This window comes from Osmerus mordax, chromosome 25 (genome assembly GCF_038355195.1).
Source record: "Osmerus mordax isolate fOsmMor3 chromosome 25, fOsmMor3.pri, whole genome shotgun sequence".
Taxonomy (NCBI): Eukaryota; Metazoa; Chordata; class Actinopteri; order Osmeriformes; family Osmeridae; genus Osmerus; species Osmerus mordax.
Genome location: NC_090074.1, coordinates 10,087,375 through 10,369,394, shown reverse-complemented (window position 1 = coordinate 10,369,394; position 282,020 = coordinate 10,087,375). Strand labels below are relative to the sequence as shown.

The following is a 282,020-nucleotide window of genomic DNA, read 5'->3' as shown; positions in this document are numbered from 1 at the left end:
GACACACACAACCCATCATATGAATCGACATTTATAAGAACCATTTGAACACTGATGTGCTCAATGTAAAACACTATCATCATAGTGATTTAGGCCTTTTTTTGTTCAGTGTGTTATAAAATATTGAGAATATTGTTTTTATACTCAGATCACAGAAATACACGGTAACAAATATATTTTACGTATTTTTCCCAGAAAAACAATGTAAGCAGTGTACATCCCAACCAACACAAAGTTGCACATACAATGCTCTACATACAAAACAACATAATCATTTACTGTATAGTGTACACAGTTACATTATTATTATTTTTCTTTGTATTTGCCGTAATGTTATGGCGTTATTTTCTAGGACCATGTTCATGATTTCAGTTTTTCTGTTCAGGAGACAGAAGATGTTCCCGACCACCATGTGTGTATCTTTCAGTTCTGCCAAACAAATAGTAAAATACTGTAAATACTGTGTAGGAATACAAAGTAGGAATACATTTCCCAAATACTTGAAACATACTTTATTTGTACAGTCCTACAGAACAGTCCACAGGCAATACTGTACTACTGTACTCATTGAGTACTGTATTGATATGCAGTAGGCCTACTGCAATTTTGTAGTGAGAGTAGATTTCTTACCTATTCTCATTTCGGAAAGTCCGGATGATGGATGCTACAGTGTACCTGCTCAAATTTGGCTGTACTCTTTGCCCAACCTCCTTCATTGTTAGACCATGGTTGACTACATGGTCAACCAAAGCGGCTCGGATCTCATCAGAGATTATGGTCCTTGGCCTTCCTCATCCTCGTCCTCCCCGTCCTCCTCCTCTTACTCTCACTCCTCTGCCTCTGTTTCCAATGTTGGCATCCATTGTTCAAAAACAGAAGAGGTCACTTGTTGCCCTTTTATGCTAAAGCTCTGATTGCTAATTGTAAAACTGTGTGACAGGTGTTTGTCCTTGCGATGAGTCAGAGTGCGTATTTGAATGGCAGTGTGTTCCTTGTGAAAACAAAAGATTTTCTTCATGAAAATTGTGCCAAATGCAGAGAATTGTGTGTAGTGTTTTGAAAAAAGTGTGTTTTAGAACTGCAATTTGAGTGTAAAGCAGGAATTGTGCTTGTAGTTTAGCAGAATTGGTTCATGGGGTTGGTGCATGAGTTACATGTTGTGGTCATTGTGTCTCAAGTACCAGTATTTGTGTGTAAACAATTGAGAAAAACTGTAAGCTGATCTGTACTTTGAAATCATGGATGCTAATATCAGAAGAAAAGGAAGAATTGTCCAAATGAGAGGAGGTGGACAAGGGAGAGGAAGAGGCAGAGGAAGAGGAAGAAGAACAACAATCTCAAATGAGATCCGTGCCACACTATGACAGAAATCCCTATGACAGAACAACATTCTCCAAGCCATGGAAGAAGCTTGTGGGGACATTGCTCTTGAGTCTTGTCAGGGATGGCTCAGGCATTCAGGGGCATTTTCCCTGCTGTTTGGCTAGAGAAAACATTGCCTGTGAAGTTGAGGAAAATCTCTGGCCTGACCCTGGTCAGAGATAGGATGCTGACCCACAATGAACAGTACTGTACTCAAGCTCTGTTACCCAGGCAACAATTATTTGTTTATTTCCTTGTTTTCTTAGCCTTTGTTCCCCAAATTACAATTTAGAGCAATATATTTGTGTTGTTGACTAAAAGTACTACTATTTGTATACTGTGACCACTACAGTAACAAGAGCTCAAAATGCAATTGCTGTATAATGTAAATAGAAAATAAACAGCCTGTAAGAAGGACAATTGCAGTAATTGTGAGTTTTATGACATGTCAAACTCATGAGGTGGAACATATCAAAAATTCAGGGACACATTGTAGTCAACGGTTCTTGAAAACCTTTTTATAATAGTGTTTTCAAATCCGCCCATCAGTGTCTAAAGGGTATTCAGAAGGTTGAATTTATTTGAGGGCTTTGTGTGTATTTTGAATGCAAAGTTAGGTTTATACGACAGATAATATGGTTTTGACTACAGCGTTTGATTTTGGGTCAAAAGTCAAGGGTTTGGCCAAAACAGTATAAGTATGAAGATGTGTGTTTAGAGTTTGGAGAAAACACAGTACACATTCAAGAAATGTGTCTTAGCAATTGAGAAAAACTGTAAATGACTTTAATGTCTTTAAACACATTGCAGTTAGCACTACATTACACAATTTGTATCTTTGGTAACATTTGTATTTTTTGTAATATTTGTATTTTTGTATTGTAAATTATGCAAACTTTGTGTTTTATTTTATATTTTATTTTAATTCTAAATGCCATTATTATTGCTAGTCTATGTACCTTTAGTATATTTAGACCTCATATTTAAATGTTTTAAGATTCCTATATGTTTAATGTATGCACCTTCCTGCCAAAGGAAATTCTTTGTCAGTGCAAACTTTCATGGCGAAACCCATTCTGATTCGGATTCTTTTATACTCACCAAGCCAACAAGCAGATCCCTCTCTTCTCCTCTTGTCCTCTGGGCTCTCACTTTGTAAATACTGTTCAGCTGAAACAATGATGGAGAACTGACATGTTAGACATATTACACTGCAGTAATACATTCCCTGTCAAGCTACTTGGAACATATACAGTTCAACTTCTAATACGATCAGCACAGCAAATTGTGGTGAAATACTTTTAATAAAATATAATTGTATAAATTATAAATGATTTCATGTTCCATTTCTAAACCAAATACAGCAAACATTTATGAATGTATATTCCTGACATTTTATCCTGTGTTGATGTTTTACAACAAAACATTTTCTTCTGTTTCACAGGTCAGGCAGTGAAGTGCATTCTTTCAGACATGTTGTAGTTTGAACAACATATTCTTCTTAAGTTTTAAGCAGATTTTTGTTGTAGGTCTACTACCACCCACTACTGTAGTGGAGTGTGGTCCAGAGACAGACATCTAAATCCTCCCTATTGGTCTGGTTTCTCTTAGAAAAGGACCAGTGAAGATCTCTCTCTGCTTGTACAATCCCACAACAAGGCCTCCACTGTCAGTCTTGTAATGCCCTGAGCCCTCAGACTCACCTTTAACCTCTCCCTTTCCCTCTGTCCATATCAGGGCCTCAGCCTCTGCCTTACTGATAGACACCATCACCTCACCCCCCTCCTCGCTGAGGGCCTGCTTAGCCAGACTCTCTGCACTCTGGAACCCACATCAGTTTTACCCACACCCCCATCCTCCTCACACCATTGTGACCTCAGAGCACCTCATCCAGCAGGTCTTGTCTACTGTGGGATGTGAAGGACTGTACACTCATCAGAACTGCACTAGAGTCTGAGCATATAACCACTCCAACCTCCTCCATCCACTGTAAGGCCAGTCAAATCACCAACAGCTCCACTGTAAATACAGCCAAGTGATCTTAGAAGCACTTTTCGACCATGACCTCCCTAACAACAAACGCTGCCCTGTTCAACCTGACTGTGGATCCTTTGACCCACCTGTGAATATTTGTAGTCATCCATTGTACACAGAAAGCACCCGACTACAGAACATCTCAGCCAAGTCGGCTCCCACCCTGTCCTCATACTGCCCCACTGCACAGTGTTAGGACCTGGGCTTGCACTGTGTCTAGCTTGGTCAGAGCAGAGCTGCTGCCCCATTGACAATACACCCATAATCTATAACTGCTGTAAATGAGCGAAGCTGGTTCAGGCATGGCACTCGGGCAGCACGCGTCATATCACCCATCGCCGTGTTCTTAGCCCATAGGCTTAGCCCGATAGGCGGCGCTATAAAGCTGTCACATGCTTGTGTTCTGCGCTGCTGCCACCCACCACCATCCCCTTCTCCCCCATGTTGTCTGTCTGTTCTCCCCGTGGGGGATTTAACTTGTTGCTCCCTGCCTCATGTCATGCATGCTGCAGGGAAGGCAGGGAGCACTTCCCCATGTACATCCATTCCGCCAACGTAAAACCATTTGTCATGTGTATGAATAAATGGTGAAATCAATCACGTGAGTGTCTTGACTGAACCAGAACCACATACACGTGGCAAACACTTTTTCAATATGAGCCCAGGTCAACCTCTCAGCAAAATAGACCCCAGAAACCTGAGTACCTGCTCCCTCTCCAAATCATTCCCATACAACATCATGCAGACCTCCTCCACTACCTTCCTCCTGGTGAAGAACACAGTCTTCTACTTCTTAACCGAGAAGTTTGGCTAACATCAGACCTGGACCCAGGCTCATGTGGATCTCAGGAGCAAAGCTTATTATGTGTTAGTAACCAGATTTTTGGAAAGCAAGGATGCTCTATGAGATGCAGCTGCTGTATGTTAATGGTTCTACATCAACATTTACATTTAGTCATAAAAAATAAAATAAAAAAAAGACTAAATGTAACATACATCCGTGTAATCAATGGTGCTATGCATTAGAGTTGCATGTTTTTTCAACATGTTCTTCACTATGCACCACTGCTAAGTGATGTGAGTCTGTGTAATCAAACACTGTAGATATATATACAAACTCAGAGTATGGAGTGGTTAGAATGGGCAGTATAACCAGCTAACCACCACTAATGCGCCAAATTCTACTTACATTTGAAAGTATAAATGTATTTGTACATGCAGAGAGACTGTGTGGTCATAGTTAATGTAGAAATTTTCAGAATTATGTTCTTTGCCTTCAGAACAATGACCCTCCCTGGACCACAAACCCACCCGTAGATGACCTGACAAATGTCCCCTCCTCTATCTGACCTCCTGTAGTCTCTCAGCTTCAGAGACAAGTTGCCTCTCTCCAGCTCCTGGGTGACCAGACTCACTCTGTCCTCATAGCCCCTTCCCTCTATCACATTATAAACGATGGCACCATGAAATATAAAAGCAAACAGTAGCAGTGTCATCTAAGTCTAAAACAAACATGATGTTATATGACATGAAACTATGAAAATTACTCACCTACAGCTCCAGCTGTGTTGAAGGATATAGAATAAAAGGTTAAAACATCATTGCAACAGAACACATCAGTAAACTATCAGTGTGTGTTGTTGTTAGTCAATGATGATGAATAACATGATGATGTCAGTAACCAGATGGACAGAGAGTAAGGATATAATGCTGCTCTATGATATGCAAATGCTCTATGTTAACAGTCATCAGCATCAACATGTATCAGTGTTACGGTCTCCTCTCCCTGTCTGCTGTTTCTGTGTGTTTATTTCAGTTGCAGGATGGCAGGCAGGGGGAGGAGCCATGATCACTGATGGGGAACATCTGTGCTGCACCTATATAAGCTGGACCTCTCCAGGAGATCTCGCTCCTTCATCACAACATTGATCATTGTTTGTGACAACCCTTAATCTTGGTTCACACCTTACACCACCCTACACATGCAAACATTCACAAATCCACTCCATACAGTAGTGATTCCCTTGATTACCACACTAAACATTACTATTTAAGTTACTTTAGTTTAATAAATACTTTTGACGCCCTCATTCCCACAACTCGTCTGACTCTTTGTCACCTCCCACTAGCATGGTTGAGACATCAGTGTAAGCTATGGAGTGGCATGTTAGTTCAACATATTCTTCACTAATATGTATCACTGCTAAGTGGTGTGAGCCTGTCTGTTCAAACACTGTGGATTTAAACAAGCTGAGAGTATAGAGTGGTTAGAATAGGCAGCATAACAAGATAAGTGTCAAAAAACATTGAATGCTCTAACTCCTACTAATGTTAAAGTATAATTGTATCTGTATGCAGAGAGACTGTGTAGTCATTGTTAATGTAAAGATGTTCATAATGATGTTCTTTACCTACAGAACAATGACCCTCCCTGGGTCATAAACCCACACATAGATTCATCCTCTCCTTATTAGATTCCTTCTCTGTGTGGTGTTGTACCCTGGAGGGTTACACTTTATAATAAGTCAACGCTTTTTGGCATTTACAAAGTGTTAACTAATAGGTAGTTAACCCTTTATAAAATATTTTGAAACATTAACAATACATTATTAAATAGTTAATACGCTTATTATTAAAGGCTATGTTAATCATTAATAAACACTGTTAAACATTATGGATTTGATTCATAATACAATTCATAAGGTGTTTGATAACTGCATTACCATACTTTATAGACAGCTTGTTAATATAGTTGCAAACCAGTAGTTTATAATCTGTTAATGGTACATGAGCTGGTATAGAAAGCATTAGCAAATGGTGAACAAACCATTTACATTACCTTTATAAAGCATGAGTAAATAACTAACAACATATTAACTTATGTCTTTAATTAATGTACGCCAAGTCGAATACATGATGTACACTAATACTTAGCAGATGTCTTAACAACTATTTTATAAACACTTACTAATGATGCAACTTGTGATTAGTAATGCAAGTTATAAAGCATTTACTAACTGTTAGTTAAGGCTTTTGAGTGACCTAATCTAAAGTGTGAACTATCTCTGCCTTATTAAACATTTATAAGTTATTTATTAAGGTATTCTTGTCCATTCTCGAACCTCACATTCACAAAGGCTGAACATACGTTTCTCAAAAGGAAACAGACACAACACAATGTGATACACAAAATTACTATTTTATTGAAGTAATGACAGGCATGTGTCTTACTAACTACTTAGCTCTACTAGCCGAGAGTGACCGCGGTCGATACGTTAAAACCTCAGTTTGATATTTCCCGGCATGACTGAACGGTCGAGGTTAGTAAGTTGTTTATTATATGGCATTTTTAGCTCTTTTCATTTAAAACATGTAGTTTTGTTCAGCTCTACTCGTCTTCTCACGGTGTGTTTCAGGTGTTAGCACCTAGCAACCAATCTGAAATCTGAGCAACCAAACCTAGCAATCTGCCTAGCGCTTGTCGTTTATATCTCTGTGTTCACACTTTTCTGCTCTTTTAGAAAGTTAAGAATTTCCTCGTCACTGTTGATGTCTTCATTGTCATCTGGATAGTAAAACTCCTCGATCTCGCTCATTTTGAAGATGACATCAGCGGAGGGCAATAAGAATACCTATCAGACCGCAGATGAGGTCAATACGCGCATTGATATATATAAAGACTTAATACGCGGCTGGCATGACTACCCATTAGCCAATCAGAACGCTCGTACTGTTGTTGCAATTGAACCAATATGCTGTTCTTATTGGTTCAGAAGACGTTCTCAAAAGAGTTGTTGATATGTTGCCTTGGAGATGTAGTGACGTCACCAGTACAAGTGCAGCTGATTGCTCTGACAAGATGGCGTCTGCTCCAGATTCGCCGTGTTTGATTTGGGATCTTCCCACGTATTGTTGTAGTATATAAGAAACCAAATGTTTACATTTACATTACATTTAGTCATTTAGCAGACGCTCTTATACAGAGCGACTTACAGTAAGTACAGGGACATTCCCCCGAGGCAAGTAGGGTGAAGTGTCTTGCCCAAGGACACAGCGTCAGTTGGCATGACCGGGAATCGAACTGGCAACCTTCGGATTACTAGCCCGATTCTCTCACCGCTCAGCCACCTGACACCTACTCTTCGACAGGTCAGCAAACGCTTTGTCGCCTCAATTTGTTAAAACGATTTGTTTGTAAACCTCGACCTACGATCTCGGTTAACAAACGTTTTAACAAATCTCTGCTTTCAAAGGCGTTTGCAGACCTGTCGAGGAGTAGCTAAACATTTGCAGTTTATTACAGCCATTTTTGGAAAATAAAATACAGCTTCGGGTAACCAACTTTTATACCCATTCTACTGTATTGCTTCTTAATGGAAATAAAATACTATTTTATTACCCAGGTAAATAAATTAACAGCTATTTCTTCTAAAAAACAAAAACACAACATCTATAGGCCTATAGTCTTTCTATAAATACTTAATAAGGCATAAATAGTTCACACTTTAGATTAGGTCACGCAAAAGCCTTAACTAACAGTTAGTAAATGCTTTATAACTTGCATTACTAATCAGAAGTTGCATCATTGGTAAGTCTTTATTAAATAATTGTTAAGATATCTGCAAAGCATAGTGTACATCCTGTATTCGACTTGGCATACATTAATTAAAGACATAAGTAAATATGTTGTTAGTTATTTACTCATACTTTATAAAGGTAATGTAAATGGTTTGTTAACCATTTGCTAATGCTTTCTATAGCAGCTCATGTACCATTAACACCTTTTAAACTACTGGTTTGCAACTATATTAACAAGCTGTGTATAAAGTATGATAATGCAGTTATCAAACACCTTATGAATTGTATTATGAATAAAATGCATAATTTTTAACAGTGTTTATTAATGATCAACATAGTGTTTAATAATAAGCTTATTAACTATTTAATAATGTATTGTTAATGTTTCAAAATGTTTTATAAAGGATTAACTAACTATTAGTTAACACTTTGTAAATGCCAAAAAGCGTTTACTTATTATTAAGTGTTACCAGAGTTTTCAGATATTAAAATAATGGCACCATGACATTTAAAAGAAAACAATAGCAGTGTTATCTTCAAAGTCTGAAATATATTGCTACATTCTTAACCCATGATGTTGTATGTTATAAAACAGATATATGTAAATTACTCACCGTATTCTGAAGTTGTGTAGAAGGATATGCAGTTAAAGAAAGTAAAAACATCATTAAAACAGAACACATCAGTATACTGTTTGAGTTCATCTTATTGATGATGAATAACATGGTAGTGTCAGTAACCAGATCTTTTGAAAACAAGGATGCTCTATGAGATGCAGCTGCTGTATGTTAATGGTCCTACATCAACATACATCCGTGTAATCTATGGCGCTATGAGTTGCATGTTTTTTCAACATGTTCTTCACTATGCACCACTGCTAAGTGATGTGAGTCTGTGTCATCCAACACTGTAGATATATACAAGCTCAGAGTATAGAGTGGTTAGAATGGGCAGCATAACCAGCTAACCACCACTAATGCGCCAACTCCTACTTACATTTGAAAGTATAATTGTATCTGTACATGCAGAGACTGTGTCATCATAGTTAATGTAGAGATGTTCATAATCATGTTCTGTAGCTGCAGAACAATGACCCTCCCTGGGTCACAAACCCACACTACGATGACCTGACAGACGTCCTCTCCTCTATCTGACCTACTGTAGTCTCTCAGCCTCAGAGACAAGTTGCCTCTCTCCAGCTCCTGGGTGACCAGACTCACTCTGCCCTCATAGCCCCTCCCCTCTATCAGGATTTCAGGAGGAAGATAGCGCACCAAGACTCCTCCTTTACTCCAATAAACTGATACGCATACGGCTCCCCCTCACTGCCGACCTGCAAGCCGCCTGCATACACACACTGTGCACTGGCTACTCCTCCCCTTCCACCGATTCCACCCTAGAGGCCATGTTCCTCCTGGCTTTCAGCTTCCTTAGTGCTCAGAATTTACTTCCACCTCCTCCACTTTTGACCCCTCTGCTCACCCATGCATCTCCGACATCACGTTACACTCCCCAGACACGCTCATCTTCACCCTGAAACGCAGCAAAACAAATCAAAGTGGGCCAGCCGTTCCCATCTTCCTCTTCCGCCTCAACTCTCCCCTAAGCCCCTATGAGTCTCTGCATAACCTGCTTCTTTCCAAATCAGGAAGTCATGCCCTCTCCTCCAGCCCACTATTCACCACAGAATCAGGTCGCCTCCCGTTTCTGGTTCCACCATCATCTCCTCCTACTCCTCGCCAAATCAGGTAACAACCTTTCGCTTTACTCAGCACATTCTTTCAGGATCGGTGCGGCTTCCTCGGCTTCCAGCCAAAGCGTGGCCGACCACACCATCCAGCTCCTGGGTCGCTGGTCCTCCCAGGCATACCGCTCGTACGTCAGGACCAACCTCGCTGACCTTCACCACACTCAGGCTGGCATCAGCCTCGCTGCAGCCCGCTAGGTGAGTCTGTTCCTTTTGGGGATCTGCTTGAGCTGCTGCTCGGCCGTGACCCACTAGGACTCTCTGCCACACCCCGAGTTCAATGCCTGGTAACTAGGCATGCACCCTTCACATCACCATCATCATCATCATTCATTCTGCACATCCCAGTAAACACACTCTCGTCCTCTCAGGACCCCAGGCTTGGCTCTGCTACCAGCCTCCTCCACTGATTCAGGCCTAGGCTCTGCTACCAGCCCTGGTTCTCAGCAGAGGTCAGAGAAGGAGGAAGCATTTAGGAGTGGAGATAGAGACCCATTCAAGAAGTCGAAGAACAGGTTTAGCAAGGCGGTGAGAGAGGCTAAACGACTGTACTCAGAGAGGCTGAAGCGCCAGTTCTCTGCTAACGATTCTGCTTCTGTCTGGAGAGGGCTCAGGCAGATCACCAACTACAAGCCCAGAGCCCCCCACACCACTAACGACTCCCACCTGGCCAACAACCTGAACGAGTTCTACTGTAGATTTGAAAGACAATTGGACTGTCCTGATCTACCCCCTCCCACCCATGTGGCCTCCCCCCCTCTACAGTGACGACTCTCTCCATTCAGGAAGGTGAAGTTAACAGACTTTTCAAGAGACAGAACCCCCGCAAAGTAGCTGGGCCAGACTCTCTCTCCTGCCACCCTCAAGCACAGCGCTGACCACCTGTCTCCGGTGTTTACCAACATATTTAACTCCTCCCTAGAGACATGCCATTTGCCAGCCTGTCTCAAGTCCTGTCTCACCTAGAACATATTCATAGCTAGCATGTGTTTCTTCAGCATTCCTGTTCATTACACTACTCGTAGACGTAGATATATCACAAAGTATATACGGTCAACTTCTAACCTTCACTACCTATCCAGATCTTCTCCACCTGCCCTCTCTCTTTCTATAGGGCTCTGGAACTGCCAGTCTGCTGTGAACAAGGCAGACTTCATCCCAGCGTTTGCATCTCATGCTTCTCTTCATGCCCTTGCGCTGACAGAGACATGGATCCGCCCTGAGAACACTGCAACTCCAGCTGCTCTCTCCGTCAACCACTCCTTCACTCACTCACCCCGCTCAACCGGGCGGGGTGGTGGGACAGGGTTGCTTCTTTCCCCACATATTAAATACACATCCACACCACTCCCTGTTCAAATCATTTGAACACCATTATGTGATGCTAACTGATCCTATCAAAGCATGCTTAATTGTTCTTTATCGCCCACCAGGCCTGCTAGCCGACTTTGTGGAGGAGCTGGACATGCTCCTCAGCGTCCTCCCGGATGATGGAACCCCCCTGATAGTCCTTGGGGACTTCAACATCCACCTCCAAGGAACGCAGGCCGTCGACTTCTTGTCTCTCCTGACCTCCTTCGACCTGACGCTGCTGAGCACACCGGCGACCCACAAGGCAGGCAAACAGCTAGACCTCATCCTGACACGTAACTGTATCACTGACTTAACCTCTGTAACCCCACTGCATACTTCTGATCACCCAATTCTCAATCTCTCTCCCTCCAACTCCTTCTACCTCCCCTCCCCTTGTAACTTTCTGGCTCAACCTCCGCTCCCTATCCCCCTCCCATTTCTCCTCTATTGTAACATCCTCCCTCCCCCCCATTGACGAGTTCTCGTCCCACCCCACTAACACTGCCACAGTCACCTTGTTAACCACTTTAACTGCATCACTTGACTCTCTCTGTCCCCTGTCAACCAGGCCTGCACGATCTTCTCCCTCCTGCCCGTGGCTTACGGATGTTATTCGTGAAGAACGGTCCACCCTTCGGGCAGCTGAGAGGAGATGGCGCAAGTCCAAAGGCGGTCTGGACCTTGATAAGTATCACTCCCTCCTCAAATCCTTCTCTTCTCACATAACTGGTGCTAAAACCCTCTACTTTCTGAACAAAATTAACTCCGCTTCAAACCCCCACAAACTTTTTTCTACCTTCTCCACCCTTCTTAACCCACCTCCCCCACCCCCTCCCTCCACCCTGACAGCAGACGACTTCTCCTCCTTCTTTGAGAAAAAAGTCGCCGACATTAGCAGTCGGTTCCCTAAACCCACCTTTCCTACCCTCTCACCCTCCATGACTGACCCAACTAAATGTCTAAACTCTTTTTCTCCCCTGTCTGAGGCAGAGATCTCTGATCTCATTCTCTCTCATCGCCCCACCTCCTGTCCCCTTGATCCTATCCCCTCCCCTCTCTTTCAAACCATCTCCCCCTCCATCATAACTTTTCTTCTCCATGTCCTAAACTCCTCTCTTACCTCTGGCACCTTCCCCTCTGCCTTCAAACAGGCTAGAGTTACCCCTCTACTCAAAAAACCCTCCCTTAACCCTGCCGTCCTCCAGAACTACAGACCGGTATCACTGTTACCCTTCCTTTCAAAAACAATTGAACGTGCTGTATCTAACCAACTGTCTAACTTTCTCTCTCAGAACAACCTGCTTGACCCCAACCAATCGGGCTTCAAGACTGGCCACTCCACAGAGACTGCCCTCCTTTCAGTCACCACTGCCCTCCAGTCTGCCAGAGCGGCTTCCAGGTCATCCGTCATCATTCTGCTGATCATGTTTGAAAATGTGTGTGTACATGTGTGTGTATGATGGTCCTGTGTCTGTCGAAGGCCAGAATGTGACTCTGCCGTGCAGATACGATGCCTCGTATCACAGAGTTCTGCACATGTTCTGGGGGAGAAGAGCGCTGTTGCTGCATTACTGCAGCTGGGTCATAGTGATGATGGCTCTCAAACAAACTATAACAATGTAATTAGTACAAATCTATTGTTACGACCCTCTCTGAACCTGCACGTTTAAGGTCGATGTCTATGGGGTAATGAGGGCCTAACGGAACAGGGGTTAGGTTAGGTGTCACAGCCACAACGAACACGAACCAGACAGCGTGTAAATAACCAAGGGTTTTATTTCTTAACAAAAAGTCGTCACAGGAGGACAAGGGAACCATGAACGGTGCCAAAGAAAAGAAAACAACCAAAATGCTAACCCCTCAGGGGCTGCCGAGACGTCTATAGAGAGGTTGGATGGTACGACAGAAGAGCATTTGTGGGACGCTTTAAACCCAGTAAGAAGCACAAAGCTGAGTTATGTTCCCGCCTGAAGTTCACCAACGTCTTCATGAAGAACTCTGGACAGGATGTGGATAAGCAGAAGCAGACGGGGGTGTTCTGCATTGATGGAAAGATCACCAGCGTCTGTGTCATGAAGGAGGAGAATGGCAAGTCCCGGCTTCCTAAACTTTGAGAGGCACGATGATGCGCAAGAAGCTTTGGATGACATGAAAGGAATGGAAATGAGCAGCAAGCTGATCTGTGTTGGTCGTGCCCAGAAGAGGTTAGAGCGTCAGTCCAAGATGATCTGTGTTGGTCGTGTCCAGAAGAGGTTAGGGCGTCAGTCCAAGCTGATCTGTGTTGGTCGTGCCCAGAAGAGGTTAGAGCGTCAGTCCAAGCTCAAGCGTGGGTTCCAGCAGAAGCAGCTCCATGACGCCCTTCTAAGCAGCAGGTGAGCAGACTTCAGTCGCTCAGTAAAAAGAGAGTGCTGTCCCTAGTGCTGTCTATTTCTATGTTTAGACAATATTCAAGAATTAATTCCACATTGTACTAACCCTCAGCAGCACATGAGTGCCCAGATCCAGGCCAAGGACCAAACTCAGCCTCAGGCCCAGGTCCAGTCTAAGATTCAGGTCTTGACCCAGGCTAATGCTCTGATCCAGACCCAGCCTCAGGTCCTAACCCAGCCTCAGGTCCAGACCCAGGCAATGCTCTGATCCAGACACAGCCTCAGGTCCAGACCCAGGCCCACATCCTTGCCTTTGTGTCTACGCAGAAGGTATATACAGTATGTGAACGGCAAGTGATTTGACTACGTCACCTAAGTTTAAAGGTACACAGGAACTCTAAGCTCCAAGAAAGGTTTGTATTGGGAGGGAGGAGCAGTGTGTGGGATACCCAGACAAAACAGACTTAAAACAATTGAGCTGTAAAATACAGTTTTAATGAAAGTATTAGTTCCAAGAGAGGCGGGCATGGATCCAGTCTTTGTGGAGTGCCGTCCTCTGCCCACGCTCCTCGGTCCTGCTGGTCGCTGCAGTCCTTCTCCTCTTTAGTGTCTTGCAGCAGTAAACAGAGAAACACTGGCCAGTAGTGCGTCCAGCACAAACAGTGATTCACCCTGCCCTTCCGCTGGACTATCCAGCTGACCCTAACCCGCTCCACAACCCACCAGAGACCCACCGCCCCCAACACTTCTACTCTCAGTACACCCACAGCAACACGCAACCCTAAGTGAGGAAACTTAAGGGTGAACAGTTGTCCTGGGAGGAAGCAGTGGCTTACCTCACAGGTGTGTGTTGAGCAGCCTTGTGGGTGTGCGTTCATGCTTGGGAACTCTCTAGTGTCCCCTGTGGCATTTAGATGTCATGGTCAGAGTCTACATGGCGGCTTCCCTGTCTTCCTCCTCTCCCAGCGTGTTTCTCTGCAGCTGCTCGCTCCTTGTTGTCTCTTGTTGTCTCTTGCTCTCCTGTACAGAGTCTTCACCTATTTTGGTGAGGGGCAAAGTGTCCTACCCCCACCCCACTCCCATAGGCCCAGCGGGCAGACACTCACGTATCCTTTTGACCGCTTGCCCTGTCGGTCAATGTTCATTAGTTAGGTTTAGAGGGCATAAGTCATCAAAAAGACAATAACATTTGATGAAAAATAATAATACACAACTACACAGAGGAAAAATAACAATAACTGCAAACCAAGTTATAAATCACTGCAAAACAAGTAAACACAGTGTAAAAAGAATGTCCAGCCTGTGACATATACCGTACAGACATTTATAACTTGAATGTGTCATACACAAGGTGGCAGCAATAGCCTTGTGTGTCTAGTGTATCTATCTAACTGTGTGTATTTAACTATGATATGTGCCCTGCCTCTCTCCAGCCTGCTGTCTACACATGGGGCAAGGAGCCTCTGACAGCCTCCACGCTGGCCTCCAACTCCTCTGCACTACCAGAAACTGATGCTGGGAGAGTGTCTCATCACCCTCATCCACAAGGTGCAACCACGCCTGGCTCACAGCTCACCGGAATGTTCCTGGAGATGGACAACGATGAGCTGATCCACCTGCTGGAGTCTCCACAGGCTCTGCTCTCTAAGATCCATCAGGCAGTGGCTGTCCTCCGTGCCTCCCAGATGAATGTGTCCACCACTGCTGGTGTGTGTGGAGTTCCTGGAGGTCGCAGCACCCAGCAGCACATCAGTGCCCAGCCCTAGGTGGCTACGATGCAGGAATGTACAAGCACATTCAAACCCACTTTCCCCTCTGTTACTGTCGTGTTCCACACAGCCTACCTAACTGTCACCCCGTCCTCCACAAGGACTTTGCTGATAATAAAAACCCATGATTTATTTTATGAAAAAAATAAAAATGGTAATCCACTTATGGAAAAAGTCTTACAAGGAGAGGTAACCTTTGTTTTTAAAGGAATACAATTATGAACATACCAGTCTGGAATTTAAGTCCTTTTAATTGAATGAAATGCTTACAGTAAATAAAACTGATTATAATGGTGTGTCATTGTGTAACACAGATTGTGAATCACTTCCACCATCATAGTTTCAGGGCTGACTGTAACACCTACACGTTCCTATGTACTTTCACCTGTTCACCACCAGAGGGCATCATCTCCTGAATTCTAGCCAGACCCCTTGTTCACTTCTGACACACCTATTTTGATTTCCAATCCCCACCTGTAAATAGATCCCCTCTCACCACAGTCACTTTGCAAAGTCTTGTCTAGTGTTGCAACCTGTGTATACCCTGCCACCCTGACAGAGCCTGTTAGGATGTACCCTGACCCAGTCTCTGGGATCAACCTTCTGCTCTCATTTGCGCCTGTCTGACCCAATCCCAATCCCAATCCTCTCTCTCTCTCTCTCTCTCTCTCTCTCTCTCTCTCTCTCTCTCTCTCTCTCTCTCTCTCTCTCTCTCTCTCTCTCTCTCTCTCTCTCTCTCTCTCTCTCTCTCTCTCTCTCTCTCTCTCTCTCTCTCTCTCTCTCTCTCTCTCTCTCTCTAAGAACGGGTTAGAGAACGGGTTAAGAACGGTCCAAGATGGCGCCGATGATGGCTGCCTCGGTCGTTAGGTGCGCTCTTTTTTGTCTTGTTTTGTCTGTTAATTCAGTGTTCTGCCAAGATTTCCGGGGTTCTCTAACTAGAGAAGTACTTCTAAACATCAGGACTACAACTCCTGTGGATTTATTTCCCACTTTTCTGCTTCCAGCGGCGGAATTAGTGGGAATTATAGTCAAAGCCACCCTCGGCTTTGTCCTAGCAGCGAAGCGCCGTAGGAGAGGCAAACGAGCCGGTGCTCTGGTGCGACTCCGTCGGCGTGGGGCACGCACAGCGTTACCGGGGATATTTCTCTCCAACGTGCGTTCACTGAGCAACAAACTGGATGAACTTCAGCTACTGGTGTGGAAAAACAGAGACTTTCATTCATCTTCCGTTTTGTGCTTTACGGAGACATGGCTGAGTGAACTGATCCCAGACTCTGCGCTACAGCTAGCAGGTTTCAAACTGCTGAGAGCGGATCGTAACCCTGTGCTCTCTGGCAAAACGAAAGGCGGTGGTATTTGTTTTTACATTAACAGTGGCTGGTGTGAAGATGTGACAGTGATTCTGCAGCACTGTTCTCCTGATCTGGAATCATTTTTTATTAACTGTAGATCTTTTTACTCGCCACGAGAGTTTGCATCATTCATTCTGGTTGGCGTCTACATGCCTCCGCAGGCTAGCGTTAACGAGGCTCAACCTGTGCTCGCCAGCCAGATACTGAGTGTGGAGCATGAAAATCCGGATTCCTTGGTTATTGTGCTAGGCGACTTTAACAAAGGCAATCTCACTCAAGAACTCCCAAAATATAGACAATTCATCAAATGCCCTACCAGAGAAGGAAACACCCTGGATCACTGCTACTCTACAATCAGCAAAGCATACCATGCGGTCCCCCGAGCAGCACTGGGTCACTCTGACCACGCCATGGTCCACCTGATTCCTGCATACAGGCAGAAGCTAAAGCGCTGTAAGCCTGCTGTGAGGACATCAAAACAGTGGACCAGTGAAGCTATGGAGGATCTGCGGGCGTGCTTGGACTGCACTGACTGGGACATGTTCACGACTGCTACCAATAGTCTGGATGAGCTCACAGAGGCTGTGACATCATACATCAGCTTCTGTGAGGACTGCTGTATACCAACACGCACCAGGGTAAGCTACAACAACGACAAACCCTGGTTTACAGCTAAACTCAGAAGGTTGAGGTCAGAGAAAGAGGCCGCGTTTAGGAGTGGGGACAAAGACAGTTTCAAGGAGTCGAAGAACAGGTTTAGCAAGGCGGTGAGGGAGGCTAAACGACTGTACTCAGAGAGGCTAAAACACCAATTCTCTGCAAACGACTCTGCTTCTGTCTGGAGAGGGCTCAGGCAAATTACCAACTACAAGCCCAGAGCCCCCCACTCCACTAACGACTCCCGCCTGGCCAACGACCTGAATGAGTTCTACTGCAGATTTGAAAGACAATTGGACAGTCTTGAACTACCCCTTCCCACCCAGGAGGCCTCCCACCTCCCCGCCTCTACAGTGACGACTCTCTCCATTCAGGAGGGTGAAGTTAACAGACTTTTCAAGAGGCAGAACCCCCGCAAAGCAGCTGGGCCGGACTCTGTCTCTCCAGCCACCCTCAAGCACTGCGCTGACCAGCTGTCTCCGGTGTTTACCCACATCTTTAACACCTCCCTTGAGACATGCCATGTGCCAGCCTGTCTCAAGTCCTCCACCATCATCCCTGTGCCCAAAAAGCCAAGGCCAACAGGACATAATGACTACAGACCCGTCGCCCTGACCTCTGTGGTAATGAAGTCTTTTGAGCGCCTGGTGCTGGCACACCTTAAATCCATCACTGACCCTCTACTGGACCCCCTGCAGTTTGCCTACAGAGCCAACAGGTCTGTGGACGATGCAGTTAACATGGCCCTCCACTTCACCCTACAGCACCTGGACTCCCCAGCATCCTATGCCAGGATCCTGTTTGTGGACTTCAGCTCTGCACAGCTCTGTTCAGTAGTTTCTGACGGTACTTCGCCTGTTAATTATTCAATGTCTTCATTTTTGTAAGGCTACGTGGTGGTCTAATATTCGTGTTCATTCATTAAAACCATACATGTGTATTTGAGAACTGTGTAATTTTCATACAATAAATATGTTTTACTGTGATGTTCAACTAGTCTACACCACACTTTGTAATGTTCAGCAAACAGTAAGGCGGTAGAATGCTTAAGTGTATGGAAGTATTAAATGACCGCTGATACAGAGTAGTAGCCTACACGACCACTCTGCTTATATAGCTGTCTCTTTCCTTACATTTGTGATATGTATTGTGAATCAGGGGAATACTTGTGGGGACAGTGGGGATGTGCTTGTGCAATATGAAAAGGCAGTGTACCATAACGGGGTTCGGGGGAATGTGTTTGTGCAACAGTCTGATTTGAGAACATTTATAAGTTCTTATTCAGGAACAGGATTTGTTCGACTGTACTGGGTTTCAGGCGGCTTCTCCTCTGGCTCACAATTTCTCCAGCCTTGGAGAAGATCCTCTCACAAGGCACTGAGGATGCTGGTGTGCACAGAAACTGCATGGCCACTTTAAATAACGGAGGGTAAAGGGCCTTGCGTGTGACCCAGTAGTCCAGAGGGTCCTCCGTCCTGGCCACATTTGGGGGATAACATATCAAAATGTTCCCATACTCTTGATCGCTTTCTTCCTCCGGTAGCATCCATATCGTCTTCTACTTTCTGCTCTTCTGCTAATATAACCTACTTCTCTTCTGCTGATGAACTATACTATTCTGCTAATGTAACCTACTTCTCGTCTGCTAATGATAATTCTCTAATCGTCTTCTAATAATAACTAGAGAGGATACAATTTCTGGGGAAATTGTAGGGTGTGCTTGCTTGCGTCGGTTGCACAGGGGTCTGTATATTTTATATAAAAATGCATCGGGCCTACTTATTATTTATAAAGATTACATAGATTTAAAAGCATCTTTTTTTTGCTGCTCATTTACAACTCAAAATACGAGTGAAGTGTAGAATGAAATATGATGTCTTCTCATTTCCCCTGCAAGAGGCAGCTGACAGGCTGAATCAAAACGAATACATTTGGCAGACCGGTGTACAAATGGACCTATTCTCTATGACTTAAACGTCCTTTTAAGTTGTCCCTTCTCATGATATTTTCAGGCATTTAGACTACTCATATTGCATTCATTCATTAATAAAGAACCCCCTTTGAAGATTATTCTACGACTTTACCGGCAGAAGATAGAATCGCGATTCAAACAGTACCATCTGCTAACTGAAAATACGCCCCCAAAAACGTAAATAAGCTTGACATTTATTTAGTGGAAAATAGCTCATTCATAAAAAGCTCACTGGTAGCGATCATTGTCAGTAACAACTCAAAATGCGATATAGCCCTGTGTGGAGAAGCTGCCCCGGTAAATTCTACTACTACAGTACAGTACTAGACTACTGCTGTGTTCGTCTTGATAGCGATTGCGTTGGTTGAATTCGATTAAACGTTCCGTTGTACGGTTTAGGCTGAAATTAATTATTTTCATGAACAGATTGACAAAGTTTAGGCTGTGGCAATGAAGTTCAGGTTAGTAGTCAGATAGTTTCCCTACTGAAAGACTTTTGAGTAAGGGGAGTGCCGAACATGTTCTGTTGCCGTTTGACTTAAACAGCTGAGGAGTTGTTGTTAGCTACTCACACTAGTGTCTCGGGTACAGTAGGCTACAGCGTTGCAGTGAGCTACACTGGTTTGAAACCACAGGTAATGGTAATTTCACCAACAAATCGTTTACTAATGTCAGAATAAATCCTACAACGAAAATGTATATGTGAGGAATGTTTATTTTAACGATTGAAAACAGATACATCATAGACCACTGTAGTATGTGTTGCCCGGGCAACACAGGCTAATGTCATGATGCTAATATGTCAGTGAAATAGTAGACTACTGTTTCCGAAAGTAGATGTACTTCCTTAATAATATCAGCTTATATTGTACATTACACATCACAATTGTGTGTCATATCACAAAGTAAAATGAGTAAATATTTATCACCCTGGCCTCTTTGCTTGTGGCGTTTCTGCAGCTGCCTTGCAGTAAAGCTATAGTTAGCCTAGCTATCCCCCAAGTTAACAGATGCGAAACGAATGTTCTGCCAAAGGTAGTCACGCGTGTTTTCGTGACATTATTGCAGACCGGTGTAAAAATTGACCTAATCTCTATGATTTAAACGTCATTTTAAGTTTTTCTCTTCTCATGATATTTTCAGGCATTTAGCCTACTCATATTGCATTCATTCATGAATAAACAACCCCTTTGAAGATTATTCTACGACGTTACCCGGCAGTAGAAGATGGAATCGCAATTCAAACGGTACCATCTGCTAACTGAAAATATGCCCCCCAAAACGTAAATAAGCTTGACATTTATTTAGTGGAAAATTGCTCATTCATAAAAAGCTCACTGGTAGCGATCATTGTCAGTAACAACGCAAAATGCGATATAGCCCTGTGTTGAGAAGCTGCCCCGGTAAATTGTACTACTACGGTACAGTACTAGACTACTGCTGTGTTCGTCTTGGTAGCGATTGCGTTGGTTGAATTGGATTTAACGTTCCGTTGTACGGTTTAGGCTGAAATTAATTATTTTCATGAACAGATTGACAACGTTTAGGCTGTGGCAATGAAGTTCAGGTTAGTAGTTAGATAGACTTTTGATTTAAGTAAGGGGAGTGCCGAACATTTTCTGTCGCCGTTTGACTTCCTAAACAGCTGTGTACTGTAGCTAGATGTTTTTGTAGTGTGTCTCGCGTAAGCTACAGCGTTGCAGTGAGCTACACTGGTTTGAAACCACAGGTAATGGTAATTTCACCAACAAATCGTTTTCTAATGTCAGAATAAATCCTACAACGAAAATGTATATGTGAGGAATGTTTATTTTAACGATTGAAAACAGATAACGCTACATCATAGACCACTGTAGTATGTGTTGCCCGGGAAACACAGGCTAATGTCATGATGCTAATACTTCAGTGAAATAGTAGACTACTGTTTCCGAAAGTAGATGTACTTCCTTAATAATATCAGCTTATATTGTACATTACACATCACAATTGTGTGTCATATCACAAAGTAAAATGAGTAAATAGTTATCACCCTGGCCTCTTTTCTTGTGGCGTTTCTGCAGCTGCCTTGCAGTAAAGCTATAGTTAGCCTAGCTATCCCCCAAGTTAACAGATGTGAAACGAATGTTCTGGCAAAGGTAGTCACGCGTGTTTTCGTGACGTTAGTGACGCAGTGACGTTAGTAACGTCAGTGACTGTGGCTAGCAAATTAGCCACCGTTAGCTTCACTTTTCGCCACAAAAACTTAACTTACGCTTAAACCATGCAACGGAACGTAAATTCCAATAGAAGCAACTCAATCGCTACCAAGACGAAACTTTTGACACCTACGTTGTCTATGTAGGCCAAGTATTTACTGAGTTTTAGGGGGGCAAAAAATAAATAAAAAATAAAAAATAATAATAACTAGAGAGGATACAATTTCTGGGGAAATTGTAGGGTGTGCTTGCTTGCGTCGGTTGCACAGGGGTCTGTATATTTTATATAAAAATGCATCGGGCCTACTTATTATTTATAAAGATTACATAGATTTAAAAGCATCTTTTTTTTGCTGCTCATTTACAACTCAAAATACGAGTGAAGTGTAGAATGAAATATGATGTCTTCTCATTTCCCCTGCAAGAGGCAGCTGACAGGCTGAATCAAAACGAATACATTTGGCAGACCGGTGTACAAATGGACCTAATCTCTATGACTTAAACGTCCTTTTAAGTTGTCCCTTCTCGTGATATTTTCAGGCATTTAGCCTACTCATATTGCATTCATTCATTAATAAAGAACCCCCTTTGAAGATTATTCTACGACTTTACCGGCAGAAGATAGAATCGCGATTCAAACAGTACCATCTGCTAACTGAAAATATGCCCCCAAAAACGTAAATAAGCTTGACATTTATTTAGTGGAAAATAGCTCATTCATAAAAAGCTCACTGGTAGCGATCATTGTCAGTAACAACTCAAAATGCGATATAGCCCTGTGTGGAGAAGCTGCCCCGGTAAATTCTACTACTACAGTACAGTACTAGACTACTGCTATGTTCGTCTTGATAGCGATTGCGTTGGTTGAATTCGATTAAACGTTCCGTTGTACGGTTTAGGCTGAAATTAATTATTTTAATGAACAGATTGACAAAGTTTAGGCTGTGGCAATGAAGTTCAGGTTAGTAGTCAGATAGTTTCCCTACTGAAAGACTTTTGAGTAAGGGGAGTGCCGAACATGTTCTGTTGCCGTTTGACTTAAACAGCTGAGGAGTTGTTGTTAGCTACTCACACTAGTGTCTCGGGTACAGTAGGCTACAGCGTTGCAGTGAGCTACACTGGTTTGAAACCACAGGTAATGGTAATTTCACAAACAAATCGTTTACTAATGTCAGAATAAATCCTACAACGAAAATGTATATGTGAGGAATGTTTATTTTAACGATTGAAAACAGATACATCATAGACCACTGTAGTATGTGTTGCCCGGGCAACACAGGCTAATGTCATGATGCTAATATGTCAGTGAAATAGTAGACTACTGTTTCCGAAAGTAGATGTACTTCCTTAATAATATCAGCTTATATTGTACATTACACATCACAATTGTGTGTCATATCACAAAGTAAAATGAGTAAATATTTATCACCCTGGCCTCTTTGTTTGTGGCGTTTCTGCAGCTGCCTTGCAGTAAAGCTATAGTTAGCCTAGCTATCCCCCAAGTTAACAGATGCGAAACGAATGTTCTGCCAAAGGTAGTCACGCGTGTTTTCGTGACATTATTGCAGACCGGTGTAAAAATTGACCTAATCTCTATGATTTAAACGTCATTTTAAGTTTTTCTCTTCTCATGATATTTTCAGGCATTTAGCCTACTCATATTGCATTCATTCATGAATAAACAACCCCTTTGAAGATTATTCTACGACGTTACCCGGCAGTAGAAGATGGAATCGCAATTCAAACGGTACCATCTGCTAACTGAAAATATGCCCCCCAAAACGTAAATAAGCTTGACATTTATTTAGTGGAAAATTGCTCATTCATAAAAAGCTCACTGGTAGCGATCATTGTCAGTAACAACGCAAAATGCGATATAGCCCTGTGTTGAGAAGCTGCCCCGGTAAATTGTACTACTACGGTACAGTACTAGGCTACTGCTGTGTTCGTCTTGGTAGCGATTGCGTTGGTTGAATTGGTTTTAACGTTCCGTTGTACGGTTTAGGCTGAAATTAATTATTTTCATGAACAGATTGACAACGTTTAGGCTGTGGCAATGAAGTTCAGGTTAGTAGTTAGATAGACTTTTGATTTAAGTAAGGGGAGTGCCGAACATTTTCTGTCGCCGTTTGACTTCCTAAACAGCTGTGTACTGTAGCTAGATGTTTTTGTAGTGTGTCTCGCGTAAGCTACAGCGTTGCAGTGAGCTACACTGGTTTGAAACCACAGGTAATGGTAATTTCACCAACAAATCGGTTTCTAATGTCAGAATAAATCCTACAACGAAAATGTATATGTGAGGAATGTTTATTTTAACGATTGAAAACAGATAACGCTACATCATAGACCACTGTAGTATGTGTTGCCCGGGAAACACAGGCTAATGTCATGATGCTAATACTTCAGTGAAATATTAGACTACTGTTTCCGAAAGTAGATGTACTTCCTTAATAATATCAGCTTATATTGTACATTACACATCACAATTGTGTGTCATATCACAAAGTAAAATGAGTAAATAGTTATCACCCTGGCCTCTTTTCTTGTGGCGTTTCTGCAGCTGCCTTGCAGTAAAGCTATAGTTAGCCTAGCTATCCCCCAAGTTAACAGATGCTAAACGAATGTTCTGGCAAAGGTAGTCACGCGTGTTTTCGTGACGTTAGTGACGCAGTGACGTTAGTAACGTCAGTGACTGTGGCTAGCAAATTAGCCACCGTTAGCTTCACTTTTCGCCACAAAAACTTAATTTAAGCTTAAACCATGCAACGGAACGTAAATTCCAATAGAAGCAACTCAATCGCTACCAAGACGAAACTTTTGACACCTACGTTGTCTATGTAGGCCAAGTATTTACTGAGTTTTAGGGGGGCAAAAAGAAAAAAAAAAAAAAATAATAATAATAATAATATATATGTGAGAGAACAAAGGTTGTGCTCTCGCCGAAGGCTTGAGCACACCCAATAATATATATGTGAGAGAACAAAGGTTGTGCTCTCGCCGAAGGCTTGAGCACAGCCAACTATGTACTCTACTAATGACTGTTTGCGCTTCTGCCAATGTAGTGTTCGCCTCCTATTAAGACGACAAGCACTGGTTTCTTTCCCTCTTTTAAGGTTTAGAAGTGCGCCACAACTTTGAACCAGTTCGTGACGTCTGAAGCATTGAACGTCATCAATCACGTGGCATCGTCATTTGACACAAGCTCCAAACCACTTTTTCGAAACTGTGCGTATTGGTTTTGCGACACAAGCATCGATGCGTCAGTGCCATATGTCCCATCCCTAGTGGAGATCTGCTGCATGACATCTTAACACAAATATGTCATAATGATCACAGTAAAATTCAGCAATTATAGCTGACAATGTTTGTATGAATGAAGTCTCTGACTTCCTCTGTTTCTCTACATGTGAGGAGTGCTCCTTTTACTACCTTCTCTTACAGCGTGGCCCTCTGTCAAGAAGTCTTCACTGAGATCTCTCAGTTTGTTCTTAAGTCTCTATATATCCAAATCCTTCTCCTCTCATCTACACTCTTGCCCTCCTCTCCTCTCTCGTCCTCTCCTCCTCTATGTTTGAGGGCTTTTCCATTCACTGATTTCATTGACCTCCTCTATAAACTGACCACTGAGATCCATCAGTCGTTGCATCAGTTTCTCTATCTCTATATCCTTCACCTCCATCTCTCTAGCCTTCTCCTGTATCTGTCTATCCTTCTCCTGCATCTGTCTGCTGAAGTTTCTCTGCATCTTAGTGTGTGAGATCATGATGCTCCTCTGTAGCTCAGGTAGGACCACCTTCATCAGGTTTCTCTCTGCTTCAACTCTGGCCTCTCCTTCATAGTTCTCCCTGAACTCCTCCATCTCCTGCCTGTGTCTCTCCTCCCTCTCCCTCCTCTCATTCTCTCTCTTCTCTCTAAATCTCTCCAGCTTTCTCTCCATCTCCTCTCTCCGGTCAGTCTCTCTCTTCAGCTCCCTCTCCAGCTCTCTCTTCTTCTCCTCATCCCTCTCCTCCTTCACCTGTCTCTCCAGTTCAGATGTTCGATGGCTGAGTGTTCTGATGTCTCCCTCGTGCTCCTGGATCACTCCCTCTATCTTCTTCAGAGAGTTCTGCAGCTCTGTCTCAAACTTCTCTTTCCTCTCTGTCTCCTCCCTCTGTATCTTCTCCTCTCTCTCCCTCTGAATCTTTCCCTCCATCTCTCTGACCTGGGCCTCTGCCCCCTGGTAGGTCTGACTGCTGTAGAAGCTCTCTCTGTTTCCTGCCACCATCTCCTCTACCAGGTGCAGCAGCTCTGGGACCTGAGTGCCATGGGCCCTGTCCTTCATGTTGAGGACGTGGTACCTGTTCCCACATTTCTCTACAAGCTGCTGGAGGTCCTGACTTCCTGTTTGGAGAAACTCCTCCATGCTCTGCTCTCTCAGACTGTCATCATGGGTGAACAGGATGACAGTGTGTCCCCAACAACCCTCTCCAAACATGTCCTCCATTCTCTCCATGGCTCCTCTCTCCTCCCCCTCAGAGGGCTCCACTGGTACGACCAGGAGGAAGGCGTGGGGTCCCGGGGCGGACAGACGGACACACAGCCCCACATCCTGTCTCATCTCCTCCAGACAGAGTCCAGGGCAGAACCAGTCTGGAGTGTCCACCAGCACCAGCCGTCTCCCACACACGTCCCCCTCTCTCCTCCTGCTCCTCTGGGCGACTGCAGAGGGGCTGTCCTGGGCCCCAAACTCCTCTCTGCCCAGGATGGTGTTTCCTGCTGCCCTCCTCCCAGCCCCAGTCCTCCCCAGCAGCACCAGTCTCAGCTCAGACACACTGGGAGACACTGGAGGGTCTGGACTGCTGCTCTCTCCCCCCACTGCAACACAACACAGGGACGTGGTCACACCACTGGTCTAGATGGTTTCTACTTGAAGAGGAAAGTACATCTAGTCTGATATTAACTACTCAATTAGCTATGTTTTAAAACTGTGATTATTGTCTGAAAAATACAAAATAACATGAATAAAAAATGTGTAATAATGAACATCTCTATCAGAATAAATCATAATAAAAGTTCCTCACTGCAGAGCAGTATACATAGCAGTATCAGGCCGTTTGAGATTATAAACCTGAACTCTATAATCACTATGAAACACACAGTAGGATAGAAGATGTAAGGACAGTAGAGGATGGGTTAGATGTTCAGGTGTTTGTAGGTGTCTGTAACAGAGTTGATGACTCACTCTCTGGAGGGTAATCCATGCTGCGTCTCCTCCTGACTCCAGGGACCACAGTAGAACCTTCATCCTGTGGTCGTGGTGAGTCTGTATCTGGGGTCTCTCCTCCCACTGCAACACAACACAGGACACAGCTCAAACTACTGACGTGAGGGTCACCCTGGACATTCATACCAGATGTTCACCTCAACAGAGTCATCTGACTGATACTGAACCCAGAGTTAGACAGGTTCCTGTAGGTGCATGACCAGTGTATAGAGAATGGACTGGGTATTCAGGTGTTTTAACAGTTGAGGACTCACTGTTTAGAGGTGGATCCATGCTGTCTCTACTCCTGATTGGTAGTTTGGGTTCTGCTTCTGAGATCTTTCCTCTCTCTAAAACACAAGATGAAACAACCATTCAGTGGGCATCATATTTAGAGGGAAATATTCAAACTAAAACTTCACATTATAACACTCACCAGTGGTTTTAACTGATAACTCATTTCTCTGTCTCTCTACCTCAGTGTTTAGGTCACATATCTGCTGTGCTGAAATAATAGAAAATAAAAACCATAAACATACCATTTCCAAACACAAAACACTTCAAATGTATCACAGAAATGATATGAAATTCAAGTTACGCCATGAAATCTTACCAAGTTTAATGTTTTCATTTTTGACATCTTCAACATGTCTGTCTCTCTCCTTCAGCAGTTCACCTCTCTCTGCCATTTGAATGTCCTTCTCTTCCAGTCTCTTCTGTTTCTCTTTACCTTCACTCTCTAGTCTCTCCAGTCGTTGGTCTCTCTCTTCTAATTCTCCCTCCTTGTCTCTCAGTCTCTGTTTCCTCTCCTCCACTTCCGAGTCTTTCTCCTGCAGTTGGACTGTGAGCTTCTCTACTTGGTTGTTCTTGTCCTGCAGGTCTTTTCTAAGCTCCTCCTGTTGTCTCTCCTTCTCTCTCACCTGCTGGGTCATGTCATCCAGTTGTGTCTCTTTCTCCTGAAGGTGTTGGTTCTTCTCCTTCAGTTGTGTTGTGGTTTCCTCCAGTCTGCTCTCTGTGTCCTCTAGTTGTTTATTCCTCTCCTCCAGGAGTGAATCTTTCTCTTCTATCCTCTTTTCACTCTCCCTCAGTGTCTTGTTCACCTCCTCCAGGTGTCGGTCCTTTTCCTCCAGCTTCTGGTTCCTGTCCTCTAGAAGTTCATCTCTCTCTCTTAGTTGTTTGTCCTTCCCTTCCAGACTCTTCTATAACTCTTTACCTTCACTCTCTAGTCTCTCCAGTCGATGTTCTCTCTCTTCTAGTTGTTTGTTTTTCTCTCCCAGTTCCTCCTGCCTCCTCTTTAGTTCATCATCTTTCTCCTTCAGCTGCTTGTCTTTCTCTTCACACACTTTATCTCTCTCCTTCAGTAGTTTATCTCTCTCTGCTAGTTGTTTGTCTTTCTCTTCCAGACTCTTCTCTCTCTCTTTACCTTCACTCTCTAGTCTCTCCAGTGTCCGATCTCTTTCTTTTAATTGTACTCTAGATGCTCGTAACTCTTCTTCAAGTTCATTCCTCTTTTTCTCTGTCTCCTTGTGTTTCTCTTCCAGCTCCCTCTTCTCATCCAGATGTTTCTCTAACTCCTTCCTTTGATTGGTCTCTGTCTCTAGTTCCTTTTGTTTGTCTTCTTGTAGTTGGTCTCTCTCGTCTACTAGTTTACTGTACATCTGATTCTCTAGAGGGGATGAGAAGACTTTAGTAGTAGAGCAATAGATCTATACATCACTGACTTAGCAGGCTGATCATTTGTAGACATTTTAAATTCAGCAATACTGTAAGTCTGACTACCTGACACATTAAACACAGTTCACAAAATGCCTGTTTTGATCAAATTAAACTTTCAATGTAAATTAATCTGTATTAAGAACATAAATATACTTGATAATGTATTTTCACTATAGAAATTGAAATCCTTTTTATACATTTTTCTATTATTGTAGTTTTATACTCACCAAGTAACCAAGCAGATTCCTCTCTACTCCTCTTGTCCTCTGGACTCTCTCTTTGTAAATACTCTTCAGCTGAAACAATGATGGAGAACTGACAGGTTAGATCTGCATGTATTACACCACAGGTGCACATTCTACACTACATGGATGAAAGTATTGGGACACCTGACCGTCACACCTACAGTGGGTTCCAACATTACTGGCACCCCTTGGCAAAGATGAGTGAAAAGTGTTTTCACCTTTTTGTAATTCAACTTAATGTCACATTGGAAACAATTTGAACAATTCAACCTTCAATTGAAGTAAATTTATTTAGGTGCAAATACAGACGCAAATGGTTAACTGAACACAAAAACAGTCTTCTGCCATAGTCATCTCAGTCCCCTGATCTAAACCTCCTTTAAAACCAGTGGGCTCAGCTGAACAGAAGAGTGCACAAGGGAGGACCTCGGACCCTGGATGATCTGGAGAGATTCTGTAAAGAGGAATGTTCTCAGACTCCTAGCTGTGTATTCTCCAACCTTAATAGACGTTAAGTGCTGTTTTATTGACGAAGAGAGGTTGTACAAAGCATTAAATGTAGGGGTGCCAATAATTGTGTCACACATGGTTTCACCAAAAATAATTATTTCTTGATGTCAGATTTTCTTTCTCTCAAAATGAATCTACTTCAATAAAAAGTTGGATTGCTTGCATTTCCCAATGTGACATTAAGCTGTCACTTAAAAAAAAAAACACCTACTGTACTGGAGTGTGGTCCAGAGACAGACATCTAAATCCTCCCTATTGGTCTGGTTTCTCTTAGAAAAGGACCAGTGAAGATCTCTCTCTGCTTGTACAATCCCACAACAAGGCCTCCACCGTCAGTCTTGTAATACCCTGAGCCCTCAGACTCACCTTTAACCTCTCCCTTTCCCTCCGTCCATATCAGGGCCTCAGCCTCTGCCTTACTGATAGACACCATCACCTCACCCCCCTCCTCCCTGAGGGCCTGCTTAGCCAGACTCTCTGCACTCTGGAACCCACATCAGTTCTACCCACACCCCCATCCTCCTCACACCATTGTGACCTCAGAGCACCTCATCCAGCAGGTCTTGTCTACTGTGGGATGTGAAGGACTGTACACTCATCAGAACTGCACTAGAGTCTGAGCTTATAACCACTCCAACCTCCTCCATCCACTGTAAGGCCAGTCAAATCACCAACAGCTCCACTGTAAATACAGCCAGGTGATCTTAGAAGCACTTTCAGACCAGGACCTCCCTATCAGGTACAACAAACGCTGCCCACTTGTGAATATTTGTAGTCATCCATTGTACACAGAAACACCCGACTACAGAACATCTCAGCCAAGTTGGCTCCCACCCTGTCCTCATACTGCCCCACTGCACAGTGTTAGGACCTGGGCTTGCACTGTGTCTAGCTTGGTCAGAGAAGAGCTGCTCCCCCATAGACAATACACCCATAATCTATAACTGCTCTAATCAGAACCACATAGTACGTGTTCACATACACTTCTTCAATATGATCAGCCCAGGTCAACCTCTCATCAACATATACCCCAGAAACCTGAGTACCTGCTCCCTCTCCAAATCATTCCCATACAACATCATGCAGACCTCCTCCACTACCTTCCTCCTGGTGAAGAACACAGTCTTCAACTTCTTAACCGAGAAGTTTGACTAACATCAGACCTGGACCCAGGCTCACGTGGATCTCAGGAGCAAAGCTTATTATGGGATACATCAGAATAATACTGTGAGTGTATCTCTGCTCACAGGTTTGACCATGAAGGGAGGGTTTTCAGATATTTAAATAATGGCACCATGGAACTAAAACAATAGCAGTGTTATCTTCAAAATCTAAAATATATTGGTACATTCTTAACCCATGATGTTGTATGTCATGAAACAGATATATAAAATTACTCACCATATTCTGAAGTTTTGTAGAAGGATATGAAATAGAAAGTTAAAACATAATTAAAACAGAACACATCAGTATACTGTGTGAGTTCATCTTAAACATTGATAATGAATAACATGGTAGTGTCAGTAACCAGATTTTTGGAAAGCAAGGATGCTCTGAGATGCAGCTGCTGTATGTTAATGGTCCTACATCAACATACATCCGTGTAATCTATGGCGCTATGAGTTGCATGTTTTTTCAACATGTTCTTCACTATGCACCACTGCTAAGTGATGTGAGTCTGTGTCATCAAACATTGTAGATATATATACAAACTCAGAGTATGGAGTGGTTAGAATGGGCAGCATAACCAGCTAAACACCACTAATGCTCCAACTCCTACTTACATTTGAAAGTATTATTGTATTTGTACATGCAGAGGGACTGTGGCGTCATAGTTAATGTAGAGATGTTCATAATCATGTTCAATATCTGCAGAACAATGACCCTCCCTGGATCATAAACCCACATGTAGATGACCTGACAAATGTCCCCTCCTCTATCTGACCTCCTGTAGTCTCTCAGCCTCAGAGACAAGTTGCCTCTCTCCAGCAACTGACTCACTCTGCCCTCATAGCCCCTCACCTCTATCACCTGGCCATTCTTATACAGGTTAAGTACTGGTCTGACTTGTACCTGAAATGGAGTTAGGCATGAAAGGGTTAACTAATGTTCGGGAGGAAGGTGGCACACCAAGACTCCTCCTTCTCCAATCAAACTAATACGCATCAGCCCAGTAAAGCACGGAAGAATGCGACCAAACTCCCCTTTGTCAATAAGAGTTCTGTATAAAGTATCTTCCGTTCCTCTGGTCCTTGTGCTAGCATGTTGTTGTCATTTCGTCGACTGTGCGTGTACGCCGCTGTTGCCGTCGCCCTGCCTGTCCGCCCGCCCTGCCTGTCCGCCCGCCCGCCCGTCTGCCCGCCTGCTGCTCGCGTCTGCTGCTCCCGCTCCGCCTGTCCTGCTCTCCCCGTCTCCCGGCTCAGGCTTTTCGTTTCCCGGCCTCGTCTTCCACGGTGGGGATGGACCTCCTGGACCTTCGCCCGTCCCACGACGTCTTCCCTTCCCGGCTGGAGAGGCGGTCCCGCCCGTGGCGTTCTGGCTGCGTCCTCGGGGCCCCGGCCGCTCCTCAGCTCCATGGGCTCTCTGCAGCCTCCCTGCCCCGCACCTGCCCCTGTGTGCTCCGGCCCCTGCCTTCACGCTGGCCCCGGCGCCTCCCCCTGTCCGCCCGGTGGCCCCCTCTGCTTCCGGGCCTTCCCCCGTGTCTCCCTCCCTCTGGACCGCTTCCTGCTGGCCGGCTCCGCTCCGGACTTCCCGCCCCCTCCTGTCTCCGTCTTCATGCTGGCTACGGCGCCTCCCCCTGCTCGCTCCTGCCTCCTGGCCTTCCACTGTCTCTCTCCCTCCAGGCCGCTGTCCTCCTGGGTGGCTCCGCTCCGGTCCGCCCGCCCGTTCCCCTTCCCGTTGGTGCCCTGCCTCTCCCGCTGCAGGGCACTGGGCCGCGCCTGGCGGGTTCCTGCCTCTTGCTTTGCCCACGCCCCCCGTTCTCCTGCCCTGGCTGCGGCCTTCGCCGACCTTCCTGCCGTTGGCGGCGTTCAACGCCTCCAGCTCCGCCCCCGGCCCTGTTCCTGCCCCTGCTCGCTCTGGACTGGCCCTGCCTCCTCCGGGCTGCGCCCCTCTCCCCCTGCCCTGTGCCTTCCCTCCTGCGGGTGGCCCCGCTCTGGCCATCCTGCCCGCCCCGGCTGCTGCCTTCCCTGTTGGGGCCCTGTCGTCCCTGCTTTCGCTCTGCCCACGGCCCCTCCCGTTGCCCCCTCTGTGGCCCCCTCTGCCTGCGGGCCTCCCCCCCCGTGTCTGCCTCCCTCCAGGCGGCCGTCCCCCGGGTGATTACGTGGACCTGGCCGTCCTTCTCCTCCTGTCCCGGGTTGCTGCCCCCCGCACCGTTGTCGTGGCCCTGTCCTCCTCTGTTGTCGGGTTTCGCTGTCCGCCCTGCCCCCGCTCTCCTTCCCGTCCGGTCCTGGGGTGTCCGGTCCTGGCTCCCACCTGGCCCCCTTTCGCCTCCTCCGGCCCTCCTTTCCCTGCCCCTCCCTGCAGCCCCTCCCGTCCGGCCCCGCGGGCCCCGACCCTGGTGGTCCGTAATGATTTCGATGGCTGCTCCTTGTCTCTCCTTGCCTGCCGGAGCCTCCATGCATGCTCCTTCTGCGGCAGGACCCGCTCTCGCTCCCTCGACCCGGCCAGCCTGCGGGCCTTGGGACCACGTTCGAGGTCCTCCCGTCCGCCCGCCTTGCTGGGTTTCCTTGGGGTTCACTGGCAGCACTCAAACTGCTTGCCGTCTGCCTGGCATTGGATGCAAAAGCAGACCGTGCATCTTCGACCGTTTCTTGAAGCACTCCGCTTGATCTTCTCAACGAGTCCAGAAGTCCCCTCCTCCTTCATCTCCTGGACGCCTTCCTCACTATCGGCCCCCCTTCACCTCCACTGGCGCAAGGCCCCCACACTGCATCAGGCTTGGCTCTGCTACCAGCCTCCACAAACCACAACAGGCTTGGCTCTGCTACCAGCCTCCACCAACCACATCAGGCTTGGCTCAGCTACCAGCCTCCACCAACCACATCAGGCTTGGCTCTGCAACCAGCCTCCATGAACCACAACAGGCTTGGCTCTGCTACCAGCCTCTACCACACTGATTCCTGTACCATCTTCCCACGACGGCACCCCTCCACAACCTTCGCTCCAAACCCAGAGGCCATCCTCCAAGCTTCATTCCACGCAGACATACACCTCTCCATCCGCACTTCCACTATCCTTGTGTACCTCAGTGGCATCAACTTCTTCTGCAAGTTGCTCTCCCTCTGCACGGCTCCCCCTCACTGCCGACCTGCTAGCCGCCTGCATACACACACTGCGCACTGGCTACTCATCCCCTTCCACCGATTCCACCTTAGAGGCCATGTTCCTCCTGGCTTTCCTTAGGTGCTCACAATTGACTTCCACCTCCTCCACCTTTGACCCCTCTGCTCACCCATGCATCTCCGACATCACGCTACACTCCCCAGACACGCTCATCTTCACCCTGAAACGCAGCAAAACAAATCAAAGTGGGCCAGCCGTTCCCATCTTCCTCTTCCGCCTCAACTCTCCCCTCAGCCCCTATGAGTCTCTGCATAACCTGGTTCTTTCCAAAGCAGGAAGTAATGCCCTCCCCTCCAGCCCACTATTCACCACAGAATCAGGTCGCCTCCCGTTTCTGGTTCCACCATCATCTCCGCCTCATCCTCGCCAAATCAGGTAACGACCCTTCGCTTTACTCAGCACATTCTTTCAGGATCGGTGCGGCCTCCTCGGCTTCCAGCCAAAGCGTGGCCGACCACACCATCCAGCTCCTGGGTCGCTGGTCCTCCCAGGCATACCGCTCGTACGTCAGGACCAACCTCCCTGACCTTCACCACACTAAGGCTGGCATCAGCCTCGCTGCAGCCCGCTAGGTGAGTCTGTTCCTTTTGGGGATCTGCTTGAGCTGCTGCTCGGCTGTGACCCACTAGGACTCTCTGCCACACCCCGAGTTCAATGCCTGGTAACTATGCATGCACCCTTCACATCATCATCATTCATTCTGCACATCCCAGTGAACCCTCTCGTCCTCTCAGGACCCCAGGCTTGGCTCTGCTACCAGCCTCCACCAACCTGCATCAGGCTCGGCTCTGCTACCAGCCTCCACCACAAATCGGGCATGTCTCTGCTACCATCCCTACTTCAATAAAAGCATGTCATTATTCAATCGCTGGTGATTTACTGAACTTGTGAAAAGAAAATTAACCCAACCAGATACAGATCAAAATACGGTAGTAGCACTTCAATGGATCAACTTCGAAAACGACACCATGTGAATCCAAAAGTCTGCTCACAGTTATATTCCTTCGGCACCACAACGCACAACGTCGCCTACCGTGCCACATTCAGGGACTCGCCGATCTAACTTCCTGCTAGGAACTTACGTCTCTGCCTACATGACTCATTTAAAAGAGACAACAGCATTAACCGCTCTCCCTAACTACTTCCCCAGATCCACCTGGTAACACTCTCCCCTCCTTAAGTCACTGTCCTCAGATACTGCAAGAGAGTTCTTCATCTCCTTCAAAACCTCTCGAAAGAAAACTGTCCCTAAACTGGCTAGTATTTGAGAAACTGCCGCTGGACTAATTGACACTGCATCCAAAGCAGACCTAGGCTCATGATAAGGATTTGAATGTTGCCCTGCATGTCGCCTGGTACTCCTGCATGGAGCAGGGACAGGCCTTGGACTCGGTTCATCCACTGGTTCCGGCTCAAAATCATCAGGATCATATTCAGTTACAATTGACACAGGAACCTCACCAATAGGAACTGCTACTGTTTCATTGTCTGAGGTTTGACTGGGCCTAGGAGTAATCTCCTCCAACACTTCATTTTCTGAATCCTCAACATCTGACTCTGAATACTGTGATGTTACTGACACTGAAACAGAGCCTTTGCTTCTCCTCCGTGGAGTAGGAACAGGGAGACTCACACAAGGTCTAATATCCACTCTGTTTACGTTCTGGACAGGTCCTCCATCTACAGGTTCCACTGTATATGTTGTACCCTGTATCTCAATCACTCACTCAGGAGTCGACACCCAAGCATCTTGGATCTTATTTCTTCCCATTGGTCTGTTTTTGAGATACGAGATACACGTTCTGGCCTTTCTCAATGGGTTGGATGCTCCTACAGAGCATCCAAGGGGAGATACGGCTCAACTACAGAAAATTTGGAGAATATCTTGTTTTTTGTGTGTGGTGTCACATTGTACGCATGTACCAACTCAGGAAAATGTTCTGGCCATCTGAGTTTCTTTTCTGGAGGGAAGGTGCATAGAAGCTCATGTAGGGTTCTGGTGAACCTTTCACACTGGGCATTTCCAGTTGGGTGGTAGGGCGTAGTGCAGCTTTTCTTGAACCCATACATTTTGCATAGTTCTGCTATGACACCACTCTCAAAATGTCGACCTTGATCTGAATGTAACCGTTCTGGCACACCATATTTCATAAACCACTCCCTGATGAGGAACTTTGCCGTAGTGTCTGCAGGGCCTCAGCGGCCGCATTATGTCCACCTGGCCGATACTGGACTTCCACATCAAACACAGCCAACTGTGCCACCCATCTGTGTTCAATGGCTCCTAGTTTGGCAGTGTTGAGATGACACAAAGGGTTGTTGTTTGTAATTACTGTACATTTTGAACCAAGCAAGTATCCACGAAACGTCTCTACTATTGCCCATTTTAGTGCAAGGAGTTCTAATTTCATACTACTGTAGTTCTTATCATTCTTGTCCACATTTCTCTTTCTCATGAAATCACTCTTTTTGTCACCTTGTTGCTGATAAAAAATAGCTCCCAAACCATGACTGCTGGCATCGGTCTCCACATTAAAGGGTTTAGTCAAATCAGTAAATCCTAGAATGGGTGCACTGGTAAGCTTATACTTTAAGGCATCGAAAGAGACCTGACATTCCCCACAAACTACTTAGCATCTGATTTGCTTTGGAATGTGCAGCACTTAGACAAGAAAAGATCTGAGTTATTTTACTGTGGACGGGACTGGCTATGGTGTGACAGTTGAGCTCTTGTCAGCATCAGTAGCTATGCCATTTGCTGAAACGGTGTGCCCCAGGAACTTGACTTCTTTCTGTAAGAAATGTAACTTTGAGACCTGTCTCTTGTAGGCGTTCAAGCATTGTGTCCAAGTGCTGTACGTGATATCCACCATGATATCATCGAAATACATTAACATTATCTAGAAAATTAGATCACTCATGGTAGCTTGCATCAACCTTTGAAAGGTTGCAGGTCCATTACAGACACCCATTATAATCCACAGATGTTCATATAGCTCAAACAGAGTGGTGAATGCTGCTTTACGCCGGTCCCACTTCTCTACTGCTGCCTGTATACCCGAGGTCTTCATCCTCAAGGGCAAAAACATTTGTATATTTTGCTTAGACTGCACTTAACTCCACCTGCTGATCTTTAGTACTAACAATGTCTAGCCGGTCTAAGATAAACTGAAAGTTATTTGGGTCCTGTACATCCTTTACATCAACAGTAACTTGTTCAATACTCAAAGAAAGACGCTGAAACTTAACTTCACACACTCACTCAGAATTCTGGTACTCCACTACAGACAAGACACCTAGTCGGGTTCTGGGATGGAGCCACATATCCTCCTGTGACAAATGTGCTACTTGTATGGAATACCCATGACAGTGAGGGTCAACAAGCATAGGGAGAACTATGAGCCCATCAGGTAGAGAGGTATTAACAGATTCTACCAGCATCTGTTCCCCTTGCTTTGCACCTTTGACATGCCCCTGGGCCCTCACTGTTACCAGGGATGCTGCAGGTATGTATAATTTCTCTTTACCAGCTAATCTAGCCATGGCCTTCTTGTCAACTTTACATTTTTGCACTTGCTGGATAACATTTCTCCAATCCATATCTTACTCCCCTCCTAAAGTAGTCTAAAATTCAGCATGTACTAACTGTCGGCACCTGTTGATAATGTTCATACCTATAATTCCAGGCACTGACATCTGGAGACTCTGAGGATCTTTCACCACCAAGAACCCACAGTCTGGAACTGTCATGCCCATTGTCTCAACCACTAACTCTAGACACCCCAGAAAGGGTATGTCTAAACCGTTGGCTGCTGTTAACTTGAGCCAACCAGATGTCTAGAGCATATCTCCATCCTCTCTGCCCAAAAGAAGAACCCTTCTGAAATAGTGCTTACTTGACTGCCTGTATCCAATAGACAAGACGCTACAACCCCCCCAATCTTGATCTCCACTACAGGACATGTTCCCACAGCACGCTCTAATATCTGGTCATGAGATGGGATGACTTTAGATGAGTCTGAGGTGCACCCCCGAACTGCTCGACTCAACACAACCGGGGGTCTCGTTTCCCTGCACACCAGACACAGTGCTATCTTTTCCGGTTACATTTCCCTTTGTGGGGCAATTCCTAGTGATACGTCCCTCTGACTGACACTGAAACATATGGGTTTGCCTTCCTCTGTGAATTGTGGTTGTGTCTACAGGTTACTGCTAGTCCTTCTACTAGTGCCTACCTCTGGAGTAACAAGATTCTTTACAGCCTGTGTTAACTCACTCATGGCTTTACCTTGCTCTGCAACTACCCTCAAAACATCCTCCAAAGTAACTGACTTCTGCTCCCAGCCTGTCCACAACATTCACCATCACTCCTCAACTCCTACCATCATCTACAAGAAACCTTCCTAGACCTCACCTCATCTCCCATGTCTGTGTTGTGAACTCGGGTTCACTCTGAACTTTTGACAATGCTAACATACTTTAGTGTAATGTTTACTATCTAACAGATAAAGGTAATTTTTTTTACTTAGTGTTGTTATAATGCAGAAGTTAAAAATTACTCACCCCAGTGCACTGTTTCAAAAGAAATGAAAAAGATCATTAAAACATCAATCATATTACAATATAGTACCAACATGTTATTTACAAATTTGTGAGTCAACAGAATTAACGTTAACGAGCCTATGAAATGAATACATCATTATTATCATAAGCAGATGAACTAAGAGCAAGGATAAAATGCTGCTCTATGTGATACCGCTGCTCTATGTCAGTAGTCTTACATCAACATACATCAGTGTAATCTATGGAGCTCCTGTGTTCTGTGTTCAGGCTATTTCATGAAGAGGATGACTGTTCTTCATCTCCACATATAGACTACAGCATTTCATGTTTTACTGAGAGAATATAACATCTCAGAATAATCATCTTCAATCCAGTAAGATAATTAAATGTTGTCATGTGCATTGTTTGTTCAACATATTCTTCACTAATTTGCATCACTACTAAGTGAGTTGAGCCTGTCTCTTCCAATACTGTACATCTCTACAAGCTTAGAGTATAGAGGGGTTAGAATGGGCAGCATAACCAGATAAGTCAGAACACCTCTAATGCTCTAACTCATAATTACATGTGAAAGTATAATAGTATCTGTACAGACAGAGAGACTGTGTTGTCATAGTTCATGTAGAGATGTGCATAATCATGTTCTGTAGCTGTAGAACACTTACCCCTGTCCAATAGATACACAGCTTCCTCCTCCTTCTGTCCTCCATAGGTGACCTGACAGATGTACACTCCTCCATCTGACCCCTTGTAGTCTCTCAGCCTCAGAGACACGTTGCCTCTCTCCAGCTCCTGGGTGACCAGACTCACTCTGCCCTCATAGCCCCTCCCCTCTATCACCTGGCCATTCTTATACAGGTAAATACACTCTGTCTCATTAAACCACCTGATTGTCATGGCAGCATCGCTGGTCTCAGTAGAGAGGTGACATGAGAGGGTAACATCCTCTCCATCATCAGACAACACAACCCTCCCTGGTACCCTGAGTTTAAACTCATCTGTTGGGGAGAAGAGAAACAGTACTGACATCTCTGCAGGTGCATGACAAGTATACAGTCTGCATCTATGAAGTAACAATCACACACAGACTCTATATGCTCTATACACACTCAACCTAGAGAGACGTGTAGGAAGAATCTAAACTCACATCACTAGCAAACATGAAGGACAGCATGGATGATAATGTAACCAGTAAGGAGAGGTTATATACAACACAGCAGCATGGATGGTTGTAGAGAGGGTTACACACAACACAGCAGAATGATAGCATACAAACAAACATAATGTTGGTATACTGCATATGTTCATTTAGTATTGAATTTGTTCATTTAATGACTAGAGGGATGCAGACATCCCAACCTGCAGAGACTCATTTCCCCCCCCATAACTCCCCCCCCCCCGGGACGCAATCCGGACGCATGATGTACCCCCTCATCCTGCACATACCCCCCCTCCCCCCATCCCCTCCCCAGACGCAATCACGACGCGCGATATGCTGCACCTATCTCTACAAGAAATGCCCATTAGACAGTCTCTCGCTCGCTCGAAATACAAAATCCCCGATTTCCGGGAGATTGTACAGCATTTGCGGGCGTCAGGGAGACGCTATTGAAATGCGGGAGAGTCCCGGACCTTCCGGGAGACTTGGGATGTCTGGGGATGTCAGATTGTGAACATGTTTGTACATGTTTGTACATTTATACTTAATGTTTCAATGCAAACAAAGACTACTTGTGTCCACTTACTGTGTTGTCCGGCCTCTGCCATGTGTCCTTCCTGTATAGAGACAGTTACAACACTTGATCATGCTAAAACATTACAAAACATGACGGTTTCATTATTGTTCCATTTGACATAGCAAACCACAAGGACTTTATTCTTCTGACCTTTGAGTCACACAGAAACATGTTTTTGCTGCTGTTTCCTCAATACGGATATGAACACATCAAGATCTTTTCTTACCTTTTCTGAACTTGAATTCCAATACTTTATCAGACAGATGTTTAATATAAATCTCTAGCTATCTGTAATTCATACCTTTCCATGGTTGTACATATGATCTAAACGTATTTTCTTAATTCGTCTGCTGTATTGTAAAAACACTTGCACTTTAACCTGGGTGGGGAACAGGTGTGTATAAACCCTCCTCCATCCCTAGAGGTCAGATGAGGAACTGCAGATGAAACACCAAAGTTACTCTTCAAACATGCAGACATTTCTCTTCTTCTGAGGCTGGCTGGAGGCAGCAGTCAGAAAGTCAGCCCCCTGCAGGAGAGTTTGAGGCCAGCAGAGGGCAGCACAGTTCTACTGAGGAAGTTCTAGAAGGAGCAAACTCAGGAGGAACATTTACCTTATCATGTTATCAAGATCAGAAGTTATTGGTCAAAGGAAGTTTGAGACTATTATATATTTTACGTGTCAGGTTGTGTGTGCGTGTATGTTTACATAATGTGTATCTATGTGAGTGGATGTGCATGTATGTTTGTGTACATGTGTGTGTGTTGTGGCAACCTGTGGGTCTGCAGTGTTTGTGGGCAAGAAACAGGACAGGGTCTCATTCTTTAGAACCTCACAGCATTTATAAAACGTAACACTATTACAACGTAGTGCATAGGCAGTCTGGAAGAGTTCACCTAAAACTCTCCTTCAGACTCCCTCTCTCTCTCTTCACTCCTTTAAGGGCAGAGTTCACCTGAAACTCTCCTTCAGACTCCCTCTCTCTCTCCACTCCTTTAAGGGCAGAGTTCACCTGTATCTCTCCTTCAGACTCTCTCTCTCTTCACTCCTTTAAGGGCAGAGTTCATTAAGAAGTGTAAACATCAGAAGTAGTTACATATTAACTATGTTCTCCTTCTTCTGAGGCTGGCTGGAGGCAGCAGTCAGAAAGTCAGCCCCCTGCAGGAGAGGTTGAGGCCAGCAGAGAGCAGCACAGTTCTACTGAGGAAGTTCTAGAAGGAGCAGAAGTTGTCATGAGACCAGTGACTCTGGGAGGTCAAACAAAGGAGGAACAGTCACTGCTGTCTGTCACTGAATCATGGTATTAATGAAGAAAGTGTTTTGTATGTCTCTTCATTAACGGAGTGACTCAGTTCAGTTGAGTTCTGGATTTTTGTAAGCATTTTCAATCTGCAGATTGGGAGATAAAACCAGACCTCTGACAATAAATGACAACACAACACCAGGCTTAGGTCTCAATCATGTCTTTCTCCGCTCTGAAGGCCGGAGGACCATCTTTTATAGGGCACAAGAAAGTAAACATAAGATAGTGACAATCAGGCAGTAATGGTAACATCTATTAAATAGACAAATAGACACAATCCACTCTCATCAATAGCAAACTCACATGAAAACATATTAAGTACTATTCAATGACTAGTTCTATTGATTAGTGAAGAACATAAGTACACTGGAAATCCAATGTTCCTCCACAGTATCAAGTTCAGAGAGGTGATTGGTCAACAGCAGAGCTGTGAAGTAGAAGCAGAAAGACACCATCAACATTTGGCTCAGTTGTGCCACACATGACAGAACATTAAATACTGTTGGTAATGGAGGCTGTGATCAAATAATGAACTCTGACAGCTGGACCTTTCTGCAGCGTTTGATACGGTTAACCACCAGATCCTGCTCGCCAGACTTTCTGAGATGGGCATCACTGGCACTGCACTCCAGTGGATCTCATCCTACCTGTCGGGAAGATCCTACCAGGTTTCCTGGGGAGGCAAACTGTCAGGCCCTCGCCAGCTCTCCACTGGTGTCCCACAGGGCTCCGTCCTTGGACCCCTCCTCTTCTCTCTGTACACCACCTCACTTGGACCAATCATCACCTCCCATGGCTTCTCCTACCACTGCTACGCTGACGACACGCAGCTGTACCTGTCGTTCCCCCCAACCGATCCGGGGATCTCAGCTAGGATTGAGGCCTGCCTCACAGACATCTCCGCCTGGATGACCGAGCACCACCTCCAGCTGAACCTCGCCAAAACAGAACTTCTCATCATCCCGGCTAAACCCTCCATCTCCCACGATCTCTCAATCACCCTGGGATCTGCGACGGTGACCCCTTCATCCTCTGCCAGGAACCTTGGGGTTACCATGGACGACGAGCTCTCCCTCACGGCCCACATTGCTGCGGTCTCCCGGTCGTGTAGATTCACCCCCTACAACATCCGGAAGATCAGGAGATACCTGTCTGAGCACTCCACCCAGCTGCTAGTCCAAGCACTCGTCCTCTCCAAGTTGGACTATTGCAACTCGCTGCTCGCTGGTCTCCCAGCATGTGCAACCCGCCCTCTTCAGAGGATTCAGAACGCGGCGGCCCGCCTGGTCTACAATCTACCCAGACGCTCCCATGTTACCCCGCTCCTCATCTCTCTCCACTGGCTACCTATCATGGCCCGTACCAGATTCAAGACCCTGGTACTGACCTTCCGAGCAGTGAACGGGACTGCACCCGTCTACATCAAGTCTCTCCTGCAGCCTTACACCCCCACCCGTCACCTTAGGTCTTCTTCAGACAACCGCCTGGTGGTCCCACCGCTCAAGACCGCCCGGTCCCAACACAAGCTCTTCTCCTGTCTGGCCCCCCAGTGGTGGAATCAACTCCCCACCTCCATCAGAGACACTGACTGTCTCTCCACCTTCAAGAAAAGGCTCAAGACGCACTTGTTCCGGGAGTACAACGGTACTTAGGAACGGTTCGCTTGACCCGATGTTAGTTTCCTCAAGGATCACAATGACTCTTGCTTAGAGACTTGTTGCTCTTGTGGTTAGTGGTAACTGATTTAAATTTTAGTTCTCGCTGTGATATATTGTTTTATTACTGTTGCTTGCTTTTTTCCACAGGTACCTTGCACTTATAGCTGTTCATGTTGTTTAATTGTAACTTGTTTAACTACATGCTCTTATGGTTCTTCCCTTTGGCACTTACTTTGGTTGTTCACAATGTGTGCTTCATATTTTGGCTACTCGCGATGTTTTTTGGCTATCTTGTTGTTATGATCAGTGACCTATGCACTTTGTAAAGCTCTCTCTTGGAAGTCGCTTTGGATAAAAGCGTCTGCTAAATGAATAAATGTAAATGTAAGTATACCAGCACCTCTTCTGGTGGTATGCCAACTCCTCTGCTCCATAACGCCTCTTCTCCCCTCTCTTCTAATCTCCTTCCTCCACACACACACACACACACACACACACACACTTTCTCCAAGCAGGATGAGTGCTTGATCCCTGACCGAGGACCCATACAGACACGTATGAAATGTTGTGGAGACATCTCCCTTTTATTCTGTAACAACCTTCCCCTCCTGCCTGTCCTGTAGCCCTCTCCTCCTGGCCCTGCTCTTGAACCTGTGTCTCTTTGTCAAACATCTACATAGAGAAATGGACAGAGCGGTACTATTGGTTCATGAAGTCAAGCAAGTGATGTTGTGAAGATAGTTTGATCTACATACACACAGGCCTTCCCAAATCGATCACCACAGCTTGAAAACGTGGTTTTCAAGAAAGTGGGGAAAGTGGTGCATAACAGAATCCCATCTAAAAACAGGAGAGGAGGGGAGAGGACTAGAAGGGAGGTAAAGGAAAGGAGAGATGGAGAGGAGAGGAGGCATCCTCACAGTATTGAGTGAGCTGCTGCTGCAGAGATAAACCGTCACAGATGCAGTCCCCAAACACACCACCAGGGGGAACACTCTTCACTGCTGCTCATAGGAATGTAGACCAGCACTGTACAGGGAGAGATGGGGGGAGATTAGATAGAGGGAGGGACAGATGGCAACTCACCCAACATCCCCCTGGCCTCCCCCCAACCTCACCCAACCTCCTCTTAACCTCACCCAGGCTCCCCAACCCCCTGCCTCCCCCCAACCTCATTTAGCCTCCCACCTCCCTCTCCCCCTGCCTCCTCCTGCCTCCACCTGCCTCCAGGGTAGAATGGGGAGACAGCAGCTGTCTGGTGATGGAGGATCTGGGTGAAATATTGAAACACACAGTTCTGTTTGCTCATCTATACTACCGCTCATTCCTCTCTCTTTCTCTGTGTCTCTTCCCCCATCCTTTTCTTTCTCCCTGCCCTCTCTCTTTCTCCATACTTCTATGAGTATAGCAGATGACTGTTCACTGGGAGCAGTAGCAGTGTGGACAATACATGAAGGAGACCCCAGACTCATACACAGCTGATGATGTCTCTGGCTTGGTTAAGGCCAGCAGGCGCTCCAAGAAATCCAGAAACACCGCAGTGTGTGAGAAGAAGTCTAATGACGGCTCTGACTTGACTAAGGCCAGCAAGCACTCAACAGATTCTTACAAAAGCACACTGCTTGAAGGAGTCTGTGAGTCTGACAACTCTGGCTCGGTTACCCCTGGCCTATTCCTTTAAATATAGTAATAGTATTGTTTTGAATAGTTTTGGTTGTTAGGCCCATATTAAACCCCCCTACAATGACATCAAAGATTGAATCAGTATATCATCTTTTCCCCCCCAAAAGAAACACTCCCTTGTTTCAGGTAGTTTCAAAATGAGTTATTTGAACAGATAATCCTACTCTCTCACTGTAAAGTGTCCTGGCTAACTGTGTTAGGTACAGTAGATATGCACAGATATCTTCTTACATGCTCTAGTCTTCATGCACAACACTCCACACAACTACTATTGACATTTCTTATTGTTTCTTTAAAACCTCACATCATTTAAAAAACAAACTCCAGTAACACTATAACAACTTGATGCAGAGGCAGAGCCACTTCCATGTTCTGGAGGAGTTCACCTGTATCTCTCCTTCAGACTCCCTCTCTCTCCACTCCTTTAAGGGCAGAGTTCACCTGTATCTCTCCTTCAGACTCCCTCTCTCTCTCCACTCCTTTAAGGGCAGAGTTCACCTGTATCTCTCCTTCAGACTCCCTCTCTCTCTTCACTCCTTTAAGGGCAGAGTTCAGCTGTATCTCTCCTTCAGACTCCCTCTCTCTCTTCACTCCTTTAAGGGCAGAGTTCACCTGTATCTCTCCTTCAGACTCCCTCTCTCTCTTCACTCCTTTAAGGGCAGAGTTCACCTGTATCTCTCCTTCAGACTCCCTCTCTCTCTCCACTCCTTTAAGGGCAGAGTTCACCTGTATCTCTCCTTCAGACTCCCTCTCTCTCTCCACTCCTTTAAGGGCAGAGTTCACCTGTATCTCTCCTTCAGACTCCCTCTCTCTCTCTCCACTCCTTTAAGGGCAGAGTTCATTAACATCATCAGAAGTAGTTACATGTTAACTATGTTCTCCTTCTTCTGAGGCTGGCTGGAGGCAGCAGTCAGAAAGTCAACCCCTGCAGGAGAGGTTGAGGCCAGCACAGTTCTACTGAGGAAGTTCTAAAAGGAGCAGAAGTTCTCATGAGACCAGTGACACTGGGAGGCAAACTCAGGAAGAACAGTCACTGCTGTCTGTTACTGAATCATGGTATCAAGATCAGAGATGTGATTGGTCAATAAAAGTGCATTCTCGTTCGCTATCCCTCCATTCCTCCTCCTACACCTCTCCTTTCTACCCAAACCCTCCATTTCTCAACCTCCTCACCTCCCCTAACCCCTCATTAACATAACACCTCCTCTGTCCACCCTCATCCCTCCATCTAATCTCATCATAATGGCAGAATCTCTGTCTGAGGGACTGTGGCACGATTATTTAGAGAATCAGGCACTTAGAAATAAATATAGGCTATTTATCTTAATGTGTTTACTGCCATTTTGAGCTGCACTAAGCGATTGAGCCATGGATTTTTCGAGCCACCAATGGGCACTGCACTGGTTCCCTGAACTCGTGACACCTCTCTTCCCCTACCACTCCATAAACCCTTTCCTCTCCACTATATCATCATTTCTGTTTTCAATTTCAGGACATTGTTTACCAAGGAAAAACATCAGGGTGTATGGATGAATAAAAACGTTTATTTGCAGTATCTACATGACCAAAAACACTTTGCTGTGGGCACTAATGACTATTTTTCCAGAAATGTATCGTTGCAGAATGCGGTTGAATGAGGAAATGGTTCATGGTCAAAGGTTTCATGTAACATACATATACATGAGTAGTCCATTTACAGGCAGCAGGGTGCCCTATCAATAGAATATATATTATAGATGATATTCAAAATGTTATTTCTGTCTGTATGACTATCAACATAAGATAACAGTTGATTCATCCTTGTGCAGGGACATGTAGAGTTTTCAGCAGGAAAAAGACAGTGGTAATACAGTAATAAATAAAAAGAAAATACAATGTACCAATAAGACACGTTAGCTAAAAGCAAAATGAACTAATAAACAACGTATAGTTTAAACACAGGTAGCGACAGTAACAGTTAGCAACAATGGTGACCAACAACAGTAGGACTACATATTAGCTAGGGAAATATCTTCTTCTGTCCCTTACGTGTGTGGCTTTTGTGATTTTAGGCTTGAGTGATGAGTAGGTGTGAAAAATATGTCCCTGTACTTACTGTAAGTCGCTCTGGATAAGAGTGTCTGCTAAATGACTAAATGTAAATACATTTTAACCCTTGTGCTGCCTTCGGGTCACATGACCCAAAGGTTCATAACGAACCATCGTTGTGTTTACCCAATTTTACCCCAATACAATTTTTTTTAATCTTTTAACCGTCGCAATGTGGGGGGTCTGAGACAGCCGAACGGTTAAAAGAAAATGCTTCACTTTGTTTTTGTATGCGGTAAAGTTTACATTTACATTTAGTCATTTTGCAGACGCTCTTATCCAGAGCGACTTACAGTAGGTACAGGGACATTCCCCCCGCGGCAAGTAGGGTGAAGTCTAGTGGCAACTCTGGGGCAAACCACACATTTGCTTCAGAACTTCGGTTGTCCAGAAGCCAAACTAGAAACAACCAAACAACCACAAACGTGATATGTGCCTGAAGTCAAAAAAGCGTGGATATCGTTTTTCAGAAAATTATGTTCCAACGATAAAAAATAAACAGTTACAAAATAAGGAGTGAGTCAGGTAGATCAAGGGATGCAGAGAGAAAGTGATACAAATGGTCAGCCATTAGAGAAATTCCGGATTTGGGGATAACTTTCAGGTTAGTTAGGACAATAAACAGTGTCCAAAGAGCAAAGAACACTGCATTTGTCTGTGACCACATGGTGTAGGGTCCATAAACACACCATAAAAGACCGGCCAGCCCTGTCGGAGGGCGGAGATTGCTAAAAGTGAGATCAAGGGTTGCAGTCTACAGAGGTGGGAATCGATATGTTTTAGAGAGAGAGGGAGGGTGAGAGAGGAGAGAAAGAGAGAGACAGAGAGACAGAGATACAAGTGATACAAATGGTCAGCCATTAGAGAAATGCCGGATGAGTAGGGTTTCAGATTAGTAATACGTGTTGTGTGTCTTAAGGTACATAGTCCTGTTTTGTGAACTTTTATTTTACCGCTCTTGTGAGCAGCATGAAGATAGTTTGCTGTGTTGTGTATTGCTACAGTGGTGTCCATATAAGGTAAGTTTTTAAAAACCTTGAGTAAATGATTTTCTGAGACACGCACATAAGAGAATATTATTATTGGATTAAATTTTTTGAAATTCCAATCCAAAGTCTCCAAATCCAAAGTTTATTGTTAATTTGCATGAACTGCTTATTGTGAAGTAACTAATCAAAAAATATTATTTTGAAGAAAATCAAATGACTATCACAGTGTTACATGTTTTTTTCCAGACAAAATAAACCTGAGAAACATACACCTCACCAAATGATCACAATTACATATGCAGAGTGCACATTATGACAGACAAAAGATTTCCTTTATAAGTAAAATCTGAGTTCTCATTAGCTTGGTGCTGTTTCCTCCAGATCCCCCATTGGCAAACCATACTTGATTGTGGGCGGACACTAGACAGAGAAGACATCTTATGGCTCCAGAGAGACTCAACCAGAGAGACTACAGAGAGAGATTCAAGCAGAGACAGCAGTGCCCGGAGAGAGGATCAACCAGAAAGAGCAGTGACAGAGAGAAACAAGTTTCTAGAGACTAGATACAAGACAGGATCCAGACAGACTAGACAAAGAACAAAGAGAGACCAGAGTTATGGAGAAACATCACTGCAACTCTTGTGGGAAGAGCCTTTCCTCATCCAGTAGCCTCCAGAAGCACATGCTGATCCACACTGGAGAAAAGCCCTACAGCTGTGACGTCTGTGGTAAAACCTTTAGACAGTCTGGTACTCTCAGCGTTCACCGCAGGATCCACACTGGAGAGAAGCCATACAGCTGTGACCTCTGTGATGAAACCTTTAGCCAGGCTGGCCATCTCACAGTTCACAGCAGGATCCACACCAGAGAGAAGCCCTTCAGCTGTGACCTCTGTGGTAAAACCTTTAGCATGGCTAGTACTCTCAATGATCACCGCAGGACCCACACTGGGCAGAAGCCCTACAGCTGTGACCTCTGTGGTAAAACCTTTAGCCACGCTGGCAGCTTAAGAGGTCACCGCAGGATCCACACTGGAGAGAAGCCCTACAGCTGTGACCTCTGTGATAAAACCTTTAGCCTGAATAGTACTCTCAATGTTCACCGCAGGACCCACACTCAAGAGAAGCCCTACAGCTGTAACCTCTGTGGTAAAACCTTTAGCCAGGCTGGCCATTTCACAGCTCACCGCAGGATCCACACTAGAGAGAAGCCCCACAGCTGTGACCTCTGTGGTAAAACCTTTAGCCTGGCTAGTAGTCTCAACGTTCACCGCAGGATCCACACTAGAGAGAAGCCCTACAGCTGTGACCTCTGTGGTAAAACCTTTAGCCACGCTGGCAGCTTAAGAGGTCACCGCAGGATCCACACTGGAGAGAAGCCCTACAGCTGTGATGTCTGTGGTAAAACCTTTAGCCTGGCTAGTAGTCTCAACGTTCACCACAGGATCCACACTGGAGAGAAGCCCTACAGCTGTGACCTCTGCGGTAAAACTTTTAGCCAGGCTGGCAGCTTTAGAGGTCACCGCAGAATCCACACTGAAGAGGAGCCCTACAGCTGTGGTAAAACCTTTAAAAAGGCTGGCCATTTCACAGTTCACCGCAGGATCCACACCGGAGAGAAGCCCTACAGCTGTGACCTCTGTGATAAAACCTTTGCACGGGTTGACAGTTTCAGAGATCACTGCAGGATACATACTGGGGAGAAGCCCTACAACTGTGACGTCTGTGGTAAAAGCTTTAGCCAGGCTAGTGCTCTCAACATTCACCGTAGGATACACACTGGGGAAAAGCCCTACATTTGTGAATGCTGCGATAAAGCCTTCTCTACCTCAGGTGCTTTGAAGAATCACAGTAGGATCCACACAGGAGAGAAGCCCTACAGTTGCCAACACTGTGACTACTCAGGTAAAACAAATGGCAATCTGAAGAGTCACCTGCGTATCCACAATAGAAAAGACCCAAAGCAGTGATGTGTGGGGCCAAGCTGACCCAGCAGTCACCACCTGAGAGAACTTCTGTATGACCCACAGCTGGAAGAACTACTGGCCTACACCAACTGGGACAGCACATGCAGTAACACCAGATGTACAGTCCAACATGACTGCACACACACAGGAAATAATACTCTACCCCTGTAACGATGGAGGGAAGCTGTGTCAGACTGGGTAGAAACCTGGTCAACTCTGGCTGACACCTTTCTGCTCTGAAGCAACTGAATTCAAGCACATATAAATTTTCCGTTGTCGTTTAAAAGGATCTGGTATTGTAAATATAGGAGGTGTTGAGGGGTGTGTGGGTTGTTCCAAACACACCATTTGCATTTCCTGTGATAGTAGACTTGGTGGTTCTGATGTAGAGGGTTACTGTGTCTCTCACCAAGTGATCATTTGCTATGGTTTTTCAGACCATACTGAATACATTTCAGACAATACTGACTATGTTGAATCTGTCTATATTGAAGTCCTGTTGTTCTATTAACTTTCTTTCTGCTGTTCTTTCTACATACACTAGTTGTCTCTTTGGATAAAAGTGCCTGCTAAATGAATATTCATTGCTTCACGTTGATACTTCATTATTATTGGTTTCAGTCTGTTACATTTGTTGGTAAATGTAAAGCCTTTTGTAAGACTAATTTGAAAAGTGATATACAAATAAAGTTGTCTGAAATACCTTCTCTTATTCTTATTCTCTTAAGCTTATTGGGTTCACGGATAGTGTATTGAACTGGCTGAAATCATATATCACAGGAAGGAAGTTTTATGTTGGTTTAGGTGACCATAGGTCCAAGAAACATGAGAATTGCTACGGGGTTGCTCAAGGAAGCTGCTTAGGTCCATTACTTTTTTCTCTTTATATGTTACCACTCGGCGACATAATCAGAGAACATAACATAGATTTCCATAGCTATGCGGATGACACACAACTATATATATCCACTGAACCCAACGATGCAACGGCCATCAATTCCATTACCAACTGCCTGTTGGCAATAAACAAATGGATGAATGATAACTTTCTTAAATTAAATGAAGACAAAACCGAAGTCCTACTATGTGGCCCCAAATCCAAAATAGAGATGCTTATTAAGAATCTTGGAGGCTTAACCCCCTGTCTTAAACCAGAGGTGACGAGTCTCGGTGTAATCCTGGACTCAGATTTGAATTTCAACTCTCACATTAATAAAGTGACCAAAACAGCTTTCTTTCTCCTGAGAAATATAGCAAAGGTACGACCATTCATAAACCAAAATGATGCAGAGAAGTTAATTCATGCTTTTATATCCAGCCGGCTGGACTACTGTAACGCACTTTTCACTGGTCTTCCCAAGAAAACCACTGAAAGACTAGAGCTCATTCAAAATTTTGCAGCTAGATTATTAACCAAAACTAAAAGGAGAGAACACATTAGTCCTGTCCTAGCTACTTTACACTGGCTCCCTGTTACCTTCAGAATTGACTTTAAGGTCCTTTTCCTCACATACAAAGCTCTACACGGACAAGGACCTAGCTACATTGCTAACTCCTTTATAAACTACACACCAGCTAGAACACTGCGATCATCAAATGCAGGCCTATTAGAGGTCACCAGAAGCAGTCATAAGAAGATTGGTGATTCGGCCTTTGTCAATTACGCCACAAAACTATGGAATAAATTACCCATAAATATTAGGGAAGCAAACACTCAACATTTTTTTAAAGACAGCTTAAAACCTACCTTTTTACCGAAGCATTTAAGTAATTTTATCTCAAAAGGGTTTTCCTACTTTTAAAGTTGTTTTCTCTCTTGAACAGAGATCTTATTGGGATTTTTATTTTAGTTTGAATTGTTTATCACTTGTATTATTGTTTTTATTGATTTTATGTAAAGCACCTTGAGCTACAATTCTTGTATGAAATGTGCTATATAAATAAAGTCTTACTTACTTCTCTATCTTGGTTGATTTGTTTTGTGACAGTTCACCTAAATTGGGTGGTGTTTCCAAACTACTTGTGAACAGAGGACAGAAGTTACTGACAAACTGTATTTCACTGCATTTTTTTACATGTTTACAGAAGGATGTTATTGTCAGCATTGGATGTCCATTGTTCTCATGAGTATGTGTAATATTTGTGATTGTAATAATAATTCAAATTGTATCTCAACAAACTTGTTTTTTAAGTTTAATATTGTGCTTTATCGTTTTGTACATTTATGTTACAATAGTGGATAAGATCCTCACATTGGAAGGCCAAAAAAACGTATTCAAAATAACACATCATTTAGGTATACTTAGATGGACTTGTAGATGTGAAGTAATTACCCTTTACCCTTCAAGTATCATAGAAAACGACTTGCTCGATTGGATACAAAAATAGTCAGAAGATGTTTCAATAATTACTTGTCCTAAACAAACATCCTGAATAATGTTGCTGATGACCAGTCCAATGCACACTGATCTTCATCCATTGTTGTAGAATATGGACACACATTCTCTGTATTTACATTCGCAAGTCAAGGGTCATGAGACTGAATGGTTGTAAAACAAAGGGGTTAATTGTCTTATTTACCAGATGATAGCCTGATAACAGGGCAGTTTACACATTTATCTCCTACCTCACTGGAATCTTCTCATACAAACTGCAATGGTGTTCATTAGCCAAATTGGAAGTGGACAAAGTGAAGCCTTTCTGACCGTAATCATTTGTCTGTCTTCTCAACAGGAGCCATATCAACAGCCAAAAAAGAACGTGACAACAAGTGAACATTTTACTTGGACTTAAACACTGCAGAACATGTTTGTTTGGATGTAATAAGGCAACTCTCAACTACACCCTTTGCAGGGCTCTCAAGTCTTATCAAAAGTTTGCAGGTGATGTTTCTGATTGGCTGGCTCGTAGCTGTGTAACTCGAGACAACTATCAACTCGGCAGAAATCTGCAACTCGTCCATTAATTGTATATAGCGGGACAAGTTATCCCTTACTTCTCAGCGAGAGAAATGGTTGAAATGTGTGAGAAATACAAGGTGTTGCATGATAAATTGTTGAAATGCGTGAGAGCCTGGGATTAGTTTGTCTGATTTGAAGTGGGGCTTCTATGATTGTGGGCTTACCTGCATTGCCTTAACGATGTCATCATTTAGAAGATGCTTCAATCCAAAGAATTTACAGGGAGGGATTTGAATTTACCACCTCTTGATGTGCTGTCAAATGCTATGCTACTCTGCTACACCAAACTATTTGTCATGTCCCCGGCCTAAGCCAGGCCGGGTTCTAGTCTGTTCCGTCTGTTTATTCCAGGTCCAGTCAATCATTCCGTTTCTTCACTCCCTCCCGGTAACTCAACCCACCTGCGGCTCATTCCCTCATCAACACCACAGCTCTTGAACTCCGGATTGTCATCCACTACTCGCCAGTTTGTTAAATCACCGACCCCACGTCTGTATTACTGGCTTTCCGTGTTAGACTAGTCTACGCCTGTTTTTGTTAGGGATGGGAAAACGATGCCTTGTGAAGCTTTGGTGGTTTCTTCCGGATTGTGCCGAACCAAAGAGCCGAACTATTGGCGCATTGAAATTGGAGAGCACAGTGACATCTAGTGGTCAGATAAAATCATAGCAGCCATCTCAACTGAATGAGATGTACCAGTAGTTTCTGACGGTACTTCGCCTGTTAATTATTCAATGTCTTCATTTTTGTAAGGCTACGTGGTGGTCTAATATTCGTGTTCATTCATTAAAACCATACATGTGTATTTGAGAACTGTGTAATTTTCATACAATAAATATGTTTTACTGTGATGTTCAACTAGTCTACACCACACTTTGTAATGTTCAGCAAACAGTAAGGCGGTAGAATGCTTAAGTGTATGGAAGTATTAAATGACCGCTGATACAGAGTAGTAGCCTACACGACCACTCTGCTTATATAGCTGTCTCTTTCCTTACATTTGTGATATGTATTGTGAATCAGGGGAATACTTGTGGGGACAGTGGGGATGTGCTTGTGCAATATGAAAAGGCAGTGTACCATAACGGGGTTCGGGGGAATGTGTTTGTGCAACAGTCTGATTTGAGAACATTTATAAGTTCTTATTCAGGAACAGGATTTGTTCGACTGTACTGGGTTTCAGGCGGCTTCTCCTCTGGCTCACAATTTCTCCAGCCTTAGAGAAGATCCTCTCACAAGGCACTGAGGATGCTGGTGTGCACAGAAACTGCATGGCCACTTTAAATAACTGAGGGTAAAGGGCCTTGCGTGTGACCCAGTAGTCCAGAGGGTCCTCCGTCCTGGCCACATTTGGGGGATAACATATCAAAATGTTCCCATACTCTTGATCGCTTTCTTCCTCCGGTAGCATCCATATCGTCTTCTACTTTCTGCTCTTCTGCTAATATAACCTACTTCTCTTCTGCTGATGAACTATACTATTCTGCTAATGTAACCTACTTCTCGTCTGCTAATGATAATTCTCTAATCGTCTTCTAATAATGTACTCTACTAATGACTGTTTGCGCTTCTGCCAATGTAGTGTTCGCCTCCTATTAAGACGACAAGCACTGGTTTCTTTCCCTCTTTTAAGGTTTAGAAGTGCGCCACAACTTTGAACCAGTTCGTGACGTCTGAAGCATTGAACGTCATCAATCACGTGGCATCGTCATTTGACACAAGCTCCAAACCACTTTTTCGAAACTGTGCGTATTGGTTTTGCGACACAAGCATCGATGCTTCAGTGCCATATGTCCCATCCCTAGTTTTTGTGCTAACGCTTGTTCCTGTCTACCACCAGATCACCGCTTCCAGTCCTCCATTCCTCCTGCCGGTACCCCGCTCCACCATCCACCAGCTACCCTCCACCGTCCTCCCCGTCTCTCAAATAAAGCTCAGCTCACATCTAGACCAACGTGTGTGTGTGTCGTGCGTTTGGGTCCTCAGTACAGCCGTGTCACTATTGTGAATAGTTACAAAAAAGACTCTCCCATATCTTTCCAATGAAGCTATATATATTACTTCTAAATAATAAATGTAACAATCAAGAAGATATGGAATTCAAACAGTGATGCCAACCAGGCCTGGACTGGTAATCTGGCATTCCGGGCAAATGCCCGGTGGGCCGCCGCACTTGTGGCTGATATGATAAAACGGCCGGCCCATAAAGCAGGGACAGCGGCCCATTGGTTAATTTTCCATACTGACACAAATACGATACAAGAGCAGAGCAGGATGTCCTGCACAGATTGTCCTTCAAAAACCATAACTTAACGGATCAGTTAACAGTGCATCAAAAACAGTCAATTACAAATGCAGCGAAAAAACTCCAATGAATGTACATCTTTTATTCAAATACAAATTTAAAACGTCTTGTTTTTTTAATAGTAGGTAATGGAAGGAACAGGACAGTTCTGCAGAGAAATGTGGAGGAGTCATCCGGAGCAGCGTACAATCATGATTGGCCCCAGGGAGGCTGCCGATCAGACCTTAGAAAGCCAGTCCGGGCAAGACCAGGCCCAACAAGACCAATGTGTCAGAGCATAGCAGCGCCAGTTCAACTGAGGGTCAGACAGGAGGGCTCTGACCCAGTGTCCACACCACCCTCCCTCCCCCGGTCCTGCTCCTGGAGGGAGCCCGGGGCCGAGCCCTGGGCTGCCATCAGAAGGTTGCCCGTTCGATTCCAGGCTGTGCATAAGGACGATGTGTCCTTGGGCAAGGCACTTCACCCTACTTGCCTCGGGGAGAATGTCCCTGTACTTACTGTAAGTCGCTCTGGATAAGAGCGTCTGCTAAATGACTAAATGTAATCTCCTCACGCTTGGTCTTCATCCGTTGCTGTGGGAACCATTCCGACAGGTTGACGGGGAGATGAGAAGGAGGAAGTGGATACTGCATGGCAACATCAATAAAAAAAGGGTTACCGTTAGTTCATTGATATTTTAAAGATAATCATGGTTCATATTAAAAATATATACTTTGGAGTTTCCAAATAACTACGTGGTGACAATCAAAGCACACTGAATGCTCCACATCTCCAAAGCTTTTTGGGCTAGTGTGCTGAATGTCCGGTCCAACCTCTGCTCTCACCTCGAAGAAGCAGTCCACATACTCTAGGATGTACAGTCCACAGTCTCTGAAGTTGTCCTGCTGAGGCACTTGCGGGCTCGAGCCCTTCATCACGTCCTTCCCAAAGCTGGCTTCCTTTCCTCGCCTTCCATGCCACCTCCAGGCAGTAGGGGCTGGAACTTTGCAGAGGCCTCCCTGCAAAGTCGGAGCTCGAGGCTCCTCCCCTAAATCCACTCAAAATGTATCTCCATCTATTATCTTATACCACTGCCAATAGACTGATTGCTGTCTACCTTTAACTATAGCATATATTCAGCAATGTGAGAGAGAAATAAAAAAGTTTAAAAATAACAAAAGCACAATTGTGTCAGCACAACAGCAGCCTATTTGTCATTGTTCAAAACCAAAGACAGCGCTATAGCCTTCTGATAGTTCAGCACCAAGGATTCAATTTAATTTAAAATTAAAATTTAGGATTAAATTCATTCAAAATGTTTCCCATGTTTTAGCCCTCCCAAATGGGGGAGGGCTAAGAGGGCTAAGTACTTTCTTAGCTAGGCTAAGTAGTTTCTACAACTAGCTATTTAGCTACTTGTATTTGGCTAGGTCAGCCTTTTCATATGACATATTTCTAATGATTTACCTGTCTGGTTAGGATGATATCAATAAAGACAATCAAGTAGCTTCACCAAGGTTAGAGCTGACTCTAGTTAATTATATCCTTGTGTTGGTAGTATGGCGAACAACGTCCATTTACAAAAAACAAACTGGATTTACCCACCTGTCCAGCAAAAACAGAGCCACCTGAATGTTGTTGTCTAGGACAGCTCTCCTGTAGCTAATTTCCCCTTCACGCTTCTCTCTCCTCCACTCCCCACACCCCTCTTCATGTGCACACGCACTAAGATCTCCCGTTTCCATATGGACTGTATAGTACAAGGTGCCATATGAAATGTTTCATATGGCACTGTTCATTTACTGTATCCTTGCTCTTAGCCATACTCCTGTCCTTTGTCCAGGGCCTCTGTGAGGACCAGTCCCTCCACTACAGCCTCTGTGAGGACCAGTCCCTCCACTACAGCCTCTGTGAGGACCAGTCCCTCCACTACAGCCTCTGTGAGGACCAGTCCCTCCACTACAGCCTCTGTGAGGACCAGTCCCTCCACTACAGCCTCTGTGAGGACCAGTCCCTCCACTACAGCCTCTGTGAGGACCAGTCCCTCCACTACAGCCTTTGTGAGGACCAGTCCCTCCACTACAGCCTCTGTGAGGACCAGTCCCTCCACTACAGCCTCTGTGAGGACCAGTCCCTCCACTACAGCCTCTGTGAGGACCAGTCCCTCCACTACAGCCTTTGTGAGGACCAGTCCCTCCACTACAGCCTCTGTGAGGACCAGTCCCTCCACTACAGCCTCTGTGAGGACCAGTCCCTCCACTACAGCCTTTGTGAGGACCAGTCCCTCCACTACAGCCTCTGTGAGGACCAGTCCCTCCACTACAGCCTCTGTGAGGACCAGTCCCTCCACTACAGCCTCTGTGAGGACCTGTCACTTCTGCTACATGGGTTGACTCTACCTGGCCCCCATCCTGTTGCTGCTGAGCCTCTTCCTCTGGACAACCTTCGCCCTCATCAGCCATGGTAGGAGTCGATAGGCACCATCTCCTAATATTATACCATCTGGTCGGCTTGTTTGGAGCTCTCTGTAAAGAGCACTCTCCCTCAGGATACATGCATCATGGACAGACCCAGGCCACTTCACATCACAGTTTGTGATGATGAGATCAACGTCGCCCACAAGTTGGATGTTGATGCTGTGCCTCCCTTTTCGGTTGACGTAATCCCACTCCTTCTCATGAAGTGCTTGTATATGCACATGAGTGCTGTCGATAACCCCAATAGTATTTGGCATGTTTCCCAAAAGAAAAAACTGACGTTTGTTATGGCCAATCTGGGAATCTCTTGGAAATTAAACAAATGGATTGACCTGGGCTGCGTTTCCCGATAACGATGGATCGTAGCAACGTTCGAGCAAAATAACGAAACCATCAATATTTCTTACGTGCGTTTCCCAAACATGCTCGTAAGGCCCTTACAAAAAAAAGTATATTAAAGTATACTATAAGTATACAAAAATATGGATAGTACACTTTTAGTTCACTTTTGATATACTTTTAAGAAGTATACTTAGAAAATAGTTCACTTTTGACATACTTTTAAGTATGCTTTGAAAATAGTTCACTTTTGATATACTTTTAAGAAGTATACTTAGATAATAGTTCACTTTTGATATACTTTTAAGAAGTATGCTTCGAAACAGAAAATTGTATAAATTTCTTCTGGAGTAAGATGTACGTTTTCTATTATTATACAGCAAAAACAGTCAAAATAAATTTTAAGTACATTACAGGTTAAATTCTTTAGATCCATCTCATTCTAATTATTTTTGTCTAGGAAAATCTATTATGCATTGCACATTGAACCTTTTTTCATACTGAAGCTGTAACCTTAATTACTGCCAAAACATTTTGAAGTCCTATACTCTTATACTAATAATTATCAATTGGAGTATTAATGGAAAAAACAAAAAAGCTACTTGAGAAAGAAGCAGACAGAAGGGTTGCTTTGTGCATTTGAAGGTTATACTGTCAAATGTCAAACGAAATATCGGTTTGATGCACTGCCCTACACCATGCACCGTGGTCTAGCCTCTCATGATACCACAATACATATACTTGACTTCACGGTAGTGGGTGTATATCATTCTCGTTTTATATTAGAATTAGATTAAGTTTGTTATTGTGATGCCATCTTACTCTTATTGCAACTCCAACAAGCTTTTGACACGAAAAGGCAGTCCACATGTGGTGGTTTTCCATTCTCTATGGCTGACTGAAAATATTTTAGACATCCATTAAATTGATCTAAATTATATACATTCATCTTCTTTTAGAGAATAAATACATTCCTTTAACAAAAAGTTTATTTTCAATTCTACAAAGCTACAAAATGAAGTCAAACAACATTTAAAAGGTATAAAAAGATGGTAAAAAAATATTTAAAAAAACTGCATATAAAAAAGAATATTATAGTATTAAAGGCTCAAAAATAAATACATCCCAGGCATTGCTTAAAAAAATATTCAATAAATAGTCAATTCATTTTTTGTTTTAGTTGAACACAATGAACATATGATTGCAAATTGTTCACTTAACATGGAATAACATAAAACTGTCATCTATAATACATAACTTCATAATGATCAGTTTTATTACCTAATTAAAGATTACGTTTTGTATTACAGTAGGTCATAGGGCAGCACAATGCAGAAGCTTTCCCCAAATAATATAAAAAATAAAACAGAATCAATAGGAAAGCAAATATGATTGCTTTGGGTAAACAATTGGGAAAAAGCAGACAATTTGATCCCAAAGCGACAAACAGAGGGGGGGAAGGGGGCGGGATTTGAACCTCATAAAAAAAAATCTAATTCATAACCACTGGGCTAAACCTATCCCTGTAGCGTCAATGTCCTGCTACAACAGAGCCCCCAGGAGGAAGGAGCAAGCCGCCCCAACGGAGAGCCCCAGCGCCAGGAAGAAGGTCATCAGAGCCCCTGCCGTCTCGCAGTCCTTCGACCTCACCAACCTGTGGAGGAGAGAGCAACAGTCACACACAGCATCCACTTGAACCAGATAGGACCCTAAAGACCAGCACTGAACTGACTTCAAAGAAAACTCTCGACAGAAGCAAATCAGTGTTAACGAATTAACGTATTCAGAGGGGTCAAAAGTTCGGACTAACTGTGGCGCGTAGGTCATGCAGAGGCAGATGCAGTATCCGTTGGAGAGGGCGAATAAGGTCATGATGCAGACGAAGGCCACGTCGTGGGAGAAGAGGACGGGCAGGCGGGAGTGTTCCACGTTACAGAGCATGACGAGGGGGACGAAGACGACCCGAGACAAAACCAGGACAGGGAACCAACGGCTTTCCTTCGAGGGCTGTATGACCCCCCCCCCCCAACAAAAAAAGAAATGAGCAGCAGAGACGACACGTCAATTATCTTTTTTGCTTTGGTATTTTGATGACTTTACGGATGAACATTTCCAAGCCAGGTGCTAAGCTGCCATTGTGGCCGTCTAAGCAGTTGCCAAGCTGGGTAAGAGCGGCATGTATCCTGACTCACCCACTGAGCCAGAGATGTGGCACTGCGGCCGATCAGGTCCATGACGTTAAACACGATGAAGCAACACACACAGAGGAAGTAGGGTTCTGATGGAGGACAAAAAGGGAGAATAGAGGAATGTACAGGTTTAGTCTTTCAGCATTGACCCCAAGGTCGGATTGAACCCGGTTGTCCTTGACCTTTGGTGGCCACTTACTCACCCCAGTCCTTGCTTTCCTTAAATATAGTCTTCACTTTGACCGTCACCGCTGGGAACACAGAGAGCGTCACAGCCAGCACGGACGTCACACAAAGTGCCATCACCCAGATCTGTACAGTACACAGGGGACATGATCCACAAGGGGCCGATTGTCATACGCACACATACATATACAGTATACACACACACCGATGAGCTAAAACATTATGACCACCTGCCTAAGATGCTGCTGGGTTTCAGTGTGCGGCCAAAAACAGCTCAGAACCACCAAGGCATGGACTCGACTATACCCGAAGGTGTCCTGTGGTCTCTGGGACCCTTCAAGTCCTGTCAGCTGCGAGGTGGAGCCACAGTGGACCAGACGGACGCCTTTGTTGCACTCGTGCATCGATGAGCCTCGGGCGTCCAGCACCCCGGTCCCGGTGTTGGTTTGTGGTCTGACCCTCCATGGTCCTCTGTCGCTAGGTCCTCACCACTGCTGACCGGGAACACCCTACAAGCCTGGCCGTGTCAGGGACACTCTGATCCAGCCGTCTGGCCAGAACTACTCTGCCCTTGTCAAAGTCACTCAGGTCCTTACTCTTGCATCCAGCACGTATAATAACTGTTCACTAATCTAATCTACCTGGACATGTGCCCTTGTTTTGAGATGATCAACCTTATTAGCTTCACCTGTGAGTGGTCATAATGTTTTGGCTCACCTGTGTATTTACGTGGATAGATGCATCGATGGATAAGATAAGGAACCTTTTTGAAGACAGCCTGCACTGAAGACCTTCTCTGGGAATCAGCGTTCTCCATGACAACCAGGCTTTTCTCCATCCCACTGACTTTGTAGAGGGCCCCTTTTTCTTTCATACATTAAAAACAAGGGCATTGCTAAATTGGCACAGGCAATTATTGGCTCAAGTTTTGGATATCATCTGCAACTTTTTTATTAAACTTACCCATACCTAAATTATTGTATCATGTACCTTTACACTGTGTTTTTACATGTTGACATTATTAACCTTAACCTACCAGCAGGTTTGATGAGCTCATTAGTGGTCTCCAGCTGACCATGGCTTTTCTTTAAATAGAACTGGGCAAACTCCTAGGGTCACAAAGAACATTTTTGAGAGTAATCCAAACTCAATAGTCACTATACAAACAAACTGTGATTTCATCCAAAATAACCTCATTACTTGCTGCAAAAACACACATTTAAACCACCACTATAAATAGCTGTACTAGGTTTGACATCCAAACAGGTGTACAGGTTATTCAATTTTGTACATTGAGGACAACTATTGTTGTCCTCAATGTATAGGGGCACTTACCAGATGTGGAAGAATTAGGTAGCAGAGCAAAGTGAGCAGGGTGGCCACACAGGGGGTTATGAAGTACCCCAGGGCAGCAGTTTCCTTATCTGCATTGCCTACATGCCGCAAACAGACATTCGGTAGATTAGATTAGACAGGGCACTGTAGAACAAGGTCAATTGGGGGACAGAGGGACTGAGTCTGGCAGGGTAGGATAGTACAGGGCAGGGCTTGACATTGTAGAACAGAAAACAGTAAGGCAGGGCAGGGTAGGACGGGAGAGCAGAGGGCAGGGGTAGGACAGAGCAGTACTCACTGAAGATGGACAGCAGCATGGCCAGGGCTGAGAAGATCCCAGCCAGTCCTTGACCACTCATGAACAGGGTGCTGTATCTCGGAGGGAGAAGCCCCACTAAGCCAAACAGGCTCCCCTGCAACACGGCTCCAAACACTGGCCACAGGAAAGGCGCGTTGGATTGGTCACACATGTTCGACACGTTGGATTGGTCACACATATTCGACACGTTTGAAGACAACATCCAGCCAAAATCACTCGTTACGCAAAAAGGGAAAATCCCAAGGGATTGTTTCAGAAACGTTGCTGTGTGTGTACGCTGGAGTATTTTTAAGCACATTTTGCAGATGTGGATAAGGAAACTCACTGTTTATGAACCAGATAGTTGCCATGGTGACAGAGAAGAAAGATTTCGGCGCCATGGGCACCTTAACCAGACAGGCGGTGAGGACAAAGAGAAGCAGGATGGAGGTCATACTGACGGCTATGCGCACCCTCTCCGTGACCCTGCCAAACACATGTAGTTTGTGTTACACATACATTTGGTGCAGGTTAACTCCTATCTCAAATCTAAATAGGGGTTGCTTACCACTGATAGAGGAAAGAGTTGAGTAAGGTGAACAGCAACAGGGGTAGCTGGGATACAAGAGTCATCCAGTTATCGTAGTGGTAGTCGTCTGTGTTTTCACTTGTGCCGTTGACTTTGAGGCGGCCATTAAAGTACTTTATAAAACAACAATAGAAACTACATGTTAACTGCATGCTCCAAAAGTCAAACTGTACAATATTACTCTGTTCCTTGGTAAAAAAAATAAAATAATACAATTCACTGAACATATTTGCGTATTCTGTCATTACATATCATGTTAAATACTAATAAAAGTCAACTGAGTTACACAGCAGTTGTAATGACATGGCTTGTCATAAAAGATTTCTGCCAATGGCGGGATTCATAAATGAGTGTGCATGAGGTAAAGGAGGGCATCTGACCAATACCTGTGTGGCAGTAATAAAGAAATTCCAGGGCAACAGAGTTCCCAGTCCCAGGATGAAGATGATGACGGCCACAGCACAACCTCTAAACACAGAGGCATGATTATTATTATGCTTTGCAATGATCCTATATAATCCTAGGTCTCTTTATCCATCTTTCTCACAGACATGGGTTGGAACCACACATTTGTTTGCTGCACACCATCCCACTGAATGAATCCCGCTAACAGACAGTGATTCATGTCCCTTTGAATGCATACCTGTGGGCAGCATCTCTCCACACACACAAAACATGCTAGAGATATATTCCACAGCCCTATCACAAAGTAATCTTCTAAGTGGACAGGACCTCCACACAAACGAATCCTCTAGTGCCACCCAACGTAAAATGCTAACTACTGAGTGTATTGCTGTGCCTGTGGTCTCTCTCTCTTTGTAGCTGAACTTACTCAAAATATTAGCTGAGAATAAGTAGGTTAGTGGCAGCTTCACATTACATTTTAAAAAGATCACATACCTGTCCGCAGGTATGCTCTTATGGAGAACCATCTTGATGTTTTAGTCTGCAAAAATGTTCATTGATTTTAAAACAATTGTGTGCAAATACAAAAACCAAAGTGGTCTGGGAGCTTATTAGTTAACGTAAATACATTTACAGCTATGCCATTTTTGGATTTGCATATACTCCATTTGTATTACCTTGAAAAAATAAGTGATCCCTTTCATTTTCATAGTCTAAGGCCTTTTAAATTTGATTATTTTAGCAGATGCTTTTATCCAAAGCAACATACAATTAATGCATAATAGAAAATACAGCAGCAGATCAAGGATCAAAAGTGCATAGTTCTAACATTATTTCAGCAGTCCGGTTTCCTAGGCACAGTACAAAATAACCACATCTCAGCTCCCAGACACCGTGAACGATAATAATTAACTCAAATTAACTATAAATGTATTGTCGCTTGTTTACTTCAATGACCAAATGTTCCAGGTGATATAGCATGCATTCTTATTTACCTACCGTTGCAGCATAGTTAATGCAAGTTTATTTAGCACTATTTACACTAAAATGATTTCTATTACCAGTATTCATGGTTCATGGGACAGAAATTATGAGAAAATTCTTGTTTAAAAAAACCTTACAACAGATTGTTTCATTTTTCACGTGACCTGCATAGGCTCATTACTGGTAGCTACAGAAAACAGAAATGATTCGTTCATTTTTACTGGGTCTTCGGGTACGAGCCACACCCCCACCCCTCGCCCCTGGCTTGAGGCAACGAATCGTTTCTGTTGTAGGTGGTATTGCATTTCCGCTTTGCTACCCGACTTGTCCAGTCGTTTTTATTCTATTAACTCCAGTCAACATATCTAAACTATCTCCCCCAATACATTTTGTTCGATTCTCGAACATGGCTCATACTACTAGCTTTTTTATAGAATAATTTCCGGATTTTTGCTACCAATTTGAAACCAATCCGAAATTGGTAAACTAGCACCCCAGTTATTTGCTTACGTCAAGAAAAGTTGCGGATACGAACAGGGGACGAGCACAAAAGGGAACATTAGCAAATTGCTGATTTACCTGAGCTGAATAAAAACAAGGAGAAATGGCATGATAATCTACAGTTGCCTGCCTTTATTGTAGCAAGTTTTACAAATGGTTGCACACATACATGACGGTTGTTTGTAGAGTTTATTCCCGGCAGATGAACGAATCATTGATCCGAAGACCCGGTTGTCAGAAGAACGAAACATTGATCCGAAGACACGGTTGGGAACGATTCGTTCATCTGCCGGGTACGAGTCTTTGGATCGTTTTTCACCTGACCTGCATAGACTCAGTACTGGTAGCTAGCAAAAACAGAAACGATTCGTTCATTTTGACTGGGTCTTCGGATACGGATCTTTGGATCGTTTTTCACGTGACCTGCATAGGCTCAGTACTGGTAGCTAGCAAAAACAGAAACGATTCGTTCATTTTGACTGGGTCTTCGGATACGGATCTGTGGATCGTTTTCCACGTGACCTGCTTGTTTAGTTCACTTTCGCGTGACTAGGTTTAGTAAGACGTGAATGATATTCGTTCACAAGTAATAATTACAGGGTTTGTTATTTTCACTTTTTTTGTACTTTACTTATAGTTCAGTGCAGCGAAATTGTTTTCCGTGATAATAAATGACCATTTAAAATCATACAAATTGTCATGATACATTATTTTAATGCAGGAATTTCTTTTAAAATAGTATCTGCTGGTTTACATGCACTAATATGAGAATATGATACATGTTTGCAGTGGACGTATCCCCCCCCCCCCCCCCCCCTGAAATGAAGAGTTACTCGAAAAAAAGATTCGTTCATTTTGCTGAACGAGATTCAAAAACCGAATCAGTAAAATGATCCGAACTTCACAATACTTGAGCAGTCATACTAAAAACACGAAGCAAAAAGAACAACATATATTTGGTGAGTCTGAGTCGTATGTGGAACGTATGTTCCATCTAAAATAGTTATATTTCTAAAGACCAAGTGAAAGGAATACTACTGTACTAATAGCATTGATTTTCGTAAAGTTCACATCTATCTGCTTCTTGATCGGACTTGTACCACATTGTGTCAGTTTTCTGCGATCTCTGGTCGTACGATGTGTATGACGTCATTGACATTTTACAAGTCTTTTTAAGACAAAAAAGCAACTTTAAAAAAATATAACACCCAGAAGTGTGTATTTTTTTGGGCTCCCCTTTCGAATTCAATATTCAAATTACTAGACAAAAAGTTATATCCTGTGAAAAGTGGATTTTGAGGGGAGAATTTTGCCAGAGAATGCTCCATAGACCTCCATTCATTCTGCACTGGACCGTTAGCGTCCTCATATGGAACTAGAGTGGAACTGCAACCAGTTCAGAGCCCGGAAGTTTCCCGAGAGTGGCATGGTTCTCCCCATATTAGACATTCTCTGATTAGTGATTACACTCAATATCGTGATCAGTTCTCATGGGAATGTAAAAACCCATGTCCATTCAAAATCTATGAGTAGGTCTGTGCGCTCAACTCATTAACTGTAACTTCTCTTTAAGCACGTGTAAAATGTAGCCAGGCGCGGTATAACGGCGCAAAGGCAAACAGCTTCCTGTCTCTGAAGGCATCACGCCGAAACGTGGCCAAGTTACCTCGTGCTTGAAAGTCATATTCAAAAACTATCTAAAGTAGTTTGATGCAGGTCTGTCACTCATGGCACGGTATTTTCCTAAATATGTCATGTGTAACGTATTTACAAAGTTTGTATTCGTTTACCAAGTGCTAAACAGAATGCGAGTTAGCCTACATTATAAATTATTGGCACGACAGGAAAATGTAGACTACCGCCTACATTTTTGCCTACACAACAAAATAAGAGAGACACTATTAACGATAATCGCGTCCTCGTTACCTTAGACTTGGATCCTCGTGTATTTCCTGTACAATACAGACACCGGTGCTCATCCACTGTGGTACTAATACTACACCAGAGAATATCTAATGACTACACTTACTGTAACCCCAAAGTGACACGTTGATTAGCCTACTCAATAACACGTGCAACAACTCCGTCTGTTCCATTCGTCATGCGTTTGTCTTCATTTGAAATAGCAGTCAACTGCTTATTATGGAGACAAAACATATCAGCCTACTGTAGCCTTCATTACCGAGAAGGTTATGTAATGTGTGATGTGTGTCTTAACTAATATTCAGTTAGTTATTTTCTTGTTTGGCATGTGTGACATAGTCACCAACTACAAAAAGCAGGCTCTATTCCTTTTTTGCGCTAAACAATAGTTGATACCCTGTGAGTGTTAAGTAATAGCACAGTAAGCAATACATTTCAATTAAGATGTATTTTACTTACCAAGTGATTACGCTCCCACCGAATGGACAGATCCTTTAAACACTAAGTTCAAATGTTGGCGCGATCATGATGTTCCTGGTCGCTCTGAACTATTTCGCGCTAAAAACACTGTTGCTGAAGGGAAACGACTGCTATACTCTTTTCACTATCGCCTAATCACTGAGTTGTTAGGCTATTGCATGTGTTTCTATGCCAGCGAACAGACATAATTTTCATTTAAAAAAAAAATGTATCAGACACCTTAATTCAAAGCGACATTGACACATTTCAATATCATGTAATTATTTGAAATAATTGCAATATAGGTTATACAGTAGGCTATATTGCAATACAAACAATCCCCATAAAATAAAAGTGCAATTGCTGGATTCAAACACAAGAGGGATGTGTGTGTATGTGTTACTGAAAAAGACACCAACAGGCAAACTCCTAATTCTGAGGGAGTCAGGTGGCTGAGTGTAGGGAATCGGGCTAGTAATCTGAAGGTTGCCAGTTCGATTCCCGGCCGTGCAAAGTGACATTGTGTCCTTGGGCAAGGCACTTCACCCTACTTGCCTCGGGGGAATGTCCCTGTACTTACTGTAAGTCGCTCTGGATAAGCGCGTCTGCTAAATGACTAAATGTAAATGTAATCCTGAAATACACCTATGATGTTGTTTTACTGCAATGCGTTTACTCTTTCGATTAAAGCCAAATAGCCTACTTTAACTGAAATTGTTGTCTATTCGGATTTGAATCCTTAAACACACAAGCTAAGCTTTTTAATGTCAACCACTGGGCTGCATTTCAAACACCACTTCATATGCTCCTTGCCTGTGCGCTCGATTGGGAAGATAGTTTGGGGGGATTTTGAGTGGATTTGTGGAATTTTTGGTGCCGACCATGAACTAAAATGTCGCGTCCAAAATTTCATTTAACACACTGAATAAAACAACTAAGTAGCCTAATTAATTAAATGCGTTATTGTATTTTCGCTTGTTGTTCGATATTGTCAGACACAATTTTAAGTTATATACAGTAGCCTATATATGTATACAGTAGGTTATTAGACTACTGTCACACCAAAATAATGACTGGACCCATCAGCAATAGTCTTCATTTATTTAACTATGAAATAGTTGTAGGCCTATTGTATTACAATATAATGCAATATATTTGTAACATTATCGTAAATGTGGCAAGGTAATGATGATAAGGAAACGGATTAGGATAGTGATAATGGTAAATATGTATTACATTAAGGCAGATATGTCTCTATTCGTATTGACTGTTCGCAGATTTATGAATAACAGGACATTCCATGGTAAGGTTTGGGTATGAAACCCATTTAACTCTTGAATGATAAAAAAAATACAATAACTATATTTGTTTGCCAATCATTCAAAGAAGGAAAACAGTTTACACCATCAAATGAGTTTAAGAAAAAGGAACAGGCACAAATCGATGTAGTTATTCCTTTAAAAAATTCAATTCTGAACCCAGATGTTCCTTGAGAAAAGGGATCATTCTAAAGAGATTTATGTGGAAATCTCTGGAGTCGCCTCGTGCTTTCGGCCTCTTAGTGTCGTAGCACAAATCCTTGTTGCCCCAGCTGACAAGTGCAACCTACAGAGATGGGGAAGTACAAAAATAAATTAGTCACTTTAATTAGCCAAGATGTCTTTGTCAAAGAATTCCCTTCAAAAGACCACCTATAAAAAAGAGCAATACATGTGGAATGCTGTTATATATGAACGATAAAACCATTTGTGTGTCTGTTCTTATCATGGATTTTAATTATTCAATGACATTATTGCAGTGTCGATTCTATTATTGGAATTTATGTTTGCATCACATACATTGAGATTATTTTTTAAACAACTTTCCAGATATGAAATAAGGAATACAAACAATTTTCCAATACCTGGATTACGCGATATACATATTCCTTGAAGACAGCACCACCAGAATCACCTGTAGAGAAGGTTAAAGACTTGTCTCCAGTCTAATGCACAGTGTCTGCAGTATGATACAGTATTGGCTTCTGCTTAGTCTTCTAGACACCTAAACATACCTTTACAGGCGATATCCTCCTGTCGTGCACTGTATCCTCCTGTACACAGGAAGTTGTCAGTCACAACCTCTTTAGGATCATCTGTATTTACATCCTTAGCCTTTGTGGCAGGCTTAATGCAGTTGTCTCTCTGTGGGAGAGGGGGAGACTTTGTTTTTGGATGACAAATTTACATTTAAACAAATGAAATACCTCTCATCTAGTCCAAAACCACTCTTATCCTATCAGTAAGAGAAGTTGAAACAAGCAAGAACTCACCAAATCATGAAGTAGAGCATATGCTGTTTTCTCCTCAAATTTGTATTTGCTTGTTTCTTTGCTTTCGATGAATGATACGAAACTGACTTCCTCAAAATCTTTGGAAAAAAGGAGCTGCTCTAACGGAATATAAAAGACATAAAGGCAAAACCTTGTAATGCGTTTAAACTTTTGAATTAACTTCAACTAAACTAAACTAAATCTGACCTGCAGGCTGCCACTGATTCTCTACACTTTTTGCTTGATTAAAAAGTCTCTTGGTGTTAGCAATGCTGTCTAAAGTCCAGACATAATATGAGTAGGTTTGGTAATACTGTAATAATACCTTGGTCTTTGCAGTTGAGGTGCAGCTGTTTGCCTAGTGCTCTATTTGTTTCCTCTGTGCAGGGAACGCAAATGCTTCTGTTACAGACAAGGAATAGTCATTGATAAAAGGGTTTGATTCTCTCAATTAACATTCTGTATAACCACTTAATGCACATCATAATCTTTACATTTTCATTGAATAAAGTATTGGTCTAAGGCATCTGTGTGTGCACATTTGCCTGAAATGTTTACCAAACTGTCTTGGTAACGTTTTGGTGGAGAGAGGAGCCAATGTATTGGGTATTGTCAGCACAATATATTTCACTGTGCTGACAATTGGCTGATTAATAACCAGTAGCCATTTTATACCAGACACACGTTATAGGAATGATGTGTCCCTGTTCTACGTGCTTCTCACCTTATGTCCGTTGAGTACCTCACCTCCATTTTCAGTTCAATGAGAGCCACATCATAGTCATAGAACTCTTTTATAATCGGAACTTTAGCCGAGATATTATATTTTTCGTGAAGTGTGAATTTTTCTACTTTTAGGCCTGTAAGGAGAAATTACAAAGAAGAAATGTAACTAAATGTAGTCACTGTATGAGTCTGTACTGTTGGAATCAAGCCCACAACTTAATGAAGTAATGTAGTCATATTTAAGCTTGGGACTGTCCGTCAATCAGCATGCTCTGTTGTCTGATTTGACCTTATTTGTTAGTTGGATTATTTTACATATAGAATTGGCAAATCCTAAGTGTTTACAAACACTAAATATTTAAGTTATATATGAATGATCTACAAATTGCCTCTAAAATAATATTTTTCTTATTTTAAAACATGTAACAGTCAAGTCTACTGAATGTTTAGCAGTACCTTTGCTAGTTCCAATATCAACCTTTATGTCATCAGCTTGGTCGTCGAACCGGAAGCAGTGGGCTGCTGTCAAGATGAATTTACCAGAAACCAATGATCCAAGGCAGCTCTGAGCCTTGTCGTGTCTCTAATATGGAGAGACTCTTATTTCAATTGAAAGGCTCTTACATATAACAAATTTAGCAACTACAATTATATATATTGTTCCCAATAGACAGACATATTGATTTGTCTTGATTTTTGATTATAAGTTAAATGACTCAAGTTGAATGTTCAATCTGATTCACAGATAAGCAGGTGTTGATTACCGTAACATGAATGTTTACTGCCCATGGGTATCTTGTTTCATCTTTGGTCTGATTGTATACGCCACATAATTGCAAAAGGTTATCAGAATCTAAAAACATAAGAAAATACAAAATGAAGCATTACAGAAAGTGTTCATGCATTACAGAATGTGACAGTCTTCCAACAAATACATTCATGTTTAAATTTAACATTTACTTTAAATGATGTTGTAGCTTCTACGGAAATGGCCAAAAACAGCTGTATCTTGTGATTGTGCTTCTTTTTCAGTATATCACACAAGGTAGTTTGACTGGTTAATTGTTAGCCAATTGTTTTTATAAACAAAAGACAAGATAACAAAATGCCACACATATGGGCAAAAAGTATTCTTACCTATGATTTGATCAAATGTTTTGTTCAGGTTAGTCTTCTCTCCAAGCATGAAAAAGTGTTGTTCATTTGGTTTTACAGTTACTAAATCCTTAATGTTCCTCGGGAAGATAATATCTCCGACAGCGAAGATATAAATATCTGTCAGGTGGTTATTAAAACAGGAGATCACATATTGTTATTATTTCAAAAACAAGTCAATGTGTTGCATTCCTGTATGTTATTACATGCATTGTTTTTGGAGTGTCCAGATGATGTGGGACTGTTTAAGGTTTCAAAACACAAAACATTTTATAGAGTATAGTCCAATTAAAGGCATCGTAGGTCATGTGTTTGAGACGCACTATTTGTCATATTTTATGAAAAAAACTTCACATCCTGAGAGCAATCAATAAATCAAATGCCCTGACAGTAAAAGAAATCCTATATCAGTCGTAGAACTGTAATAAACACAACCAATGCTATGATTGGACGGGATACTTGCCTGTCTACTACCTACCTGCTCACACTCTGCCCATGCACTCATTGCAGTATTCAGGCAGTGCGTTAATGTGTTTTGGGGAAGGGGCTTTGAAAGGAGGGGTTGGAATATTTTGGGTGGGATTTTCAAACTCAAACCAAAATTGTTAGTTTCGCAAAATGTACTTACTTTGCCAGCACAGGCAGATACCGGATTTATTTCATTTATATCAGTCAAACCTTTAGATTCATTGGTTGCTATCAGGATGTGAAGTTTATTTCAGCAAACATGACAAAAAGTGCTTCTCATCAACATGACCTACCCTGCCTTTAAGTTGACCAAGTATGTTCTCTTCTCAGTAACGCATAACTATACAATCCTTGCATTCCTAAAGCAAGGTTTTTGGTCTCACCAAGATGGGAGTCTCTTGCCTTCTGATTACCCATATACACTTTTTCCTTAATTATGTCCACCTGCGTTTTAGGATCCCCTCCCATGTTAAATAGACCTACAAATGAGAGAAGGAAAGGATGGAATTGATGTAGTTTCATATCTTTGTTTTCTTATGATATAAACATAGTTTGGATTATTCAACTAAATATGTATGTCTGAAGTAATTACTTACTCAACACCATCAATATCCCTATAACAATATGAATTTAACATACATGTACTAGTTGACAAAAGTATTACCGTCAGTGAACATGATGATCACATGTTTCTGATCTTCAAAGTTCCATTTGTCATTCTTCCTGATAGCTAAGATGTTTATTTGTTCGCCGATGGTCTTGAAAGCAAGATTGAGATCTGTGCCTTGATTCTCTATCAGATCTCTGTTTTTTTTTTCTGGGTTTACAGAAATGAAATGTTGATGTGAATATACAGAGAGAAATGTGTTTTAATTAGCTTTAAGAACAGATAAGCTCCTGTATATTTATTAAATCTATTGGCTTACCGACAAATTCATCTATTTGTCTCAAGACGTTAATCGTTGATCCATCAGGTTCTGCTATATCTACAACCGTCATAACTTCAGATGCAAAAAACACAATGTGATATTTTGGAGTGACTTCAAAGGAAGAAATCTGTGAAAAGATGAGTCAATGATAGTGGATTTAAAAAGCTATTTGAGTAGCATTCAAGAGTAAATACAGTAATAGTGTCAAAGTGAGTTGAGGTCACTGGTAACATATGTTTCGAAACTCCGACAAAATAATCTATCGATATGGGACAGGAAAACTGTTGTTTTGCACGGCACCGTTTCATGCAATGTTTGGATTTGGTCATTTCACCTTTTTGATAAGTAGCTTCACAGCATTTGTTGCAGAAAGGAAGTCCGTTTCGTCTATGCTCTGAGAGACATCCATCGCTATGAAGATGTTAAGAAGTCCTTGGTCATCGAGAGATATTTTCCTTCCCGTTTTAGTGCCATCTGAAAGGGATTCCAGGTGTTATTTTCACTTTTAAAAAGCAGAAAGATAATTGTCAAACCATACCCAAGAAAATCAACAGAAAAATAACTTGTTGAACACACACTTCTGCAAACCATACTTGCACTGAAATATAAATGCATTATTTGGGGGGAATAGTCAATTTTGATGCCTTGATTAATGATAAATAAATAAACATGCAAAGACTGAAATATTTTGATGGTCCCCTAATTGAAATTGCAATTATGATATCACAATACTAACTGATACACACAGCCCATATTTTGGCGCTGTTTTTAATTCCAGATCAAAAATTCAGTAGCCTTTCTTGCATACAGTATGACATGATTTCGGTACAACATGATTTTACGTGTTCATTTCAGACTTACCATCCAACTCATTTAGGGTCTCACTAATGTAAGATCCAAAAGCCTTTGCAATCTCCAATGGTGTGTCATAAGTATGTGGGACTATAGCAAGAAAAGAGTGAGAACTCACACAATAAAAACAAAAGACATGTAAAACAAACCTTAATGTTCACTGTAACTTTGCAGTATGTTTGTAGAAACTTACAGTAACATTTAGGTTCGGCCCCAGACCACTGGTGATTCTCTAAACATGTCCGCTCATTTGAACCAATCATATATAATCTACTGCCACAGCTGTAAGTGACTTTGTCATCAATGCCAAATGAATTCCCTGAACGTGCGGCTCCTGCAGGTATGCCTGGGTTTGGACAATAATCTTCAGCTGTAAAAATAGCACATGGTAGAAAGTTAGGTAACCTCAGGAAAGCAATGGAAAGATTCAGCAGAAAGAGGAGGAGACAAAATATTGATGCTAGACTCTCCATACCTCTGCTAGCAGCATAACAACAAATGACATAGCTTCAAAAGGAGAGCGGATGAAGGGAAGAGAGGTAAAAGAGTGAGATGGGGGGAGTTTAGAAGACTCACAACTGCTGACACAAACTGGTGTGCTTCCACTCCACTTCCCACTGGACTGGCAGACACGTCTGGAAGACCCACGCAGCGTGTAGCCAGAATAACATTCAGAAGTGGTCACATTGTTCCATAAGTATGTGTTTTGGGAAGGTGTGAAAATTCCACTTTCTAACATAGGTCGTGGGCATTCAATCACTGAAAAGTAAAGTGTAAAAGTAAATCAAAAAAGGCTTGCTACTATGTTAAACAGTGGTGGAATGAGTACTGAAAATTAGTACCGTTGTTAAAAAAGTACTTGAAGGTGCTGTAAAGCAAATTAAAAAAAAAATCTTAAAGCATGTGCAAAGCACGAAAACTTTGACGCACTGAAATGTGGAGTTAGACCGTTGAACAGTTTCTCACCCGTTTTCAGCTCAGGTTTTGTATAGGCGGGGCAAAACCCAACCTATCTACGTCACAGCCACCTATCTATGTCAGATCACAGACAGTTTAACCTGCATTATGTTACTCAGCTGGTACTATGCAAAGACAAAGTAATTAACATATAAAACACTCAGAGACTGCAGGTAGGTCTGTTCTGATATCTGCAATTGATTTAGCCAGTTGTTGCTGTTGTTGCTAAATTCAATAAATTCGAGGGGGCGGAGCTTCTGCTCCTTCAGACGACACGCCCCCCCCCAGTAGACTGCTGATTTTCAAAGCCTAATTTAATATACTTGTCAGTGTTTTTTTCATTCGAATGAGGATGGGTAGTTAACACATTCTTCTGTGGTGAGATGACAAATTACTCTTCTCAAAAACTAAAGAGTACTAGTTACTTTTTAGCTGATGATATTTAAAGAATTTTCTAAAAACCCTTTAATATAATTGGCGATCCATAGACAAAATAGTTATTTTCAACAACCCCAAAATTACCTTATTGATTAATGGTGATTAAAGTTTTTTTTTAGATTAGAGGTTGAATTCTTGTAAACCGTAATCACCGCAGATGGCAAACAAAGTTGGACTTTTTTTTGGTCCAAATATCTGGGTTTTAATTGGTTCATTTACCAGTGGATATCTTTATTGGCTACTGAAATTCCGGTCAAATGTTTGAATATTACTGTAATTGAAATGGTTAAATGTTTTCTAATGTGCAGGGGTGGTTGTAGACCATTTCAACTGAGGGGGGAGGGAGGGGCAAGCTAAGGCCGGTTACATTAAATATTATTGTCACATACAACAGGCAAAAGACCATGTTTATAATTTATTCAGACTCTACATTAAGGAAGGGCCACAAGGGGGTCCAAGCTTGTTGTCACAGGGACACTGTCTGTCTCCCCCCCACTTAACAACCCATGCTAACGTTATATACAGCCACTGTATTGTACTAACCCTTGCATTTTGGAGGTGTAGTTCGGGCAGGGCTCCATTTCCCACTCGCCTGGCACAGACGAGCCACATCAGGATAGGCATAGTGGTTCTCAGGACAATGGTAGATCAGTGTACTGCCTTTGTCCTGCCCCTTGCTTAGTGTGTAATGACCTCCCAAAATGTCCATTTTCTCCAGAGAACACTCACTAGAAACTCCTGTAAAATAAAAGACAATTGGTCATTTTTTTCGGAGTAAGGATTTACAAAGAACACAAGCTTGCTGTCTGTTTGATGCTTGGTGTCATGGTTCTAGGGCCTAGACAGGGGTCACTAATTGGCGGACCGCGGCCCGGGTCCGGACCCAGGCGGTTTACTATCCGGACCAGGATAGACAAGTATGCATTTGTGCTGCAGGTGGGGAGAACAAAACCGATGTGTTTAATCTGCAATAAGACGGTTGCCCTTGTCAATAGTGGTATTGTGAAACGTCACTATGATCAGAATCAGAATCAGAATTCGGTTTATTCGCCATGTATGTTATACAAACACGGAATTTACTGTGGCAGGGAGGTGCAAAACACTAAACATATACGAATCTTAAATTAAGTAAAAGTACAAAAGTTCAACTATTTCTAAGAACTAAACAATCTAAGAATACAACAATTTAACATAAAATAAATATAAAAATAGAATGAGCAGGGTGAGTGGTCAACATAGTGCAATCGGATACTGAGATAAGGTGGCTTATGCATACTGAATTTCCATTAGATGGCCTTATACTAGTTAAATAAGTGAATGAATGTCAATGGGAGTCCTTGGCCTTGTTGAAGAGGCCAGTAGCAGATGGAAAGAAACTCTTCTTATGGTGTGAGGTTTTGGTCCTGATGGACTGCAGCCTTCTGCCAGAGAGGAGTAGCTCGAACAGGGAGTGACCTGGGTGGGAGGGGTCGGCCACAATCTTCCTCGCACGCCTCAGGGTCCTCGAGGTGTGCAGGTCCTCGAGGGTAGGCAGATTGCAGCCGATCACCTTCTCAGCAGTGCGGATGATACGCTGCAGTCTGCTCTTGTCCTTGGCAGTGGCAGCAGTGTACCAGATGGTGATGGAAGAGGTGAGGATGGACTCAATGATGGCTGTGTAGAAGTGCACCATCATTGTCTTTGGCAGGTTGAATTTCTTCAGCTGCCGTAGGAAGTACATCCTCAAAGCATGACACAAATCATGGACATTTTGAACACAATTACCCCCAGAACTCTGAGGTAAGGGCCAGAAAAATAAACCATTACTGTTCCGGACCCTGGACTGAATGTGAGTGGACCTTTTGGGTTTCTAATTGAGTACCCCTTTTCTAGGCTGAACATCCTCCCTCCCCTCCCCCTCTGTGTGTGTGTGTGTCACTGTGGCTGCTCATGACCTTGTTACTCTTATAATTTACACCTGTTGCCGTTGGTTTCTCCATTTAAACCTTGTTTGTTCCTCTACTCTTTGTCAGATCGTTTTACAGAACTCCCGTGACTGCCGGGTTGGTGTCAGACTCCTTGGTTCTGGATTATTATTTGGAATATCCCAGAGCTTTCTGTTTGTTTGCAATTGTTTTGGAGGATACCTAGAGCTTTCTATATTTTGATCCTAGTTCGGATTCTGTGTTTTTGTTCTCTTGGAGACCTGATTAAATAACTGCAGGAGGCAGGGGGTTCTCATATAGTGTGACAATCAGGTCCCCCTGTCTCAGATCAGCATCACCAGAGTACTAAGAGGGCACTCCCTCTTCACACCTGCAAACCATTAAACCAATCAGGCCACTCCCTTCTGCTCTGTATTTAAGCCAGTCACTCCCTTCACTGTGCTGAGTCTTGTTAACGTTATAGTGACATTTCTATGCAATATACGGATAGACCCTGTGATATACTGACCTTGTTTTTGCCCCTGACCTCGTATCGGCTCCACCTGAACTATTCCTAGACACCGTGATCCAGACCCTTGCCTGTCCTGTGGAACCTGACCAAGCCTTGCCTTCATTGCCCAGTCCGCCCCTGTTTGACCTACGCCAGTGACCTGACTACCCTTTTGGATTTCCTCTCTGGCTCTGATAACTGTGTATGACCCCTGCTTGTCCGACCACACCTCAATAAACCTGCACTTGGATCCAGTACCCGTTGTCTTGGGAGTCTGTCCGTTACATATAGAGCACCTCTTCTCTGGAACAAATTACCTGTCTCAATTAAGGACGCTGATACTGTTTTGACATTCAAAATTAGGTTAAAAACGTTGTTTGGTCAATTCTATGAGTACTAAGCGTCCTATGACTGCTAAAAGTATGTGTGTATGTACTTTATATGTAAATCTGAAGTGTGTGTCTGTTCTTATGTGTGTGTGTCTGTAACTTATTTTACAGTTCTTTCCCCTGGAACAGATTTCATGTTCCAACCAAGGGGGGCTGGCGCTGTCTTGGTGTCTAGGACTGCATCAAATACCCTTTTTTTGCTCTGCTAAATTGCTGCACTAGGCCACACTTGACCGGTGGGGATCTCATTCTAATATGACTGTAACTGTTAACTGCTCCTGGCATTCTCTAATCTTTGCTTCCCTCTCTGCCCCCCCCCTCCCCCCCCCACACACACACACACACACATCCCCTGGGGATGTGTGGGTGGTCGGTCTGCCAACGCTGGACCTGGTCGCCAACCGGAAACAAGTCTCCATGACGGTCAACAGCGAGTTTCCCTTCCCACATCTACCAAGTTAAACAATGGATTTTGGTGTTTAAAAACCCATTGACATTTCCCTGCTGTATGACTTTGTTAAGCCTGTGTTCTGCTCCTCTCTTTCATCAACCGTCTCTGGAGGAGGGGATCCCTCACTGAATTGCTCCTCCCAAGGTTTCTTCCATTTTTTCTCTAGTGAGTTGTTCTGGGAGTTTTTCCTTGTCTTCCTTGAGGGCTTAGGTTGGTTGAGGGGCAGTTCTATGGGCGTATGTGTAGCCCTCTGTGACATACTTGCGTGTAAAAAGGGCTATACAAATACATTTTGATTTGATAATTCTTATTTTTGACATCCTCTGCATGTGATTCCTTCCACCTTTCCTGACACTTAGTTTTCCAGGATTTGTGATCAGTGTTACTTCAGATGTACTTTCTACAGAATCTTCACTAAAGTATTATGATACCGTCAGTAAAGTAGCCTAAACTTCAATGATCACCTCAACAGTTGATTTTGCTGTTCAACAGTATAAACATAGCATAAGTCTGAGCATGCCTAAAAATGAAACGCATAACAAATGATGATCACCATACCATGAACATCAACAGTTATAAAAAAATAGCTTGGGAGCTGAGGCAAAGTTGCATACAGGGTCAGAGCTTTCCTGGTGAGATTACAGTGGCAAAGTAATGGTACAGTAAACTTGAATTTACTTCAAATTAAATAAATTGTATTAACATTACAATTAAATACATTGTCATCTAAATTGTATTTTTGAACATCCTCATCTAATGAGAACTAATCAGTGCATGCATTTAGCATGTTTTCAACACATGAACTGGCGTTTCCTGCACCACATGTACAGTCAGTTCTCAGTATCTCACACTACTGAGCAGTAAAGCCCACACACTACAACATTCAGACAAAGGTGCACCTGCATTCCATTAGGTTTGATTATATTTTTTATATGCATATATTTGTCCATGTTAAGGACAACAAGCAAATTCTGAAACAATAAATATCCTATACTTCTTTGCTCTAATGGCATTTGGTGACTTATGGCACAGCTGTCTAAACAACGTCTTTGGTAGAGTTAAAAACACAAGGGTACATTCTCTCTTTAGCGGGCTACAGTCAGACATAGCTCAACTTAAAGGTTGGTTACAACGAGTTATATGTCCAAACAATGTCCGGCTAATGTTTTTGTTAGTGGAATGAAAACTTAAAAGACAGGCAGAATCATTATTATCACAAATAATTATGACATACACTAGAGTCATCAAGAGCTAATTGTCCATTCACAGCTATAGCTGATATAAATGTATTATAGACCAGTCCCAAATGTGCATAACACTGAAAAAGCATCTAAAAACACACAGGCATATGCATTGGCACACAACCTAATATGTACACAATCAGCGCTGTTTCAAGGAACTTGCTAGAATGGTTTGTTTTTGGGGGCGAGAACTTCTGACTTCTATGAGATAGTGAAAAATGTGTTTCTAATTCAACTTTTAAGCAGTAGATTTGCATATCCATCTTTTATCAAATCAAGCTAAATATTACCTTCAGGATTCTCTGCTTTGAATTTAACAATCAAAATTGATCTGTAGTCTATTTAGTATACAATTCTGAAAAACAATGTTCGATAACCTACAAGATTATATCATACGGTCATGGGATTATCATATTAGCATGCCTCACTGTATTTTATTTTATTAGGCATGTAATTACACAATGTCCCTCAAATTAAACAGATTATTTTGGAAAGTTTGTGAACACTATTTTACGTTAGAGTGAATTCAAAATTCATTCAATGGGTATTTTTCTTACTGACTGATTTTTCTGAATTATGTTACTTTAAAACACTTAACATTTGTAGCCATCTTAAAATAATGGAAGTTAATACTAATAGCTGGGTGATGCTAAAGCGACACGCACATTTGGAAGTCAATGCATGGAAGAAATTCTTTGTCAAGTACAAAAAAGAACTACTTTTATGTCCATGGGCTGACAGTATGGACATGTCCCTGCCCATGTTAAGAGACCATTGAAACCACCAAGAAATAGTAGCAGAGCAGGGGTAGTGTTAAAATATACAGTAGGTGACAAAAAATGTTTGCCCCTATAATGTTCAAACCAAACCTACACCTGTGACTACATTATTGTAATTGAGGGCTTCACATACTTTATGCACAAGAGATACTTTGTTTTTTGATTTGGACCTGGATCTCCTGAGTTACAACTTATTTCCCCTTTCCAGCAGTAGTTGTTGCCAATAAAATGTAGATTTCACCACGTTCACTTAAAAGTAAGTCTATCATAAAAAGCATACTAGCATACTGTTTCGAGTGGTGACAGGTTGAATACACAAGCATAGACAGCAATTACTGCTGAATGTCTTTTACACTTACCTATATAAAAATGAGAGAAAACCATCACTGCAAACCAACTGAAGTGCACTCTACAACCCATATTGGAAGCCAGCGGTCAGAAACAAATCCAAAAGTACGATGACTTCTAAATAAAGCACATTTATAGAGTAGAAAAAGACTAGGAGGAGGGGCTGACTTATGTTGTTACTGTTTAACTGCACTTCAAATAAAGGAAGATCAATGACCAATTCAGAGAGAAACTCATATTTCCTTCTAACAAGACATTGTTTTATCTTAATAATTATGTGTTCAGTTAACTTGAGACACAACACTTTAAATTGATATGCAGTTTTATCCATTTAGCATCTATCACAACAAAACCACTACACACAAAATATCTTAAGGTCAGCTAAGTCTATAGGCCTATGGGTTTGGGAATAAGGCTGCCTATCAGGTCTGCAATGTGGGATTTAACTGTTTCTTGATGTCATGCCATACAAAATAGTTATCAAATCAAACATAATTGGATTTATATCAAGTATGAGTTGCTTGACAAAGTTTGCCGTTTATTTCACAACATCCATTGGCCAAGCTGTGTGTAGTGCACAAATTCAGTCTATTGTTTGTTATCCGTATATTACATTTTGCCCATAACAATCTACAGATTGCTCAAAAAAACGGTTAGGTAAAATTGTAAATATATTCAGATATAACTTCCCTAAGCAATAACTACGATGGTCGACAGGTGCAAACGCCCTGCAACTTAAGAAAACACATGCTAGTAGACAAAACACAAGCAAATAGAGAAAACATCTTCATTAATTTGACCAGATTCAGCATTCAGCAAACGCGCTGCAAATACACACATCACAACCGAATACAGAAACGTGCTGCAACCCCGAAAACAAATCCAACAAAAAAAACGCTGTATCCAGTTTGCACAATGGAAGTGCTCCAGGCCTCTAGGGGGAACAGCTGTGGAACAGCTGTGGAACAGCTTGATTTTCGACCCCACAGATCGAGAGAGAGCAGATGAGACAGAGAATGTCTAATCTAGATGAGAGGTTCGTTTTGGAAACGCTCTTTTAAAATACTGTAAAAGAGGAGGGACAAATGTCAAAATGAATATTAACATTTTAATGTCGCCTCTTTACTTCACTTTTGGTTCCGTTTCCAAAACAAACCTCTCATCTGCTCTCACACAGAAACGTTGTTAAAACACAAACGACAACTTTTTCCAACCATTGTGACTTAGACAACGAGCTAACGAGCCTCAACCTCGTTTTTCAATAAAAGAAAAACTTTTTTCAGAGCCTTCCTCTGAGCTGGAAAGATTTAACTGATTTCTAAGCGCAGCCAGCTGAAAGACACGTCCGCAGGGACAGTCGGACCGTCTACAAATGCAAAACCGAACAGCGATACTACAAATATTCAATAACTTCACTGTTACACATTGTAGTTTCACAAAATTCAGTTCACACACCAATGGTCTAAATCATGAGTAGTATTTCATGTAATTTTGTTGTCACTGTTGTATATTTGCAGGGCTGCCAACTTTTCCAAAAACCTTGGCGTGAGATTTGGTAGCAACCCCCCCCCCCCCCCCCAAAAAAAAACTCGGAGAGCCATGACAAATCAATGCATTTTTAAAGATGTGTGGTTACGGTCGAGTATGATTTCATAATTTAATTCAAATTGTTTTCACACCCATCATAGTCAAATTCATAGTTAAAACACTCTTTTTGGTGAGCTGAGCCATACGAGCCAGCTCACGAAAAAGAGCCGGAATGCCCATCACTACTATCGCGAGTTTCACCCCACCCCCACTTAGGCGAGCTTTCGCGAGCTTCACTTGCGCGTCAATGATGCTTCACTCCGTTAACCTGCGCCTCGTCCGTTACTGTTTACAACGTTAGCTTGGCTACTTGTTTGGCGTTGCCTTTTCAGCGTGAGATATACAATGTGTGGCGTGAGCGCGTGAGAAATGTTTGAAATGCGTGTGTCACACGGCAAAACCGTGAGAGTTGGCAGCTATGTATTTGGATCATTGGAGTATTAAAACAGCATTTCCCATTTTAGGTTTTAAGCCAAAAGCTAAAGAAAACACATTAACATTCTCCTGGGCACGCATGGTTTTTCATTTCTTGTGCAAGTTTGCATTATTCAAGATACAAGAGTTACTCTTCCACAACTAGAATAAACAAAAAGGGGGAATTGTTTCGTACTTTCGTATATCTATGCTTTCGTACCCTAGCATGGATTGCGGAACTGTTTGGAGAAAGACGTATTTGAGGGGAACGCTATCATCGACGCAAATCTTTCGCTGCCATGGATACGGGAAAGCTAATCAAGGAATTAAACACTATTAGGAGCTAGGCTGTCTATGCTAGTCTATCTAACCAACAACACCGTTTATGACTGGCGACTATAGTTAGCTTGCTATAACTTTACATTAATTTAGAATATATTGTTGCTCATTGATTACAGACATCTCACGGAGCATGTCGTCTGCCCCGGAAATGCGAGAAAAGTAAGTCACGTTAGCTTGCTACAGCGATGATACAGTAGTTGAATGATGTACAAATACTGTACTGAACCTAGTGAAATGTATATTAGTGCTAGCTTGTTGACGAAAAACATTACACCTAACAACGTTTGTTGGCAATATTTAATCTTTCAACTAACTGACTTCCTTCAACATCTCTAATGTTGCTAGAGCTACTTCTGTGAGCGATAGATAATCGATGGCTAATATTTACAGGCTAACCCAGATACACTGTGACTTGTGTACCACCAGTATTAGTATTGTACGATTAGGTCAAGTCAAAGGAGTTGACAGGCTCGTTAGCAGCGATTGGGGCTTGATGTCCCCGTATTGGATGGCAAAAAAGTGTACATCTGTCAACTGTCAGTGTCAGCTAAAATATGGGCGTTGTGACACAAGAAGTGCATATTATTAGCAGGCAAACTAGTAGGCTAGTTATCCACAAACCAACTGTGTTAATCCGACTTAAACACTTGGAACTCTGAGATTTATATAGCAAATGATGTACCAACTACATACGCCTACTAGCAACGCTGTCAAAGAGTAATGAAGGTGGAGTATACGGACTTTTGATATTTCATGTTTTCAAAACTTGGAATGTCTAATTAAATGGTCTACCAATTGTCTGCCATTTAAAATACAGTCCATTTGAACTCACTGCCGTGAACTGATTTCGCTTCCGCCGCTGTCATGGTTATAGCTGTTTACATCTGCAAACTGATGCGACTGCTGCACCTCGCTAACTCCAGGAAGCAATAACTAAACCGGAGACTCTGTACCTAGAGGCTTAAAAGAATGACAAGACCAAACGGAAGAGCTCAGTACAGCAGCACGGATACCAAGAGAATATGGCAAGGCCTACAGACCATCACTAAGTACTAATTGAGGTCAGTGGGAATTGCCACAGCCTACAAAACACTCCTGGATGAGCTCAACATATTCAATGCAAGGTTTTGACGCACTCAACAATGAAACAGCAGCTACGGGTCCCAGGGAACCTGACCACACGGTCCTCCAATCATCCGAGGCTAAGGTGCACCACCTTCCGGAAGGGCGAATGCTCGCAAGGTCCCTGGTCCAACAGAACACCACCTTGAGTCATCAAAAACTGTGCTACACAGCTGTCTCCTGTCTCCACAGACATCGTCAACACCTCACGCATAGCTCACACAGGCCTTCCCTCATGCTTCAAGATGACTATGGTAATACCAGTACCCCAGAAAAACCCAGGGTGACTGCCCTTTGGGTTGCCATGAAATGCCTGGAGAAGCTAGTGATGGCACACATCAACACAGTTTGCCTATAAAGCAGACCTGTCAGTGGATGATGTCATTTCCCTTTCCCTACATTTCGCACTGGAGCATCTTGACAAAAGGGATACCCATGCCAGGATTCAATTCATAGACTTGAGCTCTGCAACATTCTTTCCACCTGGTCTCAACATTGGGAGACATGGACCTGAGCAGCTCTTATTGGGTGTGCTCAACTTCGGCAAGAGCACAACCTTTGTTCTCTCACACATATATTATTATTTTTATTTCTTTTTGCCCCACTAAAACTCAGTCAATATTTGGCCTACATAGACAACGTAGGTGTCAAAAGTTTCGTCTTGGTAGCGATTGAGTTGCTTCTATTGGAATTTACGTTCCGTTGCATGGTTTAAGCTTAAGTTAAGTTTTTGTGGCGAAAAGTGAAGCTAACGGTGGCTAATTTGCTAGCCACAGTCACTGACGTTACTAACGTCACTGCGTCACTAACGTCACGAAAACACGCGTGACTACCTTTGCCAGAACATTCGTTTAGCATCTGTTAACTTGGGGGATAGCTAGGCTAACTATAGCTTTACTGCAAGGCAGCTGCAGAAACGCCACAAGAAAAGAGGCTAGGGTGATAACTATTTACTCATTTTACTTTGTGATATGACACACAATTGTGATGTGTAATGTACAGTATAAGCTGATATTATTAAGGAAGTACATCTACTTTCGGAAACAGTAGTCTACTATTTCACTGAAGTATTAGCATCCTGACATTAGCCTGTGTTGCCCGGGCAACACATACTACAGTGGTCTATGATGTAGCGTTATCTGTTTTCAATCGTTAAAATAAACATTCCTCACATATACATTTTCGTTGTAGGATTTATTCTGACATTAGTAAACGATTTGTTGGTGAAATTACCATTACCTGTGGTTTCAAACCAGTGTAGCTCACTGCAACACTTTAGCTTACACGAGACACACTACAAAAACATCTACAGTACACAGCTGTTTAGGAAGTCAAACGGCGACAGAACATGTTCGGCACTCCCCTTACTTAAATCAAAAGTCTATCTAACTACTAACCTGAACTTCATTGCCACAGCCTAAACGTTGTCAATCTGTTCATGAAAATAATTAATTTCAGCCTAAACCGTACAACGGAACGTTAAATCCAATTCAACCAACGCAATTGCTACCAAGACGAACACAGCAGTAGTCTACTGTACTGTAGTAGTACAATTTACCGGGGCAGCTTCTCCACACAGGGCTATATCGCATTTTGCGTTGTTACTGACAATGATCGCTACTCGCGAGCTTTTTATGAATGAGCGATTTTCCACTAAATAAATGTCAAGCTTATTTACGTTTTGACGGGCATATTTTCAGTTAGCAGATGGTACTGTTTGAATCGCGATTCCATCTTCTACTGCCGGGTAACGTCGTAGAATAATCTTCAAAGGGGGTTCTTTATTAATGAATGAATGCAATGAGTAGGCTACATGCCTGAAAATATCATGAGAAGGGAAAAACTTAAAATGACGTTTAAGTCATAGAGATTATGTCAATTTTTACACCGGTCTGCCCAATTTATTCGTTTTGTTTCAACGATGAGGCTGCCTCTTGCAGGGGAAATGAGAAGACATCTATTTCATTCTACACTTCACTCGTATTTTCAGTTGTAAATGAGCAGCAAAGAAAAAATGCTTTTAAATCTATTTAATCTTTACAAATAATAAGTATGCATTTTCATATAAAATATACATAAATCAGTTGTTCAAAAACGGACCCCTGTGCAACCGACGCAAGCAAGCACACCCTACAATTTCCCCAGAAATTTTACCCTCTCTAGTTGCACCTGTATCATGGACTTCCATACAGCCAAGGTCACATGATGAGGATCAGTAACAACCACCTCATCCACCCTGCATCTCGGAATGGGAGTTCCACAAGGTTGCTGCCTCAGCCATAGGTTGTACTTGCTGTACACCTACAAGTGTACAGCCAGACACCCTACTAGTAACCTATAATAACTAGTATCCATAGTAATGTAGTCAAAACTTCTTCCTTAGACAACTTTGTTTTCAATGTTTGTTTTTGTTTTGTTTTTTTGTTTTACAGCACAGAGACCAGCAAATGGTTAGATGCACATTATGATCCGGTGGCCAATCTCTATACTTTTTCTTCATGTATCGGTAAGATAATCCAGTGAGAGAGATGGTTCCTTTGTCCTCTTTCTTCCTTAAAACTCCTGTCATGAATCCATACACAGTAAATCACTGCAAAATGTACGGACGTTTTCATATTACATACTGTATTGTTATTTACCGTTATGGCTACTTCTTTGTTTGCTTATGACTACAACTAGTTCAGTGAGATTGCTACTCAAAGGATTAGCCAAGGGCAATAGGGTATAACTGCAGCCGCTGCAGCTAGTTTGAAAGTTAGCCTCCGCAATGTTGAACTTTTCTTTTTTCTTTTGCTATGTTGGTCTGTACTTTAAACATAATACATCACACATTTTTACAGTGTCTCATCAAATCAAACGGTCTTAACATGCTTAACTACACAATATTTTAAAACCAATGATACCAGTACTTTGAGATAAATCAATTGTACACTTTTCAACTTTCTTTCTTAAATTTTCAACAATGTCTGCCATATGTAGGCTACAGGACACTGCATTTTCAATGCAGTGTCCTGTAGGATTGAATGCATTTAATGTTTTATTGGAAAATTTGCTAAATTGACCTGTTCTGTGAATCTGTTTTATTCAGCTCTGGCAGATCTGCACGGAGATGGTGAAAATAAGGTAACTACAACTCTGCCTTTCTCCTGAGAGACAAACCCAATTTGGAATCTATTTCTGCTGGACAGTTGTGTTTTTGTTGTTGTTTTTTTTGCCCAAGGATGTCCAAGTGGTGGAGATTCAGGAGGTCTGTTTCAACTATATGGTGTCATAGATTTAAAACTGTCCTATTTCCTCTGTAGTTGGTGGTGGGGGACTTGGGCACAGGTTCAAGCAACATGAAGCTGAAAGTGTACCGAGGGACAGGTTTGATGAGTGAGAACACGCTACTTGACCTGCCTGTGGGCTTGGTGTCTTTTCTCATGGATCAGCATGAGCCCCGTACTCCAGCCATAGCTGTGGCCTCTGGCCCCTTCATCTATGTATACAAAAACCTACGACCCTACTTCAAGTTTACTCTCCCCCCACTGGAAGTGAATGCCTTGGAACAGGACGTCTGGGACCAAGCCAGAGAGGTATGGGGACTGTCGCATTCTTTTTTTTTCATCTTGTCATTCAATTCATCCACGTTTGAAAATGAATGAAATCGAAATCAAATGAATCTCTTAGGGATTTGTAGGTGTGTCAAGCAAAGAGAGTTCGGTTTAGTCTGAAGAAACACTTTTTAAAAGACCCCTACAAGATTAATTTCCACATTAAATAATTAAAAAATGAAAACAATGTTTCGAATTGTCTGCGCCTGTTTCGATAAGTAAATAAAATGCCCCTACACTTCCTCCCAACACTCCCATAACTCCCCGTTACACTGCTAATAATGTCAACCATCAGGATTATTACATTTACAGTTCAGTATTATGTCGATGTAGAAGAGGATGTTTTGTTTGTTAGTATAAGAAGAGAATCATGAAGTGTTTCCTCTTTTCTAATTGAAGGACATGATTGACCATATGACCTTAAAGGAAATGTTGGAGGGCATAAGGTACTGTTTGTTGTTCCCAGACAGTTGCATCTTGGTCTTTGTAGTCTGTTTAATGTGTACACAGGATGTGAGAGGATGTGGAGGTCATTGTGCTGTGCTTTTGTGTTTCCTTTCAGAGACAAGGCTGATATTCCACTGTCTGTCAGATCCTTGAGGTATGTAGTTTGTCATGTATCCAACATTCAAGTGTGTGTTTCGTACATTTCTGACGGCGTTATCCTTTCCCTTTACAAAGGTTCCTCATGTTAGACCCACAGGATATGGAGGCGTTTGTTAACCTTCACAAACAGCAGCCAATACGAAGACAGGTGCCCTGGTTCACTATAAGCTTGCATTATTCAAAATTGTGCATACACACACACACAAACACACCAACCTCTACGCATGTCTTTTTAGACTGTTATCACCTGCATTGCGACACTGAAGAAGAACATGGCAGATGAGGACGCCATCAGCTGCCTTGTGATTGGCACAGAGAGCAACGACATTTACATCTTGGATCCAGAGGCCTTCACTATCCTCTCCAAGGTCTGCTCTCTTCACCCATCCAATTTATTTATTTGTCTCCCCATTATCACCATCCATATTGTTTATGACTCAATTGTAGTTTGCGATAACATTTCCAGATGTATGGCCTGAGCTTTGAATAAACTGAGATTTTCCCCATAGATTTTTCTCCATTGATGGATTGAAATGCGTAGATTATCATTCAGATGGATTTCAGACATGATATGCTGTCGACGTTCTTATTCCCTCCTCTCTCAGCTGTCCCTGCCCAGCGCCCCCACACTGATTGATGTCACTGGTCAGTTTGACGTGGAGTTTCGCATTACAGTTGCTTGTCGCAACGGGAACATCTATATCCTGCGTCGGTAAGACCATCCGACAGAAAAGGGCCCAATACTCTGAAAAGGAGCTCTTCTTGAAAAAATAAAATAATAAGTTGGGTACAGGTGTAAGGCTTTGGCTCATGGTGTACATTTGCCAGCAGATAAGCACATACAGAGATTCGGTTAAATTTTATTTTGAGACCATCCAAACCCCTGTTGAACATCTGTAGAGGCTCATACCATAAAAAAACTTAACAAAAGCAGAATGTCGACTATGGCTCAGCTGATATTGGACAACTTGATGGTAATTTATATCATTTTCAAATCGTTTTTATTGTGTATATACATCTACAGGTTGACTCTCTATAACTGCTCTCAATGTTCTTCGTTTGGTACAGATAAAACTACGCTTCAACTGATGTTTGTTTCACGTTTATTTTCTTTGCAGGTTCTTCTTTAGCAATCTAACACCGTCAAACACCGTCAAACACCGTGAAAAACTGAAGGCAAAAACATACATAAGTTACCAAAACAATTAACGCTAATCACATCAACATTCATACGAAATATAACATATAAACATACCGTGTTACCCGGTTCTTCCATTTTCCTTCATTTTTTTTTTTTGCGCACACATTTAATGTTCAGACCCATACGGATTTCGAACAAACAAAAATTGGTTTATTTCATTTCACTCCTTTTGAGTAAGGTCATTGTTGTGTTCTGCAGGGAATCTCCCAAACCCAAGTACTGCATTGAGCTGTCCTCTCACCCAGTGGGTCTGGTGAGGATGGGGAAGAACGTTGTTGTGGGCTGTGCTGAGGAGACTCTACAAGGCTTCACCCAGAAGGTATATCACTCCGTATTTCGGTCATAACCTTGTAAAAAATAAATACCTGTTCACCGCTCTGCCGATACATCTGGATTCTTACCCTGACCTGTACTGTCCCCTTTTTTGCTCTCAGGGGAAAAAACTGTGGACGGCCAGCCTGCCTGCCCCTGTCACCACCATGGGTGTGATGGAACTGCCCGCTAGAGGCTTCCAGGCTGTCCTAGTGGGTCTGGCCAACTGTGAGGTCCACCTCTACAGAGACAAGAACCTCCTGAGCACCATCAAAGCCCCAGTATGAAAGCATGTTGTACAGTGCAACTTACATGGCATTTATTCATCTTGCAACTTGAATTGAACTGTTGAACTGTACTTTAGATTTTTTAAAGCACACAATAAGGATTTATTTTATTTACAAGTTTGAAGTGCGTGCTGATTGTATTAGGGTACCTCTGAGGTTTTGGATAGTGTTCCTAAGTATTTTCTTTGTTTTTTGCACTCGGATAAAGTTGTTACTTCCAGGCACATTGGATATTCCAAAATATCTCTGGCTAGCATTAGTTGCAGTATTTCTATTTTGAATACAGATTCATGCTGTGCTGTTGTAGGGATCAAAGCAGTGTGAAGGAAATAGTTGTTGGTGCACTGATAGACCTACGGTTGTGGTGGTCATTTGAGTATCCATGGTTTCGGGGAACCGGAATTATGGGGATCATGTATCGATATAGATTTGGTATTTGCTTTCACCAGCCTACAATTTTACCTGCAAGGGAGCCTAAGAACGCTGTTCTAATGTTGAATATGAATTATGAAGCAGCTAGTATGAACATAGCACAACCTGCTCACTCAAGGAAAGATGTTGCAGATTTTTAAACTGCACCAAACTGGCAAAAATTAGCTATTAATCCGTTGAACACCATTTTCTAGGATGTGGTGACCAGCATTTGCTTTGGAAGGTATGGCCGAGAAGATGGTACTCTGATCATGACCACAAAAGGTGAGTAAACCAATTAAACATTTAACATTTGAAATGGAAAAACTCAATTCCATTTCACTCATATGAATTACTATCTATTTGGTTTAGTATAACCCCCTCTCTGCCCTGGTTGTCCTGTAGGCGGGGGCCTGATAGTCAAGATTCTGAAGAGGACTGCTGTATTCGATGACCGGGACAGCGCCCCGGGTCCCCCTCTTGCACAAAGCATCCGCCTCAACGTCCCTAAGAAGACCAAGCTGTATGTGGACCAAACCATGAGGGAACGGGAGAACGCTGTGGGTACGTGAGTCTTAACCCCTGACTCTGTCCTAGACGGGGTCAGAGGAACCTTTCGGTTGCCTTTCCTGCCTTTTCTGTCCGTGTTTGGCATCTGGTACTGAATTTACTGAATATGTTTGAGCTAAAAACCCGAACCAGTTGAATTATAATGGTCTCACTCTTGCTAATGACTAGACTATACACTATTTAGTGTACCAAAAAAAAAAAAAACAGTGCGCCGAAATAATGTGGATCAGTTCGCAGTAATGTTTGTTTGTGTCCAGCGATGCACAGGGCCTTCCAGATGGACTTGAGCCGCCTGCGTCTGGCTGCAGCTAGGGCCTACGTCAAAGCCCTGGAGTCCAGCCTCACCCCCATGTCCGCCAGCCTGTCGGAGCCACTGAAGATGAACGCTGTGGTGAGTCCACCAAGTGTGTCTGGCAGGCTTGCAAAGTATAAGGGTGGCTTACTTTGTACGTGATTTTGCACGACAGGCTCAAAGCGGCTATTTCACAACTCTACATTCCTCTCTCTGACTTTTTTAAATATTTTTTTATCTCTCCTTATCTCTTCCTGTTCTGGCATAGGTTCAGGGTCTGGGTCCGTCCTTTAAACTGACCCTAAACATCCAAAATACAGCAGCATGTCGCCCTGTCATGAACCTGGCCATCAGCTTCCTGTACGACGAGAGCCTCTACAGCATGAGGACAGCCTTCTTTAAGGTTCATGCCTCGTGTTCATTCTATCATATTTGTAGCTTTTATCTTGTATATGATCACTGTGGCTCACTCTGCACTCACCAGTGATATGTATCTCTGGATGAGACCAATTTCAGTTCCCGTAACCAATGAACCAGCAAAGCACTACATTGGTTTTGTTAAAAAAATAAATAATAATAATTCTGTTCTAATAATATCTCTTTTGCTCAGATCCCACTCCTGGTTCCAGGCCTCAACTACCCCATTGACACATTCGTAGAGTGCATGAGCGACAAAGGAATCTCTGACATCATTAAAGTATGTACTCTTTAACATTGGGAATGTTCTAGAAAGCTAGCTATTCTTTGAATCACAACATAATTGGTCTTGCAATAATTCAAACTATTATATAGGATATATATATAAGAGACTATTTAAACATTAATACACATTTCTGGGGAAATTTGTTGTCAGTTTTAGTTACTGTACATATACATTTCACAATGTTTTTTGCACATGCTTTATTTCCAAAGGGATGTGCAAATACAGTAGATATGTTACCTTTGAATTAATTGATCAAACTTTCTGGAACCCCCATCAGTTAGAATCAGAATCAGAAAGGGATTTATTCGCCATGAAAGTTTGCACAGACAAGGAATTTGCTTTGGCAGGAAGGTGCATACAATAAACATATACCTATAATTTAAATATGTGGACTAACTATACTAAGGGTACATAAACTAGCAGTACTAAGTTACCCGTTATGGCAGATGTGACGCTTCTACTCAAATAAAACTTTGCTCTCTGTTGAGATAAAGCTTGACCTTGTTTGCTGTTCCCGCTGCCAACTTGCGAGCTGACGGGAAACCACATGACAGTCAGTCAATGGAGGTTTGCTTTTGATACACATTGTGTAACTGCAGGTGTTTGTTCTGAGAGAGGGGAAGAGTGCACCGTTGTTGACCGCCCACATCAACATGCCCGTCAGCGAGGGACTGGCTCTGAACTGAGAGAAACCTGCAGGTCCCTGCGAGGCTTCAACATGTACTCCACTGTGCGGACAGCAGCCCCCCCGTGGCAGAATCTGTCTGGGACGTAGACGTGCTTTTGCTGGCGGCAGAGCCAAGAGAGCCATCTAGTGTAGGACTGTGTACCTAGATAGAAGGCCAAAGGGAGTTAGGGTTGTAGGAGCGCCGCACTCGGTTCGAACTGCGAACCGTGTATAGGTGTCTACAGATGTCAAAATGACGGCTGTTTATTTTGAAAGAACAGAATCTTTGGATGTTTATTTATGTAAAGTGGAATTTGTTTATTGCTCCAGAAAGCCTATTGTACATAGAGAAAGTCATTCAAGGGGATGCTAATTTCAGAAAATTGTTAATGGTATCATCATTGCTAGATAAAGTGCCATTAACAAAACAATTATCTTGAAAAACAAAAGTAAACAAAAAAGCATTCAGGTACAGAAGGATATAGATTTTTAATGTAACAAAAACCTAATTGTATAAAAAAAAAAATATTAACAGTTAACAGTCAAGTTGGCATAACATGTTTTCTTAGGCTTTCCCTTGTCTTTACATGTGCGTGGCTCTGTTGGAGTAAATTAACTTGTTAAAACCAATTAAATATTTTTATCGAGTATCCATTCTACTAGTATTTATTGTATCCACAAAATCAGCCAACGTAGTGTACGCACTTTTATTTTCCACTGCGTCATGCAACATTCATTACATGTACCAAAGTCCCAGCTACTGAACCCATCGCAGTGATATACAGTACAACCTCTTGGTGTGGTGAAGAGGAGACATGAGTCACAGGAACAGAGGAGCCGGCAGAGCACGGAGGATTGTTTCAGGGATATTCAATCCTTCTAGGCAAACATGGTGAGGGAGATCCACTGGAGATAGGGAAGGAAACTTGACTTTGAGGATTGTAGTCTGCCAAGAGTCATTGTAATCACACATTTGGGACTTGCTCTGTTTTCAGGCATCTCTTTTCAGTCCTCCTTACTGTTTTACTGTTCTGTACAATTTACACACAAGTTCAAAACTGGTGACATACCTGGACGAAACTGAAGGACACCACCCCATCTGCATCAGTGTCCATTTCTTTAAATGTTTCTGTAATTTGAGAAAACGAAATTACCAGCATGCTCATACATTTCAAACGTCAGTATTTGAGGTAGAGCTAAGAGCGAGTGCGACCAACATTATGCATTTAATCTTGGTGTTAGAGTTCTTGCTTTAGAATGGCTTTCAACAATCAATAATGACCCAAACTCTGTTTTCAATGTAGACACCATGTCTATTAGTAACAGTAAAGTTAGACAATCTGACAGTAAACTTAAATCAAATGCAAACAACTCACAGTAGTGAAACATATCACTAGAAGCAATGTCCAGTTTTGAGGGAAAAAAAAAACTATAGACAAAAGCTGTGGTTGCAGTTTACAATTGGCTGTTCACTTATAGGCCCTGTTTCCCAGACATGGATTAAAGCCTAAAAACGTTTTCAATGGATTTCTTCACTGGATTTTGCTCTTGTTTTAGAACTAGGCTTAATCCATGTTTGGGAACCTGGGCTTTGGCATCTTCCACCTGAACCGGCTGTGTCCATGTCTTCGTCTAGCCCTAGTAGCGTTGGCTGTGTTGAGACAGGATAAAGAAACTCAACTGAACATGGTCTCCAAACGAATCAGACAGGTGACAAAGTTGTCAAAGTCTACGCTCATGTCATCCTTGGCGTAGCGCAGGATAATCAGCTGGAACAGGTGGTTGGTAAGCTTGAAGCCTGGCGTGGAACAGAGAATTCATGTTTTCAATCAAACTTGAGGTAGTGGGGTCTTATTAATTCACATTTTAGAAGGTTGTTGTTCAGTAGTAGTAGTAGTATAGTACAGTATACATGTAGTACAGTATACGTGCTGGAACTGCTGTGCCATTACACATCGTATTATAGTTTAGCTGTGCTACTATCGTGAGGTACACAGGAAAGGGCTGCTTTGTAGGTTGTGTGTCTGGGGCAAACGGGGAGCCAAAGGTTGTGTTATCACAACGTAATTATCTCCTTTCCTTTGGAGAGACCTCTTTCCCCATACCTAGTTCTTTTTGAATAACAATGTATACAGTCTAAACTTAATGCATGTTGTGATAGTAGACTTTGAGCCATGTCTTACGAGAGAAATGTTAGGAGAAAATAATATTAGTCGATGTAACACATTACCAGCAGCTTCCAGCGCCATTCGCATTTCATAGGAGCTCATAGTGCCTGATTTGTCCAGGTCAAACTTCCTAAACACGATCTGGAGGGGGAAACGGGTGGGGTGTGAGGGGAGGGAGGTTGCAGGAAGAACGGCAATGTGGAGTTCTACAAATGGAAGGGTGAAGAGGGTCTAGAGAAGTCTTTTCAGAGGCCATGTCGGACTCACCAGGTAGCGTTTGATTTTCTCCCACAGGACATGAAACTCTGTCAATCCCAGCGTTCCACTGCCTGTTGTCTGGCAGGATTGTCAAGGACAGAGACAGCAGATGAGAAGGAAAATAGATAGCAGACAGACAAATACAAGCAGGCAGGCACACATGCACACGCACACACACAGGTGGGGCATGTAGGGTAGAGAGAGAGAGAGAGGGGATGACATGCAATAAAGGGCCTGGACTAATGCATGCACCATGTAGGCTGAGGCCTCGCTAAGGCAGCCTGGGTTCGAATCCGGCCCAGGCCCTTTACTGCATGTCATCCCCTCTCACTCTCTTCCCACATTTCCTGTCCTCGCCATCATAAATAAATAGCGAAGGCAGAATAAACATGTAAACAACTACAGGAAGGCGAGAAAGCGGACATGGAAGAATGGACACGCCTGTATGGCCCAATAAAGGATACATCCATTAGAGAAATCATGCAGCGACACGCCTCCTTTGCAAAGCCGTCCGTCTTTAGGTCTTTATCTGTTACAGGGAGGTGTGAGAAGTTACAGAAACAGACCCAAATCTATTTTGTAGTGCTTAACCCTTGTGTTATCTTCGGGTCATTCTGACCCATCAGTCACTGTGACCCACCGTCGTATTGCGACAAATTTACCGCATACAAAAACAAAGTAAAGCATTTTCTTTTAACCGTTGGGCTGTCTCAGACCCCCCCCCCCCTCCTTTGCAAAGGTTAAAAGAAAATTATTTTTATTTGTTTTTGTATTGGGTAAAATTGGGTAAACACAACGATGGTTCGTTAGGAACCTTTGGGTCATGTGACCCGAAGGCAGCACAAGGGTTAATGAATTAGACAGAGAGATAGACACATGGACAAGATTTTCTAGAGTCTGTAGACCTACGCTTGCTGATAATCCGATTGAGGATCGTCCCGAGTTTGGACACAGTGATTTCCATCTCCTATGACACAAAAGATGGTCAGAAAAGACTCCAAATCCCATGAGTATGAATCAGTTCCATCACTGTGTCACTCACTGGTCCAGCCAGCTTCCTGAAGAGATCCTTGAAACCGGCGTCAATCTGGCTCTCGTCCAGTTCTACCTGCAGCCCAGGCACACAAGATACGGTTGGTTCAAAGTTTGCTGCTTAAACTAATCTACCTTTGTATAATTTTCTAGTTCTATGCAGCACTTAAACATTTGCAGAACTTGATGGTATCCAGAAGTACAGCATTACTTATCATTTCTTACCTCTTCTGGCAGATTAGCTTCTATGTCGTCATCTAATTCCCTGTCCAAACACATCGAAGACATCCTTAAACATCTTCACCTGATTTGACTCGCTTGAGAACATCCATCAACTTACTATACCCCACCCTACACCTACCACACACAACACCCACTCAGTCGCTTACACCTACACAACCACTTCTCTTACTCACTGGGAGTCCGCCGGTCTCTCTGAGAAGACCCGCAGCACAAAGTCTCCATCTTTCTGGGGCTCGAAGGTGGAGGGAACGATGATGTACTCTCCGGCGGGCAGACAGAAGCGAGAGCTGACCTCGCGCAGGTTGATGAACAGCTCCGAGCGAGCCCTGGATTCATGAGTCAGGAAGAAGTCTCGCTTCAGGTGCACCCCAACCCTACCTGCACACTGGTCAGGAGGGGAGAGGAGAGAAGGAAACAACAGGAGAGGAGACAGGAGGAGAGGAGGGGGTCAACGACAAGAGAGGATGGGGAAAATAAACCAACATGAGACCAGAACGAGAGAGAAGACGAAAGGAGAGGAATGGAGGAGAGACCAATAATTCATTTAGAAAGGAGCGAGATTCATAAAGAGAGAAGAGAACAGAATAACAACCAATCCACGATAGAGCAATAATGATAGCTTCGTCCCAGAACATTTCATACCTCCTGTGGAACCTAGAGAACAGAGAGAAAACAAAAGAGAGGAGGTATGAAATTAGAATATTTTTTAAGATAAAACTCTTTACAAATTGTATGATGGATCTATGTTGTGATGTGAATGTAGAGATTTGAATCACATTATCGTTTGGGCAAATGTGCAATTTGAATTTGACAAAACTCGAACCCTCTCTTTAGGACCCATACCTCATACACAGCAAATCCAATGGTCTCCATGTCCTTTCCTTCCCGCCTTTGCCTACGACGATCCCTCTGCATCAATGCAACCAGGAAGCTGCAACCTGATTGGCCTTCTGTATCCGGTTCCTGTAGAGCCACTTTGTACTGGGGGTTGAGCCAAAATGTAGCTGTGGAAAATGAATGAAAATAGAGGCATCCTCTTATATAGATGTATCATGACTTTCAAGTCTAGTACAGCTTCCTGCATGTTTCTACCGTTATGGTTAAACAAAATGTGACATATGTTTTGAAAAATGTCTATCCCTTATATTCTTTTTCTATTTTTGCTCTCTATTATTCTCTTTTCTTTCTTAATTGTATCAGCTTCATAGGCACAAACATGTTCAGACTCCCAAACCACAGTGCAGGAGCACAGTAAAGTACAGCTCCCTCCAGCTCTCGCTCTCGCTCTCTCTCTGGGGTAACCGGCTTTCCCAGTGGAGGGCCTGTACCTGGGTAGTTTCTGCAGCCCCCTGCTGTGCTCCCTCTCCTCCACTCCCCAGGGTAGAGGGCTGCGCTCCACTTCTTCACCTGGCTGGCCTGGAGCGCGTCCGCCGTCAGGTTGCAGATCTCCAGGCGACTGAACTCGCGCAGGAAGTCACTGAATGACATCCTGTTGAGGGGTTGAGATGTACCTGTTTATATGTGTGGTTGTGTGTGGCTTGGTGTTACAAGTTATGCAGCTCTACATCGTCACCAAGGAACACAGTCAAATGAAAATGTGACTGAAAAGCAACAGAAGGCTCGGCTCACCAGAACTCTCCATCCTCACTGCGGTTATAGAGTCTCATTCTGACCGAGGGCTCCACTCCTGACCACTCCTTCGAGCTAAACGGAACCATCCAGAAAAAAGACACAGAGTCAAAAAAGTCACACATTATTTTCTTTTTTTTAAAGAAAAGAATCAACGAAAAAATGTCAAACATTAAAACACAGTCTTCAACACCCTCCTCACCCTCCCTGCCCCAGATCCTAAACTTCCTCATCTCTCACTTGTCACTCCAGGGTCCGGTCCACTCCACCTCCCCCCAGGGGTTCCGGATGCGTAGCAGCTTGACAGGACTGCCCCGATACTCTACCTGACCGACGGACAGTCACTGGGGGTCAGCTTACATGTATAGTAAATGTTAAAACTCTGTAGGATACATATGACAGATGATAGGGTGCAGTTAGAGTGCAGGGTACATGTTAGAATGCTGTAGGGTACATGTTGGGTGCCGTAGGATACATACAGTATTAGATTGCTGTAGGGTACATGTTAGGATGCTGTAGGGTACATGTTAGGATGATGTAGGGTACATGTTAGGATGATGTAGGGTACATGTTAGAATGCTGTAGGGTACATGTTAGGATGCTGTAGGGTACATGTTAGGATGATGTAGGGTACATGTTAGGATGATGTAGGGTACATGTTAGGATGATGTAGGGTACATGTTAGGTTGCTGTAGGGTACATGTTAGGATGATGTAGGGTACATGTTAGGATGTTGTAGGGAACATGTTAGGATGATGTAGGGTACATGTTAGGATGCTGTAGGGTACATGTTGGGTTGATGTAGGGTACATGTTAGAATGCTGTAGGGTACATGTTGGGTTGATGTAGGGTACATGTTAGGATGCTGTAGGGTACATGTTGGGTGCCGTAGGATACATACAGTATTAGGTTGCTGTAGGGTACATGTTAGGATGCTGTAGGGTACATGTTAGGATGATGTAGGGTACATGTTAGGATGCTGTAGGGTACATGTTAGGATGATGTAGGGTACATGTTAGGATGCTGTAGGGTACATGTTGGGTTGATGTAGGGTACATGTTAGGATGCTGTAGGGTACATGTGGGGTGCCGTAGGATACATACAGTATTAGGTTGCTGTAGGGTACATGTTAGGATGCTGTAGGGTACATGTTAGGATGATGTAGGGTACATGTTAGGATGCTGTAGGGTACATGTTAGGATGCAGTCATGTCTATGTCTGCTCACCTCGTCCACCCCGGTCACAGAATAAGCATGGCCTTTGACCAGCTTCTTGAAGGTCATGGCCTCCATTTCAAAGAAGCCAGATATCTGAGCAGAAAATGAGAGACAGAATATGATATGTTCTGATAAGGTTTATGTGTTAAAGTCAACAAAATGAAATAGCATCAAACCCTAACCTCCTGACTTCCCCCCAAACTGAGCGTGTACAGTATCCAAGATAGTCTAGAATCTGCACTGGCCCTAAATGCTTGTGGCTTGAGGTCAAAAGTATGTGTACGTGAAATGGAGTTAGGCCTGAAAGGGTTAACTAAAGTTCGGGAGGAAGGTGGCACACCAAGACTCCACCTTCTCCAATCAAACTAATACGCATCAGCCCAGTAAAGCACGGAAGAATGCGACCAAACTCCCTTTGGTCAATTAAGAGTTCTGTATAAAGTATCTTCCATTGCTCTGGTCCCTGTGCTAGCATGTAGTTGTCACCCTCCCACCCTTCCCTTTCTCTCTGCTTCTCCCTGTCATCTATCGAGGCTTCCCAGGGGATCTGCCTGAATGCATGTTTTGTATCTCACGTCTATGGAGCAGCCCAGTAAGGAGCCTCTCTCCACCGCTCGACAGATGATGCTGTACAGCTCTGGTGGAGGTTTCTTCAGCTCAAACATCTCTGTCACACCTCCGGTGAAGTCCTCAAAGCCCTCCGACGTGCTGCCCCCTGACAGGGCCTCGTAGCATCCATTAAGCCTGAGACATGTGCATATCAATACACACACGGTGCAGGAATCATTGTCCATCTGTATCGCTTCTACCACTCTCTTTCTCCAGGTTCGATCCCCGGTACTGCGACTTGCAAACGCGTCGGGCCACTGCTTTGGCCGGCCATGCCACAGAAAAGTTAGCAATTCGATGGTGCAGGATTTTGATTACACACAGGGGGGTGTAGAGGTGGATAATGGAACTTATACTGCATTTAGGCACATTTTTGTGCATGCGCTTAACCACAAATTCTGGTAATATTTATGTAAAATGCAATGTTCTACTATTATACCACTGCAAACACAGAGAGTTATTGTGTCTTTGTTTGTTGTATACTCTGTCCAGAATAATACTGCAGTCTCTTACTTGGCATAGGCCTTCTCCAGCAGGGCACTCCAGAACTCTGCCCCCTCTGCTGAATGTAGGAACAGCAGCTTTCCATCCCTCACCGGCAGCCTGTCATCAATCACCACGTCAACCCACTCCCCATACTGCCAGATCTACACAAAAGGGAGAGACACAGCACAATCAGAAACACACCGAATCGCAGACAGTGGCCTCCAAAATGCCCCAAACGATGAAAACATTTGATAGCAAAGAAAAAAAGTAGACTGGGGTGTGTCATTTTATTCCATGGACACAATGCTTAACCTTAAGAGACAGTTGGATTCACAAGATCACAACCACTCGAGAATTCATCTTGCCAAGCTCCAAGTTATATTTGTTTGTCTATGACCTATCTATGACCGGAGTTATTGATTGGTCAGCGTCCTGTGAGGATCTACTGGCCAAGTATTCTTTAAAGGTGCCTGCCCTTTTCCAAACTGTTTTGAAGGATGACTTTCCAGTGTGTGTAACAAACCATCTGGTGAGTCAGGTTAGATTCTCAGGGCAGACGAGAACAAACAGCTAAATTAAAACAGTATCTGACCCCCACAAAATGGAACTGCAGGCATGTTAACAGGCTTATGGATTCTTACCTTATTAAGGTATACCTTATTTTTCTTAAGGGGGAAGTTATATACATAAATATCTCATTATATAGTCTGAACAGGTCCCCTACATTGTAAGATGACGGGATGGATGCCTAGTCTGGAAAAGGGAAATGGTCTGTTGCAGTGTATGCACTGCAGTGTCTGCTGAGTCAGGTTGCCAGACAGCAACAAGACTGGCTACTTGGCAACTTGAGACAACTGCAGCTTTCCCAGAAGATTCTGCAGACTCCCTGTCTGGCCATCCAAATGCCCAGTGATACAAGCTTCACTAGTTTTATATAGGTTGTTTGACACCATACTTCCACCAGGGTGGCTAGGGTGATCGCCATAGACAACAGCTGAGTGATTGGAAGTAGAGAGAAGTGAGAGAGACAAAACAAGGACTGAAATACACAAATAACACACACACACAGGGAGACAGACAGAAAACACTAGGGGCAGGGAAACCAGGGAGAATACACTAGAGAAAAACCAGGGCACGGCTGTGGCCCTGACACTAAGTGACTGTTCATTAGCACACAATACTGGACCAGCACCAACATTAGCTCAAAGCTATATGGTTTTGCTCCTGAGCAGGCTTGATTTTTCTTCCCAAGAAATCACTTAGAAGTTAGCACGGGGATAATTACTGTACGGTGCTGTGTGAAAAGTCTGATCTGTGCTAGAGAAGCGTCACATAGCTCTATCCAAATCCTGTCTTGATGACACTCCTGTCTGACTAAGTGGAAAGCAGGGTCCAAGAGAGGCTGCTGGACTGGGCTGGAATCTGGCAGCAGGGTGCTGCTTGCCCTGCCCTTAGCATGGCTATTCTAAAAAACAGTGTTCATGTCCATCTATAAATACTGCCTGTATATATAGCTGTCCACTGCATGCTCACAGCCCAGAGAGGCAGGGCAGAACAGGAGGAGGGGTGTGGGTTGGGGTACATTGGCACTGGTATTCTTGACATTATTATTGAGGGGAAGATTTGCTTTATTCAATTGAAATTAATTATTAATTAATCTCAAAATGGATCTCATTCATTAAATAAAGAGCTGATAAGTCACAACAGTTGTTGCTCACAGATGCATGCATTTGAGCAACACTATTGCAGACTTTTTACAGGATGTAAAAGTAAGGAATACAGCTTCACTACTCAGAGACATCACACTGTTGAGAGAGGGCGGTGCTTTAGTACCTGGAAGTGAAAGATCCCTGCGTACTGCTGGTGGAAGCTCTGACCATGGGGAACCACCCTGTGCAGCAGGGTCTCATTTAAGGTTAGACTGGCTATGGCAGCCAGTAGCCAACAGTCACCTGTGCCAATGATGTTAAGACAAAATGATGAAGAAATAAAAAAGCCTCTTTCCATAACATTTAATAATAATAATAATAATACTAATACCAATAATAACTTACATTTCTATATGGCACCTTTCAGGAGACACAAGGACTATTTACACATAATAAGACAACAATGCAAATCTGAAAATATTTGTAACAATCAATGTTAGCATGTCCTCTCGTCTCGTTTACAGTCTGTCAACCACACACACATCATCTACACATGTATGTACGCACACAATCAAACACGGTTAAGAGACACACAAGTAGTCTCTCACACATGGCAGACGTGACTCACCTAGAGATCCCTGACAAACATCTGTGCGAGTGGCTCCGTCTACAATGAAGTGAGGATCAGAACAAAACTCCTGGAGGGGCCACAGAGATGTACGGAGTAAGGCAAGGGCTAGGAGGGCTTAGCGCCCCCAGTGAGGTGAGGTACGATGCAGTACAGGAGCTTATCTCACCGTAGGTCTCATCCAGCGGACCCCTTGTGTTTTTGAGGATCGTGGTCCCAGCTCCTTAAAGCCTAGCGAGGACAGTTGAGGAGGAAATGCCTCGTCTTCAAACAGACAGCCAGACTTCAGACACTGGGCTCGGAGAGACTCAAAGTCCTGGCCGAGGAACCGGAGGGCTTTATCGTTTTGACCCAAGCCCTCGCTGCGGTCCCACTGGGTCCGCAGACGAGCGGCCACCCCAGAGGCAAACACACGCTCGATCACCTGCTCCATAGAGGATTGCTAATCTAGTTAAGATACAGAAAGAGATTGCATTACAAACCTACTGCTTTCATTCACTTGCTCACATCATTTTCACTTTCTGCCACTAAAACAATAGCCTAATAGCCCAGTTCTTCACTCAATATTTTGCGTCTTTAGTTTCTCATTCATTTTAACTCAGATTGCGTGACGTGACAAACATAATATGCCTACCTTTTACACTTGTTTATCGTCCTGCAGTGACCGCAGCCTTCAGCTGATCCTGTCTCGCCATTCATAGCGCGCTTTTCAGAGCCATTCTAACCCCTTCCAACTGTGAATTACATGCCTGCGCACATTTAAATTCGCCTTGGTCAGCATAGTCGCCAAGTCGGGGAAACTCAAATGCTCACTACTCCGAGAAACATTTACTATATCTACTTTCTAATAAAGTGGGAACTGGTGTGCTGCAGTTAGGCTATGAGGTAAATTTATAGACTATAGCCCAGTGTGCAAATTACGGGGTTTGGGGGGGTCTGACCCCCCTAATTAAGACTTGGACCCCCCCAAAAGAGGTAAAAACAACAGGTCGTGGGGGTCGATACATTTATATATCGTTCTTACCTGTAATCGTAAACATAATATATTTACCATATTCATTCATAACAGGTTGGCGATACATGATACTGACTTTATGGCAGGGAATATCATTCACATAAACACTGCGCGCAAGTGACCAGTGTGTAATACAGAAGCTGGTTGAATCACTTCAGAGTGGTTATTGAGAAAATGCAAGAAAGGTAAGTTAGCTAGCTAATACCCGCCCAAAAATACTAATATAATTTAGATCTATAATATTTTTGTCACGATTGTATTTGTAATGGCAACTAGAGAGGGTACAATTTCTGGGGAAATTGTAGGGTGTGCTTGCTTGCGTCGGTTGCACAGGGGTCCGTTTTTGAATTACATTTTTACAACTGATATTTCTGTACATTTTATATAAAAATGCATACTTATTATTTATAAAGATGACATAGATTTAAAAGCATTTTTTTTTGCTGCTCATTTACAACTGAAAATACGAGTGAAGTGTAGAATGAAATAGATGTCTTCTCATTTCCCCTGCAAGAGGCAGCCTCATCGTTGAAACAAAACGAATAAATTGGGCAGACCGGTGTAAAAATTGACATAATCTCTATGATTTAAACGTCATTTTAAGTTTTTCCCTTCTCATGATATTTTCAGGCATGTAGCCTACTCATTGCATTCATTCATTAATAAAGAACCCCCTTTGAAGATTATTCTACGACGTTACCCGGCAGTAGAAGATGGAATCGCGATTCAAACAGTCCCATCTGCTAACTGAAAATATGCCCCCAAAACGTAAATAAGCTTGACATTTATTTAGTGGAAAATCGCTCATTCATAAAAAGCTCAGTGGTCGCGATCATTGTCAGTAACAACGCAAAATGCGATAAAGCCCTGTGTGGAGAAGCTGCCCCGGTAAATTGTACTACTACGGTACAGTACTAGACTACTGCTGATGTCTTGGTAGCGATTGCGTTGGTTGAATTGGATTTAACGTTCCGTTGTACGGTTTAAGCTGAAATTAATTATTTTCATGAACAGATTGACAACGTTTAGGCTGTGGCAATGAAGTTCAGGTTAGTAGTTAGATAGACTTTTGATTTAAGTAAGGGGAGTACCGAACATGTTCTGTCGCCGTTTGACTTCCTAAACAGCTGTTTACTGTAGCTAGATGTTTTTGTACAGTAGTGTGTCTCGCGTAAGCTACAGGCTGTAGCTTACGCGAGACACAACGCTGTAGTACAGCGTTGCAGTGAGCTACACTGGTTTGAAACCACAGGTAATGGTAATTTCACCAACAAATCGTTTTCTAATGTCAGAATAAATCCTACAACGAAAATGTATATGTGAGGAATGTTTATTTTAACGATTGAAAACAGATAACGCTACATCATAGACCACTGTAGTATGTGTTGCCCGGGCAACACAGGCTAATGTCATGATGCTAATACTTCAGTGAAATAGTAGACTACTGTTTCCGAAAGTAGATGTACTTCCTTAATAATATCAGCTTATATTGTACACATCACAATTGTGTGTCATATCACTAAGTAAAATGAGTAAATAGTTATCACCCTGGCCTCTTTTCTTGTGGCGTTTCTGCAGCTGCCTTGCAGTAAAGCTATAGTTAGCCTAGCTATCCCCCAAGTTAACAGATGCTAAACGAATGTTCTGGCAAAGGTAGTCACGCGTGTTTTCGTGACGTTAGTGACGCAGTGACGTTAGTAACGTCAGTGACTGTGGCTAGCAAATTAGCCACCGTTAGCTTCACTTTTCGCCACAAAAACTTAACTTAAGCTTAAACCATGCAACGGAACGTAAATTCCAATTGAAGCAACTCAATCGCTACCAAGACGAAACCTTTGACACCTACGTTGTCTATGTAGGCCAAATATTGACTGAGTTTTAGGGGGGCAAAAAGAAATAAAAATAATAATATATATGTGAGAGAACAAAGGTTGCGCTCTCGCCGAAGCCTTGAGCACACCCAATTAGCATAATATTCACAAGAATGTTAATGATAGAAGCATGCGCCTGCGCTGTTCTGGGTTCCCTTTATGCCCTGGAGAAGAAGTTAACCCCCCCGATTGTCATTGTATAATTCGCACACTGCTATAGCCCAAATAAATATAAAAAATATGTAGGTATTTTAGTGCACTAGTTTACATTGGAAAGAGTTAATTATTTACACCCACTGTAGGAGCCATTTCGGTTCATGTTTTAATCTTGTTTGGGACACTAGATGACGCTCCACCTTAATTGGGCTCACACAATATAGGTGTGAACATTCATGCAGGTGTCAGGTGTTGCTTGACGGAGGGAGAGCGCATATAGCTTTTCGACCGCTTCATTTGTATTTACCAAAGGTATGTTCCAAGTTTGGATGTATATAGACATGTTTATGGATTGGGTCTTACATTTTATTTATATAGCGCTTTTCAAAGTTCTCAAAGTCGCTTTACAGAGTCCAGCATTCATTCAGACACAGTCAAACCGGTGGTGGTACAGAAGCGTGGCTGCCAATCAGCGCCTACGGCCCCTCCAGCCACCACCAACATTCATTACCAACATCCATTCACATTCATACAATACATGTCTTTATGAGACCATGAGATATAAAGCTTGCATAACCAAAAAAGAAGAACGCAATGTTGGAACTTATTCTACATTTAACAAGCGCGTCAATCAAGTGCTCAGACAGCAATCCCTCTGGGCTTTAAGTGTAGACTTAGCCCATACACCCACAGTAAAGCCGCCCACCCAATCTTGTTCACACTGTAAGCAAATTTGGCATCTGTTAGACAAGACTTCCATCTAGTGGCACCAGTTTATTTGTATTAGTATTATTAAAAAACATGTATTATAGCCCTTTTTACGAGCAATGTCACAGAGGGCTTCACATATGCCCATAGAACTGCCCCTCAACCAACCTAAACCCTCAAGGAAGACAAGAAAAAACTCCCAGAAAAACTCACTAGAAGAAAAAATTTTGCATGTCAAAATTAATCAAGTAAAAATAAAGTAACCCATATTAAAAGTAATTTGTGTTATAGATATGGATTAGTGAAAAAATATAGAAAAATAGTGTTGTGTAATTTAAAAGAAAGTACATCTTAATCCAGAAACAAAACTTTTCTTCAAGCGAAAAGTGAGATTATTTAATTTACATTTAGTCATTTAGCAGACGCTCTTATCCAGAGCGACTTACAGTAAGTACAGGGACATTCCCCCGAGGCAAGTAGGGTGAAGTGCCTTGCCCAAGGACACAACGTCAGTTGGCATGACCGGGAATCGAACAGGCAAACTTCGGATTACTAGCACAATTCCCTCACCGCTCAGCCATCTGACTCCCAAAACCATTAATTACCAATGTGTAACAACTTTAGTCAGCTATGGAAGTCGGAAAACATTTATAAACAACAGCCACGTGCCTTACAAGCAAACACTGCCATAACATAAACCCTTTCAATACAACAACTTTATACAGCAAAATGACCTATTTACCGTAAAGGAAATTATTACAACTAATAATACCGCACTGCAAGAATACATGTGATACCCCAAACATATTTCTTTCATTAGAATTAGTCTTTGTGTTGGCACCTGAGATTCGGGTTAGGGTTAGGTTTGCGGACTGAAAAAGGAAAATTATTTGAAAGCAGTCATGTGATTTATGAGAAATCTCTCTGATACTACACAGAAGTGGGAGAGATGAGGAGGAGTTTATTTTTTAGATTAAGAGTTCTATAACAAAGCTCTGTCTAGCTTTAGCCTCTTCCAGCTCAGCTTTAGCCTCTTCTTGTATTGCTATAGCCTCTTCAAGTCGAGTTCTGATCTCTTCCTGTTGAGCATTCACATCTTCCTGTTTAACTTTCACTTCCGGTTGAGCTTTCACCTCTTCCTGTTTAGCTTTCATCTTTTCCCACTCAGCTTTAGCCACTTCCCACTCAGCTTTAGCCACTTCCCACTCAGCTTTAGCCACTTCCCACTCAGATTTAGCCACTTCCCACTTAGCTTTAAAATCACGTTGAGCTTGTTTGTTTCCTTGACTAACTTCAGCAAGTGTGAGGTTAGCTTTAGCCATTACTTGTTTAGCTAGAGCCATTTTTTGTTTAGCTTTAGCAATTTTTTGTTTAGCTTCAGACATTTCCTGCTTAGCTTTCGCCTCATTTTGCTTAGCTATATTCTCCTGTCTAGCTTTTGCCTTCTCAATTTTAGCTTTAGCCATTTCCTGCCGAACTTTTGCAACTTGTCCCGCTTAGCTTCACTAGCAGCACTAGTGCCACGCGCCTCCCCCACGCTGCCGGGGGAGGAGGAGGAGGCGGCGCCGCTGGGGGAGGAGGAGGAGGCAGCGCCGTCGGGGGAGGAGGCGGATAAACTGGATAAACTTGTAGCACCGCCCCGGCGGCACTCCCCCGATGGCGGCGGCGCCTCCTCCTCCCCCGGCGGCGGAGCCTCCTCCTCCCCCGGCGGCGGCGCCTCCTCCTCCTCCCCCGGCGGCGGCGCCGCCACAAGTTTATCCAGTTCCCGTTTCCATCGAACCACTTCGTTGTTAGCTTTTTCCACTTTCTGCTCAGTAGTCGCTTCTGTTTCTTGCCATAAATATATAGTCTCAACATTTTGCTTAACAACATCGTATTCATATGTTTCTATAGCAACCTCCAATAGTTCATCCTTCAAATACTCTGTATATTCTTTTTTAAATCTGCATGTCAAAGCCACCCATAGTATCACAACGATTGCAATGAAACCCATCCCTATGGCCTGAAAGAAAAGAAATCTTTTATTATTCTGTGTTTTAGAAAATGTAATTGAAATTTGGAAATTTGAAAACACTTTAGATTAATGGTCCGTTGTTAACCAGTAGCAGGTAGGTTATTTGATTATTAGCCTACTACCTACTAATTGGTAATTAATTGGTTGTTCTTTCTTAATTGATCATAATTCATTCTTAATCTTAAAAACTCAAGTTCAAAGATAAATTGGAAAATAATGAAGAAGCCGACAATGCCAAAAGCACTTCCTGCTGTCTTCACCAGTCTCATAAAGAGTTCAGTAGGTAGGTTAAAGTGTTCCACCATGTCTATCAGAGATGATGCTCCTCACAGTCAAGCAGGAGGATGTGGAGCTCTGGTACATCGGACGTGCTGCTCGTTCATGTCAGGGTTTTATATAAAGGCGGAGTCACTTGATGATATTTGATTAACCCTGTACTTTCCCCAGATGTGACTGGGAAATCAGTTTTAATATCAAATGTCTTAGCTGAACTACAGAATCTTGTTGATTTGGTACTGTGGTAGTCAATATGGAGTATATATACTGTATGCATGGTAGAGTATTTATAGTGTCTCAAGTCTGTAAATGTTATCAGGGTAGAGCTAACCTGCTATTTGATCAATAATGTACTTCAATACAGGGTCATTGTGATAGTGTGGGATGTTGAGACTGGTACAGTCTCTTGTGATTGTCTATGAGTGCATGCTGATATTCAGGTTCTCAGCCTTTGTAAATAGGTCATCAGACCAGCTACTGTCATGCAATGTAGATGGTGCAGTCCTTGCTGTGGTTTTGATGGCAAGTGTATTACATTCTTCTTAGGTATAGTCACGTGATGGCATTCGAAAGCGATGTACTTTCCCCAAAAAGTTTCAAACCTCTACACTTCACCTATCTGGTTTTCTTGGAACCGTGGTAGACTGTAGAGCAGGGGCGCCCAATGCGTCGATCGCGATCGACCAGTTCCTTTTTTTCATTTCATGTGCTCCATAGAGGTTTCCATTACCCTGTCTTGGCCTCAGGTTCAGTTTTTTTCTTCTTGAAATTAAACTTTTATGTTAATTATACATTACCTTCTTAGCCATGCATAGTCTCTATTTATGAACATGTTTTGTGGTAGATCATTTTTAATTGGTCATTTTAAAAGTAGATCACAAGCCAAAAAAGTGTGGGCACCCCTGCTGTAGAGTATGCATGCTGTCTGCATGGTGGACTGTAGACCAGTGGTCCTCAACCTTGGTCCTCAGGGCCCACTGTCCTGTATGTTTTAGATTAGTTCCAGCTCAAACACACCTGATTCAAATGAATGGTCGTTCTGCCGAAGACTGAATATGATCAGTCCTTTGAATCACGTGTGTAGAGTATGTGCCACTGCTGAAGACTGTATGCAGTTGGCATGGTAGACTGTTGAGTATGTACTCTGTCTGCATGATAGACCAGAGTATGTATAGTATCTCAAGTCTCTAGATGCATTAAGAATAGAGCTCACCTACCATTGATCAATAATGTACTTCAATACAGGGTCATTAGTGATAGTGTGGGATGTGGAGGGTGGTACAGTTAAGCAATAAGGTATGAGAGGCAGTACATTATCGTCAATAAAGGTTATATAATAAGGGTTTGCCAGCCCTCCGCTGCGCGTCGGGCCTAACAACACCCTGGAACACGTACTTTAAGCTTTGTGATGTCAGCCATCAGAGAGATCTATCAGAGTTGTGCTAGTGACCGTGTGTCCAGCCTGTTGAGATCGTTCAACAATGTTATCAACCTGAACACAAGAGAGCTGAACACAATGGACTGTGCTGCTCTCTGCTTCATCCTGCAACATAGCCAGAGTATGCCTGTTACAATTATTTCATTATTATAACTTAAACTAATCCAAAAATAATTGGGCAGTTTTGTGAAAAAAGCCCATAACATGAAACTGATACACATTTGGTATTCACTTGTGTTTTCATTTAGTGTTTGTAAAAAATCTAGAGCATCAATTTTACACCGAATGTTTATATGTATACATATGTTTACATTATTTGGGTAACATAGCAGTGAAATAACCAAAAGACATTTCTTGGGATTCATTAAAAACATTACTTAGTTTGGAAAAAAATGAACTGTACAGCAATATTTGGCATTGTTACAGCTCTATGTAAGAGAGTTAAATGCAGCCTGCTGTGGGCCTCAAAACCTCCTGCCTCCTTACTTTCTAAACACATTTACATTTTCCTTAATAATGAACTGTTATGTCGTGTTCATTTTGTCAATGCACAATATTTTTTATTGCACCTTACTATTATATAATGCTAATGAACTGTTGAAAGATATCTATCCTTCTGTGTGTCCTGCTACCTACCAGTGTCGACAGAAAGTTGCTGCTGAAGTTCCTCCATTGCTGCACCGTCTCTCCTGTCCAGCAGAAGACCAAGAGCACCAGGGCTGCTCAGGGCTCTGCAGTTCAAGCTGGATCTCTCCTGCTCGTCCTTCGTGGACCTGATAGCAGAGGAGGAAGGAGAGAGACTGTGTCTGAGTGTCGAGGACTGTAGGACCATCTCCACCGTCCTGAGAGATAGCCACCACACCTTCCACCACACCAGGCCTCAGATCATCCTGAGAGACTGTGAGGCGGAGGACGCAGCCCTGAGGGAGCTGCTTGTCATCATGGACCTGGTCAAGATCAGGTAAGATATACAGAAGATGTGACCAACTATATGGTTGAAACACCAACTTCATCCAGTATGTTGTCCAATTCATTCAAACCCTCTAACTTCTAATGTATTGAAATACATTAGTCACCTTGGTGAAATAGTGGACCATGTTTCACTATGTTTATATGAACATACATGAATGTACATTTGACTTTAGTTATATCAGTTCAGTTGTTCTGTTTATTCATCTAATGTGGCCTCTCTGTACTTAATTATTTAGCTAGATACATTTAGTCATTTAGCAGACGCTCTTATCCAGAGCGACTTACAGTAAGTACAGGGACATTCTCCCCGAGGCAAGTAGAGTGAAGTGCCTTGCCCAAGGACACAACGTCATTTGGTTGGCATAGCCGGGAATCCAACTAGCAACCTTCTGATTACTAGCCCGATTCTCTAACCACTCAGCCATCTGACTCCTGTTCATATCAGGGTTTTATAAAAAGGTGGAGCCACTTGAGAATTTTGGTGCAAAAAGAAGAAGTCAATTGGCCTCAAACCAGTTTCAATATCAAATGACTCAGCTCATCCACCATATCTGGGTGCTAGAGTAGACTGTGCAGAGTATGTATTGTCTGTATGGTAGACCAGAGTGTGCCGTCTACAGGGTAGACTATAGAGTATGTACTGTCTGCTTGGTAGACTATAGAGTATGTACTGTCTGCTTGGTAGACTGTAGAGTATGTACTGTCTGCTTGGTAGACTGTAGAGTATGTACTGTCTGCTTGGTAGACTGTAGAGTATGTACTGTCTGCTTGGTAGACTGTAGAGCAGGGGTGTTCAATCCTGGTCCTCGAGAGCCCCTGTCCTGCATGTTTTAGATGTTTCCCTGCTCCAGCACACCTGATTCAAATGAACCGTCATTACCCGGCTTCCACAGAGCTTGATAACAACCCATTCCTTTGAATTACATTTAAAAACACCCCTGCTGTAGAGTATGTACTACAGCCTTTTTTAAATAGGATTTATTCAGAAAAATCTATTTTCCAACAGTTTAAAAGTTGACCATTACATTTACATTTATGCATTTTGCAGACACTTTTATCCAAAGCGACTTCCAAGAGAGAGCTTTACAAAAGAGCATAGGTCACTGATCATAACAACGAGATAGCCCCAAACATTGCGAGCGGCCAAAACATGAAGCATACATTGTGAAAAACCAAATAAGTGCCAAAGGGAAGAACCATAAGAGCATGCAGTTAAACAAGTTACAATTAAACAACATGAAACTCAAAAAGTGCAAGAGTGTACCTGTAAAAAAAAACAAAAAAACCATCAACAGTAAAATATTTCACAGCGAGTACAAGAATTTAAAACTGTTACAACTAACCAACAAGAGCAACAAGTCTCTCAATAAGAGTCATTGTGATCCTGGAGCAAACTAACATCAGGTCCAGCCAAGCATTCCTAAGTGCCGCTGTACTCCCAGAGTAGTGGTGGAGATAAAACAAGTTTTAGCCCACTGCTTCAAAACAATATTAGGTATTTAATTTGCCATAATTACTCTATATTGGGTTGGGAATTGGTACAAATAACTGTGTCTTCAAATCCAAGTGATCAGCATGAAAATTACATTTAAAAAATGTAATGCAAAAAATTAATTAATTAATATTACCCAATACCCAATTCTTTTGGATATGGATTAATGAAGATGTGTAATTTAAATGGAAATACATCTTCAATTTAATTAAATGTAAGTAACAACTTTTGTCAGCTATGGAAGTCATAATACATTATACATAATACAACAGTCATGTGCCTTTCAAGAAAACCCTGCTATAACATAAACCCTTTCTATGCCACAATTTTACACAGGAAAATTAACTTGTTACCTTAATCTACGCAACTGCAACAATAAATTATACTGCATTACAAAGAATACATGCTGAAAATGCTGAAACTTGCATTTGCCGTGTTGGCACCTCCATCTCAGGTTAGGCTTGTGTACAGAAAAGGGAAAATAAACCAGTCATGTGACTTATGAGAAATCTCTGCAATACTATACAGAGGTGGGAGAGATGATAGTAGAAGTCTTTTTTTTTTTTTTTTTTGGATGAGTGTTCTTTTTGATGAAGACATGAAAGATATTCTGGTTGAACCCTATCTTTGTGATTCTGTTGTAGGTTGTTCACCCACGAGCTCCCCCTGTCCATCCCCCTGTCCTGCTTCAGGCAGCTGTCCAGGTAACTGTCCTCCCTCAGGACAAAGCCTTGAGCCTCCGTAGATGATCTTTGATAACTCTGACCTTCTTCCAAAGACCAAGCTACTGGTCTACAAAGCAGTTATCTTGCTCACTGTTTTATATCATGCAGAGGCTTGGACTACCTACAGTAGGCGTATAAGAGGACTGCAGTCCCACCACCACAGATGCCTGTGAAAGATCCTGCGTATCATCTGGAAAGAGAAGCGCACTAACATCAGTGTTCTTGAGGAAGCCAACATCGACAGCATTGCCACCTCCATCACTAAACACTGGCCGAGACGGACAGGCCATGTAATATAACTGCCTTACACACGCCTCCCAAAACAGGTCCTCTACTCAGAGCTGAATACTGACCAACAAGCTCCTGGTGGTCAGAAAAAGCATTTCAAGGACTATATCAGGACATTCCACACAAACAGCTCTAACTGGGAAGACCTGGCTCAAAGCAAACTCGTATGGAGTTTGTGGTTCAGAATTGGCCTCCAGTCTTTTGAAGTTCCACAAAAAGGACCCCCCTGGAGGACCATCATAATTGACTGATCGCTGATGAGCTTTAGCCTCTGCCTATCCAGCTTCAGCATCAGCAATTACATATTCATTCATTTTCCATTTTACAATCTATCAGAATCTAGGCCGGAAATTCAAAATATCTTTCTGCAACCAGTGACTTTTGTCTTTGAAGGCCAGTGGGTCTTCGCTAGTGGCATTGCTGTATTGTAGACACACATACCAGTCTCCATCAATTAATGCTGTTATAACCCACGGACTAGCTGCTGAGACTGACTTCCCCAACAGAATTCATGTTTTACAATCACACCTTGTTAAACGTTTGTTCTGGGTGCACCATCCACATATTTTCATGCGTTCTGGGTCTATCAGCCACATGAAAAAACAACAACATTGTAACATTGTGATGTGAAGCTAGGATACAATCTCCACAGCCTTGCTTCCCTGTTACTGTACTTGCCAACTTTCTCAGTAACTTAAAATACATTTACAAACAAAGGGGTTTCAGTAAGCATACTTAAATGTGACTTTATCGCATCCTGCGTCTGTCTGGTTCATTCATGTCTAAATACTTATGTGGGGTTTGACATGAATTATACAAATTATGGTTTTAAAGTAAACACAAGAGGAATATATATGTTTTATTCTCCAGAAAACATCTCTATCTCTACTACAGAGTATACAGTATGTAAGAAAAACCCTTACTGCCCATCACAACATCCTGTACGAAACTCCTAGCTGCTGTTCACATCTTTGTATTCACAAATAAACAATAAACACTGTTACAACCGGACAGGCAAACACAGTAATGACACAGGTGGATTCCGTAACCAGTGCAGTGCTGGATTAGGGTTAACATCTGAACTACTGTGAACTCTGCATTTTAACCGGTAACTATACAACCATGCTCATACCATGTTAAACAGCTCATGGCTTTTGTTGTATGTAGCATTTTGTTTTTATTCTTCTTCAGATTTAAAAAAAATAAGGTATGTAAAAATAGGTATGAAAAAGCAAAAGTCAAATAATCTGGCCCAAAAAGTGCAAAGGATCTATGGGCAGGTGTCCTCAAAACAGATCAAATCTAGTCAGGGGTTAACAAGCTTAGTCAGGGAATAAAAAGCCTAGTCAGGGATTAACAAACATTTAGGGTGCAGTGTTGAGTTCCTTTATAGATTGATAGAAGTTCTCGACGGCAGATCCTGATCTGCAGAGACCTCTGGTGGTCAGAGAAAGTGCTGGAAGAAGAACGCAGAAACACATAGCAACGCAGAACAGCATGTTGAATTGAGCTGCTGAGTGAACAACAACATGTTTACAGCACACAACACACTATTCACCATGGTAACAACAAGGTCTTCATTGTAAAAAAACAACAACCTTTGTTTCATCCTGTTACACTGTTTACTGCACACTATCCACTTATATGTACAAATCAGTATCATTAGGCACTTGTTCAAACAGTAGACAGCCCTCAATACATCACCCTTGTTCTGGTTACAAACAAACTGGGGGTAGCTGAGTAGTACAGCCTGGGCATAACTTGGGTGTAGCCTGGGCATAGGCTAATCCAGGTTGTATACATCAAATACATCTATATCATATATTGATTCTAGAGAGCGAGAACGAGGAACATGTGACTGGTTCCCCTAGTAAAAGTTTACGTAAATAAATAAATAAAAGGTGTCATAACAGTAACACAAGAAAATAAAAATACTTTGAATAAATAAATATATTATCTTTTTAAATAATAATAATAATAACAAAAAAATGGCTGAGAAGGTCTGTGCAGAGCAGAGGCAAGATGGTGTCACTCAGATGGAAGAGTGTCACCTAGCGTAGATTTCTAGCTCCATGGAGGGAGTCGTTGAAGGTAGGACAAGGGAGGACGGGGAGAGGTTAAGGAGGGTGTGGTTAAGGTTAAGACTAGGGACAGTGGGGTTGAGGTTAGGGAGTGTGTAGTTAAGGTTAGGACTTGAGAGGATGGGGTTGAGGTTTGGGAGGATGCGTGCATGCGTGCATGCATGGGGTTAAGGTTAAGGAAGGTGGAATTATGGTTAGGAGCAGGGAGAGTGGGGTTAAGGTTAAGGACGGTGGAGTTGAGGTTACAACCAGGGAGGGTATAGTTGAGGATAGGGAGGGTGGGGTTTAGGTTCGTATCAGAGAAGGTGTGGTTGAGGTTAGGGAAGGTGTGGGTTAGGGTTAGGTCCACCTAAGAACCACGTTAGCTTTAACTGAATCTCAGGACCATAGGTGTTTGCATACCGATAAGCTTTTCACTACCAATCCCATGATGCCCTGGTTGTGAACCAGGAAGTGGAGAGAAGAGACAGAGAGCCAGACCAGGGGGTTCTCACAGTCTATGCCAGCGTTGGTCAGAGTGGGGAGGGGAGGGGGGCGGCAGGAGGCGGACAGGGGCTTCAGGAGGGTCTTCCATGGGCAGGACCAGACGTGTTCCTCTGATGACCAGTTCATGCCCCACCCCCAGCCCCTCCTCCACCCCCTCGTCCAGGCCCCCGCCCCCGGAGGAGGGGAGTTTGCGGAGTGTGCTGGTGCGCCCGCTGGCGTCGGTGCTGATGGTGACGTCAGCGTAAATGGAGCCCTGCTCCTCTATCAGCTCGGCGTCGTCCTCGTGCAGACGGCCGTCGTTCTGAAACACAGCGGGTCAGGGTGACAGGGTGTGGAACACTGCACTGCTGTCAGGGTGTGACAGGGGGCATGAGTGACTCCGAGTGTGTGTGTGTGTGTCTCTGAACCTGTGTACGTGGGTTGGTTTGAGCACGCTGTGTGTGTTTTCTCATCTGTGTGTGTGTGTGCATGTGTGTTCGCACCTGTTAGGCTTATGCATGTGTGTGTTCTCATCTGTTAGGCTTGTGTGTGTGTGTGTTCTCACCTCGTAGGCCTGTGTACTGGTGAGGCAGTGTGCCAGTGGTCCACAGCAGGCCGGCAGGACGGCAGTGAGGGGGGGGCCACTGTGGGTCAGCAGAGGCTTTAGGTAGCTGGGGGGGGGCGGAGGGGTCAAGGACTGTTAGGACTGTCTACTATCTAACCCCAACCCTACGCAGTCTTTCTCTCTCTTTGTGGTTGTGGCTCTATGGAGCCATCTGGTGACCATTTCTGACAATTGTACTGGGAACACCTTTTCACCAAAAATGAAAATAAGCCGGTGAGATCTGGAGGAGCAGCCAGTAAAGGATACTTGCGGTCGAAGTTGTACCAAATCCTGAAGGGCCAGGCACTCTCATGTTTGGTGCTGCTGTGCTGAGTGTCATCCAGGACAGTCACCTGCAGCACACACACACACAGGTCAGCACACACACAGATCAGCACACACACACACACACACAGTACAGACACACAAAAACGGTCAGAATTCCTTCTAACGGTAGAGATCACATGGTTACTCACAGAGCTGTCTTGATCCGAGTTGACGCCCACTCTAGGAGCAAACAGAAAAACAGACTTCACTCAATGGTTCACCAGACCTGTTAGCCTTGGTTAACCTCGGTTAGGGGCTTAGGGTTAGCATGGCTAAGGGTTACAGGGGCTTAGGGTTAGCATGGCTAAGGGCTACAAGGGCTTAGGGTTAGCATGGCTAGGGGCTACAGGAGCTTAGGGTTAGCTTGGCTAGGGGCTACAGGGCCTTAGGGTTAGCATGGCTAGGGGTTACGCTCACCGGATGCTCATGAAGGACAGCATTGGGGTGGTGCCTCCTCCACACAGCCACACGGTGAAGAACACGATGAGCAGGGTGGTGGAAAACATCATCTGACGCGCGTAGCTGGCCGTGTCACGGATGGAGAGGGCAAAAGTCATGGCTCCGCGCAGACCTGGTGGGAGAAGAACAGGAGATCAGGAGGCGGGGAGAGGAGAGGAAGGGAGAAGAAGGGATAGGAGATCAGGAGAGGAGAGAGAGGAGGAAGAGATCAGGAAAGAAGAGGAGAGGAGGAGAGGTGAGGAGATTGGGAGGAGAGAATGGTAGTGCGGGAAAGGAGGAGTTGAGAGGAGATCAGGAGAGGAAAAGAGGACAGCAAGAGAGAGTAGAGAGGAGGGGATCAGGAGAAGACAGTAGAGGAGGGTAGAGGAGAGATCAGAAAGAGAGGAGGATAGAGAAGAGAGAAGAACAAGGGAGAGGACAGGGCATCAGGAGAAGAGGACAGACGAGGAGAACATCAAAAGAAGAGAGGAAAGGGGGGTGGAGGATAGGAGACGAGGAACAGAGTGAAACAATCTACCTGCAAACATCATGACATGCTGGAAGTTGTAGCTGATCTTGTTCTTACGCCCTAGGTTGAGCAGGAAGGACAGGGGGTAGATGTTGGCTGCCCTCCCCAGGAATACTGCTATCTGGAGGGAAGGATCAAGGACTACAACCAGTCCAGGGGAGTCTGGAGGGCCAGGGGGTGGGGAGGTGTACCTGGAGGGTTAGGGGGTAGGGAGGTATACCTGATGAGTTAGGGGGTAGGGGGGTGTACCTGGAGGGTTAGGGGGTAGGGAGGTATACCTGATGAGTTAGGGGGTAGGGGGGTGTACCTGGAGGGTTAGGGGGTAGGAAGGTGTACCTGATGAGTTAGGGGGTAGGGAGGTATACCTGATGAGTTAGGGGGTAGGGGGGTGTACCTGGAGGGTTAGGGGGTAGGGAGGTGTACCAGATGAGTTAGGGGGTAGGGGGGTGTACCTGGAGGGTTAGGGGGTAGGAAGGTGTACCTGATGAGTTAGGGGGTAGGGAGGTATACCTGATGAGTTAGGGGGGTGTACCTGGAGGGTTAGGGGGTAGGGAGGTGTACCAGATGAGTTAGGGGGTAGGGGGGTGTACCTGGAGGGTTAGGGGGTAGGGAGGTGTACCTGAGAAGTTAGGGGGTAGGGGGGTGTACCTGGAGGGTTAGGGGGTAGGGAGGTGTACCTGAGGAGTTAGGGGGTAGGGGGGTGTACCTGGAGGGTTAGGGGGTAGGGAGGTATAACTGATGAGTTAGGGGGTAGGGGGGTGTACCTGGAAGGTTAGGGGGTAGGGAGGTGTACCAGACATTACATTATTGCTATAAAAGCAAACAGAAAAGCAGCGAGCTGAATATTAAAGCATCACGTGTCAAGGATACGAAGGCTCCGATGATGAACATGGGGTTGAAGACGTGAGACTGGAAGGAGAAGAGCGTCAGACCCATGTAGGAGAAGATGAAGTTCTCCGCCAGGAAGTTGAGCACCTCAAACAGCTGGAGGAGGAACAACACACCAACATTTTCCGCTTGTGTTTGCATCTACGCACGCTTGTGTATGTTCCCACTCGTGTGTATGTGTGTGAGCATTTGTTTCGATGCGTGTTTCTACGTACGTGTGTGTTTCTATGTGTGTGCGTGTTTAACCTGTTTAGTTCTTTCCTGGGACTCGGGGGAGAGGTTGTTGTAGGTGTAGTGAGCCTGAGTGATCCCACAGAAGAGCACAGACACCACCCCTGGAGCAACACACACAAACACACACACACACACAAAGTTAAACTTACAGACGAAGCAGTGAAATACAGTCAGAGGCAGATATGGACGATGTGTGAATACTGCATGTATATTTGTCTGTGTGTCTATATACATATATCTGTGTGTATGTCAGTAGGTATATATGAGTGTGTGTGTGCTACCAGTGAAGCCGCAGGCCTCAGCCAGCAGGAAGGTGCTCCAGGACATGAGGAAGAAGAGGGCCGTCTCCAAAAGGGGGAAGTCTCTCAGCTTGGTGAACTTGGTCACGTGACCAGGAGGTTAAGGGCTCACAGCACTGAAGTTAGGAGGCTGCTCATACGATTCAATAACTTCACATAACATTTAGAACATAATCTCATTGGGTGTGTATTTCACATACAGTACTGTGCAAAAGTCTTAGGCCCAAATAAAAAATTGTAAAGCAAAAAAGCTTTAGAAATTAAAAGGCAGAAGACAAAAGAATACATATTTATGACCATTTTCATGTGAAAAATCTTGTGTTCCTGTATAACTTGCACAGTACTGTATATAGCTAGCTACTGTATAACTGACAGACCACTATGTAGCTAGCTAGTGTGTATCTGTGACACACAGTATATTCAAGTAGCTGATATTTAAATAATAACAGATTTTAGACTCTGCAAAAGACTCATATCAATATCAGCTCAACGACCTGCAAGCAGAAGTTACTGTTTATCCAAGTCGGAGGTTGTGATACCCAAGGACCTCGATGAGAATTTGTATTTATTTATATATTTAAATAGCGCCCTGCTTCAAATATATAAAATGTCCCAGTGCTAGGATTGACTTCTAGAACTGGACCGCTGGTTACGAGCCTGTCCGAGCGTTGCCATGGGTGACAGGATATGAGTGCAGTCATGACCCCAGTGGCCACTCCCAGAGCCAAGGACCCGCTGAAGACGACCAGAAACACACCAAAGGACTTGCCCATGGCAGACGCCTGGAAGCTGTGGCTGTTGTCCCCTGTGGGCTGGTAGGCCCCGATAGACCTGGGGAGGAACAACATGATCTCAATCACCACAGTGGACGGCTCTATAGCTATCAACCAGCTGCCATATTGGTGAGTGCAAACTAGGACCCATAGGCATCCAGAATACCATTCAAAGTCTCTGTAATGTTTAGCCAGTAGTCCAACATGGCAGCCATTTGATCACTTACCAAAGCCTTGCATTACCAAGACTTCCGCCAGTAAATCTATGGTAATACATGCGCGCGCACGCACAAACACACACACACACACACACTATAGCACACTAAATCAGACGGCATACTAAATCATAGACTATGTCACACTAAATCAGTGTCTACGGCACACTAAAGCAGAATATAGCACACCAGAGAGCAATTACAGGTCAAATACTGTCACTTGAGGTGGAGTTCAGAAAAGCCAATAGCAGTGCTCGGTGTATTTGACCTGGTTCAGAGAGGCAGGAGGGAGGAGGGGGGTAAAGCTGGAGGGGGAGGGGCTAAACCTGCCACTACAACCATGTCCCACCGCGGGGGCGGGCCTTGCTCCTGGCCCCCGCCCTGGCCCCGCCTCTCCTGCCCGCGCTGCTTCTCATAGCGCAGCAGCACGCTGCAACACCATCCAGGGAAGAGTCAGTTAGTTCGAGTTGGCTTTAGGCTTTCAGCCAGCTAACTACGGGTTAGTTGGAGTTAGCGTAAGGTTGTCACCTAGCTAACTACGGGTTTAACTCATTTAGAGTTAGCGTCAGGTTGTCCGAAAGGTAACAAGGGGTTAGGGTTAGTTTGAGTCTGATTGTCAGCCAGGGGAACACTGCGCATCACAGCTACTCACTGACTGAAAAACAGACTGTTATGTGTGTGTGTGTGTGTGTGTGTGTGTATGTGTGTGTGAGAAAGAGAGAGAGACTTACGAGGAAAGGATGATAGCCACAGCGTCATTGAGGACACTCTCTCCAAACAGAAGGGCGTACAGGTCCACATCCACCCTTAGCTCGTTGAAAATGGCCAGGACTGTGACTGGGAGGACACACACACACACTCACTCAACACCGATTGATTGCTACACTCCACTGAGAGCATATAGAACAACAGAACAGAGGGGAGCAGAGCCGAGCAGAACAGAGCAGAACTACATGTAGCAGAGCAGACGAACGTGCTACCTGGGTCTGTGGCAGACACTATGGCACCAAAGAAGAGGCAGTCAGTGAAGAAGAAGTCTCCTCTCAGCTGGCCAACGGCCTTCATGAACGACACACAGCCATACATCAGGAGCCTGGAGACAGAGACCACGCACACGTTACATATTATATTATATTTATATTATATTATATATTTATATTTAGTCATTTAGCAGACGCTCTTATCCAGAGCGACTTACAGTAAGTACAGGGACATTCCCCCGAGGCAAGTAGGGTGAAGTGCCTTGCCCAAGGACACAACGTCAGTTGGCACGGCCGGGAATCGAACTGGCAACCTTCGGATTACTAGCCCGATTCCCTCACCGCTCAGCCACCTGACTCCCTACATGCCATAACAGGCACGGCACACACGTTACACAGCTGTCACATACACGTCACCTTCCGCACATATCACTCACTCAGAGAACTCACCCGATGACGAAGCATGATATGACTGTTCCCATGAAGGCATAGGTCAGGATGGAGCCAATGTTCCGGAAGAAGTGCCTCTGATGATGAACACATTACAAACATGCTATGAACACAATCTAAACACATTACAATATAAAACAAGTCAACCTTAGGTATTACTGATGTTAGTCTGAATGTACATTGAGGATGCTCTTGGGGGAATCACGTGACTTACCCTTTTCAAACTATAGCCAGCATGGAAGATGATTGGAGGCAACAAGATATTGAAAAACACTTCCGGGTCAAATGTCAGCTGAAAAGACAAAATTCAGAGTAATTGCTGACATGTTGAGCACAGAGGAGATGGGGGGGGGGGGGGGGGGGGGGGGGGGAGCAGGAAAAATGTGGGCTTTGGGATGGTCAGGTCAGAACTCATACCTTCCTCAGCATCTCATCATCCTGGACTTGATGACCTTTGCCCCTGCTGACCTCTCCCTTTAAGGTGTACTCGTAGAAGCGTCCGCTGGCGTTCACCAGCAGAGTCGCGGGGCTGGCGTTCACACTGCAGCTCATAGTCACGTTGTTCAGGTTTTGGGGTACGTGCACTCCGAAGCGGAGAATGACCCCAGCCAGCAAACCTACGGGTAGAAAGCGCGGTTGGACCACTTTCAATACAGCCGTGTGGAACCACCCCACTATCCATACAGAACTGTGAGACAACACCACAATCCAGAGAGGGTTAGGAGTTATGGACGACGCAACGCAAGGTCCCCTACACGAGCATGCATGAATAACAACTTAGTTATGGAGGTGCAATGGCCAACTAGATAACAGTTAGCTGTCACGTCCAGTGTTGAATTACGGTCGCGAATGCATAAACAGCTAAGTTGACTAGCTAGATACTTGTCTATCACGTAACGCTGGGTCTAAAGCAATGAACTAACGAAAGCAATGAACTAACGAAAGCTACGGCGCGTTGCCTCACCATATATCATGGCCAGTCCCGTTTCATGTAAAAACCTGAATCGACGGTGTTTAAACAGCCATATGGTTAAAATGGTCAGTGTTAAGAGCATTATGTATATAAGTAGATAGGCACTGTCTTGTCTATGGCTTTCTTCAGCCATTCTTTCAGTAGCAACATTGTCCATGGCAGTGTTCTCTCCTTGGCTTCCTACGAGAAGAAATGTAAACAGACAGGGTAAAATAAGCAGCGTCTTCGACGGCTTCAGAGCAAAATGTTTTGCTGATGATCCCATAATGTATGTCTGTTAAACCATTACTACGATAACTGCAATATTAACAGTCAGTGAGGGTAGATAAAATGCTTATCTTGCTGGCTAGCTTTTGACAGGTACGTTCCAACTTCCGTAACTGTCACCATCACAACATTGATACTTCCTGTTTGGTTTCTTCACAATAAAAGTGTCGTAATTTACGTCCCAAAACCTGTAGTATCCCAGAAAAACATTTGTGTCCCACAACATGTATAATGTATACTGACAATACTGCATAAGTGTATGTTTGAAGGACGGTAATGCTATGACAGTGTAATTTGGGGAAAACTAACGAACCCCAGAAAAAGAGCAGCTTTCCCACTCTAGCTGACACATGCTTTGACAGGAGATTTACATTTAGTCATTTAGCAGACGCTCTTATCCAGAGCGACTTACAGTAAGTACAGGGACATTCCCCCAAGGCAAGTAGGGTGAAGTGCCTTGCCCAAGGACACAAAGTCATTTTGCAGAGCCGGGAATCGAACCGATAACCTTCAGATTACTAGCCCGACTCCCTCACCGCTCAGCCACCTGACTCCCAGATTTCCAGATCATACCATGTCTGTCAAAATGATATGAAAAACAATCAAATGGGAAATATTGATACTTGATATTTTAAATCTGGTCATTTCATTTGATACCTCCTAACAAAAGGACATTATCAAATATGCATTTGAAACTGTAAAATGCATTCTGATCATTTCTGAGTTCTGATCATCTTTGATAACTAGTCTCTACAAGAAGGCATTGACCACAAGTGCTGGATAAGTTGTTCTATTCATGCAGACTACGATCACTGGTGTTAGTCCTATAACAGTCAACTGTCGCTCTGGTTAGCTCTGGAGGTTGTAGAGTCTGAGGCCTTTTAGTCCAAGGAGGACAAAAGGTACTCCACCTGCATCTCCAGGTTCCCCAGGACTTCTCCAGACAAATTCTGAGTACAGACATATAAATGGTCATCAAAATTAAAAATGCCATCCATCCATGACTGCATCTGGCTCTGAGAACACATTGAGACATCAACAACATTTAGTATTATAATTCTACAAAGACACAAACTAACAGTTAGCACTATCCAGGTATAGTGTGAAATGGAAAAAAGAGACTGCACCTTAATTCTCAGCCAAAATGTTTCTGCTCTCTGGCTCCAGCTCTGTCCTGGTGGCCTGATGGACAGAATGACCCCAAAGAGAAGATGGAGGAATCCATTGGGCTGCTGGGGGGGTAGTAGTAGAGAGAGACATGAGAGATGAGACAGAGTCAACATAGGACTGCAGTATAGTGGGTTAGACCAGACAATAAGTTTACACTATTAGGTTTGTGTCCCTTACCGGGCCACCATGGACAGTCTTGCCTTCTAGAAGGCCAAGCAGGACCATTTCAAAAAACAAATCAAGAAAATTGATCTGGGTGATCTGAAATCAAACAAGTACATATTTTAAAGAACAATGTAACACCATATGACAAGGATAGAAGATCAAAATCTTACATCAGAACCTCATTAATTGCTATGGAATAACTATTTGATCTGCTAAGGGGTCAGATGGCTGAGCGGTTATGGAATCGGGCTAATAATCAGAAGGTTGCCGCTTCGATTCCGGGTCGTGCAAAATGATGTGTCCTTGGGAAAGGCACTTCACCCTACTTGCCTCAGGGGAATGTCCCTGTATTTACTGTAAGTCACTCTGGATAAGAGTGTCTGCTAAATGACTAAATGTAATTGTAATGTAATGCTGTCTGGCTACACCTACTCCTGATTGGTCAATTTCTTCCATTATAGCCTGTCTGTTTACCCTAAGGCCTGCTGGAACTCCCTCACATCCTCAAAACTGAAATATAATAAAACTCAAACCTCAAAGATCCTATTAACTACAAGATCCGGTAAAACTCATGACCCTGTCTCTTTCCCTCTCAGTATTGTGATTTATAAATCTACCCGGTTATTGAGCTGAGCCAGTTCACCCAGAACCATCCACCCAGCATGGCTGATGAAGTTAAGGGACTAGTTGGTATTGGTCAGATCCTGGGAAAATATGGGAAAACCATCGGTACACTGTATCCACACAAAGTCAAATGGAATGACTCATGACAAATACTGTTTCTCTTTACCTCAAAGGCATTGCAAACAGCAGCCAGTTTACCCTCAAAGTTACTGGTTCCCTTGTAGGCAAAATAACTCCTGTATCAATAAAATATAAATTGATATAGTGGAATGTGCTGAAGAAAAACTTGAAGTTTAATTATGTACACAACAGAGTAGCAGTACTATTTTCAACCGGTGTTTCTACAGTACTTACTGCATCAGGGGGACTTGGACCTTTGGTTCCTCCACAACATCCTCCTCAAAATCCTACAACACAAAAGCAACATTGGTTTCTATCTCAAGGCACTTTTCACTCAGTGGCAAGTGAGATCATTGTCAGAGGTATAAGGAGATGGAAGTGTACAGATATTTACCTGAGGAGTGTTCTCAAAGTGGGGTGAGGAGAGGTGTGAGGAGAACGAGAAGGAGGGTCAGTTAAGGTGGAAGGTGTTGGAGCATGACCAACTTGTTGTCGTAGTCTCACCTCCTGCCTCGGCAAAGCCCTCAAAGGTCGTTTTCACTTCCACCTCCTGTGATTAGAAAATACAGAACATCTTTAGATTTTTAGTATCCCATTAAATAGTGATGACTGTCAACCAAATGTGATTTTTCAACAAGGAAAGTGGCTCTGGATAAGAGTGGCTCTGGATAAGAGCGTCTGCTAAATGACTAAATGTAAGTGTAGTGCACCTGGCCATCCTCAAAATACAGGAACTCCTTCTGTGTATTTATACAGTGGTACATGACATGGGTCATCTGTCTACCACCAAGTAGCTAGGGAGGACCAAACTAAACTAGAGAGGGTACAATTTCTGGGGAAATTGTAGGGTGTGCTTGCTTGCGACGGTTGCACAGGGGTCCGTTTTTGAATGACATGTTTACAGCTGATTTATGTATATTTTATATGAAAATGCATACTTATTATTTATAAAGATTAAATAGAATTAAAGGCATTTTTTTTTGCTGCTCATTTACAACTGAAAATACGAGTGAAGTGTAGAATGAAATAGATGTCTTCTCATTTCCCCTGCAAGAGGCAGCCTCATCGTTGAATCAAAACGAATAAATTTGGCGGACCGGTGTAAAAATGGACCTAATCTCTATGACTTAAACGTCATTTAAAGTTTTTCCCTTCTCGTGATATTTTCAGGCATGTAGCCTACTCATTGCATTCATTCATTAATAAAGAACCCCCTTTGAAGATTATTCTAAGACGTTACCCTGCAGTAGAAGATGGAATCGCGATTCAGACAGTCCCATCTGCTAATGATAATTTCACCCACAAATCATTTACTTGTAATGTAATGTCATAATAAATCCTACAACGAAATGTATTTGTGAGGAATGTTTATTTTAAAGATTGAAAACAGATGCATCATAGACCACTGTAGTATGTGTTGCCCGGGCAACAGAGGCTAATGTCATGATGCTAATGCTTCAGTGAAATAGTAGACTACCGTTTCCAAAAGTAGATGTGGGCCTACTTCCTTAATAATATCAGCTAATATTGTACATTACATTTCATAATTGTGTTTCACATCACAAAGTAAAATAGTTATCACCCTGGCCTCTTTGCTTGTGGCGTTCCTGCAGCTGCCTTGCAGTAAAGCTATAGTTAGCCTAGCTATCCCCCAAGTTAACAGATGTGAAACGAATGTTCTGCTACAGGTAGTCACGCGTGTTTTCGTGACGTTAGTGACGTGGTGACGTTAGTAACGTCAGTGACTGTGGCTAGCAAATTAGCCACCGTTAGCTTCACTTTTCACCACAAAAACGCAATTTCTACTTAAACCATGCAACCGAACGTAAATAAAAATACAACCAACGCAATCGCTACCAAGACGAACCTTTTGACACCGCCGTTGTGTATGTAGTCCAAATATTGACTGATCCTTAGGGGGGCGAAAATAAATAAAAATAATAAATATATATGTGAGAGAACAAAAGTTGTGCTCTCGCCGAAGGCTTGAGCACACCCAACTAAACATAACTAATTAACATACAGTCTCAGTGTAAAGCTGAAAACCCTGAAGTTGCGTTTGTCAGCTCGTGAACATTAGGTACTTGACTGACCTGCACCCCTGTGACCTCCAGTTCAATTCTAGATACAGCTAAAGAACCCTGAGAAAGATACACAGGAATACATTCAGTTTCATCCAGGAACAGTGGGATGAACCAGACGCTCTGGTGATTGGCCTCTTCAGTCCGCAGTATGCTCTCACCTCGAGTCCAATGTGACTAGTTGCACAACCTCCTCCAGTGTCTGTAAAGAGGAAAATCCCTTGGTAAAAATGCAATATGTTGGGGATTGAACTTCGGTCTCCTAATTGCTAAGCCAATCATACCGATAGACCTAGAGGATATTGTTTGTTCCAAGGTTGACATTAGAGCTTTTAACTTGCAGACAGGGCCGACTTATTACAAGTGCTTTCCACACCACCTCTAATTACTGTTAAGGGTGAGTGTGTGTGTGAGAGTATAGTTTTTGATACAGAATCAGAGAAGTCCACAAGACAGAGATGTCTAAGTTACTTGCAGTCGTCCAGCAGAGCGCCTGGTACAAATAAAATCCGAGGCATTCCATGTATCCACCAGGGGTAGGTCCTTCTCAAAGACTTGCCCCCTGTGGAACCTCTCCTACTCAGGGACTCCTCTTTCTTGGCATCAGGCTTAGGTAGTAAGACAGGCTGCACAACAAGAACCACACAGTCACCCTGACTTTCTGGACTTAACATGACCAAACTGTTCACTCCGAACAGTCGATTTTGCTTTTCATTGTACTGCCTATAGCAGACAAAGAAGTACAGTTGCAAATAGTGTGGGTTTCCTATTCAGTTTACTGATGATATAAGGTTACCTGTCCTCTGAGTAGAGTCCAGTCCTCCAATATAATCTTCATCAAATTTCTCAGTTGGTTTGTGATGTCGCCTATGGGTTTCGGTGTCTCTGCTGCTTGAGTGTAGGCTATGCCAGCCGTCTATCTCGCTCTTAAACACACTGTTTAGAAACAACATGTTGGCTTGACAGTCAACGCAATCATCAATCAGGGTTTTTTATTAAAAAAATGTTTACATTTTGAGAATTGATCGTATATAGTTTTTTATCGGGGTAACCACATGGTTGGTCGTTTGTTACCAGCGTAGTGAAATTGGGTGATAGGCTATAGCTTACAACTAACAAAATAAAATATTAATAACATGTTTTTTTATCCAAATATATCATATTATATGGTGTATTTTATCACCCTGCAGCCGAATTCACAAGCGGCTCGCGGAAAAAGTAAACCAGCTGCCAAAACGATCTCTGCAGAGCGCGAGCCAATTGCGTCGCTTCGCAGAGCAACGCAGCGCCACACGGCCTGTGTGGCCGGTCCAATTTGATAATATGGGCGCCAAAAGGAAAAAGGCTGCGCTTCCAGGCGCTTCGCAGCTAATCGCGGTGCTTCGCAGCCAGTGTCCAGGCGTTACACCTTTTCAATGATGCCATAAAGAAATTAACTATTAAACTATGAAACTACAAGATACATCTTGCACAGTTTACAACTTGAAAGTTATCACAGTTACATAATGATACTAGCCATTCAAACCAGAGTTTGACCTGTGGGCCATACTGTATGACCTGCGTTACCTGAAAGCGTCGTAGGCCTAAGTTGATCGTAGAATCCATCGTACGACGGATCTTAGTTTTACGGGACGTTCCCAAAGCCATCGTAGCTTAAGTGTCTCTTGAAAATTCGTAGCTCTTGAAAGCGCATAGATTAGCCTACTCCTTACGAGCATGTTCGGAAAACACACGTAACAAATATCGATGGTTTCGTTTTTTGCTCGATCGTTGCTACGATCCATCGTTATCGGGAAACGCAGCCCAGATGGTTTTGAGTCAGAAGCAGACAGATAAAGAGATGGGCTGTACTATCTAACAAAATGACAAATCATAGAGGGCCCATATAATTGTTTTTAAAACACACATTGTAGAATCAGTCTGAAAAATATTTCTAATTAGTTTGAAAAGAATTTCTGATTTCACCAACTTTTCTAAACATTTTGCCATCCAGAAGATGTTGGGGAAGGCGGGGGGAGCTCTGGCGGCGACTCGAGACAGCTCTCAACTCGGCAGAAAACCTCATTTGGGCCTCGCATCCACATCTCCAGATACTTACATATGTACACCCTGCCTAGGACCTGTCCAAACATCTTCAAATGCACACCCTCAATCTTTCATGGCGAGAAGGAATAAGGTTTGTGGGCAACATTGAGCTGTGATACTGGGGGATTTGAGAAAACTGCTGTGTATGAAACACATAATACACAGGTAAACATTATCGATGAATACACATACACAGTCTAAACACGCTCATACACGGAAAACACACAAAACAAAACACAGCTAAACTCGGGCACAAAGCTAAACACATTAACACACACGGTGGACACACACACAGGAAGACAAATATGCATAATCCGCCGTTCACTAGAAATCTGATTAGTTGAGGCAACTTTCCAGCTCTACAGATCAAAGAAAAGGGCATTTGTGGGGCTGTGTACGTGTGTGTGCGTGATGTGTGTGTCTGTCTGTGTGTCAATTTGTAGCTGTATTTCTGTATGTCTATGAAGGCTAATATAGGCTTCATAGACAGATATAGATATAGGCTTTGCTATAAGTAAATGTTGGATGTTACTTTGTTTATCCAAAGTATAGGTTGTGTTATTGTTATCTGCAGTCTAAGTTAACTGAAGAAGCTGCTGCGCAGATCCTGTGTGGTTTTATATCTTCAGGAAACGAAACTTCACCCTCACACGCTCTCACACACATGCGCTCTCACACACTCATACACAAATACACATCACACACACATACACATCACACACACAAAAACAGGCACACAGCGGATAAACAGTGAGTTGGTAAAGACTAGTCAGTAGTCTGTTAACCATGATGCTGGTTGCCTTGTTTCTCCTCATCCAGCTCAGTGGACATGAGTCCACCATCTGTCCAGGTAAGACACAACTATAAAAATGATGTTACATGTGGAACTTAATAACGTAACAATATAATATTTAAACTGTTATACAATATTTAAGGCCTTTGTTCTCTATGAACAGAGGAGCACTTCCGGACAATGTGCTCTCCGCTTCAGATTTCATGTTTGACTTCCTCCTTGACTCATTATTTTTTACAAGAAAAATTAGAATACTGTTTTATTTACCGTATTTTTCGGAAATAAAACTGCGGCTTGTACCCCGATTTTACAGTTTTCTTGTGGTTGTACTGCTTATATTTCAAAGCGGCTTAAAATCCCATTCTGGTGGGGTGAGGGTTATAGAAAATGCGGCTTGTTTTCCGAAAAATACGGTTATACAATATCGTTTGTGAGTTCAATATATATGGAGGATTAAAAAGAGTTTGAGCACAATCATTTTAAATAACTAACCCTAAGAAATTCACTGAATCTCAGTTTTCACTTTATATAGATAATAGTAATATTATCGGAGCTTGAGTCACTAAAATAGTTCAAGCTTCAAGTTTTATTTGCCATTTAAAAAGGTGACTTGATAGGCAGCAATACATCCAATAATTGCCTGAACTCCATTTTGAGACAGCAAGTTTCTCTATTTACTCAACTAACATTGGAGTTTCCCTTGGTCACAGCAGCCTGAACTGTAGGGCACTTGTATAAGTCAATGGTAGAACATTTTAAGGCAAAACTTTTAAGGGTTGCATAGTACTCCAAAATAAACATTCTAAACAAACCAGTGTGACTGTATGCAGATCAAGAGGTCACAGGTTCAAATCCCCCACTGTACATCCCTTTGGACAAAAGTGTCTGCTAAAGGAATATGTTCCTAATATCATATTCTGGCCAGGGTGAACCAGCCTCAGATAGATTCCCAGGGGAAAGTAGAAAGGGTTAAGTTCTAAAGGACTCGAATTGCATCTCAGTATCTGTGGTTCGTCTTATCTGATGGGGCAGTCTATCCTGCTTCTCATGACTGGGCTCAGTGTTGCATCATGGAGTTGTGCTGCTGTTACAGAGGTGAACTGTTCGATCGTGAACCTGGACTCGGTTGAATGCAGGTGGAGAGGCCAGGTCAACTATACCTTCTACAGCCGGTTAGTTCTGTCATCTGTATGTGTGTGTGTGTGTGTGTGGGCAGTGTTCACGAAAAGGGTTCTTCGCCACCATCAGTGTAGCATCAATTAGGTTCTGGGGTTTACATTGAATGTGTCAGTCAGCTGAGAGGAAACACACCAGACAATAATAATGACCAAATCACAGACGCAGTGAGGTCTGCTGCAACATCTGTCTGAGGCATGAAGGCCAGAGAGCAATTTTTTAAGAGAACACTAAGAACACAGCAATATTATGATAACAATAGATACTAAAGAGGGTACAATTTCTGGGGAAATTGTGGGTTGTGCTTGCGTCGGTTGCAGATGGGTCCGTTTTTTAACAGAAATTTTGACAACTGATATTTCTTTATATTTTTTAATAAAAATTCATACTTATTATTTATGAAGATTGCATAGGCAATGTCAATCCCTTAATTTCTCTTACAGTTTGTGTGTGTGTGTCTTTGTGCGTGCGTGTGTTAAATCCATCAACGTTTCCATGTCGGTTCTCTTGCTCATTTAATTTGTATGTGACTGTGGTCTGCTATTTGCCCCTTAGATATAAGACTACCCCATATAGTGAATGCTCCAGTTATGTCCTGGAGCAGGGCCTGGTTATTGGCTGCAGTGAGGCCTATAAGGACCTTAAAGACAGATTCAATACTTTTTCCACCAACCTCACACACGAAAACTGCTCAACTGTGAAGATACATGACCTCAAAGCCAGTGGTATGTCTTTATTTTGCACACTTTTTAAATTTGTGATAATGAGGGTGGTTTTTTGTTTGTTTAAGACATGTAATTTAATTTCATCAAAGCACAAGATCTCTTGTGGACATTTCAGTTAAACTCAACCAGTCTTTATTTAGAGATATGGTTCAATTAGGGTTTATGATTCATTTAGGGTTAGGGTTTAATTTGTCAATCTATATTTTCCAGTGAAAATGAATCCTCCAACCAACCTGACAGTGAAGAACATCGATGGACACGAGCTGTGGCTGTACTGGAACAACTCCATGAACTACCACTGCCTGGAAAGCGAAGTTTGGCACAAGACCAACAACAGTGAATGGAAGGTAGGAGGTAGATGAGGGAGTAGGGGAGGGCGATGTGGAGGGAAAGGGGAGAGTGTGGTAAGGGGAGAGTGGGGGTGGGAGTAGGAGGGAGACAGGCAGGCAGAAGGGCTCAAGGAGGGAGGGGGATATATTAACATGTCTGTCTACTTGTGTTTCCCTTGCCTTTCTGTCCCGCTCCTCATCCTCAGAGTTTCATCTGTAACAACTTGAAGCATGACTTCAGTGTCCCCCTGCCCTCCCAAAGCCTCCGCTATGTGTTTCAAGTGAGGACGCGAGTGTCAGACTACTGTCATCAGTCCGAGTTCTGGAGTGAGTGGAGCCAGGCAATCTCCTGGGGTCCAATCATAGGTATACACAATGTTCGTGTGCTCCCAGCCACTGTGTTTCATCGTAACACTGCTTTGATTGCTAATTGCGACCTGCTTTCACCTGAGTGCCGTTAGGACACACCATTTGAGGCCAGCTCAGGCCAGTTCACACCTAGTTCAGTTCTACGCTCCACCCTCATGTTCCGTTTCTACCTCCTCCTGGGCAGCACACAGCCGTAAGGTCACGGGGCCGCCTGGCGTTGCCGTGACGGTGTGGACTCCCCTGCTGGCTGTGGTGGCCGCCCTCACCCTCCTGCTGCTGGTTATGCTTCTGCTCCACAATGAGAGGTAGCACACTACCCCTACACTAGTACACACTACCCCCTAACTAGTACACACTACCCCCTTACTAGTATACATTTCCCCCTAACAAGTACACATTACCCCTACACTAGTTCACACTATCCCTGTACTAGTACACATACACTGGTACACACTACCCCTATCCCTCATGTGTATGGTGTTGTGTGTAAGTGTCTGTGACTGTCTTTTGACTTCTTCAAAATCATTATTTTACAATTCACAGAAATGTTTTTTTGGATTCTTTGGAATTTCTTTAATCATTTGTGTGATTTACGGATACTGGTATGTCGGACCTGTAGCTGTGTTATCTAACTGTCTGTCTAATTGTGACATGTCTAACACCTATGCCTTTGTCCCCCAGGCTTAAAGTTATCCTCGTTCCCATGGTTCCAAACCCGGCCAAGAACCCCATCCTGGCGGAGCTGCTGGACACCCACAACGGCAATGTGGAGGTAAAATCCACACACACACACACACACATCCTCACACACATGCTTACACACACATATCACTACATACATCCTCACACTCACACACACACACATCTTCACCCATATACAGCCATACACACATTCTCCCAGACAAACTCACATCGCATATCCTCGCAAACACACACTTATCCTCACACACAGTTCTTCCAACACACACATCTTCACATACATTGTTGTACACAAACACACATCCTCCCACAGATCCTCATGCACAGTTTTTCCAACACACATCCACAAACACACACATTCTCACACAGACATTGTCACATCCACACATATATCCAACAGGAAGATCATACACACTTAATATTGCAGTATATCCTTCTACCTTTTCTCAGGAATGGCTCCACATCTCTAAGGAGCTGAAAGAGGGGTTCAAACCCAACTTCAGTGAGCGCGCCTGCTCTGTCCGCGAGTACACCACTCAGTCAGCCAGCCAATCAGAGAGCTCTGCCACAGTAACCATCGACCAATCCGACTGCTCTGTCTCCATCTCCACTGACCAGTCCGACTGCCTGTCCAACTCTGGTTCGTCGTCCACCAGCACCTCCAGTCTTCCCATCACGTCTGGAGAGGAACAGGCAGGTCTTTAGGAACACCTGGGGTGCATTTCATTTGTTTGTTCCAGATTGCCTCCTAATCTGGTCTCCTTCACTTAAACACCACCAATTACAATTTATTGACTTTGCCACAGTTATTGCCAAGTGTTATTAAGTTTTTACGATTTCATTGATGAAGATCAGAGACCAAAACATATTTCTAGGAGTTTACTGAAAATGTAACAAAAAGATGAGGACAATTTGGAGCAGAACAACATTTACAATTGTAGTTGTAATTCGCTTTGTATGACAAAACTCCTGACCTGTGTTGGAGGATTTCAGCCACAGCAAGTTAAACACATCAGTCGTAACAGTGATCTTCTCCTTCAGTTTATCAGATAATCACATCAGTAACAATGGCCAGCCACGTATTGTCAGCAAATACAGAAGTTGTAACCACTCAAAGGAATGTGCAGCAAATGAAGTATTTAGCAGATGCTTTTATCCAAAGCGACTTCCAAGAGAGAGCTTTACAAAAGAGCATAGGTCACTGATCATAACAACGAGATAGCCCCAAACATTGCGAGCAGCCAAAACATGAAGCATACATTGTGAAAAACCAAATAAGTGCCAAAGTTAAGAACCATAAGAGCATGCAGTTAAACAAGTTACAATTAAACAACATGAAACTCACAAAGTGCAAGAGTGTACCTGTAGAAAAATTATCAACAGTCAAATATTTCACAGCGAGTACAAGAATTTAAAACCGTTACAACTAACCAACAAGAGCAACAAGTCTCTCAATAAGAGTCATTGTGATCCTGGAGGAAACTAACATCAGGTCCAGCCAAGCATTCTTAAGTGCCGTTGTACTCCCGGACAAGTGCGTCTTGAGCCTTTCCTTGTAGGTGGGGAGACACTCAGTGTCCCTGATGGAGGTGGGGAGTTGATTCCACCATTGGGGGACCAGACAGGAGAAGAGCTTGTCCAACACAAGCTAATTAAAGATAATGATTACTTTATTACTTTTATACTGTTTGAAATGTTCTGAATATAATAAACAATGTTTGATCTATACCTTGCTATATTACGTTCATGAGCATAACCCTTGGTTATGTCCAGGAGATAATTAATTGGGTGTGCTCAAGCCTTCGGCGAGAGCACAACCTTTGTTCTCTCACATATATATTATTATTATTATTTTTATTTCTTTTTGCCCCCCTAAAACTCAGTAAATACTTGGCCTACATAGACAACGTAGGTGTCAAAAGTTTCGTCTTGGTAGCGATTGAGTTGCTTCTATTGGAATTTACGTTCCGTTGCATGGTTTAAGCGTAAGTTAAGTTTTTGTGGCGAAAAGTGAAGCTAACGGTGGCTAATTTGCTAGCCACAGTCACTGACGTTACTAACGTCACTGCGTCACTAACGTCACGAAAACACGCGTGACTACCTTTGCCAGAACATTCGTTTCACATCTGTTAACTTGGGGGATAGCTAGGCTAACTATAGCTTTACTGCAAGGCAGCTGCAGAAACGCCACAAGAAAAGAGGCCAGGGTGATAACTATTTACTCATTTTACTTTGTGATATGACACACAATTGTGATGTGTAATGTACAATATAAGCTGATATTATTAAGGAAGTACATCTACTTTCGGAAACAGTAGTCTACTATTTCACTGAAGTATTAGCATCATGACATTAGCCTGTGTTTCCCGGGCAACACATACTACAGTGGTCTATGATGTAGCGTTATCTGTTTTCAATCGTTAAAATAAACATTCCTCACATATACATTTTCGTTGTAGGATTTATTCTGACATTAGAAAACGATTTGTTGGTGAAATTACCATTACCTGTGGTTTCAAACCAGTGTAGCTCACTGCAACGCTGTAGCTTACGCGAGACACACTACAAAAACATCTAGCTACAGTACACAGCTGTTTAGGAAGTCAAACGGCGACAGAAAATGTTCGGCACTCCCCTTACTTAAATCAAAAGTCTATCTAACTACTAACCTGAACTTCATTGCCACAGCCTAAACGTTGTCAATCTGTTCATGACAATAATTAATTTCAGCCTAAACCGTACAACGGAACGTTAAATCCAATTCAACCAAGGCAATCGCTACCAAGACGAACACAGCAGTAGTCTAGTACTGTACCGTGGTAGTACAATTTACCGGGGCAGCTTCTCAACACAGGGCTATATCGCATTTTGCGTTGTTACTGACAATGATCGCTACCAGTGAGCTTTTTATGAATGAGCAATTTTCCACTAAATAAATGTCAAGCTTATTTACGTTTTGGGGGGCATATTTTCAGTTAGCAGATGGTACCGTTTGAATTGCGATTCCATCTACTACTGCCGGGTAACGTCGTAGAATAATCTTCAAAGGGGTTGTTTATTCATGAATGAATGCAATATGAGTAGGCTAAATGCCTGAAAATATCATGAGAAGAGAAAAACTTAAAATGACGTTTAAATCATAGAGATTAGGTCAATTTTTACACCGGTCTGCAATAATGTCACGAAAACACGCGTGACTACCTTTGGCACAACATTCGTTTCACATCTGTTAACTTGGGGGATAGCTAGGCTAACTATAGCTTTACTGCAAGGCAGCTGCAGAAACGCCACAAACAAAGAGGCCAGGGTGATAAATATTTACTCATTTTACTTTGTGATATGACACACAATTGTGATGTGTAATGTACAATATAAGCTGATATTATTAAGGAAGTACATCTACTTTCGGAAACAGTAGTCTACTATTTCACTGACATATTAGCATCATGACATTAGCCTGTGTTGCCCGGGCAACACATACTACAGTGGTCTATGATGTATCTGTTTTCAATCGTTAAAATAAACATTCCTCACATATACATTTTCGTTGTAGGATTTATTCTGACATTAGTAAACGATTTGTTGGTGAAATTACCATTACCTGTGGTTTCAAACCAGTGTAGCTCACTGCAACGCTGTAGCCTACTGTACCCGAGACACTAGTGTGAGTAGCTAACAACAACTCCTCAGCTGTTTAAGTCAAACGGCAACAGAACATGTTCGGCACTCCCCTTACTCAAAAGTCTTTCCGTAGGGAAACTATCTGACTACTAACCTGAACTTCATTGCCACAGCCTAAACTTTGTCAATCTGTTCATGAAAATAATTAATTTCAGCCTAAACCGTACAACGGAACGTTTAATCGAATTCAACCAACGCAATCGCTATCAAGACGAACACAGCAGTAGTCTAGTACTGTACTGTAGTAGTAGAATTTACCGGGGCAGCTTCTCCACACAGGGCTATATCGCATTTTGAGTTGTTACTGACAATGATCGCTACCAGTGAGCTTTTTATGAATGAGCTATTTTCCACTAAATAAATGTCAAGCTTATTTACGTTTTTGGGGGCATATTTTCAGTTAGCAGATGGTACTGTTTGAATCGCGATTCTATCTTCTGCCGGTAAAGTCGTAGAATAATCTTCAAAGGGGGTTCTTTATTAATGAATGAATGCAATATGAGTAGGCTAAATGCCTGAAAATATCACGAGAAGGGACAACTTAAAAGGACGTTTAAGTCATAGAGATTAGGTCCATTTGTACACCGGTCTGCCAAATGTATTCGTTTTGATTCAGCCTGTCAGCTGCCTCTTGCAGGGGAAATGAGAAGACATCATATTTCATTCTACACTTCACTCGTATTTTGAGTTGTAAATGAGCAGCAAAAAAAAGATGCTTTTAAATCTATGTAATCTTTATAAATAATAAGTAGGCCCGATGCATTTTTATATAAAATATACAGACCCCTGTGCAACCGACGCAAGCAAGCACACCCTACAATTTCCCCAGAAATTGTATCCTCTCTAGTTAATTATGTATCTTGTATCATTGATAAACTGTCATTATGCTGTTTTCTTAAGCCTGCATAGCCATAAGTTGGTTCTTTATAAGGTGCGACTAGGAAAGGCCTGTGTCACTAATGTAAGTCAGAGGTCACAATATTTCCAAAGTGTAAAATGCCATGCAACTTTGAATGAGGAAAATATAAGGAGCAACAAGGCCATTTCTAGGAGCCCTATCTAAAGACCTAAACAAAAGCTATCTAGCACACAGTATTATTTTTTCTGTGCCTGTGAAGGCTATGCTAATCATCTTGAAGCCTCCCATATTGTGATACCATATACTCCCTTGATTTCCTGTATTCATTGTCCAGTCTTCTGTGATACTCAACTTGAGTGTAACAGACACCTGCACCTCGCATATCTGTAATAAATATGTTGATTTTGTCTTGAACTTGTCTTAACTATTCCCTTCATTGACTTGGTACTTTCAGAGCAATTGGGTATTATCTAAGACTTCACAATGCATACATGACAATACATTTCAGAGTAACATCAAACATATATAACTAATATGACTCATGGAGCAGTACATTACACGGCCATCACACCTGCCACTGTGGCCTGCCTCAAAATGTGACCTCACGCTGAACATCTTAATGAGCCTGTTGTCTTATCCTACCTCTCCTCCCCTTTCCTCTCATCCCTCACTTAGCCTCTCCCCCCCTCTCCTCTTTTCACTCTCCTGAGGACTCCATCTCTCACCCTATTCATGTTCAACTGCCCAGTGGCTTCACGTTTTCAGATATTTTTTACATTGAATATTTTTTGTATTTTATCAACACGAGTCTTAGTGATATTTTTGTATGACTTTATTTAGTATTCTAAGTTTTCCTACGTTTCCTGTTCCATTGTGTTCATAGACTTTGTGCAACAAAAAGACGCATTGACTGATTAATAAACAAAGCCATGTATGAAAAAAACACAACTAGTGATTTACAACTGTCCATCCATATGCACTGTATACCCAAAAAATGAATAAATGAAATCAAGCCTTTATAATCTGACAAATATTGTATCTGTTCTTGCACCTCATGTTTCCTTTTAACAGGAAACACCAGCAACAGGCAAAGTTAATTAATTAGTTCAGCCTAACAGAGATATGTGTGGAATAGGCTACTAAAGCACAAAACCACCTGTGTCTGCTACAAGAGAGTCAAGACTGTCCATTATCTGCAGTCCATGGAGTGGAGTAGATGGCATGAATTCAGTCAAGCGCTTCAGATGTGTTTACATTTACATTTACATTTAGTCATTTAGCAGACGCTCTTATCCAGAGCGACTTACAGTAAGTACAGGGACATTCCCCCAAGGCAAGTAGGGTGAAGTGCCTTGCCCAAGGACACAACGTCAGTTGGCATGACCGGGAATCGAACTGGCAACCTTCGGATTACTAGTCCGACTCCCTCGGACTAGTGTTTATCAGCTTTATCAGAAAACAGGTCATGTAGGTCTAATTGCACTTCAGAAAGGTGGAATTAAGGGGTCTGTTACTGCTCTTGGTGCAAACGCTCAACTATGAACATGATCAGGTTTTAAATAACGTGTCTGTTGAAGGATTAATTTGGCTACATTTACAATAATTTTGAATATGCTTTCATCCATTTGATCTTTTTCTCGTCACCTCTGAGCTAGTAAACACTCTAGGTTGGTTTCCTGTGATAGAAATTACCCAATCTAAGCAGATTTCCAGTAAACGGAAGTGGTTATTTGGGGATTTCCGTGTTAGAAGGCTGGAGTAGGTCTAGCTGTAATATTGAGTAACAGGTGTCGAGTCATCGCTTCCTCTCTACCTTGCCCGTTCTCTGGTTCTATTAAGGTTCTCTGACTCAAGCAGCAACTACATATGCAAATTCCTAAACTCCACCGAAAATCTAGCAATTCGAATTTCACATGTCTATGTGTATGGTGTTGTGTGTAAGTGTCTGGCAGTCTTTTCACAGAAATTCACAGAAATGGATATTTGGATTCTTTGGAATCTCTGTATCATCCAAGTCAAGGATTATAGGTGCACCTATTATTCAACAACAAATTAACCCATGACATCAACAAAGCCATCACCATAAATGTGGTTTCAACCCCCTCGATGGGGGGATAGTGCCTAAAGTTTAAAATACATGGCAACCCGTACGGCGCCGTGAAGCTAGCTGCTGGTCTGTGCTAGCTAACTAGCTAGTGACAGTGGGTATTATTAGTGCCAACGCAAGAGGGGCAGGGTGACGGTGCCCGCCTGGTATAGATGCTACTGCTAACTTCATTCGTCCAGCCATCACGCTAAATTGATGTCTGGGAAGATAATAGCTATTATTCTATCTAAGTATTAATTAGTCTAGCTGTCAAACGTTAGTCAGTCGCTAACTCGCTGCTGGCTGTCCGACACCGAACATGTCAGAACCAACGGTGGCGGATACTCGTCGGTTGAACTCCAAGCCCCAGGATCTAACAGATGCTTACGGTCCCCCAAGCAATTTTCTGGAAATTGACGTTTATGACCCACAAACTATTGGAGTTGGGCGGAACCGTTTCACAACTTACGAAGTTCGTATGCGGGTAGGTGGCCAACTACTTAGCACTTAGCTACAGTACTGTACTAGCTGCATAGCCGACTAACGCGTCATTGGCCGTCACATCCAGTCAACTAAAACAAGCCTAGTTAGTAAGGCCAATGAGTAACTTGTAGCTCGTTGAAAACAATCAGTGATTTCTAACTAGCTCTGCAAGCACTGCAGCTAGTTAGTGCTAGTATACTCAAATACTCGACAAAGAGAAGCGCTAGCTAGTTAGCCATTCAAATGTTCCAAGATCAAATTTTAAATAAGGCCCATTTTGACAACTGTGTTGTTAGATGTGTTGATGATGAAAGCAGTGCAGGCTTGCTAGTTGAGCTGCCTCGTCTGAATTTAACCAGGAGTATCTCGTGGGGAATGGAGATCTAGGTGCCCCAAAAATGTACACTAGCTCTAGCTACCGACTATTCGTGACGTAACTGCTAGTTGCCTGGCTATTATTTGCCAATGCCACCGTGATGCTTGTATGAACAGGAACGTTTACATTCATAGTTTCTGTACATCGATGTTTTCTTGTTTCTTAATTGCCTTCAGACAAACCTTCCCATCTTCAAACTGAAGGACTCGTGCGTCCGGAGGAGGTACAGTGACTTCGAGTGGTTGAAGAATGAGTTGGAACGAGACAGCAAGGTAAGAGGCTAGCATAGGCAACGTCCTGAAGACTATTTTACTGTTATCGCTCATTGTTTATTGTTTTCACTATGTTTATTGTAATGTACCATCAGACCACAGCAAATTTCTTGTATATGTAAACCTACTTCGAAGTAAACTTGATTCTGAACTGAATGAGCTATGCAGTTGTGTGTGTTCAAATAGTTGTGTGTTCAGACAGTAGTTTTGTATTAAGCATGTTGTGTGTTCAGATTGTAGTGCCCCCACTGCCTGGCAAGGCCCTGAAGAGGCAGTTGCCTTTCCGGGGGGATGAGGGCATCTTCGAGGAGTCCTTCATCGAGGAGCGACGGCTCGGCCTGGAGCAGTTCATCAACAGGTGCCTATGGACGCAGGCTAGAGCAGTCAGCCCTGTAACCCAGCATTACCCTGCCCTACAACCCAGCCGTGTAACTCAGCCCAGAAGCAGAGGTGCTAGCCATGTCTGTGTGTGTTTCAGAATTGCAGGTCACCCTCTGGCCCAGAATGAGCGCTGTCTTCACATGTTCCTGCAGGACGAGAGCATCGACCGCAACTACATTCCTGGAAAAGTACGGCTTTAGGGGGAGAGAAGGAGGGGGGATTCTGATTTATCTTATAATATGAATAAAGTTATATGGCAGAAAGGAAAGTATACTGTAAAGGTGTGTACTGTTATTTGGATTTGATGTATAACTATTTTACCGTGCTTTGAGCTGATTGTTTGTTCTTTCTCTTGTAGGTTTGAATGAAGTAAGTTTGTTTTCATTTTTGATATTATTGCCTTACATTTATGACTTTTTGAGTCTGTGTGTCTGTCTGCCCAGATGAGTTAGGGTCTAACAAGGGCCTGTGCTATTCTGTCTGCAGATGCTGAGGTCCAGAGGAAAGGTGTGTAGTGGTGGAACTGACCAGAAGCAGCCCGCGGTCCCAACATGTCCTGACACAGATGCTACCAGCTCCCACTCCACTTGTTTCTACTTTTGTCTTTCCCTGTCTCTATCTTTCTGTTTCACAGTCACTCTTTAAGCCCCAGGTGTGCCCCAGGTAGTCCCAGGTGTGCCCCCAGTTCCAGGTAGTCCCAGGTGTGCCCCCAGTCCCAGGTGTGCCCCAGGTAGTCCCAGGTGTGCCCCCAGTTCCAGGTAGTCCCAGGTGTGCCCCCAGTCCCAGGTGTGCCCCAGGTAGTCCCAGGTGTGCCCCAGGTAGTCCCAGGTGTGCCCCCAGTTCCAGGTAGTCCCAGGTGTGCCCCCAGTCCCAGGTGTGCGCCAGGTAGTCCCAGGTGTGCCCCCAGTTCCAGGTAGTCCCAGGTGTGCCCCCAGTTCCAGGTAGTCCCAGGTGTGCCCCCAGTCCCAGGTACCCCACGTAGTCCCAGGTGTGCCCCCAGTTCCAGGTGTGCCCTCAGTCCCAGATAGTCCCAGATGTGTGCCCCCAGTTCCAGGTAGTCCCAGGTGTGCGTCTAGCCCCAGTTTGTCTAACTGATGTTGGGGCCTAGTTGAGTTAACTGATGTTGGGTCTAGCTGGTGTTAAGGTCCTGTTGAGCTAGCTGATGTTGGAGCTAGCTGGTGTTTAGGTATAGCTTAGCTAGATTGTGTTGCAGTCTAACTGAGCTAGCTGGTGTTGGGGTCTAACTGAGCTAGCTTGTGTTGGGGTCTAGCTGGTGTTGCGGTCTAACTGAGCTAGCTTGTGTTGGGGTCTAGCTGGTGTTGCGGTCTAACTGAGCTAGCTTGTGTTGGGGTCTAGCTGGTGTTGCGGTCTAACTGAGCTAGCTGGTATTGGGGTCTAGCTGGTGTTGGTGCCTAGCAGAGCTAACAAATGTTGGGGCCTGGCTGAGCTAGCTGATGGTTAGACACTGGGCTCAGTCTGAGGCCTGATGAATGACTCGCAAACAGACATGTAAGGTTACCTTCTATCCCCAGCATTTCTCCTATCATTAAGCATTTGGTATTATGGTATGGGCCATGTCTCCTCTCGCTCCTGCTATGGCGTCTGGAGGCCCCTGCCTCCCTCTTGTTCCTCCAGGCTCCGCAGCTGCAAGTCTGGAGTGTCATCCTGAGGCTGGAGACACTACTCACATTCATCCTACTCTGCATTTTTCTTTCGATAATAATTGATGATAATCCATCAATGTTTGTTTTTCTCCCTCTTTTTTTAATTTTTTACTCGGATCATTGTAAAGTATATTCCCTGTTTGTATTCAGACAAAAACGATTATATTGTATAATTCCCCTCTATGCTGAGATCCAGCAACATGTAGCACCCTTGAGAACAGCTGTAAATTACATTCCCACTTTACTGTGTATTGGCCGCTGCAGAAAAATCTATCCAAACATGCTTTTATAGTACTATTATGTATTATGGTTACTTTGATTATTGACTCTGGTGGTCTTACTCAGGCCTGCCGGCCCTTCTGTGTTAGGGAATGCAACGTCAGGTAAACTGGTCATATCTAACACTGTGAAACACTGTGTCATCCTTTAAGGTGCATTCCACATCGTGTTGGTTGGTCTGAGACAAGGCTTGTTCATCTTTTTTGTGATTGATGTGTTTTAATGTCAAAACAGCACTAACATGTAGCCTTGCTGTTTGGCCCATCAATAAAGCCCCACTTCCTGTTGTCCTCGCATATTTCTGCTCACGCTCTGTGCAGCCTCTCTGCCCACAATATCCATAGATATATATAAAGGGAAGTAAGACATCTAGCCTTTATATATACATCTATTTTCTCCCCATGTTATCTCAGGCACATTTAGACAGAAGTGTATTTGATCAATCAGGTATGAATACGATCGGAAGTAGATTTGCTACATCAGGTATGAATTTCGTATACAGCTAGATGGATTATAACAGGTATGAATTGGGGGTGTGGACAGAATTTTATTTTTCTGCAGGTCCCATTTTAAAATGAGGGGGCAAGTCAAATGTTTTGATATATCACAACTCCATTTTTTATTGTAAGCAATCATAAATATGGTTGGGGGACATGTGGCTACGCCCCTGGAACATATATCTACACAAAATAAATGGATTGTGTAAGGTATGAATCTAATCTACACTAGATAAATGTTTTATATTTTTATCAGGTATGAATATTACCAACACCATAAAGATGTATTATATCAGGTATGAAAAAACATCTACACAACATAAATGTATCATACTTTATCAGGTCTGAATATTATCTACCATAGTGTGCTGTTCAGCTGACCTTAGATGGGAAGAGTTGGCAGAGTGGGGGAAGTCCTCACACCCCCTGACTTCAATTATTCCTTTGTATTCTCCTTTCTCACATTTCAAAAACATGCAGGAGAAAAGCACAACTGAGATTGTACCCACAGATTATGCTGGAAAGATAATTGCATCACACAGCTAGGTACAGACCCTGGTTTGTTTGTGTCAAACTGGTATCAATTCAGAATGTTTCCCCACATATGACATTTGGGTAAACTTGCTATTGTCACTTCACTGTCCTCATTTGTAAGCAAGATGACTCAAAATGGCTATATACAATATGCAAGCCAGTTGACAAGGATTGGTTCACCTGGACATTATTCTCAGTTTCCTTTAATCTGTCTGTTTGTATCTGACTGGAAAGTGGCAGGATTACGAAGGTGAGGGAGGTGTGGTCAAATGGATTAAACACACCTTAGAATAGCCTGCTTCCGATGTGGGCTTGATTGACTTGCCTTACACCTGGATGTGGAAAAAAACATGCTGGGTTGGCTGGTATAGGAGTTTAGGGTTAGTGCTAGGAATACGGTTGTGATAGGGCTAGGTTATGGGTTAGAATTTGGGCTATGGTTGGGGAAAGGGGCAGGTTTGGGGTTGGAGCTAAGGTTGTGGTAGGGCTACAGTTGGAGTTAGCTAGGGTTGGGGTTACAGCTCGAGTTGTGGTAGGGCTCGGTTGGCAAGGGAGCCAGGGCTATATAGCTGGGGCTAGTCCAGGATTGTGGTAGGGCTAGTGTTAGAGCAAGGGTTGGGTTTAGCTGCAGGGAAGCGTCTGGATGGCTGGGAGGAGGATTAGCTATGTTTGGTTTGAGGCAGAATGTGAATCTGGGGCCGCAGGGTCAAATGTTACGCTTGTTTAATTTGCAGAGACGTGCAGCTTGGTGAAGTTGATGAAGCAGACGGGGTTAGGGTTGGCGGAGTGGACAGGAATGGAAAGAATAACTCAAAGTTAGTGTGACTGTCAATGAGCAGGGACAATAGCCAGATTGGCCAGCGCCGGAAAAGAGGTTTCTCTAGGGGACAGCTGGTCGTCATCCTGAGTCCACCAATGGGGATGTCCAAGTCGTATTATCTCTGTACTGGGAGAGTAGCGACTTGCACGATGATTTCATGCATCAAGATAAAACTTTGTCTCATTACTTTCAGTATAATGAGGGATATTCTGTTTGGTTCAAAATTAGTAGTGGGTTTCATGAATGGATAGTCATTTGTTTGCTCCGCCCTCTTTGATGCCAATGCACTCGCTCGGATTGTTTATACTACACAAGCCAGAGCGTCATATTGCCCGCCCCTAGTCCACTACACACTCCACTCACAGACGTCCAGAGTTTCATCAGAAAGGAGCTGAACACAGAGCAAGCAGAAGCATCTCTCTCGACGGTAGATCTGAGCAAGGTAATGTCAAATTACAATTTATTTACTCATAAAACTATGCATTTGTTTGTGAAGACATCCACCATTACACAGTCTCGTTATTATACCGTGATAGATTGCAACAGTGCAGTCTTAGCTTGACATTCAACAAAACCGGCTCATCCATTCTGATGCAATCCCAGCCGCATGTGTTGTCATGCTGGCGAAGTTTTCCAGGCGAGCATATCCATGAATTTCTCCATCATAAAAAATAAGTTTAAAAAAGTATTATTTTCTTAATTCAGAAAAGCATCACATTACTGACATGGCTCTAATTGTCCGATCAGTTTTGTTGGTTCCGCGCGCTATTTCCTAGCCAGGCTTGTGCTAGCTATTTCTAACTAGCCGCACACACACTAGGCGGGTAAGCTGTGTTGCGTGAAACTGCATGCATGGTGTTGCTGATTACGTAAGATGTGTAAAAAAAAATGTTTTAAGTTTGGGTTGTGGTCCATGCCCTCCACGTTGCCAAGAGACCAGCAAGCACCATATTAGCCGGCATCTAGTGTGTTTTGTAGAGTGCTATCATGTGTAGCTCTCTATGTGACTTAGTTCCGTGAGCATAAGATTGAGCGTTGATCTAACTAGTTGGCAAGAAAGGAGCCTACGTATTCTTCCTAGAGGGCATGGCAGGAGGCGGGAGATGAAAGGAGATCTGGCAGTTTTAGGGATGTGGGGCTTGGTAGCTGTGGGCAGGGAATGGATATCATTGAGGGTGAGAGTTAGGGTCGCTGTGTTCACTCCCAGAAGTCACTCCCTGTGCTTAGGAAACACTGTTCCATAACTCCTCACAGCAGGACTGCTATTGTCTTTGAAGCATGAGATGAAGCCACCTGCTGCTAGGGTGGAACTAGGTTCAGTTATCGCTCCCTCTCCCCATCTCTCGCTCCCTCCCCGTCTCTCTCTCCGGCCTTCTCTTTCATACTCTGCCCACAATATCTGTACTTCTCTGTCTGGCAGTCGGTATCTCCCATGCAACCCCCCCCCCCCCCCCCCTTTTCTCTGGTTCAGTGGCCTATTTAGTCTTTCCCACACTCCCCCCACCCCAGCTTTGTGAAGGTCAGGTTCCTCCAGCATCTCCTGTGTTCTGTCTAATCCCACCCAGCCTCTTGATCCCTGTGGGAGCGGACCTTACTTCCAGGAATTCTGTGTTCTGGGAAGTTGTGCGGGCAGTGCTGTGTTCTTTTGGGGAGGCAGCACTAGGCCTACATTGGGGGGAGGCAGCACTAGGCCTACATTGGGGGGAGGCAGCACTAGGCCTACATTGGGGGGAGGCAGCACTAGGCCTACATTGTGGGGGAGGCAGCACTAGGCCTACATTGTGGGGAGGCAGCACTAGGCCTACATTGTGGGGAGGCAGCACTAGGCCTACATTGGGGGGAGGCAGCACTAGGCCTACATTGTGGGGAGGCAGCACTAGGCCTACATTGTGGGGAGGCAGCACTAGGCCTACATTGGGGGGAGGCAGCACTAGGCCTACATTGGGGGGAGGCAGCACTAGGCCTACATTGGGGGGAGGCAGCACTAGGCCTACATTGGGGGGAGGCAGCACTAGGCCTACATTGGGGGGAGGCAGCACTAGGCCTACATTGGGGGGAGGCAGCACTAGGCCTACATTGGGGGGAGGCAGCACTAGGCCTACATTGGGGGGAGGCAGCACTAGGCCTACATTGGGGGGAGGCAGCACTAGGCCTACATTGGGGGGAGGCAGTTCTGTGTTCTGGGGTGGCAGGGTGTGAGCAGTGCTGTGTTCAGCATTGTCTTGGATATCAAAGTCATGTCCAGACTACACCAAGGCAGGAATGTAATGTGTCACTATGATAAAAGTAGTTCAGTCCCTTAGTCTGGCTTCAGATGTCTGTGATGTTTTGGTCTGCTAAATGAAATTGACATTCATTTGCTAAATGAATGCCAAATGAAATTGACATTAATTTAGCAGATGCTTTTATCCAAAGCAACGTAGGCTACATTTGAACCTGTGACAGCCCACAGCATCAAACTGCTTTGTGTGAGGTATAGGGTGTAAGCCATGCTGAAGAGCAGTGGGGTCACACCTTCCACCTGATAGGCTATAGGCAGTCTGCAAACAGATGAGTCAGTTCTTCGAAGGGTCGTGACTCGTGTGCTACATTTAGCCAAAACCATTCCCAGACATGAGACCATGTTTAAGCGGCTTTCGAAACTCTACTCTGTGGCAAGTCCTGTCTCTTAAGGTAGAGTTGTGGTTGTTGTTGTTGTTGTTGAGGATGAGTGACAGCCAAAACGCCACGCTCTGTGCAGAGGCGTCAGAGAGCACCAGGCAGTAAGCAGGTTAGTCTGGCTGATTATCCTCTTAGGACTGGAAACATTCACGTACACTGCTCTGGGTGATAAATGAAGCCGTGAAGCAAGTGTTTTGTGTTGTTTTGTACCACAAAATGAACCACAGCACTAATGGGGACCTAAATAACATAAAGTAGGTGTTGGCACATAACCACATATGTCTCCTTGGCATAAAACAGTTAACCCCTAACATTACATATATTACATTACATTTAGCAGACGCTCTTATCCAGAGCGACTTACAGTAAGTACATGGACATTCCCCCGAGGCAAGTAGGGTGAAGTGCCTTGCCCAAGGACACAATGTCATTTTGCACGGCCGGAATCGAACTGGCAACCTTCAGATTACTATCCCGATTCCCTAACCGCTTAGCCACCTGACTCCCCATACTAACCCATACGACCATTTCCTGAGGCCTTCCTGCCCCCAACCCTTTGACCTAGTTGCTCAGATGCAGAGCTGCAGTTGTCACTAAAAGTAAGGTTTGGCATTTCGTGTTTATATAAACTGTCTTTTGACACCCCCTCATCCTGCAACTCTAGTAGATGTAGTTGACCCCCTCCCAGAGCAGGCTGGGAGATGTGGTTCTGTAACAAGCTGGGGGATGTGGTTCTGTAACAAGCTGGGGGATGTGGTTCTGTAACAAGCTGGGGGATGTGGTTCTGTAACAAGCTGGGGGATGTGATTCTGTAACAAGCTGGGGGATGTGGTTCTGAAACAAGCTGGGGGATGTGGTTCTGTAACAAGCTGGGGGATGTGGTTCTGAAACAAGCTGGGGGATGTGGTTCTGAAACAAGCTGGGGGATGTGGTTCTGAGACAAGCTGGGGGATGTGGTTCTGAGACAAGCTGGGGGATGTGGTTCTGTAACAAGCTGGGGGATGTGGTTCTGAGACAAGCTGGGGGATGTGATTCTGAAACAAGCTGGGGGATGTGGTTCCACAGCAGGCAGGGATATGTAGTCATGTCGCTTTTAGAAGGGCTAACTTAGCTGTGCCGTAGAGGAATGTTCTGGTTGGCAGTGTGTGTGGAGTCATAAGGAGATCAGGATTACAGGTCTGACATTACCAGCAACATATGGAGTCATGGGAATATCCCAACCGGAACCAGAGCCATACAGTGCCATGGCCTAGACTTGTTATAAGATGCAGTGATTAACAGACACAATGCGCACACACTTACATTTTACATTTACATTTAGTCATTTAGCAGACACTCTTATCCAGAGCGACTTACAGTAAGTACAGGGACATTCCCTGAGGACACAACGTCAGTTGGCATGACCGGGAATCGAACTGGCAACCTTCGGATTACTAGCCCGATTCCCTCACCGCTCAGCCACCTGACTCCCTCACTTACACTAGCTCACACACACCCACACACTAAAACCACCCTTGTGTGTTTCTCCTCATAAGCTCCTGTGACGCGACCAGAGATCTGTGCAGCTCCTCTCTTACCTGCCTCCACCAGCTCCACCTCAGACGCCGAGCCACGCAACCCGCAGTCTCCATCATGACCGACAAGATGGCATCCCTGGGCCGCGCTCTGCTGCGCCGCCGGGTGCTGGACTTCTCTGGAGAGGAGACCCGGTTTGCCCGCTGCCTGTCCACTCTGGACCTGGTGGCTCTGGGCGTGGGCTCCACGCTGGGGGCGGGGGTGTACGTGCTGGCGGGGGAGGTGGCGCGCGAGAAGGCGGGGCCGGCTATCGTGCTGTGCTTCCTCATCGCCGCCCTGTCCTCCATGCTGGCGGGACTCTGCTACGCTGAGTTCGGCGCCCGCGTGCCCAAGACGGGCTCGGCGTACCTCTACAGCTACGTGACGGTGGGAGAGATCTGGGCCTTCATCACGGGCTGGAACCTCATCCTCTCCTACGTCATCGGTGGGTAGCCTGGCTGGCCAGTTTTGCTTCATGGCGGAGGGATGTGAGGGATTTGTTTACGTTTTGAAGTTCTGTCTGGGTCGTGACCCCTTCCTGTCTGGGCCTGCAGGAACTGCCAGTGTGGCCCGAGCGTGGAGCTCCACCTTCGACAACCTGGTGGAACAGAAGATCTCTGGGTTTTTCCAAGCTTCCATGGCCATGAAGGTTCCTGGCAAGGTTCTAGCAGAGTACCCCGACATTTTCGCCCTGGTCCTGGTGCTGCTTCTCACTGGTGAGAGAACCCTAACCCTTGACCCCCGACCCTAACCCCATCCATGACCCCAACATCAACCCTACCCCACACCTTGAACCTAAGGAATGGAGAATGTTATTATGAGGGTGATGTCCAGAGACATTGATTAAAAACAGGATGCAGGATGATGCTGATGAGGAAGCTGTCTCCATTCTTCTCCCAGGGCTGCTGGCGTTTGGCGTGAGCGAGTCGGCGCTGGTCAACAAGATTTTCACCGGCGTGAACCTAGTGGTCCTGGGGTTCGTCATCATCTCTGGGTTTGTTAAAGGAGACTCTGCCAACTGGAACCTGACCTTGGAGGACTACCTCCACACCTACTCCAACGGCACCAACGAATCAACACCGTCACAGGAGTAAGTCCCCCGAACTACTTGTTAGACCCAGAGCAACAGCACTACCTGTTAGACCCAGAGAAGCAGACTAACGGTGCTCTGACATTTGTGTTCCTCCAGGACGGTGGAGAAGGTGTTTGGTGAAGGAGGCTTTGCTCCGTTCGGTCTCAGCGGCATCTTGTCTGGAGCTGCCACCTGCTTCTACGCCTTTGTGGGCTTCGACTGCATAGCCACCACCAGTAGGTCATATTCTGCATAGTATCCACTGGTAGCTCCTATAGCCACCACCATGTTGAACATGGTAACTGGCCAGACTAAGCCTGGTGTTGTGTGGCAGGCGAGGAGGCCAAGAACCCCATGCGCGACATCCCAGTGGGCATTGTGGCGTCGCTGCTCATCTGCTTCTTCGCGTACTTCGGCGTGTCGGCGGCCCTGACCCTGATGATGCCCTACTACCTGCTGAACACCCAGAGCCCCCTCCCCGAGGCCTTCAGCTACGTGGGCTGGAGCCCCGCCCGCTACATCGTCGCCGTGGGCTCGCTCTGCGCCCTCTCCACCAGGTTAGCGCACACGCCCAGTCACTCTCCAGGCTGCTGGGGATGGGCTTTATTACTTTTGAGTCGTTTAGCTAATGGGGGGGAGGGGGGGATTTGAACCTGCGACCTCTTGATCTGCATTCAAGTGCTGTATTACACCCGTCCCATCATTGTAAACTACACCCATCTCAGCCGTGATGCTAACAACCTCTGTCTCCTGCAGTCTGCTGGGCTCCATGTTCCCCATGCCCAGAGTCATCTACGCCATGGCGGAGGACGGACTGCTGTTCAGGGCTCTGTCTCGCATGAACGAGCGCACCAAGACTCCCCTCATGGCTACCATTGTCTCTGGCTGCGTGGCAGGTGAGTGGCGTTCTGTGTGTGTGTGTGTGTGCTCTTGTTTAACAACTCTAGTACGGGACCACATACCTCACAAGTAAAGTATTTTTTCCTGGGACCCATAACTTCAAATGCTTTTTATACGGGAGTTTTAAGGTTAGAATCAGTGTTGGAGTTAGAATTATATTACGGGTTTAGGTTAACACGATTTTGAATGGGAGTGAATGGTCGGGCCCCACCATGATGGAAAAACAAACCTCTGTGTGTGTGTGTGTGGGCAGATATTAAATGTGTGTGTCTCTGCAGCTCTGATGGCCTTCCTGTTTGACCTGGCTGCTCTGGTGGACCTCATGTCTATAGGGACTCTCCTGGCCTACTCTCTGGTGGCCATCTGCGTCCTCATCCTCAGGTAACCCCCAAACTGTGCTGCATGATGGTTAAAGACTGTGTGTGTGTGTGTATGTGTGTCTACCAGCCAGTATACAGTTAAACGAATTGTGTGTGTAGGTACCAGCCAGGCAGCCTGAACTCATCCAGCCAGACGGAGAAGCTGGTGGAACTGGTGGGCGGGGAGAAGGTGGCGGCGGGTGGGGACAGTGGTGACGAGTATGAGGACCAGCCAGTCAGGGAGAGTTTCTGTCCTCGCTTGCTGTTTTTCCCGAGTGGAAACACGCCCACACAGACCTCTGGAACCATCGTCTACGCCACCACAGCAGTCATCTGTAAGTTACACACACATATGCACTTACACAAATTCACAAACATTCAGCTGGTCACACAAATGCACACAATAACTGAAGTGAGTTCTATATCCTCCTAGCAGTCCAGTTCAAGGTTCTAATCCTGGTTCTGTCTCCTCCTAGCGGTCTTGATCACGGTTCTGTGTGTGGTTCTGGCAAACCAGCTGTCTGCGCTGGTGGAGGCCCAGCCTGCTTGGCTGGCTGTGTGTGTGGTTCTGGTGCTGCTGTGTGGCCTGTGTGTCATCATCATCTGGAGACAGCCTCAGAGCAGGGAGGCCCTCACCTTCAAGGTACCCTACCCTACACTAGCCTACCCTACACTGCTCTAGCCTAGACTACACTAGCCTACACTACACTGCTCTAGCCTAGACTACACTAGCCTCCACTACACTGCTCTAGCCTACACTACACAAGCCTACACTACACTGCTCTAGCCTACACTACACAAGCCTACACTACACTGCTCTAGCCTACACTACACAAGCCTACACTAGCCTCCACTTCACTAGCCTCCACTTCACTAGCATACACTTCACTAGCCTCCACTTCACTAGCATACACTACACAAGCCTACACTACCCTGCACTACACTAGCCTCCACTTCACTAGCATACACTTCACTAGCCTCCACTTCACTAGCATACACTACACAAGCCTACACTACCCTGCACTACACTAGCCTCCACTTCACTAGCATACACTTCACTAGCCTCCACTTCACTAGCATACATTACACAAGCCTACACTACCCTGCACTACACTAGCCTCCACTACACTAGCCTCCACTACACTGCTCTAGCCTCCACTTCACTAGCATACACAGGGAGTCAGGTGGCTGAGCGGTGAGGGAATTGGGCTAGTAATCCGAAGGTTGCCAGTTCGATTCCCGGTCATGCAAACTGACGTTGTGTCCTTGGGCAAGGCACTTCACCCTACTTGCCTCGGGGGAATGTCCCTGTACTTACTGTAAGTCGCTCTGGATAAGAGCGTCTGCTAAATGACTAAATGTAAATGTACTACACTAGCCTCCACTACACTAGCCTCCACTCTACACTATCTTACACTACACTAGCTTACACTACACTGCACTAGCCTACACTACACTACACTAGCCTACACAGCACTACACTAGCCTACACTGCACTAGCCTACACAGCACTACACTAGCCTACACTACACTAGCCTACACTGCACTACACTAGCCTACACTACACTATACTAGTCTACACTGCACTATACTAGTCTACAATGCGCTACCCTATACTTCATTGCACTAGCCTGCGCTACCCTACGCTTGTAACTGACTATGCTACTGTACCAGTCTGCTGTAACTATGGTAACTTACTATGCTACACTGTAGCAGTGTGCTATAACTATGGTAACTGTCCCCTCCAGGTGCCCCTGTTGCCATGGCTGCCAGTATTCAGTGTGTTCGTTAACGTGTACCTCATGATGCAGCTGGACATGGGAACCTGGATCCGCTTCTCTGTCTGGATGGCCATAGGTCAGTCTCCTCTACACACGCACACACACACACACACGCGCACACACGCATACTTCCAAAAACAAGTACACACACATTTCCAAAACATGCGCGCACACATGCACACTCCCCCAAACCACACACACAACTGACACACCCTCCCTTCCCTCCTCCCCCCCTCCTCCTACAGGATTCCTCATCTACTTCTTCTATGGTCTGCAACACAGCAGTGCAGCTTCCGGCTCCTCCCCCTCCCTGAATAAGAGTCCTATCTACCTGGCAGGCTCGGCTGAAGACAGTGATGCAGAGGGGGGCAGGTCTTAAGAAGGGTTCGGAATCAGTTGTGCGTATTTTGGGGTTGTGTGGATGGGAGTGTGTGCGCATGTTTTGGAAGTGTTGGGGTTGAGGGGAGGTGGGGCTGGCCTAGAAGGAGGGGGAGCTCCTGGTCCCTAACAGGGGTCATCGACTTGATATTCATCAGTCCCCTCTAAACTGTAATCTGCTGCAGCTTACCAAATGCAAATGTCTGTGTGAGTGTGGTGTCTGTCTGGGTTTGGTTGGGGCTTCAACATGTTATTTAGATACTCCTGTCTTAGGTGCCCCTGGTCCCTTATGATGTTCACAGAATGTGACAAAACAGGTTGTCTGTTTTGAAAAGAATGCATCGAGTTTGGGGTAACCCTGGTGTTAGGGCTATGGATAGGGCAGGGGTCGGCAACCCTTGACCACTTATGTGGCTACAACAACATTTTAGGATTAGTTATACAATGTATAGTAAATCAAACCTAATATAGTCGCAGATGGGGTTTTGGGATTCAACCATAGCAAGTCCAACGAGCATCATGGGCCTTTAAGAATGTACAGATTTTATGCTGAAGCGTAAACGGGTGATAAGACTTTTTTTTTTTGTGCCATCCAACTCTACCAGTGGAGCCTAGCCTAGCCTGTATAGACATAAACAAAAACAAGTGAATCAAGTGGTGTTTGAATCATGTTTAAATAGCAAAAAGCAACACAAAGAATAGGCTGACTTATGCAATCTCAGTTAACACGTTCGGTTGCCATTATGTTTTGATCTGCAGTGAGAAGTTCTCCTAGAATCAAAAAATCTAGCATTAAGAGAAGATTAAGATGAAAAATGGCTCAACATCAAAAAAGTTGCCGACCCTGGGCCTAGGGTTAGGGCTAACCCTAGGGTCAGGGCTATTGCTACAGCTAACCCTAAGGTATTGCGTTGTGAGCGCTACTGTCTAGACACGCATCAATTGTTCGTTTGGGAGTTTTCCTGTGAAAATAAACCTTTTTCACAAACATTTTTAGTTTCCATTGAAACTTGTTGGCAGCTTTGTCTGTTGAGCTCCTTCAGTCCTGTGGAGTCACTGCTCTGTAGACCAGTCTATTTTGTCTTTAATTTGGAATTTGTGTTTTGTATGTCATGCCTTCCAAATAATTTTTAATTCAGTACTGTAATGTGCTTTATAGATGTACATCTGTGTATTGTTGTCTCCATGGTGTTTCTGTAAAATCGTTTCCATGGCATCACCAAACGATTGGTCTGTTTGGCCCCTTGATGCTGCTAGACCAAATGAGTGTGCTGATTGGTTAAACTAAGAATGACCTCTAAAAGTTGGTCTCTAAATGAAATGTACATTTGTGCTCAGACACAAGTCGGAGGTTGTATTTATATATTTTTTAATTGTTTTTATTTGTATTTGTTTTTATCTTTTTCTTATGACTGTAGTGCCGTTTTTACTATAGATGTACAGTTTCTGTTCATTGCTAGATGATTGTATCTAACCTGTGTGTGTGTGTACATGCTAGTGTATGTAGATTACTGGAGGCCTGTGCTTCTTGGTGTTTAATCTGACTCCTGGTAGACGGGGTAGACAGACAGGGAGAGACGGGGTAGACAGACAGGGAGAGACGGTCAGGTGGCAGGGGGAGACAGACGGTGAGAGACAGACAGGGAGCCTACATGGCATGTTCCTACAGGCCATTTGAGTCTCTGGTGACTGAAAACAGCCGCTGTTTAATACAGGGTCCCCAGCTCCATGTGTACCGTGTCTAAGACAAGCCACCATGCTATTACATCATCAATGCTAACAATCATCACATTCATGTTTGTCCTCAGTTTTATATGCTGTCTGTAAATATGGACATCATGTATATGAATGAGTAGTATTTTCAAAATGTTTTATAAAAGTATTTACAAATTCATTTCTCAATTGCGTCGTTTTTATTTCATCTTTGTTTGCTGTTAACATTGTACATGGTTCTGGTAGACCTCCAGGCTAGACCACCTCTAGACTGATACAGCCCTGTAGACCAACTCTAGTGTGATGAAAGGCAGAGCTTAGGTAGGAACTCCACGGAGCCCTGGTCTTTATGATCATCATCAGACAGTAGAAGTGTGTTCTTGTCTTTCGTACTGCAGTATAAATCAGTCAACAGTTAATGGATGCGGCTGACCAACACCGTGTAACAGACAAAGTGGAGATAAATAAAATCTACTCCTAACCTGAATCGTATAGACATATTAATAAGGTCTAATGTTACTTAATTTTTACAAATGCATATGTGCGCGGATCCATCTTGCAGGCTTCCCAGTGTGGTTGAAAAGTTCGCGTCAGCCTGGGATGATCCAAAATACGGATGAACATGGGATGGAGGCACATAGCCTACTGATGCCTCTCGTAACTTTCAAGTTATTATGAAGTGATAAGTTTCAATAGTTCATCCTTGGCAACTGACCAGCAATTACTGTGCTTTGGGCCTTTTGCAGTGAGTTGATATCACGAGTGAACAGGTCAAGATTCTTGTAGACCGGTGACAGAATGCGAGACTCGGAGAGGATGAATCGGAATGTCAATCAATAAAGCCGTCAACGGTAACTGTAGTCCAGACAGTAGGCTAAGCAGCGCTAGACGAAGACGTGTCTGAAGTTGGACTATAGTCAAGTCATGCAGCAGGAACATTTGTTTAAAGTTCTTGTTATCGGGGACCTTGGAGTCGGTAAAACCTCGATAATAAAGCGATACGTTCATCAGATATTTTCTCAACACTACCGCGCCACCATCGGCGTAGATTTTGCTTTGAAAGTACTTCAATGGGACAGTGAAACGGTTATTCGCCTCCAGCTCTGGGATATTGCCGGTAGGCATATATGCTTTTCATTCGCACAGGTGGACTTTAAACGACAACATGTGGTTATAGCCTATATTAAATCCTAGCTCTAACACTGTAGTATTTAGAGAATATTGTTGTTGGACATTTTGATGACATTATATATTCTTAATAACATTCTCATTCCAGCTATTGAGGATCCTACACTTGTGGTAATTCTGTTAAAACTATAACCGCCCTTCAGGGTAGATAGTGTCCATGCCACTCTAGCTAGTAAATGTTTTTATTGTGCAGGGAAGGAATGCTGTTCTGGGGTTCTGAAGGCTCAACTATATCAGTCACATGAGAGGGCTCACTAGCCACAGACTGCCAACACTCTCCCACTCTCTCTTTGTGTTCTCTCCTTTCCTCTCTCCCTTGGTCTCCTTGCTGCCTGCCTGCCTGCGTGCCTGTCTGTCTGCTTTTGTCTGCCTGCCTGCCTGTCTGACTGACTGCCCACCTGTCTGCCACAGGCCAGGAGCGCTACGGCAACATGACTCGTGTGTATTACCGAGAGGCGCTGGGGGCGTTAGTGGTGTTCGATGTGACGCGGGCGTCAACCTTTGACGCCGTGCTGAAGTGGAAGGATGACCTTGACTCCAAGGTCACGCTGACCCACGGCAGACCTGTCCCAGCCGTCCTACTGGCTAACAAGTCTGACCAGGTCTTCACCCCTCTGCCCAAGATGGACGCCTTCTGCCGTGACAACGGCTTTGTAGGCTGGTTCCCGACCTCAGCCAAGGTGGGATGGATACTGATCTCTCACTCACTCACTCACTCACTCACTCACTCACTCACTCACTCACTCACTCACGCAGATGTTCAGGGTTAGTTGGAGGGATAGGTCAGGGGCAGGATCCTGTGGAATGTTCACAGGCAGGTGTTAGATGCCCCAGCCTAGGAAACACACTCTAAGTTCCTGCTAGATGAGAAGGCCTGGGTGGGAAGGCAAAACGATTACATTCACGCCTGCATCGGTTAGGCATTCACTGGATTGATCCTCCAGGGTGTGTTTGTAAATCTTCTTGTTCAGAATCAGAATCAGAAAGGGTTTTAATCGCCATGAAAGTTTGCACAGACAAGGAATTTACTTTGGCAGGAGGGTGCATACATTCAACATATGTGAGTAAATCTTAAATAAGTGGTGTAAGTTTAAACAAGTCTAACTATACTATACAAAAGGTGCAAAGTCTAATTGACTAATACTAACTAATACTAAGGGGACAGGTATCTAGAATAAAATAAATATAAAGTATAATTATAAAGTATATAAAGTGTAAGTGTTTGGTCTCTCAGGAGAACACCAACATCGAGGTGGCAGCCAGGTGCCTGGTAGAACACATCCTGGCCAATGAGGAGACAGCGGCCCCTAAGGCCGATCCTGATTTGCTGATCCTCCCTGGCCACAACAACACCACCAAGGAGAGAGCCCGCTGCTTGTCCTGTGCCAAGACCTGACCAATTAGTGACAACCAGGAAGTGACCAGTGGCATTGCTCGTGACCCACCTCTCCACCCAACCCTGGACTGCATCTCTGCTCTTCATACAGTAGAATATGGGGTGGTCTGGATACTGCCCAACACTTTTTATTTATCCTGTATTCATACAGGGGAGCTGTCGAGGTGGGCTGGGACACAGAGAGACCGGGGAGGGAGAGGGGCTGGGGGAGGGCATGGGGCAGGGGGAGGAGAGAGAGATACTGGGGAGGACTGGGGAAGGAGAGATACTGGGGAGGACTGGGGAAGGAGAGAGAGAGACTGGGAGGGTAGGGAGAGGGGCTGGGGGAAGGCAGGGGAAGGAGAGAGAGATACTGGGGAGGACTGGGGAAGGAGAGAGAGAGACTGGGAGGGTAGGGAGAGGGGCTGGGGGAAGGCAAGGGGCAGGGGAAGGAGAGAGAGATACTGGGGAGGACTGGGGAAGGAGAGAGAGATACTGGGGAGGACTGGGGAAGGAGAGAGAGAGAGACTGGGAGGGTAGGGAGAGGGGCTGGGGGAAGGCAGGGGGCAGGGGAAGGAGAGAGAGATACTGGGGAGGACTGGGGAAGGAGAGAGAGAGACAGGGGAGGACTGGGGAAGGAGAGAGAGAGAGACTGGGAGGGTTGGGAGAGGGGCTGGGGGAAGGCAGGGGGCAGGGGAAGGAGAGAGAGAGAGACTGGGGAGGACTGGGGAAGGAGAGAGAGAGACTGGGAGGGTAGGGAGAAACCGGTTTTTGTCCAGGTAAAACACTGTAACTGCAAAAGAATTTAACTGTTAGGCTGCAACACTGCACTTTCTACTGTATCCTCAATATTGCATATTGCAACTTTAATAAACTTCTCTTTAATGAATAAGTCATTATATAATACACTGTGTGTGTGTCTGTGTGTATTTGAATGTTTGTGTGTGTGTGTGTGTCAGAGTATATTTGCGTGTGTGCATGTGTGTGTGTGTGTGTGTCTGTGTGTATTTGAATGTTTGTGTGTGTGTGTGTGTCAGAGTATGTTTGCGTGTGTGTGTGTGTGTGTGTGTGTGTGTATTTTACCATACAGCCTGCTTATATCACAAGCAGGTCTTTTGTGAGGGTGTTACGCACAATAACATATATTAATACAACCCAAGCGGCGTCTCGTGTCTGATGGTATTATCACAGAGGCTAAGCACGGGACCGCGCTATCCACTCAAGCAGCAGCCGCGTGCCTCTTTAAGATGCCCTCCCCGGACCCCTGCGCGCTGCCCAATCAACCCCTTCCTCAAGTCACCTGATTCATACTGCCATTTTACACATCATTTTTACTGAAAAAAAAAGAATAATCGCCAACCCTAACACAAAAAGGAGAAGAAAAAAATTATAAAATTGAATGCCTTCACATAAAGCGTTCGGAGCCTCGCGAGTGATGGGCAGGGACCAGGGGGAGTCAATGCAAAAAATATCCATCCGAGAGCGAGGAAGCTTAATCAATAAGGGAGGATTATAATGTGCAGTTTTGTAGCATAACGTCTGGAAAATTGTATTCTGTAACTGCTCAAGCGAATGCCGCATCATAATTACCCTGCTAGGACCGTTAACTGATCATTTGTTCAGCGCAGTCAAAGGATTTTATCCTCTTAACGTGTTCTTGCTCTTACCGGCATCTCTCCCCTCTACACGGATACCTTGAAGCATCGCGACCTCTTCACGGAGCATTCAAGGCCAAATTTGGTGGAAATTTTGGTAGGCTAATTTATTGAATGTAACCGTATTAATTATTTGGTCGCCGTATGAATTCTGTTATCGGGTTAGTGTCAGCGTACGTTTTAGTTTTTCGGGCAGCCAGTGCGTTTCGAGGGCAGTCTCTCTGTCATTAAAGACATTTGATTCGTGATCCCCCGATTCCTACCTCTGGAATATGTCGGGACAGACCATCACGGACCGGATCGCCGCGGCTCAGCACAGCATGAGCGGCTCAGCTGTAAGCAAAGCCGTCTGCAAGGCCACGACGCATGAGGTCAGCGGACCGAAGAAGAAGCACCTTGACTGTAGGTGGTCACCCTTATCACACATTTACCAACACCAGCATCGTAACACCGCAAGGCAGTCTGAAGGCCCGCATTTGGGGGGTTGTTCCGTATGCAGCTTTAACTGTCCGTCGCTTTCACACTGGCCCATTTTTTTTCCACCGACATTATCCTGGTGTGGAACAGGAGAATAGGAGTGATTGCGCATTGAGCCTAGCGTGCTACAGCCCGGGGCAGTGAGCTGTGGAGAAGGGAACCATCATGACTGAATGCCAGGCAGGGACACACAGGTCAATAGCCTTCACACTGCGACTGCTCATTACTGATGCAGCTAATATGCCCCTGTGCATCCTACACATGTGTAGACCTATAATATAATATAACCATCCTACCGTAGACCACCCTGCTATAGACCATCATCCTACAGACCATCCTGTAAATCTGCTATTGATCTAGATCGTCTGCTGTCTTGTCAATTCAAGTCAATTATATTTCTATAGCACATTTAAGAAAAAACTAGTTTTGCCAAATTGCTGTACATCAGCTTTATCACAAGGACACATACACAGGGACTTAACATTGCGGTACATTTGCCGTTTTATAGGCTATATGGAGAATAAGTGGGTCTTACGATATCATTTAAAAACCTCAATAGTGGTAGAGGATCTTTTATGGAGTGGAAGACTATTCCAGAGCTGTGGGGCTGCAACTGAGAAGGCACAAGCACCCTTTCAAACAAGATTTGGCAACAGTTAAAAGCCAATGATTTGAAGGCCTATGGGTCCTCATACACAGAAATAAGGTCAGAAATGTAATTGGGTAGCAAGTCATGCAATTCATTGAAAACAAATAACATTAAACTGAATTCTATATTGAACTGGAACCCAGTGAAGAGAGGCCAATACAGAACCCTGTCTCTCGTCTTGGTTCCAGTCAGGAGCTGTAGTCTTCCTGTAGACCATCCTGTAGTCTTCCTGTAGACCATCCTGTAGTCCTCCTGTAGACCATCCTCCTATAGGCCATCATATGGTCCTGCTATAGACTATCCTGTAGTACTGCTATAGACCATCCTCCTATAGGCCATCCTGTAATCCTGCTATAGACCATCTTGTAGTCCTGCTATAGACCATCGTCCTATAGGCCATCATATGGTCCTGCTATAGACCATCGTCCTATAGGCCATCCGGTAGTCCTGCTATAGACCATCCTCCTATAGACTGTAGTCCTGCAATAGACCATCCTCCTATAGACTGTAGTCCTGCTGTAGTTATAGACCCCCCTGTGGTTCTGCTGTAGTTATAGACCCCCTGTGGTTCTGCTGTAGTTATAGACCCCCCTGTGGTTCTGCTGTAGTTATAGACCCCCTGTGGTTCTGCTGTAGTTATAGACCCCCCTGTGGTTCTGCTGTAGTTATAGACCCCCCTGTGGTTCTTCTGTAGTTATAGACCCCCTGTGGTTCTGCTGTAGTTATAGACCCCCCTCTGGTTCTGCTGTAGTTATAGACCCCCTGTGGTTCTGCTGTAGTTATAGACGCCCCTCTGGTTCTGCTGTAGTTATAGACACCCCTGTGGTTCTTCTGTAGTTATAAACCACCCTGTGGTTCTGCTGTAGTTATAGACCCCCCTGTGGTTCTGCTGTAGTTATAGACCCCCCTCTGGTTCTGCTGTAGTTATAAACCACCCTGTGGTTCTGCTGTAGTTATAAACCACCCTGTGGTTCTGCTGTAGTTATAGACCCCCTGTGGTTTTGCTGTAGTTATAGACCCCCCTGTGGTTCTGCTGTAGTTATAGACCCCCCTGTGGTTCTGCTGTAGTTATAAACCACCCTGTGGTTCTGCTGTAGTCACAGACCACCCTGTGGTTCTGCTGTAGTCACAGACCACCCTGTGGTCCTGCTGTAGTCACAGACCACCCTGTGGTCCTGCTGTATTGTAGCTCTGTGGGAGCATGGCTAGACGAGGAGGCTGCTATCTGTCAGATAGGATTTCAACGCTGGTCTAAATACTGGCAATTAGATTTGATTCAACCCTGCACACAATCAATAGCAACCCAGCCAATCAATAAAGCAAAGTTAGTTATACAGTTAGTCTGTCTGACTGCCTTGCAAAACTGTCTGTCTGCCTGTCTGTGTGAATGTCTGTCTGCCTGTCAATCTCCCCTGTCTGTCTGTCTGCCTGTCTATCTCCATGTGTGTGTATGCATTGCTTGCTTTCTTGCATGTCTGTCTGTCTGCTTATCTTCTTGCCTGCCTGCCCCCCTGCCAGGTCTGTCTGATGACTGACTGACTGTCTGTCTGTCTATGTCTGTCTGCCAGATCAGTCTGACTGATGACTGACTGACTGACTGTCTGTCTGTCTGCCTGTCTGCCGTGATGAAGCTGTGTTCCTCCTGCCCCCAGACCTGGTCCACTGCACCAACGAGTTGAGCGTGGGTGTGCCCCTCCTGGCCGACGCACTGCTGGAGAGGACCGCCAGCAACAGCTGGGTGGTGGTGTTCAAGGCCCTCATCACCACACACCACCTCATGATGTACGGCAACGAGGTAGGACACACACACACTCTCACACACACATACTATATACACACTGTATGCAGCCCCTTGACCCCCTCTCTCCTGCTCCAGAGGGTCATGCAGTACCTGGCGTCCAAAAACAACCTCTTCAACCTCAGCAGCTTCCTGGACAAGGCAGCCCTCCAAGGTACACACCGCTCATACGATAAAGAAAAATGCATAAAGAGTAACTAAACATCAATCCTGGAGAAATCTTTGCTAAAGAGTTGTTTTTTAGTATTTGGGGGTAAATCTCGACTGAATTTTGTGAGTGCCTTTCCGAGGCACTGACAAATCACAGGGAGGGGTTGTGTATGATAATTGCCTAAGTGTATAAGGAATCCAACCATGGCCTCTCTCTCTCTCCTCATCTCTCTTTCTCTGTCTCACTCTCTCCTTCTCTGTTTTACCCGCTCTCTTTCTGTTTGTGTCACATTATCTCTGTCTCTCTCTCTGCCTCTCTCTTTTTCTCTCTCTCCACAGGGTATGACATGTCTACGTTCATACGGCGGTATAGCCGCTACCTAAATGAGAAGGCAATGTCCTACAGACTGGTGGCTGTAGACTTCACCAAGATGAAGAGAGGGTAGGACGCACACACACACACACACACAGCAGGTTCCCTCAAGGTTGTAAGCCTGGTTATAAACATGTACAACGTATGTGTGTGTTTGTGCGGGTGTGTCCTACCCCTGTGTGTGTGTCCTACCCCTACCCTGTCTCCGATCATTGACAGGGTTGACGGAGTGATGCGTACCATGACAACAGAGAAACTGATCAAGACTCTCCCCATCATTCAGAACCAGCTGGACGCTCTTCTGGACTTCCAGGTACACCAGGCATCCTGGAGTAGTGTAGTAGTACACCAGGGGTGCAGGAGTAGTGTAGTTGTACCAGACTGGTGCTGGTGTTGTAGGAATATTAATGGCAGGATTAGTAATAGTGGTAAAAGTAGTTTTAGCAACAATAGTATCAAAACTAGTTATAATAATAATAGTAGCATTAGTAATAGTAATGGTAGCATTAGTAATAGTAATGATAGCAACATTCCCTCCTCTCTTTCTGAAGGCTAACTCCAATGAACTGACAAACGGCGTGATAAACACAGCGTTTATGCTGCTATTTAAAGACTCCATCCGACTATTTGCTGCGTACAATGAGGGCGTCATCAACATGCTAGGTATGCGTGTACGCCGTCACAACACAACCTGTAACACCATCACTCTGTGTGGGGCTGTGGGCCATGTGATTGTTACTTATGATCTTGCTTGTTCCTCCCGGTTTTACTTTTCCCCTCATTGTCCTCCTCCTTCTTCCTCCTCTTTATTTTTCTTCTCTTCTTACTCCCCTTCCTCCTCCTCTTCTCACCCCTTCCTGTCTCCTCCCTCCTCTCTTCTCCTCTCCTTTTCTTACCGATATTCCTGTTCCTCATTTTCCCCCTCCTGCTCCTCCTCTTTTTTTCTGCTCCTCCTCCTCCTCTTCTTCTTCCTCCTCCTCCTCTTCCTGCCACAGAGAAGTATTTTGACATGAAGAAGCAGCAGTGTAAAGAGGCCCTGGACATCTATAAGACCTTCCTCAGCAGGATGACCAAGCTATCAGAGTTCCTCAAAGTTGCAGAGGTAACAGCTGTACCACAGGCAGCAACAAGTGGCTCCTAGCCTCTCTTTTCTTCGAGTCTCTTCTCTCCTCTTCTGTCTCCTGTTATCTCCTCTCCTGTCCTCTCTTCTCCTCTCTGTTCCTGTGCGGGCTGGGCTGGGGCGGGCTCTAATCCTGAGGTAATGATTGACGGCTGAGTTTATCCTATCGGGGTGATGTCCCCTGCACTGTGTGCTTCCTGTTCAGATGCCTGCATTGCATGTGATGATTAAATATATTAGTCTCTTTGACTCTATATCTATTCTCCAATCTTTCTCTGTCATTCCCCTCTTTCCCACGTTTTCTCCAATGAACACTATTCCCCAGTAACTGTTCCCCTCCTGACTACTAAACAGGCCCCTAGTATGCATACTAAACCCTAGACACAGGCTCCTAGAATGCATGCTAAACCCTTGATAAAGCCCCCTACTTTGCATACTAAAGCCTATACAGACCCCGAGTCTGCACACTTAAGGCCCTGATAATGGATGGTAGCATGGATTTGGTATGCATACTAAAGCCTAGATACAGGATGGTAGGATGGCTATAGTACGCATACCACGGTCTAGATACAGGCCTCAGGGTGGTTACTAGGCCTGTATGTAGCCTTGGTCCTACCAGCTTGGTCTTGCTGGGGGTGTTAAGAGACAGGGTCAGCTTAGTCAGAGGGCTACAGGTCCATTTACCACTGTCTGACAGTGTCTGTCACTTTTGACCTTCTGTTCAGTCTACATGACCTGTGTTCTTCTGGATGTCTGTGCTCCATCACACACCGGCACATCAGCGCAATGCCCTCATTCCATAACGGTCTCCAGATGAGTGTGTGTGTGTGTGTTTTTGAGTGTGTGTGTGTGGTTTGTTTATGTGTATATAGCTGTGTGGTTGTGTGTATATACAATAGCTGTGTGTGTGTATTTGTATGTGTGTTTATGGCTGTGTGTATGTGTGTGTACGTGTAGCGTATGTAGTGTATATGTGTGTATATAGCTGTGTGTACGTGTAGTGTGTAGAGTGTGTGTGTATATATAGCTGTGCGTAGTGTGTGTATGTATAGCTGTGTGTAGTGTGTATGTGTATAGCTGTGTGTAGTGTGTGTGTAGTGTGTGTGTGTGTATACCTGTGTGTATGTGAGCTTGCACCCACTGCTTCTACGTTCAGTTGTTTTGTTTCCAGTCACTGCATGGATTAATGGATGATTTCGTTTGATTCTTCTTTCTACCTCCTCCTTCCCTCCTCCTCCACCTCCTCTTTTCCTCTTCTACCTCCCCTACTCCACCTCCTCTCATCCTCCTCTTCTCCTCCACCTCCTCCTCCTCTCCTCCTCTTTCTCTTCTCCTCCTCCTCCCCTCCTCCACTTTTATCCATTCTTCCTCCTCCACCGCTCCTCCTCCTCCACTACCACTTCTCCTTCACATTCTCCTCCCCTCGTCCCCCACATCCTCCTCTCCTCCTACTTTTGCCTTCCTCCTTCCCCCTCCTTCCTTTTCTTCCTTCACCTCCTCTTTCTCATACATCTCCTCCTCCTGTCTTATACTGTGTTCATTTGTTGTTGTTTGTTTTGTTTTATTTTTGCCTCCCTCCCCCTTGATACCCCCATATCCTCCTTTCAACCCCTACCTCCCCCTCCCCTCACAACTGTCACCTCCTCACCTTACCTACTGTACCTCATCACCCCTACTCCTCCCCTCACCACCTTCCCTCCCCCAACACACAACCTCCCTTTACTCACCCTCAGCTTCTCCCTTCCCTTTATCCCCCCGTCTCCTCCCCTCCCTTTGCCACCCCAACTTCCTCTCCTCTCCTCACCCCCCACCCACACCTCCTCCCTTCCCTTCATCACCCCACCTCCTCTCATCTCCCCCACCTCTTCCCACTCCGCCGTTTACCACCCCTAGCTGCACTCCTCCACTCCCTCCACCCGCCCCTCGTTCCTTCACCTCCCTCCCCCCACTTCCTCCTCTCCCCTCACCCCGCCCTCCTCCCGTCATCCCCCTCACCCCCACCTCCTCCCCCGTGTGTGTGACACAGCGAGTTGGGATTGATCAGGGTGAAGGCCCCGATCTCAAACAGGTCAGTGGACATCTCATCTCAGTCTCAATCAATCCCATAATGCTCTTCTCTAAACGCTCCCGTTCCCTACTCACCCAACAGACCTCCTCCTCCTCCTCTCCTTCCCTAAGTCCTTACAGCCAAGTTACATCCCAGATACAGACACTGCCAACTCCAGATATAGACTTTGTTATACTGTTAGATTTCAGATATAGACATTGTTACACTGTTCTAGCCCAGATATAGACACTGTTACACTGGTACATTCCAGATATAGACACTGTTAAACTGGTACATTCCAAATATAGACATTGTTACACTGCTACAGGTCAGATATAGACACTATTACACTGTTGCTGTTCAGATATAGAAACAGTTACACTGTAACAGTCCAGATATAGGCACGGTTAAACCGTTTTACTGTTACAGTCCAGATATTGTATAGGCACGGTTAAACCGTTTTACTGTTACAGTCCAGACACTGTAATACAGTTAAATTCCAGATTACACGGTTTCAGTCCAGATATAGACACAATTTTCCTCAAATGTTTTGTTTTGGAGATTGCGTTTAGATGTGGTCAATTATATTGCAGCTTTTCATGGAACTAAATCATGATGGCTAAGACATATAATCTCTCATTGATGGCACTCAGACTCCAGTTAATAGGTTCAAACATATACAGGCCACGCCTCTCTGAATAGGTTAGCCTATTAGAGACCAGCTGTATGGATACGCCGGCCAATCACATGTCCTCCTCCCCCTTGAGCAGCTGTGGGTAGAGCAGTGAATGGTTGCAGCTCTCAGGGTTGTACCCAATCATAACCCAGGGCTGAGTGGGCCTGAGACTTCATAAGCACCTGTCCACCACCGCAGTCTGGAAATGAAGGAACGGTTGTTCCTGTTTGTTGTGCTTATGAAGACCTCACCGATCCCTGTCCAAGCTACATGGTAACCATAGTAACCACGCCTTTCCTGGGTTTGTCTGTCTTTGCTTTACACTTCTAGTACATTCTAGATTTCTCTGAAGAAGAATGATCCAGCCTTGTTATTTCGTATCTGCTTTTTTTTTTTTTACCACAAAATACGTATATAAAAGGTTTTCTTTTTTGCAAGTTGTTGCGTGTTCAGATTATGTTTTAAAACTGAAAGGCAAAGTCCGGTATGAAACTCTATTGTCACATGATCGGTCACATGATCACCCTCACAGACGTTTCAGCCGGGTTTCCCCTCTCAGTGAGTTAACCTGCTGGCCTCCCACAATGCACCGCCATGTCAGACAACCAGTCAGACCTCCGGTTCAATAATCTCTATTCTGACGGATTTTAATATTAAAGATGGAATCCATAGGTTAACTCAACTCTTACAGGTGAGGTGTGTGTGGAGCATGTATGCCTTCCAGTGCATGAGCCTCCAGTACTTCCTGTGTGTCCAGTGTGGCAAAACCTTTCCCCAGTTGAGGGAGGTGGTACTGCTCTGGGCAGCAGGACAGGAAGTGTCTGCATGCTCCAGGAAGTGTCTGCATGATCCAGGAAGTGACTGCATGTCTGTCTGTCAACACAACTGGTCCAAGCTGATGACCAGATAGACATGTTACGCTCAATTCGTGAAAACAAATGTTTAATTTTGCTGCTCTGTGTGTGGTGTGTGTTCAAGGGGGGAATGTGTGTGTTGGAAGTGTGTGTGTGTGGAGTGTGTTCAAGGGAGAATGTGTATATCTGAGAGTGTGTGTTTGCCAATGATTGCGTGTATGCTAGAAAGTGTGTGTTTGCCCAATGATTGCGTGTATGCTAAAAAGTGTGTGTGTGTTTGAGCGAGCGAGTGAGTGAAAAAGTGTACTATTCCAATCTGGTTCCGCTGTCCCCCCACCCCCACCCCCTGCCCCCCGTCCTCCTCCCCTCCCGTCCCCCAGGCCCCTAGCAGTCTTCTGGAAGCTCTGGAGCAGCACCTGGCCTCTCTGGAGGGGAGGAAGAGCAAGGACCTCCCTGCAACCAGGTACACACACGTACACACGTACATACACACACACACGCACACACATGAATACACACACATGCACGTGCACACACACACAGGCAGCATGTGTACATGCTCTTGGTTAGGGGGAGTGGGTTATGGGTGTGTGTGTGTTAGGGGTATGTGAGTTAGGGGTGTGTGTGTGTTAGGGGTATGTGAGTTAGGGGTGTGTGTGTGTTAGGGGTATGTGAGTTAGGGGTGTGTGTGTGTTAGGGGTATGTGAGTTAGGGGTGTGTGTTAGGGTGTGTATTAAGGGTGTGTGTGTGTTAGGGGTGTGTGTTAGGGTGTGTATTAGGGGTGTATGTTTGGGTGTGTATTAGGGGTGTGTGTTAGGGTGTGTATTAGGGGTGTGTGTTAGGGTGTGTATTAGGGGTGTGTGTTAGGGTGTGTATTAGGGGTGTGTGTTAGGGTGTGTATAAGGGGTGTGTGTGTTAGGGTGTGTATTAGGGGTGTGTGTTAGGGTGTGTATAAGGGGTGTGTGTGTTAGGGTGTGTATTAGGGGTGTGTGTTAGGGTGTGTATTAGGGGTGTGTATTAGGGGTGTGTGTTAGGGTGTGTTTAAGGGGTGTGTGTGTTAGGGTGTGTATTAGGGGTGTGTGTGTTTGTACATTTTGTGGTGTGCTCCACAGAGCCAGCGTGCTCACCAGCCCTGTGGGTGCAGCTCAATCCGGAAGCATCTCTCTTAGTCGCCTGGATGACAAGACAGACGACAGCAGGCTGACTCAGCACAAGGTCAGACACACACACACATGCACTCACACACACGCTCACACATGCACACACACACACACACACACACACACACTCCTTTGAGCTGTTCTTAATTGTGTCTGCTGTTCACCCTCTCTTGGTGGGGATGTAGGAGGAGGGGCCTAAGATGAGTGACAGCCAGGCCGTGTCGCCCGGCACCCAGTCCGTGGGAGGGGCTGCTGACCTGTACTCCACCTCACCTGGTGCACCTGCCCCCAGCCAGTAAGACTGATCTGTTATCATACATCTACCTGCCCCCAGCCAGTAAGACTGATCTGTTATCATACATCTACCTGCCCCCAGCCAGTAAGACTGATCTGTTATCATAGATCTACCTGCCAACAGCCAGTAAGACTGATCTGTTATCATAGATCAGGGGTGTAAAACTAATTTTCACCGAGGGCCAGTTGGTGTCAAAAGGCCGACGGAGATTGTACTCTTTAACTACCGACATCGCCTCATAACACACATACTGGATTTTCTCCTTGAAGCACAAACATGTATTCGCTTTCCCATCTTTCTTGAAATTTCCTTGCATCCGGGGCCGGATGCAGTATGCTTTGACTGCAGTGAACATTTCTGGGGGGTATCATGATTACGGAAAGGGATCGTATTATTTTTTATATTGATAAAATTTTTGAAACTGCTTATCGATCCGAGTGTTAATCAGGCACGGAGACAGACGTTGTAAACATTCAGGGATTAGTCCAAACCTAGGATGTATTCTGGGTTTGATGTGATGCTAGATATGGACTTCCACAGTTAATGCAAGAGCGCACAGCGCAAAATAGCTTTTTGAGCTTTATGTAAAAATAAACATTGCCGTTTTCCAATTAGTAAAACCTTGTCTAGTGAAGGTGATATCTTTATCATTTCTGGCTCCAAATTGTCGTCAGGGGAAGCAGAAACATGCATCTAGCTTGGCTGAGTACTCTAACCAAGTTCGAGAGCGATACGAACTTGGGTTGAATGCCCGAGGACCTTGGCTGAAAATGCGCATGGGGTACGTTTGGAGAACCGGCTGCATTGGAGTGCTGTCATTCAAACCATGCTCGCCTTCACCCACAGTTAAACTTGGAACTTTGCGATAAACACTGATGTGTATCTACACTGCTTTCTAGAGGCGCGATGTCGTCACTTTGCCGTACCGTTTATGGTCAATACACGCTGTAAAGCAGCGTAGACTTATTTCAATACACCATTTAAGCTCCCGTGAGTTTGACACGTGTGTCATAGATCTACCTGCCCCCAGCCAGTAAGACTGATATGTTATTATTCTGTACCTGGTCCTAGTCAGTGAGACTGATCCATGATCAAATATATTTTTATCAAGAACAGACTTATCTTCAGACTTTTCTCAGTGCCCGTCTTTGTGTGCGGATGCCTTTGTGTGTGTGCACGTGTGTGTGTTTGTTTGTGCAGTGAGTTGTTCACTCTGCAGGCCAACTTCCCTCCAGCCATCCAGACCACGCCCACTGTGCCAAACACCAATCACTACGCCTGGGGAGGCGGCCTGCTGAAGCAAGCCCCGCCGCCTCACATACACAACCCTGCACAGCTGCATTCTGGGAAGATGTTGCCTAGCGACCTAGACTCCTCCCTTGCCAACCTGGTCGGCAGTGAGTCTCTCAATCTCTCTATTTCTTGCTCTTTCATTGTTTCAGTCTCTCTGGATCCATCTTTTTCCTTTATATCTTTAAATAGTTGATTCCCTTTCTAGAGGTGGTAAAGTAGTTGGGTGTGCTTTGCCTTTGGCAAGGGCACAACCTTTGTTCTCTCACATATATATTATTGGGTGTGCTCAAGCCTTCGGCGAGAGCACAACCTTTGTTCTCTCACATATATATTATTATTATTATTGGGTGTGCTCAAGCCTTCGGCGAGAGCACAACCTTTGTTCTCTCACATATATATTATTGGGTGTGCTTTGCCTTCGGCAAGGGCACAACCTTTGTTCTCTCACATATATATTATTATTATTTTTATTATTCTTTTTGCCCCCCTAAAACTCAGTCAATATTTGTCCTACATAGACAAAGTTGGTGTCAAACGTTTCGTCTTGGTAGCGATTGAGTTGCTTCTATTGGAATTTACGTTCCGTTGCATGGTTTAGGCTGAAGTTAAGTTTTTGTGGCAAAAAGTGAAGCTAACGGTGGCTAATTTGCTAGCCACAGTCACTGACGTTACTAACGTCACTACGTCACGAAAACCCGCGTGACTACCTTTGGCAGAACATTCGTTTCCATCTGTTAACTTGGGGGATAGCTAGGCTAACTATAGCTTTACTGCAAGGCAGCTGCAGAAACGCCACAAGAAAAGAGGCCAGGGTGATAACTATTTACTCATTTTACTTTGTGATATGACACACAATTGTGATGTGTAATGTACAATATAAGCTGATATTATTAAGGAAGTACATCTACTTTCAGAAACAGTAGTCTACTATTTCACTGAAGTATTAGCATCATGACATTAGCCTGTGTTGCCCGGGCAACACATACTACAGTGGTCTATGATGTAGCGTTATCTGTTTTCAATCGTTAAAATAAACATTCCTCACATATACATTTTCGTTGTAGGATTTATTCTGACATTAGTAAACGATTTGTTGGTGAAATTACCATTACCTGTGGTTTCAAACCAGTGTAGCTCACTGCAACGCTGTAGCTTACGCGAGACACACTACAAAAACATCTACACTACACAGCTGTTTAGGAAGTCAAACAGCGACAGAACATGTTCGGCACTCTCCTTACTTAAATCAAAAGTCTATCTAACTACTAACCTGAACTTCATTGCCACAGCCTAAACATTGTCAATCTGTTCATGAAAATAATTAATTTCAGCCTAAACCGTACAACGGAACGTTAAATCCAATTCAACCAACGCAATCGCTACCAAGACGAACACAGCAGTACTGTAGTCTAGTACTGTACCGTAGTAGTACAATTTACCGGGGCAGCTTCTCCACACAGGGCTATATCGCATTTTGCGTTGTTACTGACAATGGTCGCTACCAGTAAGCTTTTTATGAATGAGAGATTTTCCACTAAATAAATGTCAAGCTTATTTACGTTTTGGGGGGCATATTTTCAGTTAGCAGATGGTACTGTTTGAATCGCGATTCAATCTTCTACTGCCGGTAACGTCGTAGAATAATCTTCAAAGGGGGTTCTTTATTCATGAATGAATGCAATATGAGTAGGCTAAATGCCTGAAAATATCATGAGAAGGGAAAAACTTAAAATGACGTTTAAATCATAGAGATTAGGTCAATTTTTACACCGGTCTGCACTAATGTCACGAAAACACGCGTGACTACCTTTGGCAGAACATTCGTTTCGCATCTGTTAACTTGGGGGATAGCTAGGCTAACTATAGCTTTACTGCAAGGCAGCTGCAGAAACGCCACAAGAAAAGAGGCCAGGGTGATAACTATTTACTCATTTTACTTTGTGATATGACACACAATTGTGATGTGTAATGTACAATATAAGCTGATTTTATTAAGGAAGTACATCTACTTTCGGAAACAGTAGTCTACTATTTCACTGAAGTATTAGCATCATGACATTAGCCTGTGTTGCCCGGGCAACACATACTACAGTGGTCTATTATATATCTGTTTTCAATCGTTAAAATAAACATTCCTCACATATACATTTTCGTTGTATGATTTATTCTGACATTAGTAAACGATTTGTTGGTGAAATTACCTGTGGTTTCAAACCAGTGTAGCTCACTGCAACGCTGTAGCCTACTGTACCCGAGACACTAGTGTGAGTAGCTAACAAAAACTCCTCAGCTGTTTAAGTCAAACGGCAACAGAACATGTTCGGCACTCCCCTTACTCAAAAGTCTTTCAGTAGGGAAACTATCTGACTACTAACCTGAACTTCATTGCCACAGCCTAAACTTTGTCAATCTGTTCATGAAAATAATTAATTTCAGCCTAAACCGTACAACGGAACGTTTAATCGAATTCAACCAACGCAATCGCTATCAAGACGAACACAGCAGTAGTCTAGTACTGTACTGTAGTAGTAGAATTTACCGGGGCAGCTTCTCCACACAGGGCTATATCGCATTTTGAGTTGTTACTGACAATGATCGCTACCAGTGAGCTTTTTATGAATGAGCTATTTTCCACTAAATAAATGTCAAGCTTATTTACGTTTTTGGGGGCATATTTTCAGTTAGCAGATGGTACTGTTTGAATCGCGATTCTATCTTTTGCCGGTAAAGTCGTAGAATAATCTTAAAAGGGGGTTCTTTATTAATGAATGAATGCAATATGAGTAGTCTAAATGCCTGAAAATATCACGAGAAGGGACAACTTAAAAGGACGTTTAAGTCATAGAGATTAGGTCCATTTGTACACCTGTCTGCCAAATGTATTCGTTTTGATTCAGCCTGTCAGCTGCCTCTTGCAGGGGAAATGAGAAGACATCATATTTCATTCTACACTTCACTCGTATTTTGAGTTGTAAATGAGCAGCAAAAAAAAGATGCTTTTAAATCTATGTAATCTTTATAAATAATAAGTAGGCCCGATGCATTTTTATATAAAATATACAGACCCCTGTGCAACCGACGCAAGCAAGCACACCCTACAATTTCCCCAGAAATTGTATCCTCTCTAGTTAACCTTTACTCTTGAACCTAACCCTTGACCCCTGACCCATGCTAATAGTTCCCTTGACTCTGTTTCAGACCTGCAGTTTGGAGGAACACCAGCCAAGAAGTGAGTAGTGCTGCTCTGGCCTCTTCAGCTCAACCTGTTAACTCATCAAACAGATTAACCAGTAGTGTCTGTGTGTGTGTGCGCATGTGTGTGTATGTTTCCAGGCCAGAGCTGCAGTGGAACCAGCTGGTTGAGAAGAAGCCGTCAGGAGGCTGGCAGTCTAAGACCATGGTCACCAGCAGCAACTGGACCCACGCCACACACCCCATGGCACCCCAGCCGATGCCTGTCCCTCAGATGGTACACACACACACACACACACAAACAAACACACATACATGCACACACACATTCCCACACACATACACACGGACACACCCAGACATACACGCGCACACATACATACATGCACACACACACGCACAAGTACATGCATAGATGCGCGCGCACACACACACACTCGATAAAAATGTCTTGCCATTTCTTTGGGGTTTTCTTTGGAGTGACTAACTCTTTCTCTACTCTATCCAACGCTCCAGAATGGAATGATCTACACAGGCTATGTAAGTCTCCACTCTCCCCTCCCCTCCTTTCTTTTCTTCCCCTTTCCTTTCTTTGCTTCTCTTTGCTTCCCCTCTCTTGCTCTCTTCTCCCCTCCCCTCTGCTCTGCACCTAAAGCCTCACCTCTCCCTCCCTCCCTCCCTCCCTCCCTCCCTCCCTCCCTCCCTCCCTCCCTCCCTCCCTCCCTCCCTCCCTCCCTCCCTCCCTCCCTCCCTCCCTCCCTCCCTCCCTCCCTCCCTCCCTCCCTCCCTCCCTCCCTCCCTCCCTCCCTCTCTTCTCTTACATCCTTGCTGTTGTGTTTCCCAGGCTCCTGCTCCTATGGCGTTTCCCATGACGACCCCTCAAGTGCCTGTTTATGGGATGGTAAGGTCTTGCCTGAGTCTTCATTGGAGATGCAAACCGAGATGATCATTTCGACATCATTTTCACCAACATTTCTCTCCCCCCCCACCCCCACCCCCACCCTTGCAACCTTGTCACCTTGTCACCCCAACCCCACCCAGCTCCCCCCCCAGATGGGACCAATGGGGGCGGTTCCCATGATGGCCCCTCAGCCTGTGATGTACAACCAGCCGGTCCTGCGGCCTAGCAACCCGTTTGGCCCCATGCCAGGAGCCCAGGTAACACACCCCTGGCACGCACACCTGGTACGAACAAACACACCTGCTACATGCACCTGGTACACATTCACCTGGTACAACACACAGCTAACTAGTTAACCCACACAACTAACTACATCACCTTAACCCACACAGTTAACTTAACTACCTTACCTCAACCGACACAGATAAATACCCAACCCTAACTTCTTAACCCACACAGCTAATTCTTTTTTTCTTCTGTAAAGATGCACTTTATGTAGGGGCAGAAGTGTCACCATGGCAACACAGAGAGGAAACACCCATCGAGATCCAAACCCCGCAAAGGAGGAAGAAGAAGGAATGGATGATTAGGAGTAGGAAAGGAGGAGGAGGAGGAAGGAAGGGATAAGGAGGAGGAGGAAGGGAAGATTGGAGAGGGTAGAAAGGGGGTGTGGCAGGAGAACGGAAGACAAAAACAGAGACCCGTCACATGACCTCTCCTGGCTCACCGCCTCTGCTCCATGCTGTTGTCATGGCTGAATCCTCACACACACACACACACACAAACATATACTCTGTATTTACTGTTCTGAGTGGGTTATGTAACGTGAAGTGAATGACTGATTCTACAATGACGCCAGTGGGAAGTTTGGAACTTGTTCAGCCCTTCACCATCCAGACCCGGCCATCATAGCCCCGTCCCCATACAACAGGCCACTCCCTCCACCACATGCCCCTCCACTACATAATAGACCACTCCCTCCGCCCAAAGGCCCCTCCCCTACAACTAGACCTCGCAGACCCAGCCCTCTCCATGCCCCACCCCCAAACCAAGCTCTATCTACCATATATCTCTGATAATTTGCACGCACTTTAATCTATATGAACTTGCCAAGGGTGTACATACAGTACTGTTGAACCATTAGCATCCGGATCTAACCATTCAAGTCTTTGTTATATGTGTTTGATTCCATTCAGTTTCTGTGTATACATCGTTCTGTGTGCTGGTTAGCCAGTGTAGCTCTGTACTATCAGAGACCTGTGCAAGTGCTATGAATGTAGGATGGTACGGTACCCTCATTATTTCAGAACACACACACACACACTCCCTTTGTGCTGGTTTCTGTTCCGCCTGCTTCACATCACAGTTGTATGTGAAGTATCGATGATGTTGCCATAAGAACAGTTTTGACCACTCAGAGAGAGAAGCTGTTCTAATACCTTTTCCCATAAAGCTCCTTGATAGTCTTTACCCATAATGCTCCTGCGCAGTCTTTATCAGTCTTTACCCATAATGCTCCTACGCAGTCTTTACCCATAATGCTCCTGCGCAGTCTTTATCAGTCTTTACCCATAATGCTCCTGGAGAGACTTTACCCATAATGCTCCTGGACAGTCTTTATCAGTCTTTACCCATAATGCTCCTTGATAGTCTTTATCAGTCTTTACCCATAATGCTCCTGGACAGTCTTTATCAGTCTTTACCCATAATGCTCCTACGCAGTCTTTACCCATAATGCTCCTGCGCAGTCTTTATCAGTCTTTACCCATAATGCTCCTGGACAGTCTTTATCAGTCTTTACCCATAATGCTCCTGGACAGTCTTTATCAGTCTTTACCCATAATGCTCCTGGACAGTCTTTATCAGTCTTTACCCATAATGCTCCTGCGCAGTCTTTACCCATAATGCTCCTGGACAGTCTTTATCAGTCTTTACCCATAATGCTCCTGCGCAGTCTTTACCCATAATGCTCCTGGACAGTCTTTACCAGTCTTTACCCATAATGCTCCTGGACAGTCTTTACCAGTCTTTACCCATAATGCTCCTGGAGAGACTTTACCCATAATGCTTCTGGACAGTCTTTGCCAGTATTTACCCATAATGCTCCTGGACAGTCTTTACCCATAATGCTTCTGGACAGTCTTTACCAGTCTTTACCCATAATGCTCCTCGAGAGACTTTACCCATAATGCTTCTGGACAGTCTTTGCCCAGATTGCTCCTGGACAGTCTTTGCCCAGATTGCTCCTGGCCAGACATTAACAGACTACCCATAATACTCTTGGCCAGTCTTTACCCATAATTCTCCTGTTTAGAAATTACCAGTCTTTCCCCATTATGCTATTGGCCAGTCTTTACCCATAATTCTCCTGGCCAGTCTTTACCCATAATTGGTCCAGATGCATCCTTCTCTGGGATTGACCCAGAATGATTGAGTGGCAGACAGACAGGAAGGGAAATTGACAGACAGGATGGGAGACAGACAGACAGGTAGGCAGACCACAGACACAGTATTTATAGCACAAATCTTGGAGGAAGGGGTGGGTCTCTGGCACAAGTATTGAACCACAGCTGGGATGTACAGAAGAGGGGTTGCTGGGAAGTAATTGTTTTCTATTGATTGTGTTGTATATGTACTGTATGTTCTGTATGTACATGTATGTATGTATATATGTATGTATGTAAATGTATTTGCGTGTGTGTGTGTCTGTGTGTATACATGCCTTCCCATCGAGATAACAGGGTGATGTTCCTTCATGAGGCATCCAGGCCTTCGTGTGCTGCCGTGGCCGGTGGCGTGTTCTTAGCGTAACTAGTCTTGTGTTCTACATGTGTGCTGGAGGGTGAAAGGACCTTTTATCAGTCTTGGGGAGCCCCCTGTCCTGTCCCTGTCCCCGCCCCCTGCCTCCCCTGACCAAGCCCCCATCTCTGGCCCCGCCCCCTGCCTCCCCTGACTGAGCCCCCATCTCTGTCCCCGCCCCCTGCCTTCCCTGAACGAGCCCCCATCTCTGTCCCCGCCCCCTGCCTTCCCTGAACGAGCCCCCATCTCTGTCCCCGCCCCCTGCCTTCCCTGAACGAGCCCCCATCTCTGTCCCCGCCCCCTGCCTCCCCTGACAAAGCCCCCATCTCTGGCCCCGCCCCCTGCCTCCCCTGACCAAGCCCCCATCTCTGGCCCCGCCCCCTGCCTCCCCTGACCGAGCCCCCATCCCTGTCCCTGGAGCTCTTCTAACCAGATACCATTTTGTAGATTTTATGCGTGTTCTATTTCCTGTCTCCTCTGTGTCATGGCAAAATCCCTTCCTGTCAGCTGCTTGACAGGTCGACTTGGGACTGGTCCATTTCCTGTCCTCTGTATATAGATGTGTTCTCTGTACCTGGAAGCCCATTGGACGACATTCATGGGACGTTTTATTGCTGTCTGTGATTGGGTGATTGTGTTTGATCTATGACGGGTCAGTGTGTGTATCGTGTCCACCTGGAGGGAGGGGGGGTCAGTGTGTGTATTGTGTCCACCTGGAGGGGGGTCAGCATCTCTTCTACCGAGAGTGTCTTCACCAGACAGTGGACGCTCGCTCCACGATCTTAGCAGGAACATTTTTGCACCAAAGTCAACGATGCGCAGCTTCCTCCTTCGTCGCTTGGCCAGGAGGACTTTTGAGTTCAGTGACGACGTCTCTTTTGCATGATTAAATGTTGTCTTTTGATTGGCCTGTGTGCCCGGTACAGCATGACCATACTGTGAACTCCTACCGGCGTGTTTGGAAACGTGTAGGACTGTTCTCCCTGGGGAGAGGATCCTCTTTGACATGAACAAGCATGGACGTTCATCCCTGTGTTTCACCTGGACAGAGTGCTGATGAGGGGGTCTGGATGATCAGCCGACCGGCAGCCTATGGGTGGTCAGGCTGGTTCCCATGGCACCCCCTGGAGGTCAGGGTTGTTACTGTGGCACCCCCTCCACAACAGGGTGGTTACCATGACACCCCCTCCAGGTCAGGGTGGTGATTGGTTACCATGACACCCTCTTTGAAACAAGATAGACCCAATGCTAGCTATAACCCAGCTAGATAGACTTCTCAGTCATGTAACTTATTGTGATGCTGTTGTCTTCAGTATGTGTTGAATGCTCTTTCTTTGAATGCTCTGCTACTGTTCATCCGTGTCTGAGTTTAGACCCTGTTCTAACAGATTTATTAATGTTCACTGTGAATAACTCTCTACTCCTCATTCCTGACTCTTTCTCACCCCTCCTGACTGCCTACTCACCCCTTCTGACTCCCCCCTCCAGTCTCCCCCCACTCACTCCTCCCAATTCCCCCTCCTGACCCCCCTCACACCTCAGACTCTCTCTCAACTCCCCCCTCCTGACACCTCCCGCCCCCCTTCTGACCCGCTTCTCCCGACTCCCCACTTTTGACTCTCCACTCAACCCTGCTGGCTACTGCGAGGTGTCAACCTTGGTATTACCATGGTAACCTTGGTGTCATGGTAACTCCTGTGTCATGGTAACCTTGGAGTCGTGGTAGCCCTGGTGTCATGGTAACCCTGGAGTCATGGTAACCCCTTGTCATGGTAACCCCGTGTCATGGTAACCCTGGAGTCATGGTAACCCTGGTGTCATGGTAACCCGGGAGTTATGGTAACCCTGGTGTCATGGTAACCCTGGAGTCGTGGTAACCATGGTGACAGCAGCAGGCCCGGTGCTGCTCACCTGGACCCAGTGCAGTCCAGCAGGCCCCTTCTGACATTTTGTACATTAAACAGGAAGATGCATTATACTGTGTCAACAATGGGTTTGCTTTGTTATCAAAGATAGATTTTTTATTTGAAATGCAGAGGTTGATGTTTTTGGAAGAAAATGAAATAAAATGTCATCTGTTGCTCAGGTTCTGTTGATCTCTGGGGGCCATATTTATTGTAGCCTAAGGTTAAACTTTGGTGTCCCTATTTATTAAGGTAATCCTTAGTTACTGGAACAGCTTCCTGTTTGAGGGTGCAGAGAAGCCATCAGGATTGAATTGTGTCACAGTCCAATTTATTTCAGCAGTCCAATTTATTTCACCATTAATGATACAAACTTAACATAATGTCACGTAAGGACCATACTGTCAGGCAGTATTTACTCTTAACTAATATATATCAACCATCACATAACAACCAACATAGCAACCACACACGCAGAGGTATGCAGAGGTATGCAACAGTACCCAGCCAATCACAGAAGCTGGGTAAGGTCAGCTGACTGATCCCCACCAATCCACTTTACTGTCCTAGCTGGCGTCTCATTGGATAGCACAGGCTCCACCAGGCAGGTAGTCCTGGACATAGGTGGCTACAGCCTTGGAGAGGTAAGTCATGCTCCCAAAGCGGCCACTGGGGGCGCTGTCGTACAGCAGTCTGCAGATGCCGTTGGACTGGTCCCTCTCCAAGAGAGACTCCTCTGCTCCTAGGTCCTTCTTCTCAGTGTGTGTTTGTGTTTCAGGGCGATGAGGAATGGGGGTGGGGGTAATAATTGCTTCAATAAGAGGTTTCCAGTTGATAAAATCATAAAATGTGATATGTTCACACTTCCTACCTGGTCCTGGTAGAACATGTCACTTGCCATGTAGACAATCTTCTCCACATGGATGATGCTGCCGATGGTCTCCACCTCCAGCTCTGCCAGCAGGGTCAGAACCAAGATGGCCTCCACCAAGAGCTGCCGGTACTCCGGCTGAGGGACCCGGTTCAGAACCGTCTCCACGTGGACCGCAAACTTGATCTCCCCCGGGGTCATCTATGGGTCACCGAGGAAGAGGAGAGGGAGAAAGAAGGAGAAGATGAAGAGGGGAACAGGGAGGGGAGGAGGGTGTTGAGGCAGTAGGAGAAGACAAGGAGAAGAGTGGGTTAAGATTTTTTTTTTTAAGAAGTGAAGGTTAGAAGAGACACAACCCTGACCTCCAAGTTAAAGTTTATTGTCAAATGCACATAACCGTTATTTGCAATGAAATGCTTTTTAGGCTTCCGCAACTATAGGAACACGTGTAGTAGAACACGATGTTGATCATCGGTTAAGGAGATGTTGTGGCCTACCTCACTTGTGGTGGAGGAGGACAGAACCCATCCTTCAATGGACAGACCATGACACTAAAGAAGAAAACCACTATTACTGGAGCTATGGACAACAGTTTTTAACTATAATACCTATAGAACCTATAATAATGCTGAAAGATCAATGAATAAATACAAAATATGGTATGAGGTATAGTCATCGTAGGGTTTAAAATGATTAGACCAACTACATTTATATCCCTATATAACCCCTATACCCCTATATCTGTATCTAGACAATCTGTACCTACATCTAGAAGACCTATATCTATGTCTATACCACCTATATCTAGACCACCTCATCTCGGCCACTTCATCTTAACCACCTACATCTACTGTATATCTGGACCCCTTATATCTAGACCAACTATATCTAGGCCACCTATATTTGGAGCTTGTACCTTCTGCAGAATCTTCCAGACCTTCTGGTAGAAGCCCACAGGAACCCTGTTGATGGCCCCGTCAAGACGCCTCCTCCTCAGCCACTGGCCCTGCCGGCCGTCCTTCACCGGTTTAACAGCCGGGCCCTGGAACGACTCAATGGAGGGCTGTCTGTAGCGCTGAGGAGCACATACACACACATCCCACACACATACACACACAAACACACTAAACACTTACCCTAAAAGACAAACAAACAAAACCTGCATTGTCTGATATGGGATGAGGGACTCACCCCTGACTCGATGTGTTCTATGTCCAGAGAGTGCACGGACAAGGACTGGAAGAGGAGAACAGGTGAGTGTTAGGGTGGAGTGGAGCCAGGGCTAAGGAGAGTAGATTCAGAGTTACAGTGAGAGTGAGAGTGGATTCATGGTTAGGGTGAGTGGACCAGGGTTATGGTGGAATCAGGGTAAGGGTGAGTACATCAGGGTAAGGGTAAAATCAGGGTAAGGGTTGATTCAGGGTTAGGGTGAGGGTGGATTCAGAGTAAGGGTGAGTGGATTCAAGCAGGACTAGCCTAATGTCCAAACCAACTACCATCTTTCAGTAGTGTGTATGTGTGTCCTACCAGGCGTATGTCACTGCTGTGCTTGCTAGAGCTTGTCCTGTCGGCTGGTCTCTCTGTCTTGGAGGCCTCAGACTCTTGAATGGCCACTGAGTTTGCACCAGTAGAACGTACTAGAAAACACAGAGCCAGACAACTACAGACAAGCACATGGTGGTGTCTGTGGTGGTGATCATGGTGTCTGTTGTGGTGATCATGGTGTGTGTAATAGTGATCATGGTGTGTGTATTGGTGATCATGGAGTGTGTTGGTGATCATGGAGTGTGTATTGGGGATCATGGAATGTGTATTGGTGATCATGGAGTGTGTATTGGTGATCATGGAGTGTGTACCGCTCTTCTGGACTCCAAACTCCTTCCCAGAAAGGATGAGCTGCAGCAGGTTCTTCAGCTCTGAGGGACTCATGTTCATCAGGCTCTCTGTTGCCTCCTCACCTGCAGCACACACACACACACACATACACGTCAGTAAGAAACAAATATGTGCACATGTAACCTGGACCAAAATCCTGGTTAACAAATAAATATTGTATATTGTTTGACAGAGATAATAAATTGATAGAAATGTGTAGTTGCGTTACTTATAACTAAACTAGATAAATGCAAAAGAATAGAAGGTCATGGCCAGTTGGCCAATGAGAATAAAATAGGAAGTCCCGCCTCTGCTGACTCAGCAGATGCAGGAAAAACAGAAGAGAAGAGACGAGTGCAAATCGAGGAGAAGAGCAGTGCAATTCAATGAACGTGCGAATGCAAGACCTTGTATTTCTCACGCATTTCAACAATTTCTCACGCTGAAAAGTAAGGGATAACTTTTCCCGCTATATACAATGAATGGACAAGGCGCAGGCATACTGAGAGGATAGTTATACAGAGTTAAAGGCCAATCAGAAAACAGCACCAGCCCCCGGACTGACCCATCCCCAGTTACTGACCTGGGCAGGTCAGTAGTTGGGTCAGTACTTGAGCATGTGAACAGGTGGGTACCTGAGCAGTTGAGAGACTGGGCCAGCTCGGTAGCCATGACCTGGATGATGAGTCCTATCCGGAGCCGGAACATCTCAGAGAACAGGCCTGGCTGGGTCCGGATGATCATGGCCAGGAACACCATGATCTCCTGCCAACACACACAGGTGTGGAGGGTGAGGGTGTGGAGGATGTGGAGAGTGAGGGTTTGGTGTCTACCTTGGGGAGCAAAGTGAGGAAGGTGAGGGTGTGAAGGGTGAGGGTGCGTCCGTCGTCTACCTGGGTGAGCACAGCGATGGTGAGGTTGTTCTCGCTGGCCGTGTCAATCAGCTTGGCCAGCTGGTCCGGAGGTATGGGGCTGAAACCAACACAGGAGGACACTGAGTGTGTTCTAAGTGGATGTATGTGTGTGTGTGTGTGAGTATAAATGTGTGTGTGTGTGTAAGAGAGCTAGTAGGACTCACGCTGAGATGGTCTTCTCTCGTGGTTCTGGAGGTAGACCCACGGTCAGGTGCTTCTGGTGAGCCAGCAGGTCAGAACAGGCCTGGCATGACAACAACAATAAATAACAACAAAATACATTTACATCTAAAGATGGTCAATGCATAATGTGTGTGTGTGAGCGAGTGAGTGTGTGTGAGTGTGTGCGCGTGTGACTGTGTGTGTGTGTGCGCATTTGTGTGTGTGTGTGTGTACCTCGTCCAGCTCCTCCACCTTCATGCGCAGCATCCCAGACATCATGCGTATGAGGCCCCAGTGCTTCAGCGCTCCCGCCTGGCTGTACAGCTGACTCAGCAGATGCCTCACTGTGGAGCCCTTACCATGCAGCCTGGTGTCCCAGTCCATACCCCTGATACACACACACACCACGCACACAGACACCATACACACGCACACGCACCATACACACACATCACGCACACACCACACACACACACCGTACATACCAACTAGGTGAGGTGCGAGCCATCTGGATTGGTGCATGTATGTGTGTGTGTATGTGTGTGTATTCAGGTGTTGTGTGTGTGTGTGTGTGTGTAGACGTGTGTGTGCGTGTAGACGTGTGTGTGTAACTACTTGTCCTTGTAGAAGATGTAGAGTATGTCGGCCTGGTCCTGCAGGTTCTGGCAGGTTCTCAGCATCTGGACCAGAGCCTGGTGGTCCACACCCCCGGACACGTCCCTGGGCAGGGAGATGGGGGCCTGGATGCTGGAGCGCTGGAGCACACAGACAACTTTACTAACACAACGCTGGGGCACACACACAACTTTATTTGCACAGCGCTGAGGCACATACAGACAGATGTGTGTACAGACAGGTGCACAGACATATGTATAGACAGACAGGAATGCAGACTGACAGGTGTACTGTACCTGAGAGTCCAGCAGGTGCAGGCTGGGCTGGGGGCCACGAAAGAGCTTGGTGGGCAGGTACATCTGCACATCTGGGGGTCAGAGATCACACAGAGAGACAGCTCAGCTGCAGACAGAGCTAGAGTTACAGAGCTTCAGATATAAGTGCACAGACAGTTACTGATAGAGTTACAGAGCTACAGACAGAGCTACATACATAGTTACAGACAGAACCAGACACAGCAGTACATCGTTAAAGACAAAGCTACAGACAGAGTTACAGACAGAGCAGGACAGAGTCACAGACAGAGCTACAGAACAGAGCAGTATAGGGTTACAAAGTAACAGAGTTCCATATATGGTTACAGACATTGTTACAGACAGTTACAGGCAGCTACATACATAGTTCCAGAGCTACAGACAGAGCTACAGACAGAGCAGTACAGTTCCAGAGCTACAGACAGAGCAGTACAGTTCCAGAGCTAGAGCAGCACAGGCAGACACCCAGACAGGAGGGCCCCTACTGTGGATGTCGAGCTGGCGGGCCTTGTGCACCAGGGACACCATCTCCAGGGTCTTGTTGGCGGCGGCGCGGAAGCGGTTCAGTCCTCCCTCGGTGTTGCTGATCTTCTGGGTCTCCTCTGGTACGGCCAGCAGCTGGTCCAGGTACTGGGCCAGGTCGTCCACCTCTGGGACAGAGAGGCGTTGTGACACACTCACACACACATACACACAGACCCACAGGCACACACTCATACATACATACATACATACTTGCATGCTAACCCACACACACACATGCGCACACATGAACCGACACACACATATGCTCACACGTATACTCTCACACACAAATGCACTCAGACCCACACACATACAGGTGCTCACCACAGTCCATGAACGTGAGGTGGGCGCAGCTGGATGTACACAGGACCTGTGACATCTTGCCTGTCTGGACCCTGCAGGACAGAAATAACACACATACAGTATATGTCTACCTGGCTCTCTCTACACACCTACACATACATTATAAGTGTACCTGGTTCTTCTCTATGTAGTGGTTATACACATCCTGTGTACATATATACAGCATGAGTACCTGGCTCCTCCATAGTATCCGTCCTGAAGCTTCTTCAGGGTGGCCAGGACAGCAGGGTCCACTTCTTTCTGGTCGTCAGCTGAAGGAGCATTCCATAGTGATTACTAGGCTCTTACTGAGCATGCTCTGTGAGAGGAGGGACTGAGCATGCTCTGTGAGAAGGGGGAAGGGTCTTACTGAGCATGCTTTGTGAGAAGGATCTTACTGAGCATGCTCTGTGAGACATTACATTTACATTTAGTCATGTAGCAGACGCTCTTATCCAGAGCGACTTACAGTAAGTACAGGGACATTCCCCCGAGGCAAGTAGGGTGAAGTGTCTTGCCCAAGGACACAACGTCAGTTGGCATGACCGGGAATCGAACTGGCAACCTTCGGATTACTAGTCCGACTCCCTCACCGCTCAGCCACCTGACTCCCTATGTCGACTATGAGACAGGGAAAGGTCTTACTGAGCATGCTCTGTAAGACGGGGAAGGAGACGGTGGGCCTGCCGGTCATCCTCCAGCGGGAGCAGAGGTAGGACAGGTCCGTACGCAACATCTCCACGATCATGTTGTTGTCCAGCGCCAGGTAGAACTGCTGGTGGTCGAAGAACTACGCACACACAAAAACACTCAGGGGTCTGTAGGTCTGTAGTGTGTGTAGTATGTGTGTAGTGTATCGTGTGTATCGTGTGTCTCTAGTGTTTGTTCACACACCTGTGGTGTGAAGGAGAACACTGTGTCTCTGATCAGGTAGAACTTGGAGGTTCCCAGCACCCCAATACGACGGTACGGTCTCCCGGTCAACCCCAACCGCTGGTTGCGACCTGCAGCATCATAACACACAGCTTCTATGGCAACCACCGGCCTGAACTTGCCCATACAGCTAATATGGCAATCTCCCCCATGACCCTGCCTGCTTGGCTGTGCTTGAAGTACAGGCCCTGGATATTGCCCACATGTTACACACCTAGCCGGGCGTAGATATGACTCAGCACTCTGGAAGGCTGAACTCTGATTGGGTGGATGTCCTCCAGCGTCTCAGAATCGATGCCCTGGTGCTGCAGCAGCTGCTTGATCTCCTCTGTCTCTGCTAGGATTATCACTACACACATACACATACACACACACATGCATGCACACACACGCGCACATTCACACAACCAAACACACACACACACAAACAGACACGCACCACACACACCAGCCAGGTTACTGAGTCACCACACCAGGTGAACTGTTGTCCTCCCGTGCTAGTCAGCCGTGGTTCTGCCCACCTTGCACCACAACATCAGGCTTGGGGATGGTGGAAAAGCGACGGTTCAGCGGGTCGATTTCCCCCGGAGCCAGGAAGCCCTGGTGGAGAACAATAGGGCCGCTTATCATCACCATAACAATAATAACTAGAGAGGGTACAATTTCTGGGGAAATTGTAGGGTGTGCTTGCTTGCGTCGGTTGCACAGGGGTCCGTTTTTGAATGACATTTTTACAACTGATATTTCTGTATATTTTATATAAAAATGCATACTTATTATTTATAAAGATCACATAGATTTAAAAGCATTTTTTTGTGCTGCTCGTTTACAACTGAAAATACGAGTGAAGTGTAGAATGAAATAGATGTCTTCTCATTTCCCCTGCAAGAGGCAGCCTCATCGTTGAATCAAAACGAATAAATTTGGCAGACCGGTGTAAAAACTGACCTAATCTCTATGACTTAAACGTCATAAGTTTTTTCCCTTCTCATGATATTTTCAGGCATTTAGCCTACTCATTGCATTCATTCATTAATAAAGAACCCCCTTTGAAGATTATTCTACGACGTTACCCTGCAATAGAAGATGGAATCGCGATTCAAACAGTACCATCTGCTAATTGAAAATATGCCCCCCAAAACTTAAATAAGCTTGATATTTATTTAGTGGAAAATCGCTCATTCATAAAAACACTTCCTAAACAGCTGTGTAGATGTTTTTGTAGTGTCTAGCGTAGGCTACAGCGTTGCAATGATACACTGGAATGAAACCACAGGTAATGATAATTTCACCCACAAATCGTTTACTTGTAATCTAATGTCATAATAAATCCTACAACGAAAATGTATTTGTGAGGAATGTTTATTTTAAAGATTGAAAACAGATGCATCATAGACCACTGTAGTATGTGTTGCCCGGGAAACACAGGCTAATGTCATGATGCTAATACTTCAGTGAAATAGTAGACTACTGTTTCCGAAAGTAGATGTACTTCCTTAATAATATCAGCTTATATTGTACATTACACATCACAATTGTGTGTCATATCACAAAGTAAAATGAGTAAATAGTTATCACCCTGGCCTCTTTTCTTGTGGCGTTTCTGCAGCTGCCTTGCAGTAAAGCTATAGTTAGCCTAGCTATCCCCCAAGTTAACAGATGCAAAACGAATGTTCTGCCAAAGGTAGTCACGCGTGTTTTCGTGACGTTAGTGACGCAGTGACGTTAGTAACGTCAGTGACTGTGGCTAGCAAATTAGCCACCGTTAGCTTCACTTTTCGCCACAAAAACTTAACTTAAGCCTAAACCATGCAACGGAACGTAAATTCCAATAGAAGCAACTCAATCGCTACCAAGACGAAACTTTTGACACCTACGTTGTCTATGTAGGCCAAATATTGACTGAGTTTTAGGGGGGCAAAAAGAATAATAAAAATAATAATAATATATATGTGAGAGAACAAAGGTTGTGCCCTTGCCGAAGGCAAAGCACACCCAATTATATTTTCAATGAGTAGATGTTTTTATTCAAAGTGACGTACAGACAGGCCATGCAGTACCCACCTCGTCCAGCAGGGAGCCCAGCACGTAGAGAGACTGAGCCCACTTCAGAGGACACTGGCCCTGGGCAACTCGCTCCACAGAGTGTGGCTTCATATACTCCTCATCCACCTGCAGGGAACAGGGTCAGGGTTGGGATCAGGGGTCAGGATCAGGGTCGGGGTGTGTGACCTTGTCAGGGGTCAAGGGTCAGGGGTCAGTGAGTGTGACCTTGTCAGGAGGGACGCTGTAGAGCTCCGGCACTAGACGGATCCCGTCCTTCTGTTTGATCACGATGGCCTCTAGCGCCTCTCGGTACTCATGCACCTGGAGAGACACGGGAGAGGTCACACACACACATACACACACAAACACATACACACACACATTGATTCACACATACACACTGACACACATACACAAACACACACACACGCACACACCCACATGCACACAGGCACATATATGCACACACTCCTACCTGCTCAGGGCTCTTGGTGAAGATGCCGTCAAGGATGAGGTAGGTCCAGAACAGAGGCCATTCACACTCTATGTTCTCAAACAGCTTCAGCTCTGATGACTCATAGTAGAGACGGGTGGAGTCCTGGGGAAGGGGGGGGGGGGGGGTTAGGCTGTTCTGTATAACATAAGGGTAGGGGGGTATGTATGTATATGTAAGTATGTATGTATATGTAGGTTTTTCTATATATTGGCCAATCAACCAGAACTTTGCTCCTTGGTCTGATGGACAAGCAATAAACTGGACAAGGTATTACTGTAAGCGAAAGGATGGTGGTTCAAGCCCAACCAGGGACGAAGGGATTATTATTTGCGGTGTGGGTCCTGCCTATGTGACAATGAGCTGTACCGCCATCAGAGTTGCTGGAAAATCTCTTCATTCAGGTGCTTTGAGAGGCTTTGCTGTGTGTTGGACATAACTTTCTGAGGTGTCTTTCAAAGACGCTGTAGACCCCGCCTCAAAGCACCTGGTCAAAGAGCAATAGCAGCTGGAGCCCATCTTGGATGATCAACCAAGGCGCCGTGGCTTAGTTGGTCAAAGTGCCTGTTTAGTAAACAGGAGATCCTGAGTTCAAAATCTCAGCATTGCCTTTTTTTGGCGCAAGTGTCAGCTTAATTTTGCGTCCTGTGTGGTCAAAAAACAGAGCTCTGACTGCTTCCTCAACATGAGACATGCCATGAGCTCACTTCGCCCGAACAGGGACTTGAACCCTGGACCCTCAGATTAAAAGTCTGATGCTCTACCGACTGAGCTATCCGGGCTCATGCTTTTCAGATGTTTTCAAAGAAATTTGTGCAAGTTAAACAAAGGTTGTGTACCACAAGTCACGCTGAGTGGTTTGAACACACGTAGCTCACACAGGGGCTTGAACCCTGGACCCTCATATTAAAAACTTGGTTTGTTTTCTCAAAGTAAGGCATGCAACAGAAACAAAGTTGGCCTACGTCATCTCACGCTGTGATATAGTATTACCAAAATATGCTGGAATTGTGGTGATTTAACGCTATGGGATCAATCAGAGTTTAATTACAGTTGAATAAGAATGTTCAAAGATAACACATATGAAATTTAATAACTTTGCATTAAACTAAATTAATTACAAGGCAAACACTACAAAACTACGGTACCTATTCTACCATGATTATTGTGAGAGAGACAGAGAGAAGAGAGAGAGCAAGCAGTCAGCGACGAGGTTTGAAAGGCCCTTGCCCAAACAAGGACTTGAACCCTGGATCCCCAGATTAAAAGTCTGATGCTGTCAGGGTTGAAAACGTAGACGTCACACTGATAAAGCATTGGGGACTGTGGTGCAATGGATAGTGCATTGGACTTCTAGGCAGGAAGAAAAAAAACATTCAAAGGTTGTGGATTTGGGTCCCATCAGAGTCACTGTCTTTGTTTCTCAAACTCCCGTTGACAAATCACAGGAAGAGTTATTAGTATGGCCGCTCCTCCTCCTCTTCTTCATGGGGAGTTTTGGCACACGTCTCCCAGCGTTTCCTTCCATTTTTCAGCCCTGGTCCTGTGGAGACAGGGTCTCTGTGGTGCAATTGGTTAGCGTGTTTGGCTGTTAACCGAAAGGATGGTGGTTCGAGCCCACCCAGGGATGAGTGTTTTCTTGTTTACTTCTGTTGTGGGTCCTGCCTGTGTGACAATGAGCTATACCGCCTTCAGAGTCGAAGAAGCTGGAAAATCTCTTCATTCTGGTGCCTTGAGAGGCTTTGCTGCATGCGGGGCATTACCTCATCCAGGATGTAATTGTCTGTGTCGGAGCAGGGCGAGGGATGGGGCATAACCTTCGGAGGTGTCTTTCAAAGACGCTGTAGACCCCACCTCAAAGCACCTACCCAAAGAGAACACAGGAGGCTGAGCCCGTCATGGAACATTAAGCAAGGCGCCGTGGCTTAGTTGGTCAAAGCGCCTGTCTAGTAAACAGGAGATCCTGAGTTCAAATCTCAGCGGTGCCTTTTTTTGGCGCAGGTGATTTTGCGTCCTGTGTCAGATTAAAAGTCTCAACTGTTACGCACCAGAGTCCACGTCAGAAGGTTGCGTTAGGTTGCATTATGCGTGCCCCTCCATTGGGAAAAACATGTCTTTCAGAGAGCCGTGAATGTGTTGTGGACGCGTTGACTGTTTTACCAAACTCACAAAATCAAGCTCTGATTGCTTCCTCAAAGTGAAGCAATGCCTTGAACTCACTTCGCCCAAACAGGGACTTGAACCCTGGACCCTCAGATTAAAAGTCTGATGCTCTACCGACTGAGCTATCCGGGCTACTGCCTCTGGAGTTTTCTCAAAGAAATGTGTGCAAGGGAGACAAAGGTTGTGTATCACAAGTCACGCTGAGTGGTTTGAACACACACAGCTCACACAGGGGCTTGAATGCTTGACCCTCAGATTAAAAACTTGGATTGTTTTCTAAAAGTAAGGCATGCAACAGAGACAAAGTTGGCCTATGTCAACCCCCGCTGCGAAATATGTAGTATTACCAAAACATGCTGGAATTGTGGTGGTTTTACTCTATGGGATCAATCAGAGTTTAATTACAGTTGAATAAGAATGTTCAAAGATAACAAATATGAAATGAGAGATTGTGAGAGACAGAGAGAAGAGAGAGACAACCTGAGTCAGACCATGTGAGTCACCTCTTTGGGCGTTTTGTGTCCGTCTCGCAGAAAACGGCAACATCCATACCTCCCCTGACAGACAGACAGGAAGGAGGTGAATTTAGACAGATATCTCCAAAGTTACATTTAGTCATTTAGCAGACGCTCTTATCCAGAGCGACTTACAGTAAGTACAGGGACATTCCCCCCGAAGCAAGTAGGGTGAAGTGCCTTGCCCAAGGACACAACGTCATTTGGCACGGCCGGGAATGGAACTGGCAACCTTCAGATTACTAGCCCGACTCCCTAACCGCTCAGCCATCTGACCCCCACGCTGCTACCCCCAAAGTTGTAGCAGTGTGGCTCTTCCATCCCCCCCCCCCCAGCCCAGCAACAGAGCAGGCCCACCTGCAGCTTGGAGATGATCTCCTCCTTGGTGAGGGTGACAATGCTGAGGTCTTCCACAGCGAAGGCGGGGTAGGAGATGATGGACAGCACGCCTGCGTCGACCTCCTTGGATGTGGAGGCGCGGGGCAACATGGAGCTGAGGATGGACTGGAGGGAGGGTCTGCGTGAGCGGGTGCCCTTGTGTGTGTGTCTGTGTGTCTGTGTGTGTGTGTACCTGGCAGTGCTGTATGTCGTCCGCTAGGGCGTGGACCACTGACTCTGGACCCCCTTTCGCTCCAAACAGGTTCAGACCATCCAGGGCCTCCAGTGCGGCCTACACACACACACACATACACACACACAACCATATTTAAAGACCGAATATACCGTCACACATACACATATGCCCACACACAAGCAAGAACACGCACACTCATGCATAAAACTTTAAACGGCTATTGGCTGGCCTAACTTGGCTTTGCTTTTGGCTAGTTTACCTTGGCCATGCCGATGGAGCTGACGTTGATCTCAGGAATGCCCTTGTTGGTTTTGTCGCCTCGCTCCCACATGCCAAAATCCTGTGAAAACAACATCAACAAAAATAAAACAACGACAATGACCAAAACAATAGCAAGTTTTCTATGAGGGTTTATGGGACGCTACAGTATGACTTCATATGTATGAATGTGAGTTACTCACTGCTACTTTATAAGCTGCCTCGATGTAAAACATGAGGTTCTGGATGATGTCCACCTCATCACGAGTATACACAATATGGAGTCCTGCAAACAAAAGTACAATACACACACTGAGGAGGAGAGGAGTGGAGAAGACCAGAAAAGATGAGAGAAGAGAGGTGAACAGAAGAGAGGGGAGGAACAGAGAAGAGCAAAGAGCATGGGAGAGAGGAGAAGAGATGAGAAGAGAGGAGAGAGTTGAGAAGAGAAGAGAGAATAGAAGAGAAAAGAGGAGAGAGGAGAGGAGAAGAGAGGAGAGAGAGGAGAAGAGAAGAGAAGAGAGAAGAGAGGAGAAAAGAGGAGAGAGGAGAAGAGAGGAGAAGAGAAGAGAAGAGAGGAGAGAGAGGAGAAGAGAGGAGAAAAGAGGAAAGAGAGGAGAAGAGAGGAGAAGAGAGGAGAAGAGAGGAGAGAGAGGAGAAGAGAGGAGAGAGAGGAGCAGAGAGGAGAAGAGAGGAGAGAGAGGAGAAGAGAAGTGAGGAGAAGGGGGGAGAGAGAGAAGAGAAGGAAGGAGAAGTGAGGAAAGAGGAGAAGGGAGGAGAGAGAGGAGGAGAGAAGGGAGGAGAAGGGGGGAGAGAGAGAAGAGAAGGGAGGAGAAGGTAGGAGAGAGAGGGTTGTACCTGAGGCAGTCATCTGAGCTAGGAAGAGCAGGAAGATGGAGGTGGCGTCGACCTGCAGGTGTCCCCATTCGTCGTCCCCCACCACTGGAGCGCAGGTCTGGGAGCTGAACTTGGCGTGCAGGCAGTCCCCCACGCTCTTACTGTACTTGAACTTCTCCACCTTCTCAATCTGAACAGGATGAACCTCTAGTCAGCTCAGTGCTATCTATATATCTAGAAATCTATGTATATATCATTCTATCTATCTGGCTGTTGTTAAGGTAAGGTTACTCTATGGTCATGCAAAAATGATTAACGGTGCATTCCTCCAAGGCCATGTTTGACTTGCAATCACTCCCTGCAACACAAGAATGACAGGAAGTGATGTCATACCTGTCTCATCATACACTGCAGCAGACCTCTCATCAGCTTGACCACATTCTGGCGAGAGCAGGAGGGAGAGAGGGAGGGGGAGAGGAGGAAAAGGTAGAGGATAACTAACTTTTTACAGATGCACTATAGAGAGCATACTGACTTGTTGCATCACAGTGTGGTATGGGAGCTGCACAGACAGGGATTGCAAGGCCCTACGTAGTGTGGTCAGGTCTGCTGAGTTAATCATCGGCAGGAAGCTCCCAGCCCTACAGGACACCTACCACACACGATGCCTCAGGAAAGCTGGCAGGATTCTAAGAGACTGTTACCAGCCATCCTTCAGTCTTTTTAGCCTGTTGCCTTCTGGTTGCGATACCGAAGCATTCGGTCTCTCACACGCAGACTGGACAACAGTTTCTTTCCAAGGGCCATAAGGCTTCTGAATGGACATCGATATGGACACAGATACACTTCTCACTAGTCACTTTACACACTGTCAGTTTCAGCTACTGGTTGCACTATCAGCAATATTGCACTATTGTACTTCACTTGTCTTAGGTTAGTATAGGTTTATAAGGTTAGTATAGGTTATTTTTGTGTATTAGAGGTTTAGTATACTGTATTGAATATTATATATTATTTGTATATTAGGAGGTTTACTATATTTTAGCTTATTATAGATGTAATCTATGTTCTGTGTACTTAAATGTTATGTTATGCCAGGTTGCTTTGCGTTGTCTTGTCCTAAGAATTTCAGTGCCCAGTCTGACCCTGTGTTGTTCTGTGCATCTGACAATAAAAGACTTGAACTTGAACTAGGATGGATTGAGAGAGGAAGGAATATATAGAAAGGAAAGGGGTACAGAGAGAGAGCAACAGAAAGAAAAAGAGGCAATGAATATGAAGGGATGGGGCATAGTACACAGACAGCAGGTATGACCCATGACCTTATCTCCTCCATATGTCATTTGGATCAGTGAAACCTGATCTACGTTACCCCATGGCATTTACACACACACACACGCACACGTACACACAGATACACCCACACACATTAACTAGTTATCTCGTTAACTACCTAAACATGACACTTGTCAACAGATGTCAGATGTAAAAAATGGCAACAGAAACACCCCCTACCTGCTCCAGCCCCAAACATCTACCTGCTCCAGCCCCCAGGGTTAGGGTACCTGCTCCAGCCCCACAGCCCCCAGGGTTAGGGTACCTGCTCCAGCCCCCCAGCCCCCAGGGTTATGGTACCTGCTCCAGCCCCCCAGCCCCCAGGGTTAGGGTACCTGCTCCAGTTCGTAGGCCTTTGCCTTGTCCTCGTCCCGGTCAGCATTCTTCCTGTAGGCCAGGCTGAGCCCCCAGACAGACAGGATGCTGTAGACGTTGTCCCTCACCCACGCATGGGGTGAATCTGCTGTCCTCGGCAACAGGCCTGTCACTGGGTCCTGCCCAATAGCAACAACAATACTTAGCAGGCCTCTGCAGGTTATCTTTGAGATCCGCGCACCACTGCACTCACGATATCCTTTGGTGTTGCACTTATGATGCAACATTGTTTTTGCTGGATTGTACAATTTAATGATGTAGTTGTAGTAGTTAATGTGGAACTGAAGTTGTGGCATCGTGTTTGGTAGCTGAGATGTGGTTACTTTGTAATGTGGCTAGTAAATACAGATTGTTCCTTGTCTCTGACCTCTGAAATAATGTTAAAACAATATTAAGATTATTAGATTATAATAAGAATAACTTCTGGTTCTTGATGTTCTGCTGTACTTTTTTGCAGTACTTTTTATATGCACTAACTGTATGTTGCTTTGCATAAAAGTGCATGGCAAATGAATGAAACGTTACGTAAGATAAAATGTAACAGCAAAAACAACATCATAAACATGTTGGCAAGTAGGCTGAAAGGGTTAGGACATCTGTCTCTCCCTTTTATCTCCCTTCCTCTCATTTCTCTCTCTTTTATCTCTCTCTTCCTACCCCATCTCTCTTTTTCTGTCTTAATACCTCATCTCTGTCTTTCTCTCCCTCTTTTCATCTCTTCCTCATTTCTCTCTTCCTGTCTCATCTCTTTTTCTCTCTCATCTCTCTCTTTTTCAACTTATCTCTCATCTCTCTTTCTCACCTCTCTGTCTCTCTCTGTCTCACCTGGTGACACAGGATGGTCTTCTGTACCATGCGGGAATAGTTGTCCAACTTCACCCCAGAGTTGCTGCGACTCCTCATGTCTGCTAGTTGTCTTTAACGGTCTTCAGACTGACTGACTGCTCCTCCTCTAACTGTCTTCAGACTGACCAACAGCTTCTCTAACTCTGTTCTGACTGACTGCTACTCTAATTGTCTTCTGACCGACTGACTACTCCTCTAACTGTGTTCTGACTGACTGCTCCTCTAATCGTCTTCAGACTGTCTCTGCTCCAGTCTCGGACTCTGCTCAGACTGCTTGTGCTGCAGCCAGAACATGAGACCCCGCAAATGTCAGGGTGGAGGAAGGAACATCCCCAGGGTATCTGTTTACAGGGTTAGAGAGCTGGGGGGCTCGGAGGGTGGGGGTGGGAATGGAAGAGGCAAAAGGCTTCTACTGCCCCCTAAAAAACAGCAGGATTCTGCTGGCATTGGAGATACAGAGTGCAGCTGAGCTTTTCCATCCCTGAGTCTTTGCCAGAAAGCTGCAACTTCAGGTAAAAACTAACTATTCAGCTCATGCTTTGGATTGCATCTGACTGACGATAAATTGCATTCATAAATCCTACAGTTTCAATATTTTTTATTTAACAACATTTATCAACTGAGATGACTGGCCAGACAACGTGGTTAGAATAATAGAGCTCCGATTGTCAGATGCGACGCTCTGAGATTGACTTCTACTGTCTGCATGCAGTTATGGGACAACAACCGCAAGGATTTTGTCAAGCAACACCATCAATAACGGCAACATAGCTAAGCATTTTGGGATGCCATTCACGTTATCTTTGCTTAACGCTAGCTACTCGTCTTAGTCATCAAGTTAGATAACGGTAAGCTTAGATTTGATGACGTTACTGTAAAAATACGAAATACGGTCACTGACTCAGGCACGCAGCGAGCTCATATTAATTCAGCCGGTTATAACGACTGGACAGTAGTCTAAACCTTTCAGAATAATAATCCGTTATGTTTGACAACGCTTGCCCATTCTTTCCCGATACCGAGCATCTGACTATTATTGGCCAGTGTGACGGAGTGTCTCATACAGCGAATGAGATGCATCATGTCAATATCATATAATGTGAAGTTACGGCCTTACAGCTTTAAATTAGTCATATCTAGATACCTCGGAGGTACACGATGATAGCTGACATTGTTTTGCGTACGCCAGTACAGTATAGAGACCGCTCTTATCTCTAGCGAAGCTGTTAACTGCAGTCTTTGGACCCTGCGTTAATTTCCGTGTGGCTGCAGGTTGTCTGAATGGACAACTCGAGCTACTGCACCGAGAGCTTGAACAGTGCGTTGAGCGGCACGAAGAGCGGCAGCAGCTACGACGATATGGTGGAGATAACCGGAGCCACGCTGGACTTTTCCGTCACCGAAGACGTGCAGTCTCTCGACAGGGACGGTAGGGACGCCGATCAGAGAACTGGGTCTTGAGTAGTGGGTGGGCAAGGGCTGGACTGGAGAACTGGGGTTAGAGAACTGGGGCTGGAGGCTGGAGAATTGGGGCTGGAGAACAGGAGTGAGGTTGGGGATAGAGGAGGTGGTATGCAGGGGCGGATCTAGAAAAATATTCATGGGGTGGCAAGAGGGTGGCAGGAGATTTTGAGGGGTGGCATCCCGTGGCAAATGTGTGTGAGATCAAAATGAAAAAACTAAAGGCTGTGCAACATGTATGCATAGTCAGTGAACACTGAAATGAATTTGAGGATTATAGGTCACAATACCAAAAAGCTATTGAAGTTTGAAGATTTATTTTGAATAAAATATTTTTTTATAACCTGAGATGCAAATGAACAAAATAAAGGCTTTGCAGCATGAATGCATACATCTTCAAAAGTTTAACATTATTTTGACGCTCCTAGTTCATGTTGTTGAAAAGCTATTGACTTTGAAATATGTAATTTTTTGACGGTCCCTAAACGTACTTGTTTAGGCAGCCAAAAGCATTGGCTAAGCGGCCGGTCGTAGCAGTGCTAAACACCGTTAAAATAACACAATACTGGGCGTCCCAATATCTGTTGAATATCGAACTTCAAACTAACTTTACCACAGTCATCTTTGTTGTTGCTTTGTTGCCCAAAGAATTCACGAGTTAATGTTATTAACCTCAATTCAACAGGAAAAGTAACATTGCAACTCTGTATAGCCCTGCACTTTTGTAATTATTCTTAGTCATTAATAGATAATTGCTTAACACCTCATTCCTCCGGTGTGGTCTGCTGTCCGTGCCAACGATTTCTTCCTTGAGTTGAAGCCTTCAATGGTCACTTTGCGCCTTCCTTGTGTTCAAATGAAAGCAACTTCGGTGGCGGTGTGGGGAGGGTGGATGGAGTCGTTTTCGTGCTGCATTTACTTGCATTCGGATATTAGAAATTCGCTCTCGCAAATGTCCGATGAGCCACAACTTTTCTTTGTTTTCAAAGCTGCCAACTGGGGTGGCAGCTGGGGTGGCAAGGCTATTTTTAGGGTGGCATTTGCCACCCCATGCCACCCCGGTAGATCCGCCCCTGGTGGTATGTCAGCTGGTAACCAAGTCTGTGAAGGACTATTGTTTTTGTTGGCTCTTCGGACATCAGTAATACCAGGAAACAGTGTGTTTCCATCAATGTTTTACTGAGCTTATGGGCGTTCCTGCTTTTTCCTGTCTGAATGAGACCAGCATGATTAGACACCATGAGTTTATAACAACAATACGATATGAACTTACCTGATGTCTGTGTCATATCTGCACTTCCTCCTCCTTCCCACTCTTCCTTCCCCTGACCTCCTCTCTATCTCTCTCTCTGCCTGCCCCCCTCTTTCCCCGGCTGCCTGTCCCTCTCTCTCCCTTTTCCCTTCCCCTGCCTCTCCCTATGTCTCTCCCCCTGCCCATCCCTCTCTCTCTCTCTCTCTCTCTCTCTCTCTCTCTCTCTCTCTCTCTCTCTCTCCCTCTGCCCATCCCTCTCTCTCTTTGCCTCTCTTTCTCTCTCCCCCTGCACATGCCTTTCTCTCTTTTCCTCCACCCGTGCCGCCCCTCCCCCAGAAGATGGTGTAGAGGGGGTCCCCAGGCTGCTGGAGCTGCTGGACGAGCCTGTCCCAGGCCTGGGGACGTATGAGGACTTCAACACCATCGACTGGGTCAGAGAGAAGACCAAGGATCGGGACCGACACAGAGAGGTGACCCCTGACCTCTAACCGCTCACCCCTAACCTTGAGCCCAACCTCAGCTCTATTGCTGAGTAATAACATCATCCAGTAACTGTGTGTGTGTGTGCGCAGATTGCCAGTAAGAGTAAGGAGTCTACTTGGGCGCTGGTGAAGAGTGTGTGTGATGCTTTCTCTGGATGGCTGCTTATGCTGCTCATAGGACTCATGTCAGGTAGGATACACACACATTAAAAAACACACACGCACAAACACACATACTAACACGCTTACACACACTTGGAACATCTGAAGAGAGAGCTGCTGATTGGCTGAGGGGCGTGTCCGTCTCCAGGGGCGCTGGCGGGAGGGATCGACATCTCGGCTCATTGGATGACAGACCTGAAGGAGGGCGTGTGTTTGAGTGGGTTCTGGTTCAACAGAGAGCACTGCTGCTGGGGCTCCAACCACACCACCTTCCAAGACCGGGAACAGTGCCCCCAGTGGACCTCCTGGGCACAGCTGCTCACAGGCTCCACGGAGGTGGGCTCACACACACACATACACAAATGCATGCGCGCACATTTGCATACACGCGCACACACACGCATACACACCCTAGCGCACACACACACACGTATACACACTTTGACAACCCCAGAGATTCAGACCGGGGAGACACATATAGTACAGGAGACATCTGAATTAACAAAGACATTGAAAAACATTTCTCCTCAGGGTGTCTGGCTCCAACCGGGTCGGCTGCTCAGGCCTGGATGTGAGGCACCGAAAAAAACAACACTGCGTTATCGGCCTTAAGTATTTGTGCCGATGATCAGCTCTGGGTAGTGAACAACATGGTGTGTGTGGGATTGTGTGTGTGTGTGTTCCAGGGTGCAGCAGCTTACATAGTGAACTACCTGCTGTATGTGAGCTGGGCTCTGCTCTTCTCCTTCCTGGCCGTCACCCTGGTCCGAGCCTTCGCCCCCTACGCCTGTGGATCTGGGATACCTGAGGTACACACACACATGTACGCTCGCACACATGTATACACACAAGCACACACACTCATGCACACACATACATGCACACTTAAACACACACACACACACACATGCGCGCACACACGCATGCTAAAGGTCCAGCTGTAAGAGTGTGTGTGTGTGCAGATCAAGACCATCCTTAGCGGCTTCATTATCCGCGGCTACCTGGGGAAGTGGACCCTGGTGGTGAAGACGGTGACCCTGGTGCTGGCCGTGTCGTCGGGGCTGAGCCTGGGGAAGGAGGGGCCCCTGGTCCACGTAGCCTGCTGCTGCGGGAACATCCTCTGCCACCTGTTCACCAAGTACCGCAAGAACGAGGCCAAGAGACGAGAGGTGAGGGGGAGAGGGAGGGGAGGGTGGAGGAGAGGGGGGTGAGGATGAGGGAGGGAAGACAAGAAGTAAAAAGAAAAAAAAGGCTGATGGGTAACTATTCCCTGTGTGTGTGTGTTTGTGTGTAGGTGCTGTCTGCGGCAGCTGCTGTGGGAGTGTCTGTAGCGTTTGGAGCACCAATAGGAGGAGTTCTCTTCAGCCTGGAGGAGGTGAGACGTAGGAAGTGATATTACTGCTAGTTACAACCGGTCAACTAGTTACTGCTAGTAACTGCTAGCTACTAATGGTCAACTAGTTACTGCTAGCTACTACTGGTCAACTAGTCACAGGCTGTGAGCTGATCTGTGTCCACATCCTGTCAGCTGATCCCTGTCTACTTCCTGTCAGGTGAGTTACTACTTCCCCCTGAAGACTCTGTGGCGGTCATTCTTCGCCGCGCTGGTGGCGGCATTCACACTGCGCAGCATCAACCCGTTCGGGGACAGCCGCCTGGTGCTGTTCTACGTTGAGTTCCACACCCCCTGGCACCTGCTGGAGCTCATCCCCTTCGTGCTGCTGGGGGTGTTCGGGGGCATCTGGGGGGCAATGTTCATCCGTGCCAACATCGCCTGGTGTAGGCGCCGCAAGACCACCTGGCTAGGCCGCTATCCTGTCCTGGAGGTGAATGCCTCATTGCCTGGCTTACTGACAGGTTGACTGCTTTACTGACTGGTTTTACTGGCTGGTTTACTGACTGCCTCACTGGCTGCCTTGTTTTCTGGCTAGTTTACTTGCTGCTTTACTGCCTGGGCCAATACACTGACCAGGAGGTGACTGATTGACTGACTGACTGGTTGACTAAGTGATTGGCTGTTGTATAAACCAGGTGAGAGAGGATGACTCGTTGACTGTCTGGTTTCTTCTAGAGTTCTTCTGTATAACTTTCTGTTTCAAGTTTCTGGAGGATGATTTAATAACTTCCTGTTACTGGTTTATAGAGGAAGACTGCTTAACTTCCTGTTCAACGTTTCTAGAGGATGACTGTTTGACCTCCTGTTGCAGGTGCTGGTGGTGACGGCGGTGACAGGACTGGTGGCGTTCCCTAACCCCTACACGCGCGGCTCAACCAGCGAGCTGATCTCCGAGCTCTTCAATGACTGCGGCCTGCTCGACTCCTCCCAGCTCTGTAACTACGACAACGTCAACGTGACGCGCGTCAGCAACAGGCTTCCTGATAGGCCGGCCGGGAGGGGGGTGTACACCGCCATGTGGCAGCTGGCTCTCGCACTGGTCTTTAAGATGCTCATCACCGTGGTTACCTTCGGCATGAAGGTATGCCCACGCGCACTTACATACTACCATCAGGTGTGTATGGTGTTTAACTGTGTGTGTTTGTGGTATATGTATATGTGTGTGTATGTATATGTGTGTTTGTATGGTGTGTTTGTATGGTATGTGTGTGTACGGTCTGTGTGTGCTCCAGGTGCCTTCGGGTCTATTCATCCCTAGCATGGCAGTGGGCGCCATCGCGGGGCGGTTGCTAGGCATTGGCATGGAGCAGCTGGCGTTGTACCACCATGATTGGCTGGTGTTCCAAGGTTGGTGCTCCCCCGGAGCCGACTGTATCACACCAGGCCTGTACGCTATGGTGGGGGCCGCTTCTTGTTTGGGTGAGTCTAGACGGGGGGCTGTGTGTGTGTTTGTGTACTTGGGTGTAACTTCCTGTCTGGTGTAACTTCCTGTCTGGTGTGACTTCCTGTCTGGAATAACTTCCTGTCTGGTGTAACTTCCTGTCTGGAGTGACTTCCTGTCTGAAGTGACTTCCTGTCTGGTGTGACTTCCTGTCTGGTGTGACTTCCTGTTCTGTCTGCAGGGTTCCCGCGGGGTCTTAAAAAGTCTAAAATTCAGAACTTTAAATTTAAGGCCTTAAAACGTCTTAAAAACGGCCATATTTTCATCCGAGGTCTTAAATTTCATTTAGTCAGGTCTAAAAAAGGTTTTACCCTCGTTCATTTCCAGAACCGCTGGCCGCAGAAAGTTATGACAAAGTAGCAAAAAAGTATTGAGTCGCAGCCTACAAAGCGGAGCTCTACAAACAAAACCAGCAGAACGCTGCCCTCAGAACGTTGGTTCGGTGTGTTGTAGTTCTTTCTGGGGGATATTGGTGTTGGTATGTACACGGTGATAAAACTACAAATCCTGTTATAAATGCAATACCTGCCCGCGAAATACGTCTGCGCTTCCTCAGAGTTTGTTAAAGTTCGGCTACGTGTGGAAAATGGGAAAGTGTACTTTCAACGAGACATGGCTAGATCACAGCGATTTCCGCTGTTGGTTACAAGCGGTACCCAGCTCCAGGTACAAGGCTCGCTGCAAACTTTGCCCAAAAAATATTAAAAAATTGCTAATGTGATTGTTTTATCTGTAAATTAAATGTATGCTTTTTCAATGACTGAATTAATTGAAATAAAATGTTTTTTTCAGAATTTCTTTGATTTTAATATTTTTTGGGGGTAATGCGTCGTGTAGGTCTTAAATTTCAATCTTTATGGTCTTAAAATGTCTTAAAAAGGTCTTAAATTTGACTTGCTGAAACCTGCAAGAACCCTGTGTCTGGTGTGACTCCCTGCGCCCCAGGCGGCGTGACCAGGATGACCGTTTCCCTGGTGGTCATCATGTTCGAGCTGACGGGCGGCCTGGAGTACATCGTGCCCCTCATGGCCGCCGCCATGACCAGCAAGTGGGTGGCGGACGCCCTGGGCAAGGAGGGCATCTACGAGGCGCACATCCGCCTCAACGGCTACCCCTTCCTGGAGCCCAAGGAGGAGTTCAGCCACAAGACCCTGGCCATGGACGTGATGCGGCCGCGCCACGGCGACCCACCGCTGTCCGTGCTCACGCAGGATGGGATGAGCGTGCAGGAGGCGGAGGAGCTGGTGGCCAGCACGGCCTACAGCGGTTTCCCCGTGGTCGTGTCCCGCGAGTCCCAGCGGCTGGTCGGCTTCGTGCTGCGCAGGGACCTGGTCATTTCTATAGGTGGGGGCCGGGGGGGGCGTGCATACTCTCGTAGACATAGTGATACACCACACACAGTCATACACAGACAGTTATACGCACAGACCTACACACACTGTTCTACACACACACACACACACACTACACTCACACACTTACACTGTTATACATACAAACAAACACATATACACACAGCCAGGTAACCGCAGGAACTCTCCCTCACTCTCCCTTCCCAGATAGCGCCCGGCAGCGTCAGGAGGGCGTGGTCAGCTCGTCGCGCATCTTCTTCACGGAGCACCCGCCCCCCCAGCCCCCCGGGAGCCCCCCCCCGCTGAAGCTGCGCAGCATCCTGGACCTGGGCCCCCTCACTCTCACCGACCACACCGCCATGGACATCGTGGTGGACATCTTCAGGAAGCTGGGCCTGAGACAGTGCCTTGTCACTCACAACGGGTACGCACGTGTATGTTGTGTAAAGTGTGTGTGTGTAAAGTGTGTGTGTTGTGTAAAGTGTGTGTGTAAAGTGTTTTTGTGTGTGTGAAGTTTTTTTTTTTTTTAAGTGTGTATGTTGTGTAAAGTCTGTGTGGTTGTTTTGCAGGCGTCTGCTGGGCATCATCACTAAGAAGGACATCCTAAAACACCTGGCGTCCATGGCCAACAGAGACCCAGACTCCATCCTCTTCAACTGACCCTCCAGACAGCACTGTGGAGAACAGGACTCCATCCTCTTCAACTGACCCTCCAGACAGCACTGTGGAGCACAGAGACCCAGAACTGCCTAGATCTGTTTTCTGGCTATGCCTGTATTAAACAGTATTCTGGTTGGTTGGCTGACTCTGTAAACAGTATTCTGTTTGGCTGGCTTGCTCTGTTAACTCTGGTTGGTTGGCTGTGCTGATTTAGCATGCAGATCAGCCCCAGCGATGAGGGGAGAGGAAGGATCATCATAATTATCTTCATCATCGATAACATCTATGTCTTATATCGTCTCCACCTTCTCCATCACCTTAGCCTGAGAGATCTGTTCAGAGATGAATAGTTGTGCTTCTCAGTCAATATAAACCAGACACTCCATCCTGTGTTCACGAAGCACGCTGCTGTCCTCCAGAGAGGGGGGTCTTAAGGGCAGCAGGCAGCTCTTCTGCTAGGCTCCACCACTCCGGGGGGAGTCACCTCTGAGGTGTACTTGTTTTGGACTACGCTGGTTGACAGCTACAGCAGGCACTACCCATGAACTACCACTCCCTAACAACTACCACTCCCTAACCTGGGAACCCATCTGTGTGTTATGTGTTCATTAACTGCAATTAACACTAATCTAAGATTATAAACTATGTAATATATCACTAATGCATTCCTGTCATTTGAACTTTGCTAGGAATAAAACAGTGAGAGAGCGAGATAGCACAGTCGGTGACACATGAGGAAATCAAGAAATTGGTTCAAACAAACAAGTCCAAACATGAATGAGCAACACTGCAACTGAACGCAGTCTTGCATTTCTGTGAACAGCTAACTTCACATACCAATATATTTTATTCAGTCCAACCATACGTCATACTTCCAGCTCAGAAGCTGTGACAAGCCACCAAATGAATAACCAATCAAGCACCTTTGTGATTCAGTTAAAACTCTGCTGATACCAAACATACAAAACTGAACTACAAGTCCCAGATACAAAACATACAAAATGTAACTAAAAGATAACATGTAGGAATACATTTTCAAACATGTTTTTTATCCCAGATAAAAAACATGTTTGTTGGTTAAGTGACAAATTGCCTCCATGATTGTTGTTCCTTATCACTGGGGCACAGTAACACAGCTCCTCTATGGGGTCAGGGGTCATAGCGGGATGCCCCAAAGTAGCTGGCAGCGTCCTCAGGGTGGTGCAGCACGGCGGGTGACGACACAGAGACGAGCAGCTGGTCTCCGGCGCGCAGGGAGAACAGTGCCCCCTGGTGGAGGGAGTGGACGGCAGGCTCAGGATCGGGGGCCCAGCGGCGCGTGGCCACGCCCTTCAGCAGAAGGATGGGCTTTGCGTACGACGTCTTCCTACTTATGCACAGCACCAGCTGGTGGCTGTGCTCCGGTGCCCCCTGGTGGCCCAGGGAGGCGTAGTGCAGGGTCAGCTGGGCATAGACGTGGTAAAGACCCGAGCGCGCCACGCGGAGACGGCCCCCGGACATGCTCATGTTGTACAGGTGAGACACCATGCTGTGATTGGACCAGGACAGGACCGGGTAGCGGCAGGACTGGTGGAGGTCTCTCTGGGGGGAGGATGAGACCGGCCCTGGGGAGAGATGTGAGGGGGAAGGGGTGAACAGGACACGGGGGAGTGGGGGGAGGTAACTGGGACCTGGGGTGAATGGGGAGGTAACTAGGGCCTAAAGAAGAGGAGAGGTAAGTAGGACCTGGAGGAGAGGGAGAGATACCTACCCTGTAGCCCGCTGTCTCGGAGAGTGAGGTGGGCGGAGGGCTGCAGGTTGCGTGTGGTCCCTCTGGCGGGGAGAGACTCTGAAGAGAGACCAGAGTGTTACAGGGAGGGATGAAGGGTTGGAGGGGTAGAGGTATAGAGAGGTGGAAGGAGGGATGGATAGAAAGAGATGAAGGGATGAATAGAGGGTTGGATAGAGAGAGATAGATGATGAATGGTTGGATGCATGGATGGAGGGATGTAGAGGAACTGGATGGAGGGTTAGAGAGTTAATGGATGAATGGATGGATAGAGGAATAGATGATGGAAAGAGGGATGGATGTATGTACAGATGGAAGGATGGATAGAGGGATGAAGAAATGCATGAAAGGATGGATGGAGGGTGTGAATGTTACCTGAAAGGATGTGCTCAGAGACGATCCTTTCCGTCACCTGGAAAATAAACAGCATCTAATGGAGGTGATGCTATAATTACATACTGTTTATTACAATATACATGAAGTTGGACAAGACTGAAGTTGGCGGAGGAGAAGACCACAACTCCCATCTGCCACCTTGTCTACGTACCTGATCACCATAACGATGACATACCTGATACTCATCAGCTAATCCAACATATAACTCAGTCTAGGCAGTAGCCTCCTATGAATACAAACTTGCTATTTCCAGCCACTTATGTTTCCATCTCCTCTTCTATTCTCGACCTCCCCTCCTGCTTTCCAGGGCACCTCGAGGGGGGATCGTCCGAGCTCCGAGAAGCCCAGTCGACACCCAAGGACTCCACATCCAGCATTTCCTGCCTGGATCCCTCTCACTGAATCGTTTAATTAAATCATCCGTGTTCGTCCTTTAAGTAATTTGACCAGAGTCTGCAGCCTCAGGACCAGATAATAGAATTACTTGAGAGGACGCTTAGTCACAATGCTTTTATAACTCTTACTGTTTATCCTATCTCCCCTCCCCTCCATGTCCCCCACCCCCTCATCCCCTTCACGTGTTTCCCCTCCATGTAATTCCATCCTCCCCTCCACCCCTCATCCTCCCATCCCCTCTTACCCTGCACCACTCCTCTCACTCCCTCCTTCTCCCCTCCGCCCCTCATCCTCTCACTCCTTCATCCCCCCTTCCCCTCCGCCCTCATCATCTCACTCCTTCGTCCCCTCCACCCCTCATCCTCTCACTCCATCCTCCCCTTAAAGATCAGCTGACCAGAGTGTGACTCAGTCTTTCCTGGCAGGACACCTCTATCAGCTTTACACGCTTAATCTGGATGTTAGACAGAGAGGATATGTATGTGTGTGTGTCTACATGTGTGTGTATGTGTGTGTGTGTGACAGAAAGGAGCATGGGAAGGAGTGAGGAGGGTAGGAGAGAGTCCATGGAGAGGAAGCGCTGTAATGCTGGGGAAGCTCATTTGTGTGTTTAGGGCTTGGTGTTTAGAATTCCTAAAGTTATTAGACAGGACTCAAACCAGACTTCCTGGAGGAATTGAGTGGCTGGCTCGAATTGGCTTGATCTGGATTATATGATTAAAATATCTCAGAGACATAAATCAAGTTCAGGTAGGGCTAGTAGACTACTCTGAAGGCATAGATCATATTACAGTTTTTCTCAATTGTTTACACACAAATACTGGTACTTGAGACACAATGACCACAACATGTAACTCATGCACCAACCCCATGAACCAATTCTGCTAAACTACAAGCACAATTCCTGCTTTACACTCAAATTGCAGTTCTAACACACACTTTTTTCAAAACATTACACACAATTCTCTGCATTTGGCACAATTTTCATGAAGAAAATCTTTTGTTTTCACAAAGAACACACTGCCATTCAAATACGCACACTGACTCATCGCATGGACAAACACCTGTCACACAGTTTTACAAATAGCAATCAGAGCTTTAGAATAAAAGGGCAACAGGTGACCTTTTCTGTTTTTGAGCAATGGATGCCAACATTGGAAACAGAGGCAGAGGAGTGAGAGTAAGAGGAGGAGGACAGGGAGGACGAGGATGAGGAAGGCCAAGGACCATAATCTCTGATGAGATCCGAGCCGCTTTGGTTGACCATGTAGTCAACCATGGTCTAACAATGAGGGAGGCTGGGCAAAGAGTACAGCCAAATTTGAGCAGGTACACTGTAGCATCCATCATCGGGACTTTCCGAAATGAGAATAGGTAAGAAATCTACTCTCACTACAAAATTGCAGTAGGCCTACTGCATATCAATACAGTACTCAATGAGTACAGTAGTAAAGTATTGCCTGTGGACTGTTCTGTAGGACTGTAAAAATAAAGTATGTTTCAAGTATTTGGAAAATGTATTCCTACTTTGTATTCCTACACAGTATTTACAGTATTTTACTATATGTTTGGCAGAACTGAAAGATTACCAACACAAGGTGGTCGGGAACGTCTTCTGTCTCCTGAACAGGAAACTGAAATCATGAACATGGTCCTAGAAAATAACGCCATAACATTACGGCAAATACAAAGAAAAATAATAATAATGTAACTGTATACACTATACAGTAAATTATTCTGTTGTTTTGTATGTAAACCGCTGTATGTGCAACTTTGTGTTGGTTGGGATGTACACTGTGTACATATATGTAAAATATATTTGTTACCGTGTATTTCTGTGTTCTGAGTATAAAAACAATATTCTCAAATATTTTACAACACACTTATGTATGTACTGTCTGTAGTAAATGTAACACTGAACAAAAAAAGGCCTAACTCACTATGATGAATGAAGAAGAAGTGTTTTCCATTCATCATAGTGTTTTACATTGAGCACATCAGTGTTCAAATGGTTCTTATAAATGTCTATTCATATGATGGTTTGTGTTTGTCATTTGAAAACAAAATACCATTTTGAGATTAAATAACATTGTTTTGAATGTTAAGTTTAATTTTGCAGGAGAAGTGAGGGGTTTCGCCCATTGTGTGTGTGTGTTTCTTTGATTTGTGTGTAGAGTTCTGAGAGTATGAGGTATGCATTCAGAAAATGTGTGTAACCAATCGAGAAAAACTGTAAACCAGAACAAGTGGAGTACTTAATCTTGTGATGTAGATTATTCAGGCAGGGCAAGTGGAATACCTACTTTGGAGATTATAATGAGGCAGAGTTAGTGGAGAACTACCTTGGAGATTATATTCAGGGAAGGCTAGTGTAGTACCTACTGTAGAGACATAGATCATATTCAGGAAAGACTACCTTGGAGATGTAGGTTCTTAGGCTCTGGGCCAGGCTGAAGCAGGACACTCCCTGCTGGGTTAGTACCTCAGGTTGCTCCTTGGCCTTGTGCAGGTGCACGGTCTGGTTATGGGCACGGTGCTGGTTCTGGTTATGGGCACGGTGCTGGTTCTGGTTATGGGCACGGTGCTGGTTCTGGTACTGGGCATGGTGCTGGTTCTGGTACTGGGCATGGTGCTGGTTCTGCAGTGCTCCCAGAAGCCTCAGACACTCAACCTCCTCTAGAGCCTGGCACTGCAGCTGCAAAGAGAGAGAGAGAGAGAGAAAGAGAGAGATATGAGGAGAGATGTGAGGAAAGATGTACAAGTAAAACATACAGGACAGAGATACAGGACAGAGATACAGGTGAGAGAGACAGGAGAGAGATACAGGAAACATATAGGAGGATGTTGGTGCATTGTCAGTATAGCGAGCTCTGTAGCAGTACTGAGACAACAAACCACAACCAACTGGTTTTATGGGGGTGGGGGGGAGTTAGAGAGAGGGGTGACAGGGAGAGATAAAGGGGGTGAGAAACAGACAGAGAGCTGGAGAGAGTAATTGTGTGTAAGAAAGAGAGAGGATTGAGAGATCAACAGTCTGATGTAATTGCTACACTAATTAACTGCTCTAGATTTCACCATGCTGAAATGTTGAATCCCCATAACAATACTCAGCGAATGCGCGTGGACACATTGCCAAATGTTATGCACACATGAGTCATGGAGACAATTCTCGACATGCAAGGTCGAGAATTGCTAAAGGTTAAGAATTGTACTAGTCTAACTTCTCTCGTGCACGGTTAATGGCGAACAAATCTCGGCGCGTCTTTGCACGTATAAGTAAATGCATTTCAGATAGCCTACATCGATTAAAATATAAATTCTACTGCTGGTTGTTGGGGTGATAATTACTTTCACCTGCGCGTCATGTTAGCTTAAAAAAGCATTCCGATGGAGGTTACCTGTAACACAAGCAAAACGGAAACGGTCAGGGCCACCCGCATCTTGCCAGTTGCGTCCGGCGGGTTAGACGAAGCCGTCAAGGAAGACGTGTGTTTATCGGTAATAGGGCTGTTTCCTTCTGAGCTAGAGCAGTTCTGGGTGTAGCCAAGATCACGCTGGAATATGTAATCCCCGGTGGCGCCGGAGGCTGGCCCACTGTAGTCAACACTATAGCTACAGACTATGAGAAACTTATGTAGTTAGTTAGTTAGTTAGATGGTTAGTTACATCCGTCCAAACGACTCCCCACAACTTAACCATAATGCAAAAGACACACAGATGAAATTCCATGTATTTGTGTTGGTGTTGTTATTGTGGATCTATAAGGGACGGATCTATAGACATTTTCACCTGGGCTGGCAAAGGGGTGGCATGGAGGCGGGGAGGGACGGTGTCTTCATGCAACTATAAATGATTATAAGATTTAAATAATGCCAATAATAATGATATTTTGAATGAAATATACTATGATGTAAAAATATATATTTTAGCATGGGGAGATTGGGGTGTTTACGTATTTTTTTGCTCACCCCTTGGATTCGTCAGTGCTTGAAACAGTTGCGCGTGACTTGACAGATGTGACCAGATGTTGAGGTAATTCGTCACGGTTGTCTTGGTGATCCCATTCCATTCGCATGGTGCAGCAGCAACATTGCGAAAGTTGGCATGGATGCGCCACAAAGATACCCACATTCTTTAAGACACCACGAGAATCCACAGAGGATGTAGCTGCAGACCACAGCGCCTCCTAACGGATATCTAGCGCCATGGCAGGAAACATTGATTTATTCGATCATATTCAAGGTTACTCATCTTTGTATGAATTACCCCAGATGTCATTGTTACGTGACGTCATCCTCATCTCCCTCGAAACCATGCGGGAGATCTTACATTTACATTTAGTCATTTAGCAGACGCTCTTATCCAGAGCGACTTACAGTAAGTACAGGGACACAACGTCAGTTGGCAGACCCGGGGATCGAACCAGCAACCTTCTGATTACTAGCCCGATTCCCTAACGCACAGCCACCTAACTTCTACTGAAGTTATCAACAACACTCACAGAACTTTCTCATGTACACACAGACACACATCACACACATACACGCACCCTATATACACACACAATACACACTCACCATATACAGACACACAAACACACCATTTACATACACGCACACACACACACACACACACACACACACATACTACACACATACACCCACACACTGGCTGACAATGACAGAGGCTTTTATTCGGCCTCTCGTTCCCACAGATTTCTTTACACAGTACTCCGTCACCCCCTCCCTCCCTCACCACTCACCCCTCTCACTCTGTAATCCCCCCTCTCCTCCCTCCCTCCCTAATCCCTCCCTCTTCTCCCTCCCTCCCTCCCTCCCTCCCTCCCTCCCTCCCTCCCTCCCTCCCTCCCTCCCTCCCTCCCTCCCTCCCTCCCTCCCTCCCTCCCTCCCTCCCTCCCTCCCTCCCTAACCCCTCACCCCCACCTCACCCTTATCTAAGCCCTCTTCCCCCACCTCTCCATCACCCCTCACTCCCTAACCTCAGAAGGTTATGGCTCAGTTCCACTCTAGCACGCATGACAGATAAGTCACGCACATAATGCGTGTCCTTGTATGGGTGCGCGTGAGCGTGCGCGTGCGCGTCACGGAAACGAAGGGTGGTGATGGTGGTGCCTGTGTGCGCCCTCCATACGCATGCGCCGTAGTATCATCGCTGCAGAGCGCTCGCGTAGGCTGCCAGTGATACACACATGCAGAGAGTCCGCGGAGAAGCGGCGGCACTGTCCTCCATTCCCTCAGCCGCGAGCATGCAGCGATACTCATAGCAGCACGCCGACGCGTTCTGACTCGCTCCGCCGCTGATGGGTGATTAGCTGGACTAGCCACGCAGAGGACCGTCTCTACTCGCGGGAGGACTAAGCAGAGGTGAGGCTTCCATCCTTATTGTCACACGCTGGTCGCTGGTCGTTTAATTCCCGGTTAGGAGCGTGCAGATAACTATAAAACGATGCGTTTGGGAGTAAAGCTCGTGGTGCGTTTATGTAATTCCAAAGGCTTGATGAGAAACAGATAGGCAGAGAGACAGACACGCTGAGAGAGAGAGAGAGAGAGAGAGAGAGAGAGAGAGAGAGAGCCTACCAACGTTATCAGGGCATGTCATTATCAGTAACCTAGATGATCAATATGGGTATCAGGAAACAACACGTCCAAGCCCGTGGGTCAAACGGTGTTCTCTTTTAGCAACAAAATTATGACTTGACCTCGTTGTTTCTGTATTTGACTAGGCAAATGGACACGCACGCGCGCACACACCTGTTCGCTCAGATTTTACAAATCACTTGCACGTCTTCGGCGGGGACTTGCCTGTAGAATCAATGACGTAATCTGTTATTCCACTGTCTCCGGTCCGAATAAACGCATCCCGTGACGTCATCCTTCTATACCCACAACCCCGTCCTGCGGTGCATGCACCTGGATGCACACGTGTGTGATTTTTTGCATGCATAGTCTGTGTGTGCGTGCAAAGTCAGAGGACACAAATTGTGATCAAAGACTTCACAGTGGAGCCGTTACCATGGTTTCCACTCTTTAATCAGCTGTACAGAATTACTGTGGAGACTGACTGCTGAAGAGAGGAGAGACGAGGAGGAGACTAGGAGAGGAAGAAAGGAAAGGAGAAAACTGAAAGAAGAAGAGAGACGAGAAGAGGTAGAGGAGAGTAAATAAAAGGAGGAGAGATGAGAGGAAAGCTGGAGGAGCAGAGAAGAGAGGGGGAGAAGAGAGGAGGGGAAGAGAGGAGGATAGGAGAGAAGGCTGAAGAGGAGAGGGGATGAGGAAAACCATCCATGGCAGCATGTAGCCTGGAGGGAGAAAAGGAGCGAGAGAGAGAGACAGTGAGAAGAGAGCGTATGAGCATTCATGTTACAGAGAGAAAAGAGAGTATGAGGAGTGTGTGGTGTGTGTGTGCGAGTGAGCGTTCATCCCCAGACAGAGGGATCTCTGAGAGACTATGAGACTGCAGCAGAGATGGGGGGCGGCCATCTTGGTTGCTCCTCGGATCACAACAGACTTCACAGCCAAGCAGAGTAGAGTACGCACCAGTGTGTGTATGTGTGTGTGGTGTGTGAGTGTGTCTCTGTGCATGTGTGTCTGTGCATGTGGTGTGTGTGTGGCATGTGTGTGCTGTGAGTGTGTGTGTGTGTGCCTGTGCATGTGTGTCTGTGCATGTGGTGTGTGTGTGGCATGTGTGTGCTGTGAGTGTGTGTGTGTGTGCCTGTGCATGGAGTCCCCGGGGGGCGTTGACTGCTGTTGTCATGATGCTACGGTGTGCCAGTTAGTTGGCAATCTGACAGCTGTGCCCGGCCACACACCCTGCCCCCGGACACACACATGCACACACACACACACGCCCCCGGATATGGCCTGCCCCACTTCCCCCTTCACCCTCCTCCAGAGTAAACTAACCCTAACCCTTGTAGTCGAGCTGTCTCTCCTCTCCTCCACTCTCCTTCACTCCACTGGGCTGGTCGTTGTAGAAGGCAGACATACTATATCCTGCTAAGCTCCACAACCTTCGTCAATTTCCTTTCATCCACTGCATGTACACATTGTTTGATTATTCTTAGTTGTTAGGTGAATTATTCAATATGATAATTTTTCCATATATTGGCAATAAGTGTAGGTTTAGATTCATTATAATAGGTTTAGATTCATTATAATAGGTTTAGATGGGCCACTAGGGATTGTCAAGAGGAGCAGGACCAAATCATTTCAGTGTGCCTGTACTTGTTATATACTTGAAACTTGAACTATTTTTCCCCTCCTCTCCTTTCCTCACCTCCACTCTTCCTCCTCTTCTCCACTTTTCCTCATCTCCTCCCCTCTCTCCTCCTCCTCTTCTCCTATCCTCCATGGTTCCCCCTCTCCTTCACCCCACCTCTCCTCCTCTCCTCTTCTCCCCCACCTTTCCTCTTCCTCCTCTCGTTGTACTGGGCAGCAGAGCATGATGTAAAGCCTCGAGAGGTTGTCATGGTGATGCCCTCCGACTAGAGCACTGATACAGTATAGCTACTCGCTAGACGTACACACACACGCCTACGCACACACACACACACACAAACACAGAGAAGCAGTCATGCATGCACACACACGTCTCAAATGTAGGAGCAGTGTGATCTGACTCAGCTGTTTGATCCTGCGGGGTCTGAAATAGTAGAGAGGAGGGGAGAAGGGAGGAGAGGAGGAGAGGAGAGAGACAGGAGAAAGAGACTGGAGAGAGAGGAGAAGAAAGAGAGAGCAGAGGTGAGAAAGATGAGAGGGCGGAGAGAACAGTGAGGGGAGGAGAGAGAGAGCAGAGAAGAAAAGAGAGAGCAGATAGAGAGAGCAGAGGAGGTAGCAGAAAGGAGAGAGGCCAGCAGAGCAGTATTGCTCTGCTGGCCATGGTTGCTAGGAGACAGTAGAGGCTCGTGGAGTTTCGCAAAGACCAGGGTGGCTGGGGGGGGGGGGGTTTCCATGGTCACTACATGTACTGTGACACAGGCCCACACGGCATGCATACACATACACACACAACACACACACATGTATTTGCACACACCCGCATGTGCACACACCACACACTCACACATGAATTCACACACACACACACCCACACTACACACACCCAAACACATGCCACGCACATGCGCCGCACACACACACTTGCACCTCCCCCCTCCCAGACACCTATATACACTCACATCCCTAACCCTAACACACACACAATACACACTACACTCTCTCTAACCTTCCCCCGCTCCCCCCCCAGGCACCATGCCCCTTGTCCAGCGCAGCATCGAGCCCAGGCACCTGTGTCGTGGCGCTCTGCCTGATGGCGTCACCAGTGAACTGGAGTGTGTGACCAATAGCACGCTGGCGGCCATCATCAAACAGCTGGGCGGGCTCAGTAAGTCATCTTCTGATTGCTTACTGTAATAATTCGGGCTCAGTAAGTCAGCTACCGATTGGTCACTGTAATGTCAAGCTCCCAATTATCTTAGTGTGTGTTTAACTATAGTGTGCTTTTGTGTGTATGTATGTGTGCGTGCAGGCAGGCATGCGGAGGACATCTTTGGAGAGCTGTTTACAGAGGCTAATAGCTTCTACCTCAGGATGAGCGGCCTGCAGGAGAGAGTGGACCTGCTGGCTGTGAAGGTCACCCAGCTAGACTCCACCGTAGAGGAGGGTGAGAAGGGGGGGAGATTGAACGACGGGAGGGGTGTAGACGGGAGATGAGGAGGGAGGTGGGGTAGGCTGGGAGGAGGAGGTTGAAGGAGGGGTTGAGGGGTAGGAGGGGGAGGCCGGGAAGAGGGGGTTGGAGGACAGGAAGCGGGGAGGGGGAGGAGGAGGGAGGAGGGCAAGCCTGGGGGCGTGCTGGGAGAGGAAGGGTGCGAGCGAGACAAGGAGTGTGTTTGATGAGAGCGTATGTGTGTGCCTACCCCAGTGTCTCTCCAGGACATCAACATGAGGAAGGCGTTTAGGAGCAGCACCATCCAGGACCAGCAGGTGGTGTCACGCTCCTCCATCCTCAACCCCGTCATGGACATGTACCAACGCTGTGACAAGCCCCCACCCCTCAACATCCTCAGCCCCTACAGGTCAGTACTCAACATGCTCAGCCCCTGTAGGTCAGTCATCACACTCTTACACTTCTGGTTAGTATTGAATCATTTATTAAGAATTAATCAATCTCCTCTCCAGGGATGATAAGAAGGATGGTCTGAAGTTTTACACAGACCCGTCCTACTTCTTCAACCTGTGGAAGGAGAAGATGCTGCAGGCCACCGAGAACAAGAGGAAGGAGAAGAGGAGGCAGAAGGTTTGTCTGTCGGTATGTCTGCCTGCCAGCCTCCCTTCCTCCATCTCCCCATCCTCCCCCTCCCTCCATCACCTCCTTCCATCTCTTCCCCTCTAGCACAGATGGTTCTCTGGCCATGTTACCATGGTGACATCACAGCCCCCCCATTGGACAATTGGACATTGGAGCAATTCAGATTTACATTCTGCTCTGTGTGTGTGTATGTGCATACATGTGTGTGTGTGTGTATGGATGTGTGTGTGGTGTGTGTGTGTTTGTGTGGTGTGTGTGTGCGTGTGTGTTATGTGTGTGGCGTATGTGTGTGTTTGGTATGTGTCTGGTGTGTGTGTGTGTCAGGAGCAGAAGCAAGTGGAGGACCCCGGCAGGGAGGTGAAGAAGGTCCGTAAGGCTCGTAACCGCCGACAAGAGTGGAACATGATGGCGTACGACAAGGAGTTCCGCCCGGACACACGCCTCACACCCTCACCCTACCACGGCATGTCCTCAGAAGGATCACTGTCCCCCGACAGGTAAACACACACACACACACAGCAGACACTCCATACACATTATACACACAAAAACACATACCATATACACACACCACATACACACCATACACATAGATCACAAACCTCACCCCCCCCCCCCCCCCACACACACACACACACAACGAATACTTCAACCTGCTGTCAGCTGCTGCAGATCGCTAGATTAGACTACTTATTAGAAACTCAATATGGATTTATCATTGGGTGTGCTCAAGCCTTCGGCGAGCCTTTGTTCTCTCACATATAGATTTATTTATTTATTATTTATTTTTGCCCCCCTAAGGATCAGTCAATATTTGGACTACATACACAACGGCGGTGTCAAAAGGTTCGTCTTGGTAGCGATTGCGTTGGTTGTATTTTTATTTAAGTTCCGTTGCATGGTTTAAGTAGAAATTGCGTTTTTGTGGTGAAAAGTGAAGCTAACGGTGGCTAATTTGCTAGCCACAGTCACTGACGTTACTAACGTCACTACGTCACTAACGTCACGAAAACACGCGTGACTACCTGTAGCAGAACATTCGTTTCACATCTGTTAACTTGGGGGATAGCTAGGCTAACTATAGCTTTACTGCAAGGCAGCTGCAGGAACGCCACAAGCAAAGAGGCCAGGGTGATAACTATTTACTCATTTTACTTTGTGATGTGAAACACAATTATGAAATGTAATGTACAATATTAGCTGATATTATTAAGGAAGTAGGCCCACATCTACTTTTGGAAACGGTAGTCTACTATTTCACTGAAGCATTAGCATCATGACATTAGCCTCTGTTGCCCGGGCAACACATACTACAGTGGTCTATGATGCATCTGTTTTCAATCTTTAAAATAAACATTCCTCACAAATACATTTTCGTTGTAGGATTTATTATGACATTACATTACAAGTAAACGATTTGTGGGTGAAATTATCATTAAACCAGTTTCAAACCAGTGTTGCTCACTGCAATGCTGTAGCCTACGCGAGACACTACAAAAACATCTACACAGCTGTAGGAAGTCAAACGGCGACAGAACATGTTCGGCACTCCCCTTACTTAATCAAAAGTCTATCTAACTACTAACCTGAACTTCATTGCCACAGCCTAAACGTTGCCAATCTGTTCATGAAAATAATTAATTTCAGCCTAAACCGTACAACGGAACGTTAAATCCAATTCAACCAACGCAATCGCTACCAAGACGAACACAGCAGTAGTCTACTAGTACTGTACCGTAGTAGTACAATTTACCGGGGCAGCTTCTCCACACAGGGCTATATCGCATTTTGCGTTGTTACTGACAATGATCGCTACCAGTGAGCTTTTTATGAATGAGCGATTTTCCTCTAAATAAATGTCAAGCTTATTTACGTTTTGGGGGGCATATTTTCAGTTAGCAGATGGGACTGTCTGAATCGCGATTCCATCTTCTACTGCCGGGTAACGTCGTAGAATAATCTTCAAAGGGGGTTCTTTATTAATGAATGAATGCAATGAGTAGGCTACATGCCTGAAAATATCACGAGAAGAGAAAAACTTAAAATGACGTTTAAGTCATAGAGATTAGGTCCATTTTTACACCGGTCTGCCAAATTTATTCGTTTTGATTCAACGATGAGGCTGCCTCTTGCAGGGGAAATGAGAAGACATCTATTTCATTCTACACTTCACTCGTATTTTCAGTTGTAAATGAGCAGCAAAAAAAAATGCCGTTAAATCTGTTTAATCTTTATAAATAATAAGTATGCATTTTCATATAAAATATACATAAATCAGTTGTAAAAATTTCATTCAAAAACGGACCCCTGTGCAACCGACGCAAGCAAGCACACCCTACAATTTCCCCAGAAATTGTACCCTCTCTAGTTGTTATTATTTTATTATTATGTTATGGCAGGACTGGGTACTGGTTAGATCACCGGTATAGATACGGTTTAATGTGATGAGTTACGGTTTGTGAAAAGCCTCAGGAGAAAGGAATTTCAAATGATCACCACAACCCACTCTACCAACGGTGTTTACTAATGTATGACCCCACCCCCTTCCCTCCCATCCCATCTCATCCCAGGTCAGGGCTTTCAGACGAGATGTCCTACCCCACCTCCCCCAGCCTCCCCAACCAGGAAGCAACTGCCCCTGATGGGATGGATCATCTGACCAATCCCAACCAGACCCAATCTCTGGACCGCGCCTACCGCCCTCCTGCCTCTGCCGTCGCCGCGGCCACCGCTCGTCAGCACTCCCTGGGGCGCACCCAGCCGCACCCGCATCACGGAGCCCCGCCCGCTGACTCCGCCCTGAACGGACCACACCCTTCAACTACTAAGGACGCTAGGTGTGAACACAGACACGCACACTTAGTGCTTAGTCTAACATACGCGTTCAGTCTTATTAGGTTGGTAGGTAGTGAGGTAGATAGGATGATGTAACTGTCTCTTCTACTTCTCTTCCCAGCGGCCACCAGACTGAGCACTTCATCCCACCCGCGCCCCCTCCACCCCCCCCTCTCATCCCCTCCGCCCAGACAGCCTTCGATAGCACCTCCGCCCCCTCCTCCTTGCCCCCCTCCCTTGCTCCCTCCCTCGCTGCCCTCTCCCGCCCCTACAGCCCCTCCCCACCTCCTCCCCCGCCAGCCAACTACGTCCCCTCCCCGTCACACCCGGCCGGCGGCCCCCCTGCCGCCCCACCCCCGCCTCCCCCGGGGCCCCCCAGCCACGCCCTGTCCCCTGCACGGGGCCTACACCTCCCGTCTGGGGAGCCCAGGAAGGGGGCGGTGCCCGCCATGCCCATGACCGACGCACGCAGCGACCTGCTGTCTGCCATACGCAGAGGTACGCTATTCGATGCCGTGCGATGCTATGCTACCTATGCTACACAACATGACTCTATGCTATGCCACTTTACACACTGCTAAACTATGCTATCCTACATTACACACTGCTATGCTATGCTACACACCATTACACACTGCTATGATACGCTATGCGAACCTATGCTACAGAACTTTGCACCTTGCTATGCTATGCTACCCTATGCTACACAATGTTATACACTGCTACGCACCACATTGCTCCACAATCCATCCCATTCTATCCCCTCATGAATGTGTGTGTGTGTGTGAGCAGGCATCCAGCTGAGGAAGGTGCAGGAGCAGAGGGAGCAGGAGGCCAAGAAGGAGCCAGTAGGAAACGACGTGGCCACCATCCTATCACGTCGCATCGCCGTGGAGTACAGCGAATCGGACGAGGACTCGGAGCCTGAGGAGAACGAGTGGTCCGACTGAGGAATTTAGGGTGGGGGAGCCGGGGGGGGGGAGGTGCTGCTATTCCAATACCTGGACACACATTAACACACACTCACCATACATACACACACACACACACATGCATGCACATACAGGCACACAAACACACACGTACACAATCATCACAGGCATTTGTCTCAGTTTCTAGGGAGATACATAGGTTAATGAATACAGTCCAGATATATCCTAGACCCCGAGGGAGAGAGGGAGAGAGGGAAGAAGGGAGCGTGAGAGAGGGAAGGAGGGAGGGAAGGAAGGAAGGAAGGAAGGAGGGAGGGAGGGAGGGAGGGAGGGGGGGGAGGGAGGGAGGGGGGGAGGGAGGGAGGGAGGGAGGGGGGGAGGGAGGGAGGGGAGGGGGGGAGGGAGGGAGGGAGGGAGGGAGGGAGGGAGGGAAGGAAGGAAGGAAGGAAGGAAGGAAGGAAGGAAGGAAGGAAGGAAAGAAGGAAGGAAGGAGTGTGATGGAGATACGTAGGGGGGACAACCTCCAAACGTAAGCACAGGAATCCTGTAAGTACACATCACACGTGACTACATACATCTGTTCAGTGATTGCTTTATATATAAATATATGATAGTCTATTATATAACTAACGGTCTTGTGTCTATAATATTGTGGTTTTAGTTCAGTGATTTTAAGTGCTACACGTTGGGGGATGGGCTAGGCCTAAGGGGGGGGGGGGCTTCATACAAGGGGAGGGGCTAACCCCAAGGGGGAGGGGGCAACATTTGAGTTGCTGTTGGACACAGAAGAGAAATGGACCCTTTATAGCTCTACAGATTTACAGATCCACACCTCGACAGATGTACAGGTCTACTCCTCTCCAGCTCTACTGCTGTGTCCCTGGGCTGTTACTCACTGAGAAGGACTGACAGCAGGATCTGTTTCATCCTTCTCATCACCACCACTTTCAAGTGTCGTGTTTGAATATGATGTAAACCCTTGTCAAACAAGAAGTAATATAACTGTATTATTTGTTTAAAAAAACGAAAGAAAAACAGAAACATACTTGGTTGTGAAAGAAAGAGTTGTTGACCTTTTTAGCTTCTATTCTCATACTGTGTGTGGGTGTGTGTATGGGTGTGTGTGTGTCAGAGTTGTGTAAGAGTTCACAAGAGAATTAAAATGCCTTGCTATATTTTTCATTAAATCAGGATAGGGGCTGGAGGGGGGTAGAATGGCAGGAAGGGGGGGTCGGTGGGAAGGAGGCGGGGAAGGAAGACGGGAGGAGAGGTAGGTGGGGAGGAGTGGTGTAGGAGGGGAGGAGGGTGGGGAGGAGGCGGGGGTAGAAGGGGAGGAGGGGGTAGGAGGGTAGGACGGGGGGGGGGCAGAGGGAAGGAAAAGGACAGGGAATGATGGGGCAGGAGAGCAGAGTGACTGATCTCTACATCAGTGTCAGCTCAGACGTCTATGGGTTTAGAACAACTACTGTGTTTAATATCCATTGTTGTATAGATTTTGGTAACACTGCTTGTACAATGAGTTTGTTTATCTTGTTCTCCAGTCCTGTTGATGATGCATGTAACTAATAAAACCCAGAAGCTGTCTAATGAGGTTGCATCCTGCTGTCTCTGAACTTGTGTGGAGGGGACAGAGAAAGGTAGGAGGAGAGCGAGTATGTACGTGTGTGTGTGTGTGTTTGATGTGTGCATGAGAGTGTGCGTGTTGACCAGTAGAGAGGTGGGAGGGGAGCGTGTGTGTATTTGTGTGTCTGCCAGGAGAAAGGTGGGAGGGGAGCTGAGTTATAACAGATGGAGGAATAGAAATATATTGTATAAGGGAATATTTTTCCATTAACTCACACATGCACACACACACATGTCACACTTGAGCTTGTGTATTTTGCACACATATTTCTCCCACTGTTCTTTCCTACCACCTCCATCTGTTCCATAACATATGTGCCAGGACCTCACATGGGTGGGGCAGCGGCCAATGGCAGAGCCCCTCTGTAGGACACTGACCTATGGCAGAGTTCCACACACTAACCCCTCACACCCTGTCTGAATCCAAACACCATAGACAGTAAATAGTCCTGGATTCATTTTATATTTATTAGTGTATTGTTTTAATATCCTAAATTCTAATAGTGTGTATTTGTTTACTGAGACACTCAGTTTGTGTTCCTGCAGAATCACTTTGACCAGAAGCAGGTGTGATTTACCTGGAGACCCTAAGTCTAACCCTGGAACGTTCAGAAACCTCTAAATGTGGTAGAATGGTTCTCTTAGTTACTGCGCACTAGGTTAGGGCAGCTGTGATCCCCAAGGCGCCTTCGCTGTCAGTAAAAAAGTACACAGACGCCACACTTGTTTTGTGTCATTTATGAAAACATCTTTCTTCAAATACATTTCTAAACCAGCTGAACAAGACCTTAAGACAACATTTGTGATCGTTATGCTTTAAACAGGAACTGAAATAAAACAGTACATGTGTAGAATCCATCAGTTGAGTGTTTTTCTATATATATATGTATATATAAAAATATAGCTCTGTATCAACCTGCTGAGAGTTGTGAGAACCCTGTGACGACTCTTCCTCAGTCATGCAGAGGAGGAGCTGTGAGGACCAACCGCTCACGCTCCATAGCTGTGGCTTTAGCGGGGAGGGCTGTGTGGGTGTGTGTGTGTGTGTGGTGTGTGTGGATTGCGTGTGTATGAGTGTGTATGAGTGTGCGTGTGTATGCTTCCAGAGCACGGGTCCCCTCTCACCTGGACTCGGACGGTATCATCATTCAAGTAGCTGCTGTAGCAGCCAGATTATCCAAATTATTCAGATTACGTAGATAATCCAGATGATCCCAGATACGGTTGTTGATACCACAGACCCTAACCCGGCTGAGGCTACACGTTAGTTTGGGGTTCAGAACATTCAGCAGGCCATGCCTGGAGATGACGATGTCAGACGTGGTTATTGCCAGCGCAACAAGGCAGACATTCTTGAGAGCAAGGGAAGATCCTGGAGACAGGAACACTTATATTTGCATATTATAATCACGTGTTACTATGTACAACCATAAGGATACGACCCTGAGGGTTACATAGATATGAACCCCAGGATCACATAGAGGAGAGGGACGCTGCTCAGTAGAATAACAATGTGTTCATTTAGCTTTCATCCAAAGAGGCGTACATGGGGGGGATTCGACCCTGTGCCCTCCTGTCACATACTCCAACTACTGAGCTGGACCAACCCAGGTCGAGTGTGACGTTTGGAGTTAGATGTGGAGTTATTGTATGTTATTTCTTATCGTGATGCCTGCTAATCTGTCCTTCCTTTTCATGTTGTATTTGAGATCCCGTACCTCTGTCTGGCAAGAGACTGCACCCACAAACCTGTTTGATGTTGCACTTATGATAAGACATGGCTTTTGCTGCCCTGTACTATGTATTGTAGTTCAGATGTTAATGTTGGCACTCTGACATAGAAATATTATTCAATACTTGTTGTTTTATTGCATTTGTGATTTTCTACTGTACTTTCCACATGGACTATTTGTATGCTTTGATTAAAGCATCTGCTGAATGAAGGAAGTCATTCAAAAAATTAATGAATTAATTTGAATGAGTAACTTTTAAGCATATGTGTGACGGATTGAATAATAAATGAATGAAAGGTCATTTAAGGTAGCGTAATATTGCATTGTGTTGCTTTTCATTTAGATGCTGTGACGTCTCTGCCAGTGTGTGTCTTGTCGCTAACGAGCCTCCTCCATGCAAAATGCATCACTCTGTCACTCAGGGAGCAGCTGGGCATGTTGAGCTAGAGCGGGGCTTGTTTCTGTCTAGGAATGATCTAACACAAACACTGTTACATTATGTCTGGCACACGGCCGGCACTTGTCCCACTACTGGTGCTTCATCTATTTCAGCACCACGGACAGCGACATCCACCAGCACCTGCTCTGCGCCTCTGTCCCCTGCTGAAACGACTTTCGCGACTGTCATAAAGAATAATGAGAATGTGTTTATTTCCCTTTAATCCAAGGCAATGTCCAGGGGGGATTCGAACCCGCAACTCCTTGATCTGCAGTCATTAGTCATTTGCTCTATAACTTCGCTACACCCTGCACCCCCACCCTATAGGTGACGCTCCGTAAGCACTCTGACAGGGAACCCAGACGGGTGACGAGTCACAGGCCTCATCCAGCACTGTCACCTGGCTGTAGCACTGAGGCTTATTCAACCGTTGATAGCTTGACTACCTACCTACCTACCTACCTACCTACCTACCTACCTACCTACCTATCTCATCCTGCCCTAACATACCCGCCTAACCCACCCTCCTGCCCTACCCTGTCCTCCTACCCACCCTCCCAACCTTATAAACCCTCCTACTCACCCTCCTGCCCTACTACCCTCACCCACCCACCCTCCTGCCCCACCTTACCCTCCTACCCACCCTTCTGCCTTACCGTGTGTGTGGGGGGAGTTGTTGGGGTGGTGGGATAGTGCTCCTTTATGGCCTGATTAGAGAACTCTATCCTCCTACAGCTCTTCAGACTTCTAAATTAAGAAAAACGCAACATCATTAGCGACATCATCTGATTCATCCACAGACAATGTCATCATTGCAGGTCCCACAGTCACTAATCCCTCCATTCAGCTATGTCCCACAGTGGAGCCCCATGTGGACTCGAAACACAGGAAGACAGGCTGGGCCACAGTGAGAAGCTGGAGGAGGAGCAGAGTCTTGTCTGGGGATCCTGGTGGTCCTCGTGGTCTAGACATGTGTGGAATCTTGGTGGTCTAGACATGTGTGGAATCCTGGTGGTCTAGACATGTGTGGAATCCTGGTAGTCTTGGTAGTCTACACATGTCTGGGGGTCCTGGTGGTCTAGACATGTGTGGGGTCCTGGTGGTCTACACATGTCTGGGGGTCCTGGTGGTCTAGACATGGCTGGGGTCCTGGTGGTCCTGGTGGTCTAGACGTCGCTGGGCGTGCGGGGCCGCATGGAGAAGCGGGAGGAGGAGCACCCGCAGCACGCCAGCCTCAGACCCTTCTGGATGTCCGGGTTGCGGAAGGCGTAGACGACGGGGTTGATAATGGAGTGGCAGATGGCGGGCAGCGCCGCCAGGTAGGTGTAGACAGGCGGGTAGCGTGTGTCGGCCACCAGGGAGTACAACGCCAGCGGCACCCAGCACGCCGCAAACACGCCCAGGATCGCCGACAGAGTGGACACGCCCTTGGTGGTGGACGAGGCGTGCGCGGCGCTCATGAACTGCTGCTGCACGGCTATCTGCTGCGCGTGGCGGAAAGCGATCCTGCAGATCTGGAGGTACAGCTGGAGGATCAGAGCCAGCACCAGCAGGAACGCCACCGCCAGCGCCGCCGCGTGGTTCTTATCCACCGGCCTGAACACACTGCAGGCGCCAGCGTCCTCCAGGCAGTTCCAACCCAGGACCGGGAGCGAGCCCAGCGTCAGGCTCGTCAGCCAGATGAGCACCAGCACAGCGTAGGTGAAGATGACCGTGCGCTCCGTGTGGTAGGTCAGCGCGTTGTACAGAGACAGGTAGCGGTCCACGGTGATGGCCAGGATGCTGAGCACCGAGGCGGAGAAGGCAGTGATGAGCAGGCCGGCCGCCAGCAGCGTGACCAGGTCCGAGTCCAGCATGTAGGTGATGGTGAAGTTGAGGATGAGGCCCAGGCCGGCCAACGTGTCAGCCAGAGCCAGGCTCAGGATCAGCAGGAACATGGGGGCGCGCAGGCTGGGCGTGGACACCACCAGGGCCAACACCAGGGCGTTCTCACAGGACATCAGGGTGCCGGTCACGCACAGGACCACGTCCCAGGGGTTAACGGTTAACGGCACCGGGAGCAGCTCGGTGGACGGGGTGGAGTTGCGCCCCTCTGGTCCGTCCCAGCTGGAGATGGAGGTGTTGGGGAGCTGGTTACTCATCGCTGCAGCAGCGCCTAAATCATCCCTAGGGGTGGGGGGTGGGGGGGGGTGGGAGTAAGGGAGTAAGGGAGGGGGGGAATGGGAAGGGGGAGGCGGAGGGGGGCAACAAAGGTGGGGGGCAGAGCGAGGGAGTGGGGGGGCAGATGAGGAAGGCAGAGAAATGGGGTTGGGGGTGGGACAGAGGGGGAGGGGCAGAAAGGGGGCAGAAAGGGGGGTTTGGGATTGGGACAGCATGAGAGGTGTCTGTGGGTGGAGGATACAATAATATAGACACGGATGAATGCAACAATACAGTCCCCCAAACAATCCATATTTCACCACACCTGTCTAGCTCGTTCTGCACAAGAAACATGACAAGCATAAGCTAACAAGAACGGACACTTTACAGGGTGGGATAGTAACTTCCTCCGACCCTTTCAGGAGAGGGTTAAATTCAAATGCAAGCCCCTCCACGGGACTTGATGACATCACAGAGCTGGCAGATGAGGAATTTATAGAAGAGTAAAAATGGCCATGAATGGCATGTCTTTGAGCTAAATTTAGATCTCAGTCATTTCAAGTCATGTGACGCATAAACACAATACATGAGCAGTAACACCACGAATACCCCCATCCTGCTTCTAATACAATATTCCCCGCTGTTTCCCCTAGGTTAGAAAGGACTTCTAAGGTCAAAAACCAAATGATGCCATATTAGCTAAGAATAAAGGTGAACCAATGTCTCTTCATCTCGAGCGTTAATCTCTGTTCCACGCACACGGACACACGGATAGAAACACGGATAGAAAAACTGATAGCCAACCTGAGAAGCGGTGCATGCCTCCATCTCGAGCCTCCTTCTCACCGGCTCTGTGCGGCTCCGGTAAGGTTCCGGCGCGCGCATTCCTTGACAGCTGCTCGGAAAGAAGATGGAGACGCAGGGCGCAAGGGTGGGGGCGCTACTAGAAGCCCCCCCAATAATAGAGTAATAGAACGGCTCTTCGCTTCGGCGGGTGTCCGGGTGGAGACGCGGAGACTTGGCTGACAAAACGCGGAAGATGTTGGCGGTGGACCGCGCGAGGCTCCCGGCTGTTACACCCCCATTGGCCGTGTGGGATGATTCTCCGGCTGACGTCAAGAGTTCGCCCCCCGTTCTTCCCGCGGTGAATCAGAGTGGAGAACGTGACACAAGCAGACGAAACGCTACGCGCCACATTAGAACCGGTCACGGTCTAACCGTGACCGGTTCTAATAGAGGTTCTAATAGAGATTCACCGGGGAGTGCAGCCGTGTCTCGAGACGATAGTACAGTTTTTTCCGATTGCTTAAGCACAATTTTGGGCTCACTTTGTCAAAACACAACACACGATTCACACAACTAGACACACAAGTAGCAGAACACCTCCAATCTTTTGCAAAATGAAACACTTCGTTCAAAACTATACAATCATGTATAAAAATCTATTTCTGTCACCGTATGCCACACACATGGTTCATAAATTGGACTCTGTTTGAACCAGTTACGTATTACATGTAATTCTAACGTCTACTTGTATACCAAATCGTCTACCAAATGCATGCAAGCAGATAAATAGACAGGCATGCAGACAGCAAGAAAAACAGACAGGCAGACAGACAGTTCGAGTGGAGTAGATCAAAGGGAAATGTGAGACAATACCATAATACTAGATCTATCTAACACCAGTGTTGAATGTGTGAGTGTTGTGTGTGTCTGTGTGTGTTTGTGTGGGGGTGTTCTCAGTGACTTATATACCCCTCCCATACCACACACACAAACACTCTCTCTCTCTTTCTCTCTATCCATCCCACACATGTATACTCCCTTCATCTCATACAAACACTCCATCCCACACACACAGGAAGATGCTGGGGAGAGGCTGCATGAGAGGGAGGCTGGTGGGGGAGGCTGGGAGGGAGACTAGGGGAGAGGTTGGGGGTAGGCTGAGGACAAAGATAGGAGGAGAGGCTAGGGGAGAGAGAGGCTGAGGGAAGATATAGGAGAGTGGCTGCACCTACAGTGCATTCAGATGCTGCCCTTCCACAGTCAGCCACCAGAAGGCAGTGTGGGCTAGCAGGATTGAGGACACACTGCTGCTCTCCTCTCTTCTGGAGAACACACCCCTGGTTACAGCTGAAGGGGAGGGTACTTGTGGAGGACTAGGAAGAAAGGGGGAAGGAGGATGGAGGGGGAAAGAGGATGGAGGAGAAGAAGGAGGTGGGTGAAGGAGGAGGTGCAGGAGTGCATCGCTCCACGCACGTCAACCTGTACACCCCATCACATACACACTGTCCACACACATTCTCTAGCACACAACACATTTAGTCATATTAATAATCACGTGACACATTCTTCTCTACACCACAAGTTTGTAAAATCAATAACATTATTACACTTTGTTCACCACTGTGGCTTTCTGGTACCTCCACCATCATAGAAAAACTTGCCACATAAAATGTATAGTTAGGTTTATTGTTTTTGGAGACTGTAGTTATAATTAGCAAACCTTTTCAAGTAAAAGTATGGAAGACTTTAAATGCTTGACCACGTGTCAGTAACTGTCTCTCATATTCCTTGGTGGAAAAGAATAAGACTGAAAAAACTGTGCAAATGCAGGATATTATGGAATTTAGTGAAACCCGATACATCAGGTTAGCTTACCCTTATGTGCTGGGTTAACTGCTAAAAGGCAAATCATACTGCATCAGAAGGGCCAATAAAATCACAAGTGTCTGAGTAGTTGTGGTTACGTGATGTGAAGCTGGTTTTTGCCCTCACAGTGACCTTCGGAAAAAGGATGAGGATTAACTATCGCGCTGCATCTCAATTCTTCATTCCCGGGGCTCAGGATGGGATGTGTCTCAATCCAAACTGCGGAGCGAGACGCTATCTTAACTGAGTCATGTTTATCAGTCACGTCATTCACTCAGAGATGCTTTGAAGAACTGTACAATCACCAAACAGTCTGTCTTCTCCAGGGACTGATTTTATTACAGTCTGTTTGAACGCTGGGAGGAAATACAGAAATACAGACCTCAAACTGCAACTCAGACAGAAGTAGCAGTCTTCAGAAGTGTGAAAAGAGGACTATGATCATGATCTAAGTACACCAGTGTATTCACCAGCACTTGACTTGGGATAAAATAAGTGTAGGAACTGAAAAGTAGCCTATCAAAAAGAAAAAAAGCTATCAGAAAGCAGTTTGCCTACAATTAGAAGTACTGGAACGTGTTTACTGCCCAGCTCAAGCATGTATTTACATTGAAATACATGCTTGTATCAAACATGTATTTACACAAGTAGATGAGTATTTCTATTAGTTTTACTTATAATTGTATCTCTTAAGCATTCTGTTGAGCTATATGTACACCTTTGAGCTTATGGATTGGGGTTAGAACATACAATAATAATACATTCATTTAGCATAAACTTGTTCAAAGTGACTTCCAAGGGGGGAAAGGGTGAACCGGTGACCTCTTGATCTTCAGTCAAATGCTCTGCACTGAGCTCTACCGACCCCAAACATCAATATGTATGGGGGCTGGGGTGATGAATGAGATGAGGGTGAGGAGGGAGAGGGAGGGTGAGGAGGGTGAGGAGGGAGAGGAAGGAGAGGAGGGAGAGGAGGGTGAGGAAGATGAGGAGTGTGAGAAGGGAGAGGAAGGAGAGGAGGGAGTGGAGGGTGAGGAGGGAAAGGAGGGATAGGAAGGAGAGGAGGGTGAGGAGGGAGAGAAAGGAGAGGAGGGAGAGGAGGGCGAGGAGTGTTAGGAGGGAGAGGAAGGAGAGGAGGGTGAGGAGGGAGAGGAGGGTGAGGAAGTAAGGCTCAGTGATTAAGTGGTATAGACTGGGACTCATTAATCCTCAGAGTCTATGTTTAGACCAGCAGAGTGTCCTTAGAGGAGATCCTTCTAATCATAACGGTGAGATTAAACCCCTGCTGTGCCCACTGTGATATGCTGAACCACCTATCTCTCAAGAACTTCAAGGAAGAGGGGGTGGGGGGGGAGAGGAGGAGGAGAAGAGTGGAGGAGAGGAGAAGGGAGAGAAGGAGAAGGGAGTGTGGAGGGGGGGGGGGGAGGAGAGTGAAAGAGAGGTATCATGTCCCAGTGTTCCAGTGTTCTAAGTGAGGTGTTCAAGTGTTCCAATGCCTTGGTGTTCCAGTGTTCCTGGGGAGGTGTTCCAGTGTTGCACTGTTCCAGTGTTCTTAGTGAAGTTCCATAGTTCCTGGTGAGGTGTCCCAGTGTTCCTGTGTTCCTCATGAGATATTCCAGTGTTGCAGTGTTCCAGTGTTCCTAGTGAGGTGTTCCAGGATTCCAGTGTTTCTAGTGAGGTGTTTCAGGGTTCCGGTGTTCCTAGTGAGGTGTTTCAGGGTTCCAGTGTTCCTAGTGAGGTGTTCCAGGGTTCCCAGAGAGGTGTTTCAGAGTTCCAGTGTTCCCAGTGAGGTGTTTCAGGGTTCCAGTATTCCTAGTGAGGTGTTCCAGGGTTTCAGTGTTTCCAGTGATGTGTTCCAAGGTTCCAGTGTTCTAATGTTCCAATGTCAATGGTGGTGTATCATGATGTTGTCCTCCTCGCCTCCAGTAGGCAGCTCAGTAACATGGCGCACAGTGGAGAGCCTCCTCACGGCCTTCCGAAGGAGTTGCTTAAAGTCCCGCGGCATTGTCCTGAAACACAGCAAGAAGGATGACGGGAGTCAGTCAGGAAGTTGCAGTCCTCTCGCCCTGCTAGTACTCCCCCCATCTCTGCTGTCACCTTCACCAGAATTTCAACCAGACACATGGACACATGATCAGTCAAACAGACACAGAAGCACTGAGGGGCAGCAGACAGACCATTTAGGCTTTTTGGAGTGGATTAAAAGGTTTTATCCCCAAGAAGTGAGACAAGTGTTGTCACCAGGAAGTGAGACAGGTGTTGTCACCAGGAAGTGAGACACATTTGGTTGCCTGGAAGTAAGACAGGTATGTTCACCAGGAAGTGGACAGGTGTTCAGACAAGTGTTGAGACTGGTATTGTCTCCAGGAAGTGAGACAGGTGTGGTCAGGAAGTGAGACTTGTTGTCACCAGGGGTGAGACAGGTGCTGTCACCATGAAGGGAGACAGGTGTTGTTTTCAGGTAGTGAAACAGGTTTTGTATTCAGGAAGTGAGACAGGTAGAACAATCCTGGGCTTCATCTGATCTCGCTGGTGAGGGCAAGTGTGGTAAATATGTGTTAGGGCAGATAACAAGTGTGGTAAAGTAGGGCAGGGCAGGTACCAGGTGTGGTAGAGTAGGACAGGGCAGGTAACAGGTGCGGTAGAGTAGGACAGGGCAGGTAACAGGTGTGGTAGGGCAGGTAACAGGTGTGGTAGAGCAGGGCATGTAACAGGTGTGGTAGGGCAGGGCAGGTAACAGGTGTAGTAGGGCAGGGCAGGTAACAGGTGTGGTAGGGCAGGGCTAGTAACAGGTCGTTCAGGGCAGGTTACAGGTGTAGTAGGGCAGGGCAGGTAACAGGTGTGGTATGGCAGGTAGCAGTTCTGGTAGGTCAGGGCAGGTAACAAGTGCAGCCTGCAGAGATTCATCTGCTCCCCCTGGCCAGCTGCTCGGCTTTCTTCTTCTTGTGACGCATTATCTCCTCCATCTGCAGCCCATGAGCTTGTGCTCTGTAGAGACACGAGAAACACCAGGAGACACTAGGGGCGATACCAGCAGAGATACTCCAGGGGAGATTCCAGTAGAGATACAGGTGGAGATAACAGGAGGAGATAACAGAGGAGCTACCAGGGGAAATACCGTATTTTTCTGAAAATAAGCCGCATTTTTTATAAACTGCACCCCACCAGAATGGGAGCTTTGTTTTTGTAAATGTGAGTATAAACCACACTGGAATATATGGCGTACTTGATATGGGAATGCACGAGTAAAGGCGATCTTACAGCATGCCGTTGCAACACACTTAGAAAACGAAAGTAAGTGCGTAATGTATGTTTTCTATTGCCCGGGAATCAGGGCGGCTGCTGGTCTTTCAAAGAGGGGAACATCGGCCTACATCATAATTTTTTTTTATCTATTTGGCTAGTTCACTGGCTAGTTCACCCCTACGACACTAGCCTAGCCTACTGTATGAATGAATGGATGAACGAACAATCTAACGATATTAAACTCGAAGGAGGAAATATGGGAATTAGGTTCAACTGAAACAAGGAATGTGGTGTATAATTGTATTAAATGTATGATGAAAATTGGCTAGCAATTTCGGCAAGCAAATTCCAAGAAATAGGTTGCAGCAGTTTGTCTTTCGACTACACTTGCAAAATTCGCGATGGGACTGAGCTCGAATAACTTCGGCGACTTTTTATAGTATACAATCGCTGTCAATCAAAAGGAGATGCAGTCTTTCGACAGACCCTCCAATCATCACGTAGAAGCCCGGAGTCCAGGCCAGCCCACTCCTCCATTCACCCCCTGACCCGCCGAGCGATCGTGGGCGGGACATAATCGCAGCATTTATCCAATGACCATATAGTTTTGAAGCACTGAAAAAACCTGTTCAAAGCAGCCCCATTGAAGTCCATGGACGCCAGGCTTCAACAGGGAAATGCACTGTGACGCTACGGGAATGTATGACAAGGAAATCGAGTCATTCGACCTGCTATAGGTTGCTGATTCTGAACGTCTTCGAGATGAACGTGTTCTAACGCATTTAAAATGTTAATACAATTGTAAATATTTTACCATAAATGTTTTGACATTTTAGTGGAAGCCGAGCTTCCCTTGCAGTCTTCAAGAAATCGCCACTGCCGGGAATTATAAATATTTTGGACGCTCCCTAAATCGTAAGTTATTTTTCCGAAACAGTAGGCCTAGCTAGCTAGCTTTAGTTAGCTTCCGGGCTAAGTTAACTAGCATAATACTCGTAGCCATTGGCGATTTTAGACTCTTTTTAGGGGTGCTCAAGCACACCTAAATTTGATCTCAGCACCCCTAAAAATAATATTTACAAAATAATAAAATGTTTTAATTATTATGAATTATTACCATATTTCTTTAATTAAACGCTGCAGCCTTTATTACACAATGATCATTTTTGGTGCGGTGTTTATTCGAGGGCGGTGTTTAATTAGTAAGAGAGATTTAGTGAATTGTAGCTGCGGTGCGGCCATAGATAAACAAAGAATAGACAAGGAGGTCAAACACAAAGCCTATAGTCAGAGAATGTCTAATATGGGGAGAACTGCCACTCTCGGGAAACTTCCGGTTTATGAACTAGTTGCAGTTCCACCATAGTTCCATATGAGGGCGCTAACGGTCCAGTGCAGAATGAATGGTCTATGGAGCTATACCCCTCAAAATCCACTTTTCTCAGGATATAATTTTTTGTCTAGTCATTTGAATGTGGAATTAGAAAGGGGAGGCAAAAAAAATACACACTGCTGTGTGTTTGATTTTTTTTAAGTAGCTTTTTTGTCTTAAAAAGCCCTTTAAAATGGGAGTCAGATGGCTGAGTGGTTAGGGAAGCGGGCTAGTAATCAGAAGGTTGCTAGTTCGATTCCCGGCTATGCCAACTGACGTTGTGTCCTTGGGCAAGGCACTTCACCCTACTTGCCTCGGGGAGAATGTCCCTGTCCTTACTGTAAGTCGCTCTGGATAAAAGCGTCTGCTAAATGGCAAAATGTCAATGACATCATACACATAGTACGAGCAGAGATACTGCTTTGCGGCAAGCTCTGGTCACTACCTTTTTTCTCTCAAGGCATCGACAACACAGCTGACATGTTAGGCTCTCCCTGTGAATACACATGCTAGAAAGAGTTTTGACTTGCTAATGTTGTTGCTAATGTTGCTAATGCTCTGACTTTCTGGTTCCACTTCGGATACCATCTCTGGTTGTAGTCAGTCCTTCACTAACCAATCAGCATTCATTAGCAGAATGCTAGCGTGTTATGGGCAACAACGACTCACCCTGTAAGAAACCGAAAGGACATAAGTACTCGTTCATTCAACTTTCGACCTATAATCCATGTTGAACATGCAGAAACTACAATCAAATCAGAGATTTCTCAACGACAATCAGGCGAAAGAGCCACATTTAGCCGTTTAGCTCCATAAACTCCCATTCATTTTTCACTGGACCGCGATCACTCCCAGTGGAACAAAATTCGGTACAATGGGGCTTACGTAATTGTTATCCAGTGAAATTTGTGATTTATTAGCAAGGGGGTTTAACACTTTTGCAAGGCACTGTATCCATGTCACATTCTCATTGGGGGCTGAGCCCCCCTAAAGGTCTGATCCTAGAATCGCCCCTGCTCGTAGCAATGCTACTACCATGATAGTGTTATTTGTTAGCCTTCTCATTAGTACATTTTGAAGCCTGTTTTGTTAGATAAGCCGCTTCAAAATATAAGCCTCACCACCACAAGAAAAATTTAAAATCAGGGTTTTATTTCCGAAAAATACGGTACACAGGTGAAATACACCAGGGGAAATACCAGTAGCAGGCATTGCTCTTACCCAGACTTGACCTCTGGAGGGATGGGCAGAGGCTTGGTGAAGCTGTCCTTGCCAATCAGCCAGTAGGTGTCTCCCAGTTCCTTGACCTGAAACACACACAGTGGAGAACATGCTACACACACCTCGCTAAACACAGTGGAGAACATGCTACACACATAGGGTGACCAGAAGCATGACCTTGAAAAGGAGGACACTTGAATCCAAAAAGGAAGACAATCCCCAAAAGTTGTTGACTGGGTGGGGGAACTATTTCAATTGTAATATAAATTAAAATATATAATTTGGTCAGCTCAGCAGTGGTTGTTTTATCATCCGCTGTTGTGTTCGGAGCAAAAAATGATGTTTAGGAAGAGTGCCCGGCAGAACTAGTATTATCCTTGTGCCGTTGCGTAGCGCAGGCATGCCGCTCTAAAGTCCCTTTCCCCCTACTAATGACGTCTACATCAATGCGACAGAGCTTACAGAAGGTATGATATTGATTTTTGCTGCTCTTAGTGGCAAAGTGGAGTTCTGAACTCCACGTAGATTTGAAGGAGGTCTTTCTTTTTTGGCACTGAAGCCCACGCGAGTGGTAAATTGCGACGGTGGGCAGGAAGGATCCAAAAGGAGGACAAAAGGGCGAAAAGGAGGATGCAAAACCGGACTGTCCGGACGAAATCTGGACATCTGGTCACCCTATACACACACCTCGCTAAACACAGTGGAGAACATGCTACACACACCTCGGTTTCCGGGGACAGTCCCCGTTTTTGGTGGCCTGTCCCCGGCTGGAGCTGTCCCCGAAAATGTCCCCGGTTTTCACTGTGACCAACAACAGACCCAGAACACAAATACAAAAAAGAGAGAAAGAAAACAATGACCAAACATTTAGTTGTGTAGCCTACACACCACTGGCTCAAGCAAGCAAGCCAGCAGCCAGGGCGGCAATTGAGCTCAGAGCTCAAAGATGTTCTAGAATGCCCGTCTTTGAAGTATTTTGATTGGCTATTGAATATGCAGCGCGAGAGATTGCGTCCTTTTATTCTATTCAGCCAGCTAGCTCTGACTAATCGAGTACAAGACAAGATTGCATTGCGATAGGCGGTTGACGAACGGTGTTTCTTGTAAGTATCATTGCTTATCATTTATGTCATATATTATTTAACCTATCATTATTATATAGATAATATGTATGTACAATTTGCAAAAATGTGCGTGTCAACAATGTATCTGTCAGGTGTCAGCTACAGCTGTACTTGCTAACTAACTAACTAATATTAGAGATACTAGCTAACTAACCAGTACTATGACATTTCAGTTTCACTAGTCTGGGTTGCTACTTAGAGGTTGTTGGCAACTTGTCATTAAATGAAACCACTGAAAGCCGAGGAGTGCTGACTTACATTCATCAACAACCGTATGAGGTAGCCAGCCACGGTTATCTCTGGCTGAGTGGCTCTAGGAACTTTGGTTTAAAAGCCGCGCAACAACTCTTCCCTGCCATTAATTGTGTTGTAGGCTAGGGTTAGGGTTAGGGCTATACAGTCTCTTTGAATACGAACGTTTTCGTTCATTAACGAAAACGTTAATAATTAACCTATACTTGTGTATCGTTCCCTACCTCTGCCCCTTCCCCAACCCCTGGTCCTTGTAGGGAGAGTGGAAAGGAAGGACAGGTGGAAAACTTTGCAGGAAGACGAGTGAAATAGATATAGAAGAAGAAGAAGAAGAGAGTGAGAAACTAAGGGAGAGAAGAGGTGAAGAAAAGAGAAAGACAAGAAAAAGTTAAAAGTACAAACAGTGACATAAGGACAGTGAGGAAGGATAGAACAATGTCTCTCTCAAAGAAAAGGAAGTGTCATGTCAATGACAATATATAAAAATAATTTTCATTTATATGGCTAGGCCATGATGAGGCAGTAGCTTTTTGCACCATCTGCCATTCCTCATTTTCAGTGGGCAGTGGAGGAAGAACATCCGTCGTAGAACACCAGCAGACCAAAAAACACAAAGCTGCAATTGTTGGATGTGCAGGTGTACCCAGTGTTTCAACATTTTTCAAGAGGGAGCCCTCTCAAACAGAATTTGAGTTGGCTGTGCAGGAGGGTGTGTTTGCATACCACACTATTAGCCATAATCACAGCTTCAGGTCAATAGACTGCACAGCATCACTGAACCGGAAGCTCTATGAGCCAAAATGTTGCTGTGCAAGGAGTAAGTGTGAGGCCATTGTCACAAATGTGTTTGCACCCTGGGCCACGACACTCCTCGGCCAAAATCTGGAGCAGACAAAGTATGTCTAAAGATGTCCAAAAACATGGGCTAGAGGACAAAGTTGTGGCCTTCTCTGCAGATAATACTAACACTAACTTTGGTGGACTGAACAGGGCAGGAAGGGTGAATGTCCACTCCAAGGTAAAGCACGCTCTTCAGCGGGAGGTGCTTGGCCTTGGATACACGGCTCACACTGCCCTGGATATGGTTCCGCTTGACGTGGAACATCTCCTCACCAAGGTCTTTGGATACTTTCACATTTTTACAGTTCGTGTGGAGAGACTGAAGAGTTTTTGTGATTTTGTTGGTCAAGAATACCATCACATTTTGGGACACAGCAATGTTCGCTGGCTGTCGATGCTGCCAGCTTTGGAGAGGGTCTTTCAAATGTATCAACCGCTTAGATCATTCTTTCTCTCCGAAGAGAAATGTCCTGTTGTTCTGCGCAGGCCTTTGTTCATGGCAACCTGGCAATATTCCATGAGGGAATAAAGTTGCTTGAAGGCCAGGACCGCTGTGCTGTGGAGTCCACTGCCATACTCGGAAATGTTCAAGCAAAACTTGTTGCAAGACATGATAACAACTTTGTCCCAGTGTTAGCCAGAGGTCTTCTGAGAAACCTGGAGGAGAATGGTGTTATCACCAAGGAGACATTTCTTGATATTTCGAAGTGTTTCTTTGACACAGCAATAAGTTACCTGGATGCATGGGGGAAGCACACTGACGACCTCCAAGACCTGAACTGTCTTCTTCTAAAAAGGCAGCCTCAGAGAGATTACATTGAGAAGGCAGTAGCCACCCTTCAAAAGAAATGCCCCAATGTGGCCATTGATGAGGATGTACTATTTGATGAGGTGTCCAGTCTCCAGGAGTTCCTTAAGGGGGGGATTCTTGAGGAATGGAAGAAAGAGGAGACACCACTCATTCAAAGATGGGGAGGCGTAATTTGTTATTTCACTGACCATGAAATACCGCACATTAACCTGGCAAAATTGGCATCTGTGGTGATGTGTTTACCAGGGAGAAATGCTCCTGTTGAGAGGATATTCTCACTAATGAACGATGTATGGACTGCAGAGAGGAATCGCTTCACAGTCCCTACCATCAAGGCCCTGCTCACTGTCAAAACTAACTTCAAACTCCCATGCCATGAGTTATACCATTAGATTGGTAGATGTGGTAAGAGACTGGTTTATGAGCAGTTAGCCGTCAGGTGAGCATACAAACACTTCAAGGATAAAGTTACTTAACCCTTGTGTTATCTTCGGGTCATTCTGACCCATCAGTCATTGTGACCCACCGTCGTATTGCGACAGATTTACCGCATACAAAGACAATGTGAAGCATTTTCTTTTAACAGCTAGGCTGTCTCAGACCCCCCACATTGCAAAGGTTAAAAAATATATATTTTAATTTGTTTTTGTATTGGGTAAAATTGGGTAAACACAACGATGGTTCGTTATGAACCTTTGGGTCATGTGACCCGAAGGCAGCACGAGGGTTAAGAACACATTATGGGCAGAACAATCTGGCAAAAGGTTGTTACCTTTACTAATCTTCAATTCTATGCTGGAAAAACCTACACCTGTCACCCATCTGTGCGGACCAGTCACTTATCAGCCAATCACAGAGGTTAGGCCTGCTGCAAGGAAGCTTGTGCATCAACAAAGTTCTTATCACTGATATTGGTTCTTATTATTTGGATAAAGGTTTTTACGCTCTACTAATCTTCATTTCAGCCACTTTGTGATCAGTTTTAAGTAGAAAACTCTTTGTTTGACACTCCCTTTGCGATTTACGAGAACAAGGGTAAGATAAACTACTTTATGAATAAGGGCCCAGTCAGTGTCAGTGTCCCCGTTTTTCGTTTACAAAGATGTAATGTTTTGGAGGTGTTTACGTGTCTGAACTGAAAATGTCCCCGGATTGTGTCTCAGAAATCTGGTCACCTTATGCTAAACACAGTGGAGAACATGCTACACACACCTTGCTAAACACAGTGGAGAACATGGGGTGAATCTACGGAAAGAGAGAGACAGAGGAAGGCAACCAGAAAGAGGGAGAGTGTCCGAAAGAGGGGGAGGGAGATTTGGGGCTGTTCAGACCTTCAGTTCGGGGCTTCCTCTCGGCTGGACCTTGTAGCCCTCTTTTAGCTGCAGCAGGATCTTCACTGTGCTGTGGCTGACATGGATACGATACGCTGGGGACAGACACCCACCCACCCTCACACACACACACACACAAACACACACACTCAAACACACACAATCACATGGACCACACAAGCACACACACACAGAAACAGTCTCACTCTCACACACACACGCACATACACTGAATGTCAACATGAGCCAAGAGCAGAGAGAGCAGACCGGTAATGACTGAGCAGGTGATGACTCACGCATGCCAGTGGACTCCATCTTGGAGGCGGTGGTGACGGTGTCTCCAAACAGACAATAGCGGGGCATGGTGAGACCCACCACTCCTGCAACACATGGACCTGCACACACATAGTAGGGTCAGGGCCAAGGTCAGGGGTCAGCATTCCCACACCAGGGGTCAGATCTCAGCGTCCAGGTTCAGGGCCAGGGTCAAGGTAAGGGTTAGGGTCAGGTGTCAGGGGTCAGGATTCAGGGGTCAAGGAACAGGGTTGTACCTGAGTGCAGGCCTATGCGCATGCGCACGGGGACGTCGGGCATATGCCTCATCTTGAAGGACCCCACAGAGCTCAGAATGTCCAGTGCCATGTTGGAAATCTCAGCCGCGTGACGGTCGCCATTAGCAACTGGAAGCCCTGACGCCACCATGTAGGCATCACCTATGGTCTCCACCTGGGGACATGACATTTATAAGACAGACAACGTTACACAACACATACATGACACATGTATAACACATACAACAAACACAACACATGCATGAAGAGTTCACCACACATAGAAATGCTGTACAGATACATACACATACACCAAACATTTATGTTTGACTTATATGAAATACACATGACATGTACATGGCATGATACATACACAACAAGTACCTGACACATTCACAACAAATACATGATACATACACTCTCTGTGTTACCTTGTAGACATCATGGTCTCCTATAACAGCATCAAACAATGTGTAGAGGTCGTTGAGCAGGTCCACCACCTCGATGGGCTCGCTATTGGCCGAGATGGTGGTGAAGCCCACAATGTCACTGAAGTACAGCGTGACTCTGTCAAAGTGCTCCGGCTGCACCACACTGCCTGTCTTCAGGGCCTCAGCCACCGAGCTGAACACACACACACACACAAAAACAAAAAAAAACGAATTAAGGAAAACACACAAAAAGACTAATTATATGCGTTTGTCTGTCATTGTGTTGTGCATGTGTGCGCCTTCCTGTGTGTCACACAGACTCTGATATGCTGCAAAGTGTGCTGAGAGTACCGGTTAAAGAGCCTCTTTGTGTCGACGTTGCACCAGCATACTTGAGTAGACCGCGGCGGTGAGAGCGCCGAATCCTAGCCACTAGACCACCAGAGAGAGCTCTGCTTCCTCTGCTCACTGTCAAAGATGAGGGACAAGTTGCAAGGCTAACCTTTCAAATGAACCTACCACCAGGGAGCGCTTGGCTTCCTCTTGCGCCAGAAAAGGCACCGCTGAGATTTGAACTCAGGATCTCCTGTTTACTAGACAGGCGCTTTGACCAACTAAGCCACGGCGCCTTGCTTAACGCTCCATGACGGGCTCAGGCTGCTGTTTTCTCTTCGGGTAGGTGCTTTGAGGCGGGGTCTACAGCGTCTTTGAAAGACACCTCCGAAGGTTATGCCCCGCATGCAGCAAAGCCTCTCAAGGCACCAGAATGAAGACATTTTCCAGCTTATTCCACTCTGACAGCAGTACAGCTCATTGTCACACAGGCAGGACCCACAACAGAAGCAAGCAAGAAAGCGCTCGTCCCTGGGTGGGCTCGAACCACCATCCTTTCGGTTAACAGCCGAACGCGCTAACCAATTGCGCCACGGAGACCCTGTCTCCGCAGGACCAGGGCTGAAAAATGGAAGGAAACGCTGGGAGACGTGTGCCCAAACTTCCCATGAAGAAGAGGAGGAGGAGCGGCCATACTAAGTACTCTTCCTGTGATCTGTCAACGGGAGTTTGGGAAAGAAAGACAACGACTCTGGTGGGACTCCAACCCACAACCTTTGAATGGCTTTTCTTTGCCCTGCCTAGAAGTGGTGGCATGACTCACTTTGAGGGAAAGCAATCAGAGCTTGATTTTGCCAGTTCTGTAAAAGAGTGAGCTCTCACTGCGTCCGCAAGAAAGACGTCCTTTTCCCGATGGAGGGCCACACATAATCTCCGCTGACCCCGACGTGATTTGAACACGCAACCTTCTGATCTGGAGTCAGACGCGCTACCGTTGCGCCACGAGGCCCACGTGCATGCAAGGAGGCAACATTCTGACGTGGACTCTGATGTGCAAACGCTGTGCCGCAAAGTGCGCTCAGAGTACCAACTATGGCGTGAACGCCATCAGGATTGACGTTCCAATGGACGTCGCCAAGCTTCTCCTGGGATTCAACGAGATTAGTGCCTGTGCAACACTACCTGAACGATTCCACAGAACAAGTCCCCAAAAACCCAATTCTAATTGCAACCTGACTGAGATCACGCAGACTCAGTCTCGTGACCCCTGCAGCTGTTCATTGAAACCAATCTCATAACAAGTTCAAAATCTAACTCCTTCATACGATCCATATTGTCCTTACTTGAACAAATCCATTGTCAAAGGTATTTGGACGGGTGCGTGTTCACTAATGCTGACGACCGGCGAAGTATTTCCATTCTTCAACGAGCAAACCCTGCTACACTTGCCAAGGATTCGCCATACGATCCTTAAGGGTTCGTGTGGGCGAGGAGATTTACATGCGCAAGTTCCACGAAACACCCTGTGTTTTCGGTCCTTCCAGAGCCCGGATAGCTCAGTCGGCAGAGCATCAGACTTTTAATCTGAGGGTCCAGGGTTCAAGTCCCTGTTCGGGCGGCGTGCGTTCAAACCCTGTCGGAGCGGTCCACCTTTGACTCTCTCTCATGTACCTCACTTTGAGGAAGCTTTTAATCTTGAGGGTCCAGCTTTCGAGTCCCTGCGTGAGCTGTGTGTTCAAACTACACAGCGTGACTTGGTGGCACGCCTTACTTTGAGACAAAGGACGCAAAAAGCCAGCTGTCACCAAGCTTTCGGCTAAACCTAAAGTTCCCTGACCGGGAATCGAACCCGGGCCGCGGCGGTGAAAGCGCCGAATCCTAGCCACTAGACCACCAGGGAGAGGCTTGACAGACCGTTGCGTCAGCAAAGGCTTTCTTCTTTCGTATCTCAACTGGAGAGAGAATGGGGGATCGCATGCCTTCCTCGCCAGAAAAAACCCCTCTCTCGTTCACCCTTCGATAGCTCAGTTGGTAGAGCGGAGGACTGTAGGTCAAACGCGGTTAGAAATCCTTAGGTCGCTGGTTCAAATCCGGCTCGAAGGAGGGATGTTTTGGGGTCAAATATTGCCTATCCGACAGCAAGGCTACTCTACCGGCAGGGAAACCCGCCCCCATTTTAAAAGAGGTCTCAAAACAGGTTTCCCTGACCGGGAATCGAACCCGGGCCGCGGCGGTGAGAGCGCCGAATCCTAGCCACTAGACCACCAGGGAGAGCTCTGCTTCCTCGGGCTCACTCTGCTCGCTCACTGTCAAAGATGAGGGCCAAGTTGCAAGGCTAAGCTTTCAAATGAACCTACCACCAGGGAGCGCTTGGCTTCCTCTTGCGCCAGAAAAGGCACCGCTGAGATTTGAACTCAGGATCTCCTGTTTACTAGACAGGCGCTTTGACCAACTAAGCCACGGCGCCTTACTTGGCGCTCCACGACGGGCTCAGGCTGCTGTTTTCTCTTCGGGTAGGTGCTTTAAGGTTTTCAAACAAGAAAACACTCGTCCCTGGGTGGGCTCGAACCACCATCCTTTCGGTTAACAGCCGAACGCGCTAACCAATTGCGCCACAGAGACCCTGTCTCCACGGGACCAGGACTCGAAAAAATGGAAGGAAACGCTGGGAGACGTGGGCCAAAACTCCCCATGATGAAGAGGAGGAGGAGCGGCCATACTAATAACTCTTCCTGTGATCTGTCAACGGGAGTTTGGGAAGCAAAGACAACGACTCTGGTGGGACTCCAACCCACAACCTTTGAATGGCTTTTCTTTGCCCTGCCTAGAAGTGGTGGCATGACTCACTTTGAGGGAAAGCAATCAGAGCTTGATTTTGCCAGTTCTGTAAAAGAGTGAGCTCTCACTGCGTCCGCAAGAAAGACGTCCTTTTCCCGATGGAGGGCCACACATAATCTCCGCTGACCCCGACGTGATTTGAACACGCAACCTTCTGATCTGGAGTCAGACGCGCTACCGTTGCGCCACGAGGCCTATGTGCATGCAAATGTGCTGAGATTAGTAACTATACAGTACATTATATATATATACAGTATACAGTACAGTACTATGGCGTGAACGCCATCATGATTGACGTTCCAATGGACGTCGCCAAGCTTCTCCTGGGATTCAACGAGATTAGTGACTGTACAACACTACCTGAACGATTCCACAGAAGAAGTCCCCAAAAACGCAATTCTAATTGCAACCTGACTGAGATCACGCAGACTCAGTCTTGTGACCACTGCAGCACAGCCGCGCTTTGACTTTAGATTCTTCAAATGGGCCTCGGACGCGAACCGCCCTCAACATCATTGATCAACCCTAATCAAACGTTACTATGGCTAACGCTCTTTCGTCCCTTGGCGTGAGCTATGTTTATGATTTGTAAGGATGTAATCATTGACTTTACAATTTCTTTCTCTCTTTAAGTTCGACCATTCCATTCTGTTCTTTGAAACCAATCTCATATCAAATTCATATGAAATTGAGCTGATATCTGTGCCAAAAAAAGTCTAACAGCGATGCACGCCCTACTTTGAGACACAAGTCCAATGCGCTATCCATTGCGCCACAGAGACCCGGTCTTTACAGAAATAGGACTGGAAAATTGAAGGAATTGCCACGAGATGGAATCTAACACAATACTTTTTGTGTATGTGTGTGTGTTCGTGTGAGACTCACGGAGGCAGCATCTGTGTGAGGAGCTTCTCCGTCTTTTGCTTCTCTATCTCCAGCTCCTCGGTCCTCTCCCTTATCAGCTCCTCCAGGTTGGATGAGTACTGCTCCAGCATGCGCAGCATGGAGTCTATGATATTGGTCTTCCTCCCCTTGTTGATGTTCTTAAACTGGGGAAGGGCGGTTCGCAGAGGAGGATGGGGAGGAGGGGAGGAGGAGGAGGAGGAGGAGGAGGAGGAGGAGGAGGAGGAGGGGGAGGAAGTGAGCAGGAGGAAGATCAAAGGTTAACAGTATTTTTTTCTGTCACCATGCGAACAGGTACTTGCGTACCTGGTTATAGATGAGGTACTTGTCTACCTGGTTATAAACATGGTAACTGTCTACCTGGTTATAGATTAGGTAGTTGTCTACCTGGTTATAGACATGGTAGCTGTCTACTTAGTTACAGATGAAGTAGTTCTCTACCCTGGTTATGGATGAGATAGCTGTCTCCCTGGTCTGTCTACCTGGTTATGGATGAGATAAAAGTCTACCTGGTCTGGTTTGTCTACATGGTTTAAGATGAGGTAGCAGTCTACCTGGTCTGGTCTGTCTACCTGGTCGAAGATGATGTTGAAGTCGGGGCGTCTGTCTGGTTGCTCACTCCAGCACAGCTTCATCAGCTGGATGCACTCAAGGGGGGCGTGGTCTGGAGACACCAGCGGCCGGCACAGAGGAGGAGGCTTCTTGATCCTCTGGATGATGTCTGGAGCCCACGCACACACACACACGTACGCACACACACACACACACACACACACACACAGGGTGAACAGAATGCAGAAGTGCTAGAGATTTTAGGTAATCTACCTGTGCAATGACTGGATAACAGTGTGTGTGGGTGCATACGTGTGTGTGTGTACCCTCAGCAGTCATGTCCATCATGCAGTAGGGGGGTCCTCTGAGCACAACCTCCTGCACGACGATGGAGAAGCTGTAGACGTCTCCCGGGAGAGACCCCAGCTGGCCTGACCCACGCAGCAGCTCTGGCGCTGTCCACAGTAGCTCTGCTCACACACACACACCATACATACACACCATACACACACACATATATGCACACACCCAACATACACACAGACCATACACACATACACCATACAAACATATGCACACACACACACACCATACACACACGCCATGCACACACACCATAACCACAGGCACACATTGACACAAAGATTGACACAAACACAAAGATAGCAATTCGTATTCATACCCTCTGCAGAGGGCTTGGTTTGTGTGTGTGTGTGTGTATGCACGCATCCATGTGTGTGTGTGAGGTCTACCTTCAGCAGAGGGTGGGGTGCGTGGGAGTCTCTGGGCCTCCAGAACTTCATTATATCCATAGTCAGTGATCTTCAGCACAAAGCGACCATCCACAACACAGTTACCGGACTTCAGCCTGCCATGGCAGATCCCTCGATGGTGCAGGTACCTCATACCCTACACACACACACAGGTATGGACCCATGCATGCATTCAAACACACAAAAGTACGCACATACGCACACACATTGCTCCCCCACCATACATACACACGCATGGATGCATACACACACAGTGTATGTGAGTGTGCGTGTGTACGGGCATGTGTGTGTATATGTGCGGACGTGCGCGTGTGTCCTACCTTGATGAGGTCAAGTATGAGGGAAGACTTGAACATCCAGTCCAGTTTGACGTTGTCGTTACGTAGCAGGTCCTGGATGCTACCACGTAAACAGAATTCTGTCATGATTCCAAACACTCCGCAGTCCAGGAAGAACCCCATGAACAGGTTCACGTTCTCATGACGAATATCTTTCATCTGGAGGAGGAGGAAGAAGGGAAATATAGACATTAATATAATAATATACAATTCACAATAATATTCAACCTGTATTCTAGTACATAGCTATAACACCAGTTACAATACCCTATGTTAGTGTCCGGTCGGGCCATACAAACATTCTGTATCGCTACACACTCCCCCCGCTACGCATGCTCTCCCTTTTCCTCAACTCCAATGCCGGGCTGTCAATATGTTGTCCCGGGCTGTCCCTTTCAATATGTTTTTCTCCCTGTTTAGTTTGTCAATGTTACAAATGTGCGCAGCCCTCCACCTCCCTATCGCCGCCCGGTGGTTTAGTCTCCTGCTTCCTCGGCTTGTCTGGCTGGGTCGTCAGTGTCTGGACTCCATGGGGGGATTTATCTTCGGCGGCTGGGCTGATGCCCATTCATCATTGATTTCCCCATGGGGTCTAAGCGCCAAACACCTGATGTCTAATTCCATCATCTTTGTAAAATGAATTTCACTTTACTAATTCCTGTTATCTCCAGATTGAAATAGCATACGTCACAAAACACCTTGTTTGTGTATTGGTAGAGTTGGGCTTGTGGTGGCCATTTAAATTTCCTTTATTTTGAGGATTTTCACAAACCATTACTCAGTGTGCGAATTATACAATGACAATCGGGGGGGTCAACTCAGTACCCGCCCCCCCCCGGGACGAAGTTCACCCCTGCCGCTGCCCCAACAAAGTAAACGGCACGACAACGCACTACTAAAACTACAAACACAATTGTTTGTAGTCATTTCTTTCTGAAATAATCTTGATCTTTTCAAAATTTGCAGAGTAACATATCTGACTGTTCATCACAAAATAAGGTTGTTGGAAATCTCTCCAGATTCTGACAAGCAATGAGACAGACAAATGAAGCTATCTTGCTTGATATAGAGCTAGCGATAGCTATCTTTTAAGTTGGTGCTTAACCATGTTTCTATCATTAACATTCTTGTGAATATTCTACAGCTAATTGCCATTACAAATACATTCATGACAGTTTGTTACATTTAGACATTTACATTTAGCAGACGCTCTTATCCAGAGCGACTTACAGTAAGTACAGGGACATTCTCCCCGAGGCAAGTAGGGTGAAGTGCCTTGCCCAAGGACACAACGTAACCGCTCAGCCACCTGACTCCTTGTTGTGGTATTAGATAGCCAGACATCCCAACCTGCAGAGACTCATTTCCGGGAGGTAGCCTCGCTTCAGCGCTCTCCAGGGGAGTTGTTTTCCAGCGACGGCCTTGGCCAGGGCCTGTGCTGGTTACGGGGCCGAAAGTGGATAAGATTGGGGTAGTTGTTTTGACGAGTAGCCGCAACTCAATATTCACGTCCACCCTTCAGGAAGGTCTCCATGTCCTCCATCTTCCTTTGCAGAGCCGCAAACTTATCCCTGTTGTAATCAATGCTGCGTTGTAAGTTCACAGTCTGAGCTCCAACAACTCTGCCCACCGCATCAATCATATCGGGCAGCCTAACGGAGCTTTTGATGGCTGCAGCCGTTTCCTTAATTTTCCGATATACAAAGCCAGATATGCACCTATCTCTACCAGAAATGACCATTAGACAGTCTCTCGCTCGCTCGAAATACAAAATCCCTGATTTCCGGGAGATTGTACAGCATTTGCGGCCGTCAGGGAGCCGCTATTGAAATGTGGGAGACTCCCGGACCTTCCGGGAGACTTGGGATGTCTGGATAGCAAACTTGCCTTTCTTTCACTTTATCACGAAGCAGAACGCACCGCTACACTGAGGTGATTCAACAAGCTTCTGTATTGCACACTGCCTGGTCACTCGCGCGCGGTGTTTCTTGAGTTTTATTGGGCACTGGTCACTCGCACTGTGTTTATTGAGTGAATTTTGACTATAGCAGTCAGTGTAATAGTGTGTCATATTCCCTGCCATAAAGTCAACATTTGTGTGTATCGCCAACCTGTTATTAAATGAATATGGTAACTATATTGTGATATTTACGTTTACAGGTAAGAACAATATATAAATGTATCGACCCCCCCAGACCTGTGGATTTTACCTCTTTTGGGGGGGTCCGAGCCTTAATCGGGGGGGTCAGACCCCCCCAAACCCCCCCGTAATTCGCACACTGCCATTACTCACCACATAAAACTGTATTTATATCAATAATTTAATCTGTGCCTATGTCTCTAATCTAGACTGTATTTATGTTTGTATATTAATGATCTAGACATTATCTGTATTTATATATGTGATCTGGACTGTATCTTTACCACTATATGTGATAGACTGTTTCTTTATATGAAATCTAGACTGTATATATATGTGTTCTCGACTGTATGTATATCTATGATCTAGACCTGTATGCATATGTATGATTAAGACTGAATGTTTATTAATGATCGTGACCAGTACCAAGTGTGGAACAAGTATAACAGGTGTGCCAGGTGTAATCGTAACCCTCGGGTGTAACTCACCAGCTCAAACACGTCACTGGTCTGGGGAGTGATGGATTTGAAGCTTCCAGATGGGAGTTTCTTCATCCAGACCCAGTCTCCCTGTGGGGGCAGTCTGTCAGGGCTAGGGGCGAGCTACAGTCCCTGTCACCCTGTTAGCAACAGACCCTGTTAGCTACAGGCCATATTATCTACACACCCTGCTAGATACAGGCATTAGCTTCAGACCCTGTCTCCCTGTTAGCTACAGACCCTGTTAGCTACAGACCCGTCTCCCTGTTAGCTTCAGACCCTGTTAGCTTCAGACCCTGTCTCCCTGTTAGTTACAGACCCTGTTAGCTACAGGCCCCGTCTCCCTGTTAGCTACAGACCCTGTTAGCTTCAGATTCTGTCTCCCTGTTAGTTACAGACCCTGTTAGCTTCAGACCCCGTCTCCCTGTTAGTTACAGACCCTGTTAGCTTCAGACCATATCTCCCTGTTAGTTACAGACCCTGTTAGCTTCAGACTCTGTCTCCCTGTTAGCTACAGACCCTGTATCCCTGTTAGCTACAGACCTTGTTAGCTATAGACTCTGTCACTGTATTAGCTACAGACCCTGTTAGCTTCAGACCCCGTCTCCCTGTTAGCTTCAGATCCAGTTAGCTTCAGACCCTGTCTCTTTGGGCAGGAGCTAGGAGCTTGGGGCTAGGAGATAGTCCTGAGGACTAGGCCTTACCTGGAATCTCTTCCCCATCCTTACCTCATACATGGCAATGTTGGAGTTCTCATAGGTTGCCGGGGAGATGGTGGAGGCAGATAAGAGTGAGGTAGGGCCACCCAGGTCACTCACCTTGCTGTCCAGGCTGAGCTTCTGACCAGGGAGATCACACAGAACACTCTTTAGAACCACACAGAACATCCAATAGAACCATATAGAACATCCTAAAGAACGAACAAAAAGAACATTCTAGGGAACCACAAGGAACATGCTACAGAACCACATATTGAACAAGCTAAAGAACCATGCCCAGAACATTCAATAGAACCACACAGAACATTCTATGTAACCACACACAGAGCATTCCAGAGATCCCAGATAAAAGACCTTGTTGCTCAGGGACAGGTTGATGAAGGTCACATCTGCCAGGGTCAGCAGGATCTTCCCCGGGCCTCGGAGCAGCCGGGCCTGCATCACACGACGACGGACCCAGTAGCCCAACACAGCAGACAGAACCAGAACCAGCACGAGGCTCAGCAACACCAGCACCAGCCCAAACGGATCCACACCTTACAAACATTACAGTATATCTGGGTTAGGTTGCGTGTGTGCATGCATGCATGCATACCTCCACTGCACTGTGTGTGTGTGTGTGTGCAAACCTCCACTACAGATTGTGTGTGAGGAGAACCAACAGCTGGGGTCCGGGCTGGGCTGGGCCCCCCCCGCCCAGTGTATGGGCTGGCCCAGGGCCCTGACCATGCCAGCCTCCAGGTCCAGGCTGTGGGTGGGCACCAATGGCCAGGTTAGCCCGTCCGTGTCCAAAACCAGGTAGGACAGCAGACTGGACCCACTGGAGTTGGTGCGGACGCGCTGGCTGAAGCCGTAGAAGGCCATATTCCGGGAGTGCTGCACCAGGTTGGCGGCAGACGGCCAGGCCCCGGACTCACGCACGCTCTGCAGGGAGTTGGCGATGAAGAGGATGGAGCTGTAGATCGTCCCGAAGAGAGGAGACAGCTGAGGAGAGACATGAGAGGATCAGTAGGCCTACCTGGTGTGCCGAGGCAGTAGACCCTACCTGGAATCTATGGGTGTGTCTGGGCAGTAGGCCTACCTGTAGAGGATGGGTGTGTCTGGGCAGTAGGCCTACCTGTAGAGGATGGGTGTGTCTGGGCAGTAGGCCTACCTGTAGAGGATGGGTGTCTGGGCAGTAGGCCTACCTGTAGAGGATGGGTGTGTCTTGGCAGTAGGCCTGTATCCACAGCCCGCTGGTAGGCTGTGTGAAAGGAGTTCTCCTCAGAGTCCATGGTGACAGTGAGGACGGCGTCGTAGGCTCTCCTTAGCTTGCTGTTGCTGAGCAGGGCGGGGTAGCGTGTGTCGCGGTACGGGAGGCTGTAGAGGAGGGTGTCATATGGGACGAACACCACAGACCCGTCCGTCAGGTGCATGTCCAACGCCGTTTCCAGTAGCAACCGCTGGGTCTCTCCACCAATCAGAACGGAGTGCATGCAGAGGATCACCACTGGTGGCACAAACACATACAATAAAGCACAATACACACACGCGCGCATGTGCCAAAATACACGGTCACAGAAATGGAAACACACAGACAAACACAGACAGGCGCACACGTGAACAACCACATTAAAGTTAAACATACCAGTCATTTCCAGTGCTACAGTATGGTTGGTGTGTTTCTTAGCATTCTCAGTACAGTGTATTTGTATCAACTGCACTGTGCTTTTAAATGTAATTCCAGTGTACCAGTGCATTTCATTAATTCAATTCAGCTTTTATCTCAAGTTCTACATAAGAGAAGAAGGTAGGCCCAGGCTGGTTGTGTACGGGTTCGATTTTTATCTCTGAAGCCCAACTCGCCAAGCAGTTCAGTATGTTGACCCGCAGAGGTTCAGCGGTATAGACATGCTCAAATCCATCACCTAAGCATTCATCAATTCCTCTGCCTGGTAGAGTCATACCCCCACTGAGGCACCAGGAAACACATGCGGCTGTCCGTGTGTCAGGTGAAGAAATATTGAGAGGTCCAGTTGAGATGAGTAGGGCAAGGTTAGAGTTAGGATGAGGGTTGAAGTTAGGTTGAAGTCAGGGTTGGGGTGTGGGTGTTGGTGGGGGTTGAGGTTAGAGTAGAGTGGTGTTAGGGTTAAAGTTGGGATGTTAGGGTTAGGTTAGGACTGGGGTGAGGGTTGGGGTTGAGGTTAGAGTTGTGATGTTAGGGTTAAGGTTGGGGTTCATGTGGAACACTCACTGCGCAGGTGCTTTCTTCTCTTGATGGCCACCAAGGCCCGACGCACGGAGGCGGCGTCCTTATCTGCCGTTACCATGATGACCACAGGGATGCCGTGGCTGCGCAGCCCGTTGGCCACCTGATTGGCCGTATCCACCCACACGTCCTCGGCTGATGAGACCACGCCCACGTGGGCCCAGCGGAAGTGTCGTGCTAGGCTGTTGACGTGTGCACATGCAGATTGTTTACACGTGTTCGTGTTGATCAAGATGGTAGTTTACATGTTTACAAGAGGATTGTTTACATGTTAACATGTTTATAAGCTGAATGTTTACGTGAACATGTTCATCAAACAGATTGTTTATATGTTCACATGTTTATAAGCTGAGTGTTTACCTGTGTACATGTTTATCAAGCGGACTGTTATGTTACTGTTACTGTACGTGTTTGCGTGTTTAGAACAGTGACAGAGACACACCTGAGCAGTACCCAGACAGGTGAGGGCACAGTGCGCGTGAAGGTGGAGTGTCGCTGGTGCTCGTCCAGCTCGTAGTTCACACACGCCCAGGAGAACAGTGCCTTGTTCCAGTTCTTAGCCAACAGGGACGCAGCATCACAGTAGCCTGGGTTGACAGGCCCCAGGTAGGCGTTGGCCCGTGGATGGTTGCGCAGGAAACCCCCTAGCGCCCGAGATGTCTGGCAGTCCTCCTCCAGGACCTCGTACTGGAACACCACGCCCAAAGACAGGCTGGGGTCGTGGTTGATACGCTCCACCGCCAACATGGCCGCCAGCTGGGGCCGGGCTTTGGCGAACAGGGGGTCACATGACCAGGGTCCCAGCACCCCGACTCGGAACACACCGGCCTGGGGGAGGAAGGGGAGGGAGGAGAGGAGGAGGAGGCCCAGAGCCCAGGGGCAAGAACAGGGGGGAGAGGGGAGGCATGGCATGATAGGAGGTGAGGGTGGGGGGGAGGCTACATGATATTGGACGGAGAGGGTTTGGAAGGCTAACAGTTGGGAATTCTGGGTGGAAGGAGAAAAGATCCTATAACTGGGGTAACCTAGCTTAGCCCAGCCTATTTTAGCCTAGCCAGACAAGCAGACAAGCAGACAAACAGACAGGAAGTTAGAACATTTTGGAAGAGAAAGGTTCCCTATCTCAGGTGTTTTGAGCCCCTTCTCATGAAAGTAAACTGTCACATCAAGGTTTAACCCTAACCCAACACTGAACACTGAAAATAGTTTTACCTTCTTTTATTCTTCTTGGTGGCAACCTCAGAGATCCCCTTCCTGGTTATGACCTGAGATCATTCCTCGTTATGATCTCAGGGGGAGGAAGTGTTGGAGAGGAGGAGGAATGGAGCGAAAGAGCATTGGAGAGGAGGAAGCACAGAGGAGTGTTGGGGAAGAGGGGGAGTAGAACAGAGGAGTGTTGGAGAGGAAAGAGGGATTAGACGAATGGGGAAGACAGGAATGGACCAGCCAGTCTGACACATCCATTACAGAAGGATAATGATTTGAGGATTATGCAGATCATAATCCCTATCTGTCTGTCCACCAAAATCTCTACACACGTACCTAACAGTGTGTGTCTATACCTACCAGTGCTGTGTGTGAATGTGAACAGACCTACCAGTGCTGTATGGCACTGGTAGGTCAGTGTGTGTGGGTATGTCTATACCAGTGTTTTATTACATTACATTTACATTACATTTAGTCATTTAGCAGACGCTCTTATCCAGAGCGACTTACAGTAGGTACAGGAACATTCCCCCGAGGCAAGTAGGATGAAGTGCAAGGAATCGAACCAGCAACCTTCTGATTACTAGCCTGATTCCCTAACCGCTCAGCCACCTGACTATGTGAATAGACCTACCAGTGCTGTATGTGTGTGTGTGTGTATGTCTATACCAGTGTTTTATTGAATCTGTCTTGACATTTGGCATTGTGGTGTGGTACAGTGGTCTTCCAATGATCAGCAAGCGTAAGCTTACAAAGCTGGTAAATGTAGCAACTAAGGTGGTTGGGGTACAGCTAGCCCAGTTGCAAGATATATATGACAAATGGGTTATGGGTAAGGCTAAACAAATTAAATATAACAACTGCCCTGATCACCCACTTTTCGGGGGGGTTTAATCTGCTCCCTTCAGGTCGCCGCTTTAGGCTACCGAGGTTATGAACTGGTCGTGCCAGAGATTCCTTCATTCCTGTGGCTATTAGGAACCTAAATTCACTTGGCTGACATCTAGATAAAAAAAAAATAATATATTATTTCTTTATTAGATTTTGGCCCTGCCAATGTCCATTATGATGGATTCATGCTGTAGGCCACTGTCCCAATTGGACCCTGTCATTGACTTCCCCACCATAATGGTTGGGTCCAGGCTCCCCTGCGTCCATGGTTGGACCTAATTAAGTCAAAGTGGCTGTAACCTAATTAAAGGTTGCCTCATTTCCATGAAGGAGACTGAGAAAAACATGAGAGAACACGGAGAAAGAGGACTTGTTTTAGGCATTAAGGTAAAACACTTCCCTGCTGAAAGGTGAAGTGTTTTGTGACTAGTTGTGTAGTTACTCTTGGCCTTGTTTTGTGTCTTTTGTGCATCTGTTCTGTGTTTGGTGTGTATGCCTTGTCTGTGTGCCTAAAATATGTGATTGTTTTCTGTATGGCCAGTGTATATACTTAGCTTCGGCCTGAGTAACTGTGCATGTTGTGGGGCCTGTCTTGGGTCGAACAGGTGCCTGTGATTGGGCCTCAGTAGGACAAGCAGGTGCCCAGGGTATAGGTGACTTTGAGTGCCTTTGAGTACGGCCTGTACATTTCATTTGTATGTTTTATTTTATGGTTGTGGTATGGTATGTGTTGGGGTTTATAGTCCCCTTTGGTAATAGAGATATATTTTTGTATACAAAAGCCACCATCTCTTGTGCAGTGTTTTTTCTTCACATCTTCACCCATTCCAGTCGCCACCTCCCAAAAATAACGTGGGGTGACCGTCCGGTCCCTCACAGGCGCTCTATAAATGAAATCTATTTGAATTTAAGTGTTTCTGGAGGATACTTAGAAGTGATGAACACGACTGCAAACCAGTGATATCTGCAATAATAGCTGAATCATGCGATCACAACATTAAAATAATCCAAAAACACCTATATTTGAGCTCATCTTCAAACACCACTGACTGGAGTGTCTAGAGATGTCTGGTGGAAACACTTCTGTCGTCATTTGGTGTGACTGCAGAACATTTCTATAATGTGTTGTCTGAATGTGTAGGGTGTTTCTGTAATGTTTTGTATTGTCTGAATTTGGCAGCACGTTTTGTAAATACTCTCATGTTTTTGTCATATTAAATTGAGTTAATTTGCTTGTGTTGTGTCCAATTTAATGGGTTTTTATTAAGTTGCCGTGCATTGAGCTCTCAGGGCTGCCGTAGTACCCCTGCTGACAGATGGTTGAGAAAAAATAATATTTTACATAATTATTAAATAATTGAAATGCCTATCCTAACTTATGTATGGAATAGACAGAGGTGTTCTAACATCTTTTGGAAAAGCACATTTCCCCTGATTAAACAAAGGGGTACACTTACCCTATATCAGGGTGGGTAACCTGGCAGGGTGCAATACATACCACTCGCCTCCAGAGGAACTGGTAGATAGGAAGCAGTAACTGGGTGGGATACAAACAACAGCCTTGGTTAGCTGGTATACAACCAGCATTTCACATGAGCTAAGCCCTAAATGTCTTGAGAAATGCTAGCAGTTATATTGTTACACTTGGAGAGTCTCCAACAGGTCTTCAGCATGTGCTCGTGTCTGGCTGAGATTGTCCTGCACGTCACCGATGTCCCCCTGGGTGTTGTTGCAGTGTCCACGCCCTCTTTAGTGGTCTTCGCCAGAGTATAGAAACTATAGAAGTGCCATTTGAAGCGATTTGATTTGAACATTGACTGATTTATATTTTAATAGTAAACTGTGTTGTCTGCCTGTGTGTGCCAGAATATCAGTGGGTCATTGCTGTCACAAAATTGCTGCCCTGTGCCTTGTTAGATGATATATATACTGCTCATCCAACACAGAGAATCCAACCTTTCTTTTGTAAGGTGAAGCCTCAGCACACATGTAACTGCAGAGGTGATGGTACACATGGTGGACTGCTGTTGCGGCACAACTACATTTGCATTTTCTTGCAGAAGTGCATCTCTAGTAAATTCTAGTATTGTACATATGTGCCTAGTGTGGTGTTTCTATGCAGTCGGTCATGAGTATTTGAGGGGTGAATTTGCTAAGTAATGCACTGTATTTATTTAACATAATTCTCAGATACAGGAAATAGTTTCTGGAACAGAAGTTTTGGTTTAATAAAAGGCAAACACATGTCAACTACTATTGAGTTGCTTCATTATTGTAAAAGTCTGACCAAATGTCAAAATTTCCTTTTGATGAATAGAGGACATCATAAATACACCAAATGAATCATTCAAAAAAATATAATGAAATTTCTTGTGGACAATAAGTACAGTTAAGAAAGTAAATGTGAAATTGTTAATAATTTCTTTACTACAATGATCTCTCTCCATAACATCATTGTGCATAATCAGATGTGCTTGTATCATGATCATCTTCATAATCTTCTCTTGTTTTTCATGTTCTAGATTATCAACAAATTCTGAAAAGCTTTATTCTTTGCAAATATTACACTTTGTATTTGTACAACATTGTAGAAATTATTAAATCATATATGTTAGCAAATGTAAACTAGTAATGCTTCATGAATGTTACATGTTTAAAATTCATTTCACACAATGACATACATAAATTTAAGTTAGAATGTATCACATGGCATAATGTTGTTGAATTTAAGGTTTGCCATTCTCTCCTTTTACTGACATGTCTTTCCTGTTTCTCTCATATCATGCACACTTCCTGTTTCTCTCAGATCATGCACACTTCCTGTTTCTTTCAGATCATGCACAGTTCTTGTTTCTCTCAGATCATGCACAGTTCATGTCGAAGTAGCAATTCCATCCATAATTCCAGACTCCTGTTTTGTTTTAATTAGTACAACTACTTGGTCTTCAAAACCAGACTTTTGGATCATCCACTTCAGTGCGACTCAGTGTGCCAGTATACTTGATGGTAGACTATCACTGCATTTCCATCTTCACTGCAGTCTGTGCATACATTTTGAGACCTGTTTGATGGGTTTCAGCAGCACACTTCAGAAGGTTGTTGGTTCGACTCCCGGCAGTGCAAAATTACGTTGTGTCCTTGGGCAAGGCACTTCACCCTACTTGCCTCGGGGAGAATGTCCCTGTACTTACTGTAAGTCACTCTGGATAAGAGCGTCTGCTAAATGACTAAATGTACTTGTACTGAGGAGGTTGTGCTTCAGCTTTTTAACAGTCCTCCTCTTCCCCTTTGTCTCATTGGTCCATAAGGCATCCATTTGCTGTGTTCATCACAGCACATGAGAGGATATCTTTGGCCTCAGGAAGGTAACATTCAGAGTGACATGGGAAAAAAAAACGTTTTGCTGGCTACTGATTTGACTCAAATAATGGCACATCCAGTTGTGTTTGATTTTTCTTCAAGGTCTTTCCCTAATTTTCCAGGCATTCGATACTTTTAAAGAGCCCAGCTGTGGTCAGTCTTGCAATGGCATTGTCTGGCCGCTCATGCTTTTCAAGAACATTCTCGGTCAGAGTCAAGTCTTTGCTCCGTGTCTTGGGATGTGAAAAATTTGCTCAAGTACTTAAAAGTGTTGGTCCACACAAATTAGTTCAAATTGTCATCATTATCACCATCATCATTAACTTCAAATAAATTGTCTCTTGTGGCAAGGTACATCTGCTGCCTTTATTGCTTTAACATCTAGAGTAGGATACCAATCATCAAATTTATAAGTGGCACGCCAGCTAGGTATTGTTAGCTGGTTTTACTGATGATTTATTTTTAGCTGAATGTTTGCCAGTTACCATCTAGGGTTAACATTGCCTATAGTCAAAGCATGGAAGACAAAACAATCTTATTTGTTCACATAATCAAAAAAATATATAATTGAAAGCTAAATCTCTGTTTTATGTTGCTGTTTTGTTTGGGATTCTCTAGGCTAATATGAGTGGCTAGGGTAGATCCAAGAGACCATTAAGATTCTTCATTTCCCTTTTGCCAATACTTTAGAACTGCTTTCATTTGCTTAACCTTTTCTGCAGTCTTCTTCATTCTGTCCAGTTTGTGTTTAACCATGCGGCGCTCTTGTGGCAGCACATCTTCTCCTCTTGCAATCTTATGTAGAATTTCCGCTTCCTGTTTCATTTTCTTCAACCCAATGATTCGATCCTCAAACCCAGGCTTTTTCTCCTCCTCCTCTGTTCGGATAAGTATTTCAATGTAATCGAAGGTTGACATAGAACTTGGTTTCAGTGCAATCTCATTGAGTCTCTTCATGCAGTTAGAGGACAGCTTGATCAAATACATCAGTTTCTCCTCAATCACATGAAATCCATTCTCCAATTCCTCAAGCATCTGCTTGGTGTCCATGAATTTTCCTTGTGCTTTCATGAAGTTCTCCTTCAGCTCTTGTATGGTCTTTTTCTCCTTCTTTGTCTCATATTTCCACAAGACTTTCTCTCTGAGATGCTGATGGGAAGAGCAGTTATTTGGGCATACCACACAGTTCCCACGGTCATCCATCACAGCACATGTGAGGAGAGTATCCCCTTCAGGAAGGAAACAACCAGAATGACATGTAAACATACAACTGTTACAGTTTGTTGCAAAGAAGTTCACGTTGTTCCGTTTGGCTGTCAGTACCTCTACTTCCGTCTCAAAGTCCTTATTTTGATCCATCATCGCATTCTCATTCTCCAGGCATTGTTTAAAGCTTTTGATCTCACTGAGCTTGGCAAGCCCAGCTGTGATCTGAGGGGTCAGTCTTGCAGTGGCATTCTCAAGACGTTCACGTTCTTCAAGAACTTTCCTTGTCATTTTGAGATCTTTGCCCTCTGTGCTACCAAGGGCCTTGAAGAACATCTTCATCTGTTTGAAGGTTGTTGACCAGATAATGCTCTTCATTTTCTCCTCATCTTCATCATCATCCTCATCCTCATCTTCATCTGAACTGTCTTCATTAGTGCCTCTGTCCATTTCCTTTTTCTGCACATATAAGGTAGAGTTGTTAAACTTAAAGTGGGTGGGTTGGCCCTTTTTGTTCTTCTGACATGGCAACTCTGCAGCCTTAATTGCCTCTAAAACTGGAATGTTGTCACTGTCAACAAATGTTACAAGAACCATGATGTTTTCGCCAATATCCTTTCCAAAAATAGACAGAATGGAGTCAAAGATGTATTTCTGGTTGGCACTGAGGCGGGCGAGAGATGCCTGAACGACAAAGCATACAGCATCTATGTGATCAACCCCTAAAGGGCTGCACAGGAAACTTTTCACTTGTTCTGTAATCAGTTTGTCTTGCGCCATTCCTCTGGTGTCTCCAAACCCAGGTGTGTCGATAATTGTAAGTGAGTATGGGATCTGAAAACCTGGTTGGTTATAGAGCTCATAGGATGTGACCAGCGATGTCTGGCTTTCTGCTTGTGTCCGGTTAGTCACCTCATGGATCAGTTTGAAGCGGTACTGGTCTTCCCATTTAACCCCCAGAATGTAATTTATCATCACATTGACAAGAGTTGTTTTTCCTGCACCAGTAGATCCCAGAAGTAGTATGACCTTGTTTTGCACATCTTCCACCTTCCTACCAAACATGTATTGCAAGAAATCAACATTCTCTCCATATTTCCTTTCTAACTCTACCTGATATACAGATGGGTTGCCCTTTTCCAGACGATTCGATTGTTGCATAAAATGTTCACTCTTGCCCTGTGCCGATTTCTTTTTTGGGGGCTTGGTGTCAGGTGCTAATGTAAAAATATTCCTTTCAGGACTTGGCAGACTCTTTCCTGATTTCCCTGTATTCGCCAAAACACGGATGCTGTAGGTGGTACTCATCTTCAGTCCTTCCAAAGTGCACTCCCTCGTTGTGGCTTGTACACACTCCCATTGTTTGCTCTTAGCGTCATCTTCCATGTGTTGTCTGTATTGAACATCATAGCTGATGACTGTTACATCTTCTCCAACTGCTGTTGGGATATCCCATGTAATAGTAATGCTCTCAGACGATGAACGTTTCTCCTCTGGTGGACCAGGAGGGCTGCACGGACGTGTTTGGATGAAGTCTGTCGCATCGCTAGCAAGGCTCACTCCAGGTCGACACACTGCCTTACAGCTAAATCGGTACTCTGTATGAGGCTGTAAGCGACTAACAGTAAAATCTGTTACTTTTCCATCAGTGCCTATCTCCTTCCAGTCAGACTCAGACGTCTGGTACAGGATTCGATAAGAATCCACAAAAGGTTCTCCTGTGGCTGGGGGTTGGATTTGCAAGTGGACACGATCATGTTCCTGTCTCAAAAGGGTCGGGCTAGGAGGTGTGGAGGGCAGCAAAAACTGAGAATCAAGAAGTGTCCCTTTCTCATACACATGAATTGAGGAGGCTGTGATGGACTTGTTTGGAACTGATCCTATGCAAAACTCAATGTTTTCTCTGTCTTGGTTGGACTGCTTGAAATCAAGGAACAGGCGAATGCTTTGCCTGGTAAGAGCGGTCACCTCCCCAGAGCGAAACCATTGTTCCTTTCTACAAGCACTTTGGGCCTCATAAGATGTGTCAGACCTATTGGCCTTTGCCTCGTCCTTCAGATAGTTTTCCAAATCCTGTAGATATTCTGTATCCCCACTGAGGGATGAGAACACACAAGCCACTACAAAGTCATTTCTTGGATTGAGGACAACCTTATCCAGTTCACTACTGGATTTAATCACCCTGATTTCTTTCATAATCTCAAGGTAGGATCTGATAACATTCATCTCACGTTCTCTGTCACTCAGATATTCTGTGATTAATGCGGTCTGGAATGGGGATCTCTCTCTGCTGTTCAGGGTAGTCACCAACTCTTGCTCCTCTGCCCCCCCTCCGCGAATAGTGGGAAGTAATTTGCAAAGCTTCTTTTGAAATACCAGTTTGTATTCAGAAATCAGGTCTTTGAATTTCCTAAGCTTGGTTGTAATCTCAGAGAAGTGGATGGCTATCTCCTCTTTCATCAGGTCATGGCACTCAATGTCAGCCTCGTCTATGTCATCAAGGATGCGCTGAGCATGGCGCACCAGACCTACACTTATCTCCCTAACAAGCTGGGCTGCAGTCGAGTCCAGATTTTTGAGGGGATACAGCCACACTGTCATGGGTACAGCGTGTTGCCCGTTTTCTCCCAGCAGCTGTGGAAGCTGTGAGTACACCTTGATTGCATCTTGAAAGCTGACAGGATTATTCTCCAATGCAAAATCCCCATGGAATGTACAGTTGAATTTGTCTGCTTGTTGTTGTTCTGTTTCACTCATCTTCAAAGATGCCTCTCCCTTAATAGATACAAATGGGATTATTTTGATTGCGACCTCAAGACTTCCTTGTATTTCCTGATGATTTTCATTTGAAGAGACTTCACGATCAAACACAAAGAAGGCATTAGCACCATACAATATTGCAGTCACTACATGTGTGGCAGATCCTTCCTGGAAGACATTGCAGTGTTGGAAATTTCCAGCCCCTAAGTGTTCCATTGTAAGCTGCTCAAAACGTGTGGTGGTGCGATACTGAAGAGTGACTCTGGACTGTTGTTTCGATTTTTTCTTGTCATTCAGAAACCCTGCAGACCCTTTTACTTTCACCAACCCAGACATAAAGCTTGCCTCAAGTGATGCACACACATTCAGAGCCTCAGCCTTGCTCTCTGTGGAATCTGAGGCAATGATCTTGAACTCAGTGTTTGGTTGTGGTCGGATATTAATGTTCTTCTGCAGCATGTCGCCATCCCAGAGTGTAATACCTGTGTTTCAGAGCAAAAGTGATAACAGTAAGCTGGTGTCACTCGGTGACATTCATAACTGAGTCAAACTGTTTTAAGGTGAGTTTTAATTTGGTTTCATCCTTATCATGAGAATATGAAAACAATAAATGTATAGACTTGTATCAGAGCGCATTCTCACTGTTTTCAGCCTATACATTGTTTTCTTAGCATTTGAATGTGGAGTAGGTAATCTAATAAAATGATAAAGGCACATATTGTGCATATTATACGTTGTTGACCTTGTAATTGTGACCGTGTAATTTATTACAATCTACCTGGGTTAGGTGTGAGATTGACAGAGACTTATCAAACTTTTTGGCATGAGATTAATTTATTTGGACGCTAGCCTGAGACCGGACTAAGGTTGATGACGTTGGGCATCTGGAAAAACTACAAATCTCTGTAAAACAGGGATGACACCAATAAGGTTACAGCCTATGTGGCATCCTTTCAGAAATAACATTGGCAGCGACATTTATGATGAAACATTATGTACTGGAAAGACTGATTGATGCATCAACAACAAGAGAAACATGAAAATGGTTAATGATCTCAGACTTGCCTCTGACTTAAACCAAGACTCAATCCTCATTCATCTAGATTTGAGTGCAGCTTTTGACACCACTTTTGACCTAACCCTAACACTGAGTTATTTTCTATGTGATGACTTATTTTGTTTTTATGAGCGAATACTTTCAAGATCATTCAATAAATATAGTTGGTTTTGACTTATATTTTGCCCCCTTCTTTATGTTGTTACTGGACATATCATGTGTCCTGTTAAGTTATGTTGCATCGTACAACATTTGAGACATGTGGATAATGAAGATGTGGGATCATTTAATGTGTAGCCACATCATGTTTGCTTATGAAGGCTACTGGAAGCAACTTTCTTCCATAGCTTTCCACCTATAACTAGCTACTACTCTATGTAAATATTTCTGTTGTGTGCTGCCATCTAGTGGAAAAAAAGGTATTGCTGTATGCGTTAATCAGCTAACAACAAATTGATACAATGGTCTTGCTTAATGTACCTACTGAATGGGTCGCCTTAATCATAATCAAAATAATTGCCCCCCTGAGAATGTTTTCAGGAGCCGCCACAGCCGCCCATGTATATCAAACAAGCAAGTTCGGTGAACATCTTTAAAAAAAGAGCTGAAAACATACCTGTCCGTCAAACTCCTGAAGTTTGCGGACGACACCACCCTTATTGGGCTCATCTCTGGTGGAGACGAGTCTGATTATAGGTGGGAAGCGGCCAACCTGGTGACCTGGTGCAGCCAGAACAACTTAGAGCTCAATGCTCTTAAGACAGTGGAGATGGTTGTGGACTTCAGGAGGAACACAGCCCCACTCACCCCCATCACCCTGTGTGACTCCCCAGTCAACACTGTGGAGTCCTTCCGCTTCCTGGGCACTATCCTCTCCCAGGACCTCAAGTGGGAACTGAACATCAGCTCCCTCATCAAGAAAGCACAACAGAGGATGTACTTCCTTCGGCAGCTGAAGAAGTTCAACCTGCCAAAGACAATGATGGTGCACTTCTACTCAGCCATCATTGAGTCCATCCTCACCTCCTCCATCACCGTCTGGTACGCTGCTGCCACTGCCAAGGACAAGAGCAGACTGCAGCGTATCATCCGTACTGCTGAGAAGGTGATTGGCTGCAATCTGCCTACCCTCGAGGACCTGCACACCTCGAGGACCCTGAGGCGAGCGAGGAAGATTGTGGCCGACTCCTCCCACCCTGGACACTCCCTGTTTCAGTCACTCCCCTACGGCAGAAGGCTGCGGTCCATCAGGACCAATACCTCACGCCACAAAAACAGTTTCTTCCCTTCCGCTGTTGGCCTCCTCAACAAGGCCAAGGGACCACACTGACTCTAATGACTTCTTGCTTAAAACACACTGCTTTTTGCACTGCATTACAATAATGGTATCTTGTACATTTGTATTTTTTGTAATATTTGTATTTTTGTATTTTTATATTGTAATTTACGGCAACTTATATTTTATTTTATTGTATATTTAATTATATTCTAATCCCACTTAGTACTGCTAGTGTATGTACCCTTAGTATAGATAGTCCACATATTTAAATTTTAGGTATATGTTTATTGTATGCACCTTCCTGCCAAAGCAAATTCCTTGTCTGTGCAAACTTTCATGGCGAATAAATCCCATTCTGATTCTGATTCTGTATGAGAAGGCCTTTAATAAATTCATTCTATGTTTATTTCTTCACATCTGTTCTACATTCTATTGTTGCTATTGTATTTACTTGTTCTTAAAATACACAGTATTATTTGTATTGTATGTGTTGTTGTATTTATCTCTCTCTACCATTTTGTTTTTTATACGTTTCTACCCAATTCTTAATCTCTGCTGTTTTACTTATTTATATATATATATATTTATTTGTATTTAATGCCCGGTCTGGTGGCCCTCTCCCACTCCACCTGCCTGTGGAAGCTCTTCCATGGCCCTCTCTGTACTTGGGACCAAAGTCTAGTACTACTTAAGATTTGTTCTACTTTCTCAGTTACTCTCAGTAATTTTTTGTCTGCTTATATTTTTTTCAGTTTTTTGTTCTGTTTCTTCTGTGAAAAAAATTTGCACTTACTTCTGTTCCAATTTTTCCTCTATTCTTGTTTCTGTTTTTTTCTGTATTTATTCCTGGTTTTCCTTGGTTTCCTTGGTTGCACTTAATTCTGTTACCTTTTGTCATCTATTCTTTTTTTGAAAATGCTCCAAATGTAAAGCACTGCATTCTGAGTATGAAAGGTGCTATACAAATAGTTTATTATTATTATTATTATTGTTAACATTATTATTATTATTATTATCATCATCATTAATCCTAACACAGCCAATAAAGAAAGAATATTAATTCTGGGGTATACTTTCTACCAGGGTGTAACCTCTTATAATTAGGTTCAAATAATCTACTGTAGGTACTCTACTATGATCTTGGGTACATCTCGATTCAGTCCTGACTGCAGTTCTTATGTTGTGCATCAGCAGATAGTGAATATGGGTTTGAGCACTGATAAGAGCCCTGACGTGGTAGACAATGGGTCACTGGTCAAGACTAACATATTTCACGTTACTTCTGCGTTACTAATGTGAGAATGACGCCAGCGTTCTTATACTGCTCAACTCAAATCAACTCGATAGTCTATTATGCAATGAAAATTACACATTATGTCAACACGGGAGGGCTTGAGTAGGCAGAGTGTTTATATGCTGGTAGTATGGTGACAAGACTGTTACCATACTACCAGCATATACGGCAACACAAAGTCTTGAAGTGTTTTAGGGAAACCGCTACATCGCATGGTTTTGTTTCTTTAGCATGCTAAATAAAAGCCACTGTTTTGTAAAATTATCTCAGATTACAACTCTATTCAAAGTTGTAAATAACAAAACAGTCCTTAACATAGATTTTATAAATAATCAACTTCATCTGTACTATTTGTAAAAAAACAAAAATAGGTGTACCTGGGATGAGGACATCTTTCCTGCAGTCATACAGCATTCCCAGTTGGAATGGGCGGCCCAGCCCTGCAAGCTCAATGGTCTCAGACACAGACATCTCTCTCCTTGATGCTAACTTGAAACAGATAACAAAATGTTGCAGAACACATCACAAAACCCTATACAGTAATTGCTGTGATTAGTACAAATTAGCTCATGAATGTGTTATATGTAATATGTCTTGCTAGAACTGTGCAGCTAACAGCATATCCAAAATGTGTTTATTTATAAGTTTATTTGACAGGGACAATGCAGTTAAACATAGCTACAGAGCAAAGTTTGCAGCTGATGTGATGTACATAGAGTTTCTAGCAAGAGCTAATTTTCAACTCCCGTCCCTGGATGAGCCTTTCTACAATAGCACGTTATAAAAACAATATACAATTTTAAAAATACAGAATAAAAAAATACACATTCAGAACACACGCATTCTAGGAACTAATTCGAAGGGTACACAATGCAATTGTACTAATTGAAAACTCATTCACGCTCAGACATTTACATGGGTACAGTTTTGGTTTGCTTTCAGCCATGCCTTAAGCCTTGTGCCTTATGCCTTAAGTTGAACTGTTTAATTTATAAGCCTGTAATTTAAAGTATGTATATGATAAAGTTTTTGTAACGTATTCACTTTCATATTCTGTACATTATGCCATACATTACAGATGAGTTCTCTTTTACATGTGCCATTATTTAATGAACACATATGTATGGTAAGCATAAATCATACATTACCTACAAACTAAACTCATTTATCCTCCGTAGACACCATGGGCAGCAGGCTGATTTCCTTCATGTAAAACAGAGAGCTAAGAAGAAAAGAGAGGCACCTTATGTTACCGTTAACAAATATTTAATGCATAACTGTAGAGTCGTAACCAAAGTGTTCTCCCAATGATCGTTCAGTCACGAGTAGTAGTTGCCACCCACTGCACCAATCAGTGCAGGAAGTTTTATTATGGTGTTCTCAGAGCAAAGGTTGCTATTTTTCAGAGCGATTGGCAGAAGGTTGGACTGTAGATAATGTTTATTGGCACAATAAATATAAAATTTGAACTCAAGCAACACTGCACACTTAAAACTATTATGTATCAGAGGTTATCAAACAAATATATATAGTTTTCTCAAACATTTAGCAGCTATAACAAATCATATTTAAATCCATTCAAGAGATGGTTGGACTTTATCTTTCAAATTCTTTGCATTCAATACATTTAAGTTTATTCAGTTCAGTTGGAAACAATTTCATTTAAGACAACTGTCATTTTTTATAGTTGTTATTACCAATTTGGGTTTCTGCAGTATATTTAATTTGGTCTGTACTTTTAAAAATTAAACTTTTATTGTAAGAATAAACCGTTTATTCATTCACCAATCATACAATTATATTTGTTCTGTGCCTTTACTTATTCATTATCTAGCCAAAAGCCTCATAGTGCATGGCATTGTTACAAACTACAGCATAATTTAATAGAGTCACATTAATTGGGTGTGCTTTGCCTTCGGCAAGGGCACAACCTTTGTTCTCTCACATATATATTATTGGGTGTGCTCAAGCCTTCGGCGAGAGCACAACCTTTGTTCTCTCACATATATATTATTATTATTATTATTATTATTTTTTTTTCTTTTTGCCCCCCTAAAACTCAGTAAATACTTGGCCTACATAGACAACGTAGGTGTCAAAAGTTTCGTCTTGGTAGCGATTGAGTTGCTTCTATTGGAATTTACGTTCCGTTGCATGGTTTAAGCGTAAGTTAAGTTTTTGTGGCGAAAAGTGAAGCTAACGGTGGCTAATTTGCTAGCCACAGTCACTGACGTTACTAACGTCACTGCGTCACTAACGTCACGAAAACACGCGTGACTACCTTTGCCAGAACATTCGTTTCACATCTGTTAACTTGGGGGATAGCTAGGCTAACTATAGCTTTACTGCAAGGCAGCTGCAGAAACGCCACAAGAAAAGAGGCCAGGGTGATAACTATTTACTCATTTTACTTTGTGATATGACACACAATTGTGATGTGTAATGTACAATATAAGCTGATATTATTAAGGAAGTACATCTACTTTCGGAAACAGTAGTCTACTATTTCACTGAAGTATTAGCATCATGACATTAGCCTGTGTTTCCCGGGCAACACATACTACAGTGGTCTATGATGTAGCGTTATCTGTTTTCAATCGTTAAAATAAACATTCCTCACATATACATTTTCGTTGTAGGATTTATTCTGACATTAGAAAACGATTTGTTGGTGAAATTACCATTACCTGTGGTTTCAAACCAGTGTAGCTCACTGCAACGCTGTAGCTTACGCGAGACACACTACAAAAACATCTAGCTACAGTACACAGCTGTTTAGGAAGTCAAACGGCGACAGAAAATGTTCGGCACTCCCCTTACTTAAATCAAAAGTCTATCTAACTACTAACCTGAACTTCATTGCCACAGCCTAAACGTTGTCAATCTGTTCATGAAAATAATTAATTTCATCCTAAAACGTACAACGGAACGTTAAATCCAATTCAACCAACGCAATCGCTACCAAGACGAACACAGCAGTACAGTAGCCTAGTACTGTACCGTAGTAGTACAATTTACCGGGGCAGCTTCTCAACACAGGGCTATATCGCATTTTGCGTTGTTACTGACAATGATCGCTACCAGTGAGCTTTTTATGAATGAGCAATTTTCCACTAAATAAATGTCAAGCTTATTTACGTTTTGGGGGGCATATTTTCAGTTAGCAGATGGTACTGTTTGAATCGCGATTCTATCTTCTGCCGGTAAAGTCGTAGAATAATCTTAAAAGGGGGTTCTTTATTAATGAATGAATGCAATATGAGTAGTCTAAATGCCTGAAAATATCACGAGAAGGGACAACTTAAAAGGACGTTTAAGTCATAGAGATTAGGTCCATTTGTACACCGGTCTGCCAAATGTATTCGTTTTGATTCAGCCTGTCAGCTGCCTCTTGCAGGGGAAATGAGAAGACATCATATTTCATTCTACACTTCACTCATATTTTGAGTTGTAAGCAGCAAAAAAAATATGCTTTTAAATCTATGTAATCTTTATAAATAATAAGTAGGCCCGATGCATTTTTATATAAAATATACAGACCCCTGTGCAACCGACGCAAGCAAGCACACCCTACAATTTCCCCAGAAATTGTATCCTCTCTAGTTATTTTTATTATTATTATTTTTATTCTTTTTGCCCCCCTAAAACTCAGTAAATATTTGGCCTACATAGACAACGTAGGTGTCAAACGTTTCGTCTTGGTAGCGATTGAGTTGCTTCTATTGGAATTTACGTTCCGTTGCATGGTTTGGGCTTAAGTTAAGTTTTTGTGGCGAAAAGTGAAGCTAACGGTGGCTAATTTGCTAGCCACAGTCACTGACGTTACTAACGTCACTACCGTCACGAAAACACGCGTGACTACCTTTGGCAGAACATTCGTTTCGCATCTGTTAACCTGGGGGATAGCTAGGCTAACTATAGCTTTACTGCAAGGCAGCTGCAGAAACGCCACAAGCAAAGAGGCCAGGTAGATAACTATTTACTCATTTTACTTTGTGATATGACACACAATTGTCATGTGTAATGTACAGTATAAGCTGATATTATTAAGGAAGTACATCTACTTTCGGAAACAGTAGTCTACTATTTCACTGAAGTATTAGCATCATGACATTAGCCTGTGTTGCCCTGGCAACACATACTACAGTGGTCTATGATGTAGCGTTATCTGTTTTCAATCGTTAAAATAAACATTCCTCACATATACATTTTCATTGTAGGATTTATTCTGACATTAGTAAACGATTTGTTGGTGAAATTACCATTACCTGTGGTTTCAAACCAGTGTAGCTCACTGCAACGCTGTAGCTTACGCGAGACACACTACAAAAACATCTAGCTACAGTACACAGCTGTTTAGGAAGTCAAACGGCGACAGAAAATGTTCGGCACTCCCCTTACTTAAATCAAAAGTCTATCTAACTACTAACCTGAACTTCATTGCCACAGCCTAAACGTTGTCAATCTGTTCATGAAAATAATTCATTTCAGCCTAAACCGTACAACGGAACGTTATATCCAATTCAACCAACGCAATCGCTACCAAGACGAACACAGCAGTAGTCTACTAGTACTGTACTGTACCGTAGTAGTACAATTTACCGGGGCAGCTTCTCCACACAGGGCTATATCGCATTTTGCATTGTTACTGACAATGATCGCTACCAGTGAGCTTTTTATGAATGAGCAATTTTCCACTAAATAAATGTCAAGCTTATTTACGTTTTGGGGGGCATATTTTCAGTTAGCAGATGGTACCGTTTGAATCGCGATTCCATCTTCTACTGCCGGGTAACGTCGTAGAATAATCTTCAAAGGGGTGGTTTATTCATGAATGAATGCAATATGAGTAGGCTAAATGCCTGAAAATATCATGAGAAGGGAAAAACTTAAAATGACGTTTAAATCATAGAGATTAGGTCCATTTTTACACCGGTCTGCACTAATGTCACGAAAACACGCGTGACTACCTTTGGCAGAACATTCATTTCGCATCTGTTAACTTGGGGGATAGCTAGGCTAACTATAGCTTTACTGCAAGGCAGCTGCAGAAACGCCACAAGAAAAGAGGCCAGGGTGATAACTATTTACTCATTTTACTTTGTGATATGACACACAATTGTGATGTGTAATGTACAATATAAGCTGATATTATTAAGGAAGTACATCTACTTTCGGAAACAGTAGTCTACTATTTCACTGAAGTATTAGCATCATGACATTAGCCTGTGTTGCCCGGGCAACACATACTACAGTGGTCTATGATGTATCTGTTTTCAATCGTTAAAATAAACATTCCTCACATATACATTTTCGTTATATGATTTATTCTGACATTAGTAAACGATTTGTTGGTGAAATTACCATTGCCTGTGGTTTCAAACCAGTGTAGCTCACTGCAACGCTGTAGCCTACCCGAGACACTAGTGACTGTGAGTAGCTAACAAAAACTCCTCAGCTGTTCAAGTCAAACGGTGACAGAACATGTTCGGCACTCCCCTTACTCAAAAGTCTTTCAATAGTTGAAACAATCTGACTACTAACCTGAACTTCATTGCCACAGCCTAAACTTTGTCAATCTGTTCATGAAAATAATTAATTTCAGCCTAAACCGTACAACGGAACGTTAAATCGAATTCAACCAACGCAATCGCTACCAAGACCAACACAGCAGTAGTCTAGTACTGTACTGTAGTAGTAGAATTTACCGGGGCAGCTTCTCCGCACAGGGCTATATCGCATTTTGCGTTGTTACTGACAATGATCGCTACCAGTGAGCTTTTTATGAATGAGCGATTTTCCACTAAATAAATGTCAAGCTTATTTACGTTTTTGGGGGCATATTTTCAGTTAGCAGATGGTACTGTTTGAATCGCGATTCTATCTTCTGCCGGTAAAGTCGTAGAATAATCTTCAAAGGGGGTTCTTTATTAATGAATGAATGCAATATGAGTAGGCTAAATGCCTGAAAATATCACGAGAAGGGACAACTTAAAAGGACGTTTAAGTCATAGAGATTAGGTCAATTTTTACACCGGTCTGCCAAATGTATTCGTTTTGATTCAGCCTGTCAGCTGCCTCTTGCAGGGGAAATGAGAAGACATCATATTTCATTCGACACTTCACTCGTATTTTGAGTTGTAAATGAGCAGCAAAAAAAAGATGCTTTTAAATCTATGTAATCTTTATAAATAATAAGTAGGCCCCATGCATTTTTATATAAAATATACAGACCCCTGTGCAACCGACGCAAGCAAGCACACCCTAAAATTTCCCCAGAAATTGTATCCTCTCTAGTTGGATTTTGTAATTTTACAAAAGTGGGCACTAATCCACACTACAAAGTTGGTGCTGCAATATTACTCAATGCATTTTCCTGACCCATATCCACATAAAGCCTTCCAATCTGATATTCTTATCGGTGCTAATATTATGCCTTTGAAAGGGCAGAGTTTCAAAATATACTTCAAAACAAGAATCAGCGAGTAATCCAAACAGGTGATGGAACCACATATTGCATATTAATGTTTTCCTGTTCTGATTGGTTGTTGCATGGTGATTCTTGTGTGAGCATAGAAATGATCATACGGGGGACTGATTTAACAGAAAATATTGCTATTCTACTGTTGTAAGAGACATGAACAAATTCTACCTGACAGAATGGTATAAATGGCAACATAGTCTACAATGAGTTAGGCCATTCTCTGAGCACCAGCTGAGAGGGGGTCTCCATGTTGAAATAAACTCCAGGAATCCTAACTGCGTCCTCCAGTCAGTTCTTCAACTTGAGTTCAACGAGTTCCTGGCCAGAGACTCTGCCAAACATGCTTTCTGTTTAAGCATTATTACGTATTATGCAACACTATGCAGTAATGTGCAACTTTTTGAGTTTTTGTATGGGCAACTAGTTCTGTTATGATCTTCAAATTCATTTAGATGGTATATGGTCATACGAAGGACAGATAACACACACCTGTCGCTCCCACTAGATGTCCAGATAACACACACACACATTTATATCAATACAAGACACCAGACAACAGCAATCAATTTACATTGAAAACTTCTATGAAGCACTTTCATCCAGTCAGTCATTTTGGTATCTACATTTAATGTTCATATTTCATTCATTATTTGAAAATAATCATATAATAATTATCTCTATATTACATTTAATTTCTTTTTCAATCACAATCATACGTAAACAATATTACAGTATACTGGAAAACATGTCAGTAATTCAAGCTGGTTCAGTACAGAACACAACCTATAGTTGGAGAATTGAATGCTCTCATCCTCTTGAGGGGAGACCTCACGTGTTTCCTCCCCTTCCCCTCACTTTTCAGCTTTAGTTTCACCTACAGCCTCGTCGACAGTTTCTTCAGCTCCTTCCTGAGCTTCTTTCAGGCCTTTATGAATTCTTATTCTCTCCTCCTTCTCCTTTTCCCTTTGGGCCTCTTCTATTTTCCTTCGCTCCTCTTCCCTCTGTTTCTCCTGAGCCTCTCGCATTTCATTTGCCATCTTCAACTTCATGCTCTCTTGCAATATCTCATTCTTCTCTGCTTCGAGTCTTCTCTTTTGTGCCTCTGCATGGTCTTTCGCTTGGATTGCATTTACTTCTCCCTGACTTTTTCCCTGACTTTGTCCGCCGCCCATTGTCAAGGTTGCTCTGGCAATGATATACAGATAAGATTCCAGCTATTTTAATAACTCAACTCTTTACCACATTGTAGATAACATATACAAATGTTATAAGTCACTGATAACGTACAAGTTAATGATTGATAAAAAGGATTTTTGACCATGCAAGCTCTGATGGCAGTATTTTACTGGCAACATTGATATTTCAAGTAATTGACAACTATATATTTGACAGCTATAAATTGTAATGCAGTGTTCAGTGTGATTTATTAGCCTGTGTAGTTTATGCTAAAAGTCATTACTGTGTGACTAACTCAGGCTACTTTTGTATTCCATTAATACAAGTGCTGTTATAATACAATTTTAAATATTAGATAGACAGGGTAACAGTATTATATATCAAGAAGTACAAAATCCCACATACCTCAGCAGACACCTCTCCCTTATGATTGTGTCAAAGTTCTGGTTTCAGCACCACCATACAAAATGGGCAGGCCTAAGTGCTGTAAAGAGTTCTGATAAGCCATGTGAGTTACTTAGTTACTTAGTTACTTCAACTTGATGGGGGTCGCTCCTATACAGTGCAAAAAAGGACAAGGGGTCATAAATCCAATCCAAAAACGAGTTATCTTTAATTACAGTTTTTCTCAATTGTTTACACACAAATACTGGTACTTGAGAAACAATGACCACAACATGTTACTCATGCAGTAACCCCTTGAACCAATTCTGCTAAACTACAAGCACAATTCCTGCTTTACACTCAAATTGCAGTTCTAAAACACACTTTTTTCAAAGCACTACACACAATTCTCTGCATTTGGCACAATTTCATGAAGAAAATCTCTTGTTTTCACAAGGAACACACTGCCATTCAAATATGCACACTGACTCATCGCATGGGCAAACACCTGTCACACAGTTTTACAATTAGCAATCAGAGCTTTAGCATACAGTTTTTCACAATTGCTAGACACTAAACCCCATTCTCTGAATCAAATGTTCAGGGAACTAAACCAATTTGTCAAATCAGACACTCTTTTGGCAAAACTCTAAACACATTCACTAAACACATTTTGCACTGTGATGCACTTGTGCTGCAAAATGGTAAACACAGGCAGCAAACAGTAAACACAACTTCAACACAGTTGTCATCTGTAAAACACAATGACTCAAAATTGTTCACACTTGTTTCTAATGGTGGTTTGGGACAATGTCAGCTTTCATGTGGTGTCCGTGTACGAGAATGGTTCAACACCAACCAGCATTTTTTACTGTAACTGTTATACAGCCCTTTTCTCAACCCAATTGAAGATGTTTTCTCTACATGGCGGTGGAAGGTCTATGACTGAAACCCATATACCAGGGAAAATGTCCTACAGGCAATGGAATTGGCCTGTGGTAACATAGGTGGAGTGTTTTCAAGGCTGGATCCAGCACACCAGAGGGTTTTTTCTTTGTTCTTTGTTGACAGTACTAAGTTGTGATGGTTACTGTTATATTTTCAATCCAATTAAAATTTACAGTATTTGTTTAGCACTTTTTAGAAGCAATGTCACAGAGGGCTTCACATACGCCCATAGAACTGCCCCTCAGCCAACCTCAAGTTTCAAGGAAGACAGGGAAAAACTCCCAGAAAAACTCACTTGAGGAGAAAAATGTAAGAAACCTTGGGAGGAGCTATTCAGTGAGGGATCCCCTCCTCCAGAGATGGTTGGTGAAAGAGAGGAGCAGAACACACGCTAAACATAGTCATACAGCAGGGAAGTGTCAATGGGTGTTGAAACACCAAAATCCAGTGTTTCAAAATCCAAAATGTATTTACTTTATTGCTACGTAAATGCATTTACTGTGTATACATAAACAACTGTCTTTACATGTAACTACATGCTCTGGGTGCTGTGTTCTAAATTTTTTTGTGTTGTGTCTCACGATTGCTCCATAGTGTTTATATATTGATTTGCTGTGTTTACAGTTTTTTCCAATTGCTTAGTAAGCACAATTTTGAAAACAGGGCTCACTTTGTAAAAAAACAACACACGATTCACACAACTAGACACACAAGTAGCAGAACACTTTTAATCTTTTGCAAACTGAAACACTTCATTCAAAACTATACAATCATGTATAAAAACCCATTTCTGTCACCATATGCCACACACATGGTTCATAAAATTGGACTCTGTTTGAACCAGTTACACACTGTAGTGCAAAATTTAAAACACTTTTACATTAGCTATTCTTTTCTAATGATATAACCTGCTTGATTTTGTCAGAGATATTGTTCCAGTAGAGTACATACAAGTACATGAATATGTTGACCAAACACAACACACAAGACCAGTACTGCACACTGCTGAAAATATTTACTGTATTTTTCCAAATTGTCTATGTAACGGTTTCATTTTGTGCAGAAAATCAGAACATATTTCACATCAAATACTGTAGTAGGCTACATAGTAGTCTGTAAACACAGCAAATACATTTATGGAGACAAAAGAAAGAATACAGCAAATGAAATACAGTACATTATTTCAATCATGGACTGCAGTAAATATGTACAAAAAAGTACTGATGTAGTGCATATAGCTGTAGCTACATTTTACTGTACTGTCCTGTAGACAGTAGAGAATAGTCGTTTTCACCTGTGCTCTTGTCGAAATGTCCAAATTACTGTTGCAACACTATATCTACTGAGGTTGGGCTGAACTCTCTGTCCAGCCTCTGTCAATGTTGCCCTATGGTTCACAACATGGTCAACCAATGTTCAATGTTGTTTGAATTTCATTAGATATTGTAAATTTGGCCCTATTCTTCCACGGCCTCCAGGTCTACCTCTCCCTACCTTCCTCCACGGGCTCCCCCTCTCATCCTACCTCTCCCTCTTCCTCTACCTGCAACATTGCCTTCCATTTTTGATGAGGACAGGTACACTGACCTGTTGCCTTTTTATAGTGCTTACACCTGACTGGTATGTTTACAGTTTACCACTTTAGTGCTTGTAAACCTGACGCCCGTGTTTGATCCATCTGTTCACATGTGTGGCATTTTACAAGGCAGTGTCTAAAAAAGGCAATGAAGTGACAATCTTAAATTTATGTGCCAAATATAGAAAAGTGTGTTTAGTGATTTGCAAAACACTGTGTGTAGTATTTTGCAAATAGTGTGAGGATGAGAATGTACTTATAGTTGTGCAGGTCTGGCCTTCTGTTGTGCTCCTTGAGTGTCAGATTTCACTTACTGAGTGTTATTTGACATTTTTGTGTCTAAGCAATTGGAAAAAATGATGTATGATCTGAGCGATTGTTTGATTTTGAGCACAAGTTACATGGTTTAGGCGCGCGTGGTTTTGCCAGAAGAGTCAGAGGTTTAGGAAATTGAGTTTGAATATTTGGGTGTGCTCAAGCCTTCGGCAAGGGCACAACCTTTGTTCTCTCACATATATATTATTGGGTGTGCTCAAGCCTTCGGCGAGAGCACAACCTTTGTTCTCTCACATATATATTATTGGGTGTGCTCAAGCCTTCGGCGAGAGCACAACCTTTGTTCTCTCACATATATATTATTATTATTATTATTTTTATTTCTTTTTGCCCCCCTAAAACTCAGTAAATACTTGGCCTACATAGACAACGTAGGTGTCAAAAGTTTCGTCTTGGTAGCGATTGAGTTGCTTCTATTGGAATTTACGTTCCGTTGCATGGTTTAAGCTTAAATTAAGTTTTTGTGGCGAAAAGTGAAGCTAACGGTGGCTAATTTGCTAGCCACAGTCACTGACGTTACTAACGTCACTGCGTCACTAACGTCACGAAAACACGCGTGACTACCTTTGCCAGAACATTCGTTTAGCATCTGTTAACTTGGGGGATAGCTAGGCTAACTATAGCTTTACTGCAAGGCAGCTGCAGAAACGCCACAAGAAAAGAGGCCAGGGTGATAACTATTTACTCATTTTACTTTGTGATATGACACACAATTGTGATGTGTAATGTACAATATAAGCTGATATTATTAAGGAAGTACATCTACTTTCGGAAACAGTAGTCTACTATTTCACTGAAGTATTAGCATCATGACATTAGCCTGTGTTTCCCGGGCAACACATACTACAGTGGTCTATGATGTAGCGTTATCTGTTTTCAATCGTTAAAATAAACATTCCTCACATATACATTTTCGTTGTAGGATTTATTCTGACATTAGAAACCGATTTGTTGGTGAAATTACCATTACCTGTGGTTTCAAACCAGTGTAGCTCACTGCAACGCTGTAGCTTACGCGAGACACACTACAAAAACATCTAGCTACAGTACACAGCTGTTTAGGAAGTCAAACGGCGACAGAAAATGTTCGGCACTCCCCTTACTTAAATCAAAAGTCTATCTAACTACTAACCTGAACTTCATTGCCACAGCCTAAACGTTGTCAATCTGTTCATGAAAATAATTAATTTCAGCCTAAACCGTACAACGGAACGTTAAATCCAATTCAACCAACGCAATCGCTACCAAGACGAACACAGCAGTAGCCTAGTACTGTACCGTAGTAGTACAATTTACCGGGGCAGCTTCTCAACACAGGGCTATATCGCATTTTGCGTTGTTACTGACAATGATCGCTACCAGTGAGCTTTTTATGAATGAGCAATTTTCCACTAGATAAATGTCAAGCTTATTTACGTTTTGGGGGGCATATTTTCAGTTAGCAGATGGTACCGTTTGAATTGCGATTCCATCTTCTACTGCCGGGTAACGTCGTAGAATAATCTTCAAAGGGGTTGTTTATTCATGAATGAATGCAATATGAGTAGGCTAAATGCCTGAAAATATCATGAGAAGAGAAAAACTTAAAATGACGTTTAAATCATAGAGATTAGGTCAATTTTTACACCGGTCTGCAATAATGTCACGAAAACACGCGTGACTACCTTTGGCAGAACATTCGTTTGGCATCTGTTAACTTGGGGGATAGCTAGGCTAACTATAGCTTTACTGCAAGGCAGCTGCAGAAACGCCACAAACAAAGAGGCCAGGGTGATAAATATTTACTCATTTTACTTTGTGATATGACACACAATTGTGATGTGTAATGTACAATATAAGCTGATATTATTAAGGAAGTACATCTACTTTCGGAAACAGTAGTCTACTATTTCACTGACATATTAGCATCATGACATTAGCCTGTGTTGCCCGGGCAACACATACTACAGTGGTCTATGATGTATCTGTTTTCAATCGTTAAAATAAACATTCCTCACATATACATTTTCGTTGTAGGATTTATTCTGACATTAGTAAACGATTTGTTGGTGAAATTACCATTACCTGTGGTTTCAAACCAGTGTAGCTCACTGCAACGCTGTAGCCTACTGTACCCGAGACACTAGTGTGAGTAGCTAACAACAACTCCTCAGCTGTTTAAGTCAAACGGCAACAGAACATGTTCGGCACTCCCCTTACTCAAAAGTCTTTCAGTAGGGAAACTATCTGACTACTAACCTGAACTTCATTGCCACAGCCTAAACTTTGTCAATCTGTTCATGAAAATAATTAATTTCAGCCTAAACCGTACAACGGAACGTTTAATCGAATTCAACCAACGCAATCGCTATCAAGACGAACACAGCAGTAGTCTACTAGTAGTACTGTACTGTAGTAGTAGAATTTACCGGGGCAGCTTCTCCACACAGGGCTATATCGCATTTTGAGTTGTTACTGACAATGATCGCTACCAGTGAGCTTTTTATGAATGAGCTATTTTCCACTAAATAAATGTCAAGCTTATTTACGTTTTTGGGGGCATATTTTCAGTTAGCAGATGGTACTGTTTGAATCGCGATTCTATCTTCTGCCGGTAAAGTCGTAGAATAATCTTCAAAGGGGGTTCTTTATTAATGAATGAATGCAATATGAGTAGGCTAAATGCCTGAAAATATCACGAGAAGGGACAACTTAAAAGGACGTTTAAGTCATAGAGATTAGGTCCATTTGTACACCGGTCTGCCAAATGTATTCGTTTTGATTCAGCCTGTCAGCTGCCTCTTGCAGGGGAAATGAGAAGACGTCATATTTCATTCTACACTTCACTCGTATTTTGAGTTGTAAATGAGCAGCAAAAAAAAGATGCTTTTAAATCTATGTAATCTTTATAAATAATAAGTAGGCCCGATGCATTTTTATATAAAATATACAGACCCCTGTGCAACCGACGCAAGCAAGCACACCCTACAATTTCCCCAGAAATTGTATCCTCTCTAGTTATTATTATTTTTATTTCTTTTTGCCCCCCTAAAACTCAGTAAATACTTGGCCTACATAGACAACGTAGGTGTCAAAAGTTTCGTCTTGGTAGCGATTGAGTTGCTTCTATTGGAATTTACGTTCCGTTGCATGGTTTAAGCTTAAATTAAGTTTTTGTGGCGAAAAGTGAAGCTAACGGTGGCTAATTTGCTAGCCACAGTCACTGACGTTACTAACGTCACTGCGTCACTAACGTCACGAAAACACGCGTGACTACCTTTGCCAGAACATTCGTTTAGCATCTGTTAACTTGGGGGATAGCTAGGCTAACTATAGCTTTACTGCAAGGCAGCTGCAGAAACGCCACAAGAAAAGAGGCCAGGGTGATAACTATTTACTCATTTTACTTTGTGATATGACACACAATTGTGATGTGTAATGTACAATATAAGCTGATATTATTAAGGAAGTACATCTACTTTCGGAAACAGTAGTCTACTATTTCACTGAAGTATTAGCATCATGACATTAGCCTGTGTTTCCCGGGCAACACATACTACAGTGGTCTATGATGTAGCGTTATCTGTTTTCAATAGTTAAAATAAACATTCCTCACATATACATTTTCGTTGTAGGATTTATTCTGACATTAGAAAACGATTTGTTGGTGAAATTACCATTACCTGTGGTTTCAAACCAGTGTAGCTCACTGCAACGCTGTAGCTTACGCGAGACACACTACAAAAACATCTAGCTACAGTACACAGCTGTTTAGGAAGTCAAACGGCGACAGAAAATGTTCGGCACTCCCCTTACTTAAATCAAAAGTCTATCTAACTACTAACCTGAACTTCATTGCCACAGCCTAAACGTTGTCAATCTGTTCATGAAAATAATTCATTTCAGCCTAAACCGTACAACGGAACGTTAAATCCAATTCAACCAACGCAATCGCTACCAAGACGAACACAGCAGTAGCCTAGTACTGTACCGTAGTAGTACAATTTACCGGGGCAGCTTCTCAACACAGGGCTATATCGCATTTTGCGTTGTTACTGACAATGATCGCTACCAGTGAGCTTTTTATGAATGAGCAATTTTCCACTAAATAAATGTCAAGCTTATTTACGTTTTGGGGGGCATATTTTCAGTTAGCAGATGGTACCGTTTGAATTGCGATTCCATCTTCTACTGCCGGGTAACGTCGTAGAATAATCTTCAAAGGGGTTGTTTATTCATGAATGAATGCAATATGAGTAGGCTAAATGCCTGAAAATATCATGAGAAGAGAAAAACTTAAAATTACGTTTAAATCATAGAGATTAGGTCAATTTTTACACCGGTCTGCAATAATGTCACGAAAACACGCGTGACTACCTTTGGCAGAACATTCGTTTCGCATCTGTTAACTTGGGGGATAGCTAGGCTAACTATAGCTTTACTGCAAGGCAGCTGCAGAAACGCCACAAACAAAGAGGCCAGGGTGATACATATTTACTCATTTTACTTTGTGATATGACACACAATTGTGATGTGTAATGTACAATATAAGCTGATATTATTAAGGAAGTACATCTACTTTCGGAAACAGTAGTCTACTATTTCACTGACATATTAGCATCATGACATTAGCCTGCGTTGCCCGGGCAACACATACTACAGTGGTCTATGATGTATCTGTTTTCAATCGTTAAAATAAACATTCCTCACATATACATTTTCGTTGTAGGATTTATTCTGACATTAGTAAACGATTTGTTGGTGAAATTACCATTACCTGTGGTTTCAAACCAGTGTAGCTCACTGCAACGCTGTAGCCTACTGTACCCGAGACACTAGTGTGAGTAGCTAACAACAACTCCTCAGCTGTTTAAGTCAAACGGCAACAGAACATGTTCGGCACTCCCCTTACTCAAAAGTCTTTCAGTAGGGAAACTATCTGACTACTAACCTGAACTTCATTGCCACAGCCTAAACTTTGTCAATCTGTTCATGAAAATAATTAATTTCAGCCTAAACCGTACAACGGAACGTTTAATCGAATTCAACCAACGCAATCGCTATCAAGACGAACACAGCAGTAGTCTAGTACAGTACTGTACTGTAGTAGTAGAATTTACCGGGGCAGCTTCTCCACACAGGGCTATATCGCATTTTGAGTTGTTACTGACAATGATCGCTACCAGTGAGCTTTTTATGAATGAGCTATTTTCCACTAAATAAATGTCAAGCTTATTTACGTTTTTGGGGGCATATTTTCAGTTAGCAGATGGTACTGTTTGAATCGCGATTCTATCTTCTGCCGGTAAAGTCGTAGAATAATCTTCAAAGGGGGTTCTTTATTAATGAATGAATGCAATATGAGTAGGCTAAATGCCTGAAAATATCACGAGAAGGGACAACTTAAAAGGACGTTTAAGTCATAGAGATTAGGTCCATTTGTACACCGGTCTGCCAAATGTATTCGTTTTGATTCAGCCTGTCAGCTGCCTCTTGCAGGGGAAATGAGAAGACATCATATTTCATTCTACACTTCACTCGTATTTTGAGTTGTAAATGAGCAGCAAAAAAAAGATGCTTTTAAATCTATGTAATCTTTATAAATAATAAGTAGGCCCGATGCATTTTTATATAAAATATACAGACCCCTGTGCAACCGACGCAAGCAAGCACACCCTACAATTTCCCCAGAAATTGTATCCTCTCTAGTTATTTTTATTATTATTATTTTTATTCTTTTTGCCCCCCTAAAACTCAGTAAATATTTGGCCTACATAGACAACGTAGGTGTCAAACGTTTCGTCTTGGTAGCGATTGAGTTGCTTCTATTGGAATTTACGTTCCGTTGCATGGTTTGGGCTTAAGTTAAGTTTTTGTGGCGAAAAGTGAAGCTAACGGTGGCTAATTTGCTAGCCACAGTCACTGACGTTACTAACGTCACTACGTCACTAACGTCACGAAAACACGCGTGACTACCTTTGGCAGAACATTCGTTTCGCATCTGTTAACCTGGGGGATAGCTAGGCTAACTATAGCTTTACTGCAAGGCAGCTGCAGAAACGCCACAAGCAAAGAGGCCAGGTAGATAACTATTTACTCATTTTACTTTGTGATATGACACACAATTGTCATGTGTAATGTACAGTATAAGCTGATATTATTAAGGAAGTACATCTACTTTCGGAAACAGTAGTCTACTATTTCACTGAAGTATTAGCATCATGACATTAGCCTGTGTTGCCCTGGCAACACATACTACAGTGGTCTATGATGTAGCGTTATCTGTTTTCAATCGTTAAAATAAACATTCCTCACATATACATTTTCGTTGTAGGATTTATTCTGACATTAGTAAACGATTTGTTGGTGAAATTACCATTACCTGTGGTTTCAAACCAGTGTAGCTCACTGCAACGCTGTAGCTTACGCGAGACACACTACAAAAACATCTAGCTACAGTACACAGCTGTTTAGGAAGTCAAACGGCGACAGAAAATGTTCGGCACTCCCCTTACTTAAATCAAAAGTCTATCTAACTACTAACCTGAACTTCATTGCCACAGCCTAAACGTTGTCAATCTGTTCATGAAAATAATTAATTTCAGCCTAAACCGTACAACGGAACGTTATATCCAATTCAACCAACGCAATCGCTACCAAGACGAACACAGCAGTAGTCTACTAGTACTGTACTGTACCGTAGTAGTACAATTTACCGGGGCAGCTTCTCCACACAGGGCTATATTGCATTTTGCGTTGTTACTGACAATGATCGCTACCAGTGAGCTTTTTATGAATGAGCAATTTTCCACTAAATAAATGTCAAGTTTATTTACGTTTTGGGGGGCATATTTTCAGTTAGCAGATGGTAACGTTTGAATCGCGATTCCATCTTCTACTGCCGGGTAACGTCGTAGAATAATCTTCAAAGGGGTTGTTTATTCATGAATGAATGCAATATGAGTAGGCTAAATGCCTGAAAATATCATGAGAAGGGAAAAACTTAAAATGACGTTTCAATCATAGAGATTAGGTCCATTTTTACACCGGTCTGCACTAATGTCACGAAAACACGCGTGACTACCTTTGGCAGAACATTCATTTCGCATCTGTTAACTTGGGGGATAGCTAGGCTAACTATAGCTTTACTGCAAGGCAGCTGCAGAAACGCCACAAGAAAAGAGGCCAGGGTGATAACTATTTACTCATTTTACTTTGTGATATGACACACAATTGTGATGTGTAATGTACAATATAAGCTGATATTATTAAGGAAGTACATCTACTTTCGGAAACAGTAGTCTACTATTTCACTGAAGTATTAGCATCATGACATTAGCCTGTGTTGCCCGGGCAACACATACTACAGTGGTCTATGATGTATCTGTTTTCAATCGTTAAAATAAACATTCCTCACATATACATTTTCGTTATATGATTTATTCTGACATTAGTAAACGATTTGTTGGTGAAATTACCATTGCCTGTGGTTTCAAACCAGTGTAGCTCACTGCAACGCTGTAGCCTACCCGAGACACTAGTGACTGTGAGTAGCTAACAAAAACTCCTCAGCTGTTCAAGTCAAACGGTGACAGAACATGTTCGGCACTCCCCTTACTCAAAAGTCTTTCAATAGTTGAAACAATCTGACTACTAACCTGAACTTCATTGCCACAGCCTAAACTTTGTCAATCTGTTCATGAAAATAATTAATTTCAGCCTAAACCGTACAACGGAACGTTAAATCGAATTCAACCAACGCAATCGCTACCAAGACCAACACAGCAGTAGTCTAGTACTGTACTGTAGTAGTAGAATTTACCGGGGCAGCTTCTCCACACAGGGCTATATCGCATTTTGCGTTGTTACTGACAATGATCGCTACCAGTGAGCTTTTTATGAATGAGCGATTTTCCACTAAATAAATGTCAAGCTTATTTACGTTTTTGGGGGCATATTTTCAGTTAGCAGATGGTACTGTTTGAATCGCGATTCTATCTTCTGCCGGTAAAGTCGTAGAATAATCTTCAAAGGGGGTTCTTTATTAATGAATGAATGCAATATGAGTAGGCTAAATGCCTGAAAATATCACGAGAAGGGACAACTTAAAAGGACGTTTAAGTCATAGAGATTAGGTCAATTTTTACACCGGTCTGCCAAATGTATTCGTTTTGATTCAGCCTGTCAGCTGCCTCTTGCAGGGGAAATGAGAAGACATCATATTTCA

General features: G+C 44.7%; 19 protein-coding genes and 12 non-coding genes across 48 annotated transcripts; 12 read left to right on the top strand and 19 right to left on the bottom strand.

Moving 5' to 3' along the window:
- Positions 1-24,953: 24,953 nt before the first annotated feature.
- Positions 24,954-27,562, bottom strand: LOC136933459 (GTPase IMAP family member 4-like). Its single transcript, XM_067228864.1, has 4 exons — positions 27,361-27,562; positions 26,610-26,714; positions 25,404-26,242; positions 24,954-25,160 (listed from the first exon to the last, which is right to left on the bottom strand). The coding sequence occupies exons 1-4, from the start codon at positions 27,560-27,562 to the stop codon at positions 24,954-24,956; spliced, it is 1,353 nt and encodes a 450-aa protein (XP_067084965.1).
- Positions 27,563-48,070: 20,508 nt separating this feature from the next.
- On the top strand, positions 48,071-49,992 carry LOC136933438 (zinc finger protein 271-like). Of its 2 annotated transcripts, XM_067228828.1 has the most exons (2): positions 48,149-48,967; positions 49,043-49,992. In XM_067228828.1, the coding sequence occupies exons 1-2, from the start codon at positions 48,149-48,151 to the stop codon at positions 49,433-49,435; spliced, it is 1,212 nt and encodes a 403-aa protein (XP_067084929.1). In that variant the 3' UTR covers positions 49,436-49,992. The 2 variants fall into 2 exon arrangements, with proteins under 2 accessions (XP_067084930.1, XP_067084929.1); XM_067228829.1 differs by having other exon boundaries at positions 48,071-49,992.
- An 8,303-nt stretch (positions 49,993-58,295) lies between these two features.
- LOC136933441 (equilibrative nucleoside transporter 2-like) lies at positions 58,296-65,988 on the bottom strand. Of its 2 annotated transcripts, none has more exons than XM_067228835.1 (13): positions 65,906-65,988; positions 62,990-63,035; positions 62,476-62,557; positions 62,069-62,202; positions 61,847-61,986; positions 61,501-61,635; positions 61,203-61,300; positions 60,904-60,976; positions 60,631-60,734; positions 59,885-59,993; positions 59,685-59,770; positions 59,303-59,499; positions 58,296-59,146 (listed from the first exon to the last, which is right to left on the bottom strand). In XM_067228835.1, exons 2-13 carry the CDS (start codon positions 63,019-63,021, stop codon positions 59,035-59,037), a joined length of 1,302 nt encoding a protein of 433 aa, XP_067084936.1. In that variant the 5' UTR covers positions 63,022-63,035; positions 65,906-65,988; the 3' UTR covers positions 58,296-59,034. The 2 variants fall into 2 exon arrangements, with proteins under 2 accessions (XP_067084936.1, XP_067084938.1); XM_067228837.1 differs by having other exon boundaries at positions 60,631-60,728.
- A 1,470-nt stretch (positions 65,989-67,458) lies between these two features.
- LOC136933467 (complement factor B-like) lies at positions 67,459-79,892 on the bottom strand. Its single transcript, XM_067228874.1, has 18 exons — positions 79,832-79,892; positions 74,741-74,935; positions 73,379-73,561; positions 72,996-73,172; positions 72,812-72,892; positions 72,285-72,424; positions 71,948-72,077; positions 71,686-71,838; positions 71,405-71,500; positions 70,536-70,673; positions 70,163-70,251; positions 69,855-69,981; positions 69,397-69,532; positions 68,998-69,074; positions 68,673-68,791; positions 68,415-68,544; positions 68,265-68,314; positions 67,459-67,966 (listed from the first exon to the last, which is right to left on the bottom strand). The coding sequence occupies exons 1-18, from the start codon at positions 79,890-79,892 to the stop codon at positions 67,811-67,813; spliced, it is 2,238 nt and encodes a 745-aa protein (XP_067084975.1). The 3' UTR covers positions 67,459-67,810.
- Positions 79,893-82,085: 2,193 nt separating this feature from the next.
- On the top strand, positions 82,086-92,574 carry bbs1 (Bardet-Biedl syndrome 1). 2 transcript variants are annotated; one of them, XM_067229370.1, is made up of 17 exons: positions 82,086-82,322; positions 85,718-85,791; positions 86,374-86,408; positions 86,588-86,860; positions 87,278-87,324; positions 87,441-87,479; positions 87,560-87,632; positions 87,721-87,852; positions 88,090-88,196; positions 88,884-89,004; positions 89,120-89,278; positions 89,911-89,980; positions 90,101-90,259; positions 90,523-90,656; positions 90,826-90,960; positions 91,168-91,254; positions 91,860-92,574. In XM_067229370.1, exons 1-17 carry the CDS (start codon positions 82,294-82,296, stop codon positions 91,944-91,946), a joined length of 1,761 nt encoding a protein of 586 aa, XP_067085471.1. In that variant the 5' UTR covers positions 82,086-82,293; the 3' UTR covers positions 91,947-92,574. The 2 variants fall into 2 exon arrangements, with proteins under 2 accessions (XP_067085471.1, XP_067085470.1); XM_067229369.1 differs by lacking the exon at positions 82,086-82,322 and adding an exon at positions 85,449-85,549.
- Positions 92,398-102,663, bottom strand: si:dkeyp-50d11.2 (calpain-1 catalytic subunit). Of its 2 annotated transcripts, XM_067229367.1 has the most exons (22): positions 102,481-102,663; positions 102,016-102,293; positions 101,847-101,916; positions 101,403-101,521; positions 99,597-99,730; positions 99,050-99,218; positions 98,484-98,567; positions 97,498-97,583; positions 97,258-97,332; positions 96,957-97,117; positions 96,472-96,632; positions 96,271-96,282; positions 95,802-96,013; positions 95,611-95,650; positions 95,396-95,461; positions 95,263-95,320; positions 94,818-94,882; positions 94,363-94,431; positions 94,158-94,236; positions 93,609-93,725; positions 92,998-93,056; positions 92,398-92,833 (listed from the first exon to the last, which is right to left on the bottom strand). In XM_067229367.1, the coding sequence occupies exons 2-22, from the start codon at positions 102,277-102,279 to the stop codon at positions 92,807-92,809; spliced, it is 2,127 nt and encodes a 708-aa protein (XP_067085468.1). In that variant the 5' UTR covers positions 102,280-102,293; positions 102,481-102,663; the 3' UTR covers positions 92,398-92,806. The 2 variants fall into 2 exon arrangements, with proteins under 2 accessions (XP_067085468.1, XP_067085469.1); XM_067229368.1 differs by lacking the exon at positions 96,271-96,282 and having other exon boundaries at positions 95,802-96,016; positions 96,463-96,632.
- A 10,984-nt stretch (positions 102,664-113,647) lies between these two features.
- On the bottom strand, positions 113,648-122,390 carry LOC136933519 (sodium/hydrogen exchanger 6-like). Its single transcript, XM_067228948.1, has 16 exons — positions 122,049-122,390; positions 121,502-121,701; positions 121,299-121,376; positions 121,085-121,161; positions 120,635-120,747; positions 120,386-120,491; positions 119,356-119,497; positions 118,649-118,754; positions 118,380-118,468; positions 118,116-118,229; positions 117,255-117,366; positions 116,696-116,849; positions 116,428-116,458; positions 116,219-116,304; positions 115,913-116,018; positions 113,648-115,669 (listed from the first exon to the last, which is right to left on the bottom strand). The coding sequence occupies exons 1-16, from the start codon at positions 122,320-122,322 to the stop codon at positions 115,373-115,375; spliced, it is 2,085 nt and encodes a 694-aa protein (XP_067085049.1). The 5' UTR covers positions 122,323-122,390; the 3' UTR covers positions 113,648-115,372.
- Positions 122,391-129,228: 6,838 nt separating this feature from the next.
- Positions 129,229-134,440, top strand: LOC136933556 (cytokine receptor common subunit gamma-like). Its single transcript, XM_067228995.1, has 8 exons — positions 129,229-129,419; positions 130,456-130,534; positions 131,094-131,263; positions 131,474-131,610; positions 131,799-131,958; positions 132,146-132,266; positions 132,643-132,733; positions 133,111-134,440. Exons 1-8 carry the CDS (start codon positions 129,356-129,358, stop codon positions 133,363-133,365), a joined length of 1,077 nt encoding a protein of 358 aa, XP_067085096.1. The 5' UTR covers positions 129,229-129,355; the 3' UTR covers positions 133,366-134,440.
- Positions 134,441-139,396: 4,956 nt separating this feature from the next.
- On the top strand, positions 139,397-143,028 carry snx12 (sorting nexin 12). Of its 9 annotated transcripts, XR_010874825.1 has the most exons (6): positions 139,397-139,770; positions 140,322-140,417; positions 140,651-140,878; positions 141,285-141,450; positions 141,500-141,584; positions 141,617-143,028. XR_010874825.1 is itself a non-coding variant. In XM_067229169.1 (5 exons), exons 1-4 carry the CDS (start codon positions 139,606-139,608, stop codon positions 141,441-141,443), a joined length of 648 nt encoding a protein of 215 aa, XP_067085270.1. In that variant the 5' UTR covers positions 139,397-139,605; the 3' UTR covers positions 141,444-141,450; positions 141,655-143,028. The 9 variants fall into 9 exon arrangements, 4 of the variants coding, with proteins under 4 accessions (XP_067085270.1, XP_067085269.1, XP_067085268.1 ...); XR_010874827.1 differs by having other exon boundaries at positions 141,285-141,584; positions 141,768-143,028; XR_010874823.1 differs by having other exon boundaries at positions 141,285-141,584.
- A 1,945-nt stretch (positions 143,029-144,973) lies between these two features.
- Positions 144,974-155,185, top strand: slc7a3a (solute carrier family 7 member 3a). Its single transcript, XM_067229062.1, has 12 exons — positions 144,974-145,034; positions 148,789-149,252; positions 149,362-149,523; positions 149,708-149,897; positions 149,997-150,115; positions 150,214-150,436; positions 150,636-150,775; positions 151,058-151,160; positions 151,259-151,473; positions 151,615-151,781; positions 152,887-152,995; positions 153,165-155,185. Exons 2-12 carry the CDS (start codon positions 148,886-148,888, stop codon positions 153,296-153,298), a joined length of 1,929 nt encoding a protein of 642 aa, XP_067085163.1. The 5' UTR covers positions 144,974-145,034; positions 148,789-148,885; the 3' UTR covers positions 153,299-155,185.
- Positions 155,186-155,934: 749 nt separating this feature from the next.
- On the top strand, positions 155,935-157,594 carry rab38c (RAB38c, member of RAS oncogene family). The gene is made up of 3 exons (XM_067229118.1): positions 155,935-156,127; positions 156,610-156,878; positions 157,433-157,594. Exons 1-3 carry the CDS (start codon positions 155,935-155,937, stop codon positions 157,592-157,594), a joined length of 624 nt encoding a protein of 207 aa, XP_067085219.1.
- A 1,906-nt stretch (positions 157,595-159,500) lies between these two features.
- LOC136933458 (phosphatidylinositol-binding clathrin assembly protein-like) lies at positions 159,501-177,406 on the top strand. The gene is made up of 18 exons (XM_067228863.1): positions 159,501-159,630; positions 162,007-162,149; positions 162,231-162,306; positions 162,642-162,744; positions 162,895-162,988; positions 163,227-163,338; positions 163,671-163,777; positions 165,822-165,863; positions 167,753-167,835; positions 168,485-168,587; positions 168,718-168,827; positions 170,028-170,224; positions 173,319-173,349; positions 173,454-173,589; positions 173,829-173,852; positions 174,157-174,213; positions 174,354-174,497; positions 177,332-177,406. Exons 1-18 carry the CDS (start codon positions 159,501-159,503, stop codon positions 177,404-177,406), a joined length of 1,767 nt encoding a protein of 588 aa, XP_067084964.1.
- A 1,824-nt stretch (positions 177,407-179,230) lies between these two features.
- On the bottom strand, positions 179,231-195,141 carry phka1b (phosphorylase kinase, alpha 1b (muscle)). 2 transcript variants are annotated; one of them, XM_067228830.1, is made up of 32 exons: positions 194,889-195,141; positions 194,024-194,182; positions 192,747-192,794; positions 192,375-192,543; positions 191,720-191,802; positions 191,518-191,598; positions 191,256-191,354; positions 191,042-191,188; positions 190,673-190,726; positions 187,989-188,111; positions 187,739-187,834; positions 187,532-187,639; positions 185,989-186,067; positions 185,682-185,816; positions 185,429-185,538; positions 185,180-185,324; positions 184,728-184,806; positions 184,517-184,587; positions 184,153-184,317; positions 183,650-183,720; positions 183,354-183,493; positions 182,973-183,126; positions 182,741-182,820; positions 182,556-182,634; positions 182,298-182,427; positions 181,644-181,745; positions 181,315-181,424; positions 180,979-181,023; positions 180,704-180,862; positions 180,285-180,338; positions 179,788-179,988; positions 179,231-179,668 (listed from the first exon to the last, which is right to left on the bottom strand). In XM_067228830.1, the coding sequence occupies exons 1-32, from the start codon at positions 194,964-194,966 to the stop codon at positions 179,495-179,497; spliced, it is 3,528 nt and encodes a 1,175-aa protein (XP_067084931.1). In that variant the 5' UTR covers positions 194,967-195,141; the 3' UTR covers positions 179,231-179,494. The 2 variants fall into 2 exon arrangements, with proteins under 2 accessions (XP_067084931.1, XP_067084933.1); XM_067228832.1 differs by lacking the exon at positions 190,673-190,726.
- On the bottom strand, positions 188,716-188,788 carry trnak-uuu (transfer RNA lysine (anticodon UUU)). The gene has a single exon. It is a non-coding gene; the product is annotated as a tRNA-Lys (tRNA).
- trnat-agu (transfer RNA threonine (anticodon AGU)) lies at positions 189,921-189,994 on the top strand. Its single transcript has one exon. It is a non-coding gene; the product is annotated as a tRNA-Thr (tRNA).
- trnak-uuu (transfer RNA lysine (anticodon UUU)) lies at positions 190,229-190,301 on the bottom strand. Its single transcript has one exon. It is a non-coding gene; the product is annotated as a tRNA-Lys (tRNA).
- A 532-nt stretch (positions 195,142-195,673) lies between the features above and the next one.
- Positions 195,674-203,774, top strand: clcn5a (chloride channel, voltage-sensitive 5a). 3 transcript variants are annotated; one of them, XM_067228773.1, is made up of 14 exons: positions 195,674-195,757; positions 196,182-196,338; positions 197,962-198,092; positions 198,195-198,294; positions 198,415-198,602; positions 198,953-199,075; positions 199,229-199,435; positions 199,561-199,641; positions 199,820-200,092; positions 200,474-200,743; positions 200,895-201,081; positions 202,049-202,447; positions 202,663-202,879; positions 203,025-203,774. In XM_067228773.1, the coding sequence occupies exons 2-14, from the start codon at positions 196,191-196,193 to the stop codon at positions 203,113-203,115; spliced, it is 2,415 nt and encodes an 804-aa protein (XP_067084874.1). In that variant the 5' UTR covers positions 195,674-195,757; positions 196,182-196,190; the 3' UTR covers positions 203,116-203,774. The 3 variants fall into 3 exon arrangements, with proteins under 3 accessions (XP_067084874.1, XP_067084873.1, XP_067084875.1); XM_067228772.1 differs by having other exon boundaries at positions 197,959-198,092; XM_067228774.1 differs by lacking the exons at positions 198,195-198,294; positions 198,415-198,602 and having other exon boundaries at positions 197,959-198,092.
- A 146-nt stretch (positions 203,775-203,920) lies between these two features.
- On the bottom strand, positions 203,921-209,227 carry tnfsf10l3 (tumor necrosis factor (ligand) superfamily, member 10 like 3). 3 transcript variants are annotated; one of them, XM_067229077.1, is made up of 6 exons: positions 209,074-209,227; positions 208,295-208,370; positions 208,092-208,246; positions 205,259-205,295; positions 204,866-204,943; positions 203,921-204,719 (listed from the first exon to the last, which is right to left on the bottom strand). In XM_067229077.1, the coding sequence occupies exons 1-6, from the start codon at positions 209,113-209,115 to the stop codon at positions 204,265-204,267; spliced, it is 843 nt and encodes a 280-aa protein (XP_067085178.1). In that variant the 5' UTR covers positions 209,116-209,227; the 3' UTR covers positions 203,921-204,264. The 3 variants fall into 3 exon arrangements, with proteins under 3 accessions (XP_067085178.1, XP_067085179.1, XP_067085177.1); XM_067229078.1 differs by having other exon boundaries at positions 208,158-208,370; XM_067229076.1 differs by having other exon boundaries at positions 208,092-208,370; positions 209,074-209,226.
- A 1,696-nt stretch (positions 209,228-210,923) lies between these two features.
- Positions 210,924-218,787, top strand: si:ch73-362m14.4 (actin-binding protein WASF3). Its single transcript, XM_067229115.1, has 9 exons — positions 210,924-211,059; positions 213,941-214,078; positions 214,223-214,357; positions 214,616-214,769; positions 214,873-214,990; positions 215,327-215,499; positions 217,573-217,839; positions 217,959-218,335; positions 218,630-218,787. The coding sequence occupies exons 2-9, from the start codon at positions 213,946-213,948 to the stop codon at positions 218,785-218,787; spliced, it is 1,515 nt and encodes a 504-aa protein (XP_067085216.1). The 5' UTR covers positions 210,924-211,059; positions 213,941-213,945.
- A 4,943-nt stretch (positions 218,788-223,730) lies between these two features.
- Positions 223,731-224,705, bottom strand: gpr185a (G protein-coupled receptor 185 a). The gene has a single exon (XM_067229238.1). It carries the CDS (start codon positions 224,703-224,705, stop codon positions 223,731-223,733), a length of 975 nt encoding a protein of 324 aa, XP_067085339.1.
- A 5,553-nt stretch (positions 224,706-230,258) lies between these two features.
- LOC136933457 (retinal guanylyl cyclase 2-like) lies at positions 230,259-250,769 on the bottom strand. The gene is made up of 18 exons (XM_067228862.1): positions 250,300-250,769; positions 249,843-250,039; positions 248,797-249,098; positions 248,239-248,593; positions 247,964-248,145; positions 247,619-247,729; positions 246,900-246,980; positions 244,254-244,430; positions 243,913-244,069; positions 243,487-243,630; positions 243,181-243,329; positions 242,591-242,754; positions 238,535-238,727; positions 238,104-238,278; positions 237,849-237,947; positions 237,553-237,647; positions 233,195-233,280; positions 230,259-230,343 (listed from the first exon to the last, which is right to left on the bottom strand). The coding sequence occupies exons 1-18, from the start codon at positions 250,767-250,769 to the stop codon at positions 230,259-230,261; spliced, it is 3,222 nt and encodes a 1,073-aa protein (XP_067084963.1).
- Positions 239,090-239,163, bottom strand: trnat-agu (transfer RNA threonine (anticodon AGU)). The gene has a single exon. It is a non-coding gene; the product is annotated as a tRNA-Thr (tRNA).
- Positions 239,805-239,876, bottom strand: trnaw-cca (transfer RNA tryptophan (anticodon CCA)). Its single transcript has one exon. It is a non-coding gene; the product is annotated as a tRNA-Trp (tRNA).
- On the top strand, positions 240,413-240,485 carry trnak-uuu (transfer RNA lysine (anticodon UUU)). The gene has a single exon. It is a non-coding gene; the product is annotated as a tRNA-Lys (tRNA).
- Positions 240,696-240,767, bottom strand: trnae-uuc (transfer RNA glutamic acid (anticodon UUC)). The gene has a single exon. It is a non-coding gene; the product is annotated as a tRNA-Glu (tRNA).
- On the top strand, positions 240,881-240,970 carry trnay-gua (transfer RNA tyrosine (anticodon GUA)). Its single transcript is given in 2 exon segments — positions 240,881-240,917; positions 240,935-240,970. It is a non-coding gene; the product is annotated as a tRNA-Tyr (tRNA).
- Positions 241,067-241,138, bottom strand: trnae-cuc (transfer RNA glutamic acid (anticodon CUC)). The gene has a single exon. It is a non-coding gene; the product is annotated as a tRNA-Glu (tRNA).
- On the bottom strand, positions 241,261-241,334 carry trnat-agu (transfer RNA threonine (anticodon AGU)). Its single transcript has one exon. It is a non-coding gene; the product is annotated as a tRNA-Thr (tRNA).
- On the bottom strand, positions 241,416-241,489 carry trnan-guu (transfer RNA asparagine (anticodon GUU)). Its single transcript has one exon. It is a non-coding gene; the product is annotated as a tRNA-Asn (tRNA).
- trnaw-cca (transfer RNA tryptophan (anticodon CCA)) lies at positions 241,829-241,900 on the bottom strand. The gene has a single exon. It is a non-coding gene; the product is annotated as a tRNA-Trp (tRNA).
- Positions 250,770-255,881: 5,112 nt separating the features above from the next.
- On the bottom strand, positions 255,882-263,393 carry LOC136933594 (uncharacterized). Its single transcript, XM_067229054.1, has 2 exons — positions 263,288-263,393; positions 255,882-259,762 (listed from the first exon to the last, which is right to left on the bottom strand). Exons 1-2 carry the CDS (start codon positions 263,379-263,381, stop codon positions 255,969-255,971), a joined length of 3,888 nt encoding a protein of 1,295 aa, XP_067085155.1. The 5' UTR covers positions 263,382-263,393; the 3' UTR covers positions 255,882-255,968.
- Between the last annotated feature and the right edge of the window lie 18,627 nt (positions 263,394-282,020).

Coding starts and splice junctions, on each gene's coding strand:
- LOC136933467 (XM_067228874.1), bottom strand. CDS start 79,892: ATGGGTTGTAGAGTGCACTTCAGTTGGTTTGCAGTGATGGTTTTCTCT. Junction 73,173..73,378: donor ACCAGTTTGTGTCAGCAGTT/GTGAGTCTTCTA, acceptor CTATTTTTACAG/CTGAAGATTATTGTCCAAAC. Junction 68,315..68,414: donor GGAGGATATCGCCTGTAAAG/GTATGTTTAGGT, acceptor CCTTCTCTACAG/GTGATTCTGGTGGTGCTGTC.
- si:dkeyp-50d11.2 (XM_067229368.1), bottom strand. CDS start 102,279: ATGGAGCAGGTGATCGAGCGTGTGTTTGCCTCTGGGGTGGCCGCTCGT. Junction 97,118..97,257: donor AGTGAGGATGGAGAGTTCTG/GTGAGCCGAGCC, acceptor ACCCCTCAACAG/GATGTCATTCAGTGACTTCC. Junction 95,651..95,801: donor GAGAGACCGGCGGACTCCCA/GTGAGTAAGAGA, acceptor GTGTTTGGACAG/GGAATTAGATGACGACATAG.
- LOC136933519 (XM_067228948.1), bottom strand. CDS start 122,322: ATGGGATCATCAGCAAAACATTTTGCTCTGAAGCCGTCGAAGACGCTG. Junction 116,305..116,427: donor ACTCGGATCAAGACAGCTCT/GTGAGTAACCAT, acceptor TGTGTGCTGCAG/GTGACTGTCCTGGATGACAC. Junction 115,670..115,912: donor CCAGTACACAGGCCTACGAG/GTGAGAACACAC, acceptor GCTGTGTTTCAG/AACGACGGCCGTCTGCACGA.
- snx12 (XM_067229169.1), top strand. CDS start 139,606: ATGTCAGAACCAACGGTGGCGGATACTCGTCGGTTGAACTCCAAGCCC. Junction 140,418..140,650: donor AGTTGGAACGAGACAGCAAG/GTAAGAGGCTAG, acceptor TTGTGTGTTCAG/ATTGTAGTGCCCCCACTGCC. Junction 140,879..141,284: donor GAAGCAGAGGTGCTAGCCAT/GTCTGTGTGTGT, acceptor TTCTGTCTGCAG/ATGCTGAGGTCCAGAGGAAA.
- LOC136933458 (XM_067228863.1), top strand. CDS start 159,501: ATGTCGGGACAGACCATCACGGACCGGATCGCCGCGGCTCAGCACAGC. Junction 162,150..162,230: donor TCATGATGTACGGCAACGAG/GTAGGACACACA, acceptor CTCCTGCTCCAG/AGGGTCATGCAGTACCTGGC. Junction 167,836..168,484: donor AAGGACCTCCCTGCAACCAG/GTACACACACGT, acceptor TGTGCTCCACAG/AGCCAGCGTGCTCACCAGCC.
- LOC136933594 (XM_067229054.1), bottom strand. CDS start 263,381: ATGTCTGTGTCTGAGACCATTGAGCTTGCAGGGCTGGGCCGCCCATTC. Junction 259,763..263,287: donor GAAAGATGTCCTCATCCCAG/GTACACCTATTT, acceptor TCTGAAACACAG/GTATTACACTCTGGGATGGC.
- rab38c (XM_067229118.1), top strand. CDS start 155,935: ATGCAGCAGGAACATTTGTTTAAAGTTCTTGTTATCGGGGACCTTGGA. Junction 156,128..156,609: donor CCAGCTCTGGGATATTGCCG/GTAGGCATATAT, acceptor TGTCTGCCACAG/GCCAGGAGCGCTACGGCAAC. Junction 156,879..157,432: donor GGTTCCCGACCTCAGCCAAG/GTGGGATGGATA, acceptor TTGGTCTCTCAG/GAGAACACCAACATCGAGGT.
- LOC136933457 (XM_067228862.1), bottom strand. CDS start 250,769: ATGCCATGCCTCCCCTCTCCCCCCTGTTCTTGCCCCTGGGCTCTGGGC. Junction 244,070..244,253: donor TCATACTTGACCTCATCAAG/GTAGGACACACG, acceptor GTGTGTGTGTAG/GGTATGAGGTACCTGCACCA. Junction 238,279..238,534: donor GAGACCATGATGTCTACAAG/GTAACACAGAGA, acceptor TCATGTCCCCAG/GTGGAGACCATAGGTGATGC.
- LOC136933459 (XM_067228864.1), bottom strand. CDS start 27,562: ATGACCCAGCAGGTGAGAGAGAAGGAGAGACAACAGGAGGAGCTTAGA. Junction 26,715..27,360: donor GGAGAGACTAGAGAGTGAAG/GTAAAGAGAAAC, acceptor GTTGTGTTGCAG/TGGGAGGAGAGACCCCAGAT. Junction 26,243..26,609: donor CATGGATTACCCTCCAGAGA/GTGAGTCATCAA, acceptor GTTGTGTTGCAG/TGGGGGGAGAGAGCAGCAGT.
- tnfsf10l3 (XM_067229076.1), bottom strand. CDS start 209,115: ATGCGGGTGGCCCTGACCGTTTCCGTTTTGCTTGTGTTACAG. Junction 205,296..208,091: donor TAAGAACCTACATCTCCAAG/GTAGTCTTTCCT, acceptor TTTATTTTCCAG/GTGACGGAAAGGATCGTCTC. Junction 204,944..205,258: donor CTCTGAGCACATCCTTTCAG/GTAACATTCACA, acceptor GTCTCTCTTCAG/AGTCTCTCCCCGCCAGAGGG.
- gpr185a (XM_067229238.1), bottom strand. CDS start 224,705: ATGAGTAACCAGCTCCCCAACACCTCCATCTCCAGCTGGGACGGACCA.
- si:ch73-362m14.4 (XM_067229115.1), top strand. CDS start 213,946: ATGCCCCTTGTCCAGCGCAGCATCGAGCCCAGGCACCTGTGTCGTGGC. Junction 214,991..215,326: donor AGGAGAAGAGGAGGCAGAAG/GTTTGTCTGTCG, acceptor TGTGTGTGTCAG/GAGCAGAAGCAAGTGGAGGA. Junction 218,336..218,629: donor GCTGTCTGCCATACGCAGAG/GTACGCTATTCG, acceptor GTGTGTGAGCAG/GCATCCAGCTGAGGAAGGTG.
- LOC136933441 (XM_067228835.1), bottom strand. CDS start 63,021: ATGGTTCTCCATAAGAGCATACCTGCGGACAG. Junction 60,977..61,202: donor ACCTAATTCTTCCACATCTG/GTAAGTGCCCCT, acceptor TTGTGACCCTAG/GAGTTTGCCCAGTTCTATTT. Junction 59,147..59,302: donor TGCATGACCTACGCGCCACA/GTTAGTCCGAAC, acceptor TCTCCTCCACAG/GTTGGTGAGGTCGAAGGACT.
- slc7a3a (XM_067229062.1), top strand. CDS start 148,886: ATGACCGACAAGATGGCATCCCTGGGCCGCGCTCTGCTGCGCCGCCGG. Junction 151,474..151,614: donor CGCCACCACAGCAGTCATCT/GTAAGTTACACA, acceptor GTCTCCTCCTAG/CGGTCTTGATCACGGTTCTG. Junction 152,996..153,164: donor CTCTGTCTGGATGGCCATAG/GTCAGTCTCCTC, acceptor CTCCTCCTACAG/GATTCCTCATCTACTTCTTC.
- LOC136933556 (XM_067228995.1), top strand. CDS start 129,356: ATGATGCTGGTTGCCTTGTTTCTCCTCATCCAGCTCAGTGGACATGAG. Junction 130,535..131,093: donor AACTATACCTTCTACAGCCG/GTTAGTTCTGTC, acceptor TTTGCCCCTTAG/ATATAAGACTACCCCATATA. Junction 132,734..133,110: donor CCCACAACGGCAATGTGGAG/GTAAAATCCACA, acceptor ACCTTTTCTCAG/GAATGGCTCCACATCTCTAA.
- bbs1 (XM_067229369.1), top strand. CDS start 85,488: ATGATGAGGATCAGTAACAACCACCTCATCCACCCTGCATCTCGGAAT. Junction 87,633..87,720: donor AGCAGCCAATACGAAGACAG/GTGCCCTGGTTC, acceptor ATGTCTTTTTAG/ACTGTTATCACCTGCATTGC. Junction 90,657..90,825: donor CACTGAAGATGAACGCTGTG/GTGAGTCCACCA, acceptor GTTCTGGCATAG/GTTCAGGGTCTGGGTCCGTC.
- LOC136933438 (XM_067228829.1), top strand. CDS start 48,083: ATGGAGAAACATCACTGCAACTCTTGTGGGAAGAGCCTTTCCTCATCC.
- clcn5a (XM_067228772.1), top strand. CDS start 196,191: ATGGACAACTCGAGCTACTGCACCGAGAGCTTGAACAGTGCGTTGAGC. Junction 199,076..199,228: donor GTGGATCTGGGATACCTGAG/GTACACACACAC, acceptor GTGTGTGTGCAG/ATCAAGACCATCCTTAGCGG. Junction 200,093..200,473: donor GCCGCTATCCTGTCCTGGAG/GTGAATGCCTCA, acceptor CTCCTGTTGCAG/GTGCTGGTGGTGACGGCGGT.
- phka1b (XM_067228830.1), bottom strand. CDS start 194,966: ATGAGGAGTCGCAGCAACTCTGGGGTGAAGTTGGACAACTATTCCCGC. Junction 186,068..187,531: donor TGGGCTCCCTGCTGGACGAG/GTGGGTACTGCA, acceptor GTTCTCCACCAG/GGCTTCCTGGCTCCGGGGGA. Junction 183,127..183,353: donor TACATCTTCTACAAGGACAA/GTAGTTACACAC, acceptor TGTGTGTATCAG/GGGTATGGACTGGGACACCA.